The sequence below is a fragment of the Sorex fumeus genome, unplaced genomic scaffold (assembly GCF_029834395.1).
Source record: "Sorex fumeus unplaced genomic scaffold, SorFum_2.1 ptg000064l, whole genome shotgun sequence".
NCBI lineage: Eukaryota > Metazoa > Chordata > Mammalia > Eulipotyphla > Soricidae > Sorex > Sorex fumeus.
The window spans coordinates 339,175-586,241 of NW_026606121.1; the positions used below are offsets into that span (position 1 = coordinate 339,175).

Here is a 247,067-nt window from a genome sequence, read left to right on the forward strand (position 1 = left end):
TTCTCCCAACTTCCCGACCTGCTCCGCTCGGCGCCCCGCTCGCTCCCCTCATGAATTATTCAGCAGCGCGCGCTCCAATCAGCGCGGCCGGGCCCCTCGGCGAGCCCGGAGCTGCCCGCGCCCCTCCCGGCCCGCCGCGGCGCCGCCCGGCCCAGACCCGGCCCAGACCCGGCCCAGACCCGGCCCCGCGCCCGGCCCCGCTTGCCTCCCCGCGGGCTCGCACGGTCCCCGGCGGCGCGGAGCGCAATCGGCCCGGGCGGCACGGGCGGCGCGGGTGCGGGGAGCCCGGGGCGAGCAGGGCAGCCCGGCGGGGCGGGACCCCGAGCTCGGCCACGTCTCCCCCCTGCGCCGCGGCTGCCCGGACGCCCCCCGCCCGCGCGCGCGCCGGGGACGCGGGGCCACACCTGGGCGCCACCGCCCGGTGCCCCGCGCGCCCGCATGGGCCGGCGCTGAGGGCTCGGGCCGAGCGTCCCGCGCGCGGAGTCGGCGCCCACCCGCCCGGGCGGGGGGCGGGGGGCTCAGACCTGGGGGGGCTGGCGCCCCCCAAACTCGGATCGGATCCAAGCGGAGCGAGAAGGCGCCATGGAGCTCCGAGCCCTGCTCTGCTGGGCTTCGCTCGCGACCGCTTTGGAAGGTGAGTTTTCCCGGGGGAGGAAGGGGTTGTCCCGCCCCTCCAGAGCCCCCCCAGAGCGGAGCCTCGGAGCGGAGAGCCCGGTCGCAGCCTCCCCTTCCCGGCACCCCGGCCTCAAACTCTCCCGACCCGCAGAGCTGGGGCGGGAGGGGGCGGGGAGGAGGCGGCCCAGCGGGGTGTGGAGTTTTCTTTTGTTTGGGAAAAAGAGCAGGATCGGACTCGGATCCGGGACCTTCCCCTCCCGGGCTCCCCGAACCGTCCCTCCCGACTCCGAGGCCTCGGCCGCCTTTCCGTGGCCCCCTCCTTCCCCCCTGCTCCAGCCTCCCAAAGTCTCGGAAAGTTTCTCGCCAAGCACGAGGAGAGTTTCTGGGGCGCCCGGCAGAACTTTGTGCTAGGCCATAAATCTCCGCGACCCCCACAGCCCTGCACGTTCGCACCTGGAGCCTGGACCCTTGAAGCCAGCCAGATTCAGATTAGCCACCTTCTGCACCCCGCCCCCCCACCCAACCCCAGCCGCTCCCTAAGCCAGTGGCCCTGGTGGAGGGCCCCCCACCTCCCTCTTCCCCAGCTGCCATCGACCCTCCCACCTGAAGTCAGCCTAAATCCCTCCTTCTCTGATTCTCTCTGAATTCCTGGTGTCTTCCCCCCACCCCACCCCCCAGTTCCTAAAACTGGGGGCCCAAAGCCCAGGGATGCTCCTTCCCGACCCTAATCTCCTTTCAATGAGCTGCCTCCTCCCCTCCTCCATTGCCTGGCATCAAAGGGGTCTCTAGGGGAGCGGGCAGGGGGGCGGTTGCTGGGGGGGGGGGGTTGTGAAAAGGAAGAATCAAAAGCAGCCAAAACCTCCTGTTTCAAGGACTGGGTGTGCAGAGAGACTTGCCCACAGGCTGCGGGGAAAGAGAGTGAGTGTCCAGCATGGGCTGGGGCCCCTGTGGAGGGGAGTGTGGAGCAGAGGTCATGCCTGTCACCTGGCCCTCGCCCCATGCTTGGTGCTTTCCTCTGGTCTGATACCCCAGTGGGAGCAGGAGGGGCTGCAGCCCCATTTCACAGATGAGGACATTGAGGCTGAGAACTAAGAGCTCATGCTCTGGGCTGGGGAGGGACAGCCGGAGACGGAAGGCGGAAGGGCAAAGGCGGCCAGTGAGGGTCAGCGGTGGCCACAGGACAGATCCCCGAGGAGAGAGATGTCCAGGCCAGGTCCTCACCTCCCAGGAGCTGGACTGCAGGGGAGAAAGTGAGGCTGCCCTAGGACCGCTGGAGCAGACAGTGTAAATGAGAGACAGGAAAACGCTCTCCAGGCTGGAACAATGGAGGGTGGGGACGGCCAGCCACCCCTTCCCAGAACCCCGGCATCCTGTCCCCAGCCTGAGGGCTGTCTCCTGCCACCCATGGGGGTCCCCGGGGCTCACCTCCGAGTCCCACCTGGTCCCGGGTCCTGCGTGGTCCCGGAGGAGACGGCCCCACCCACCTGCCTTCTCTTCCTCCTGGTACTGGAGGCCCAGAGAGGATCCTGGCCTCAGGAGTCGCTTCTGTTCCTAGGGGCCTCATCTCTACCCTGAGTCCTGCCTCCCCAGGGAATCCCCTCCCTGCCCCCTCCATTGCCAGGGGCTATGTCCTCTCTCCTAATTCCTCCCCTCCTGGAGGCCAGGCCCAGGTGTGTTCATTCCCCCCCTGCACCCCCAGATAGACACGCCTAAAATCTCCTCCCCTTTCCCTTCCCGTAACCAAGTCCAGATGTGAGGCCTCTGCAGGCTGGCGGGGCAGAGGGGGGGGGAGCCCAGCACCCCACAGTGCCCTGGCCCCCAGCACCACTTCCTCCCCTGGAAATGCCAAGGAACGGGTCAGGGTCTGGGCTAGCCCTCAACGACTAGAGGGTTTGGCCCCCAAAAGAGGTGGGGACCGAGGAGAGTGGTTTGGGGAGGCAGCAGTATTGGGTTCGGGGGCTTAAGGTCTATAAGATTCTGTAAGAAGGGGGTTCCTGGCCAGCAGCCCCTGGCCCCCCTCACGGCAGACTCAGGCCCTCCAGGTCCACCTCAGAGCTGCGAGTCCTCCACTCCTCCCACTTCTGCCTCCCTGGCTCCCGGGAGGTGGAGGCCCAGATCTGGAGGGACTGGGGGCAGGGTGCGCTCCCCTCCTTCCCACCTGCTGCAGCTCTCTGGCCGCGCACCTGGCGTAGTTCCCACAAACCTCATCATCTGTCTGTCTCTCCGTCTGTCTGTCTGTCTTAGAGACCCTGCTAAACACAAAGCTGGAAACGGCCGACCTGAAGTGGGTGACGTTCCCCCAGGTAGAGGGGCAGGTAAGTCCCCCTGAAGCTGGGACTCAGGGCTGCGGAAAGTGCAGTGAGGAAGGCACTTCTTTTGCACATGGTGACCTGGATTTGATCCCTGGTGTCCCAAGAGTGTCCTGGTCTCCTCAGCCCAATAGTAGTGATCCCTGAGCACAGTTAGGGGCACTGCTAGCTGTGGCCCCCAAGCCAAAATAAATAAGTAAATAAAAAAGACTTTTAAGGGGGCCGGAACAATAGTACAGCGGGAAGGGCACTTGCCTTGCATAGGGCTGACCTGGGTTCAATCCCCGGCATCCCATAGGGTCCTCTGAGCACTGCTAGGAGTGATTCCTGAGTGCAGGGACAGGAGTAACCCCTGAGCATCCCTACGTGTGACCCCAAATAGCCAAAAAAAAGACTTTGAACGAAGCTGGGGTTCAGGAGAGAAACTAAAGGGAAGGTGTCCCCGCAGCTGACTTGAATCCCGCAGTTGCAGAGAACATGTCCCTTTCCCTGGTCCCCGGCACTTTGTTTTCCTTTGGGGGGGCTTGGGGATCACACCCAGTGGTGCTGGGCACTGTTCCCAGCTCTATCCGGGGTGCCCAGGAGGGAGCCATCCCAGCCCCCCCTGCGGGCTCTCACAACACCTTCCCTGGGCACTGCCCCGGTCCCTGCAGTGGGAGGAGCTGAGCGGCCTGGACGAGGAGCAGCACAGCGTGCGGACCTACGAGGTGTGTGATGTGGCGCGGCCACCGGGCGTGCCGCACTGGCTGCGCACCAGCTGGGTCCCCCGGCGCGGCGCCGTGCACGTGTACGCCACCCTGCGCTTCACCATGCTCGAGTGTCTGTCCCTGCCCCGCGCCAGCCGCTCCTGCAAGGAGACCTTCACCGTCTTCTACTTCGAGAGCGATGCCGACACGGCCACGGCCCTCACGCCCGCCTGGATGGAAAACCCCTACATCAAGGTGCTTCTGGGACCCCCCCGCGCCCCTCCAGCCCCTCCCTCTGGGCCCCCGCAGTGTTCAGCTACAACGTGTCCTCCAAGACCCAGCTCGGAGGGCTTCTTAGGACAGTTTGGCTGATATGGGTGGCCCCGGGGACCCCCAGCCCGCCCCACCCCCCACATTAATACCCATTCTTCCCTTGGGCCCTGAGTCCAGAGCCTGGTGATGGCGTTTCTTTGTAGCGAGCAGAGGGTTAGAAGGGGCTTCAGGGAAGCGCATGGGAGATGAGAGCAAGGAACTGAGGAGGTCGGGGCGTGGGAAGAAGCAGGGGGTCCTGAGGACGATGTGGAGGGCGGGCAGTGAGTGTCCTCCTGGCCCTGCAGGTGGACACAGTGGCAGCCGAGCACCTGACGCGGAAGCGGCCCGGGGCTGAGGCCACGGGGAAGGTGAACATCAAGACCCTGCGGCTGGGCCCCCTCACCAAGGCTGGCTTCTACCTGGCCTTCCAGGACCAGGGCGCTTGCATGGCCCTGCTCTCCCTGCACCTCTTCTACAAGAAGTGCGCCCAGCGGACCATGAATCTAACCCACTTCCCGGAGACCGTGCCCCGGGAGCTGGTGGTGCCCGTGGCCGGCCGCTGTGTGGCCGATGCTGTCCCAGCGCCCGGGCCCAGTCCCAGCCTATACTGTCGGGAGGACGGCCAGTGGGCTGGACAGCCGGTCACAGGCTGCAGCTGTGCTCCAGGATTCGAGGCCGCTGACGGGAACGCCAAGTGTCGAGGTGAGGGTCCCCATGGAGCCGGTCTTTTTGTGGGGTGAAGGTTCCTTGTAAATATTGTTTCTTGGTTGTGGGGGGCGGGCTCATACCCAGCAATGTTCAGGGGTTATTCCTTACTCCTGGCTCTGCTCGGGAATCACTTCTGGTGGGGCTCAGGGGGCCTTATGAGGTGCTGGGACTTGAACCTGGGTCGGCTCTGTGCAAGGCAGGTGCCCTCCCCGCTGTACTATTGCTCCAGCCTCACTGCTGGGAATATTCTTTACATTTTTTTCTCTCCTGGGCACTCAGGGGAGGGCGGACCAGGCTGAGTCTCCAACAGCTCTCTCCCGCCCACTGTCCTCCTTCCTGAGACTTGTCCGGGCTCTGTCTGGGCTTAGACGCTGCACTGGGATGCAGGAACTCTCCAGTATCGAGGACCCTGTTGGGCTCAGAGTGCAATGCACCCTGGGGTTTGCTCTGATTCACGGACCTCACTCAGTGCTTTGTGATTTGGGGTTTGTCCAGCTTGGGGGTGGGGGTCGGAGGGGGGGAACAGGATGAAATCATTTTTCTTTCCTTGTGAGGGCCGGGAGGCAGCTCAGCTCGAAGACCGACTTGACCACATACACTATATTTCTATCCCTCAGGTTCCCAAGCTCCATTCCCGTCACTGGCACTTTTGATATTCAGTGACTGGAGAAGGTCAAAATGCTAGTTTCGGGGCTGGAGTGATAGCACAGCAAGTAGGGCATTTGCCTTGCACGTGGCTGACCCGGGTTCAATTCCCAGCATCCCATATGGTCCCCTGAGCACCGCCAGGAGTAATTCCTGAGTGCAGAGCCAGGAGTAACCCCTGTGCATCTCCGGGTGTGACCCAAAAAGCAAAACAGACAAACAAAAATGCTAGTTTTGCTTTTGTTTGAACAGCCAGCGGTCTTCTGAGCTAGCTCTGCACTCAGAGGTCACCCTTGGTGGGACTCAGGGGACCCTGTGGGATACCTGGGATCGAGCGTGGATGAGTCCTGTGCAAGGCAGGAGCTGTCTGGCCCCACTTTTTTCTTTTAGCAAGGGGTTGCTCCCAGGCTACACTGAATGGTGCTCAGGAATCCTGAAGTACGAGGGGTCAAATCTGGGCCCTCTCCAGGCTAAGCTTGTGTTACATCCCTTATAAGTCCCTGGATCTCGCTTTGCTTATTTGGACCCTGATGTTCAGGGGCTGACTGGCATTATATCTTGTTGCTCAGCAATCCCAAGCATGCTATACCCCAAATTTACTTTTTTTTATTTTGTTTTGAGTCCACCTGGCAATGCTCAGGGTTTACTCCTGACTCTATGCTCAGGGATCACTCCTGGTGGACTCAGGGGACCAAATGGGGTGCTGGGGTCGCTGCTATACTATCCCTCCTTGCCCTTATGGGGGTCAGTGCATTTCTCCAGACCATCCTGTGTGTGTGTGTTGGGGGGGGGGGGGGGAGTCGGCTGTTGATGGCCAGTTTCTCTCTCAGCCTGTGCCCAGGGCACCTTCAAGCCCCTGCCAGGGGAGGGACCCTGCCAGCCATGCCCAGCCAACAGCCACTCCAACGCCATTGGCTCCTCCCTCTGCCAGTGTCGCATCGGGTACTTCCGGGCTCGCACAGACCCCCCGAGTGCACCTTGTACCAGTAAGTGACCCTTGGGGAGGACCCCCCAGCCTCCACCCCACCCCCTCGCTGCTGTGGGGCAGATCAGGAAGCCCCTCCCTGACGCCCGTCTTCTCCGCAGCACCCCCCTCCGCCCCCAGAAGCGTGGTGTCCCGCCTCAACGGCTCGGCGCTGCGGCTAGAATGGAGTGCGCCCCTGGAGTCGGGCGGCCGCGGGGACCTCACCTACGCCCTGCGCTGCCGGGAGTGCCGGCCCGGGGGCTCCTGCGCGCCCTGTGGGGGCGACCTGACCTTCGACCCTGGACCCCGGGACCTGGTGGAGCCCTGGGTGACCGTTCGGGGGCTGCGTCCTGACTTCACCTATACCTTCGAGGTCACCGCCTTGAACGGGGTGTCTGCCTTAGCCCACGGACCCGGGCCGTTTGAGGTGGTGAACGTCACCACTGACCGTGAGGGTAAGCATGGGAGTTGGGTGGGGACCTCACGAGGGTCCCGAAGGAAGAAAGGCAGGGACGAGGAGGGCTGACCACAGGCTTTGCATGCACTGGGACCCCCAGCACTGCCAGGAGTGACCCTGAGCACTGAGCTGGGAGTAGCTTGTGGGTGACTTCTGAAAAACAAAGAAATGCAGGGCCTGGGGAGCAGATCCTCAGGAATGCGAGGGGTCAAGTTGCAGAAGCAGGAAAGACATGGGAGGCTGAGGGTGGGGTGGACAGAGAGGACTTGGGTCGGACAGCTGGTGGAGCAAGAGAACTGGGGGCCCAGGGACAGCCCCGCGACCAGAAGGGCTCCAGCGCATTCTCTGCCTGTCACAGTGCCACCCCCGGTGTCCGACATCCGGGTGACGCGGTCATCACCCAGCAGCTTGAGCCTGGCGTGGGCTGTGCCCCGGGCCCCCAGTGGTGCGGTGCTGGACTACGAAGTCAAGTACCATGAGAAGGTGAGCCCGCCCCCGCCCCCGCCCCCGCCCCCGGTGGGTGTGGCTAAGGGCGGGAATTGTAGGTTTCAGGCTCTGCTGTAGCCAATAAGACTGTGAGCTTCGACAGTCCCTTGGACCCTCTTGTTCCGGATCCATTGGTCATCACCCCTTGGTGCTGGAAACAGTAACTGTCCAGCAGACTTTTGTTTTAGGGGGCAGGCAGTTTTGGGGGCACACCTGGCGGATTCTGGGGAACCTATGAGGTGTCGGGGATCTGAGCCGGGTAGGGTGTGTGTGAGACAAGCGCCCTGCCCACTGGGCTATCACTCTGACCCTATCCCGCAGAATTGCAACAGTGCTGAGAAGCACTCGGCACGGTGCACTTAGGGACCAGGAAGTCCCACTTACTGCGTCGTCAGATCGAAAGGCTTGTGATGATGGCGTAGTGCAGAATTGTGGCAGCAGCAAGGAATTTGGAGTTCCTCTTACAGTCAGCCCCTTCTTCCCCCCTGGACAGGGCACAGAGGGCCCCAGCAGCGTGCGGTTTCTGAAGACTTCGGAAAACCGGGCCGAGCTGCGGGGGCTGAAGCGGGGGGCCAGCTACCTGGTGCAGGTGCGGGCACGCTCGGAGGCTGGGTACGGACCCTTCGGCCAGGAGCATCACAGCCAGACGCAGCTGGACGGTGAGCCTGGGTGGAGCAGGGCTGCCCCCCCCCTCCCCCGGAGTTTCTCTCTCTTTCTCTGTCTGTCAAGAACGCTTGGGCTCTCAGATAAGTGGCTGGAGGGTCCCAGCCCAGCAGCTGGTATGCGGCCGGCTGGGCGCTGTGTGTCCTCTAGCAAAGCTTGATCCCGGTGCCCATCTCTCAACAAGAGAATGGAAACAGCAAGAGGCCTCTCTAGGGCTCCAAGAATTAAATGAAGGAGCTCTATGCATTCTTTTTGTTTTTGTTTTTTTGGGCCACACCTAGTGATGCTCAGGACTGATTCCTGTCTCTGTGCTCAGAAATCACTCCCAGTGGTACTGGGGGGACCATTTGGGATTCTGGGGATAAAGAACCTGGTTGACTGCGTGCAAGGCAGGGGCCTCCCTGCTGTACTGCTGCTCCAGCTCTGCTCTATGCATTGTTTTGTTTTTTGTTTGTTTGACTTTATGGGTCATACCCAGCAAATGCTCAGGGCTTACTCCCAGCTCTTCACTCAGGAATTACTCCTGGCAGTGCTCTGGGGACCACAGGGGATGCTGGAGATTGAACTTGGGTCAGCCAAGTGCAAAGCAAATGCCCTCTCCACTATACTATCGCTCCATCCCCTGCTTTGTGCATTCTGATGGGCTGACTGGGAGACTTTCTAAACCTAATTTTTTTTTTGGGGGGGGAGGCGGTTGGAACATATGGGATGTTGGGGATTGAACCCAGGTCAGCCACTTGCAAGGCAAGTGCTCTTCACTGTACTGTCACTCCAGCTCCAACTTTCTGTGTTTTAAAGTGATTTCACCTATTTTTTATAACAAAGTGTATGAGTCAGGGACCTTTTAGTCTTCCCAGACTTCAGGGGTCAGCAAACATGAATCTGCTTTTTCCGTTCACTTTTGGGCCACGTCCAACTGTGTCCAACATTTACTCCTGTGCTCGGGGATCACTCCGGGGGGTATCGGGTCCAGAGGATATGGTGGGGGTCGAGCCTATGTCGACTGAGTACAAGACAAATGCCTTATTCCCTGACTGTTCTCCAACCCCGGTTTTTCTTGGTTTTTATTGAGGGAGAAGTGGCATTGACCATCTGTTGGTGTCAGGCGTAGAACAAAATAATCAGATATTTGTAGACTCTGAAGTGCTCAAAGGTTAGTGACCCTGTCAGCACACTCAGTTGACTCTTAGGAACTTGGCAACTGACCAGCCACTCTACAAAATTACCGATCCAGTTGTCAGCTGGAGACACCCATCCCCCACCCCCACGACTTCTTTCTCGTTTGTTTTGGGGCCACTGCTTGTGGTACACAGGGCTTGTTCCTGGCTCTGTGCTGAGGGATCAGTCATGGAAGGGCTCAAGTGACCCTAGATGGTGCCAGGGAACAAACCTGGCAGGTGCCCTACACACTGTTCTGTTTTTATGAACCTGCCCAGGGACTTTCATGGTGGGTCACATCTAGCACTCCTGGATCAGTGCTCAGGGGGCATGAGATGCCGAGGATGAAAGCCCTTTCTGCCACATGCAGACCAGCACTCCAGCCTTTGACTCTTAATCCCCTGCCCCAGAATAGTGTATTTGCTAACATGAAGCTGGTACTTCTTGGTCCCTCATCTTGGTCTCTTCCAATACCCCTTTCCTCTGGCAGCAATGGCTTCCAGATTTGCCTGTTCTGGACTTTTTATTTATTTATTTATTCTTTTTGTGTCAAACCTAACGATGCACAGGGGTTACTCCTGGCTCTGCACTCAGGAATTACTCCTGGCAGTGCTCAGAGGACCATATGGGATGCTGGGAATCGAACCCCGGGTCGGCCGCGTGCAAGGCAAATGCCCTACCCGCTATCACTCCATCCCCTGGGCTTTTTTTTTAAAGTTTTGTTTTTGTTTTGGGGCCACACCCGGTGTTCTCAGGACTTACTGCTGGCTCTGCACTCACCCTCTACTCCTGGCAGGCTTGGGGGAACTTTATGAGTTGCCAGGGATCGAACCCGGATCAGCTGCTGCAAGGAAAGTGCCTGCCCTGCTGTACTGTCGCCCTGGCCCCCATGCTCTGGGCATTTCATGCAGACAGAATTGCAGTGTGGGGCTGCTGGTGGCTGGCGGCTGCGTCATTCTTTGCCATCCGGTTTCCAAGGCTCGCTCCTCCGTGCTGGGGCATGTACCCAGACATCATTCCTCCCTGTGGCTGGAAACTATTCCATCGCTTGGCTCTGGCATGCTCGTGATCCATCCGTTGATGGACATTTGAGTAGCTGCCCTCCTTTGGGGCTGGAAACCTCCACATTTGCCCTGGGAAAGCTTGATTCAGAAGAGCCCAGTGGTCCCCAGTGTTCAGAGCACCACAGGATGAGCCCTGCCCTGGATAACAAATCAGGGCCCAGAGGCCCTTGGGGAGCAGTTGGGAAACCATCTTCCTGGCCTGGCCTGCTATGTCCCCACCTCCACCTCAGGACTGGGCCCAGTTCCTCCAGGAGGTTTCGTCTTGGGCGGGTCTAAGCACCTTCCTTCTTTTCCCCCAGAGAATGACGGCTGGCGGGAACAGCTGGCCCTGGTGGCAGGCACAGCGGTGGTCGGGATTGTGCTGGTGCTGGTGGTCATTGTCATTGCAGTTCTCTGCCTCAGGTGAGGGTCCTGAAGGAGCCAGGACATCCCTGTCGTCCCCCCCCACTCCCACCCCACTCCCAACTTCCCCAGGAGTTTCTTTCTTTTTTGTTTGGGGCCACACACACCTCTGTGTTTAGGATTTCTTATTCCTGGCTCTGCTCCGAGGAATCACTCTTGACAGTGCTCAGGGCACCCCATGCGGTGCTGGGCGTTGAACCCGGATCACTGCATGCAAAACAAGCGCCTTCTCTGCTGTCCTGTCTCTTGGTCCCATCTCTGCTCCCTGCACTTACCTTCCCTCGACGGACAGCCATGGGCACGAAGATGCAGGACTGGGATTACCTTTTGTTTCCTCCCCTCCCAGGAAGCAAAGCAACGGGAGAGAAGCTGAGTACTCCGACAAACATGGCCAGTACCTCATCGGGCACGGTGGGTCTGCCTGGCCTGTGGCAGGAGGTGAGGGTGGGAAGCGGAAGTGGGGTTGGAGACCCGGGGGAGTCACTTCTTTGCTCGCTAACGGGGGTGCTGGGCGTCTGACTCCACAGGTACTAAGGTCTACATTGACCCCTTCACGTACGAAGATCCCAATGAGGCAGTGAGGGAATTTGCCAAAGAGATAGATGTGTCCTATGTCAAGATCGAGGAGGTGATTGGTGCAGGTGAGCCGGGGCGGTGATTGGCGCAGGTGGGCGGGGCTGGCGGGCGGGCGGGTTAGTGATTGGTGCAAATGAGCGTGCGGCCAGGGTGATGATTGGTGGAGACGGTTGAAAGGGCGGGTGCGGCGGTGTCTGAGGGGTTGACAAGCGTCCCTCGGCAGGTGAGTTTGGCGAGGTGTGCCGGGGGCGCCTCAAGGCCCCGGGGAAGAAGGAGAGCTGCGTGGCCATCAAGACGCTCAAGGGAGGCTACACGGAGCGGCAGCGGCGCGAGTTTCTTAGTGAGGCATCAATCATGGGCCAGTTTGAGCACCCCAACATCATCCGCCTGGAGGGTGTGGTCACTAACAGCGTGCCGGTCATGATCCTCACGGAATTCATGGAGAACGGAGCCCTGGACTCCTTCCTGCGGGTGAGCTCCCCTCACCCCCTGAAAGAAAAGCCAAGGAAGCGAGGACCAGATAAATGGGAGCATCTCTCTTTCTCCAGGGAAGGGCTGGGCTCCAGAAATGTGGATTGAGTTCAGATATAAATGAGCCTTTTTTACTTTTATTTATTTCTTTATTTTTTGGATTGTTGGGTCACACTGGCGATGCCCAGGGGTTACTCCTAGCTCTGCAATCAGGAATCACTCCTGGCGGTGTTCAGGGGACCCTATCGGATGCCGGGGCCCGAATCCTGGTCAGCCGCGTACAAGGCAAGCGCTCTATCTGCTGTGCTATCACTCTGGCCTCGAGCCCTTTTTATTTAAAAAAAAATTTTTTTTTAATTGAGAGGGTACATCTGGCTGTGATCAGGGCTTCAGAGCTGACTCCTGCCTCTGTGCTCAGGGTTCGCTCCTGGTGGGATTCGGGGAACCGTAAGGGGTGCAGGGGACCACTCCTGGGTCAGTGCCATGCAGGGCAAACTCTTTCCCTAGTGTACTATCTTTCCTGCTTTTTGGCGGGAGGGCCGCGTGTGCTCCTTCTCGGTGCTGCTCGTGGTGTGCCCCAGCAATAGAGTGAGTGAGACCAAACCTGGGCTTCCACGACACACAAAGTCCCGCTCTGGGAGCCTCCTTCCAGCCCAGAATTTTCTTTTTTTCTTTTTTTCTTTGCTTTTTGGGTCACACCCGGCTATGCTCAGGGGTTACTCCTGACTCATGCACTCAGGAATTACTCCTGGCTGTGCTTGGGGGACCATATGGGATGCTGGGAATCGAACCCGGGTCGGACCGCGTGCAAGGCAAAACACCCTACCCGCTGTGCTATCACTCTAGCCCAGAATTTTCATTTTGTTACTTTAACAAGTTTGGCTGAATTTCATTTATTTTTGTAGCATTGGCGGGAGGGCGGGGGTGTGTCGCTGTACTTGGCCGTGCTCCGGGCTTATTCCTAGCTCTGTATTCAGGGTTCACTCCTAGCAGTGCTTAAGGGACCATATGAGTGCCAGGGATTGAACATGGGGTCTGCCCTGTGCACGGCAAGTGCCCTCTCTGCTGTATTCATCTTGGCTCTATTTTGTAGCTTTTTGCTTTTTGGTTTTGGGGTCCACATCAGGGGCTGTCCTTGCTCTGTACTCAGCAGTCATTCCTTCGGTACTTGGGGCTCTGTGTGGTATCAGGGATGTTTGCATGGGGCTGGCAGGATGCTAGACACCCAGCACACCCAGGTCTCTGCTGACTCTGCTTTAGGGAGACCATGGGGTACTAGGGACCAAACCAGGGTCATCCCTGCGCAAGGCCAGCCTTGAAAAGCATCAAAATATTTTCCTTGTAGACAAAGCAGCCTTGCCTCGAGCTCTGTCCTGGTTCCTCAGGCGCACCTGTCCATAGACATGGTTTGTTTTCTCCAAGTTGTCTGTAAAGCGTCCTGGTCTTTCCCTTTCTTCCAGACCGGGTCAAGCATTGCACCTGGCACATGCATAGCTGCTGGAACCTCTTCTGGCTCTATAGACAGGACAGTCCCTTGTCACAATACTCTCACCTTATTCCCCTAAAATATCTGGCCCACAGCCCGGATGGGGCAATTTGGCAGTAACTGTATTTCCTTGTAAGGCCAATGGTTTGGTAAAGCCCCAAAGTAAATGTCTGCGGCCTGTCTCCACTGGGGTGTTGCTTCTTTTGTTTGTTTGGTTGGTTTAGGTGTTTGGGCCACACCCAACAGTGCTCAGGGCTGATTCCTGACTCTTGCATTCAGGGATCACTCCTGCGGCTTTAGGGGACCATGTGTGGTACCAGGGATGGAATATGGAAGGCAAGCGCCCTCCCTGCTGTACTGTTGCCTGGGACAAGGGGTGCTGCATCCTTGACAGGGCATTGGAGACTCCAGGCTCCCTGTTGAGTGACAGTGTGGTCACTCCTTAAGTGTCACAATGGCCTCAGTACTCCCGCGGACACGAGTCTGACCCACTTTTACTAGCAGAGGTCCACTGCAGGGAAGGGAAGGGGGCCTGTTTTATTTGGGGGGTGGGGCAGAGACATCACTCCTGAAATAATGTAGTAGTCCTCAGAGGCCATTCCCTGTGTGGGCCTGGGGAGCCACTCCCCGGGATGCTCAGGAGACCGGGCAGTGCTGGGGATGGAACCCAGGACTGACACACCCCACCCCTTTGAGTCACCGTCCCAGCCCAGTGGGTGTGAGTAGATCACACTGGTGGATAGGAAAGAGCCAGCTCTGAGCAGGGAGAAGTGTGGCTGGGTGGGTGGAGTGGAAAGACCCAGAGTGGGCAGGAGACCAGCAGATTTAAGAAACAGAAATCAGGGGCTGGAATGATTTAGTACAGTGGGGAGGGCACTCGCCTTGCACCGATCCAACCTGGGTTCCATCCCTGGAGTCCCAGATGTCCCCTGAGCAATACCAGGAGCATCGCCAGGTATGGTCCAATCCTTCCCCCCACCCCACACACACGCACCAAAAAAAAGGAAGGAAAGAAGGAAGGAAGGGAGTGGGGGAGGGAGAAACCAGGGGTCGGAGAGCTAGTACAGCGGGTAAGGCATTTAACGTGCACGTGATTGACTCGGGTTTGATCCCTGGCACCACATACAGTCCCTGAGCCCTGCCAGGAGTAATCCCTGAGCACCACCGGGTGTGGCTGAAAAACCAAGAAAAGAAACCGAAGCCAGGGCCAGAGAGAGAGCACTGGGGGCTGAGAACATGCTCTGCGTGCAGGAGCTCTGGGTCCAGTCCCCAGCCCCACATAAGGCTGCCTGAGCACTGCGCTGAGGGAGCCCTGAAATACTGCCAGGTGCGGTCTCCAAAACAACTCAGAAGGGAGCAGGGCAGGAGAGAGAGCACTGTGGGCGGGGCGTTTGTTTTTCTTTTGTTTGTTTTGGGGCCACACCTGGTGGTGTTCATGGCTTACTCCCAGCTCTTTGCTCTGGGATCGCTCGTGGCAGGGTTCAGGGGACCATCTGTGGTGCTGGGGATCAAACCCAGGTCAATCGCTGTCCTATCGCTCTGGCCCCTGAGCACCTGCCTCGTTTGCTGCTGAGCTCGGTCAGTTGGATCCCTACATTAAATATGCCCCCCCCCCACCCCCAGCACCAACAGGAGTGATTTCTGAGTCAGAGCCCTGAACACCAAGGAGTGTGTCAAAAAGAAAAGGAAAAGAAAAAGAAAGGGGTGGGGGGGGGCGGAGCGATAGTACAACGGGTAGGGTGTTTGCCTTGCACATGATGACCCGGATTCGATCCCCAGCATCTCATATGGTCCCCAGCACTGCCAGGAGTAATTTCTGAGTGCAGAGCTAGGAGTAATACCTGAACATCACTGGCTGTGACCCAAAAAGCAAAAAAAAAAAAAAAAAAAAAAAAGGAAACTAGAAACTAAATACAAGGCGAAGGGATAGCACTCAGCTTCAGGACTGCTGGTGTCCTGCTGAACCGGGCTCAAATCTTCGGTACCACACGTGCTCAACTCCCTGAGTACTGCTGAGGGTGACTGCCGAGCACAGAACCAGGAATAGCCCTTGAGCATTCCCACTGTGTCCCCAACTTCTCCTCAAAGAAGAACATAGCCAGTGGGTATAAGCAAGTCAGCGTGTGATGGTGGATGGGATCACACCAGTGGCACAGGGCACCAGGGTTGGGGGGACCCATGGCCAGAGCAGCTGCAGTCTGAGGGACCTTTAACGAGGGACCTTTGAACGAGTGATCTGAGGTCCTGGAGCAGGGGCTGGATTTTGGAAGGTCTGGGATGCTGCTGGCGGATGCTGAGTGGAAACCATCCACTGGGCATGTCAAGGGATGTGGGCCCCCGAGGCCTGGATGATGGGCTTTGGATTGTGTCCAGCTGAACCCAGCAGAGGGGCCGCGTTTGCTTCCCTGGTGAGGGCAGACACTGCACTGCAGAAGTCGGTTCTGGTGCATGGCCCTAGCCCCGCCCCTCCCTGGGTTCCGGCACTCAACTGGCTCAAGGGCCAGTCAATCGGTCTGGGTCGCCTGCGTGCAGTCCCATCCCGTAAATAGCACGATCGTGTGCTGCTCTCTGATAAAAGAGCATCTTTGATCGGAAGCCCAGGCGGAGTGTGTACTTGAGTGGGAAGCACCCGCTATGCTAAGGCACCAGGTTCAACAGGAGCAGAGGAGCCAGAGCATAGACCAGCGGGGAGGGCGCTTGTGGTGTGCACGGCCAACCCAGGATCGATCCTCGGCATCTCATAGGGTCCTCCGAGCACTGCTAGGAGTGATTCCTGAGTGCAGAGAAAGGAGTAACCCCTGAGAATCACCAGTTGTGGCCACAAACAAAAAAGAGAGGGGCAGGATAGATAGAGTGGGCAGGCACATGGCTAGCAAGTGGCTGGCCTAAGTTCGATTCCCCGGACCCAGATGGTCCCATGAGCCTTTTAGGAGTAAGCCCTGAGCACCTCTGAGTGTGTCCCCTCCCAGTCTAGGGAGGAAGGCCACGTGTACACGTATGAGTTGAGTAAGGGTCCGGGTCCAAGCATTCTCTGGGGTCGGGGAGCAGCCGGGCCTCAGGGAACTGGGCGTGGCCAGCGGATGGGTGGTCAGGCAGGGGAGCCGCTGTGCGCACGCTCTGCCCTCACGCGCCCTGCCCCCTCGTCTTCCCCTCCCCACCCCCGTTCCAGCTGAATGATGGACAGTTCACAGTCATCCAGCTGGTGGGCATGTTGCGCGGCATCGCTTCGGGCATGCGGTACCTGGCCGAGATGAGCTACGTGCACCGAGACCTGGCGGCCCGCAACATACTGGTCAACAGCAACCTGGTGTGCAAGGTCTCGGACTTCGGCCTCTCGCGCTTCCTGGAGGAGAATTCCTCCGATCCCACCTACACCAGTTCCCTGGTGAGTCATGGGGCCCCCCAAGTAGGATCTGGGGCTCCCGGGCCCGGGTGGGGAGAGAGAGTCGGCAGGCGGGAGTCGGGGAGGGGGCTTGGAGGAGGGAGACCCCACAGAGGAGCCCGTCAGTTTGGGGGAACCCTACTTCTAGGGGCCTTGGGAAGCAGCGTCCTTGGATGCTGGGAGGTGCGTGTAGGCCAGGCCCGTGGGACCTGGGCCAGCTCGCTCACCTCTCTGGCCCCTGTCCCTAGGGAGGGAAAATCCCTATCCGGTGGACAGCCCCCGAGGCTATCGCCTTCCGCAAGTTCACCTCAGCCAGCGATGCTTGGAGCTACGGGATCGTGATGTGGGAGGTGATGTCCTTCGGGGAGCGGCCGTACTGGGACATGAGCAACCAGGACGTAAGTGTCTTGCGGGCCAAGCCCGCTTGGGATACTCAAAAAACTCAGGGCTAGAGGTTGGAGCGATAACACAGTGGGCAGGGCTTTTGCCTTGCATGCGGCCGACCTGGGTTCGATCTCCAGCATCCCATATGGTCCCCTGAGCACCGCCAGGAGTAATTCCTGAGTGCAGAGCCAGAAGTAACCCCTGTGCATCACCAGGTGTAACCCTCCCCCCAAAAATAAAGAACTCGGGGCTAGATCCTCAAGCTGTGGGGGGCACCGGGGAGAGTTGATCCCCTCAGGTGAGCACTGGAGATGGAGCTGGGGGCCAGTTGGGAAGGGACACGTGTAGATCAGAGTTCAAGTGCCGTGGGAGAGCGGTGAAGGGACAAGGCACTCGCAGCCTTGGCCCCGCCCCGGCCAGGACCATCCCCAGATCTGCCATTGGAGCTTGAGGTGGAAACGGGGCTGTGGCACCATTTGAGCGTTGGTTTCTTTGTTTTGGTTTCTTTGGGGGCCACATCTGGTAGTACTCACAGATCTCTGCCTCTGCACTCAGAAATCACTCCTGGCAGAGCTTCAGGGACCTTCTGGGATGTTGGGGCTCGAACCCGGCTGGGCCGCGTGCAAGGCAAACTCCGCCGGAACATTAGTTTCTTTACGGGGGCGGTCCTTCATCTTAGTTGTCTTCCCTGGACCCCTCACCAGTGCTTGCTCCATCCTCACAGGTCATCAATGCCATCGAGCAGGACTACCGCCTGCCGCCGCCCCCAGACTGCCCCACCTCCCTGCACCAGCTCATGCTGGACTGCTGGCAGAAGGACCGCAACGCGCGGCCCCGCTTCCCCCAGGTGGTCAGCGCCCTGGACAAGATGATCCGGAACCCGGCCAGCCTCAAAATCGTGGCCCGGGAGAATGGCGGGTAAGGCCCCCGGAGATGCCCTCTGCCCCTGCCCCGTCCCGGGGGGTGACATGAGGGGATGTCGCAGGACTCAGCGCCTCCCGCCTTGTCCCTGCCCTGCATCCAGGGCCTCACACCCGCTCCTGGACCAGCGGCAGCCGCACTACTCTGCCTTTGGCTCGGTGGGCGAGTGGCTGCGCGCCATCAAGATGGGAAGATACGAAGAGAGCTTTGCCGCCGCCGGGTTTGGATCCTTCGAGCTCGTCAGCCAGATCTCTGCAGAGTAAGTGGCTGGAGCGAGAAGAGGGTTAGGCTTTCTCACCCTCATGGGTCCAAGCATCAGGGCTGCAGGGGTTGAGAGACTGGGCACTGTCTCGAGCTGCCTGTATCCCACCCCACCCCTACACACACACACACACACACACACACACACACACACCACCCCATCCACATCTCCCTCTGGGTGTCTCAGCGTTCCAGCCCTGTGTTTGCAGCAGTCCGGCCACTCCAGACATTTCCCTCCCATAAAAGGCCATGTCTGGACAAAGTTTGGGAATGTCTCTCCAGCGTCAGTGCTAAATGATTTTCTGATTCCAGCACCTCCCGAATTCTCACTTTCCCTAGTTGGCCTCGCTTTGGTGTCCTCCCGCTGGCCTGCCCGTTGCTTGTCAAAGGTCTCTGCCTGGTCCCAGGTCTCTACTTCACACCACAGCCATAGAAGGGAAATCCAGGCCCAGGGTGTACTGGACCACAGGCCAGGGCAGGTCAGCTCCCAAGTGGACCTGCCCCAGGGGGTCAGGCACGCGCCTCTTGACTCAGCCATGCCCTGACACAGGGCTGAACCTGCTGGGGTTTCTTTTAGTGCCCGACCACCAGGTGGTCCTGCATGCTGGAACCCTAAGGTTCTGGGAGGCCATGATATGCCAGGGATGGATCATAGTGGTCCCACGTACAGTCCTTTGCACCATCACTCTGCCCTGTTTTCCCTTTTTTGTGGAGAGGCACACCAGTAGTGCTCAGGGGCTACTCCTGAGTGTTCAGGAATTACTCTAGGCAGTGCTCAGGGGACCCTATGAGATACCAGCAATCCAACCCAGGTCAGCTGAGTGCAAGGCAAATGCCCAACCCACTGTCCTATCACTCCGGCCCTATTTTGGTTTTTGATGGATCCATCCCAGAGACTCAGCCGTGCGAGGCTCTGCTGGTGGACCATCTTCCTAGCCTAGTTCTTTTTGTTTTGGGGCTGCACCTGACGATGCTCAGGGGTTCCTCCTGGCTCTGCACTCAGGAATTACTCCTGGCGGTGCCCCGGGGACCATACAGGATGCTGGGGATCGAACCCAGGTTGGCCGTGTGTAAGGCAAACACCTTCCCCGCTGCACTATCGCTCTGGCCGCTCCTGGGCCAGCTCTTGCTCCCCATTTCCCACCTCTCCTCAGTCTCTGGCTCTGGGATGGGCCGGGATGGGGCGGGGGTGGCCTTCTTGCCGTCTAGCCTCACCCGTCTTCCCTTCCTCAGCCCTTTTCCTCCTTGCTGCTGCTTTCTTCTCCATCACAATCCTTCCCCAATCTCATTTTGGTTTTTATGGGTTTTGTTGGTTTTGTTTTGTTTTTTTTTGCTTTTTGGGTCACACCTGGTGATGCTCAGGGGTTACTCCTGGCTCACGCACTCAGGGATTACTCCTGGCAGTGCTCCTCAGGAGACCATATGGGATGCTGGGGATTGAACCCGAGTTGACTGTGTGCAAGTCAAATGCCCTACCCGCGGTGCTATCGCTCCAGCCACCCCCCCCAACCTCATTTTGGAGTCTCCTCTCTAGTGTGGTATTTTGTCCACCTCTTCTCAACTCTGGCAGCTTGCTGACCCCTGGTAAGGGCTGGTCCCCTGTGCATCCCTACTCGCTCTGCCTCCCCAGCTCCTCTAGAATTTGTGTGGCAACTGCTGACGCCACGTTCCTCTCCAGCTTCCCGATTGGCTGGGGGCCCCGAGGCCCCTGGCACTGAGTTCAGGAGCCCCCAAACTTCACCTTGCTCTCTTATTCTTCCCCCCAGGGACTTGCTCCGGATCGGAGTCACGCTGGCGGGACACCAGAAGAAAATCCTGGCCAGTGTCCAGCACATGAAGTCCCAAGCCAAGCCTGGAGCGCCAGGCGGGTCAAGCGGACCAGCCCCCCAGTATTGACCTGGCCACCCCCAGCTCTGCACGGCGGGAAATCCCCCGCCGGAGCCGGAGTTCCCCGTCTTCTGGGACAGAGTCGGATGATGGGGACCCCAGAGGCCCCCGTCCCCATCCCTGCACCCCCACTGGATTGCACTTTGAATGTGGGGATGGCAGTTCGGAGACACAGGGCCTGGGGATGGGACCCCGGGGAGTTGCGTGTGCCCCCCGCAGGGAACCCCCACCCCACCGCACAGGGGAAGGAAGCGCCATAACCTGCCCGCTCCCCATCACCTCTGCCCGGGCCCCTCACCCCGAAGGGCCCGGCCCGAAGACTCTCGAGACCAAAGACAGAAGCGGGGCCGCTGGAAACCCCAAGTGGACCGCGGCCTGGAGGCAGGAAGGGGCGCCCCGCCCGGCGACCAGGTCACCAGGTTGGGGGTCCCCCACCTGCTGCCGCCCCTACCCCACTCGCGTCCTTGTAAATGCCCCCGCCCCTCTGCCGTCTTCATATTGAAGGCTTTTGAGTTTTATTTTTCGTTTCGGTCTGACTTTGCCTTTCTTCCCTGACCCCTTTCTTCTCTCCCATTGCCCCCCGTCAGAACGTTGGTGTTTTGGGGGGCCCCGTTTCACCATCACCGCCTCTGCCCAGGCTGAAACAGGGACCCATCCTTGTCCATGCCCCCCAACAGTGCCTTGGTCACCCCCAGCCCCGTGTCCCTGTGCCCCGAGTCCCCCCAAGCTGTGTCCATGAGGGGGGTGAGGGGTGAATTGCTGGTGGGAGGAGCCTGAGACAGACGCTGGTGCTTGGAGGGGCCCTTAAATTATATTTAAAAGTCTTTTTTTGTATAAATAAAGGAAAATGGGAAGTGTCCTGGCTCTGGGTTGACTGGGAACTGGGAGGGGTGGAATGTGTTTGTGGAGCAGCGGAGGGTCTGGGGGTGGGAGCCCTGACAGCTGTGAAGGGCTGGGTGCTTGGTTCCCAGCCCCTGGGTGCAGTGGGGTGCGGTGGGTGGGGGCAGGGGGATGAGTCATGGGCTCTAACGGCTCCAGATGGTTCTGCCAAGAGCCTGGGGCACCTCCGGGGAGGGGCTGGTGCCCAGCCCTGGCGAGGGGCTGTGGGAATGGGGGGCCCTGGGATCACACCCTGCCCTCTGGGCCCAGAGCGGGTGCCAGGGGGCCACCCGGTCAGCAAGGAGACAGATGTGGGCCAGATGTTGTGACTGGAGCTGGTTCAGTGGGGGGTGGGCAGGGCCAGCGGGCGGACAATTCCCCTTTCAGGGTGCTGCTCCGGCAGGTTCTTCGAGCAGCTGGGTGTTCGCCAGGGCTGCTCCTCCCAGACAGGAAGCCAGGCCGGGGTCCCTCTTGCGATTTTCTGATCTTTCGCCCCACACTTCTCACCCATGGTCTCTCCCTCATTTCTGCATCTCACTTGCCCCTCCCTGGGGGAATTCCAGGTCCCCTATCATGCATGGTTCCTACCTCTTTCCTGGGAGTAGTGACTGTCCCCGACTTCAGGCCTTTCCTGCCCTCCTGGGCCCCTAGTGATTCCTACCCCCTTCCCCCCGCCAGGGCTTTGTACCCCAAGGAGGGCTGGTAGGGATTCGGTCCTGTTGGGAGGATGTGGGGGGGGGTCTCTAGACTTGATGCCACCGCCCTTGCCCTGATCAGTCTGTATTGAGGCCGGATAAGGTGACCTTGGGTGCCGGGAAACGACAGGTGGAGAGCGTGTGAAGGGTCCATGTGTGGGGGACGCTGGCCCCCAGGTTATACCAGGGCCTGCCCCGTTCCACACCCCCCGACAACTTCCCCCACACCCAGCTGCCCCCAGCTAAGGAAGAGAAAGCTACGCCAGGCCGGGCCGGGGAGCCTGCCAGGGGCACCCCTCCCTTCCTGGGGCCCTTCCCACCCAAGCCGGGTCACGTTTAAGGAAGCTGAGCTGGAGGAGCAGCAGCTCCGGAGGCCTTTCTGGAATCCACTGTCTCCTGTCCTGGCTCTCCCAGCTGGCCACTCTCCTTTCCTTAGAAACCCAGCAAGAGGGCGAAGCCAGCACAGAGCAATGAGGGGCCCCCAGTTTCATTCCCGGAACCCCCTAGGCTTCCCCGAGCCCTGCTGGGACCCTCGGAGGTGGCCTGGGCTCCATCCCTCAGTTCCGCAGGCTTCGGCAACACATCTTCGGGTTCTCGCATTGAGACACCAGCCTGGTGGGTTAAGAATCACCAGAAGGGGCCTGGGGACCCTTGAGCCATGAGTCACATCCCTGCCACCCCCACACCCCACCCCGTAGAACACAGAAACCACAGGAAGCCCCCGCCCCCGGGCTCCTGAGGACTGTCCAGCCTGAGCTGCAGATGAGCTGTACCCCCCGTTGGCTTCCAGGTGAGGTGTGGGTGTCCCTGTCGGCACGGGTCAGCACAGGAGACAAGTGTTCCCCACAGGGGCCGGGCCCACTCACCTCTGCAGAGGTCACCTCGCCCTCCTCAGCCACTGCCCAGAGCTAGTGTCTGGGGAGACCCCGGATTCCCCTCACCTTTCCCTGGCTGCCTGGAGGGTCACTCAGAGTCTCCGAGGCTTCCTCAAGGACCTGCCCCAGGTCCTGTTCGCCGTCCGCGACCATCTCCCTCTCGGGCTATTCCACCACCCTCACACATCTCAAAAATAACTTTTATTTTCTCGATGCCTTTTTGGAGACCCGTTGAGAACTGCGCGAGGGCTCACCCGGAACCAATACCTGGGGACAAAGCAGGGAACTTGAGTCAGCACGCGCAGCCCCGGCCTGGAGGTATGGCAATAGCCCCGCCAGGGCAGACTGGGGAGCTGGTCCCAGGGTCCCCCCACCCCCTTCCTGCAAGGCTCACTGCATCCTCTTCCTCCTCATGCTGGAGATACACAGCTGGGCCAGCACCAACGCAGTCATCAGCACCAGCGTTCCCAGCCCCATGGGCACGAAGTTAGACATGTCTGGGGTGCAGCCGTGGTATAGGAAGCGGTGAGAGCAGACACACCACACCCTCAGTTGCCACCCAAGGGTCTGTGTGCCCCGAAATGCCAGGCTCTGTGCTCAGGGCTCACCCCTTGTGATGCTCAGGGGACCATATGTGGTGTCAGGAATCCAACCTGGGTCACCTCTGCAAGGCGAGAGCCTGACCTCGGGCCTAGCTCTCCAGCCGGTCCAGGGCTTCTCCCAGGAACCGTGAAACTCCTCTCTGCATTTTAACCAACTGGGGAGCTGGCTCAGATGCAGTTCTTGAGCTGGAGATAGTACCTTGGCTTTTCGTCCGCGTACAGCAGACCCCGGTCTGCTCCTGGTGATGCCTATAGCCTCCCTTACCAGGTTCAAATCTAAGTAGAGCCAGGAGTAAGCCCTGAGCACCACCGGTGTGGTATGGCCCACCCCCCCCCACCCCATAATAAAACACTAATAAAAATGCGTATCTCAGGGTTGGAACAATAGTACAACAGGGAGGGCGCTTTCCTTGCACGTGGCCGACCTAAGTTTGATCCCAGAACCACATATGACCCCCTGAGCCCCACCAGGAGAGATCCCTGAGCAGAGAGCCAGGAATACGCCCTAAGCACTGCTGGGTGTGACCCCCAAACAAACGGAACAATAAATACAGGTTTGGGGCTCCCTCTGGCCTTGGGAAGTGCAACTCGACTCGGGTGCCAGAACACGCCCACCCCAATCCAAAGAAAAAGATAAAAGGTGGAGAGGGAGCCCCTGGCCCAGAGCAGGGAGTTGGGGACTGGGAGCAGCAGGAACGGGGGCCCCACGAGACTGGGGTGCTGAGGGTGGGGCAGGGGCGGTTTAAGACAAGGTTCCAGATCCCACCTCCACCTCACTCCTGTTATGAGCGACAGGTGTGGGAAGGTGATAAGGGGACCAGGTGTGTCCTCACCTGGCTCTGGGGGGTGTGGCCTGTCCCCAGGCTCCGAGCAGAGGTCTCCCCCATAGCCCGGTTCACACTCGCAGACAAAGCGGTTTCCCCGCTCCAGACACCGCCCATCGTTCTGACAGGGGTTCTGCAGACACGGGCTCTCTGGAAGAATGGAAGGGGGTTGGGTGGGGCGCACAGACCCTGGGGAAGAGCAGGTCGGGGGACTGCAACTGGCCAGGGACCCCTGTCTGCCTTTCTCCCTGGTGCTGGGAAAGTCGCTTGCATCTCCCAGCTGAGTGTGGGTTTGGGGGGCAGAGAGGATTCTGGAAACTGGGCTCAGGGCCCCCTCTCCCCCGGACCCTGGGGCCGACCCAGTCTGAACCATCCACAGCAGGGAGAGGAGTGGGCTCAGCGAGTGTTCTGGGCCAGGGGAGGAGGGGGCGGGCTCCGGGGTGCTCTCCCTGCAGTGGGGGGGGCTCACCCCGGAAGCAGCCCCGGGTGAGGTTGCCCAGTGTGCAGGTCTCGCCCGGGCCGCAGCGCAGGGGCCGGCAGAGCAGGAGCCCCGGGCGGGCGCAGGTGCAGCGCTGGGAGCAGTCCTCGCTCACGACACTCTCACCCTGCTAGAGAGGGCGACGGACCAGGAGGAGGGTGCTCCCTGGGACTGCCCTGCCGCCCCCCGCCCCCGCCCGGGGGCTTCTCAGTCCGGACCTGGAAGTAGCGGCCGTCCCTGGTGCAGCCGCAGCGGCTTCGAGGCAGGCTCTGGGCCCCACTGTATGCGTAGCCGGGCAGGCTGGCGCAGCCCTCCACACACGGGCCCGTGCACGTCCTGGGGGCCGTCAGGCTGGCACAGGAAGCCGGGCAGGGGCTCATGCAGCTCCGGTAGACAGTGTTGGCTGGACAGGCCAGAGCTGTGGGGGGAGCCTGGGTGAGTGGGGCGGGTGGACCAAGTAGGTCACCCCAACCCAGGGCAGGAGGCAGCCAGGAGACCTTCTTTATTGGGGGGGCACACATGGCAGTGCTCAGGGAACACTCCTGGCTCTGTGCTCAGGTGGGCTCGGGGGACCCTATGGGGTGCCAGGGATCGTGCCTGGGTGGGTCGCATGCCAGCAAACACCCTCCCCACTGCGATATCACTCTGGCCACACCCGGTTCCTTGGGCTTGGGGTGTGGATGGGGGGCCAGGAAGAGCCCAAGGGGCACAGGGTGGTGGGGGCGGGGCTGGAGCCTCACCGCAGCGTGTGTGCTCCCGCCAGCCGCCCAGGGTGCTGCCTGCCTCCTGGCAGGTGCTGGCGTAGCCGCCCAGGAGCCGGCAGCGGAGCTCCTCACGCAGCCCCGGGTCTCGGCGGGCACACAGGGCCAGCGCGCAGTGCCTAAGGGGCACAGGGCTGTCAGGGGGTATCTACAGGTGAGGGCTGTGATTTTGGGGACGGGAGCGGGTGTTTGCGGGGTTTAGGGGATGTCTGTGGACATGTGAATATAGGGGTGCGAGGAGTGTGGGACATGGAGCATGTGGGGTGAATGCGGGGTGTGGGTGACTGTGGGAGATGTCTTTGGAGTCTAGGGTTCTGTGGGGTTCTGGAGTGTGGCGGTATCCATGGTAAAGGGGTGTTTGGGTGTTCAGGGTGTCTGCAGGAGTGTCTGTGGGGTCTCTGTGGGGGTCTGGAGTTTAGCGGTGTCTGATATAGGGGTGTTTGGGTGCTTGGGTGTGTGGGGTGTCTGTGGGGCTGTCTGTGGGGACCTGGAGTGTGGCAGTGTACGCGGTATAGGGGTGTTCAGGGTGTCTGTGGGGGGGCCTGTGGCAGGTCTGGAGTGTGGCGGTGTCCATGGTATAGGGGTGTTTCGGATGTCTGTGGGGGTCTGGGGTGTGGTGGTGTCCATGGTATATAGGGGTGTTCGAGGTGTCTGTGGGGGTATCTGTGGGGGCCTGTGGGGGGTCTGGAGTGTGGCGGTGCCTGCAGTATAGGGGTGTTTGGGGTGTCTGTGGGGGTGTGTGTGGGTATCTGGTGAGGAGGTAACTGGGGCCGTGAGTTCTGTGGGTGTCTGGGTGCAGGCATGTACAGGTGTGTGGCGTGTCTGGTTGGGGTGTGGTTGCCTGTGCGGGCATGGGGGTGTCGGAGAGATATATGGTTGTGTGGGGGAGGTATGCGGGTGTGCTTGGGAATACATATGAAAAGTAGGGTGTCATGGGATGCAGGGATTGGGGGGGGTGGGGGCACCACAGGCGGAGAGCAGCGGCCTGACCCCAGTGGCAGGGGCTAGAGAAAGGCCTCCCTGGGGTGGCCCAGACTCACTCCTGGAAGGGCTCTGGGGCCACGACACGGTGACAGGCGGCAAATGGCCCCTGGGGGTCGAGCAGCACACCGCAGGCGTGGGAGCCGTTGGTGAGCGCCCCCTGGTCCCCGTGGCACAGAGCCGGGCCCTCCTCCTCCTCCTTCCTGATGGCCCTGCAGAGACAGGCCAGGGCTGAGGACCAGGGCCAGCGGAAAGAGGGGTACAGGGGGCTCACTGAGAGGCGAGGGGGCGATGGAGGGGCTGCTTGGAGTGCGGGGGGCACACCTGGGCAGGCGACGCAGCCCTCCGGGGCTCATCTTCACCTCCCAACTGCTGCCGAAGACATTGGCGTCCTGCACCTGGGTGCCGTTGGGGGTGGTGAAGTCGTTCCACTTGTCCTTGTCGAAGTTGCCGCACAGACCCTGCACCAGGTCCTGGTACGTGGTGGGCAGGGAGATGACTGCGGGAGGGGGTGGCCCCGTGAGCGTCGCCTCCAGGAGCCCGGGGCTGCGGGGCTCTCCCAGCATCGCCGCTCCGCCCACCTGCGTTGTCTTTCCCGTCGAAGCTGACCATCAGCTCAAAGCTGGTGACCAGGTACATGCGGTGGCCCCGCATGCTGACCTGCAGGTACTTGCTGGGCTTGAAGGGGACGGTCATCCTTTGATTGTTCACCTAGAGGGAGATGTGGGAGCTGCCAGGAGGCGGCCAGTGGCCGGCGGGGCCCCCACCCGCCTGGGTCTTGGGATGAGACGTCCAGCACTTTCCCCACGCTGCCCTGCAGAAGCCCCCCAGTGCCCGGCCCGTGTCCCCCTACACCCACATGTCACAGGCGCTACTCCTGCCCACCCCCTGCACCCCCTTCAGCGCCTGAATGACCCCCACCCACCGGTCCCTGGGGTGCAGGGTGCCTGGACCTGACTCCTGCAGTGGCATTCCCGGGACCCCCGAGTGTGCGGCCTGTGCATACCACCAGCTGCAGGTTGCTCTGCATCTGGATGACGTAGTCGTGGATGCGAACGGTCACTTCCTGCAGGGTGTGCACGTTCCTCGGTTCTGCATGGTTCCGCCCCTCCACCACTAGGGGTTCCAGGCCGCGGGGCAGATTGCTGACCGTCCTGAGGAGGGTGTAGGTCATGCGGCCAGGGAAGGTGTAGAGGAGACCATCGAATGTCAGGTAATGGGAGTCCCCGAACACCGAGCACTGCTGCAACTCTGCAGGGAGGGGGGGGGCACTGAGATGAGGGGCCTGGTGCTCCCCAGTCCCCTTACACTCTCCTGCTAGCCCTGGGTGAGCTCGGCCGCTTCCTCGCCCCAAGTGAAAAGTGTAGGGGTGCTCCTCTGATCCCCCAGCTCTGGCCCTTGAGGGGGCGGCCGAGACTGGCTCAGAGAGCGAGAGCGGGCACAGGCCTTGGGGCGTGGCGTATCCCTTACGGTCCGGCTTGCAGCTGCCTCCTTCCTGGGGGACGGCCTGGCAGTGGGAGCCAAACGGGCACGAGAAGGGCTCGCAGTGGAGGGTCCCCGCGGTGCACATGCAGCTTTGGGCACAGTCCTTGGACACCCACATCTGCCCACCCTGCAGGAAAGGGACACAGCTGAGGCGGCACGAGGGGCGACTCTCCCCGGCATCCGGCACCCGCAGCCTCGCCTGGACCGTCCCACTGGCTTCAAGGTTCGGCTTAGGGGCAGTGATGGGACACCTGTGCTCGTCCACCTGGGGCAGCCCCTCGGGCCCATGGGGTTCCGGTCTGGATTGGGGGCCACACACGGTGGTGCTGAGGGTTTACTCCTGGCTCTGTACTCTGGTCATTCCTGGGGTGCTGGGGGAAGGAACCCTGTGAGGAATGGGGCTTGGGTCCACTGCGTGCCAGACTGGCACCCTGCCTGCTGTCCTCTCTCTCCACCCCTCCCCCATTTTATTTTGTTTAGGTGCCTGGAGGTCACTCCCTGTGGTGCCGGGGGACCCAACCAGGGCGGGCCACAAGTGAGACAAACACCTTCATCCCTTCCACTGACCGAGGCCGTCCTGGGAGAAAGGGGACTCAGCCTCCAGAGGAAGAAACAGGGGTGACAGAGGCCCCTGGGGCCTTGAGGGCTCCACTCAGGTCAAACCAGGGCTCAGCTCCTGCTGCCAAACCCTGCCGTGCCCCTGGGCTATTAGGGACTCAGGATCTGAAATCAACCACTCACCCCCAATTCAGGGAGACTACCCAGCCTACACTACACCTCAGGGTGGGCTGGAGGACCCCTCATCCTCACATGTGGGCTCCACTCACTGGTAGATGCCTGCCCTCTGGGTTCGTGCAGCTACAGTGACTCTCAGGAACACACAGTTTCTTGCTGAGCAGGAAACCGGGTTGGCACATGCAGCCCTCCCGGCAGCTGGCCCCGGGCTGAGGCTGTGTTGTACACTTGGACTTCCCACATGCCGGCACGCAGGGCTCCATGCACGTGGTGTAGGAGCTGTGGGCGGGACACTCCAGAGCTGGGGGGACGAGGGGAGAGGGAGTAAGGAGACAGCAGCAGACGGGCTATTTCCTTTTTGTGTTTATTGGGGGAGGGGGCACCACACCTGGCGATGCTCAGGGGTTACTCCTGGCTCTGCACTCAGGAATCGCTCCTGGAGATGCTCAGGAGACCATTTGGGATGCCGGGGACTAAACCCGGCTCGGGTCGCATGCAAGGCAAACGCTCTACCCACTGTGCTGTCTTTCCGGCCCCAGGAGGACTTTCTTTCTAAAGTGGGGCAGGGACTGGAGAATCCAGACTAGGGATGGATGTGGCCAACAGGACCCTCCCGCCTGCTCCTTTGGCCAAACGTTTACTGAGTCGAAGCTATGGGCCAGGTTTCTGGGCCCAGAAAGGGGGAAGAAACTCTCCACCCACCCAGGCCCTGGCTCAGTGCAGGACACAGAGGTGGGGGCAGCGAGAAAACAGGAGGGCTCAGAAGAGCCGCAGAGGTTGCGAACAACCAGAAAATGCTTCCAGGTAGGAAGACAAAGAGAACAGGCCAGAGAGAGAGGACAGCCGAAAGGGCACTTGTCTTGCCCATGGCCAACCCAGGTTCGATCCCCAGCACTGCACAGGGTCCCCCCGAGTCCTTTCAAAAGCGATCCCTGAGTGCAGCACCAGGAGCCAGCCCCCAGCATCACTGGGCATGGTTCCCAAACAAACAACACATCAGACAACCAAAAACAAGAGGTTCTGAGAAAGACCCCCCATGGTGAGCCCTAGATCACACAATGGGCCGTGCATGTGGGAGGCCTGGGTTGGGTCCCTGGCACCACATGGTCCCCTGAGCACCACAGGAACCACCCCTAGGCACAGAGCCCGAGGACAGGCCAGAACCCAGAACTCTGCTGGGCGTGGCCCTGACACGGTTGGACACAGGCCCAGAGGCCCCAGTGAGCTTCCCAGACTGCCCCAGAGGGACAGCGGGCAAGCGGGACACTCACGGCAGAAGCTGCTGTTCCTCCAGGTGTGGGGCTTGAGCCCCTGTGCCTGGCAGGCGGCCTCAAAGGCCTGCAGAGACTCACAGAGGGCCTGATTCAGGCCTCCGAACCGGCAGAGGCTGTGGACGCAGTGCAGCAGGTAAGGCTCGAGACTCATGTGGATGGAGCAGTTGACCCAGGCCGGAGTCTGGAAGGCCGCCTGGCACTGCTCCTGGGCCCTGGACAGGTCAGCCTGCCAGCAGCTGGTCTCGGGCTGCAGCGTCGTTTCCTCCTGCGCCTTCTGGGCATTTGATGGGCAACTGGAAGGAGAAAGGGGTCCTCACCTGGACAGCCGCAGCCCCGCTGGGCTGTCCCATGATGGGGGGGCCCTCTAGATGACTCCGAACACCCCATTCTTGGCTTCAGCTAGAACCTGCCTGAGCCCCAGCCAACCTGCGGCAACTTCTGTAGAAACTTCCTTTCCTTCTTATGTTTTTTTAACCATGTTCAGTGGTACTCAGGGGCTACTCCTAGCAGTGCTCAAGGGACCCTATGTGGTGTTGGGGGTCGACTGTGAGCCCCCTGTTCACGACACTTCCACCCAAGCCAGAGGAGGTCTGTGTCTCTCCAGCCCTGGACAGGAAGTCCTTTCTCAAGCTCAGTCTAGAACCCAAAGCACCCCCACCCCCAAACTGTCCCCCGAAAAGCATAGTAGAGAATCTAGCCATAGTAGAAAATCCCCACTCAGGATCAAAAGTGGCGACTTGGGGACCATTACTTCAGGCTGAACTCCTTATCTTGCCAACTGGTGACAAATTCCGCATCGTTCTGAGCGAGCTCATCACTGGGCATCAGCAGTTCATCCTCCTGCTCCCCGTTATAATTCCCGCAGATGCCGCAGACCTGGGGGCAGGGGGCACTGTGACGTGCAGAGAGGTGGGTCCCCCACCCCCTGCAATGAGGAGGAAGATAAGTTCTGTCGCCACCTGCCCCTAGGTGGGGGACCCCTGGGGGTGGATTCCCTGAGGGCTTACTTTCTTGTAATAGGCTCCAGGTACTTGGATCTGCAAGTAGCTGCCGTCGGACTTGAAGTTCACGATCAGTCCGATGGGGAGCGTCAGCTGGGTGCTGTCGTTAGTGGCTATGACGCTGAATCTTTGCTTGGGGAACTCGCCTTCCAATCGGACGCCTTGGTCTTTGTAGGGGAGCTGCACCTGCGTGTCGTTGATCTGGGGGGAGGTGGGCGGTCTGTGATGGGCGGTGGCCCCGCTTCCGCCCCACCCCTCCGGGCGCGGTGCCCAACACACCAGCACCCGGTGGTTCTTCTGCATCGTGATCTGGAGGTCAAAGGCCTGCACCATGATTTGCTGGATGAAGGCGCAGGCGGCGCCCTCCAGTGGCCCGTTCTGGCTCGTAATCTTGAAGAAAGGCATGTTGGCCGTGTAGTGGCAGCTCATGGCCAGGATATAGGAGCAGTTGCCGCCCAGTGCGTGTCGGGTGCCGTCAAAACTCACGTAGTAGTAGTGCTCTTCCAGGACGCTGCTACATACGCCCACGTCTGGAAGGAAAGCAGGGTGGGGGGAGGCACTGGGGAGCCGTCCCACCTGCCGCACCCAGCCGCTCTCTACCTACCCACTTCCAGGGAAGATGCGGCGAAAGCAGGGCAGGCTCGGGGGAGGAATGGGGACGCTTCAGCCAGGGAAGCAAAGTCCCCCTCTAAGTTCTAGGTTGCTACAGGAGAGATAAATACATCCCAAGAAGAAGCCCCCCGGGACCGAAGCGATAGTCCAGCAGGTAGGGCGCTTGCCTTGCAAGAGGCCGACTTGGGTTCGATCCCATATGGTCCCCCAAGTACCATTGGGGGTGAACGCAGAGCCTGCAGTAACCCCTGAGCATTGCCAGGTGTGGCCCAAAAACAAAAAAAAGCAGTAGCCCTTCCCCACAGCTGTGACAACTGCCCCTGGTCTGGAAGCATCTCGCGGGGGGGGGGGCACTAATGATGGGGGGGGGGGGCGGAGAGGGAGACTGGGGGGATGACTGTAGCCCCGAGCCTCCTACATGAGTTCCGGCAGCGAGTGAGCCCGTCCAGGGCCCAGCACTGCTGGTTCCGGCCGCAGGAGGCCTGGTGGCAAGATGCATTGTTGGATGCGGAACAGGAACAGAACTTGGAGCATGTCTCATCCGAGTACCAGCTTTCCCCGACCTGCGGAGCGCAGGCATCAGTGGGGCAGCTCCGAGTCCCGCCCCCACTCCCCCGCCTCCTCCCAAGGCTGCTTCCCTCTCTCCAGCTGCCTGCCCCCCGCCAGACCCCCCCCCCCCCCGCCACCCCTCTCACCGCATGGTAGGAGTCTGGCCCCTGGGCGCAGCCGCACTGGCTGAGGGGCACACAGGAGGTGCCGCTCAGGATGTAGCCTTTCTGGCACTCACAGCCCTCGGTACAGGGCAGTGCGGGGTTGCAGTCCGTCGGGGAGAACATGTCGAGGCAGGTGGCCGGGCAGGGGTTGGCGCAGGGGGTGTATCTGCTGCCCGACGGGCACCGCAGGGCTAAGAAGAAACTAGCATTTGGAAGGTCCAGGGCCGGTCAAGGTCGCCTGTGGGGTCCACCCAAGCCCCTGGGCAGCAAAGGATGTGGGCATCTAAGCCATTGGACCAGGACTCTAACTGGGTGCACAGGGGATGCTCAGAGGACCCTCGTGAGGGACCGTCACGGAGCAGTGAAGGTGGGTCCGATGCAAACTGAGACCCAGGACAGGGGACGGGAAGGCTCAGGGACACTACCTGGCGTGTGTGAAGGAAAAAAGAAAAGAAAGAAAAAAAAACAGAAGGAGGGGCTGGAGCAATAGCACAGCGGGTAGGGCATTTGCCTTGCACGCGGCTGACCTGGGTTTGATTCCCAGCATCCCATATGGTCCCCCGAGCACCGCCAGGAGTAATTCCCGAGTGCAGAGCCAGGAGTAACCCCTGAGCATCGCCAGGTGTGACCCAAAAAGCAGAAAAAAAGAAAGAAAGAAAAAGGAAGGAAAGAAGGAAGAGAAAAAGAAAGAAAGGAAGAAAGAAAGGAAGGAAGGAAGAAAAGAGAGTGAAAGAGAGAGGGAGGAAGGGAGGGAGAAGATGGGGCTGGAGAGACAGAAGAGCAGGTAAGGTGCTACCCTTGAATGCAGCTGACCCAGGTTTGATCCCTGACACCATATAGGGTCCCCTGAGCACCGCCAGGAGTAACCCCTGAGCAGTGCCCAGTGTAGCCCAGAAACCAAAGGAAAAAAGAAAAGCAGAAAAATAGGGACAGCCTGGGCCCAGAAAGAGGAGAAATGGGGGCAATCAGCACACGGGGTGAAGCTCTGGGGTGGGGGGTGAGGGAAGAATCTGATGGAGGCTCCCAGGCCGGGAGGCAAGCTGAGGTTGGGGGCTGAGAGACGGGAGCACAGAGAGGGGCAGAGGGTTCTGGGGGACGCAGGGGCCACTCACGGCAGGCCGAGCTATTCCTCCAGGTCAGGACCTGGCCAGCCGAAGCACAAAGAGTGGCATAGGCCTGCAGGGAGCGGCACAATGCCAGGGGGCTGCCTTTGCTTCCACACTGGCTTGTCGCACAGTTGAAGAAGCTGGCCTTCGGGGACACCACCTGGTGGCACGGTGAGAAGGGTCCTGGAGGAGGAAACGGAAGAGGAAAGTTTGAGAAGGGGGCAGAACCTCCTGGGAAAGTGGGGCAAGAAACTCGAGAGCAAAACCTCTATTTAAAAAAAGGGAGGTGCTCCTCAATAGTGCTCAGGAGGCCCAGGGCTGCCCCTCCCCCCCCCCCCCCCCCCGCAATTCCTGGTCAACCAGGTTGCAATGCAATGCTAGGGCCCAACCCACAAACATGCACCCCAAATGCTGCCTATCTCTCGGTCCCAAAACCAGGTATTTTTTATTTCTTCCTTAAAATTTATTTCTTCGGGGGCTGGAGTGATAGCACAGTGGGTAGGGCGTTTGCCTTGCACGCAGCCAACATGGCTGACACGTGTTCAATTTCCAGCATCCCATATGGTCCCCCCGAGCACCGCCAGGAGTAATTCCTGAGTGCATGAGCCAGGAGTAACCCCTAAGCATTGCCGGGTGTGACCCAAAAAGCAAAAAAAAAAATTATTTCTTTGTTTATTTATTTTGCTTTTGGGGTCACATCCGGCGATGCTCAGGGGTTCCTCCTGGTTCTATACTCATGAATCACTCCCGGCAGTGCTTGGGGGACCATATGGGATGCCGGGGATCGAACCCGTGTCAACAGTATGTGCAAGGCATACGCCTTACCCCCTGTACTATCACTCCGGCCCCTCTTTATTTTTATTTATTTATTGGGCTGGAGCAATAGCACAGCGGGCAGGGTATTTGCCTTGCACGCGGTCAACCCGGGTTCGATTCCTTTGTCCCTCTCAGAGAGCCCGGCAAGCTACCAAGAGTATCCTGCCTTCACGGCAGAGCCTGGCAAGCTCCCCATGGCGTATTCGATATGCCAAAAACTATAACAAGAAATTTCACAATTGGAGACGTTACTGGTGCCAGCTCGAGCAAATTGATGAACAACAGGAGGACAGTACTACAGTGCTTTTTAGGTCACACCCTATGATGCACGGGGTTTACTCCTGGCTCTGCACTCAGAAATTACTCCTGGCAGTGCTCAGGGGACCATATGGGATTGAACCCGGGTCGGCCGCGTGAAAGGCAAACGCCCTACCTGCTGTGCTATGGCTCCAGTCCCTTCATTTATTTAATTTTTTTTTGCTTTTTTTGGGTCACACCCAGCGATGCATAGGGGTTACTCCTGGCTCTGTACTCAGGAATTACTCCTGGCAGTGCAGGGGACCATATGGGACGCTGGGAATCGAACCCGGGTTGGCTGCATGCAAGGAAAACACCCTACCCGCTGTGCTATTGCTCCAGCCCCCCCCCCCCCCTTCATTTATTTTTAAAGCTGTAGTTCTTTAGCACTGACTGCTGGAGACACTCTGGTACATCAGTGCTCCCCTGAGGCCTGGCGCTGCTTCTCCCACAGCCGACCCCCCTCCTGCTGTTCTGCCTCCTTCCTCTGGCCAGGAGAGGCCCCCAGGGGCACAGAGCATGCACCTTGGGGGTTCAGTAGGATGGCACAGTTCTTTTCCCAGGGTTCTAAATTCTCTTTCTCCATGCAACTCTGCGACTTGATGGTGGTGTAGCAGCTGGAGGGAGAGAAGGGAAATCCCGAGCTTGGTCAGGAGGAAACTAACGTCTCGGAGTGGGGTCCAGAGTGCAGAGAAATGGGGGGTCCCGAGGACAGCAGCAGACACAACCGGAGCTGCAGGGCAGGAAGGGGGGGTCCCTCTAAAAGGACGATCACCCAGCTGATCACACCGCAGTGTGGACACCAGGCCCAGCGCCTTCTCTGGTTTTCCTTTTCCTGCATTTGCGGCGGCAGGAGGCGCTGCTCTGTGCCGGGTGCTGAGGGAGACCATTGTGGGCGGGGCCAGGGATGGAACCCAGACCTCCAGCATGCTCCGGCCTCTGATGTCACATTCCATCCACTCCGGATGCCGTTTGTCCGCCATCGCTCAGGACCCACTCCCCCGGCCTCCCCCTCGGCTCACCCAGCTTCAGAGGCCTCCTGGATCTTCCAGGGGTGGTCCCAGTCAGCGAGCTCGTTGTCATCCAGAACCTCGTTGTTATAGTTCCCTGCGGGGGCGGAGAGGCTCAAGGGAGGCCCCAGCAGCTGCACCCCTACCCACCCCCACCCTCCACTCTGCCCCTAGCCCCCCCCCCCAGCAGGATGCCCGCCAGCCCTGGGATCCCCACAGTCGGCAGGGGGACAGGGCTCTTACCGCACAGCCCGCAGAGACGGTGCGCGTAGGTCGAGGGCACCTTCACCTCCACCAGGTGGTTCCCGTCGTAGCGCACCTGGAGCCCAAAGTCGGTGGACAGGCGCAGGAAGACGCCGCTGAGTCGCACGAGCAGGCGACCCTGGAGCAGCCCGAGGGGCGGCAGCACCCGGTGGCCGTCCAGCTGGAGGCGGAGGACGCCGCTGAGGGCCAGCCTGGGCACCGCGCAAACCCAGGGGCCCGGAGCGGGTGGGGGGAGCTTTAGGAATCTGGGGGACTGGATCTGCCTGGAAGCCGGATAGGGTGGCACGCGCACGCAGTGCAGCGAGCACACGCAGAGGAGTGCGCGCAGGGAGCCAGCACGTGCAGGGGGAGGGAGCACGTGTGCAGGGCAGGGAGCACGTGCTCAGGGGAAGGGAGCATGTGCACAGGGGAAGGGAGCACGCGCACAAGGCAGCGAGCGCGTGAGCAGGGACAGGGAGCAAGTGCCGGGGAAGGGCTCATATGCACAGGAGAACGAGCACACGCACAGAGGAGTTCGTGAGTAGGGGAGCACAGACAGAGAAAGTGCGCGCGCAGGGGAGCGCGCGCGCACACGCACCATGAGCCTGGAGCCTTTGAGCATCGAGATCTTGACCTTGTAGACTTCCACGTGCACGGCGCTGACGAACGTGGTGTCCTGGTTCCCCAAGCGGAACTCGCTGGAGGCGCTCACGACAAAGTGGCTCTCGAAGACCCTGGCACTGCAAGGCTTGGTGAGCACGTAGGTGCAGGTGCCCAAGAAGTGGCTCAGGGCCCCATCAAACGTCTGGATATGGGAGTCTCCAGAGATGGTGCAGACGCCATACCCTGCGGGAGGAGGCGAGACCCACTCATGCTGAGCACCGAGGCCACACCCAGGCCCGACAACCCCCTCCCGGGGGTCCTGGACAGGCCACGCCCAGCCTGCTCACCTTGGGGGTGGCAGCCGTACTCGCCCTGCTGCAGGTTGCAGACTTCGTGCTCCGAGCACTGCGCTGGGAAGCAGCGGATGTCTTCCTTGGCCTCGCACACACACAACTGTCTGCAGCCGGGCTTGTACCACTGCTCCCCTACCTGTAGGTCGGAGAAAGGGGAGAGGGCGACTCCCAGCTCGGACCCCCGGAGACCTCCAAGACCCCAGGTGGAGCAGCAGACTCTGGATCGACTGGCTTTCCCACCCTGGTATCCCCAGGAACCCCTGGGATCTGGGTGCCCGCTTTACACGCCGCTAGCCCAGGTTCCAGCCCCCGCACCCCACAGTCCCCTGAACCCCATCCCCAAGCACAAAGCCAGGAATAAGTTTTGAGCACCGCCAGAAGTGACTCCCAAACTAAAACCAAAAAAAAAAATGTTTAGGGACCAGAGTGATAGAATGTGATCCCTGCAGGCAAAGCCAGGAGGAAGCCCTGAGCACCGCCAGGTGTGGCCCCCCCACACCCCAATAAAGGAGACAAGGAAATGATCACTCGAACCTCAGTCCGGTATCACCCCCACCTCCCCACCCCCACCCCCTGCTCTGTCTCGCTCCACGGCGCTCCCTGCAGGCAGGAACATGCAAGGGGGCTTGGCTGCCACTCACCCTGAAGTAGCCCCGGGTGGGGTCCATACACCCGCACTGGCCGGAGTGCACGCACTGGAGGCCGCTGAGCTCATAGCCCGGCTCACACTGGCAGCCCTCGGTGCAGCGGTCCCGGCAGTTTACACCCGAGAGGTTGGAGTGGCAGAAGCTGGGGCATGACTTGCCGCACAGGGTGTACTTGCTGAACTCGGGGCAGCCCAGAGCTGGAAGAAGGGGGTGATGGAGGAAGTGGGGGGCGGGGAGAAGGCCATAGCCGCCCACCCCTTCACACGGTGGCGGAGAGAAGAAAGAGGCTGGGGGCTTGGAAACCAAGATTCCCAGGGGAATGCTGCAGGCCCCAGGGGAGTCAGGCCCACGTGACCTTATCCTGGGGGAGCCCTAGAGCCTGGATGGAAAGCAGGGCAGGGCACACTCACGGCAGAACTCGGGCCCCCTCCAAGGCTTCACGGCGAGGCCGGCCTCCTGGCAGGTCTCCGTCAGGGCCGCCAGGTGTGTACACAGCATCTGCTGCATGCCTTGGAAGTTGCACAGGTCGAATAGGCAATTCTTGAAGAATGTGGTGACTGGCACGTGTGGCAGGCAGGCCCTGGGGACCAGGCAGAGGCGGTCAGAGGGCGGGACCCCAGGGTTCCCCTCCAGCCCGGCTCAACCTGGCCTGGCCCTGGGGGGCCTCCTCCGTACGAAAAGGGGCCTTGTTCCTCCACCAACCGGCCGCACATCTTGGGCCCCGACAGGCGACTCAGCAAGGCCAAGCTGCAGGACGGAGGAGACACGTGACCCTTTTGACACCTAGAAGAGAAGGGCCACAGTGACCACACAGCGGGGAGGACGCTTGCCTTGCACTCGGCTGACCCAAGGTTCTAGTCTCAGCATCCCATAGTGTCCCCTGAGGCCCACCAGGAGTGACTCTGAGCACAGAGACAGGAGTTAGCTCTGAGCACTGCCGGGTGTGGCCCAAAAAGCAAAAGGAGAGCTAGAGACCCCCTTGGACCCCCCAATAAAACCTCAGAGCCAAGACTAGCTGGTACTTGACCCCTCTCTGCCCCTCCATTTTAAGGAGCGATGAGAAGCCAGGGTTGGGGGTGTGGGGGATGGGAGAAGGCAGGGTGCAGGGGCGTGGGAGGAGACAAGAAGGAGGGGACATGCTCCCCGGGGCCTCACTCCTTGTCCTCATCTTCCACTGTCTGCCAGCTCTTCCCCAGCTCCTCCTCATCCGCCGCTATTTTGCCATCTGGCTTCTGGCGGTCGTTGCTGTTGTCTCCATCATAGTTTCCGCAGAAGCCACAGAGTTTGCCAGCGTAGGTGCTACAGGGCCAGGGTTGGGGGCCGGGCAGGTGAGGAGGGGTGTCAGCAAGCTCGGGGCTGTGGGGGAGTTGGGGTGTGGGCAGGAGGCGGGCGGGGGGCAGGGAAAAAGCTCAGTGGCTACTGTGCGTGCCGGAGGCCTGACTCACAGTGGCCAGCACTGGACATCATGTGAGCACCATCAAGAGTGACCCCCAGGCACTGCCAGGCGTGGTTACACACAGGCAAGGACAAGTAACCAAGATGCCAGGTTAGGGGCCCAGGACCTCACAGCACCCCCTCCCTCCTGCTCAGAATCCAGCCTCAGCAAACCTCCTGGGACCCCTAAAACTACCCAGTTATCCCCCACTGCCCGCATCTGCTAGTCCCACTTTCTGTTTTCCTTTGGGCCACATCCCCGGTGGTGCTCCAGAGTTACTCCAGCTCTACACTCAGGAATCACTCCTGGTAAGTACTCAGGAGACCCAGGGGAATGCTGGGGATCGAACCCGGGTGGACCGTGTGCAAGGCAATCACCCTCCCCTCTGTGCTATATCGCTCCTGCCCCTGCGCTTCACTCTTTCTATCCCTGTCTTGTCTGTCCAGAAAGCCACATCTTGAAAATGGGGGTGAAGAGGCCCCCTCTGCTGGGGCCAGAAAGCAGGCAGGGTGCATGCAGTCGACCCAAGTTCTATCCCAGCATCCCATATGGTCCCCTAAGTCCTCCAGGCAGAGCACAAAATCAAAAGCAAGCCCTGAGCACCTGAGCACTGCTGGGTGTGACACAAAAACAGAGAGAGAGAGAGAGAGAGAGAGAGAGAGAGAGAGAGAGAGAGAGATTTCCTCTGACTTTTTTTGTGCTAGAAGAAAAAGCTAGAGCAATTCCTTCTAGCACACTCCCAAAGCACTGGGTGCACATCCTGCAGTTCTGATTGCCCTGACATGGCGGCGCCTCATCTGAAGGGGGTCGCGTGGAACCTGGGCACACAGGGGCCGGTGGGCTTCACCTGGGCACATTCAAATACAGTTGCTGGTCGCCGTCCCATCTGAGCCGCACCCCAAACGATGTCTGCAGCTCCACGAAGCGCCCGCTTGGGAACAGGAAGACGCCGCTGGAAGGATTGGCTGGCAGTGTGACCAGCTGACCCCCGACCTGGAAGGCACCAGAGGGGAAGGCAGAGAAAGATCTGGGGGTGAAGGCGGAGCCCTCGTGTGTGTCATCCTCACCAGAAGGGCCCGCCGGCATTCCTAGCTCCCCGCCCTCCTTCCTTTCTGCTATCCCGAAACTGACCCAGGGCTCTGCCAAGGGCATTGGCCATAAGTGACCCCTGAGAACATGCAGAAATCGAAATGGCCACGGCTGAGACCCATGCCCCCGCACACCACCTGGGGCCTCACCAGCACCCGCCGGTCCTTGAGCAGGGTGACAGCTGTCTCATGCAGGGTCACGTAGACTTTGCTGACACAGGACATGCCTTCTTGCCCTCGCCCCTCATTCTTCGCCGTCACCCTGAAGAACGGCTCTGGGTGGAGAGACAGGGTGGAGAGTACCCAACCAACATTTGTGGGTGCCCCTCGAGGGGACACCTACCCACTGGGTAGGGAAGGGTCCCAGAGACAGTTGAGGGGGGACAGAGTGCAGAGCCAGGATGGAATTGGATTCTTTCTCCTGGAACCAGCATTGCCAGTCTGGGACCCCCCAACCCTCCCCACCCTGCGGATCGGGACTCCCTTATGTATAACAGCCTCTCTCTCTCTCTCTCTCTCTCTTCCCCTCCCTCTCCCTCTCTCTCCCTCCCCTGTCTCTCTCCCTCCCTTTCCCTCTCTTTCCCTCCCTCTCTCTCCCCCCTTCTCTCTCCCCTCTCCTTTATTGGGTACCCCTGTCTCATTTACTCCTGGCTCTGTGCTTAGGGATCACTCCTGGGAGTGCTTGGGGAACTGAACGTGGTGTCAGAGATTGAACCAGGGTCTGCCACATTCACGGACCAAAACTTCCCTGTCTTACTGTCTCTAGCTCGTGGACTACCTTTTTTGTTTTGCTTTGTTTTGTTTTGGGTCACGCGTTGTTCAGGAGTTCCTCCCAGCTCTGCCCTCAGGAATCACTCCTGATGGTGCTGCTCAGGGTCATATGGGGTGCTGGGGATCAAATCCAGGTCAGCTACGAGCAAGCCAGGAGCCCTCCCTGTTGTACTATCGCTCTGGCCCTTGTATTACTTTTCTAGCCCCGTTAATTCCCCGGGGTCAGAGGCTGGCCCGGGAGCAACTGAGAGAGGCATCAAAAGCATGGCCCCAGGAGTGAGCTTGAGAAAGTCCCAGCTGGGCTGCAGCCTCCCAGCCCTGACTTTCCCAGTGCCCATCCCTCCCGCACCCCTGTTCTGCCCCCCAGTGATGCCCCAAACCCCAGCCCAGGCCCTACCTGTCAAGTTGCCACAGGACTGGGCCAAGACATAGGTACATTTGCCCATGAAGCGGAAGTGCCTCCCGTCAAAGGTGAGATAGTTAGTGTCCCCGTAAACTGAGCAGATGGCAGAGCCTGCGATGGAGAGGTGGTGATGGTGGTAGGGGGGTGGTGGTGGTTTGTCTGGGGCACACCTGGTGGAACTCAGGGCTTACTCCCGCACTCCTGGCTCTGCACTCAGGAATCACTCCTGGAGGTGCTCAGGGGGACCATGTGGGATGCTGGGGATCAACCAGATCAGCTGCATGCACGGCCAGCACCCTCTCTGCGGTGCTCTCTCTCAGGCCCTGGGTGGGAGGGGGGCTGGGGGAGGGGAAGCTAAAGCAACCCGTTGCGAGGCCCCCTCCCCACTCCTGCTTGAGAGAGGAATAGGGTCTCCGGTGCTCACCATAGGGGTGGCAGCCATACTGGCCATTCTTCAGCTGGCACACCGAGTTTGTCCCGCAGCGAGCCAAATGACACCTCATGTTACTGCCAGGCAAGCAGTGGCAGCGCTCCGAGCAGTTGGAACTGAACCACGAGTCGCCGATCTAGGAGCAGGGAACCCTATCACCAGGTGGGAGCACCGGGGGGGGGGCCCTCCTGCCTTTTCCTCCACCACAACCACAGACCCGACTGCAGTCTGATTCTACTAGGCGCCGGCATTCAGTGGACACTTATACACCCCAGGACATTGGCACAGGCTGGCCTCCTCCCAGAGGGCACCAGTCTCTCTCTCTTTCTACATCTGGCCTCTAAGCCAACGAAACTCCGCTGAAGGGTTCCCAACCTCGAGAGCTAGTCCCACCCTCCCTGATCATGTCCTCCTCACAGCTTGGGGTGCCGTTCCTTCATGGGACTGATCAGGACAACCCTTTTCTATTGATTTGTGGGGAGGTCCCAAGGAGGCACTTCCGTATCCTCATTCAGTCTCAGAGCAGAACGCATAGCAGAGAGGTTTCCATAGATATTTGCAAGGGCCCGAGAGAGAGTGCAGCGGGGAGGGCAATTGCCTTGCACATGGCGGCCGATGCAGGTTCAATCCCCGGCATCCCATAGGGTCCCCCAGGCACCACCAGGACTAATCCCTGATTGCAGAGCCAGGAGTAACCCCTGAGCATCACCAGGTGTGGCTTCAAAAAGCGAAACCAAAAAGATCACAGATATAACCAGGGGGCTGCTGGGGGGTGGAAGGAGGGAGGAAATGGCCCTGAAGGGGCCGGCTCAAACTCCAATGAGAAAAAGAGAAGAATCGGGATTCGAGAAGAGACTGGGTTCTGACAAACGTGTCCGACACCCCTTTAATGAATAGGGCGCCTGAGATGCCCTGCTAACAGTCACAGCAATTAACACCCAGAAACTAATTGCCTATATTAGAGCCTAATTTTACCAGGTAGAAAATCTCACTGTGCACGTTTTATAAATGTGGACACAGAATTAAAGCGCTCAAGAGCCTCAGCCCCAGACCGCCCTGAGACATGAGGGATAAGCCTGTCTCTCGGTCCCACAAGGGCCAGCAGCCACATGGAACCGCGTGCTCAGAGGCCACTCTGTGGCCCACGCTGGGTGCACGAGCCAAACCGGGTTTTGAAGACAGTATGAGCGACCACAACACAGAGATGCAAACGACTCCTTCCTGTTTAGTAATTAGTAGTAATCACCCATAATTATTCATTATACTGAAACATGACTGGAGCTGGAGTGATAGCTAGGGTGTTTGCTTCGTGCACAGCCAGCCCGGCCAAGCCGGGTTCGATTCCTCCGCCTCTCTTGGAGAGCCCGGCAAGCTACCGAGAGTATCTCACCCGAACGGCAAAGCCTAGCAAGCAACCCGTGACGTATTCGATATGCCAAACACAGTAACAAGTCTCACAATGTTACTGGGCCTGCTCGAGCAAATTGATGAACAACGGGAGGACAGTGTTTGTTTGACTGAAACATGTCTATTCGGGAGAGTGGGTTACCAGAATGAATCCGGCCTATTCCACTTTTTAAAATGTATTTAACTCGATTTTTAGGAAGCATAAACACAGCGGGTGTGGCTGGCATGCCATCCCTTGGGGACAGCGTTGGCCTTCATCCTGGGCCCTTCCTGAGCTCCGGCTCTTGCCAAATCTCCCCAGGGAGAAGAGAATGAAGCAATGCTTCTCTTTTGACCTAGCTTATCAGTATTTACAAGTTCCTGTGGCAGGTTCTGGAATGTTGGGTTCTGTCCTGAAGCTCCCCCTTGAAGCTCAGTGTCCAGGACTCTCTCTACAACCCCCCTCCCTGACCACTCCCCCAAGGAGAGACTACCCCAGAGGGCTGGGGTGTAATACATCAAGGCTGCCAGGAGGCGGCAGAGGAGGACAGAGATAGCAAGCCTGTTCGGCACATTCAGGACCCGCCCACAGGGCAGAGGCGGGTAGGGCACAAGCATTATGGCAAGCAGCTAACTCAGGTTCGATTCCCGGCATCCCATAGGGTTCCCTGAGCACTGTCAGAAGTGATTCCTGAGCGCAGAGCCAGGAGTAAACTGAGTATTGCCAGTTGTGGCCCTCCTTCCTGTACCTCCCCGCAAAGAATCAAAGTACAAGGCCTCAGGGGCTGGAGCAATACTACAGCGGGTGAGCATTTGCCTTGCACGTGGCCGACCCGGGTTCGATTCCCAGCATCCCATATGGTCCCCCAAGCACCGTCAGGAGTAATTCTTGAGTGCATGAGCCAGGAGTAACCCCTGACCATCGCAGCGTGTTACCCTTCTCCCCCCCCCAAAAAAAAGTACAAGGCCTCAGATGACAAACCTTCCACATATTGTAGCATCTTGTGGGGCCAAGTGTTCATCTTGTGAGGCCAATTGTATGAGCAGAGAAGACAATCAAACACCAAATGCTGAATGAATGACCCCATTGCTTGGGCATGTGCCATGGATCCCAATTCCTGTCAGCTGAGGAGCAGATGGAGCTGGAAGCCCAGTGTGCCGCTGGCCCCTCTCCTTGGGGGATCTGGACGCCAGGGTGGTCTTACCTTATAGTAATTGTTATTGTAGAAGCAGCTGCAGGAAGAGGCCGCGGTACAGCTGTTGTTACTGAACAAATAGCCAGAATTGCAGACGCAGCCGCTCACACAGTGGCTGCCGCAGCTGGGCCTGGGGTTGTTACAGGATGCCAGGCAGCCGCACCTCTCGAAGTGGGCATTTGGGGGACACAGCTCTGAGGGGGAAATACAGCCTTGGTCAAGCCACAGAAATGCCGCTGTCCCCAAGGGTGACTTCACGCATCTCTTCCACCCCCACACGCCAGCTCTCCTCCAAGAAGTCGGCCTGTGTTATCCTGACCTCAAGAGGAGTGAGGTCCTGTGCCAACATGGCTGAGTCTGGGGAACCTGCTCGGGGAAGAGACCGGGACACCAAAGGCCACATGGCATTCGGTTCCTTTAGCAGGAAATGTCCAGAACAGACAAATGCATAGAAAAAGCAAATATGTTGCTGCCAGGGATGAGGAAAATCTCAATTTTTTCTTTTCTTTTTTTTTTTCTTTTTGGGTCAAACCCGGCCATTCAAAGGGATTATTCCTGGCTCATGCACTCAGGAATTACTCCTGGCGGTGCTCAGGGGACCATATGGGATGCTGGGAATTGAACCCAGGTCAACCGCGTGCAAGGCAAACACCCTCCCCTCTGTGCTATTGCTCCAGCCCCCAGGGAAATCTCAATTTAAAGATAATTGGGAGCTGGGGTGACAATACAGAAGGGAAGGTGCTTGCCTTGCACATAACCCACTCATCTCCGGCCACCCATAAGGTCCCCCAAGCATTGCCAGGTGTGACCCAAACCCTAAAAGAGAAGTCCTAGGTCCTTTAGGCCCCACAGGCTTCACCCAGTAAGCTCTGGTGTCCCCGTGCTCATGGACAGGCCTCATTTCTCTAGGGTCACCATGTCTGATGTATTCTCATGCCTCCCTCTGGAATTCTCTCTCCAAGTCACAGTCTCCTACTTCTCGTTCTTCATCCCATGCTTCGTTTCGTACCTCGATGCTGTGCACTGGTTGTTGTGGTGGCCGGGGAAGTGCTCAGAGCTTTAAGAGGCGTCATCGAGATTGTTGGTTTTGTGGAACTTTGAAAGGAAAGCATGAATTTCTGCGTGGGAACTGTGGGTTTTTCTGTGGGGACAGTGAGATTCTCAGTGTGGACAGTGGATGCTTCAGTGTGGACAATGGGTGTTTCAGTGTGGACAGTAGGTGTTTCAGTGTGGACAGTGGATGCTTCAGTGTGAACAGTGGATGTGCTAGTGGGATCAGTGGGTTTTTCAGTGGGGACAATGGGTTTTTCAGTAAGATCAGTGGGTTTTTCGGTGGGGACAGTGGTTTTATTGGTGGGAACAGTGCATTTTTCGGCAGGAACCGGGGGTTTTTCTGTGGGTTTTTCAGTGGGGACAGTGAGCTTTTCGCTGGAGATAGTGGGTTTTTCAGTGGGGACAGTGGGTTTTTCAATGGGGACAGTGGGTTTTTCTGTGGGTTTTTCAGTGGGGACAATGGATTTTTCTGTGGGATTTTCAATGGGGACAGTGGTTTTATTGGTGGGAACAGTGCATTTTTCGGCAGGGACCGGGGGTTTTTCTGTGGGTTTTTCAGTGGGGACAGTGAGCTTTTCGCTGGAGATAGTGGGTTTTTCGGTGGGGACAGTGGGTTTTTCAATGGGGACAGTGAGTTTTTCTGTGGGTTTTTCAGTGGGGACAGTGGATTTTTCTGTGGGATTTTCAATGGGGACAGTGGTTTTATTGGTGGGGACAGTGCATTTTTCGGTGGGGACAGTGGGTTTTTCTGTGGGTTTTTCAATGGGGACAGTGGTTTTATTGGTGGGGACAGTGCATTTTTCGGCAGGGACCGGGGTTTTTTCTGTGGGTTTTTCAGTGGGGACAGTGGGCTTTTCGCTGGAGACAGTGGGTTTTTCGGTGGAGACAGTGGGTTTTTCAATGGGGACAGTGGGTTTTTCTGTGGGTTTTTCAATGGGGACAGTGGATTTTTCTGTGGGATTTTCAATGGGGACAGTGGTTTTATTGGTGGAGACAGTGGGTTTTTCAGTGGGGACAGTGAGTTTTTCTGTGGGTCTTTTAGTGAGGACAGTGGGTTTTTCTGTGGATTTTTCAGTGGGGACAGTGGGTTCTTCTGTGGGTTTTTCAGTGGGGACAGTGGGTTTTTCTGTAGGTTTTTCAGTGGGGACAGTGGATTCTTCTGTGGATTTTTCAGTGGGGACAGTGGGTTTTTCGCTGAAGACAATGGGTTTTTCAGTGGGTTTTTTGGTGGGGACAGTGGGTTCTTCTGTGGGTTTTTCAGTGGGGACAGTGGGTTTTTCGCTGGAGACAGTGGTTTTTTCAGTGGGTTTTTTGGTAGGGACAGTGGGTTCTTCTGTAGGTTTTTCAGTGGGGACAGTGGGTTTTTCGCTGGAGACAGTGGGTTTTTCAGTGGGTTTTTTGGTGGGGACAGTGGGTTCTTCTGTGGGTTTTTCAGTGGGGACAGTGAGTTTTTCGCTGGAGACAGTGGGTTTTTCAGTGGGTTTTTTGGTGGGGACAGTGGGTTCTTCTGTGGGTTTTTCAGTGGGGACAGTGGGTTTTTCGCTGGAGACAGTGGGTTTTTCAGTGGGTTTTTTGGTGGGGACAGTGGGTTCTTCTGTGGGTTTTTCAGTGGGGACAGTGGGTTTTTCGCTGGAGACAGTGGGTTTTTCAGTGGGTTTTTTGGTGGGGACAGTGGGTTCTTCTGTGGGTTTTTCAGTGGGTTTTTCAGTGGGTTTTTCAGTGGGGACAGTGCTTTTTTCTGTGAGGACAGCTGTTTTTTCTGTGGAGATGGTGGGATTTTCTGTGGGGATGATGGTGAGCCTTTCTGTGGGAATGGTAGGCTTTTCGGTGGCAATGGTGAGGTTTTCTGTGGCAAGAATTGTATTTTCTGTGATTTCTTTAGTGGTGACAGTGGATGTTTCAGTAGGGACAGTGGGTTTTTCTGTGGGGATGGTTTCTTCTGTGAGCACGGTGGGTTCTTCTGTAGGCATAATTGGCTTTTCTGTGGGTTCAGCAGCGGTAGTTTGCTTTTCAGGAGGGACACTGAACTCTTCAGAAAGAGCAGTTGGTTGCTCTTTAAGGAGGGTAGTTTGCCTTTGCCCCACAGAGACACTTATCTCTACAGAAAGGCCGGTTTCCTCTTCAGGGGGAGAAATAAATTCTTCAGGGGGTACAGTGAATTCTTTGGGAGGGGAAATGATTTCTTGAGATTCAATGTTCTTCTCCCCAGAGGAGACAGTAGGTTTTCCTGTGGGCCCTACAGTTATCTCTGTGAGGTCTATAATCTGTTCTGTGGGCAAGGTAGCTGTGTAGCTCACAGTGGATGTTTTTAGGGGGTCAATGAATGATTCTGTAGGGTAAGGGGGTTCACATGTGTCAGGAGGCTGGGAAGGATGCACTGTTGCTGCAGGTTCTGTAGAGAAAATAAAAACCTTGGAGATTATTCAAATCACTGCCTTCAATCACACCTCACCCGAGAAAGTGGGCTCAAAGAGATAGTTTGGGGCCAGGGTGAGGCTTAGCAGTTGAGCAACTGCTTCCATGTGAGTGAGCCCTGGATTCGATCTTCAGCACCACAAATAAAAACACACCCACAAAGAGCTTACTGACACCTACCCTACCTCCAGCCCCGCCTTCACTCACTGCACTCAGCAAATCCTTTCTCTACTCAGTGACCTCATGTGCAGTTCCCATTCCTCCTCATGGAGGTCAGGATTAGGCCTTCTGGCTCCCCCCATGGGAATTCTTGTCCTCAAAGTCCCATTCACTCAAACAGGCACTTCAAAGGGAACGTGAAGGAAGAGATGGGCAAAATAAATAAAACTAAACTTCCCCCCCCTCCCCTGGCATGAGAGAACCCATATAGGAAGCAGGGCAGTAGCTTGAGGCTTGTCTTCCCAGAGCTCTATCCCTGGGGTCTGGCTCACCTTGACAGGTCCCTTGATTGATCCCAATGAAGCCCACAGCCACAATAAAGGCCTTGTTGGAGCCCCTGATGGCACTCAGGATCAGCTGAAGATACCAGGGAGAGAAGGAAGTGAGGAGGAAGGCAAGTGGATCCGAGCGGTCTGTCCTCCTCGGCCCATGTCCTGGCATGGCCCTGGTTCCAGCCTCCACCCCCTTGTCTCTGTCAGGAGTTGGATGCTCTCGAACCCCCAGGGACCACCTCTGTCCTGCTCGCACCCCTGCTTCTCAGGCCTGCTGGGCACTGTCCCTCACCTGTATGGGTTGCGGAAGTCCCGAAGGGATGGTGATTGAAATTTTCATCCAGTCAGGTTTCTGGGACCCCTGCTGGCACCAGAGAGATTTTGGAGGGGAGCCCGTGGGACTGCTGAGCAGTAGCTTGAGGGTCGTGCCGTTTCCGAGGCCAAGCATGTGGTAGGAAAACTCCACGCAGATGGCATCAGGGGCACAGAAGGGGCGACTTTGCAGCCGGAAGTTCTGGCCCTCCTGGGAGAACTTATTATTTGCCAGGTAGATGAAGTGAACCCCTGGGGGGGATAGGGGAGAGGCCAGTGAGTGACCACCACTGGGCAAGCCGGAGAGGCTTTGTGGAGGCAAACAGTCAACTTGGATGGGGTGTTGGTGTTCTTGGGTGTTTCTCCGTGTGGGACTGCAGATCAAACCCAGGCCTACTGCATGCAAGGCGCAAACACCAGCCACTGAGTGCTCTCTTCCCGACCCTGGCCTCCAGACAACACAGAGCTGGGTGCCTCCCGCAAGTAGGACCTAAGTCCCATCTCTCTGAGTCATCTGCCTCACACTTCTGTTTGTTTGTTTGTTTGTCTGGGGGTGACACCTGGTGGTGCTCAGACCTTGTTCCTGGCTCCGTGTTCAGGGATCACTCCTGTCAGGGCTTGAGGGGATTATACAGGAATCGATGAATCCTACCTGCTGGACTGTCCCTTCAGTTCCCTACCTAACAGCACTTCTAACTAAAGGGAATGGAATGGGAAAGAAAGTCATAGCCAAGGACAAGATTCAGTGCACGACTTGCATGTATGTGGCCCTGGGTTTGATCCCCAGCACCACCCCAAACAAAAAGAAACAAGAAAAGCCACCAGTCCCACAATCCAGATTCCTCTGCTGGCTTCATTAGTAAATGTCACTGAAAAGGAGGAACATGGCCTTTGAAGCCCAGACTGTGTCTGAAGTAAGACGGCTGTGTCTCCAATGGAATACTACGCAGATGTTAGGGAAAATGAAGTCATGAAATTTTCCTATAAATGGATGAGTATGGATAGTATCATGCCGAGTGAAACGAGTCAGGAGGAGAGAGATAGATATAGAATGACTGCATTCATTTTATTAGAAGATTAATATCCATGGCCAGGGAAAACAGGTTAGGAGGACTGGTCAGTGGTTGGAACTAACCACAAGTGTGTGTGGGGCTGAGGGTAGATAAGATAGAGAAGAGACCAATATGACAATAATAGCTGGGAATGATCACGCTGGACAAGATCTAAGTGTTAAAGTCGGTAAAAGGATATTCTTGATAACCTTTCAATGCCACAATGCCCAAAAGAGGAGAGAGAGAGAGAGAGAGAGAGAGAGAGAGAGAGAGAGAGAGAGAGAGAAGAAAAGCACCTGCTATAGAGGCAGGAGAAGGGGTGAAGGGTGGGGGGTGATGGGTGGGAACCCGGGGACACTGGTGCTGGCAAATGTACACTGGTGGAGGGATGGGTGTTGGAATACTGATGACTGAAATCCAATCATGAGCAGCTTTGTAAGCATCTATCTCACAGTGATTCAATAAAAAAGTTAATAAAAAGAAGAAGAAGGCTGTGTTTCTGGGTGATCCTGGAGTCTACCTCTGTCCCACCACAATTCTATGCCACAGCCCTTCCCCAGACATCCCCAAGGCCCTGCCTCTGCGCTCATGCCAGATTATTCCAGAATACAGGGTCCTCAGGCCTCCTGCAGCTCCCCACTGCTGGTGTTCGGTTTTGGAGCCAATCAGGTGGGCTCAGGACTTCCTCCTGGCTCAGTCAGTACCCAGGCAGGGACCCTCCTGGCAATGTTCTGCGGACCAGAGGTGGTGCTGGGCATTGAATCTGAATGGGTCAGGTGCAAGGCAGCACCTTGGTCGCTGTCCTAACTCTCCAAACCCTCCTCACCGTTTTGGTTTTGTTCTTCTTTTCTTTTTGGGTCACACCCAGCAATGCACAGGGGTTACTCCTGGCTTTGCACTCAGGAATTACTCCTGGCGGTGTTCGGGGGATCATATGAGATGCTGGGAATCAAAGCCGGGTCAGTGGCGTGCAAGGCAACCACTCTGTAGTTTCGCTCTAGCCCCTCCTCACCGTTTTTTAAAGAATTTCCGATGGAGGCTGTGTCGGGGCTGGTTTTATTTCCCCGGGTCCACTCTCCGCCTCTCTCTGCCACCTGGGACCAGTCGCAGAAGGGATGGACGTCATCTTCAAAATCGCACTGGGGGAAAGTCTCTGGGAGATTCAAAGGTGACACCTGAGCATTTCCAGTCGCGCTGTCTACTCCTCCCCGCCTCGCACCCTTATTGCCGTTCCAAGAGATCGGGGTCTCCCGGCACCCGCCTCTCACCCCCACAGGGAGCGATGCGGATCTCGTCCACAGCAACAGCGGGCTCCGGTTCCTTTCCGAACACGCCGACAATGATGAACTGGAGGGGATGGGGAGAGCAGGTGTTGGGAGCCCGTCCCGCCCGGTGCCTGGGACCTCGTCGGGAAGCCCCTCCCGGTACCTGAAGGGCGCCCTGGCCCGTGTAATTGACCGAGACCGGCTGCCAGCCTGCGGCGGGCTGGCCCGAGAAGAGCCTGTGTTTCCGGATGCTGCCTGCGGTGGGGGTCCGAGAGAGAAGGGGGTGAGGGGCGGCGGCAGGCGACAATCCCACGACTGCAGACCCCCTGCTCTCATCCCCCCACCCGCCCCCGGCTCCTGGAGCTGCTTTCCCGCGCTCCCCCGGCGTGATCGCGTTGTGATCGCGTTGTGATCGCGACGTGATCGCGGCCCGGGGCTGGGCTCCCCGGGAGCCGGGCGGAGCTGTCCCCCCACTCACCCACCACCTGCGCGTAGACGCTCAGGGCGGCGCTGGGCGAGTAGCCGCGGAGCGTGTAGTGGAAGGACAGGCTCAGGCACCCCGACGACAGAGTCTCGGGGCTCACGAGCGCGGATTTCTGCCCTTCCTTCGCGTTTGCGGGGTCCAGAAGCATGTAGAAGCCACCTGTGAGGGGTCAGTAAGGAGGGGGTGGCTGGAATGGGGGGGGGGGGGGCGGATAGACTCAGGGAACCCGAACAGCCCGCCTACGACTGAAGCCCTCCATCCTTCTAGAAGAGCGAAAGCAGCTACGAAACGCGGCAACCCACACACCCAGAGCCTTTTCCTTGAGTTCTGACTTCGAGGTGTCCCCCTGAAAGCCACATCGCCTTTCCCATCTGTCCCCCTGGACGTGGCTGATTGCCCCACGAAATGAGAGAGAGAACTGAGAGCGCTGGACCCGCCCCTATCCCCGCCCCCCAGCACGCGCAGCCAATCACTCAGGACTTTGCTCAGTGACGCAACCGGTCGCCGGGGGAATTCGGCGGCCGCCGGGTTTACGCATGCGTAGGAGCGTGCCGTTGCCAGCGCCGGGTACCGCAGGCGACAGGCGGCCCTCGCCGCTTGGCTGGGCAGCCGTGCAGCGGACACGGGAGGGGAGGGTGGGCGGCAGAGGCAAAGAAGAGAGGAAGAACCGTCGCGGAAAGAGGAAGGAGGCCGGAAAGGAAACGGTATCGTGGTGAAGGAGCGGCGATGCGCGGTCATTTGAACAATGAGACAAGGGAGACAGGGAGACAGCACCGCGTATGGTTCCCCGAAGTAATTCCTGAGCAGCGCCAGGTGTGGCCCCGAAAGGAAACGAAACAAAGCAAAAGAATTTAAAACTACTACCAGTATGGCCAGAGAGCACAGCAGGTAGAGTGTTTGCCGTGCACGTGGCCGACCTAGGTTCCAACCCTGACATCCCATATGGTCCCCTGAGCAGTGCCAGGACTAATTCCTGAGTGCAGAGCCAGGAGTAACCCCTGAGCATCGCCAAGTGTGACCCCAAAAGCAAAATAATAAATAAATAAAATCTTTTTAAACAAACCCAACTATTACCAGCACCCTTTGCTGATGCAGCTGGCATGCTGTCATTTGCTAAATACTGTGAGGACTGTGAGGGGGGCGACCGTGCTGGGCTGGCTGCAGTGGGTCAGTTTTCAGGATCCTTCCAGAACCTCAGGCTGCAGAAAAGGTCAGAGGCTCGGCTTCTGGGGTACCAGAAGGGCTTAAGCAAGGAAGAGGAGGGAGGGTGGGGACATAGATGGAAAAAGAAAAACCACGAACTTGAGAAGATGGAAGGAAAGAAAAGAAGGAGAACACACAAGGGAAGAAAATTAGGGAATGTGACCTGCAAATCCTCATCTCCCCCTGCTCAGTGGAGCCTGGAAATTCATGTAGTTTGGAGACAGAGGGGAAATGCGGCAGGGGTGAGGAAAGAAGGCAGGTGAGGGAAAGGAAGGAGACAAAGCTAGGCACCAGAAACCTAAGTGTCTTATCCACCGTCTGTACAGAAGCCTCGGAGAGGGGTATGTGCATTTGGCCATGCACATTCTGATGCTCCACATAAAGAAAATGCTGGTGGGGCTGGAGCCTGGAGCAATAGCACAGTGGGTAGAGCGTTGCTTTGCACATGGCCGACCTGGGTTCGATTCCCATTGCCGGGTGTGACCCCCCCAAATAAAACAGCTGGCCTTTCAAACAGGACAGATCAAGGGGGTCCTCTTGCATGGGCTGTCCATTCAATCCAATCCTGAGTAGCCACCTGTCCTCCTAGGACCAGCCTCAGCCCTTCATCCCAGCCACATCCACCCACCCCGGAGCCTTTGAGTTGATCTCTGCTCTTCCCTCTGCTCTCCTGCCTGCTTCCCACATCACCCCAATTGGGCCAGAGCAATAGTACAGCAGGGAGGGCTTGCATGCGTCCAACAGGGATTTGATCCCTAGTACCCCAATATGGTCCCCCTGAGCACCACCAGGAGTTATCCCTGAGTGCAGAGCCAGGAGTCAGCCCTGAGCACCACCACAGGGCGTGGCCAAAATACAGAGCAAAGTGCTGCTCAAATGTAACCTGCTTGGCAGTTCCTCTCAGTGCTCAGAGGGTGCTACTGTGTTTGTCAGGGATATGCCAGGGATTAAACTTGGGCTTCTTGCATGCAAAGCCTGCACTCTGCCCGTTGAGCTATCTCTGCCTGACTTCCCTGTTTAAAGCTGAGCATCCCTCTGATCTGGAGCGAGAGGACAGCGGGGAGGGCACTGGCCTTGCACGAGGCCGATCCGGGTTTGTTTCCCGGCATCCTTATGATTCCCCAAGCACCACCAGGAGTAATTCCTGAGTGTGGAGCCAGGAGTAAACCCTGAGCATCATCAGGTGTGGCTCAAAAACCAGGAAGAACAAAACCAAAAAACTGAGCACCACTCATCTCAGCACATCAAAACCCTCACTTGGCAAGTTTTGGTTCCCTTTTGGTTTGGGGGCCACACCCAGTGGAGCTCAAATCGTGCTTCTGGCTCTGCACTTATAGATCGGTACTGGTTGCCCAACCTGGTTTGGATGAAAGTGTAAAGCCAATGCCCTATACGCGTTATGGCTCCAGCCCCCCTTGGTTAGTGTTTTTTTTTTCCTTTTTGGGCCACACCCAGCGATGCACAGGCGTTACTGCTGGCTCTGCACTCAGGAATTACTCCTGGTGGTGCTCAGGAGACCATATGGGATGCTGGGAATTGAACCTGGGTTGGCCGCGTGCAAGGCAAATGCCCTACTCGCTGTGCTATCACTCCAGCCCCCTTGATTAGTTTTTATGTCTCCTTTAGAGCAAGACTCAGTGGTGACACTAGGACCTACTTCATTACTGTCTCAGGCACCACCTCCTCCCCTCTAACCCTCCTGGAGTCAGGGAGACCCCTTAGAAGTATGTGGGATGGTCACAGGGATTGCTGTGGGTGCTCAGTATTAATTGATGAATGCCAGAAGGGGTGAAGGCCAGTTGGCAGGGGCCGGCTGCAGGGCGGGGTTTGTGGGGGATGGAGGGGAGTCTACTTTCTACCTTAGGACTGGGGCATATGGACATTTAAGGTCGCTGGGGTTCAGACTGTCACGAGGCACAGCCAGCCAACATCTGTTAGCCCTGGCAAGGTCACTAGAGAAACCCAGAAAGGGTACCAACGGGAAAATAACCTCCCAAGAAGATCCGGTTTCCTTACCGCCGGGTTTGGAAAAGTCATCCTCAGGCCCCACATTCGGCATCCCCGACGACCCATTCTTCTGGACCCACTTGGCCCCCGAGACTGTGGGGATCCAGCTCCAGCCGCAGAGGTCATTCAGCGTGTCGAAGCTGCACACCTGTGACACGCAGACTGGGAGCGGGCGGGGATGTGGGTGGGATTCGCCCGATTTGGAAGGTTGGGCTTGAGCCCAGCTGAGTTCTGCCCCCTAGTGGCTGTGCATGATAACACGCGTCATGAACGGACCCAAACCTTTCGGCCTGGGAAGTGCGGCAGAGACGCGGGGGAGGGCGGACACCTCGGAGTTGGGGTGCCAAGCTCACGGAGTGTAAGTTCCTTTCACCCTCCAGTTTCTGGAATACTCTCCCTTTAGTTTGCTTCACCCCCCCCCCGGAATCTCTAGTGTCAGTTGGGCAGATGAGGGTGCAGCCGGGCATGCCCAGAATTGAGGGTTCCCCCCCAATTCTGAGCCCCAATTCTGAGCCCCGAGGGAACACGAAAGAGGATGGGGTTGTTGATGGGGTGCAGAGGTGAGGGGAGCCAGTAGCTCCTACTCTGGGAGGCTTCAGGTTAGGCCTGTGGGTGTCTGAGCTGCCAACCAGCACAGATGATCAGGGGTACGGGGTGGAGGGGCTCACCCTGATTGCAGGAGCCCCGATGGAGAGCGATGGAGTCCAGCGCGATGTCCAGGTAAGTCGTGCTGCCGCGCATCCCTTCAAACACCAGCTGTGGAGGAGGCAGTGGCCACCCCATGCACCCTGAGCACCTCCACCCGCGGCTCGCCGTTTCCTGACTCCAGACAGACAGCCCTGGCCTGCTGTCCACCGCAGCCCCCCCCTTTGCCCACAGCCGACCCCGCACCCCACGGCCCCCATCACGGCCTCACCCTCCGGGGCAGGCTGAGCTCAGCAGCGGGCACCGTGATGGTGATGGGGGTCCAGGAGGGGCTTTGCGAGTTGAAGTGCTTCCAGAGGGTGTTGGGGTGCTGATTCTGGTCCTGCTCTCCGACCTGCAGCAGCAGCCTCAGCTGGGCGCCCCAGGACAGCCCGAACAGGCGGTAGACGAAGTGCAGGCACAGGGGCCCTTGTTCCCAGATTGGGGGGCTGCGCAAGCGGGCGACCCCTCGCCGAGGGAAGGTGCTGGAGAGCATGTGCAAGTAGTAGCCATCTGAGGGGGCAGGAGGCTCGTTGATGGGGCCGGGCCCACCTGCCCCCTCCCAGCTGCCCCCACGCCCCCCTGCCCTCCCTGCCCCCCCACGTCTGCAAGCCCTCCACCATCAGCCCTTTCCAACTGCCCCTATGCCCACAGGCCCCCCTCGGCTCTCCCCCCATGCAGCCTGCCCCCTCCCAGCTGCCTCCACACCCACTGCCTCGCCCAGCTGGCCCTGGCTACAGTGCTCTCTAAGCCCTCTCTCACCTCCTCTTGGGTACCCCCCGGGGGGCCCCATGACACTCTTGGGGAATGACACTTTGTCTCGGGTCCAGTCCCCGTCATCCATGGACCCCTGGGACCAGCCACACAGGGGTTTGTTGTCATCCTCAAAGTCACACTGGGTGATGATGCCTGCAGGGAAGGTGGGGGGGGGGTGAGGCCAGATGGGGAGCCCCACGAAACCCTGCGCGTGGTCCCCGGGAGGGGCGGGAAGCTGGGACTTGGAGGGAGCATTGGAGAGAAGAGTCATCTCTGGGGAGGAATTGGGGGGCCTTGGACAGGGCTTGCAGGCGGAAGTGGGGGTGTGTGCCGGGGTGTGTTATGCATTTGAAGGGGGCTCCTCCAGCAGGCCCAGGACGGCCCTTCACACCCTTTTGGGACTTCAGAGGTGGCAAGAAGGGTTGCAGTGCCCCAGGTTTGTCCCAAGCACTGCAGGGTACCCCAGCACCCTGTAGGGAGCTCTGGGGGCCCCCAGTGTGGTTGGGAGGCCCTGGAAACCAGAAATAAAACACCCACAGGATATCCTAGGAATAGAGAAGATCTGAGGGACACTAATAGGAGAAAGGCCTGGGGGTCCCAGGGGGAGAGAGGGCCTGAGGGGTCCCGGGGGGAGAGAGAGTCTGAGGGGACACGGGAGGAGAGGGGACCCGAGGGGTCCTGGGAGAGGAGAGCCCTAAGGGTCCCAGGGGGGGAGAGAGTCCGAGGGGTCCCCGGGGAGGAGGGCCGAGGTCTTGGGACCTCCCACTCACTGCTGCCATTGGAGATCAGACCCTCCAGCTTCTGGTCCAGAGGTTTCTCCTGCCTGGTGGTTGAGCCCCAGAAAAAAAACGAGATACTTGCCCCTTGGTTCCTGTCATGGAGATCCATGGCCACTCTAGCCCTCATACAAACATGGGGTCCCCCTCCCAGCATCCCAGGGCCCATGTCTTCTCGGTCTCAGCTGCTGCCCCCTAGGAGGAGGTGCAGGAAAAGTACAAGGAGCAAGTCCAGGCCAGCCCCCACCACAGGCCTCCGGACCCCAAACTTTCCATTCCTGGCCGCCTCCCCTCTGTGTCCCTTCTGTGCCTTGTATTCTATTGTTTTTGTGTTTTGGGTCACACCTGGAGATGCTCAGGGGTTACTCCTGGCTCTGGGCTCAGGTGCGCTGGGGGACCCAGGGGGAAGCCGGGGATTGAACCTGGGTCAGCTACATGCAAGGCAAGTGCTCTTAATGCTGGACTATCGGCCCCTGAGTTTGTCCTTTGCTTGAGGGTTTGCTTCCCCTTCACCTGTCAGCCCCGTCTCCCCAACGCTGCGCCCCTGTCCTGCCTGCCTCTGCCCCCAGTCTGCTCCCCGGGGCTCCCCTTGCTCTCCCTCCTCCTTCTCCTGTCCTGTCCCTCACCCCTGACCTGGCCTCCCCCTCTCTGCCCCAGTGCCCGGCTTACAGGATGGAGGCAGACATGTGGCTATGGGCCCAGGCGGCCCCCACCAGCAGTGCCAGTGTCCAGATTGGGGGGGCCATGTGGGAGCTCACAGGCAGCTGGCGGGGGAGGCAGCGTGAGGAACACCGGCCTCTTTAGACACACCCTTCCCAGGAGGCCATGAAAGAGGCACAGTCGGAGGGCAGGAGTCACTCTGCGACACAGCACTGGGAGGCCTGAAGGTCAGAACCGGGGGGAGGAGCGTTAGCAGGAGGAACCAGGAGAATGCCAGGGAGAAGGTGCGAGAGGCAGACAGGAGAGAGGCGGCAAGGAGGTCGAGAGAGAAGGTCCTCCCAAAGCTCCCTCCCACCCCACAGAAGCGGAAAGCACTTCAGGGACCCGGACCCCACAGCTCCGTCCCCCCCTGCCCAGCAGGGGCTGCCGGGAGCCCCAGGAGGCGTGCCTGGGAATCTCAGAGAACCCGAGGCTGAGAGCAGGACCCCAAGTGCTCCAACGCAGGAACGCAGGGCCGCATCCTGAGAATCAGGCAGCCGCGTCGTCACGGCCTTCCTGATAGCAACCTGCATTCTAACGGCAGCAGAGATTCCAACGGAACCCGCGGGATTCCAGCGGAAAACCCGTTTCAGACCTAAGATTCTGTCGTTGGCAACAGTGGCGGAGGTGGCCAACGGGCAGCCTAGGAGCTGCAGGACTAGAAAAGTGGACGGGTCAGGCCTGGAAGGAACGAAGCAGGAGTCTCCTTATCTCCAGCAGAGGTTGGGCCAGAGAGCACCTCGCGAGAAAGGAAACACTCACCAAGATGCCAACTGTGGCAGGGGCCGGGGGAACAGGACAGTGGGGAGGCCGCTTGCCTTTTACATGGCAGACCCTGGCTCGATCCCGGCATCCCATTGGTCCCCTGAGCCTGCCAGGAGTGATCCCTGAGCACAGAAGCAGGAGGAAGCCCTCAGCACTGTGGGTTGTGTTCCTGCCCAAAAAAGAATCACGGGGATCGGGAGGACCTGGGCGTCCTGCTTGGAAGCGACACCCCCTTCCCCTCATAGGAATGGCAGGGTTGTTTCCAATAGGGAAAGAAGAGACCAACTTCATGTTCGCCTGTAAGACTGGATTATAGTCTAGAAAGAGAGTTCATGTGAAAAAATATGCGAATATTCAAAAAGGAGCCAGGGACTGGAGCAATAGCACAGAGGGTAGGGCATTTACTTTGCATGCGGCCGACCCGGGTTTGATTCCCAGCATCCCATATGGTCCCCCAAGCACCGCTAGGAGTAATTCCTGATTGCATGAGCCAGGAGTAACCCCTGTGCATTGTCATGTGTGACCCCTCCCCCCCAAAAAAGGAGGCAGAGCGATTACACCAGGCAGGGCGTTGGCCTTGCATGCAGCAGACCTGGGTTCGATCCCCAGCATCCCGTATGGTCCCCAGAGCACTGGCAGCAGGAGTTAATAATTTCTGAGAGCAGAGTCAGGATTGAGCATTGCTGGGTGTGGCCCCCAAACAAACAGACAACCCCAAGGCCCTGTCAACCTTCCGGCGTCCTCACCCTCACCCCTCACGGCTGCGCTATGAGTGGCGGTGCTGATGGGAACCCTACATCTTGCCAGGATTTGAACCAGTGTCCCCTGGACAGCCAGCCTCTTAACCTTTGCACCCTCTCTCTGCCCTGCCACCTTGACTACAGCCCTCCCCACCCATGAGCTTCTCTCTCCCCTCTCTCGCCGCTGCAGGCGGGCAAAGAAGGGGCACCCTGGACAGTGGCGGACACGTCGAAGGCAGGACTGTCCAACAATTATGTAACTGCTGCCTCAGAACTTGGCTCAGCTGGCTCTGGGCCCAGTGGGAAATCAGAAATACTGGCATCGCCATTCACCTGGCCCAGCTTCAGGGCCATTTTCTGGCCATGGGGACAGGACATGGTACCTTCCCTCCCTGTGGGCTGGGGTGGAGAGGCAAGCCTGGCAGGGATGCTGAGAGGCCAAGTGCAGGGGCGTCAGCTCAGAAGAGAGTTCCCATGACAGAGGCTAGGGATGCAGTCCAGAGGGGAGGCGCTGGCCTTGCAGGGTTAAACTCCAGTTCGATCCCCAAAACCTGCCTGTGCTCCCCTGAGCACCACCAGAAGTGATTCCCTGAGCACAGAGTCGAGAGTACCCTCCCCTCATCCACCAAAATAAGAAAGAAAAAGGAAAAAAGAGGGACGGGAGCAATAGGCAAGGTGTTTTTCTTACAAGTGGCTGACCTGGGTTCCAATCCCACCGGCACACTCAGGATTTGAACCCTGGGCACCACCAGGTGTTGCTCCTGAGCACAGAGCCAGAATTAGTGCCGGAGCACTGCCAGATGGAGTCTCAAACTTTGCCCTCCTCTCTTAAAAAAAGAAGAAAAAGGGCCAGAGTGATAGTACAGTGCAGAGGGCGTTTGCTTTGCATGTGGCTGACCTAGATTCAATTCCTGGCACCCTATATTGTCCCCAGAGCACACCAGGAGTGATCCCTGAGTGCAAAGCCAGGAAAAGCCCTGAACACAGCAGGGTGGGGCCCAAAAACCAGAAAGGAAAAAGAAAATCACTGAGGGGCTAGAGTGACAGTACAGTTGGGAGGACACTTGCCTTGGACACAACTAACCCAGGTTCAATTCTCAGCATCCCAAATGGATCCCCAAGTACCACCAGGAGTAACTCCTGAGTGCAGAGCCAGGAGTAGCTGACTGGCTGGGTGTGCCCTCCCCACAAGACAAAAAAAGAGAAGGGAAGAGAAAAATTCACTGAAGCTATTGGTCCCTTGGGGGATCCTGTGCAGTCCGCATCTCATCACAGGCCTCTGGTCCTCACCAGCTCCTTCCCGCCCTCCTGTGGATCAGCCACAGATGGGGCGCCCCTGAGCCCCCTTGGACTGCCCTCTCAGGGTCCCACACCATCATTCAAATTTCCCAGTGTTAGTCCCAGAACAGCACCATCATGTCTCACTAAACGTGGAATCAATAAACTGTTTCCTTTCTTGGGGCTGGATTGATAGCACAGCGGGTAGGGCGTTTGCCTTGCACACGGCTGACCCGGGTTTGATTCCCAGCATCCCATTATGGTCCCCTGAGCACCGCCAGGAGTAATTTCTGAGTGCAGAGCCAGGAGTAACCCCTGTGCATCACTGGGTGTGACCCAAAAGCAAAACAAACAAACAAACAAAAAACAAAAATAAAAACGCAACTGTTTTCTTTCTTGTGGAGGTGGGGATGCCACACCCAGTGGTACTCAGGGCTGACTCCTGGCTCGATGTTCAGGAATCCCTCCTGGTGGGATTCAGAGGACCACATGGGGTGTCAGGGATCAAACTCAGGTCAACTGTTTGCAAGGCAAGCACCTCATCAGCTGTGTTGTCTCTCCAGCCTCCTAAACTATGTTTTTCATCTTCCTAATATACCAGCTACCACGCCTGGCACAAGTGCCAGGGTCCAGCATCCATTGCTTTGTTTCTTCCTTCCCTGGAGCTCCCACTGGGGTCTGCGCCGTATTCCTGGCACAGGCTCGGATTCAGCACAGGACGCTCTGCATTCCCTCAGCTACCTTCAGACCCTTCACCACAGGGATCTGGAACTGCAGGAGCCTGAGTGAGATTTGAACCCTGTTGTTGCCAGGGTAGCACCTGACGGCTAGGTTCTTCCAGGTCCCATAACTGTGTGTGTGGGGGAAGGCGAAGGATGCTTGGGAATGGGGGGGGGGTTGTTTGGTGCTGGGAATAGACCCCAGACATCACTAATTCACTAATGCAAGGCAATACTCTTCTGCCAAGCTACTGCTCCAGCCTAGGGGCTGGGGCGATAGCACAGAGGGTAGGGCATTTGCCATGCACGCAGCCGACCCAGGTTCGATCCCCAGCATCCCATATGGTCCCCTGAGCACCGTCAGGAGTAATTTCTGAGTGCAGAGCCAGGACTAACCCCTGTGCATCTCTGGGTGTGACCCAAAAAGAAAAAAAATCTGCTCCAGCCTAATTTGGGGTGGGGGGGGGTGGCAGTGCCTGGGGAAGGTGCTCTGTGCTCAGAGTCCCCTGTTGGTAATGCTCAGGTGTTGGTAATGCTCAGGTAATACGAGGTGCCAGGATCTGAACTAGAGTCACAACCACATTCTAGGGAAAACATGTTCTAGGGGCTGGAGCAATAGCACAGTGGGTAGGGCATTTGCCTTGCACGTGGCCGACCTGGGTTTGATTCCCAGCATCCCATATGGTCCCCCGAGCACTGCCAGGAGTGATTCCTGAGTGCAGAGCCAGGAGTGACCTTTGCGCATCTCTGGGTGTGACCCAAAAAGAAAAAAAAAAGATTAAAAAAAACAAACAAACATGTTCTACACTCGAATCTCTGTGCTCTCTAGCAAGGTGTGTGGGAAGAAGCTGGGGAGTAATAATGCTGAATCCTGGTGTGTGGGGGTGGAGAAGCCAGGTACGGGGCCAGCAAATCAGATTAAGTAAAGGGGATTGGGGTTACAACGCCTAGATCAGATCCTCCATCACTTAGTACAGGGATCCCTCGGGCTTCAGGACATGCGTTTCCACCCGTTTAACTCCACCTGAGAGGAAGTTTTTTCTTTACTGAGTCACAGCGGCGCATCTCCATGGAAACGGGAGGGCACCTGCCCCAGCCTCTGTCCCAGCGCGCACCTGAGCCAGGCAGGTCAGTCCAGGGCTCTGGCTGTTGGTCTGACACTTCCCTGGAAAACCTGCAGGGGGCACTGTCTCCCCGGAGCCCCACCGCCCTCGTGTGGATTTCGCCCGCTGGACCAGCTCCGCCCACCGCGGCTTCACCCCTACCCCCATCCCACACAGAAGTCCTCCAGCCTGTCCCTAAATCTGCCTCGGGTTACAAACTCCCCTCTCTCGTTTGGAGGTGGAGGCCGGCTTCTCCGGCTACAAGCGTAAGGGCTGACCGTAAGGGAAGCCAGGGAAGCCTGGGGGTCTGTCCCCAGAAAGTGCTCAGAAGCTGGGTCCTAGAGGAGGCTGGCTTCTCCTAGCAGGGGCCCCACCATCCCACCAGCTGCAGGAGCAGACTCTAAAGAAGAGCTCAGCTGAAGAGAGGCAAAGTGAGGGTGCAGGGAGCTGGGGGACAGTGTTGCCTTCATCTCAGGCATAGCCTTGCCTTCATCCATTCCACAGGAAAACAATGTGGGTGGGCCGGAGAGATAGTACAGCGGGGAAGGTGCTGGCGTTGCACACGGCCAGGGTTCCATACCAGCAACATCTGTTGCCCAAGCACCGAGCCAGTAATAGCCCCTGAGCACTGCCAGTTACGGGTCAACCTCCCCATTCCCGGCCCAATCAAGAAACACAGTAAGGCCAGAGCGATAGTCCAGCGGGAAGGGCGTCTGCCTTGCACTCTGTCGACCTGGGTTGGTTTGATCCCTGGCATCCCATATGGGCCTCCAATCACACCAGGAGTAATTCCTGAATGTACAGCCAGGAGTCAGCCCTGAGCATTGCCGGGTATGTCTCCCAAACCAAAATAAATAAATGAATAAATAATGAAGTAGGAACAATGACAGCCTCCATACTGCACTGGATCCAGGTCATGTAAATGACACTGGGATCCGAAGGCTGCTGGCCACATGTCCCTCCCCCGCCTCAACCCCCCTCGCGTACACACACACACACACACACACACACACTGCTTTCTGCCTTTTCTGTGACTTTCTGGCTGAGATGCCCAATTGGGAAGGAAGTCAGCTGCACGGCTGCCCTGGGTGACAGAGGGGGCCTCCAGGAATGTGGCATTTTGGGAAGGGCCTGGGAGAAGAGGGGGAAATCAGAGACACCCCATGGTCATGACTTGGTCACGACCTCTTCCCCACCCCCCACTCCCGCCCCCAGCCCTTGTCTTAGGCTTCTGCTTCCTGGGTTCCCGCGAGGTTGGTCTGAATGGGTTGGCAGCTGCCTCCCAAAGGACAGCCTTGAATGGAGCCTGGGATCGACCAGCGTGGGCAGAGCCTGTGGCCTCAGGCCCAGCGGGGTCAGGAGGTCAGCCAGGCCCTGCAAGGCGGCACGTAGGGCCCAGCCCCCGCCACCTCTGGCTTCCCAGACCTGCAGTGGCCTTCCTGGACAGGGCAGAGCCCGGAAAGCAGGGGGCTTCGGGACAACAGAAGAACCGGGAGGCGTGGTATGGATTTCAGTTCTTGCCGGTGAGATTGGAAAAATACATAAACCTTGGACCCCACGGCAGCCAGGCGCCAGCCCCGTGCTTCTTCGTGCCTCCCACCACCCTCATGGTCCAGGGGGCGGGGAGGGGGGGCTCTTGCCGGCCTGCGAGCAGGTCCCCACAAGCGCAGGAGAGGTCATGGCTTGCCACCCAAGTTTTCCAGCGCACCCGGTCGCTCTCTGCTTGGTCAGTCCACGGAAGCCCGGCCCGTCCAAGGTGACGGCCCTCGGGGTGCCAGAGCAGCAACCAGGCCTTGGCCCCGTCCCAGCACGGCGGCCTGGATCTCTGAATGAATCCGGTGGCATCCTGAGGTCGGACTGGAGCTCTGGACTGTTCCTCTGGCCCCTGAGAATGTCCCCACTGGCCCCTGGAGTGTCCGTAGGACAGGCTGGTGCTGAGCTGAAGCCCCCCGGCGGGGGTCGGGAGTGGTGAGGCGGGAGGCGTGGGCACAGGCAGGGGTGATGCGCGAGGTGGTGGACATGCCCGGGACAGGAACGCAGGTCACCTGTCCACCCTCCTGCAGGCCTCCCCGACGTACAGTTTCAGCTTGCCCCGGAGGAAGTTGGAGTAGACGCGGAAGAGCTTGCACAGGGAATCCACCGTGAAGGTCCGGAGTGGCGCGGGGGAGGCCATGGGAGGGGGCCTGGCTTCCTTCTGCCAGAGAGAGTCGGTTGGGAGAAGCGTCCCAGGGCAGAACAGAGGAGGGGCCGGGGACCAGCAGGAAGGACACGGCATCACTCACCTCCACGCCCAGCAGCCGCAGCAGGGAGGTGAGGCTGCGAAGGCCGCTGATGGCTTTGTCCAGGTGCAGCTGGAGGGCGCCCGGCGCCTCTGTGGAGTTGGCCAGCAGGGTCTGGCCCCGGAGGATGGCATCTGAGAGCAGGGCCAGGCCTTGCCACACCTCCATGGCCTGGTGTTCCACCTGAGAGGACAGAGACTTGGAGTGAGCCCGAGGGGTGCAGTGGACCCTCTCTCCTCTGTGGAATGAATGAAGGAGGCAGCAAATGCGGTCCAAGGAAGCGTCTCCCTCGCCAGCCCTCCCCCGCCCTCCCTCTCCCTCTCTCTCTTCTCTCTCTCCCCATCTCTCTTCTCTCTCTCTCTCCCCTCCATTTCTCTCTTTCTCCCCGTCTCCCTCCCTGCCCCCATCAGTTTCCCCAAAGGGAAGAAGGAAAGGAACCCACCTCCATCTTTTTCCAGGCGTGGAAGTTAACCTTGGTATCCGGGACGGTGAAATTCTCGCTGAGGCCGCAGCTTTCGCCAAAGCTCATCTGCAAAGCACAAGGGGGTTGTGGGTGGTCCCGCCGGCGGCCGGCCCGGCCCACGGACCGCAGGACCCTCCCCCCTGCCCTGTCCAGGGGGGCTGCGATTCCAAAAGCGAGCATCGCCGACCCCTAGGGGGCGCCACCACAGCCCGGCGGGGCCGGCGCAGCGGGCCGGGGGGCGCCTTCTGTCTCCTTAAAGCGGTAGATGGTGGGGGGCTGCTGCGTGACGTCGGGAATGAGGGTGCTGGGCCAACCCAGTCTGGGGTCTCCCTTGGCTTTCGGGGCTACCGGTTCTATTAGGTTACTTCTTAGGGAGGTTGTGTTTTTCGGGGGGGGGGGTCACACTCAGCGGCACGGGCGGTTACTCCCGACTCTGTGCTCGGGGGTCCCCCGCGTGGTGGCTGGGCTCCACCGGCCCGCCACGTGCGGGGCAACCTCCCCGCTGCCTCCCCCCTCCGGGGGTCTGGTCGGACTTGATTGCAGAGGGTGCTCTGGCCTCCCACCTCCAGCCCTGCACCAAGAGGCAGGCGCGGGGCAGGTCCCCGCGAGCGCGCGGCGGAGCGGCCTGGGGAGGGGGGCTCACCGTGCCGTTCTCGGCCTCCTTGGCGTCCAGGATGTACCTCTCCAGCACGCGGTTGTCACAGACGAGCCGCGGGACGGCGCCCAGGACGGCGAGGGCCCCCGGCAGCAGCAGCAGCAGGACGGGGCATGCCCGCGAGCGGCGCGACCCTGAGCCTGGGCGGCAGCGAGAGGCCCCGGGGGGTGGGCTCGAGGGGGCGTGCCGGCGCCTCCCCCTCCCCTGCCCCCGGAGTCGCCACTGACCCCGAGCTCCCCGACGGCCGGCGCCGGCCCGCGCGCGCTTCATGCACCCCGGCGGCGGCGCGCACCCCACCCCCCGCAGGCGGCCGCCGGGCCGGGGCCAAACTTCACTCGGGGCCACACGCGTCCCGCCGGCCCGACCCGGCTCTGCGCCTGCTCTGCGCCCCCCGGCCCGGCCGGCACGTGGCGGCGGCCCCACCCCCCGGCCCTTCCCGGGTCCGCGGCGGCTCGCGGGTCCTTGAACCCCCGGCGGCCAAACAGCGCCCCCCGCCGCGAGCACTCACCGTGCGCCCCCATCTCCGCGCCGCGCCGGCCGCTCAGTGTCGGGGGGCTCGGCGGGCCGCGCTGCGGGCCCGCATGCCGGGGAGCTCGGGGGGCGGCGGGGGCTCGGCAACACCCGGCGCGGGCGTTCAACAGGCGAGCGGCGGGGGTGCGGCCCCGGGACTGCGGCTCGGGCGGGGGGTCGGGGCTGTTATCAGGCTGTGTGCGTGCGTGGGGGTGGGGGGCGGCGGGGGAGGCTGTGTGCGTGAGGGGTCGCCCGAGGTGCGGGGCCAGAGGGGTCAGCGCCGGGGGCAGGACGCCTGGGTCTGCGCTGGCGGCGGGGCGGGAGCGGACGCGGCTCGGTGACCCCGGAGTTCAGGGAGGTGCCGCGGGAACGGCTGGGGCTGGGGCAGGCTGGGGAACCCCCGACCTCCCTTCTCCTGGGCACCGCAGCGGAGCGGCCGGGGCTGGCCCGAGAGGGGGCTGAGTGGGGGTGCGGGGTGGGGGCTGCCTTGGCCCCGGTGCCGAGTCTAAGGGGAAACTGATGGGAGCGCGCGCGGAGTTAGGGTCCCCCCCTCCTGTGCGGGACCCTGACAGCCGCGCACGGACCTCGGTGTGGGAGGGCGGGTGCGCCGCGGCGTTGGGGCTTTTGTTTGCTGTTGGCTTCTTTTGACCTGTGAGATTTGCGCGCACTTCTTAGGAACTCCGGAGCTGGAGCCGGGGCTAGCGCCCAGGGCTTAAGGCTTTTGCTTTGCCTGCAGCCAGAATTGGTTCGAATCCCGGTTGGGCTGCTGGGCCCCCAGTTCTGCCAAGGGGTCACTTGGAATAGCCTTTGAGCACCCCGGAGTGTGGCCCCGACACTCCCGCCTCCCCCAACCCACCAAGAACTCTGAAATAGACTGACCTCCCCCTCCCCCTCACACACACACAGCAAGGGGGCTAGCCCCGCAGGGTAGGGTTGCAGCGGTAGCTGGACTCTCCAGTCCTGGGGTGACCACACCTCTGCGCCCTCACTGCTCACACTCTTCATGCTCTCCTGTCGCAGGTCTCCAAATAGCCCCAGACGTGGTACAAAGGGCTGAAGCACATGTTTTGCATACGGGAGCCCATTGCTTGGTTCCCTGAGCATTGCTGGGAGCCAACCCTGACCACTGAGTCAGGAGTATACCACTAAATCCCAGAGCACCAGCAGGTATGGTCCCCCAAACCAAGCCATGAAAAAAAAAAACAGGACAGCCCTCCCCATCAGAAGGCTTCCATCTTCCTTCCCACCTTGCTCCCCTGATAGCAGATACTTCCTGCCTACAGAGCCTTGGAGCAAGACCCTACACCACACACCCGCACAGCGCACGAGATCTCACCCCCTCCAGTCTGCAGCTTATAAATTACACAGGGCAGTCTGGACTGGGAGAGTTTGGGAGACGGAAAGGTCACTCCTCACCGGGAGAATCCAGGAGGGCTCAAGAGAGGAGGGGACACAGGTCACTGGGCTTTGGAGACAATTTGAGCGGGGCAAGGTAGATGCAACACTGCAGATGGAGGTGGAGGTTGGGAGCGTGGTCTGTGCACTGAACGGAGGTGGAGGTTGGGAGCAGGGTCCGAGAGCTGGTGAAGGAGCTGCCAGGCTGTGAAGGGGTTCTTTTTTTTCCTTTTTTTTGGGGGGGTCACACCCGGTGACGCACAGGGGTTACCCCTGGCTCATGCACTCAGGAATTACTCCTGGTGGTGCTCGGGGGACCATACGGGATACTCGAAATCGAACTCGGGTCGGCCGCATGCAAGGCAAGCGCCCTACCCGCTGTGCTATCGCCTTGTAAAGGGGTTCTTGAAGCCATCTGCAGATTTTGTTTCTTGGGTCCAAACCCGGCAGTGCTCAGGGCTTCCTCTTGGTTCTGTGCTCAGAGGGTCACTCCTGGCAGTGCTCAGGGGACCCTGTGTGGTGCGTGGAATAGAACTGGGATTGCAGCTGAACAGCTGCATACAAGGTATAACCTTATGTCCTGCACTAGCTTCCTGATTTTCTGCGGATTTTGTGGGGGTTTGGGGGTTTGTTTTGGGGGGAGCAATACTCAGCAGTGCTCAGGGCTTAATCCTGGCTTTGCACTCAGGGATCACTCCTGGCAGGCTTGGTGTCAGGGATGGAACCCAGATCAGCCGCGTGCGAGGTAAACGCCCTCCCCACGGTCCTATCTCTGCGGCCCCTGTCATTTGAAGATTTTGAACTGGCTTGGAGGGAGCAGCATTAGCTCATTTACTCCTTGGTCCATTCATTCAAGAAACAGCCCCAGGACTGGAGCGATAGCACAGCGGGTTTGCCTTGCACGAAGCCGACCCGGGTTTGATTCCCAGCATCCCATATGGTCCCCTGAGCACCGCCAGGAGTAATTCCTGAGTGCATGAGCCAGGAGTAATCCCTGTGCAACGCCGGGTGTGATCCAAAAAGAAAAAAAAAAAGAAAGAAAACCAGCCCCAGAGACTCAGCCAGGCCCTGGGAAGAGGGTGAAGGAGACACGCCAAGGCGCACCTTGGAGAGCCTACTGCGAGGCTGGAGAGAGGAGAGAGCTTCTCCCAGGGCCGACCCGGGAATAGAGCGAAGACTGCGGGGGTCTGGAGCGCGGGGCAGCCTTGTTCAATCCAGACCTGACGGAGACTCAGAAGGCGCCGTGATCATCTGAGTGGACGTGCTGGGAGTCTGGTGGACATCGGGGTGGAAGCAGCGGGGGTCTGAGTCCTCTGAACCTGGTGTCCCGCTGCTCGTCCACGCCTCTCCTCGTCCCCCATGACCTCAGGCCCCACGTCTGCCGGAGCGGCAGCCTCCCAGCCTGCACGGCCCTCGGAACCCGCTTCTCCTCCCTTCCAGATCCCAGCTGTGGGACAGGCTCACGCACACACACGTCCACACACGTCCTGTGCCGGCCCCCCCAGACTCCTGCGTCACTGCCCTGACCTGGCCATGGAGGGGGGCAGGCCCAGGGCCAGCTGGGGGGTGCAGATAGCTCCTCCTCTCCCGGCTGTGAGTCCAGGCCCCAGGAAGGGAGGGAGGGAGGGGGCCCCTGGACCAGACCCTGGGTGCTAAGGACCACGGAGAGAGTGACCAGGGCAGCAGAGCAGGCAGAGGAGTGGGGAGACGGATGCTTGCCCCATCCAAACTTCCAGCCTGAGCTGCAGTCCAGGGGCCCTGGGGTACTTCCCAGCTCTGACCCTCCACAGTTTGGAGTGTTGGTTTTGTTGTTGTTGTTGTTTTTGTTTTGCTTTTTGGGTCATACCCGGTGCTGCACAGGGGTTACTCCTGGCTCTGCACTCAGGAATTACCCCTGGCGGTGCTCAGGGGACTATATGGGATGCGGGGAATTGAACCCGGGTCAGCCGCATGCAAGGCAAATGCCCTGCCCACTGTGCTATCGCTCCAGCCCCTGTTTTTTTTTTTTCTTTTAGGGCTACATTGGGTGGTGCTTAGGGCTCTGCACTCAGGAATCACGGCTGACAGTGCTCAAGGGACCATATGGGATGCCAGGGATCAAGCCCCGGTGAGCAGCATGTCAGGCAAACACCTCCCTTGGTGTCCTATGGTTCCGGCCCTTCCCTCAATGGTTCTGGAACCCTGTGCCACAGGGAGCGAAGGGGGAAAGGACCCCTCTGGCAGCCTCCATGACCCCTCCCTGCTGTACCCCCTCTGGAATGTGGGCCCAAAGCTGGCCGGTCCTGAGACCACACCCACTCCCTGCCCATCGGCCCCGAGTCATTTCCCAGGGAAACCATGTCCCTCTGGCTTCATTCCCATGAGCCGGGGCCTCTCCAGGCTCCCTGTGGCCGGGACACATTCCCAGATGTTCTCCCACTCTGCTCTCCCCCACCCTCCAGGCGTGCGTAAGCTCAGTGACGTTTTCGGCTTCCTGCCCTTTGACCTCATTGTGCCTTTTACCTGGTTTGCTCTCTCACTCCAGCCCCCGCTTCCAGGAAGCCCTCCCTGACGTCTTCCCTGATGTAGAACTTTTCCTTCCTAGACACCGCCAGGGAGCGCACCTGAGAACCCCTGCCTGGCCCCCCCCACTACACTCACCCCCCCTCTGGACAGCTGTGGAGCTTGAGCACCTCACAACCCTAGGAGGCGCCAGATCTGAACAGCTCCTGAAAGACCGGTGCATGAGAAGCGAGCCAAAGAGAGTACAAGGCAGGACCCCTTCACCTGGGGACCCCTGGGCACCCTGGTTTATGGTTATCACTCCCATGTGGTTTGCATTTCGTGGTTCTCTGCTCCAGATCCCTCAGCCAATGAACAGGAGGACGTAGGGAGAAGGAGAGGACTGGCTGTGGGCCATTCGTGCCTGTTTGTTGGGGGCCTGCCTGAGCGCCCCAATTCTGGGATCTCGGGGGGCCTGAAGAAGCTTCCAACCTCTTCTGAGCAGGCGGCCACCAAGGCTGGGACTATTGCGACAGGCAGACAGTGGGGGTGGAGACGGGCCGTGTCCTACTGCATCCTCCTGGCAGCCAGTTCCCACGGAACATCCAAGGGGAAGCAAATTTACAGCCCCCCTGAGCAGCCCCCGACCCCAGACGGCACGAAGCCCCAGCTGTGGAAGCACGGGCCTTGGGCCTCCCCCTCTGCCCTCCCGGAAGCCTCCCGGAAGACCTTCTGTGCTGGGATGGAGGACATGGCGGGTGTGGCGGTGGGGGCTTCCTGGCCCATGGGGAGCTGGGCGGGGAGTGGGAAGCAGGAGACAGAACTGGGGAGAAGGGCCAGAGTGATGGGGCAACGGGGAGGGCGTTTGCCTTGCACACAGCCGACCTGGGTTTGATCCCTGGCATCCCATAGGGTCCCCTGAGCACCACCAGAGGTGATCCCTGATTGCAGTGCTACGGGTAGCACCCCTGGGTATAGCCTTAGGGAAAAAAAAAAAGGACTCGGGAAACCCAGAAGGCCAGTGGTCAGAACCAAAGGAGATGGAGGCGGAGGTGAGAGCCGCTTTGCGGGGTGGAGAAACTCACGTCCAGGTTCCCACACCTGGGCAGACGCGGGCCGGTGCTGTGAGGGGTGCTGGTATGAGGGAGCCCACGTTAAAGGCCGGTGCAGCAGCCCACTGGGTAATGTGCTGGCCTTGCATGTGGCCCACCTGTTTTGGTCCCGACATCCTGTATGGCCCCCTGAGTCCCATCAGGAATAATACAGAGTCAGGAGTAATCCCTGAGCCTCGCTGGGTGTAGCCCCCAAACCAAAGAAACAACATAAAAAGAGCCCAGGTTAAGGGCCAGAGGAGAGAGGATGGCAGGGTGGGCACTTGCCTTGCACCCACCAACCTGGGTTCGAGTCCCCCTCCTGCAACTGGGTGTCCAGGAGTGAGCCCTGAGCACACCCCAAGGTGGGGGGGTTGGAGAGAGAGAGGGGGGAAGAGAGAGGGAGGGAGAGAGAGCGCGTGCTCAGTCAGCAGCCTGAGCCCTCTTCACAGATACCCACTTGGCTCATCCCTGGACCCTGCGCCAGGGCAGCTCTCCAGGGTCATTGTGGTCGCGGGGCCAGGGAGGCCAGGCCGAGGGCTCCATGAAGGAGCTTGTTGCTGTCCACACCTGGGCCTTCACCCAGGCTGAAGGCCCTTGGGCATCTCCTACATCTGCCCCCGTACCCCACGGGACTTGAGAGAGGACCAGAGTGATGGAGCAGCTCAGTGGAGGGGCACATGACCTGCCCACAAGGATCGCTGGGTTTGAATCCAGGCACCTGAAAACAAAGGGGAAGAAAAAAAAGAGGTGCCCTTCCCAGAGCTTTCCAGCACCTGGTCACGCTGTCCTGCCCTGGGAAATGTTGTGAGAATTGTGGGGTGCGGCCAGAGGGGGCTCAGAAAATCACTGGCTCTCGACCCAACTAAGTGTCTGTGTGTGCCTGTAGGAGGTAGGGGTAAAGCCTCAGATACCAGGGGCCAGAGCGATAGTCCAGCGGGGAGGGCATTTGCCTTGCATGCATCCGACCTAGGTTCGATTCCCAACATCCCTTATGGTCCGTCATCCGAGTACCTCCAGAGTAATTCCTGAGTGCAGAGCCAGGAGTAACCCCTCAGCATCTCTGGGTTTGATCCAAAAGAAAGAAAAAAGACTCAGATACCGGAGGGCCAGAAGGATAGCACAATAGATAGGGCGCTTGCTTTGTGCGTGGCCCTCCTGGGTTCCACCCTCAGCCCCCCTATGGCCCCCGAAGCCCACCCAGGAATGATCCCCGAGTGCAGAGCCAGGAGTCAGCCCTCAGCACTACGGGTGTGCTCCCTGCACGTGCAAAACAAAACACGTTTCAGTTTATTTAAAACTTTGGAGTTCAGGGGCTGGAGCAATAGCACGCGGGTAGGGCATTTGCCTTGCATGCGGCTGACCTGGGTTCGATTCCCAGCATCTCATATGGTCTCCTGAGCACCGCCAGGAGTAATTCCTGAGTGCATGAGCCAGGAGTAACCCCTGTGCATCACTGGGTGTGACCCAAAAAGCAAAAAAATAAAAATAAAATAAATAAAACTTTGGGATTCAGGGCTGGAGCAATAGCATGCGGGTAGGGCATTTGCCTTGCATGCGGCTGACCTGGGTTTGATTCCCAGCATCCCATATGGTCCCCTGAGCACTGCCAGAAGTAATTCCTGAGTGCAAAGCCAGGAGTAACCCCTGTGCATCTCCGGGTGTGACCCAAAAAGCAAAATAAATAAACAAAACTTTGGGGTTCACACTATAAACTCACTCGGGTGCTTCTCTTGAATCCCCACAAGTCTGATCCCTCCAAAGAAGCCTCCCTGGGCCGCAGTGATTCTGCCGGGCCCCAGCGTCTCTCACATGGGTAAGGTGGGAGTAGGGGGTGCCTTCTTGCATCTGGGAACATGCCGCCAAACAGTCTGTGCCACTTCCCACCACACAGCCTAGGAGAGAAGCTGCTCCATAGGGCTGGTTCAGCAAAGATCCCAGCATGGGACTCGCCAGCATGTCATGGGCACCAGGGTCCAGCCGCTTGTCTTGTTCGCACCAAACCCAAGTTTGATCCTTGGCACCTCACATGGTCTCCAAACCCCACCAGGAATGATCACAACACAGAGCCAGGAGTCAGACTTGAGCACTGTCAGGCGAGGCCCCAACAAACAGAAGACCTTATTGTTGACCCCAGGAGGAGCCAGTACAGAAGGGAGTTTTCGGCCTCTTCTTATTTCACGAACCAGGAACCGTCCACCTCTGAAGAAGATGTTATTCTCCCAGCCTACATGATTCCTGTGCCCTGCGCCGGAAGAAACTGAGGTGGTCCCAGGAAGGTGAAGCCCAACCTCTGCTCATTCACTCACCTCCAACCATGATCTAGGGTCTGTCAAGACTTCACAGAGATGGAGACGTGGTATTGGGGGAAGATGCTTGCCTTGCCTGTGGCTGTAGTGGCTGTAATGGCTTTGACTTGAGTTCAGATTCTCATAGGGTTCCTGACAATTGTCAGGCGTCACTCCGGGCCGGGGTCAGGAAAAGTCACAAGGCACCACTGTGTTAGACCAGCCCCTCCCCCCAATAAATACAAGAAAAATGATGATGAATAGAAGTGAGGCTTGTTGTAGGAGTGATAACTCGATGTATGCTCTGCTCTGGGGAGCCGGGTTGGAGCCCCAGCGGCAGCCCTAGAGCTCTGTCAGGAATCCTGCCAGATGTGCCCCCCCCCAATAAAAAACCCTCCTTCTTGGGGTTGGAGAGGGAAGACGTGGTAGGGTGCCTGTCTCACATGTAGCCGACCTAGGTTCCTTCCCTGGCATCCTATGTAGTCCCCCAAGCCAGTAAGGAGTGATCCCTGAGTTCAGAGTCAGGAGTAACCCCTGGGCATCTCTGGGTGTGACCCCAAAACAAAAACAAAGAAATACAGGGGGGAAAAACAAAGTAATATACCTCAGATAAAATTTAACTATTTTTTTTTTCCTTTTTGGGTCACACCTGACGATGCACAGGGGTTGTTACTTCTGGCTCTGCACTCAGGAGTTACTCCTGGCGGTGCTCAGGGGACCATATGGGATGCTGGGAATCGAACCCGGGTCGGCTGCATGCAAGGCAAATGCCCCACCCGCTGTGCTATCACTCTAGCCCCTAATTTTCTTTTTTTAAAAAAGAAAACAGTTTTATTTAGAAACACATAAGGAGAGGAGGCCAGAACGAAAGTACAGCATTTGCCTTGCATGTGGCCAGCCCAGGTTTGATCCCTGGCACCCATAGAGTGCCCAAGCCCTACCAGGAGTGATCCCTGAAAACCAGGAGCAGTGCCAGTTGTGGCCCCAAAAAATAACCCGTCCCGCCCACCCCCCTCAAAAAAACGTAGGGAGAGATGCATACACTTGACAGACTGTAACGCTGTCCGCAGGGATGCAGCTGCTCCAACTGCTTGCCTTAACTTTTTCTTCTTTAAAAAGCAGTAGAGGGGACCGGAGAGATATGACAGCGGGTAAGGTGCTTGCCTCATACAACACCGACCCAAAGTGCCATCTCTGGGCCCAAACAAAGGTCCTCCAAGTCCCTCCAAGAGTGATTCCTGGGCTCAGAGCCAGGAGTCAGCACTGCCAGGTGTGGTCCCCAAGACAAAAACAAACAAGCAATAGATGATCATAAAAAACCAGGGCTGGGAGGTGGCTCAGCGCAGAGGTGGGCCTGGAGCGCTCTCACTTCCAGGTGGAAGACCCGTGTTCTATTTCTGGCGCAGGCAATGAAAGGGGGGAAGGGAGCAAGAGCTGTCAGTAAGCAGAAACACATGATTCCAGAAGCATCCCGAGGGCTGTGAGAAAGGGGGAATCTCACAGATTGCTTGCCTTACCACTGCTTTAACACAGATGATTTGCTCCCCAAGGAACTGCATTTCACTGTGTCATCAAAGATTTCATGACAAATAATTTTGAAAAAGAGAAAAGTGGGGTGCCACCACGTATGGAACCATTTTTTTTTTTAAATGTGCCAGTGTTCTCATCTGTGGAATATAAAGTAACAGAATGGGAGACTAACACCCAAGAATAGTAGAGACAAGTACCAGAAGTATTGCTCCACGTCTTGGAAGCTGGCCTCACAGGCTGCGGGAAAAAGCAGCTCAGATAGAGAAGGGACCACCAAGTAAAGGGTGTTTGGAGGGCCCACTCAGGATGGGAGATGCGAGCCGAAAATAGACTACAGACCAAACATAAAGGCCATTCAATATTTGCATTGCAGACCACAATACCCTAAAGGAGAGAGAGAGAGTAAAAGGGAATGCATCTGCCACAGAGGCAAGGGGGTGGGAGGAATAGGGAGGTGATGGGAGGGATACTGGGAACATTGGTGGTGGAGAGAGCAGGCACTGGTGGAGGAATGGGTACTCAATCATTGAATGACTGAAACTTGAGTGGGCTCGAGCGGGCCCAGTAATGTCTCCATTGGAGACTTTGTTGTTACTGTGTCTGGCATATCGAATACATCACGGGGAGCTTGCCAGGCTCTGCCGTGCGGGCGAGATACTCGCGGTAGCTTGCCGGGCTCTCCGAGAGGGGCGGAGGAATCGAACTCAGGTCGGCCATGTTGGCTGCGTGCAAGGCAAACGCCCTACCGCTGTGCTATCGCTCAGCACAAAAGTTTGTAAGTCTGTAACTGCACCTTATGGTGATTCATTTAAAAATAAAAAATTAAAAAATTAAATAAAATAAAATGTGCCAGTGTTGGAGGGATGGGTGTTGGCATACTGTATGACTGAAATCCAATCATGAACTATCTTAGTGTTTTTTTTTTCTTTTTGCGTCACACCCAGCAATGCTCAGGGGTTATTCCCGGCTCTGCACTCAGGAATTACTCCTGGAGGTGCTTGGGGGACCATATGGGATGCCGGGGATCGAACCCAGCAAACACTCTACCCACTGTGCTATCGCTCCGGCCCCCATGGGTCTATCTTATGGTGATACAATAAAAAAGTTAAAAAAAAATGCACCAGTGTTTCTTACAAACAGGGTGGCCTGGGGCCTGGAGAGAGAGTATAGCAGGTTGGGTGCTTGCCTTGCATGTGACCGACAAGAGTTTGATCCCTGGCATCACCTGGGGTCCCCTAATCACTATCAGGAGTGACCCCCTGAGCACAGCCAGGTGTGATCCGCACACCTAACTCCCCGCAAACAAAAAAACAAACAAAAATCAGGCTGATGGTGCGTGTGTAGCAATGACTAGGTGAAATACGGTACTCCAAGGCCAGCTTCTGTGGAGGTGAACGCATGTTCTTCTGGATACCAGGAACTCATCTGGGTCAGTACAGGGGCAGAAGGTCACATCCCTAGGCATGTCCTCCCCCGCCAGGTGAGCCTAGTGAGAACTGGCCTCCGTAACTGTTTATTGAACCTTCCCAAGCTCACTCCTGTGATGGTTTGGCTTTGCCACATGGAGCTGTCCGGCTTCCTGTTTGATCGTCAGGAGCAGGCGGGCGGTGGCCTCTACTTGCACCCCCCAGTCTTGGCCTTTTGAGGGATGCTGGAAGCAGGGGGTCATTTCCTGCTGTGCGCTCTGCAGTGGAGAGAGGAAGGGGATCTGTGTTGAACCCCAACTTCTGCCCCCAGCCCATCCCCTGCTCCCCAGTCCTAAAACACAGCTGAGAAAGTGAGAAGGGGAATGAGGCCGGTGGGCCTTCCTCCAGATGGGAGGGAGTGGGATATGCCCTGGCCTGCCGGACCCCCGGGCTCAATGCAGGGCCACCCCCAAAGGCCTGCTGCCTCCCGTCATGTCCCCGGCTCTCTGCAGAGCTGGGAGCTGCTTCTACAGACCTGGCCAGAGGGAAGGCAAAGGCAAGCAACCAGAGAACTAGAGGGAGAGACAATAGGCTGGACCCATGTAAGCTCATCTATCTTGTCCCAGAGACTCACAAATAAATCTCAGAAGAGATCAACTAGCTGCTCAAATTTCCCCCATTCCCAGCTGAGACCTCCAGGGCAATCTCAGGATGGGGTGGGCCAGTTTCCACCCTACCAAAGCCTCAGCAGCTGTTCCCACACCCCAAAGCTGCCTTCTACCACTTCGGGACAGCCTCACAGGCTGCCCAGTGAAATATTCTGAATTTTCTGAAGCATGCAGCCGCATTTGTGACCATATGACATCTCAAAACTCTACAGCACTGCCCTATCAGTAGTTGTACACCAGACCGGATGAGATAACATGGCAGCCGACCTATCTAACAAAACAACACAGAAGGCTTAACTTGCAACAACAGCTTAGTGAACCCTCAGACAGGGATTGAATGTCCCCATAGTGAGATATAACAACGTTTACAAATTTTCTTCTATATAAATGTTTTTAAATGATTCTGTTAAGCTGTTAGTGGTAACAGGCAATATAAAAATTATTGTGGGAGGGGCTGGAGCAATAGCACAGCGGGAAGGGCATTTGCTTTACATGTGGCTGACCCAGGTTCAATTCCCAGCATCCCATATGGTCCCCTGAGCACCACCAGGCATAATTCCTGAGTACATGAGCCAGGAGTAACCCCTGTGCATCACCAGGTGTGATCCAAAAAGAAAAAAAAATTATGGGCCTGCTATAGAGGCAGACTTGAGGGGTGGTTGGGAAAACGGAAACAATGGTGGAGGGAAGGGGAACTGGGGGTGGGATTGATGCTACTGGAACAGGAATGCCTGGAATGAACCATCGTGGACAACTTTGTAAGCTACCATGTATAAAGTAGGGGCAAACTTCTTTAAAGTGACGTACACACACAAAATAATCAGTAAGCTGGGACAGAAGCAGCCCAGATGCAGGTTGGTCTGGTCTGCCCCACCCGAAAGAGGCAGACCACAGGTGCAGGGAGACCGGTGTTCCATCCAGCACCCTGCTCCATCCTAGGGGGTCTTGCAGTTACCCATGACAGGAGATCAGGGCCCGGGGGTATAAGAGATGTCTCCAGCCCTTCATCCTCCATGCCAGAAACACCCAGCCTGCACCCGAGTTCCCTGTGTTCCCTGGTCAGATAGATCCTCTAAGTCCCCATTCTTTTTTTCTGCCTAACAAACTCCTATTTATCCTTCAACATCCATGTCCCAGTGAAACCTTCTGCTTCCCAGCAGGAAGGTAGTTGCTTCCTAATTCTCATGTCCGTTCCTTGCTTTCTGAGCCTACCTTAATCATTCACAAACCCATCTGTATCCCTGTTCCTCGTTAAATGGTGAGTTCCTGACATTGGGGTCATTTCATTTGGATCCTTGGAGTCCCAAGGCAACACCCAGACCATAATCAACAGGTAGTTGCCAGGCCTAGAAGGAGCCCCAATGACTTGCTGGCAGTTATCTCCTGGCTCCCCTCAGAGTGAACAAGATTACTCAACCCAGGGTCGGGACATAGTACAGCAGTTAAGGCATTTGCTTTACATGTGGCCGACCCAGATTCGATCCCGGACACCAACTACATCCCCAGGAATGCCAAGAATGACCCCTGAGCATAGAGCAATGAATAAACTCTAAGCCTCCAGATGGTTCCCAGCCCATCCCCCACAAAAAAAAAAAAAACACCTCAAACTAGAGGAATTTCAACAAAGCACCAGTTTCAGAACCATAGCCCAATTGCCTTCCAGTGAATTACGGAGCAAAATGCTGTTACCTTTCAACCAGAGGCTTTCAAATGCCTTTGACCACAGCATAAAAGCACCACTCCAGCACAAATCTAGTGAACATGTAGACATTGATTCACCTCTATAACTCAGAGGTCAACAACTGCAAGGTCACATTGAGGTTGTGCTTTTTTTTAAAAAAAAAGCTGATTTTTTTTTTTTAAAGGCTGTGACCCTCTGAATTGATTTTAGGATCCACAATTGGGTCACCACCCACTTTGATAAACATTGCCTTAGGTGACTCCTTTGATAAACAAGAGAAGACAGACGATCAAGTCACAAATAGCCAAACAAGACTGTAGGTATTACCTACTTGGGGGTGGCTGTGGTCTTTGTACCAACAGTTAGGAAAAATGGGGGGACGGGGAGCCCTTGATGCCCGAGTCCGTCAAGACAGGAAGAGAAGCCTATAGCTTCTCCCACAGGCTCTTCACTTCCTCCATTCCTATATCCCTTTCGGGGTCTGGGAAGGGTCACAACTCTGGGCTCCTTAGGGTCCTGGGGTCTTAGTGCCCTGCCCCCTACTGTCCAGACGACTCTGCTCTCTGTGAAGGTGGACACCGCCACGGCTCCCCTACTATAACTTTGCTCCCCTCTTCCACCGGACACAGACTTGGCAAGGGAGGAAGGAGTTTGGTGGACACTTAACTGATACTTTTTATTGTCTAAGACAACAGTAACTGAACACAGATTCACAAAGACCGGACCACTAGGGTCCAATAAACAACATCCTTCCCCAACCCCCCAATTCAGTCCTCGGGGCCAGAGATCTAATACAGCAGGTATGGCGCTTGCCTTGTTCAGGCAGATCCAGGCTCGAGACCCGTCATCCCACACGGTCCGCCGAGGATGCCAGCAGTAAGCTCTGAGCGCCGCTGGGCGTGTCCCAAACCAAACAAACTCAGCATCCTCGGCACAAAAGGGTGGGCTGGGGTCCAGGCCCCCCGTGGTGGCGGGGCTGGCCAGGCGCCGCTTGCTTTCTGTTACTTGGGGGTGACCCTGAAGACTCGGATGTGGATGGCCGAGTTATTGCGGTTGCGCGTGAGCGGCTCTCTCGCGTCGCTCTCCGTTTCCAGCTCGTCCACGAGCTCCACGGTGGACGTGTTGGCGGCCACCTGCAGGGAGCCGAAGCTGCCCGCTTGCAGCTGGAGGGCAATGTTGATGGCTCGGTTGATGGCCAGGCCCAAGCCGTGGATGTAGATCTCGGCGCAAGCGTTCTGACCCCGCGCACCTCCGTCCAGCAGCTTCTGGCAGCGGGCCAGCTGGGCCTTGAAGTCCGTCTTCATGTTGACGTAGATGTCATTGGGCCTCCGGGGCAGGCGGTGCGGCAGCCGCTTCCGCAGCGTGTACTCCACCGGGTCCAGCTCGGCCTCCACGGCCCGGCGGGGCTCTCGGTTTTCGGCCATGGCGTGGGCCCTGGCACGGGAAAGGGAGCGGATTAGGGAAAGGGCTGGGGGGGGTGGACAAGCCGATACTCTGCTTTCCGGTCCGGGGTCCCTCCCCGCGGGAGCGGCCGGGAGGGGGCGCGCTCACGCCCCGCGGACCCCAGTTCTTAGCCCCGTTCATTCATCCCAGCACCCCCTCCTCGTCCCGCGCCTACTCGCTCTCCACAGCGCAGGGCCCCTCCACGCGCACGCGGCCGCTCCCCTCCGGGGGCCCGTCAAGCGTCGCGGCGACCCGAGCGAAGGGAGCTGCCCGCGCCCCGCGAACCCCAGGAAGGGAAGAGCGGCACGAAGAGCGCCGCGATGCCCGGAGCGCGGACGCCCGAGTAGCGCGGGGAGACCTGCCTCGGGTCGCGGATTGCGCACGCGCGCGCCCGCCGCGCGCTCCGCCAATCGCCTTCTAGCTTTCCGTTTTCTCCCCGCCCCTTTCTGAGGGCTCGCGCCACCTCGCTAGTCACGCGAGGCTTCCGGAGGAGTGGTGACGCGTCGACCACGTGTACGCTCCGGGTCCGGGGCGGGAGGCAGTGGGCGTGGTCTGAGGGGGCGGGGCCCGAAACTGGAGCCAATCGGGGCTCCCCGCCCTGCAGCTGGAGAAGAGTAAAGGGGGCTGGGCCGGGGGCGCACGGGGTGGGGGTGGGGGGCTGGCGAGGAGAGCGGGGAGGGGGCAGGGCCGGGCCCTGCGACCCGTGGAGGAGGCGTGAGCAGAATGGACCGAGCTGAGAGTGCCGGCGGGGTGTGGGGCGAATGACAGCACCCCAGGACTGCTCTGCAGTTCACGGGGACAGTTTCCTGTCGCGTTTCTCTGGCCGTGTTGAGCCCGGGGGACCCAGGTTAGGGCCAGGACTTTTGGCGCCCTCGGGCTCACTCACACCCCCTCCACCCACCATCCAGTATCGGGGCCGTGCGCCCCCTGCCGGGCAGGGCAGGAGGCACCTGAGTGCCTGGCTCCCAGAGGCCAGTGGACACTTTCCTTGGCCTGGGGAGGGGCTTCTCGGTGCAGGTTGCGGGAGCTTCTGCAGTGTTCCTCCGAGGAGGTGCCTGAAATATTCCTTGGCAAAGTCGAGCTACTCTCCGCTTGTGTTTCCCAGCCACTATCATGAGAATCATAACTGATAATTCCTGCCTTGCCACCTCATAAGCCTAGTAACGTGAACAAGCATCGCTGTGTGCAGACCCGCCCCCCCACCCAGCCTAGCGGCGTCGCGGGGTGCAGTCCAACCTCATCTGACTCACGACTGCGGAGAGGTCACGTTCCAGAGAACCTGCAGTGCTGGCGATCCCTCCACACAGCCACATTCAAGGCAAGTGACATGCCTTTATAGTACCTCTCTTTGCTTCTTCTATTAACCACAAGATTGGGGGTGGGGGGCAGGGCCCAGAGTTAGCCAATAGGTAAGGATGAAGGACCGGCTACAACCCTAATCCACCTCAGGAGTTATATCTGAACTGAGTTTTTTTTTTTTTTTGGGTCACACCCAGCGATGCTCAGGAGCTACTCCTGGCTCTGCACTCAGGAATTACTCCTGGCGATGCTCTGGGGACCATATAAGAGGCTGGGAATCGAACCCGGGTCAGCCGCGTGCAAGGCAAAAGCCCTACCCGCTGTGGTATCACTCCAGCCCCCTGAACTGAGGTTTTTGAGAGGCACCACACCTAGTGATGGTCAGAGGTTACTCCCAACTCTGCTCTCAGAGATCACTCCTGGTGGTGCTCCGGGGATCATATGGAGTATCTAGGATCAAAACTGGGGAGGCAGTGTACAAGATAAAGACCCTTCCTGTTGGACTGTTGCTCCTCCCCCGTTCGCCCTGAACGGAATTTTATTTTATTTTATTTTGCTTTTTGGGTCACACCCGGCGATGCACAGGGGTTACTCCTTGTTCTGCACTCAGGAATCACCCCTGGCGTGCTCAGGGGACCATATGGGATGCTGGGAATCGAACCCGGGTCGGCTGCATGCAAGGCAAACACCCTACCCGCTGTGCTATTGCTCGAGCCCCCTGAACAGAATTTTTTTTTTTTTGCTTTTTGGGTCACACCCGGCAATGCACGCACAGGGGTTATTCCTGGCTCATGCACTCAGGAATTACTCCTGGCAGTGCTCAGGGGACCATATGGGATGCTGGGAATCGAACCCGGGTTGGCTGCGTGCAAGGCAAACGCTCTACCTGCTGTGCTATCACTCCAGCCCCACCCTGAACAGAATTTTAATGGATAAGCAGGAGTTCAGGGAAGTGAGGAATATTCTAGAAATATTCAATAGTATTTCTGAAAGCAGGCCAGCATGGGTCCGGCGTGGGTGCTATGGGGCTCATGCCATGTGGATGCCTGGGCATGAGTTCCAAGCCCACGTGTCCTACCTGCTCGGATCAGCGCCTGGCAGCCCTGCTGTCAGCTGCCCCTGTCAGAACTGGGACGATATGTGCACTACAGCCGTAACTTCTACGATGCCATGAGAGTATGAGCCCTGTGAGCAGCTCTGCAGATGCTGCAACTGATGGACTCGAGGTGGGCCTGTAACTGGTGAGACATGTGAGCAGGTGCGCACCTCTGGGCTCCCCACCAGAAGCCACAGCAACAACAAAGAAAAGGGAAGGGGAAGAGGGGAGTGAAATAAAAGAATAGAAGGAAGCATAGGACCTAATAAGTGTCTACACCCCGGAACTAGAAGAGTCAAATAAAGACAAAGAATATGGGAGGAAGAAACTGGAGCAATAGTACAGGGGGGAGGGTGTCTGCTTTACATGTGGCTGACCCAAGTTCAATCCCCAGCAACCCATAAGGTCCCCCTGAGCACCACCAGGAGTAATCCTTGAGTGCTGAACCAGCAGTCAACCCTGAGCACAGTCCGTGGCTCCTCAAAAAAAAAAAACCCAAAAAGAATTATTATATAAATACAGTAATTAAACTGTGGTACCTGCCAAGAGATACAACCCCCAAATCAGTAAGGCTGGGGGAGAGAATCCAGACTAGGGCCAGATGGAACTCAGCAAAGAGCATTTACTTTGCAGGTGTGAGGCTCTGGGTTCGATCCCCGTACTGCAGAAAAAAACAACAGAGATAAAGAGAGAGGGAGGCGGGGAGAAAGAGAAAGACAGAGACAGAGACAGAGACAGAGAGAGATCCCGGAAATAGACACACACGCCCAGCTGACTTTGACACAGGTACAAAGGCAGTTCATGGGAAAGGGAAACAAAAACCTTTTCATAGCGGCCCTAAAATGATTGGCTAACTAGGCCATGAACTGAATGTTGGCCCATGTGGAAAATGAATACCTAGGGATGGGAGGTCTAAATATAAAATTTTAAATGAGGGAAATTTTGGGAGAATGTATAGGGGGTATCTTCAGGACTTAAGGTCAGGCAAAGAGGGGGCTGGAGTGATAGTGTAGCAGGTAGGGCATTTGTCTTGCTTGTGGTCATCCTGGGTTCGATCCCTGGCATCCCATTTGGTCACCTGAGCACCGCCAAGAGTAATTCCTGAGTGCAGAGCCAGGAGTAACCTCCTGGCGGTGCTCAGGGGACCATATGGGATGCCAGGGATTGAACCCGGGTCAGCCGCGTGCAAGGCAAACGCCCTACCCGCTGTGTTATCGCTCTGGTTCCATGAACAATTTTTTTTTTCTTTTTGGGTCACACCCGGAGATGCACAGGGGTTACTCCTGGCTCTGCACTCAGGAATCACTCCTGGTGGTGCTCAGGGGACCATATGGTATGCTGGGAATTAAATCCGGGTCGGCTGTATGCAGGGCAGACACCCTACCTGCTGTGCTATTGCTCCAGCCCCCATGAACAACTTTTTAAACCACAGTGTTTATATAAAGTATAAGGGGAATATAAAATTTAAAAAAAAATGGGGCTGGAGCGATAGCACAGCGGGTAGGGCATTTGCCTTGCATGTGGCCGATCCGGGTTTTATCCCCAACATCCCATATAGTCCCCCCAGTACTGCCAGGAGTAATTCCTGAGTGCAAAGCCAGGAGTAACTCCTGAGTACAGCAGGGTGTGACCCAAAATGCAGAAATAAATAGCACTGTAGCACTGTCCTCCCATTGCTCATCGATTTGCTCGAGCGGGCACCAGTAACGTCTCCATTGTGAGACTTGTTGTTACTGTTTTTGGCATATCAAATACGCCATGGGTAGCTTGCCAGGCTCTGCCGTGTGGGCGGGATACTCTCGGTAGCTTGCTGGACTCTCCAAGAGAGACAAGGAATTAAACCCGGGTCGGCCATGTGCAAGGCAAATGCCCTACCCACTGTGCTATTGCTCCAACACATAAATAAATAAATAAATAAATAAATAAATAAATAAAATTGACGGAATGGGGTTGGAGCAATAGTTAAGCAGGTAAGATGCTTGCCTTACGTGTGCCCAACCAGGGTTCAATCCCTGGCACCCCATCCGGGCCCGCAAGCCCAACAAGGGTGATCCTTGAATGCAGAGCCAGGAGGAAGCCCTGAGCACCACCAGGTGTGGCCCAAAGGAGAGGCTTTGGCCCACCACCTGCATTGGCCTACCACCAAGAGGGATTCCTGAGTGCAGAGCCAGGAGGAAGCCATGAGCAATACCTGGTGTGGCCCCAAAACAAAACAAAACAGAGAGTAAATGCACCCATTAAGATGTTGAACTGCAAAAGTCCCCACCAGGGGCCAGAGCGTTAGTACAGCAGGAAGGGTGTTTGCCTTGCACATGGCCAACATGGGTTCGATTCCTTGCACCACATACGGTCCCCTGAGCACTGCCAGGAATGATCCTGGGAGCACAGGGCTAGGAGTTGGCCCTGAGTACCACCAGGTGTGACCCCCCCCAACAAAAAAACCCCAAACACGGCCTCCCACACACACACAAAAGGAGGGGCTAGAAAGATAGTTAGAAGGATAGGGCACTTGCTATGCATCTGACTGAGCAGGGTGTGATCTGTAGGACCCATGGTACCCCAAGCCCTGCCAGGAGTAAGTCCTGGGTACTGCTCACAACCCCTACTAATGCCCCATCCCCGCAAAATGAAAGAAATATGTTCTAGTTTTTTTAAAGGTGGTTTTGTGTGTGTGCGTGTGTTTGTGTGTGTGTGCGGGCACTACACCCAGCAGTGCTCTGAGCTCAGGAACTACTCCAGAAGGGCTCAGGGGACTGTATATGGTGTGGGGAATTGAACCTGGGTCAGCTGCATGCAAGACAAACACCCTCCCCGCTGTATTCTGCTCCGGCCCTGGAGCTTAATTCTTTAAGATTAATTTGCCTAAAATTTCATTTAAGTAGGGGGTTCACGATCTGCCATTCACTAAATGTAAGGTAAAAAGGTAAAGGCCCTCCCGTTGTTCGTCGATTTGCTCGAGCGGGCCCAGTAACGTCTCCATTGGAGACTTTGTTACTGTGTTTGGCATATCGAATACTTCACGGGGAGCTTGCCAGGCTCTGCCGTGCGGGCGATATACTCTCGGTAGCTTGCCAGGCTCTCCGAGAGGGGCGGAGGAATCGAACTCGGGTCGGCCATGTTGGCTGCATGCAAGGCAAACGCCCTACCGCTGTGCTATCACTCCAGCCTCACTAAATGTAGTTTCCAAAAATCAAATGAGTTGAGAAATCAACAAATCTGTGGACAGGATTCAGGGTTTCCCTTCCCAAGGAGAACCTGTCTTGGAACCTCATGGACCCCAGGTTCGAGAGGAATGTCTCAAATGGAAATGCAGGGGCTAGACAGTACAGCAGGGCTTCCTGTGCACGTGGCCAATCTGGGTTCAATCCCTGGTTCCCCATCTGGCCCCCTGAGCCCCACAGGAAGGGAAAGCAAGCCTCGAACACTTCTAGGAATGGACACCCCCCAAAATGAATCAAGTGGAGACTCAGGCTTTCGGAGCAAGCCCCTCCTGCTGTTCGTAGGAAGGGGAAGCTGAAGGCCTGAGCATTAGGAAGCACTGACTGCAGCACTGTCCTCCCGTTTGTTCATCGATTTGCTCGAGTGGGCACCAGTCACTCTCACAACAAATTTTGAGAACTTGTTACTGTTTTTGGCATATCGAATAAAATTTTGAGAACTTGTTACTGTTTTTGGCATATCGAATACGTCAGGAGTAGCCTGCCAGGCTTTGCCATGCAGGCGAGATACTCTCAATAGCTTGGAGCATTAGGAAACGGGAGAGGCAATCCAGAAACAGCTGAGAAGGAGCGGGAGCAAGGGCGGTGGAAGGCAAAGCAAGGTCATCTGGCGACCTCAAGGCCAAGAGAGGCCATTCCCAGGAGGAAGAAGTGTCGTATGCGGCTGGCAGGTCATACGAGATAACACCATCACAAGATGTTGCAAGGCACAGGTCACTGGTGACTGGACTAGAGAAGTAATTCTGCAGGCAATAAATTGATTTAAAGTTCCATTTGGCCTGACCGTGAACAATAAACACTGCAGGACCGACCCCTGTGAGGAATTGACCGTGTATAGGGTTCGTGTCTTTTCTGAATTTTTAAAACGTCTTCCCCACCTCCACATCAGGGTACCTAGGAACAAAGGCCCACAGTTTTATTTATTTATTTTTTCTTTTTGGGTCACACCTGGCGATGTACAGGGGTTCCTCCTGGCTCTGCACTCAGGACTCACTCCTGGCGGTGCTCAGAGGACCATATGGGATGCTGGGAATCGAACCCTGGTCGGCCGCGTGCAAGGCAAATGCCCTACCAGCTGTGCTATATCTCCAGCCCAGGCCCACACTTTTAAATTTTTGTTTGCTTGGGGACCACACCCAGTGATGCTCAGGGATTACTCCTAGCTCTGCACTCAGGGATCACTCCTGGCAGGGCTCCAGAGACCCTATGGGGTGCCAGGGATCGAACCCAGGTCGGCTGCATGCAAGACCAGCCCTCCTCGCCGTCCTGTGGCTGCAGCCCATGGCTACTTCTTCTTTTCCTCTACTCTCCTTTTCATCTTACTGCATCCTTGAACCCAGTCTCTGTTTAGTATTCCAAAGCTGGCACACTGAAAACATCAGGGACCATACGGTTTACAGCCCAGCACCTGAATAAACAAAGAGTTTGACATTGAGTGATTTCTCCATTATGTATTTAGCTTTAAGTGGGGGAATCCAGCTCTGGGTTCCAGAGTTCCTTTCCATAAAGGGGGCACATAAACAGGGGATGTGACTTCACGGCAGAGTACTTTGCAAATAGGTTCCCTGATTTCCATCCTCACCACCGTAGGTATGCACACCTGTTTACATGAACACACACACGCATGTGCACACCGGAACACATACATAGGAATGCACACATGCATGCACAGAAGAGCAAACCAAAGGGGCCAAGGAGGTAACGATTCCTAGGGAGCAGCAACATTGCACTCGGGAGATGACAGAAGGGGTAGCATAGCAGCAACAACATTTAGGGTCACAGGCTGATGCTGCGAAGTTACTGTATCCTGCCTGGATTCCTGCCTGATTTGCCCCACATGCTGCATCTAGGAGGTGGTACTCCTCACCTATGCTTTCCAGCTGGCAAGTTCGAAAGAAGCATCACTTGATTTTTTTTGTTTGCGGGCCACACCTGGTGGTACTCAGGGATCACTTCTGCCTGGATGCTTCCTTCCAGCTTGAACAACTGCCAGGTGGCCCCGGGTCCCCATGCCCCTATCTCCACTGGGACTCAATGTTCTCAGGTTTGCTAAAACATGCAATCATTAAAGCAGGCTGAGATCTTGCTCACTTGAGGCAAGGCTGCAGGTGACTGACTTCAACCACTTGTGTTTGGCTGGACTGCAGACGCAACATAAAGAAGTTAGCAAGGAGCCGGGGAGTATAGTGGGGAGGGTGCTTGCAGGGCTCAAGGCTGACCCGGCATCCCATTTGGTCCCCTGAGCACTGGTAGGGCCAGGAGTGATTCCTGAGTGCAGAGTCAGGAGTAACCCATGAGCATCACCAGGTGTGACTCCAAAACAGAAAAAGCCCAACAAAACAAGAAGTTATATATATATATATATATATATATATATATATATATAAAAAGATGCATTCTCATGGGTAAGAAACAAAGAGGGATGGTTAGTTTATGAACTTCAGTGAAGAATCCCGACCCAGACTGACATGGGTGGGGACGGTCAGACAATGATCCTGGTGGGAATTCTGGCCAGCCAGGGGACAGGAAGACCCAGTGTTGGTGGTGTCGCTGCCCCGTGCCAAGCTCCGTGTTAAAGGCTTCCGGACTGCGACGCAGACGAGAGATGAAGATCAAAATCCTGCCGGGGCACAATAAATACTGCATCTCCCGGTCTGGGCGAGCAGCCTGCCTGCCAACCGAGCCCAGGGCTCCCGAAAGGAGGAGAATCGAGGGACGTGGAGACCAGGCGGCCAATGTCCAAGTGCGCGGAAGCCCAGGGACGGGGGCGTCGAGCCGGGGGTCCGCGGCGTGGGGGCGGGGGGGCTGGCGTGGGGGCGCTCCACCGGGAACAAAGGGTCTCCGCTGGGGCTCAGCGAGCGGGTCAAGTTCCAAGCCGCGCCGCCTTCGAGGGGGCCGTGACACCGTGTTTGTTCGTCAAGAGCCCCTCGGGGAACGGGGTGGGGGGAGGGGGCTGCACGCGCGTCGGGGAGACTCCCCGAGAAGGCGGTGGGTGAAAACACCCCCACGTTGGCAGCCCGGGAGACGTCGCCCCGGGAAAGGCCCCGAGGAGGAGAAGCAGAAACAAAGGAGGGGTGTGCGCGCACACGCCGCCGCCGCCGCCGCCTCTCCAACGGCGTTTCCCACTCCCGACTTCCCTTCCTGGGGCGCCGCGCGGGGCGGGGGGCGGCGGAGACGCGCCCCTCGGACCCTGCCGCCGACGCTCCGGGAGGCGCCGCCCCGCGGCGGCCCGGGGCTGGGGCCCGCGGGAAACGGCGGCTCCCCCCCGGGGGGCGTGTGCCGGGGGCGGGGGGCGCGCTGAGGGGGGCGCCCCGCGAGGGCCGCCGGGCTTTCCCCGGCCCCGCGCGTCCCGGCCCCCGCGCGCGATCAGCGCCCGGGCCCGGTCCGCGGCCTCGTCCGCCCGAGGTGGGCTGCCCGGAGGCGGCGGCGGCGGCGGCGGCGGCGGGGCGCGCGGCGCGGGGACCCCGGCGGCCGGGCGCGGCGCGGGAGGGGGCGGCCGGGCGCGTCACGTGGTGCGAGGCGGGCAGCCATCTTGGTACAAACACAAACAGAGGCAGCGGCCGCCGCGGGAGCTGCCCCCGGCCCGCGCCCCGCGCCCGGACCCGCGCCCGGCCCGCGCCCCGCGGTAAGCGCCCCGCGCCCGCCCCGCGCCCGCCGCGCGCCCGCCCCGCCGCGCCGCCCGCGCCCCGCCGCGTCGCCGCCGCCGCCGCCGCCGCCGCGCCGCGCCGCGCCGCCCGCGCCCCCCGGCCCGCGCCCCCCTGAAGGGCACGACGTCCTCGAGGCCCGGCCGGCCGGCCCCGCGTCCACGCAACGGCCGCCGCCCCCGCCGGTTCCCCCGCCCGCGGCCCCCCGCCCGCCGATCCCCGCCGGCCGCGGCCCCGCCGAGGGCGCCGGGCGGGCAGCCGCCCCGCGAGCCGCCCCCGGCGCCGGCCGAGTCCCGGGGGCCCCCGCGCCCGCCCCGCCGCCCCGAGCGAGCATCCCGGCCGCCCGGCCCTGCCTGCAGACGTCGGCCGCGCTGGGGCCAAGTTCAAACTTGGCCGAGCCCCGGAGTCGGCCCCGCCGGCCGGCCACCGGCCTGTCGTCCACCCCCGTCCCTCCCGCCCCGGTACTGGCCGCGCAGCTCGGGGAGGGGCTCCCTGGGGGTCGCGCCTTGACCGCCGCCGCCCCGCCGTGTCAGTCAGGCTCTCTCGAAGCCCCCTCCCCCCATACCGAGCGCGGCCACGGCCTGCAGGAGGCTGCCCAGGCGCGTGGCTTTGGCTTCTGCCCCCCCCACACCCCCCCGCGACCCCCGGCCCGGGCCCCTGCCTGTCCCCCTCCCCCTTTTTGCAGCTGGTCTGGGAAAGTTGCTCCCTTGAGCCCTCGCCCCCCACCCCCAGCTCGGGGCCCCACTTTTCTTTCTTATCGAACCCCATCCTGGAGGGACCTGGGGAAGTCGTGTGCCCCCCCCTCCCCCGGTGACCCAGGGAGGACCGTGTTCTTAGCCCTCCGTGACCCCCCACGCCCCCCTCCCGGGTTTTCCGCCGTGTTTCTGAATCGTGCTGCAGGGCAAAGGGGCCTCGGACTTACCCTCTTGTGCGTGTGTCTGCAGGAGGAGTTTGGTGGGTAGGAGTAGCCCCCATTTGAGAGCACAGGGAGTGAGGGGTTGAAACCTTTTTTTTTTTTTGGAGGAGAAATCTCCAAGTCTGCTTGTCCTGCACGGGGAGGGCGGCGGTCTTCCTGCTTATGCGCCCCTGTCTAGGCTTCTGGCAGCGTTTGGGGGTCTCCGAGACCAGTCCCAACAGCTGCAGCCACCTTGTTGTAGCTCCCGCCCAGGACTGGGCCAGAGGGTGAGGACAAGTGTACCAGTGCTTTGCAAAAGCATCATCTGTCCTGGCCAGCGGGCCAGCGGGTCTACTTGGTAGCTGACCAGCTCAGAGGATGGGCAGCTTTGCACCCTGTTTAAAGCCTTTGCATGCTCATGGGGCTAGAGAGGGAGGGGGGAGCATTTTGTCTTGCACACGGCCAACCAGGGTTCGATCCCTGGCAACCCATATGGGCCATGAGCACCACCAGGACTGATTCCTGAGTGCAGAGCCAGGAGTAACCCCTGAGCACCGTTGGGTGCGGCCATAAAGCAAAAACAAATCAAGCCACCCTGGAGGAGGGGGTGTGGGCTGGGGGCTGGCCACTTGCTCAGATGTTGGGGAGTCCGGGACTGGGCCCCTGTTCCTGGGAGCCTTTTCGTCAGAAGGCAGGTTGCTCCGGATTGGGCCTCGTTTCAGTGGTGACAGAAGAAAACGTTTCCTGTGTGTGTCTTGGGCCTGCTGCTTCCCACCTGAGAGGCCTCTCCAGCCGGAGGGACACCTGGGAGTGGGTGGGCGGGAGCCCCCAGAGTTGTGGCCTGTCCTGGCCCCACTTGGTGCTCAGCCCGTCTCAGGAAGGGGGCCCAGAGTGGGCATGGAGGCTGGAGGCCTGGATGGGCAGGTCAGAGTGGCTGTCTTATGGCTCATGTGTTGGGGGGGCCCTCCAGCCCCGAGTTGGGGTTTTTGTGGGTTCTGAAAGGGTTCCCTCCAGCCGGGGTCTCTGTTTCTCTCCTGTGCTCTGGGCAAACATCCCCAGTGTGGCACAGTCCAGCCCCAGCCCCTGCGATGCCCCACACTGGTGGCCGTCCCTGTCAGCAGCTGCCCAGCACGGCCATGGGCTTGGAGGGGGCCTGTGGACCTGTCTCAGTGCTGGTGGGACCTGGTGGGGTGCGGGGACCCGGCATGGCCTCCACGGCTCCAGCCCTTTGGCACGCTTTGGTGCTTGGAGGTTTGCCTGTCTCCAGCTGCCCTGCAAGCTGGGGTGTCCCCCAGGAGGACCACGCCCTGACTGCCTGGCCTTTGGTTGTGCAGTGGCTCTGCTGCCCCGAGGATCGGTCACAGCCCGCCCAGGAGGTACTGGCCACAGCGCACAGCTCCAAGGACAGTGGCCTCGGCCCCCTGGGAGGGTGAGTCTCCACGGCGGCCTCTGGGGGCCTGCAAGAAGGGGACCCTCAAGTAGTGGATGGGAGGGTCAGCGCAGTTGCTCTGGAGGGGGGACAGAAGTTGAGAGAGCTCTTCCCAAATGTCTCTTGGGGGGGCGTTGGGCCACACCCGGCTCAGGGGCTGTTTGTTCCTAGCTCTGCTCAGGAGTGACCACTGGCAGTGACACCATGCAGGGTGCCGAGGTTCGAACTGGGGTTGTTGGCACAGCGCACAGCGGGCACCCCAATGTTGTCCTGCCTCTCAGCCCCCAGCAATGGGTTTTCAGGAGATAATTTACTGGTGGTGGAACGTGATCCTGAGCCACTTGGCGATTTTTGTTAAAGCCAAAGGTTCTATGGCACGAGGCTCGTGCCCCAGGTGGGCCCAGTAAAGCCCTGCCTCCCGGGGCACCCCCGTGCCCCCGTTTGAATCTGGATCACTCCAAGTAGAGGAATCAGCATGGGTCAGGGGGGTGGTGAAGGCCCTTTTCACTTGGCATAGGTACCCAGGGCTCCCTTGACGGGGGCTGGGGGGCAGTGATACACCCCACTGCTGGCCCCAAAGAGCCTCAGTGGACCCGTGTGTGGCAGGTCGTGTGGGGGTTGCTGGCCTCTGTGCTGTGGGCCCACGCCCCTTGCCGGTTCGCTGGACCTGCATCTCTGTCCGTCCGTCCTTCCAGAGCTGTGGAGTCCCGGTGCGCACGGGCATGTAGAAGGCTCCGGCCCGGCCTCCCCCAGCCTGCGGGAAGCCTCAAGCCCCCCACCAGCCCGCCCTCTGCTCGCAGCCGCCAGGGATGAGCCGCCCCCTGCGAGCCCCGTCCAGTGCTCCATAGGGGACAGACCGCGTCGTCCTCTGGTTCATGGTGAGCGCCCTCCCTATCCGGCCTCACTTGCTCCTGTCCTGTGCTTCCTGCTGCCAGACACGGTGTCGGGGTGGGCTGACTCTCACTGACTCAGGTCGGTGTTCCACCCTGTACCCTGTCCCCAAGCTCTGTGCAGCCCAGAGCTGCAGGGACTGTGCGGGGTGCCCATGGGGGGACCCGCCGACCCCCCACTGTTCTTTCTGCCGGTGAAGGATCGTCCCCAGATGTGAAGGTCCCTGCCAGGCTCTGCAGTTGGTCAGACCGACACCCGGGCGCTTGGAGACCGTGGTTCCGTGGACATCGGCCTCCTGCCTGTGACCCAGGCTGCGAGTGAGTCTGGGGGCGGGAGTGGGGGCCCCTTGCAGTCTGGGGGCCGCTCAGAGTGCGGCTCTCTCCCGCAGGTGGCGTCCGGTGCTGTGCTCTCGCCTCTGGGCAGCTTATGGTGGGCGTGGCCAGTTGGCTGGCATAGGTGAGTCCTGCATGGGCTGCAGGTACCTCCCCTCCCCCCAGCCTCCTGCCCGGTGCAGGCCCTGGTGGCAGTTCTCCGGGTGCCCCGTCTCCCTGGCCCAGTGTCCCGTTGTCTGCACAGGTGTTTGCTGCGTGGACGCCAGGCCCCCTCCCTCCTCTGCTCAGCCCCGACGGTCCCCAGGACGCACCCAGTTCCACGATGGCAGCCGAGACCCTCAACTTTGGGCCTGAGTGGTGAGTCTAGTGGGTCTTGGCACAGGAAGGCCGGGGACCCGGGGGGCCCCAGCAGAGTCTTAGCGACCCCCCTTCCCCTGTGCCTCTCCTGCAGGCTGCGGGTCCTCTCCAGTGGAAGCGTGGCCTCACCGCCACCGTCCCCCGCCATGCCCAAGTACAAGCTGGCCGACTACCGCTACGGCCGGGAGGAGATGCTCGCCCTCTATGTCAAGGAGAACAAGGTGGGCGAGGGCCGGCGGGGGGCCAGGCGGGTGGCGGGGGGAGGGGGGGAGACTTTGTGCTAACTCCCGCCGCAGGTCCCCGAGGAGCTGCAGGACAAGGAGTTCTCTGCGGTGCTGCAGGAGGAGCCGCTGCGGCCTCTGGCGCTTGAGCCCCTGACGGAGGAGGAGCAGGTGGGGCGTCTTCCAAGGGGCTGGGGCTGAGGGTGCCGTTGGGCGCTTGCTCACGTCCCCTCCCTCCTCAGAGGAACTTCTCCCTGTCGGTGAACAGCGTGGCCGTGCTGAGGCTGATGGGCAAGGGGGCCGGGCCCCCGCTGGGCAGCACCCCCCGGGGCAGGGCCAGCACCCGGAGCAGAGGTAGGCAGGGATGGGGGGGTGAGGGCTCGGTGGCGGCTGGGTGGGGTCCTGGCCCGGCTGGACTCCTAGGGCATCTCTTGTTTCCCAGGCCGTGGCCGCGGGGACAGCTGCTTCCTGCAGAGGAGCATCGAGGAAGGCGAGGGGGCCTTCGGCAGGAACCCCCGGGAGATCCAGCGCAGCCAGAGCTGGGATGACAGGTGCGGGCTAGGGGTGGGGAGGCATGGGCCGAGCGGAGCCGGTGGCCATGGAGCTGACCTCTGACCCACCGCTTTCTTCCTGCAGAGGCGAGAGAAGGTTCGAGAAGTCGACGCGGAGGGAAGGAGGTAGGACCTGGGAAGGGCCCTCAAGGGGCATAGGTCAGTGGGGCTGGGGTGCGTGGGATGGGCCCCTGCTGTCCCTGCTTGCTGACGGTACCCCCTTCCCCCCAGCTCGGTCGGGCTTTGAGGAGAGCGGGGCGGGCCCGCGGAAGGAGCACGCACGCTCCGACAGTGAGAACTGGCGCTCCCTCCGCGAGGAGCAGGATGCTGACGATGAGGGCCGCTGGCGGCTGGGGGCCACGCCCCGGCGCGATGCTGACCGCTGGCGTTCAGCCAGTCCTGGTGAGCAGGGGAGGGTCCCGCGTGGGGGGGGCGGGGGTTGGTTGGCGGCCGATCTCGGGTCCATTCTCCTTCCCCCTTTTCCCACCCAGAGGGTGGTCCGCGCTCTGCTGGCTGGCGGGAACACGGGGACCGGCGTCGCAAGTTCGACTTCGACCTTCGAGGGGACCGAGGGGGCTGCGGCGACGAGGAGGGGCGGGGCGGTGGGGGCGCTCACCCGCGGAGGTGCCGGGGGGCCGACGGCTTCGAGGATGAGAAGGACGGGCTCCCTGAGTGGTGTCTGGACGACGGGGACGAGGAGATGGGCACCTTTGACGCCTCCGGGGCCTTCCTGCCTCTCAAGGTGCCGGGGGCGGGGTGGGCGGTGACCACCCCGCCAGGTGCTGTCCTCCTGCCCGATGCTCTCTTGACCTCTCGGCCTGCCTGTCCCCCTGCAGAAGGGCCCCAAAGAGCCCATTCCCGAGGAGCAGGAGCTGGACTTCCAGGGGCTAGAGGAGGAGGAGGAGGAGCCCTCGGAAGGGCTGGAGGACGAGGGGACTGAGGCAGGTGAGCTGTGGGGGTGGGGGGCTGGGGGTGTCCTTCCCCGCGTTCTGACACAGAGGAGCTGGTGGGAAGTGCCATAATGAGCCAACCTTAGAACGTACTAGAACACAGGCTGGGGCCTCGGGCAGAAGGGCAGAGGACGTGGATGCAGAGCAACCGAGTGTAGTGGCCAGAGAGAGGGTGTGCCGGGCAGGGGCAGAGAGAGGGTGTGCAGGGCCCAGAGAGGGTGTGCGGGGGGGCCCCAGAGAGGATGTGCGGGACCCAGATAGGGTGTGTGCAGGGGAGCTCCAGGGGGGCCCGGGGGCGAACCCACTCCAGAGAGGGATTATAGGGGGGCCCAGACAGGGTGTGTGCGGGGCCCAGACGAGGGTGTGCACTGAGGGTGTCCCCACTCTGCAGGGCTGGAACCCGCTCTGGACTCCTCTCCCGCAGGGGGAAAGGCACTGAGCCCGCTGCCGTCGCAGGAGGAGCAGCCCCGCTCACCATCCCCACTGCCTGCCTTAGGCCCGCTCTGGGGGGCCCCTGGGGAAGGTGATGACGCTGTGGAGAAGGACGTGCCAGCGGCCGAAGGTGGGACCCGTTTCCCTGGCTTGGCGGGAAGGTGGCTTTCTCCGGGTGCTGGGGTTCGAGTCCGCAGTGAGGGTTCCCCGTCTCTGCACCCGGGCCCACCTTCCTCCCATTGCTGTAGGAGATGATTCAAGGCGAGTGCAGCTGAGCCCTGGAGTGGGTTCGCCCCCAGGTCCCCCTGGAGATCTGGAGGATGACGAAGGCTTGAAGCATCTGCAGCAGGTAGGGGTCCGGGGGGATCCCAGACCAGATCCCGGGCTGCGTGGGGGTGGGGTACACAGCTCTCCCTCCATCCCATGCCCCTGACCCGCGCTGTCCGCAGGAGGCGGAGAAGCTGGTGGCCTCTCTTCAGGACAGCTCCCTGGAGGAGGAGCAGTTCACGGCCGCCATGCAGGCCCAGGGCCTGCGCCACTCAGCGGCCGCCACTGCCCTGCCCCTCAGCCACGGCGCGGCCCGAAAGTGGTTCTACAAGGACCCGCAGGGGGAGATCCAAGGTACCTGAGGTGAGGGGGTGCTCTCGGCGCCAGCTCCTTACTGGGGGCGGAGCGTCTCTGACTGCAGCCTCCGTCCCCACCGGCGCAGGCCCCTTCACCACCCAGGAGATGGCCGAGTGGTTCCAGGCCGGCTACTTCTCCATGGCCCTGCTGGTGAAGCGTGGCTGTGACGAGGGGTTCCAGCCCCTGGGCGAGGTGATCAAGATGTGGGGCCGTGTGCCCTTTGCCCCAGGACCTTCGCCGCCCCCCCTGCTGGTGAGCAGCCCGCCCTGGGCGTGGAGGGGCGGGTAGGGGGGTGCAGGGTGGACTGGGAAGAAACCCTGGGGTATGCCGGACCCTCCCCAGGGCAACCTGGACCAAGAGCGGCTGAAGAAGCAGCAGGAGCTGGCCACAGCCGCCTTGTACCAGCAGCTGCAGCACCAGCAGTTCCTGCAGCTGGTCAGCAGGTAGGAACCCTGAGGCCGGTGTGTGTGTGTGGGGGGGGAACACTGGCTCTGTGGCTGGCTCCCCAACACCGGTCTCTGCAGCCGCCAGCTCCCGCAGTGTGGGCTCCGGGAGAAGACACCTCTGGGGGACCTGACGCCTCCCCCACAGCTGGCCGCCTTTCTGCAGCAGCTCCAGGCGCTCAAACCCCCCAGGTGGGCCCACGGGATGGGCCAGGGCGGGGCAGGGAGACACCCCCACCCCAGGTCCGAAACAATGGGTACTAAGCTTCAGGGCACCTCCTCAGAGCCGGGGACCAGAACCTGCTCCCGAGCATCAACCGCTCCCTGTCGGTGCCGGATTCCAGCCCCCTCTGGGATTTACATACCTCAGCCTCGCCGCAGTCAGGTGGGTGCCACCCTGCCAGGCCGCGGAGGGTGTGGGAGGATTCCCCCCGGAAGCCCCTCCTGCAGCTGCCTCTGCTCCCACAGGCGGCGAGGCCAGTCTTTGGGACATACCAGTTAACTCTTCGACTCAGGGTCCAATTCTGGAGCAGCTCCAGCTGCAGCTCAAAGTCAGTACCTTGCAGGGGGCTGGGGTAGGGGGTGTGCTGGGCCGGGCCTGTGCTGGGGCCCCTGAGTTCAGCCTGTGGCCCTGGCAGTTCCAGGAGCGCCGGGAGGTGGAGCTCAGGGCCAAGCGGGAGGAGGAGGAGCGGAAGCGGCGTGAGGAGAAGCGGCGACAGCAGCAGGAGGAGGATCTGCTTCGGCGCAAGCAGGTGGGTGTGGTGGGCCTGGGGGTGTCGCGACCCCGGGGGCCTGGGGGTGCAGCCCACCTCACTGCCTCCGTCTTGGGGTGCAGGTGCGGCAGCAGGAGCTCCTGCTGAAGCTGCTGCAGCAGCAGCAGGCGGCCCCCGTGCCCCCCGCGCCCAGCTCGCCGCCCCCGCTCTGGGCTGGCCTCACCAAGCAGGGCCTGTCTATGAAGACGCTGCTGGAACACAAGCAGCCCCCAGCCCGAGAGCCCGCGCGGGCCCCGGCCCCCAACCACCGCGCGGTGAGCGGGCAGGACCCTTAGGGCGGGGGGTGCGGGGGTGGGGGGAGGGGTCTCAGCTGGGCCCCAGGCTGCTGCCCCTTCGACACGCCTCTTCCACCCAGCGGCCTTAGGTTTGGGGGTGTCCCTGTGGGAGCCAGCCTGACCCCCTGTCGTTTGTAGCAGCTCGGGGGCCTGGGCAGCACCCCCCTGAACCAGTGGGTGTCGGAGACCGGGCCGCTGTGGGGCGGGCCTGACAAGAGTGGGGGCGGCGGTGGCGGCAGCCTGGGGCTCTGGGAGGACACGGTCAAGAGCAGCAGCGGGGGCCTGACGCGCGGCCTGGGCCTGAAGAACAGCTGGAGCAGCCCCTCCCTCAGGTGGGTGTGCCGGGGGCTTCGGGTAGAGTCAGGCCCGAGCTGGGGTGGGGGTGGGGGGGCGTGGACGCCCACACCCACTGTCCCTGCAGCGACTCCTACAGCCACCTCTCGGGCCGGCCCGTGCGCAAGAAGACGGAGGAGGAGGAGAAGCTGCTGAAGCTGCTGCAAGGCATCCCCCGGCCGCAGGACGGCTTCACGCAGTGGTGCGAGCAGATGCTGCACACGCTGAGTGCCACGGGCAGCCTGGACGGTATGGCGGGGACGGGGCGGGCGGCCTGGATGGCACGGCGGGTGCGGGGGCGGGGTAGGTGGCCGGTGGCTGGGTCCCCGTGGACCCTGACCGCGCCTGCATGCCCGCAGTGCCCATGGCTGTGGCGATCCTCAAAGAGGTGGAGTCCCCCTATGACGTCCATGACTACATCCGTTCCTGCCTGGGGGACACGCTGGAAGCCAAAGAATTTGCCAAACAGTTCCTGGAGCGGAGGGCCAAGCAGAAAGCCAGCCAGCAGCGGCAGCAGCAGCAGGTAGGCCTCCCCCATCCCCCCGCCCTCCCAGGGCCCCCCTTTCCCCTGCCCTCCTGAGTGTCTGTGCTCCAGCAGGAAGCCTGGCTGAGCAGTGGTCCCCTGCAGACGGCCTTTCCAACCAACCACAGCACCAAACTCGGCCCGGGCCCCGGTGAGGGCAGCAAGGCTAAGCGGCGGGCGCTCATGCTGCACTCGGATCCCAGCATCCTGGGTGAGTGTGGGCAGGGGGTCCGGGGTTGCCTGGCCCGGTGGGGGCAACGCTGCAACCGCCCTCCCATTCCCAGGGTACTCCCTGCACGGACCTTCGGGTGAGATCGAGAGCGTGGATGACTACTGAGCGGCCCGACCCACCAGCTGGGCTATGCGGGGGAGGGGCCCCGTGCAAGGACTCGGCCAGCCCCGCGGGCGCCCTCGGAGTGCCGGGGGACGCGGGGCCGGTCCCCAGCACTTGTTACAAACCACAGACGCACCTTAACTCACCCACCACGAGGCACTTTACAGATGGGGGGAGGGGTTTTCCTTTTTTTTAAAATTTTTGTGTTAAACATCGAAGAAACGTTAGGAGAAACCTTTACAGCTCTATTCCGAGCGCCTGCCCCCTCTGGGGATAGTGGGGTGACCATGCAAGGCCCACAGAGGGATTTTTCTTTTTGGGTTTTTTTTTTTTGTTTTTTGTTTTTTAAGAAAAAAAAAAGAAAAACAATGAAAAAAAATAAAGGTGAGGAGAGAGAGCAGGACACTGTGGAGGGCAGTGGGCACACCACCCTCCCGCCCCCACAGGTGCGCAGGTGGGCCGTGGGGGTAACTGGAAGCTGGGGTGCCAGCAGTTTGCACAGCAAGGCCCCCTGCCCACTGGCCGGACCCGCTGTGAATGGCCCCGTCTTGCTGTGACTGGCAGGTGTCGAGGTGGGGGCTACAGGAGACCCCAGGCTCTGCTGCTTTGGGGAGGGGGGAAGTTGCACGAGCAGCTCTCCCAGTGGGGCAGGTGGGGCTGGCCTCCCCTACTGTGGCCCCAGAAGGCCTCCTCACGCTGCCACGGGGGTCGGCCTGGGTGGAAGCTGGATGGCGCAGACCCCTGCCTTGCCACATGAATGTATTCTTCGGGCTCCGCGCCCCCCGCGGCGCTCAGGCAACTGAGTGGGGGTCGTGGCGGCTCCTGGGGTGGGGGCGCCCACACTGCACCCTTCCCGACTGGATCTCCCGTGCAGGGGCGGGAAGGGGCCATCAGAACAGGAACCCCCACCTGCAGCTGCGGGGGGTGCAGGCCACATGACTCCAGACTCCTCCACTGACCAAATGGGTGCCCGGCCCCGCCGCCTGCTCGCTCGCTGAGGGGCTGCAGCAGTGCTGGGCCGGGCGGTGGCGGGCGGCCTGGGTCCGTCCTCACGCCGCCCCTGACCTCCGCCCAGCCCATCCCCTTGCATTTCTGCCGGTTCCCTGCCTGGGCCCTCCCAACTCTCCTTCCACCTCATCTGAGCGCAGCCCTGGGCGGGCCCCTGGCCTCTGCTGCTGCGCCCCTCCGTGAATGTACCCTCCTCCTTGCCCTGGGAAGCGGGGAGCGGCCCCCATTCCTTCCCCTTCATCCCCAGAGAGATTTTTTTTCTTTTTTAATTTTTGCACCAAAGTGGCAACTGGGTCAGTATTTGGGGGATCAAGCTGGCCTCGGGGTGGAGGGGGCCCTCCACCTGCCTCTCCTGGTCTCAACAGTGTTAGTGTCCGTGAAAAGACAATTTTCTCTCTAAAGCAATAAGGGGGTGATGGGCCAGGGGGGGAATGTCTTGCTGCTGCTGGCCCCCAGCCCCCCCTTCCTCGCACCAGTGTTCGGTGGCATTAGAGGTGTGGGGGGGCTCTTGTGACTGAATGTAACCGCCCCCGCCCCTGCCGCAGCCAATGCAGGGGAGGGGGGGACCCTGCCCCGGCTCACCCTTCCCCTCCCCCAGTCAGAGACTTTGAACTTCGCCTGGAGAGGCCTTAACCCTGTGAGGAGTGTAGGGGAACCCTCTCCCACCCATCCCCTTCTGAGAGTGCTCAATGTTTACAAGTCCCTGAGCGCCCCCAGCCCAGGGACTCAGACCCCCTTCGCTGTCCTTTCCCATCCTGTCCCCCACCGCCCCCACACACACCTCATGTGACTCCCCTCCACCCTGCCCTGTAAATACTGCCCCCAATAAAACTTGGTGTGTGTTCTCCCCTACTGCCTTCAAGCCTCTTTCTTTAGGGAGGGCGCTCAGCCCAGGGCCAGGGGTGGCGTGTGTGGGGGAATAAAGCAGAAACCAGGTACAGAGTTTGAATTGGTTCCTTTATGGAAAACTGAAAATATAATAAAAATGAAAATAAAACCAGTTTTTAAAAAAGCCAGCCCCTGGAGTTTCTCCCTCGCGTTTCTGGCCCTCCAGAGGGTGAGGCCCCGACCCAGGGATGCCAGGGACCGGCTTCCGCCCGCCTCCCTGTCGACCCCCCTACATCTCCACGGTGGGGGCTTCGGGAGGAACCAAACCTGGGTAGGGGAGCGGGCTGGGTGCTCCCGCCCCAAGCTCCCGGCCTGTAGTGTGGGCGTGGGCGGGGCCCCTCGTGGTCTGGGCCCTGGGCCCTGTCGTGGGTGGGGTAGGGGGGGTGGGGCTGTTAGTTCCAGATCTTGAGGAAGGAGTCCCAGGACCCTGTGGCCACGGCCATGCCGTCGTCGGTGACCCCGAGGCAGCTCACGCGGTTGTCGTGGCCGGCGAGGACACCTGTGGGGAGGGAGAGGGGCCTCAGCACCTGGCAAAGAGGGGGGTCCGGCGGGGGGGGGGGGGGCGGCAGCAGGGCGGGCCTTCACCTGCACGGTCGCCCTTCATGGCATCCCAGATGTTGCAGTTGAAGTCGTCGTAGCCGGCCAGCAGGAGCCTGCCACTGCGCGAGAAGGCGACGGAGGTGATGCCGCAGATGATGTTGTCATGCGAGTACATGAGAAGCTCCTGGTCCGCCCGCAGATCGAAGAGGCGGCACGTGGCGTCGTCGGAGCCCGTGGTGAAGGCGTAGCCGTTGGGGAAGAACTGGGGGACAAGCAGGGGGCTCAGGGGTGTGGCATGTTGAGGCGCGGCCAGCCCGCCTGCCCCACCAGCCCAGCACTTACGGCCACCGCGTTGATGTCAGACTCGTGGCCGATGAAGGTCTGTCGGCACATGGAGTCCCGCACGTCCCACAGTTTGATGGAGGCGTCACAGGCCCCCGACACGAACGTGCGGCCATCAGGGGCCAGGGAAAGAGACATCACATCCCCGCTGTGTCCGGCAAAACCCACGGTCTGCTGGCCCGTCTCGATGTCCCACAGGGCACTGGGGTGGAACAGGAGGGGTCAGAGATGGCTGCCGCCCCAAGGGCCTCCCACAGCCCTGCCAGGGGGCAGGGTGGGCTACACACGAGACTTTTTTTTTTTTTGCTTTTTAGGTCACACCTGGCGATGCACAGGGGTTCCTCCTGGCTCTGCACTCAGAAATTACCCCTGGCGGTGCTCAGGGGACCATATGGGATGCTGGGACTCGAACCTGGGTCAGCCACGTGTAAGGCAAATGCCCTACCCACTGTGCTATCGCTCCAGCCCCGGGACATTTTATTTTGGATTGGGGGGGCACACCTGACAGTGATCAGGGCTCACACCTGGCAGGGCTTGGAGGCACATAAGAGAATGCTGGGCACGAAACCCTAGTGAGCCACTTGTGAGAGAAGCACCCTGCCCTTGACTGTCTCAACCGCCCCCACGCTGACCACTGAGGTGCCCTCCCTCAAGAAGCCGAGACCTGGCAGGGCCTCACCAGGTGGTGTCCCCAGAGCTGGTGATGATCTGGTTGTCGTCCAAGAACCGGCAGCAGGACAGATAGCCTGGAGGCAGAGACTGGTTAGCTGGACCCGGCTGCAGACCCGCAGCGCCCCCTCCCAACCCCCCCTCCCTCCCCCCGCCCGCTGGGCCCTTACCAGTGTGGCCGGGCAGCTCCCGGCTGACCCTGACATTGCCCTCGCGGGTCTTGAGGCTGTAGATGGAGCAGATGTTGTCCAGCCCCCCACAGGCCACGAAGTTCCCTGAGGGCGCGTAGGCACAGGTCATGACCCAGGAGGACCGCAGCGGGATGGCGTGGACCTGGGAGGAGAGTGGCCCCTGGGTAAGCCTGTGCCGGCTTCCCTGCCCCCTGCTCACCCGCCCTGCACCAGGAGCTCCCTACCTTGTTGGTGGTGTAGCTGTCCCAGATGATGAGCTTCCCGTCCTGCGAGGCGCTGACCAGCAGCCTGCGGAGAGGCCAGGACCGAGTGAGGCTCAGAAGGCCCCTCTCCTGCCCCATTGAGCAGCTCCGGGCAGTTCCCTGGCACAGTCCTGCCACACCCCCACCTTGAGTCTGTGCCCCAGTGCATGGCATAAATTTTTGCCAGGTGCCCTCGGAGGGTTCGGCGTGTCCTCATCTGGATTCTTCCCACTGGGTCCAGCCCAGCTGTGATCTGCAGAGGGAGGCACACCGGGCTGAGGGCAGCTGAGGGGGCAGGGCAGAGGGCCCCAACCGGCGCTGCTCCCCAACACTGCAACCCAGCCCGGGGTTAGCCCTCACCTGGGTGAGTGTAGAATCGCCGCATGCTTTTCGGGCATCCTGGAAGAGAAGCCGAGTCAGATGGGGGAGGTGATTCCAGGGGCCAGGGGGTACCCAGGAGACGTGAGGGTGCCATCCAGAGCTCCCGGCCCAGCCGCTGGTCCTGCCCCCGCGCCTCCCTGTCCACCCGCCACCAGACCTCACCCGGATCTGGTTCCGGAGCTGCTCGGCCTCCTGTCTCAGCTGCTCCAGCTCACTCATGGCGCCGGGCCCGGGGGGCGGGCTTGGGGGCGGCTAAGGGCCGCGGGACAGGGGCTGGGGGAGGCAGCTCCTCGCCTCTGGCCCGAGGCCTGGGGGATGCAGGGCTGACGTCAGGCCCAAGGCCACGGGGGAAGGGGGAAGGCGGGCTGGAGGCGCAGCCCGGAAGGGGTGAGCTCTGGGGGGAGGGGGCGGCCGCGGGCTCCCCGGCTCCCCCAGAGGTGCCCAGGGCTGCCCGGGGCGCGCTGACTTCCCCAATCTCACTCCGGGCCCCCCCGGAAACGGTGCGGGAAGTGCAAGAGGAAGCGCGGGGAAACCCTCCCGCGGACAGCCAGCGCCCGGCGGGGCGGGTCACCGCGGCAGGAACTGGGGGGTGGGGTGCTGAGGGCGGGGACAGTCCCTCCGAAAACAGCCCGGGGTCGGCCCGGCCCGGCATGCACTGACGCCGCCCAGCCAGCACCTCGCTGTAAACGGGGCGGCGCCTCTTTAAATTTCCCCCACCCCCACGCCGCACACCCCCCACACCCACACCCCCAGCTTCCACGGGGCGGGGGACCTGAGGGGGAGGCTGGGCTGCTCGTGGGGTTGCCTAGGCAACCGTCACCCCGACTGAGAGCACCTCATTGGTGAAGGGCCCCCACCCTAGCCCCGTTGCCACGGCAACTGCATCCCGACAGAGACCTGTAGGGTGGGTGACCCCACCCCCGACCCCCTCGCCCCCGCCCTTTCCTCCCCCAAAACCGGCCGGGGGAGGCGGGGGTGGGGGAGACCGTTGACAGGATTGGGGCAAAGCCGATTTAGCGCTAATCGGCTCGGGCCGGCTCACCCCGGATCATCCCCGCGGCCGGCTGCGCCCCATTAGCCGCCCGCGGCGGGCGGCGGCGAGGCGGCCCTCGCGGTCATCGGGGCTCGGCAAGTCCCGCGCGGACACCTGTGCGCTCCGCCGCGCGCCTCGCCCGAGCCCGGCTCCCCGGCCGCCCCCCGCGACCACCCCTGGCCCTGCACAGAACGGGGGTGGGGGTGGGCAGAGACCCCGCGCCCCCGCCCCGGGCACGGTCCCGCCTTCCCAGCTGCCGGGGGCGACGCTCCCCCCCTCGCCCCCATCACCTGGCGGGGCCCCGGCGGCAGCCCCTGGTCTGCGGGCGGCCAGCGGGGTCGCGGGCCCCGAGCGGCCGGGGGCGCCACCGCCTCCGCAGGTCCGGCGGGGGCCCAGGGGAAGGGCCGCGGCGGGGCCCGGATCTGGCGGCTGGACGGCGCGGCCCGGCCCGGCCCTCCGGCCCCCGCGACCTCCATTTTGCCCCGAAGCGAGCGGGGCTGGGGGTGGAGACGGCACCGAGCCGGGGGCGCCCACGGGGGACCGGGGGCGCGTGCCCCCAGCTGGCTTCTCGAAGAAGGGGGACTCGACAGCACGGGCCGGACCCCCGTCGGGAGCCGGGGGACGCCGGGGGGGGGGGGGGCGTCGCGGCCCGGCCCGCGGGAGGCCCGAGACACGGCGGGGCGAAGGGCCGCGCGCGGGGGGCGCCTCCGGGGCCGGCGGGAGGGCGGCGGCGAGAAAGGGGGCGGGACAGGCCTCGGGGAAGCCCCGCTCTGAGCCCCCCGCCCAACTTCTCGGTCCCCGCGAGGCACTGGGTGCTGGACAGGGGCTGGGGGTCGCGGCCCACGACCCCCGGGGCTGCAAGTTGCGCGTGCACTACGGGGGCCTGAGGCCCCCAGTTCCCCTTCCGGGTTTGGGAGCTACGGGGCCGAAGGCAGGGAGGGGAGGTCCGAGGAGTTCCGTCGGCTCCCGCGAGGCCAGAGCCGACAGCCCGGAGGGAAGCGCGGTTCCCTCGGGGGCCGCGGGGGCAGGAGGACTCCTTTCGCCAGCGGAGGTACCTGTGGCGGCGAGACTCTGCGAGGGTCGCCCAGGCGGCGGCCGGTCCTGTCTTCCTCCGCGGCGGAGGCGGCGGCGGCGGCGGCGGCGGCGGCAGCGCGGATGGATTTCCTCACTCGCCCCAACGCCGCCGGCCAGCGCTGCTCCCCTGGGCGGAGGGATCCCGCCCGCCAGTGACGCGGCACCGCCGTCGCCGCCGCCGCTGCCGCCGCCGCCGCCGCCGCCGCCGCGCCCAGGCCCGGCGGGGCGAGACCAAGGGCGCGGCGGGGGAGGCACGTGGCCAGAGCCCGGCTAAGGCGCCCAGCCCGCCCCGTCCCCACAAGGACGGCACTCCACGCTCTCTCGATGCCCACTGGGCCCATATCTCTGTTTTGGCGTCCGAGAAAAAAAAAACATAACCAGGCGCCCCCCAGGGTTGTCTGAGGTGGTACAGGCCGGGGGGGGAGGGAACCCGCACGGGTCACGTGATCGTCCCTCCCGGATTGGGCGGCTCCAGACGGGGCCGGAAAGCCCGACGGCCGGTCCGGGCCTGGCCACGCCCCCGCGGGACCTTGCTGCGCTCGGGCAGCCCCGGCGGCTGGCGGAAAGAGCAGCTTTTCCGAAAAGTCCCCGAGCGCCGGAGCGGGGCAGTGAGGGCCTCGGGGGGGCCTTAATTAGGGACCTCAGCAGCTCCCTGCGTCGCCCTCTGGGCTTTTGTAGAATTCCCTGCAGGACCGCCGAACGCTGTTTACAAGTCTTACTCGGTTGAGTTCCATATTCTCTAATCCTCTGGACGGAACGGTGCAATTTAGTGTGGTTACCCCCCGCCCTTTTATTTATTTATTTATTTTGTATTTTGGGCTACACCGGCTGTGCTCAGGAATCCCGCCTACCGATGCTTGGGGGACCTTATGAGGAGCCCGGGATTGAACCAGCGTGGGCAAGCCCTGTCCAGCCCTAGCGTGGCCCCCATTTATAGCAGTGGAAACAGATCCCTAGGGCTGCAGAGTTTGAGGTAAGAAGTGTGGCCTGTCCAACTAGAGGCTCTGTCAAAAGGGAGTTGACAGACGCCCTCAAATCGCCTTGATTCTAATGGCGCCCTCTCCCAAACTGTTTGGGAAAGTTGTAGTGCACGATTACTAGCCTTGAGAACTTGAGTCCTCAAACAGGTGTGTGGGTTTTTTTAAAAAATTTTTTATGCAACTTCTGAAAGTTTAATAAGTCAGGCAGCATGAAGAGCTGACACGCATTTTTTCCATCTACCATATTTAGCAAGCAGCTGGGAAGAGTGCGTCCAGTGTGTATCGGGTGATGTCTGTTGATTAGCCACTAATGTCTGAGGAAGGAGTTTGTAGGGTCGTCTGGCCTCTGACATTTTCGTTCTGTAGGCTGTATTTTTCCTCTATGGGTTCCCGGGTTTCATAGGTATTATTGTACATGTGCTTCCTCGTATCAATCTGCGTGATCTCCTTGACATGAAAGTGGGCCTCCTTCACCCTCAGTGCCTTCAGTTTTTCACATTTCTTCATCATCATATAAAAACTGCTCTTTCGATGCTGCTGCTGCTGCTGCTGCTTCTTTTTCTCTCCTTTTAGTATTTTTTCTGATGTACCTCCATAAGGATTTGAGATCTTTTTTACTGATTCTTCTCCAGTTGCGTCATTTAGGATACATTCCTCTGAATAGACCACCTACTTCCCAGCCTCTCCAGTACAATAAGAATACTTGAAAAAGGAGTGACAGGGGCTGGAGAGATAATACACAGGGGAAGGCATTTGCCTTGTACATGGCTGACCTGGGTTTGAGCTCTAGCATCCCATATGGTTCCCCCACCCAGCCCCAGCACCGCCAGGAATAATTCCTGAGTGCAGAGCCAGGAGTAAACCCTGAGCATCGCCGGATATGAACCAAAAAGCCAAAAAAAGAAAAAAAAAACAAACCTCAAAGGAGTGACAACACTTGTATCCCATCAGCCATTTTTTCCAGCAAGATCCCCAAATCTGAGTGTGATTGTGGATCTTCACACTCTCCTCACATCTGGAGCAGCCAACAGCCTGCGCCTACCCTATGATGATTGTTGCATATCTTGAGTATTCTGCATAGTCCTACCTAAGAGCAGTTCGGCCATCCAGATGTTCTTGACCACTGTACTTTTCTAAGATGCTTTCTGCTATTCCTCAAAGTCTTCTGTTTTGACTCTGGAGGACTTACACAATAGTTCTATTTCCCCAGGATCAGCTTGTCTATGCACTTATAGGCTTCCCAAGTGAACAACTGTCTGAGCCATTGAAATGCCATCACTCTTGTATCTCACGAAGCAATCGTCTGCAGAGATCACTTTATCAGGAGTCTCCTATGTTGGCATAGGGATTCTCTCTCATTGTTCTGCTTTTGGGATCATAGTAGGCAGAATCGATCTAAATTCTGCAATATCTTCTCAAATCCTAAGATTCCAGACAGTGATCCATCTTGGAATCAAAGTTCTGTCCAGGCATGTCAGTGTCATCTGCATATTTCTCTTCATCCTCACCTTCACCGTTAGGGTCCTCTTCTGCCTGAGAATGGTTCCTTTTTTCCCCACTGGTGTTTTGGAGAATTAGCCTATTCCACTAACTTTCCCAAGGTTAATTCTTCTTGGAGTTTCTAGGATTTCAGTGTTCACTTCACCAGATCCACCCACTTTGGCATATTCTTCCACAGTATTCATGTGTTCCTCCAGATTGTAACCATCCTACCGAACCCACTTTCCATCATCATCAAACATCAGCTGAGGCTAAACATGTTCATCTGGAGCTGTATTAGTCCCTGTAAATTTTGCTCCAACTCACCTAAGTCTCTCAGAACAGTTTGTGTGTGTGTTTGTGTGTGTGTGTGTGTATGATAGCCCCACAATTTTCGTATTCTCCATTGCGGTATTTGGTAGTTATGGAATTCCTTTTTACACCCCTCTTATATCATTCTCCAGATGACTATGCTGCTTCTGTTTTTTCTTTTTTTCTTTTTTGGTTAGGGTCTCTAGTGCTTTAAAGTGGGTCTTTTTTTTTTAATTTTTATAATGAAACACCATGAGATACAGTTGTAGACTTACAAATTTTTGTGCTTGGGTTTCAATTATACAATGATCAAATACCCATCCCTCCACCAGTGCCCATTTTCCACCATCATGGATCCCAGTATCCCTCTCACCCCCCGTCCCCTCCATCCCACCCTGCCTCTGTGGCAGGGCATTCCCTTTTGTTCTCTCTCTCCTTTTGGGTGTGTGGTTTGCAAAAGAGTCATTGAGTAGCAATCATGTTTGGTCTATAGTCTACTTTCCGCATGCTTCTCCCATCCTGGGAGGATCCTCCCAACACCCTTTATTTGGTGCTCTCTTCTCTCTCTGAGCTGCCTTTCCCCCTAGCATGTGTGGCTGGCCTCCAATCCATGGAGTAAACCTCCTATTGTTAATCTCGTCTATTCTTGGGTGTTAGTCTCCTATTTTGTTACTTTATGTTCCCCAGTGGCTGGAGCGATAGCACAGCGGGTAGGGCATTTGCCTTGCACGCAGCCAACATGGTCGACCTGAATTTGATTCCTCCGCCCCTCTTAGCCTGGCAAGCTACCGAGAGTATCTCGCCTGCATGGCAAAGCCTGGCAAGCTACCCGTGGCATATCCGATATGCCAAATACAGTAACAAGTCTCACGATGGAGATGTTACTGGACCCGCTCGAGCAAATCGATGAATAACGGGAGGTCTGTGACCGTGATGTTCCCCAGATGAACGCAATCTTTCTATGTCTATCCCTCTCCTTCTGACTCATTCCACTCTTGCATCATACTTTCCATGTAGTACCATAAAGTGGGGTTTTTTTGATGGATCAGTGTACCATGGCACCGAAGATACAGACTGAGGAATATGAGGGTTGATGTCTTTTCTTTCTTCATCAACTTCTGCAGGAGCATTGCCCAGCTTTTCTTGTTCTTCCAGCTCTTTCTTTCTCCAGTTCTCTCTGGTCATTTTCTTTGGTTCCTCCAAAATCACTACTTTGAATCCTGACAGCAGAGCAGCCACAGCTGCCATGGTAACCTGACCTCCTAGTCTTGCTGCAGGTGACTGTGTTTTCCAGCAGCAGAGAGAAACAAATACAATTCGCATATTTACTTCCGGGTTCCACCCTCCACCAAAAAAAAAAATATCAAAAACAGGGTGGGAATAGAGAGATCTGCATGCCAGCACATGCCTTGAAGTCCGTAAGTTTGATCCTTGGCAAAGCAAAATAGTAGCAACACAGGTCTCTATTTAGCCTCAGTGAAAGGCATCACAGAAGATTTCAGCACAATTTTTTTGATGGGGGAAGGGTGGGTTTCTTTTTAGTTATGCACAGCCTGTTTAACTGGACTTAGCAATTTAATAATATATCAGCAAAGATAATTTAATAATATATCAGCAGATATAAATTGGATGTTATAGTTTAGCAGGGAACTTATCATTTTCTCTTTTTTTCCTTGTTTTTTTTTAAATTTTTTTTCTTTTTGGGTCATACCTGGCAATGCTCAGGGGTTAAGTCCTGGCTCTGCACTGAGGAATTACTCCTGGCAGTACTCGGGGGACCATATGGGATGGTGGGGATTGAACTTGGGTCGGCCGCGTGAAAGCAAACGTCCTATCCACTGTACTATCATTCCAGCCCCACTTATCATTTTCTTTGATTTCCTCAGTAGAGGCTTAGTGACTTCCCTGTAGGAACTTTAAATTAACAATCTTGTACTAGAACCCAGTTTTGTAATCTCTCTAGGGTATCTGATGTTGGGTCCTCTCCTGTTGGATTCTGTGCTAGATTGTTCCCTGTTTCAACATTCAACATTCCCCAAATAGTTACCACTTTGTATCAGGCACTGTGGAAGCACTTGAGTCTGCAGCCTTGCACCCCTGAAGGGAGCTTCCCCTCTACAGTGCAGAGTCAGAAGACGATGATTAGAAGAGTGATTACAGTGGTAGCCAGAGGTGCCGTCTAGGGACACGCCACAGTTGGGAGGTGAGACACTGGAGTGGGGAGGAAGCTTAAGGGTTTTAAGCCAGATGTCTCCATGGGCGGTGCCGGGAAGAAGGTAGCAGCAGCAGATCTGGGTTCGAGCAGAAAAACCTGGTTTGGGAATGGAGACTTGAGAATCAGAGACATTTGGAGCAGATGAAGCAGAACAAGGTGCAGGCCAGAGACAAGATGGCCCAAGACCAAGCCTTGAGGAGGTGACTCCAATCTCAGAGGTCAGGGAATAAATAACTGCCAGAGGGGAGTCCAGAGAACTAAGGAGGAAATCAGGAGTAGGGGGGAAGGAAGCCGTGTTCTAAACAAGGAATGCACGGCTGGAGTGATAGTACAGCGGGGAGGGAGTTTGCCTTGTACATGGCCAACCAAGGGTCCATCCCCGGCATCCCATGGGATCCCCCAAGCATTGCCAGGAGTAAGCCCTTAGCATTGCTGGGTATGACACAGAACAAGAAAAAATGTTAAAATGTGGTGTGGCTAGATGAAGCAAGATATAGGGCCAGAGTGATAATGCAGAGTGGGTAAGGCACTGCCCACGGCTGGCTCAGGTTCAGCCCCATACAGTCCCCCACCAGGAGTGATCCCTGAGCGCAGAGGCAGGACCAGGAGTGACCCCTGAGCGCAGAGGCAGGAGTAAGCCCTGCACACCACCAGGTGTGGCTCCTAAGAAACAAGGAACGGGGGTATGATGCCGCCAGCAGGTCAATGTGTACCTGTGAGGCCAGTGCATCAGCAACCTCATGGCGCCTTCAGACTTCCAGATACCCCAAAATTGCTGCTGTGCCTTTGGCCAGACCCAAAAAACTTGGGGCAAAGTTTACCAAGAAAGTAAATGGCCAAAAATTAGGTATGTGGGAAACACACCCACAAACCACCTCCGGCTCAGCTATATAATTGGAGGCAAGGCCTCTTTGGTTCCTGATTGAACTGCTTAATGGACATGATCCCAGAGACTCAGAAACGAATCTCAGAACCCAGTGGCTTTAGGTAGAAATGCGTCTGGTCTCTGTAGTAGGCTACCGGTGCTGGGCCAACCCAGGTGGGAATAGGTTTCGTGCCTTGGCCTGTTCCCCCTGACGGCCCAGTGGTCGCCATCCGTCTGAGGCCACTGGATAGTCACATTTGGGCCCCCAGTGATGAGACACACAGGGCCTCACGGGAGGGGGGTGGAGCCGGGCTTGTCCTCCCCACCCCAACAAGACCCCAAGTCATCGCCCACGAATGGCCTCTCTGGCTCCTGATCAAGCTGCTTAAGGGCCACGATCCCAGAGACTCAGAAACAAATCTCAAAACCCAGTGGCTTTTGGCAGAAATGCATCCGGACTCTACGTTACTGTCGCCGGGCCACCCCAGGGAGGAAAGGGTGTTGTCCCTCCGCCTGTTCCCTCTTGGCGACTTGGTGGCTGTCATCCTCCAGAGGCCATTGGACAGTCAGGCTTGGGCCCGCAGTGATGAAACTTGTTGGGCCTCACGGGATGGGGGGCGGGTGGAGCCGGGCCTGTCCTCCCCACCCCAATGAGACCCCAAGTCATCGCCCACAAATGGCCTTTCTGGCTCCTCATCAAGCTGCTCAACGGCCTTGATCCCAGAGACTCAGAAACAAATCTCGAAACCCAGCGGCTTTTGTCAGAAATGTGTCTGGACCCCGCAGTAGGTTACTGTCACCAGGCCACCCCAGGGGGGAATGGGTGCTGTCTCTCCGCCTGCTCCGTCTTGGCGACTTGGTGGCTGTCATCCTCCAGAGGCCATTGGACAGTCAGGCTTGGGCCCGCAGTGACGAAACTTGTTGGGCCTCACGGGATTGGGGGGGGTGGTTGGAGCCGGGCCTGTCCTCCCCACCGCAACGAGATCCTAAGTCATCGCCCACGAACGACCTCTCTGGCTCCTCATCAAGCTGCTCAATGGCCATGATCCCAGAGACTCAGGAGCAGATCTCGAAACCCAGTGGCTTTTGGCAGAAATCCCTCCAGATTTAAGTGTTAAAATTTCGGAATTTCAAAACCACATGGCCCCACTGCAGCCACATGACATCATATGTTATTCATAACCAGCAATAGAATACAAATTGTCTATTGTTGCCTTTTCAGCAGATCTGAGTGTTGGGGTAAAATCTCAAATAATGGTAGGTCTGATGTCGAAATAATGAATGCGATCAAAGTAGAGAGAGAGTAATGTAGAAATCATCTGCCCCACAGGCAGGGGGAGGGTGTGGGATGGGGGTATACTGGGATTTTTGGTGGTGGAGAATGGGCACTGGTGAAGGTACGGGTGTTTCATTGTATGACTGAGACTTAGAACCAAAAGCTTTGTAACTGCTCTCACGGTGATTCAATAAATAAAATTATAAAAAAATGGAAAAAAAAAGTAAGGTGGAGTTCATGCACAATTCAATCAGCTAATCAGTGGCTGAATAAATAGCAGTACTCCTACAAAGAAAAAAAAAAAGAAACAAGAAACAAGACCCAGCTGGGAAGAGCATGTCTGGCCAAGTGACATGGAGGCCTCAGTGCATTTGCAATGGTTGAAATTCTGCTTACGGTGGGCCAAGGGTGAGTGAGAGATGAGAAAGTGGAATGACCAAAGTGGCTAAGAGACACTTGGCTCGGGGGAGGTGCAGGACAGTGACCGTCAGGGACTGGAGCAATAGAACAGGGGGAAGGACATTTGCCTTCCACGCAGCCAATCCGGCCTACCCAGGTTCGATTCCTCTGCCCCTCTCGGAGAGCCCGGCAAAGCCTGGCAAGCTACCTGTGACGTATTCAATATGCCAAACACAGTAACAAGGCTCATAATGGAGATGTTACTGGGCCCCCTCGAGCAAATCAATGAACAAAAAACAACAGACAGTGCTACAGCTGATCTGAGTTTGATTCCCAGCATCCCGTATGGTCCCCTGAGCACCACCAGAAGTAATTCCTGAGTGCGTGAGCCAGGAGTAACCCCTGTGCAATGCCGGGTGTGACCCAAAAAGCAAATAAATAAATAAATAAATAAATAGAAAAGCGACCATCAGCCACCAGCCAATAACCACTAGTCAACCAATGGCTTCTCACTCCCTCATTCTCCAAAAATCCAAGGCTGTCCATCCTCTCAGGGTCTCACCCAGGGACTCACAGATGATGATGGGAGGAGAATATAGAATTGAGATCTTTTTTTTTCTTTTTGGGTTGCACCTGGCGATGCACAGGGGTTACTCCTGGCTTATGCACTCAGGAATTACTCCTGGCGGTGCTCAGGGGACCATATGGGATGCTGGGAATCAAACCCGGGTCGGCCTCGTGCAAGGCAAATGCCCTACCCACTGTGATATCTCTCCAGCCCTGATCTTTGGGTTTTGATTGGAACTACTGGAGTTTATTTAGAAGATAGTGGCATCGTGGTCAAGGGGAGGGGAGGGAAGCAGGAAAAAGTGGGTGAAAGCAAAGTCGCTATGGCCAGTGTCTTGAGATAGGCAGACAGCCTAGACAACCAGATGTGTTCTCCAGAGCACATCTGGAGAAGCTGACACTTCTTTTTTCCCCTGCTCTTTCTCCGTCTTCTTCATCTCCTCCTTGGGATCCTGCTTTAGCCTCCTCTTCTGCCTTGCTGCCTTCTTTATTGGTGACTTCATCCACAGCTGTGACTCAACCTCACTGTTGCCCCTGACTCTCCAATCTCTACCCCAGTGTGCCTCTTCCCACATACAGGCCTAGCGCCTGTTGATGCAACAGCTGGAAATCTCCATCAGGCTGCCTATGGTGGAATGCCGGATTCAGCAGACCTGCTCAGAACAGAACACAAGGTCCCAAGCCGTTTCCAGGTACATCATGTTGAGATCAGTACCAGGAGTGGCAGGGTGGGAGTATTGGCACCTTGGCAGTTGGCAGACACATCAGGCCAGTGCTGCCCTCCACAGAGAATTGCTGTTAAAACATTTACTGTTGGGGCTGGAGCAATAGCACAGCGGGTAAGGCATTTGCCTTGCACACGGCCGATCTGGGTTCAATTCCCAGCATCTCATATGGTCCCCTGAGCACCGCCAGGGTAACTCCTGAATGCAGAGCTGAGGGTAACCCCTGTGCATCACTGGGTGTGACCCAAAAAGAAAAAAAAACATATACTGTTAATGAGGCTGGAGAGATAATACCACAGGAAGGGCACTTGCCTTGCCTTGCATGCAGCCGACCTAGATTTGATCCCTGGCATCATATATGGTCTTTTTTTCTTCTTTTTGGGTCACACCGGCGATGCACAGGGGTTACTCCTGGCTCATGCACTCAGGAATTACTCCCGGCGATGCTGGTGGACCATATGGGATGCTGGGAATCAAACCAAACCCAGGTTGGCCACATGCAAGACAAATGCCCTACCAGCTGTGCTATCGCTGCGGCCTCATCATATGTGGTCTTGCAAGCCCCATGAGGCATGAGCCCTGAGCTCAGAGCCAGGAGTAAGCCCTGAACATCACTGGTGTGGTCCTCAAACCAAAAACAAGAATGATACTGTTAAACCAGTGCTCACAGATGTCTCACACTCAACGTACACAATTAAACATCCTCTCCTGCTCCCCTCTACCTCTCTTTGAACCCTCTTGGCCCAGCTAATAGCTACCAGCTACCCACTGACTTCTCACTCCCTTATTCCCCACAATCCAAGGGTAACCAGCCAGGCAAGGTATCACCCAAGCTGCTAGATACAGTCTCCCAAAATGCAGTGGTGTGAATGATAACCCCCCCAGTAAATCCAGGTCTGTGGAAGCATCTCTAACTTCCTCAGCATGTGCCTCCCGTCTTAATACTTTCCCAGTATTGCATCAACACATCTGAATCTCATCCAGAGAGAAAGAGAGGAGAGGGGTGAGATGCACCAGTTCCCTCCTGTTTATGAACATCACTAACATCTGTTTAAAAGCAGGTCAAGGAAGGCTGGGAGATACCGTCTGTAGCCATGTGCCCAGGTGAAACATTAGGAAGGAGGTGGTGGTCAGGGGTGCCAGGCAGTCTCAATCACTGATGAGTACTCCTTAGGGGTGGCTGCCTTTATTTATTTATTTATTTTTGCTTTTTGGGGGGTCACCCAGCGACACACAGGGGTCACTCCTGGCTCATGCACTCAGGAATTACTCCTGGCCGTGCTCGGGGGACTATACGGGATGCTGGGAATCAAACCCAGGTCGGCCGCGTGCAAGGCAAACACCCTATACACTGTGCTATCACTCCAGCCCCGGGTGGCTGCCTTTAAATCTGGCTCACACCCATCCTTTCTACTGTATGCCCCCTGCTGTACCCTAGTTTCTCTTTCCTGGCTTGAAGATAATCAACCTCCCAAACAGCTGGCTGGAGGTATCTTTTCACAATGCAAATTGGATCATAAAACTTTGCTCCTGGAAACCAGGCAGTTCCCCACTGATTCCACGGGAAGAGTCCAGTTTTTTGCATGACAAAGTCTTGTCCTCTTTCACCCTTAACTCGAGCTAGAACTCAGTCTTTTTCTCAGGCTCAACTAGCGCCTGGCTGACGCCTGTGTTGCCGGCTCCATTGCTAAAGCTGCCGTCAGTGCTCAGGTTTGGCTAAATGGAATGTGGGTCTAGAAAGTGAGAACATCCTGATAACTTTATTGAATTGATTCAATTCATTGATTAACTGTCAGTCTTTCTGAACAGACTCTCTAATCTCCAGATTAAGCTTTTGTTTATTTTTTTTTGTGGGGGCAGCAGGAATCTGTTGTAGCCACCCCTTGAGGGACCCAGGGGCTCCTCCAGTTCAGTGATCATCCCCAGCAGTGCTTAAGGGACTGTGGTAGCAAGGGTGAAATGCACACTTCCCTCAAGAAGGAGTTCAAAGGTGTTCAACCCTCTGAACCCTACAGAGTGAACTTCTGTTGTTGTTTTGGGGTCACACACCCGTGCTAAGGACTTAACTCCTGGCTCTGGATACAGAGGTAATTGTGGGGGTCATATGTAGCATCTTACCCACTACTCTCCCTCCAGTCTCCCCAACTTGGAATTTCTTAAGTGATAAAATACTGTCTTTTTTGGGGGGGGATTGCTATACCCAGCATCTCAAGAGTTACTCCCGGCTCTGCACTCAGGAATTATTCATGGTAAGGCTCAGGGGACCATATGGGGTGCCAGAGGTCAAATCCGGTCAGCTGTGTGCAAAGCAATCCACTGTACTATTGCTTCGGTCTTTACTATTCTTAAGATGTCCTGTGGTGTGTATGTATGGTGTGGGGGGAGTTTGGGAGGGGCGGGGAGGGGAACGGAGAGACAGCAGATGGCTTAAGGTGCTTATTTGTCAGGCAGCAGACCCGGATTTGGTCCCCAGCATCCCATATGGTCCCCTGAGCATCCTCAGGAGTGATTCCTAAATGCAGAGCCAGGAGGAACCCCTGAGCATTGCCAGGTGTGGACTCAAAACAAAAACGATGTCCCTTGGGGGTTGGAGAGCCAGCACAGGGGAAGGTGCTTCCCTGCATATGGTTAATCCTGGTTCAATCCTATCCTTTAGTACCTTTGAATAAATCAGGGACCCAAATTCTCCAGATAATTAACTGAACCTGAGGAGGGGATCATGGGAACATCTCGTGCATAGCCAGTTAGCAATCCAGGGCTGGTTGATGTCTGAGGAACAGGTCACAGGAACGCCCCTTGACAGTTGGTTGGGCCAGGGCCAGCCTGGACTAGGAACTGGGGTCTGAAGTGGACGGCAGGTTCGGGCCAGTGTCCTTTCTCATAGAACCTGATGGTCAGTCCCGGAGGAGGGTGGCTGAGTTGAGCTGAATTCTCAACACTTGCTGTTGTCTTGGAATCACTTGTCGGGGTGTCTCTCTCTCTCCCTCCCTCTCTCTCTCTCTCTCTCTCTCTCTCTCTCTCTCTCTCACACACACACACACACACACACACACACACACAGGAACTAGGGCTCAGCCAAATTTACCCACTGGTTCACCAGCCAGTCCCCGTCTGAACTCACAGTTCATGGACTGGAGCCATAGGACAGCGGAGAGGGCACCTGCCCTCCAGGCGGCTGATCTAGGCTCCATCCCTAGCAACCCATATGGTCCCCAGCTCCACCAGGAGGGATCTCTGACTCAGAGCCAGGACTAACCCCTGAGCACTGCCAGGTGTGCCCCCCATAACCAACCAAGCAACAAATCCAGCATACTCTCACCTTTTACTGGCTATTTTTTTGGGGGGGTGACTACACCTGCTGTTCTGCAGATTGGGACAGTCAAGCCTAGAGAGTGACAGCCTGTCACCAGGTTGACAAGAGCTGTGAATTCTAGTCCATCTCTGCCCTGGTTGGGCATGTCCCTGGATGCAGCACCGCCTCCATGGGGGCACCTTGACCCAATGTGACGCCTGCAGTCCAGAGGTGTGTGGGTTCTCCTGGCCCAGGCTGTTTCCAAATCTGAAACCCACTGGGTGGAGGGAGGTGGGAGGAGCGGGCAAGGGAAACTTAGAGTGGAAGTGAAATGACATCACAAAATGTCAAAAGGGAGAAAGGAGTGGAGACAGTATGGGGGGAAGGCAACTGCCTTATACACTGAGGACCATGAGTCACCACATATGGCCCCTACCACCCAGATGGACAGAGCAAAAAATAGCCCCTGAGCATATCTGGATGTGGCCTCAGTCTCCCTTCTCTCCAGGAAGAGGAGAGAGGTAAAGCCAGGGACAGATTCAACTCACCCTTCAGTATTTCCATCCAACCCAGTTTCACAGGCATCCAGCACCTATGAGCTCCTTCAGTCCAGCGGACCAATGCCTGACCCCAGGCCTCTGAAGAATATCTCAGTGTCCCAGTGCTAAGTCAGCGCTCTCTGCTACAGCCCACACCTCCCACTGGGGCTGGACCCCACCAGCCAGGCCTGGACTTAGAGTCAGCCCTGGGCATGTGACATGGCATGGCTGCCCTGCAGAAGGGGTGAGCTGGGGCTGGAGTGATAGCACAGAGGATAGGGCATTTGTCTTGCACATGGCCGACCCGGGTTCGAATCCCAGCATCCCATATGGTCCCCTGAGCACCACCAGGAGTGACTCCTGAGTGCAGAACCAGGAGTTAACCCCTGTGCATCGCTGGGTGTGATCCAAAAAAAAGGGGGGTGAGCCAGCCCAGCCCCTCTCTCTTATGGCCTGGGCTGGATGGAGACTCCTCCTGAGCGGGCATCTGGGGATCAGAGGGCCTTCAGGGCGTGTGACCATCACACAGCAGCCTCTGGCTCTGCCATCCTGCTTGGAGAAACCCATCCAAGTATTGGCATGCACAGGTGCCCACACGTGTGTGCACACGCCTGTGTCAGACTGAGAGACTCAGGCGCAGAGGCACGCGCCTACACACACACGGGAGTCTCAGCTGAGTGGGCGACCAGGAGCTGTTCCTTTAGTTCGGCTTTCAGAATTGCTGTGGAGGGGGCGGCATGTCAGCGACCCTGAAGAACCCAAGAGGCTTTTAATAGAAACCCCACTTGCTTGATAACTGCTTCCCTGAAAGAGAAGAAAAGCGTGAACGCTGATGGAGCCTAAAGCTCAAGCACCTGGGCCCCAAAGGAAGGGCCCCCCAGGGAAGAGGCGGACTGGAAGGGGAGAAGATGAAGACACTCTTTTCGCCCACCTCCTTCCTTCTTCCCTTCCCTTCCTCTCCCGCTTTTCCTCTGCCCCGGATAGGGCGGACCCTTACTCGGGAGCCTGAGAATGATGCTTCCCTGACTTGGGTGCCCTTCACCTAGATCCCCATCACTTGGCAGGTCCCCAGTCTATCCCTAGAGGACGCTCTCCTCATCCTCACAGTCCACCGGTGAGCTGCCTGGCCCTTTAAAGCAGCGGACCCCGGCCGGGTTATTGTCTCTCCTCGCAGCCAATCGGCGGCGCCGTTGGGGGCGGGGGATCCGGCCTCCCGATTGGCCGCCGTGCGCCCCGCCCCGCCCCGCCCGGGATCCCGGGAGCTGTCCGGCCGCCTCGGTGCTGATCCCGCCGCCGCCCAGGGGCCGCGAGCCGCGCAGCGAGGCCACTATGAGCGGGGGCGTCTACGGCGGAGGTGAGAGAGCCTCGGGCTTCAGGCTGCGCGGCCCGGCGCGGTCTCGAACCCGCGTGACGCAGAGCTTCGGGCACCCCCGGGCTCGGCATCTCGGCGCCCAAGCGGGTGCAGCCCGGGCTAGGGTCTGGCACCGCCGTCCCGCGCAAGCCGAGCCCCGCGCCCTGCAGCCCAGCCCACCTCTGCTCGGCCCCGGCTGGCCTGGCCGGCAGAGAACGGTGGCCCCATTCAGGCCGCGGGCTCTAAAGGCTCAGGACCCGCCTGCCGCCACTGAGGCCAGACTGGGGGGCTCTGACCCTTCCTCGGGGCTGGGGGAGACCCCTCACACTCCTGTCTCCCCGCACAGATGAGGTGGGGGCGCTGGTCTTTGACATCGGCTCCTTCTCGGTCCGTGCTGGCTACGCCGGGGAGGACTGTCCCAAGGTGAGCTAGCCAGCACCGTTCCCGGTTCCTCGGGGTTCTGGACTGTCTCCCACTCAACCCCCGTCCCACCTGGAGTGCGCTCAGCCCAGAGAGAAGAGTCTCGGGATTTGGAACTAACCCAGGGCCAGGCTGAGGGCCCTGCCAGGGGCCCTGCTGGGCTGGAAACTGATCTCTGTCCCTGTTCCCGCCCCTTCCAGGCTGACTTCCCCACCACCGTGGGCTTGCTGGCAGCCGAGGAGGGGGGCGGGCTGGAGTTGGAGGGGGAAAAAGAGAAGAAAGGGAAGATCTTCCATATCGACACCAACGCCTTGCACGTGCCCCGGGATGGGGCAGAGGTCATGTCGCCCCTCAAGAATGGCATGAGTAAGGGACCCCCCATCACCTCCTGACATACACTCCACTGCTAGGCACAAGGCATCACACACCCAGGGGCCGCCTCTTGGCTTCCAGCAGCCGCCTGGCTCCCAGCCCAGGGCCTGCCAGATTCCCGGGAATGGGGTGGGGCTGACTCCTGAAGGTGGTCTTACTCCTGGTTCCTTGCACTTGGCCTCCCTCCTTGCTCTCCTTCTGTCTCCACCCTGCCTGCCTGCCCTCATCTCTCCACACTGCTCTCCTGGCCTTAGTCGAGGACTGGGAGTGCTTCCGCGCCATCCTGGACCACACATACAGCAAACACGTCAAGTCTGAGCCAAACCTGCACCCAGTGCTCATGTCTGAGGCCCCGGTAAGTGCCTCACCCAGCCCCGGGTCAGCTCTGGGCTTGGGTTCATCTTTTCCCGCACCACCCCCCCCTCAAACTGCTGCCATCCACCAATCAACCACACCCCTGGCTTTTCACGCATCTCTGTGATCTGCATCCACCCTGTCTCCTAGACTTCATCTCATCCCTCCAGCTCAATCATCCTTTTTTTGTTTTTTGGGTCACATACGGCAATGCTCAGGGGTTACTCCTGGCTCTGCACTCAGGAATTCCTCCTAGCAGTGCTCAGAGGAGCATACAGGATACTGGGGAATGAACCCTGGTTGGCCACGTGCAAGGCACACACCCTCCCCGCTGTGCTATCACTCTGGCCCCAGCACAACCATCCTTGATAAGCCATTTCCCCCTATTTTTTAAATATTATTATTATTTGGTTTGGAGGCTACGTCCAGCGATGCTCAGGGGTTACTCTTGCTCTGTGCTCAGGAATGACTCCTGGCAAGCTCAGGGGACCATATGAGGTGCCAGGTATTGAACCCAGATCGGCCACATGCAGGGCAAGAGCCCCAACTGCTGTACTTTCACTCTTCCCTCAAGTCCTTTCTAAACTGTTATTAATGTATTTGTTTATTGGTGCTGGGAATCTAACTCAGAACTTCATGCATGGAAAACTATGTCCTCAGCTCTTGACTTTTTCAGTTAATATTTTAGTTATTATATATACTTGATCTTTCTTTTTTTAAGTACATAAAGAAAAAATCTCATCATACCCCCCTCCTTCCATTTATATGCCTTTCTCTCTCTCTCTCTCTCTCTCTCTCTCTCTCTCTCTCTCTCTCCTTCCCTCCCTCCTTTCCTTCCTACTGCTTTCTCTTGAAGTACTGAGGGTTCAATTTTAGGTCTCATGCTTACAAGGCAAAGATTCTACCACTAAGCCACATCTCTTTTAGATTTTCTTTTTTGTCCTTTCTTTCCCTACATCTAAATATCACACTTAACTTGCTCTTTGTGGAAATTTTAAAAATTTTAGGTATGATCGTATAGATTTTCCAACAAAAATGTAAAATGAGAAGTTAATAATAGAAAAAATATAAGAAACTATGGCAAATGAGCATGTATTTTATTTTTCTATTGAAAATAAATTAGCACCTGTATTTTATTTTTATTTTAAATTTTTGGTTTTTGTGTTTGGGACACACCCGGCAATGCTCAGAAGTTACTCTTGGCTCTGCACTCAGGAATTACTCCTGGCAGTGCTTGGCAAACCATATAGGATATTGGGGATCGAACCTACGTCAGCTGCATGTAAGACAAGCAACCTACCCTCTGTACTATATCTCTGGCCTGTTCCTGCATTTTCAATCCTAGGGGTTCCTTTTTTTGCATGAATTTTCTTCTTTTATGTTTTCTTTAGTTGCCAGGACCACCCCCAGTGGTGTTGGGAGCTGGGGGTTGGCAGTGCAGTATTGTGTATCATATGTGAACCTCGCACATAGAGACATGTGCTAGCCGTCCTCTTGAGTCACACAACCCCAGCCCAGATTTTCCTTTTTCTTTTTTTAAGCACATCCTATTCTATTAACTCACAAAAGATATCATTGACTTTGATTTTGTCTTTGAAAGTTTCCATATCTCTGAAAAGCAGTGTCATTTCTGTTCTGACAAGTTGCTTTTATTCTGCCCCGTCAGGGGTCTCTCTGTCTCTGTCTTTGTAGGCTGCTTTTGTGTATGTGTGGGGACCCGATGGGTCCATTGGAAGCTGTGTGGTGTGGCAGTTTGTGGCCCATCTTTGTTCTGGGCTGATGTCCTGGGATGTTTTTCTGGCATCATCTGAGAATGGAAACTTCTGGTCTTATGTGTAATCTACAGGGAGACTTCTGCCTGGAGACAGGACTAGTTTCTGGACACAAGCAAGGGAACAGGGCTGGTGTCTCCACCTTTCCTGTCATAGAGTCACCCAACTCCCCTGTGTCAGCAGCTGTCCTGCCCACGCAGAGACCCTCAACCCCCTCTCTCAGGGAAACAAACTTCTTTTCTTCTGTGGGGGGTCATGGAAATGGGGAATGTGGTGCGTGTCTTGAATAATTGATTGGAACAGCTTGAAATCCTCTTATTTTAGTTTTCCCTTCACCTCAACCTCCAGGAAGACCTGAAACGGCCTCACCCCTCTGCGGAGCCTCCACCCCAGCTCAGGAGGCAGTGCTCTTGCATGCGCTCATTCTCATGGCATCCACTTCTCTGGTTTCCTGCCTCCAAAGTGCCTTGCTGTCTTCTCCTTTCTTATTCTTCCCAGTCCTGGAGGATATATTCCTCTCCTCTTCGCCTCTTGCAGTCCCATAGCATGCAGTGGACCCTTTTAATGTGAACAATCCAGGGACATTTGGTATATTCTTTGCTGCACTACAATCCCTGCTCTACTTCCCAAACATGTGCATCACCCCAGAGGCAACTGCATTTTCTTTCAGCTGCTTCTCTCCCTCTCCCCTGCCTCCAGCCTGGGAGGTCGCTAAACTGTGTTCTAGCCTTGTGGATGTACCTGTCTGGATCTTTTCTCTAAGTTCAATCATGCATCATGGGACTTTCATTTAATAAACTTCTTTTTTTCTTTTTGGGTCACACCCAGCAGGACTCAGAGGTTACCCCTGGCTCTGTACTCAGGAATTATTCCCAGCAGAGCTCAGGGGACCATGTGGGATGCTGGAGATCATACCCCGGATGACTGTGTGCCAGGCGAATGCCCTACCCCTAGTAAATATTACTCTGGCCCCCAGCAAACTGTTTCTAAGAGCCATTCATTTCGTGTCATGATTTGTACTCAGTGACTATGTCAGCATAACTGTCCATTGAATGGGTGTACCACAATCAGATTTTCTTCGTTTATCCACTGATGGTGCTTTGTTTTGTTCTCAGTTTTGGCAGTTGTGTCTAATACTGATATCAGTCATACAGGGAATTTTTTCTTTTCTTGATGTCATATTGGTTTATAAGTTTTATATGTCTTTGGTTTGGGTTTTGGAGTTATTCCCAGCAGCACTCAGAAGCTCTACCAGCTCTGTGCTCAGGGATTTCTCCTCGAGGTGCTCAGGGGACCATACTGTGCCAAGGAATTAACTCAGTATTCCCATGTGCAAAGCACACCTCGATCTATCAGGCTGTCTCTTTGGCCCCATGACTATATATGTTTGTTGTTGTTTGATTAGGAACCACATCAGTGGTGCTCAGGGCTTACTTCTGGCTCTGTGCTCAGGAACCACTCCTGGCAGGCTTGGGGGATCAGATGAGGTACCAGAGATTGAATCTGGGTCAGCCACATGCAAGGCAAGAGCTCTTCCTGCTATATTATTATTCCCGCCTCAAGACTATTTATGTTTTAGGGGTACAGTTTCCACATCTCATAGTACCTCTCACCTACTACCCATCCACCAAAATTTCTTGGACTCCATCCTGAGTTCTTTCAAGAGTATAACTGGGTGTGCAATAATGGAGTATTAAAAATGCAATAAAAGAGTATAACTGAGCCATGTTAATTCTATGCAAAACTTTTCTGTTTGTTTATTTTTTTGGATCACACCCAGCAATACTCAGGGGATACTACTGGGTCTGCACTCAGGAATCACCCCTGGAGAGCTTGGGGGTTCATATAGGGTGCCAGGATTTGAACCTGAGTTGACTGCATGCAAGGCAGGTGCCCTCCATGCTGTTCTATCGCTCCGGCCCCATTATTGCTGCACTTTCTAAGGAACCGTGCCCTGTTTCTCTCGACAGCCAAGAACTATTTATTTTCCCAACATTTTAATTCTACACATTCTAACACTTGTTATCTTGTTGTGTGTGTGTGTGTGTGTGTGTGTGTGTGTGTGTGTGTTGGGCAGGGAGGGCTCTGATTCTCAACAGTATTCAGCCAATCGCCGAGGATTCAGTGATCAGGCCTGACACTACTAGGGTCCAGGAGGGCAACTATGGTGGTGCTCAGGAGACCGCATGATGATGGGTTTGAGCTTGGGTCCCTGCCAGGCGCAATCCCCTGGCCATTGGCTTATCTCCACAGTCCCTCTGTTTTGTTTTTTAATCATCATCATTTCCCTAGTGGGTCTGAAGAAGTATCTCATTTGAGCTTTTGATTTGCATCTCCCTGATGGCTAATGATTTTTTCCCCTTTGTTTTGGTGACCATACCCAGAGATGCTCAGGGTATATTCCTAGTTCTGCATTCAGGAATTACACCTAGCACTGCTGGGGTCAAACCCAGGTTGACTATATGTAAGGCCAGTGCCTTACCCGCTGTACTATCACTTCAACCCCTTATAGCTAATGATTTTTTGACATTTAAAAAAATGTATAAAGTAGTTCACAATATTTGATTACATTTAATATTCGAACACCAATCCCACCATCATTACACCTTCCCACTACCATGTTTCGGATGTTTCCATCCTGAACCCCAGCCCCTACCCCAAAGCGGAACTGAAATAATTTATTTTGTATTGTTTATTATGAAAAACCATTGAAAATGCTCCAAAAGATTCCTTAGAAGAAAGAGTGTGAAGATTGTTGTTCTATAAGAAATCACTAACATATTGTTAAAGGTTGAGACTTGTGTAGTTTTATATATATATATATATACACACACACATATATATGTGTATATATATAAATATTTCCCTCTAGGATTGGTTGCCTCCTACTTTAAGCCTCATCAAATATGGAACAGTACTCTTGGAGTATGGGTGGTGTGAGATTATGAATTGTCACGCAGCCACATTTGCCGCCACGCGGTTCAGAAATACATTCACTTCTGGGTCAGACTCTACTGGAGCATGTGGAGAGCGACCATAAGCATGATGGCGGTTGAGTTCTGGAGGCTTTGGGCTGCTGGGGCTGGGTCCCTTGGGGCTGGAGGAGTCTCACCCACCCCCGCTCTGGGGTGCCCCAAATGAAACACCCTGGTGTGGGGTCTGCGGCATGTTTATGGCATGTGTCGTGTTATGTTCTCTTCCGGGAGAGAAGCACATGTGACTCTGGATCATGGCCAATGACAAAATTATCTGGTGCCATCCAGAGGTGGCTTATGGGCATGACTGCTGAGTTGCCAGAAACAGGGAGAGACGGGCGTGTTGGTGTGTTGACTTTCATGGGTATCTGTCTTTTTGGGAACAGGGATTGAACCCAGAACCTCATTCCTGCAAAAGCATGGGTTCTACCACTGCTCTGCTGTCCTGATCCCCAGGTTTATTTATCTCTGGTGTGTGTGTGTGTGTGTGTGTGTGCGCGCGCGCGCGCGCGCGCGCGCGCGCATGTGTGCACCATATCCAGCAGTGCTTAGGGGATGCTTCAGGAATGAAGCTCAGGGGTTGCTTCCTAAAGTGCTTGGGGGTGGGCCCGACTGATGGTCCAGCAGAGAGGGCATTTGCCTTGCACACGGCTGACCAGGGTCCAATTCCTGGCATCCCACTGGGTCCCCCTAGCAAGGCCAGTAGTAGTAATTTCTGAGTGCAGAACCAGGATTAACCTCTGAGCATCACTGGGGTGTGACCCAAAACCAAAATAAATAAATAAATAAATAAATAAATAAATAAATAAAGTGTGTGGGGACCCACATGGTGTTAGGAATCAGCCCAGGCCTCCTGCATAGCCCTTGAGCTTTCTCCCCACCCCCACAGTCCTTGGCCCCCAGGCTGATGTTTTGTTAAGTTGCCCAGTAATTTTGCTGAAATCTTGAAAGGAATAAAACTTGCTGTTGTGGGCTGGAGCATTAGTACAGCGGGTAGGTCCTTGCATGCTTTCCACCTAGGTTTGATCCCTGGCACCCCATATGATCCCCCAGGGGTGATTCCTGAGCACAGAGCCAGGAGTAAACCCTAAGCACTGTTGGGCGTGGCCCCCAACCAAACCCTCGATACTGTGTTCAGTTTTCCATTTTACCCAGAAACGCTTTTCCTTGGTTTGCTTAATTCTGGGATGATCAGAAAAGGGAAGAAAGATGGGAGGAGCCTGGAATTTGTCTGTATTATCTAATAAAGAACACTGGGCCAGGAGTCACAGACTTGGCCACCTGAGGCAACCCACTCTCCCATGGAGTTTGTTTCTGCAGCTGCATCTTAATGGGGACCTTTCACATCCCACATGGGTACTGCAAGCAGGGGCCTATCCTCCATGAGTGGGACTTGGAGGTTATAGATCTGGGATGTGGGTGAGTGTCGCTGGGGCTCATCTTCCTGAATGCTGTCCTCTCACACTTTCTCCTCAGTGGAACACCCGGGCCAAGAGGGAGAAGCTGACAGAGCTGATGTTCGAGCAGTACAACATTCCTGCCTTCTTCCTGTGCAAGACAGCGGTGCTCACCGCGTATCCTCTGGGGCCAGACATGCTGCCTGGGTGGAGCCAGGGTGGAGGGCCTGGTGTCCTAACCAGGGCTGGGCCTGATTCTAGGGAAATAAAGACACTGGGGGCTGGGGCTGGAGTGATAGGACAACAAGTAGGGCACTTGCCTTACATGCAGCTGATCCGGGTTCAATCCCTGGCATCCCATGTTGTCTCTGCAGCCCTCCAGGAGTGATCCCTGAGTGCAGAGCCAGGAGAAAGTCCTGAGCACTGCTGAGTATGGCCAAAAAAAGCAAAAAGAAAAAAGAGCATTGGGGCCAGAGTGATAGTACAGTGGAGCTTGCCTTGTACGTGGCAGACCTGGGTTCAATCCTTGGCATCCCATATGGTCCTCTGAGCACTGCCAGGAGTGATTCCTGAATGCAGAACTGGGAGTAACCCTTGAGCACCATCAGGTGTGACCCCCAAACAAAACAAAAGTGTTCTGGGGATATATACTTCCCTGATCCAGAAGGTCTCTGGGACAGGGGCTGGAGTGATAGCACAGCGGGTAGGGCATTTGCCTTGCATGCAGCCAACCCAGGTTCGATTCCCAGCATCCCATATGGTCCCCCTGAGCACCGCCAGGAGTAATTCCAGAGTGTAGAGCCAGGAGTAGTAACCCCTGTGCATTGCCGAGTGTGACCCAAAATGCAAAAAAAAAAAAAAGAGAGAAGGTCTCTGGGATGGCGAGGATGGAGGGGTGGGCGGGGGGGAGGGCGGTCACCAGTAGCCTTTTCTCATCCCGTGAATTAGGCAGAGTTGACAGGATGGGACAGGCAGAGAGCAGAGCTGGGGCTGGGGAAAAGAGGGAGAGGTGTCCAGTTCCGAGGCCTCCTGTCCCCATCTGCATGGGTACAGAAGTCAGGTGGCCCATGGGACTGAGAACGAGAGGAAAGAGAAGGGTGGAGTTCGAGTCCCCCCAGCCCCCGCCCCTCCCGTGCCTCTGTGCTATACCCCCTGGCTCTTTGACCTTCAACCCTCATGTCAGCTTTGCAAACGGCCGCTCCACTGGCCTGGTGCTGGACAGCGGTGCCACACACACCACGGCCATCCCCGTGCACGATGGCTACGTCCTGCAGCAAGGTGGGGGTCTCCGTGAGGGCTGCGGGGGGCCCGTGCAGACCAGGTCCCGACCTGCCCCCTCCTTCCAGGCATTGTCAAGTCGCCCCTGGCTGGGGATTTCATCTCTATGCAGTGCCGGGAGCTCTTTCAGGAGATGGCCATTGAGATCATCCCGCCCTACATGATCGCAGCCAAGGTGGGGCCTCATCACACAGACCCCGGTGGGGAGGGAAGCCAGGCCCCCAGAGAATGCTGGGGCTCATGTCACCCTCTCAGCATCCGGGCCGGACAGATGGACGGCGGCCAGGGCACTTAGCCAGCTGCTAGCGACATGTGATGCCACAGGTGGGCTCGGGCGCCCGGCTGGAGGCTGCCTTGCCCATAGGGTCTGTGCCACCTCGAGCTGGGTTCGGGGCAGAAGTGGCTCAGATGATAGAATGCTTGTATATGCTGGCACCCTGTCACCTGGGCCCCGTTGGGCATGGGCTTGGGAGGGGTCTGTCTCCCAGGAGTTCTGTCCCCCTTCTATCCCCCCCCAGACCCTCACCTGAGCTTCTTGGATCAGCAGTGTCAACTGCTGTCGGACCCCATGGACATGCCCGTCCACATTTGGGGGGCAGGCCCAGTCCCCCTATCTCTCTCCCATCTTGTGGAAGGGCCCCAGTGCCGGCAAGTGCTGGAAGTCCTGAGATGGTGCTCAAAGGCCGTGTCCCCACAGGAGCCTGTACGGGAAGGTGCCCCCCCAAACTGGAAGAAGAAGGAGAAGCTCCCCCAGGTCTCCAAGTCCTGGCATAACTACATGTGCAACGTGAGTCCTGGAGTGGTCTCCCCTGGCCCTGCCCTCCCCGCTCCTCCCCAAGGGCCTTGAGCAGGGGTGGGTTGGGGTGCTGAGCTCAGCCCCCCCACCCGTCTGGTTCTCAGGAGGTGATCCAGGACTTCCAGGCCTCTGTGTTGCAGGTGTCTGACTCCCCCTACGACGAGCAGTGAGTGGGGCCCGTGGGGGGGGGGGGCGCTCCGGGGGTGTCTGCTCCTCTGGGAGCACTGGGGGCAGAGTCTCTCCTCCCCACACAGGGTCGCGGCTCAGATGCCCACGGTGCACTATGAGATGCCCAATGGGTACAACACAGACTACGGTGCCGAGCGACTGCGCATCCCTGAGGGCCTGTTCGACCCCTCCAATGTCAAGGTCAGGTGCCAGAAGGGCTGAGGCGGGACCCCAGGAGTGTGGGAGGAGGGTCCCCGAGCAGGGCACAGAATGTCCAGGCCTGACTTCTGTCTCCGCAGGGGCTGTCCGGGAACACCATGCTCGGTGTGGGCCACGTGGTGACCACCAGCATTGGCATGTGTGACATCGACATCCGCCCGGTGAGAGGCTCCCACGCCCTCCCCCCGTCTGGGGGCGGCTCTCCCCTCCCTGCCTTGGGGGGCAGCTCCCACAGCTCCCTCCACCCCGAACGGTTCCCTTAGCCCCCCTCCCCGGCTCACCCCCTCCCTGCCCCAGGGCCTGTATGGCAGCGTCATCGTCACGGGTGGGAACACGCTGCTTCAGGGTTTCACCGACAGACTCAACCGGGAGCTTTCACAGAAGACCCCACCGGTAGGAGCCCCGCGGGGCCCAGGGCCACCCTCCTCCCAGTGTCCAGCTGCCTGGCGAGTCCTGAGGACCCCGTGTGCACCCACCCCTCTCCCCAGAGCATGCGGCTGAAGCTCATCGCCAGCAACAGCACCATGGAGCGCAAATTCAGCCCCTGGATCGGGGGCTCCATCCTGGCCTCGCTGGTGAGTGACAGGGTCACCCCCAGGCCTTCCTCTGCTGCTGGAGATGGGATGGGGAGTGAGCCAGGTTGGCCTGGGATGAGGTGGGACCCCACTCTCCCCAGCAGAGGGCAACCCTGAGGTGTGAGCTGACATGGTTCAGGTATGTTTGGGCACAATTGCAGGTGGAACTATGGGCACCAGGAGGCACCCAGACCCAGAGAGAGCAGAACAGGGGGGATGGAAGCGAGAAGAAGGGCAGGTTGGCTCCACGCTGGCATCTGGAAGGGGACAGATGGCTGACACAGTCCATCCTCCATGAACAAGGGACAGGCCAGAGCCAATTCATCACCAAGTTCCATGATCGCATGCCTTGGGGTTCCTTCAAAAGAGTCCACTCTAAGGGAGGGACCCGACAGGCAGAGATTGGGAGGACAGCTCTGGGGTACAGCAAAGGAGGTGCTGGGACAGTGGGGTGTGCCCAGCCAGGCCACAGGCAGCGAGCAGGCCGAACATGTGAGTCTAGGACAGACATAGGACATTCCTGGGCTGCAGAGGAGACACTTGTTGGGAAGGATGCAGCCCAGTTTGCAGAATCTGGTCACAGCTCAACCAGCTGAGTCCAACACGGGCTGGAGTGATAGGACACTGTGCAGGGTCATTGCCTTGCGTGCTCCTGATCCAAGTTTGATCCCCACCGTTCCATACCGTCCTGAGCACCTCCAGGAGTGATGCCTGAGAGCAGAGCCATAACTAAGCCCTGAACATTGCCAGGTGTGGCCCTCCCAAAATAAAACAGAAAAAAAATACCCACAAATGCTCCAGTAACTTAAAGAATGTCTAAACAGGGGCAGGGGAGATAGTGCAGTGGGAGGGCACTTGCCATGCACCTGGATTTGCTTCTGGCATCTCATATGGTCCCCCGAGAACTGCCAGAAGCAATTCCTGAGTGCAGAGCCCAGAGTAACCCATGAACATCACTGGGTGTGACCCCCCCCCCAAATAAAAGTCCAATGAAACAAGGGAATGAAGTTTGAGGACTACATATTTGGGAATACACGGTGCTCGGGACACCCAGAGGCCCTTCCCGGTGACTCTTGGCCCAGTGAGCCAGTAGTTCAGTGCAAGGGCCTGAGGATGCGAAGCCGATTGGACCCTGCAGAGCCTGGGGTTATACAACTAACTTTTGTGGTGCTAGGGATTGAACTGGAATCAGCCACATGCAAGGTGAGAGCCTTAAAACACGTTATTTCTCTGCCCCATCCCAAGACTTATTACTTACTCCAGTATAGTCACAATATTAACCTTCCATATGATCCGTATAAAAATTGACTTTTTTGGCAGGGAGCACACCCAGCAATGCTCAGGGGTTACTCCTTGCTCTGAACTCAGGGATCACTCCTGGTGGTACTTCTGGGGCCATATGCAGTGCCAGGATATCACCTGGTCACCTGGGTCAGCCTTTGCAAGGCAAGCACCTAACCCGTTGGTTTATCACTTGGGCCCCAAATTGACAAGCTGACACTCTTTTGACTGACCTCAGTCTTTTTATTTGTTTATTTTTTGGCTTTTTGGGTCACACCTGGCAATACTCAAGGTTACTCCTGGCTCTGCACTCAGGAATTACTCCTGGCAGTGCTTGGGGACCATATGGGATGCCGGGGATTGAACCTGGGTCGACCGCATGCAAGGCAAACTTCCTACCCACTGTACGATCGCTCTGGCCCTGACCTCAGTCTTAGTCTTGAGGGTACGGCACACCCAAGGCGTGTCTCATTCTGTACTGGGCAATTAACTACATGTCACAAGTGGTCACTGGTGGGCCACCAGAAATGAGGACAGTGACCGAGGCCCAGCAGAGCCGGTCTGGGGCAGGTTTTCTCGGGGGTGGGGGGACATGGTGGTAAATACTCTCAATTGTGGGCAAGCTGAGTGGGAGGTCCCAAGGACCCCTGAAAGAGGTGTCAGGATCTGGAACCCTCCCCTGCGGGACTGGGGAAGAAAGAGAACTGGGGAGAGGCTGGCGGAGCAGAAATTACTGAGAGGACGTGGGCTCCACAGTCTGGAAAGGTGAGTGCTGAGCCAGGGGCCCCAACAAGTCTCAGGCTGAGAACAGAAAGCATGAGTGTCTGCAGGGTGTGAAGTTACTGTGACCAAAGGGTGAGGGTGAGGCTATGAGAGACACAAGGTGAGAGAGGCCAGTGCAGTGACAGGGCACCATGAGGAGCACTGTGTGTGAACGGGTCAGGGGACCCGTGGGTGGTGGTCTGGAACTCGGAGCTCCACGCCAGCCTCTGGGGTGGGACACAAATTCCATCCCCACTGCATGGCCCCTGAGCAGGGTTAGCCCTGTGACCTCAAAGTCCCACCAGGATGGTGGGGGTGCGGGTGTGCATCTTATAACTGGGGTCAAAACCAAGAAAAAAGCTTGTTCCAGGGCAGACTACACACCGGCACCCGGATTAGCCTCTTAATATAGAGCAGGGGTGTGCCTGCAAGGGAGAGGGGCCAGGAGGGACCTTGGGGGTCGAGTCTGCAGGGGTGCATGCGGGGAGGCCCCACAATGACGTTTCCACCAACAGGGCACTTTTCAGCAAATGTGGATCTCGAAGCAGGAGTACGAGGAGGGCGGGAAGCAGTGCGTGGAGCGGAAGTGCCCCTGAGGGCAGCCCCTTCCCACCGGCCCGCCCCCAGCGACAGGGAGGGGACAGGAAAGGGGGTGCCGGCTTCCCCCCAAAACTCAGCTCCAGATCCCGCCCCTCTCCCACCTCTCCCCTACACCGCGCGTCCCCGTATTTATTTTTCAAGCCCCATCCGCTCGTCTTCTTAGATTGTGACGTTTCTGGGTTGAAAGAGTAAAAATGTTTTGAGAAAATGTCAGTTTGGCCTCTTTGAAAGCGGGGAGTGGGGGGGCAGGGGTCTGGAGGGAGATGAGGGGGGCTCAGGCCGATGTGGTGCTGAATCCGGGAGGAGGCCCCGCGCGGCCCCGGGCAAGAGCCTCGTAAAGCAGCTCAGAGAACGGAGACCGGAAGCGGGTGCGCCAGTGCGGCCAAGTCCGGACTCGGCCGGGGGCGTGGCTCCCTGGCAGGGGCGTGGCTACCGCCCGGGGCGTGGCTCCACGGAGAGCGTGGCTTTCGGGATGGGGCGTGCTTCCCGAAGTGGGGCGTGGTTTCTGGGAGGGGCGTGGCTTCTCCCACGGGGCGGAGCTCCGGCCACGGGGCGGGGCTTCTGGGGCTATGGTCCTGCCGAGGCCGAGGTTAGGCACCTCCAGACCTGCCATTCAGGTGAGCCAGGGCTGGGGCTCTTGGCGGAGACAGAAATGGGGCGGGGACTGGGGTACCCCAGTCTCAGCGACTCATAACGTTTTGCTGATTGGGTCGCAGCTGAGCTTTCCCAGGGGAGGCACCTGGTTGGGGCTTGGGAGGCGGGCTGAGCCCCTCTATCGCAAAGCTACTCGTGCCCCTGCCTGAAATCATGTGGGGAAAACGTAGCAGTTTGTGCCCCGATGTGCGCTTGGGATCTCAGGCCCAAGAAGTGGAATCTGGTGTAAGTTTCAACCCCCAAGGTTCTGGCCACCAGAAAGAGGTGGGTGCCCCGGGAGAACCCTGGCGTCCAAGGTCACCCCATTCTGCTCTCACCTTACACAGAGCTTTAGAGCAATGCCTCCTGTATCCAGGCCCAATGGTCTTCGCCTGCCCCACGTGGCCTCCTGTCAGACACTGGTCCCCCAAACAGGCACAGCCCCGTGCCTCTTCCTCCTGGGTGGCCACCCCAAGCCTGAGACCCACTTTTCAGCTTGAGTCCCATCAGATGGACTCTGCCCAGCCAGAGTCACACCATGGTGGCCATTCTACTAAGGTGGCCTGGGACACGTGTCCGGTGCAGGGACCGTTACAGGGGCCGTGAATTCAGAGGAGAGGGGCTTCTTGGTGAGGAGTTTAGGGAGGGTCCCCTAGGCCACTGGGAGAGATGGAAGCAGGATAAAAGGGGGATAAAGAGCCCCACCTGCCCACCCCCACTCTCTGGTCACTAGGTCAAAGTCTGCCCAAAGTCAAAAAAATTGATTGTTTTGCAGGAAGTGGGCAGGGGTGGCCTGAGAGGGCTGGCGGGGAAGGCTGCGCCCCTCACCCTCTTGCTGGGGCTGGGGGGGTCACATCAGGGAGACCAGCCATGGCCAGGGCTGTGCCCCCGCCCTGAAAGAGGAGGACGGGGCCTGGCCTGGGTCCAAGCTGTCTGCAGCAGCTGATAAGGGGCCTCGGGGGCTCCCACAAACGGTTTTATCACGACAGGAGGGGGCAGCCTGGGGGCTTAGGAGGGGACCTGGCCATGGAGCGGCTTTGGGGTCTACACCAGAGAGCGGTAAGACCTCATGGGGCTTCCCCGTCCCCAGCCCTTTCCAGCTCTCCCCTCCAGCTGGCTTCTCCCCTGCCGAGTGACTTGCCTCTCTGCCTGCTCCTGCCTTTCCCCGTCTTTGGGCCAGTGTGGCCCCCAGCGAAGGTTGCCCCCCACCCCAGTCCATTTACAGGCCTGTAAGGGACCCACCGCAGGGCCGCCTAGAGGAAGAAGAGGAAGACGGGGCGGAGGGGGGACCCGGGCCACAGAACCACTTCTGTCCCATGGAACTGCGGAGCCCCGAGGCTGGGCGGCGTCAGGGGGTTGTCTGGGCGGCCCTGGGCCACAGGGCCACCCCCTACCTAGTCCTGACTGCCCTGCTCATCTTCACTGGTGGTGAGTGACCCCCCCCTCACCCCGGGACGAGTCTGGACTCAGGAGTTTTAGGGTGCCCGGGTGGGGGGGGGGCACAAGGACAAGCTGTATCTTGCCCCCCCGCCCCGCCAGCCTTTCTTCTGGGCTATGTGGCCTTCCGAGGGTCCTGCCAGGCCTGTGGAGACGACGTGTTGGTGGTCAGCGAGGATGTCAGCTATGAGCCAGATTCAGGACAGGGCCCGCTGTACCGGAGTGACCTGCAGGCCATGTTCCTGCGCCTGCTGGGGGAGGGCTACCTGGAGGAGGCGATCAGGTAAGGGGCCAGCCCCGCCTTCCCCGCCAGGTCACTGGTCCTTCCAGCCGCTGTCCTGCAGCGCATAGGGAGTGGGGGACACTTGGAGGCGAGAGAAGGTGGCTGTGGGGGAGACCCCAGAAATTCTGGGATCTGGGGTGATGCATTTGGCACTGGCAAGAGCAGAAAGTCCCTGTATCCCATGACAGGTAGGACAGACCCACCCAGACTCCAATGTCACCTCTAGGGGCCCGGGTTATGAACTGTGGCAGTGGGTGTTTTAGGGACCTCAAGAACAGGCACTTTAAAGAATCAGAAAAGCCACAACCACGCAAAGGTTCCAGTGGCCAATCCTGGTTTTCTTTCTTTTAGGGGAGTGGGGTACACCTGGTGCTCTCTCTGCGCTCAGGGATCACTCCGGTGGGGCTGGGGCACCATTTAGGATGCTGGGGATGAAACCCGGGTCAGCTGTGGGCAAGGCAGGTGCCCTCCCCGCTGCACTATGGTGCACCCTCCCTCCTGGTTTCTAAGGCAACGATCAATGATCTATAGGTCGATGTGTGTGTGTGTGTTTGGGGGGGAGGGAGGGTAGCTGCAGTTCACTCTTCTGGGACTCCTGCCTTTCCTGAGGGTGGGAGGGGACCCAGACCGAAGCAGGAGGACAGTAGCTATCTTTTTTTTTCTTTCTTCTCTGCTCTCTTTTCTTTATTTGGGGGGAGCAGGGGTGGGGCACAGCCAACAATGCTCAGGGTTTACTCCTCGCTCTGCATTTAAAAATCACTCCCGGGGGCTGGAGAGATAGCACAGAGGGTAGGGCGTTTGCCTTGCACGAGGCTGACCCGGGTTCGATTCCCAGCATCCCATATGGTCCCCTGAGCACCGCCAGGAGTAACTCCTGAGTGCAGAGCTAGGAGCAACCCCTGTACATCGCCAGGTGTGACCCAAAAAGCAAAAAAAAAAAAAAAATTCACCCCTGGAAGGCTGAGGACCAACCATACAGATCATACCCCGGGTCAGCTGTGTGCAAGGAGAGTGCCCTTCTGCTGTGCTATCTTTCCAGACCCTTGCTGCTCTTTTGTGTGTATGTGTGTGTGTGGGGGGGGGGGGAGCATTGAACCACACCTGGTGATGCTCTGGGCTTACTCCCAGATCTGTTCTCGGAGGTCACTCCTGGTGGTGCTCAGGGATTGTCTAGGGTGTTGGGGATTAGACTGGGGTCAACTGCGTACAAGACAAGAGCCTTACCTTCTGTCCTTTATCTTTGACTTTAATCGATGAATTTGATGCCACTTTGTCATTGAGATCCAACCTTACTGCTGATTCTGAACAGATTTTTATTTGGCTTTGAGCTTTTTGTTCGTTTTGTTTGGGGGCTACACCAAGTAGTGCTCAGGCTTACTCTTGGCCCTGTGTGCAGGGATCGCTTCTGGTGGGCTCAGGGCACCATATGGGATGCTAGGAATTGAACCTGGGTTGGCCATATGCCGGGGCTCGGGGGACCAGATGCAGTAGAAGGGGACTGAACCCAGTTTGGCTGTGTGTGAGGCAAGTAATTTACCTGCTGTGTTATTTTCTCCAGCCCCCTGATTTGATTTTTTTGAAATTAATTAAAAAATATATCCTTTTTAGTTTATGGCCCACACGTGATGCTTAGCAGCTCTGCCCAGATCTCCAGGGTCACTCCTGGAAATGCTCAGGGGACCAAGAGTGTCAGGGACCCACCCGAGGCCTCGGAAGCAAAGCTGCATACAAATCTGTTGAGCTGCCGCTTCTGCCCTTTGATTTTTGTTTTTGTTTTGGGGCCACACCCAATGATACTCAGGGGTTACTTCTGGCTCTGCAATTTAGGAATCACTCCTGGTGGGCTTGGGGGACCATATGGGATGTCAGGGATTAAAGCTGGGTGGGCTGCGTGCAAGACAAGTGTCCTCCCTACTGCCCTATCACTCCCGTCCCCTAACCCTTTGCTTTTTTGAGTCATCAGGAAAGGAAGGTCAGGTACAGAGAAGTTATTTCTTCCAAGTAGTTTCCGAGACTGTACAGATGGGGCCCTAACTTTTCTTGTGAAGTTGATGTCGTAATTTGTGTCTGCCATCAGTATCCTTGATTGACAACCCAATTCAAGATTCCTTACTGTTACAGCTCGATGTTGCAATTGTTCTTGTTTGGTTGGTTTTTGGGTCACACCCAGCAGTGCTCAGGGCTTACTTCTGGCTTGGCCTCAGAGATCACTCCTAGTGGAGCTCAGGGGACCATGTGAGGTGTCGGAGATCGAACCCAAGGCAACACAGACGTCCTCCCTGCTGTATTGTTGCTCCAGCCCTTGATGGCACAACTGACCAGGGCATAGTTCTCTCCTTGTCCACACCTGGACAGGCTTGGCCCAAAGACCCCAAATCTCATCTCCAACAGCTGTCAGGTCTTGCTGTATTCTAGAGTAGAACTGACCGGGTGGGGGCAGGGTTTGAGCAGTTCTGCAGTTTGACAAGTCAAGGGATGGGGTGGAAGCCGGGGGTGGTTGTCGTCCAAGGGCATAGAGGCAGGAGGAAGCAGCGAGCAGGAAGGGGTGACTTCAGTTTGCCTTGGAGGAGTCTGTAGGCCTGGAAAAACCATAGGTGTTGCAGGAGGTGGAGGAGCAGGGAGCGAGGGAGCCTGCTGGCCCCCAAAAAGCGCCCAGCCGACAGTGGGCTTCTCGGTGCAGAGTCGGCTCATAAACTGTGACTGGTTTGTCTTGTGTGTCCAACACCTACCACAGCACCATCCACACACAAAACCTTCCCCAGCCTGCATTCGGGGTGGGGGATGGGGTGGGCAGGCTCCAATGTACCAGAGCCACGCAGCTCTTCGTTAACTTGTCTCACCAGGGGCCGGGGTGATAGTCCAGCGGGGAGGGCGTTTGCTTTGCATGTGACTGACCTGGATTCGATCCCCGGCATCCCATAGGGTCCCCCAGCACTGCCGGGAGTAATTCCTGAGAGTGCAGAGTCAGGAGTAACCTCTGAGCATTGCCACATTCTGTAGGACATCATTTAAGAGATGAAAAGGAAGACAAGCAAAGGGTGTGGGGCCAGAGAAATAAGACAAGGGTGAGAACACTTCCTTGAATGTAGCTGACCCTGGTTTGATCCCCAACATCCCATAGGATCCTCTGAGCCCCACCAGGAGTGATCCCTGCCCTGAGCAGAGCCGGGAGTAAGCAATAAAAAAAGCCAGCAGCGACCCCAAAACTATAATTAAATAACTAAATAAATACACATGCACGCTGGAGAGATGCTCAGAGAACTGAAGTATGTGCCGGTTTGATGCCCCCCGACACTACATGGTCTGCTTGGCATTGAGCCTGTGAGCACTGAGTGGCCCCTGTGCACTTCTGGGTGTGGTCCCCAAACAATCACTAAATAGAACTGTCTAGGGTCCGGGGAAGTAGTGCTTTGGGTAGGGCGCTTGCCTTGCATGCAACCAAAGTAGGCCCAGAAGCAGACCCTGAACATAGTCGGGCGTCGCCCCCAAACAAAACAACAACAAAAACAAATAAAATAAATAGAGGTCTATTTGGGGGAGAAAGGGGGTCACAACTGGCAATGCTCAAAGGTTACTCCTGACTCTGTGCTCAGGAATCACTCCTGGCAGGCTCGGGGGACTCAATGGGATGCCAGGGATCGAACCTGGGTCAGCTGCGTGCGTGCAAAACAAGCGCCTTACCCAGTATACTATTTCTTCGGCCCCTACATAGAGGTCTTACTAAAATAAAGAACTGCACATGTGGCTTTGCCACTTTACGTGTATACGCAGATTTCCCCCAATATTTGTGTCAGGGGCTCTGTTTCTCTCTGTGCTTCCTCCGTCGGCGCTGCTGCTGTCCTGAAGATTCGCTGTCACACTCCGTTGCGGTGCTCGCCAGGTGCGGCTCCTCGGCTCACGGTGCTCCTGTGCCGGACCGTGAGCGCCAGGGCGGACACTAGGGGTCGCTGTGGTGCTCCCACACACCCAGCATTTTTCCTGGCCCAGGGCTCGCCCGTACTTCAGGGAGTTCGCCGGTACTTTAGGGAGTTCCCAGTCAGCGGGGCTGCTGGGACCTCACCGGGGCATGTAGACGATATTGCGGATTGAACTCGCGACCTCACCAGGTGCTTTTTGCACTGAGTTCCCCCCGCCTTGTCCCCAGTCCTCCCCGCAACTTTGCAGTTTTTGTTTTTAGATCCAGTTTGTCCAGTTTGGACAAACTGGCAGGCTACCGAATGTAACCTGCCCACACGGCAGAGTCTGGCAAACTCCCCGTGGCATACCCAATATGCCAAATACCAGTAACAATGATGGGACTCATTCTCCTAAAGAGCCTTGAATATAGCACTTTCTTAAAAATCTCAGGGCTAGGATGAAGGAGATGTTACTGGGGCCTGCTCGAGGCAATCGACGAATAACAGGATGATCATGATCGTCGTGATCGTGATCGTTTTTAGATCACACCAAAGCGATGCTCAGGGGTCACTCCTGGTGTCGCTCAGGGGACCATATGGGGTACCAGAGATTGAACTCACTTCCCTGCATGCAAGGCAAATTGTCTTCCCTGCTGGGATGCTCCTTTTGAAACATTTAAAGCATCAGGGATCAGGGAGGTGGTATAGAGGTCCAAGCGCATGCTCCAGTACCACGTGACGTCCCAGAATCTGGCTGGAAGAAACCCGAGTTTTGTGGGGTGTGACCTCCCGAACGAAAACCAAAAAATTAAAGCCACATGAAAAAATATGAAAAGAGTAAAAGAAAAATCACCCCCAGGACTCTGTCTTCACTTCTGCCTGAAGTGTGTGTGGGGTTTTATCTATTTTTTTTCTTTTTGGGTCACACCAGGGGTTACTCAGGAATTACTCCTGGTGGTGCTTGGGGAACCATATGGGATGCTAGGAATCAAACCCAGGTTGGCCACGTGCAAGGCAAATGCCCTACCCGCTGTGCTATGGTTCCGGCCCCTGGAGTGTGTGTTTTTAATTTAGAGAAACTTTTCCCGCCACCCCCCCCACCAAAGCAAGAGTGCAGCAGGTGGGGTGCTTGCTTTCATGCAGTCGACCTGGGTTCAATCCCCTGGCACCCCATTTGGTCCCCCAAGCTCTGCCTGAGCTCAGAGCAGGAGTAAGTGTAGTAAAAAAAAAAAAACCTCCAAACCTATCAACATTTTTCCCTTTTTGGGGGGGGCCTCAGTAGTGCTTGGGGGTGAGAGGGCAGCAATGGGGGTGTTGGGGGGCATGCAATACAGGGGACCAAACTGGACGTCACACATGCGAGGCGTGCATGCTGGCCCTGCGCTCTCTCTACAGTCTTGCTCTGTGTGTGTGCTGGGGACATTGATCAGCTGTGGGGTCCAGGGCCACTGCAGCAGATACGCATCCCTGCAGCGAGGGTGTGATGGTTCTGCCGTTGGACCCTGGTGATGCCGGAGGCCACCAGGGCCTCAGGAGTGAGGACCACAGCCAGTGGTGCCGAGGATCCAACTCGGGGACTTACTTGCGTTTGCAGCCATGTGCTCCAGCCTCTGGAACTGTCTCCCCGGCCTGCACAGCAGAAACGCTTTTTCCCCATTTAACACTGTGGCCAGGCCTATCTCCTGGCCTGTGCTCTGCCCCCAGGGGGTCCCCAATGCTGCCCAGATTCCAGGAGGTCCTCCTTGCTGAGATGTCACCTGTGCGGGGTTCCCCACACCTGTTCTGGTGTGGGTGACTCAGCAAGGGGACCAAGACCACTGTCACCATAGACTGTGGTTGCAGAGAGGCGCATTCGTCATTTGTGAGAACTTGAAGTCACTCTCACTTAGTGGCTTCAGTGCAGCGTGTGGAGCCCTACAGGGGACCTGAGCTCACCAGTGTCTGGATCTGAGCCCCCAACCAGGCAGGCTCCACTTCAAGCCGGGGGGGGCGGGGGCTGCAGGTCCCAGGGAGTGCCCCCATCTGCACAGGGAAAATGTGGGCCCAGGGGTGCTGAGCAGGTGGGGGGAGCCAACCCGGGTGGGGTGAGGGAGAGGCAGGGGAAGTATGGCAGGAAGAGACCCACTGGCCACAGCCTCCCACTGGGGAGAGGGGGGTGGGCCAGGAGGACAGGGAAGGATGGTGGTGGCCCTCAGGTGAGGGAAGAGCAGAGGAGCAGATGAGGACCCCCCAGCCGGCAGTGGACGGGGCAGGCTTGAGGAGACAACTGAGAGCATTGGGGACTCTGGGTGGAAGGTGGGGACTGGGGGAGAGTGAGGGTGGGCTGCGGCCGGGCGTGTGGGCCTGGGGCCAGCACAGGCAGAAAGGGAAGGGGGGATTTGGGCACCCCAACGCCTCTGTCCCCCAGGCAGAACAGCCGCCGGGCCCGGGTGGCAGGCTCTGCAGGGATGGCCACCCTGGCCCAGGACATCCGTGAGGCACTGTCACGCCACAAGCTGGACCACGTGTGGACAGACACGCATTATGTGGGGCTCCAGTTCCCAGACCCGTGAGTACGGGGGGCGGGGGTGGCGGGGGGCCAGGAGCCGGCGCGGGAGGGCACTCACCACCCACATTCTGCAGGGCTCACCCCAACACCCTGCACTGGCTGGACTCCAAAGGGGAGCCCGGCCAGCAGCTGCCGCTCGAGGACCCCGATGTATACTGTCCCTACAGCGCCACGGGCAATGCCACGGTGAGCGGCTGGCGGGGGGGTCGGTGAGAGAGGGGTGGGTGGCCGGGAGGGGATGGGACAAAGCCCAGTCATGGCCCCCCACAGGGAGAGTTGGTGTTCGCGAACTTTGGACGGCTGGAGGACCTGCAGCGGCTTCGGGCAAGCAGCGTGGAGCCGGCGGGGCGCATCCTGCTGGTGCGCCTTGGGGCCATCAGCTTCGCCCAAAAGGTGAGGGGCCCGCGGAGCACCGGGCACCAATGGGTCAGGTGGGCCGAGCAGGGCTTCTGTCCTCAGGGGGGACAAAGAACAGCTGGGGTGGAAGAGGTGGGCTCTGCAGTTGGAAGGCAGGACTGCCAGATGTCCCGTGCAAGTCACAGGAGTGTGTGCCTCTATGTATGCGTGTGTGAGCACCTGTGCACCTGTGCGCATGTGTGAGCGCGTGTGTGCCTGTGTGTATGCATGTGTGAGCACCTGTGTGGGAGCGCATGTGTGTACATGAGTGCGTGCCTGTATGCATGTGAGCGTGTACACCTGTGTGCATGTGAGCACGTGTGCGCCTGTGTGCGTGAATGCATACGTGAGTGCGTATGTGCCTGTATGCGTGTGTGAGTATGTGCACCTGTGTGCATGTGTGAGTGCATGTGCGCCTGTGTGCGTGTGAGTGCATGTGCCAGTGTGTATGTGTGTGTGAGCACATGTGCCTGTGCGTTTGCACTGGTGTGCATGTTTGTGTGTCCTTGTGTGTGTATGCATGTGTGCTTGTGTATACGCGTGAATGTGTTTCTGTCTGTGGTGTCCACCTGTGTGTATGTATGTTGAGTGTGTGTGTGCTTGTGTCTTTGCACCTGTGTGTTTATGTGCGCACATGTACATGTGTTTGGGGGCCACACCCAGCAAGCGAGGTGTTCAGCTAAGGGCTGCTTCCCCACCTGCCGAGGCCCTGCATGGGGGGATGGAACCCAGCTGCACACAGAGAACTCGCTCCAGCCTGTGAGCGTCTCCCGTACTGCGAGTCACTTTGGTCTGGAACAAGGGCTCCCGGCCACCTGCTTTCCCCAGGTGGCCAACGCGCAGGCCTCTGGGGCCCGAGGCGTGCTCCTCTACCCAGACCCAGCCGACTTCTCCCCGGATTCCCCCAAGCTCGGCCTGTCCAGCCACCGGGCTGTGTATGGACACGTGAGTTGGGCGGTGGGGGGGGACTGGGTCTGCCCAGGGTACTGGCACACTTTCCCCAGGAGCCCAGCTCCATTCCAGTGGGGGTCCCCTGTCTCCACAGGTGCACCTGGGAACTGGGGACCCCTACACGCCCGGGTTTCCTTCCTTCAACCAAACACAGTTCCCACCCGTGCGCTCATCCGGCCTCCCCCATATCCCCGCGCAACCCGTCAGCGCCCACGTGGCCTCCCTGCTGCTTCGGTGAGACTCGGGGCGACGGGAAATGTGGCTTCTTCCGGGAGAGAGCCCTCGGGGGCTCTGGCGGCATTTCACGCCCACCTCCCTGACCCCTTGGGAAGGACACAACAACCATCCAGGATGGACAGACCCCCAGAGGGTGCAGAGGCGAGGGGCAGGGGGCAACGGGGGTGGGGGTCGTGGCTCTTCTCCCACTGGGCCTCTGCCTCCCTTTTTTCCACCCTTCCAGGAAACTCAAAGGCCCGGTGGCCCCCCAGGACTGGCAGGGCCAGCTCCCCAGCTCCCCGTATCGCTTGGGCCCTGGCCCGGGCCTGCACCTCCGGGTAAACAACCAGCGCATCTCCACCCCCATCAGCAACATCTTCGGCTGCATCGAGGGCCGCTCCGAGCCAGGTGGGCTCCCCGCAGCACCCACCCTCTGTGCTGGCAGAGGGGGTGCCGCTCCGGGTGCTGGAGAGAGATGGGGCTGGAGCAGGAGGCCCGAGGGTGGGGCCCTAGGGAGGCGGCTCTGAACTGCAGGATGCAGCAGAGGGAGATCAGTGACTAGTGGCTAATTTAGGGGGGTGCAGAGCGATAATACAGCTGGGAGGGCTCTGGCCTTGCAAGCAGCCGACCTGGATTCAATCCCTGGCATCCTACAGGGTCCCCTGAGCTCAGAGCCAGGTGTAAGCCCTGGTCCTGTCCTCCCCGTGTTCATCGATTTGCTTGAGCAGGCCCAGTAATGTCTCCATTGTGAGACTTGTTACTGTGTTTGGCATATCGAATACCTCACAGGGAGCTTGCCAGGCTTTGCCGTGCGGGCAAGATACTCTTGGTAGCTTGCCGGGCTCTCTGAGAGGGGCAGAGGAATCGAACCCGGCTCAGCTGGGCTGGCTGCACACAAGACAAACGCCCTACCACTGTGGTATCACTCCAGCCCCAGATGTGACCCAAAATAGAAAATAAAATAAAAGAGGAAGGCATCCAGTTTTGTTGTCACTTGCCTTGCATGGGTGAGGCCTTGGGTTTGATCCCCAGCACCACAAAGCAAATATAAGAGAGGAAGCCTGTCAGGACAGCTGACCAAGGAGGTCCTGGGGTTTAGCATGGCCCTGGGCTTCCCAGGGTTGAAGGGAGGGCCCTCCCCTTAAGTGTCCTTAGAAATGGAGGGGCTGGGAGAGCAGAGCTGAGGAGCGGGGGTGGGCACGGATTAGGGGTCTGGGAGAAATGCTGGCCCAGCCTGGGAGGCCTCTGCTGCCTGTGGAAGAGGTGGACCCTGACATCTTGTCCCCAGACCACTATGTTGTCATTGGGGCCCAGAGGGACGCATGGGGCCCAGGCGCGGCTCAGTCTGCGGTGGGGACAGCCATCCTGCTGGAGCTGGTGCGGACCTTCTCGTCCATGGTGAGCCATGGTAAGGCCGGGTGCAGGCAGTGAGGATGGGGACCCCCGGCTAGTCCATCCAGGGGCGGCAACAAGTGCTAGAGCAGCAGGCAGGACACCCAGGTTCCATCCTGGCTCCCCACAGGGCCCCCCAAGCTCTGCCAGGAGTGACCCCTGAACAGAACCAAGAATAAGCCCTGAGCACCACCAGGTGCAGCCCTAAGACAAGGAGCAAAAGAATCAAGATAAAAATGGATGAAAGGGGGCTGGAGCGATGGCACAGCGGGTAGGGCCTTTGACTTGCACGTGTCTGACCTGGGTTCGATTCCCAGCATCCCATATGGTCCCCTGAGCACCGCCAGGAGTAACTCCTGAGTGCAGAGCCAGGAGTAACCCCTGTGTATCACCGGGTGTGACCCAAAAAGAAAAAACAATGGATGAGAAGGGGCTGGAGCGATAGCACAGCGGTAGGGTGTTTGCTGTGCACGCAGCCGACCTGAGTTCGATCCCTGCCATCTGATATGGTCCCCCAAGCACCGCCAGGAGTAATTCCTGAGTGCAGAGCTAGGAGGACCCCCTGAGCATCATCGAGTGTGACCCAAAAAGAAAAAATAAATTAAAAAAAATGGGGGGCTGGAGCAATAGCACAGCGGGTAGGGCGTTTGCCTTACACGTGGCTGACCCAGGTTCGATTCCCAGCATCCCACATGGTCCCCCAAGCACCGCCAGGAGTGATTCCTGAATGTATGAACCAGGAGTAACTCCTGTGCATTGTTGGGTGTGACCCCCCCAAAAAATTAAAAAATAGATGAGAGGGAGAGGGCTCCTCTGGGTGGGCCGGGGAGAAGGGTTGGGGCAGGGATATTGAGAGGAAGGAGTGGGGGGGGGGCAGGGGAAGACAGAGAATGGGGTCTCTGCTCAGCCCCCTGCCCAGCCCAGCTGCTCTTCCCAGGCTTCCGGCCCCGCAGGAGTCTCCTCTTCATCAGCTGGGACGGAGGCGAGTTCGGGAGTGTGGGCTCCACCGAGTGGTTAGAGGTAATGAGCTCCCAAGTGCTCCGGCAGTGGGGGGGCAGGGGAGAGTGGGTTTCAGAGCACACACACCCCCCCCCCCCCCCCCGCAGGGCTATCTCAGCGTGCTGCATCTGCGAGCTGTGGTCTATGTGAGCCTGGACAACGCAGTGCTGGGTGAGCCAGGCAGTGCCGCCACTGGGGTCCCCGAGGGTCCCCCTGTTGTCCAGCAAGCCTGGAGCCTGGCTTCTTCCTGCAGGGGATGACAAGTTCCATGCAAAGACCAGCCCTCTTCTGATCAGCCTCATCGAGGACATTCTGAAGCAGGCAAGTGGGGACAATTACGGGGAGTGGGAGGGGGGGAAGTATGCCACCTGACTGTCCCCACTCTGGCCCTAGGTGGACTCCCCCAACCGTAGTGGGCAGACCCTGTATGATCAGGTGGCCGTCAGCAATCAGAGCTGGGAAGCAGAGGTGTAAGTGGGGGCGGGAGAGAAGCTGGGAGCTGGTGGGGGGCAAGGGACCCCCATGCTGACCTTCCTGTCCCCCAGGGTCCGCCCACTGCCTATGGACAGCAGTGCCTATTCCTTCACGGCGTTTGCGGGGGTCCCCGCGGTGGAGTTTTCCTTCGTGGAGGTGAGGCCCCACCCCCCCGCCCCGCCCCACGCAGCGGACCCCCACACCCCTGCCAGCGCCTGCCAGACCATCCGGATCCCCACAGGACGGCCCGGCCTACCCGTTCCTACACACCAAGGATGACACCTTCGAGAACCTGCACCAGCAGCTGCGGGGCCGGCTGCCCGCCGTGGCCCAGGCCGTGGCCCAGCTGGCCGGGCAGCTGCTCATCCGACTCAGCCACGATCACCTGCTGCAGCTGGACTTCGGCCGCTACGGTGACGTGGTCCTCAGACACATCGGCAGCCTCAACGAGTTCTCGGGGGACCTCAAGGTCCAGCTTCTGGGGGCGGGGGGCGCACTAGGCCCTTAACGCGCTGCTGGCGCCGTCTGGGTCCTCTCCGGGCTTCCCCTGCCCCTAAGGCGCTAGGGTCCCCCAGGGATGCACCAGATCTGCCTCTCCCAGCCCCCTGCACCCCATCCCCCTTTGCAAGGCCCACCCAGCCAGGCCCAGGAGCCGGCCCTATGGGGGGTGGGGGGCTGGCCCCTGCCGCCTGCCCCAGCCCGCTCTCCGCCCGCAGGCCCGCGGCCTGACCCTGCAGTGGGTGTTCTCGGCGCGGGGGGACTACATCCGTGCGGCCGAGAAGCTGCGGAAGGAGATCTACAGCTCGGAGGAGAGTGACGAGCGCCTCATGCGCATGTACAACGTGCGGATCATGCGGGTGAGGCCCCGCCCCGGCGCGCCCCCTGCCGGCAGCGCCCCGCGCAGCACCCACGCGCAGCTTCCCCGGGCCCTGCCGTCGGGGCTGCACGTGTGTGTTCGCGCTCACGGGCCGGACCTGCGGGAGTGAGCGGCGCTCCTGCAGCCTCGCAGCGAGGGAACCGATAATGAGGGCCACGGCCTTTGGCCATGCGTGCTTCCAGGCCAACGCGTCTCAGGACAGTGTGTGAGCCCCTCCCTCAGTGGCCCCCTTAGGAAAAATAACGTTCAGGATGTTCTGTATGCAGTCCAAGAGGCAGAGGTTATTTTGGCCCTGGAGCTGCCGAAGGTTTATTACATTCAGAATGAGGAGTGCTCCCCTCTGAGATGCACGATAATTCAGAAGGAGGTGTCAGATGAAAGTTAATAGGAGGTGTTTTTTTTGGGGGGTGGGGCTATACCCGGCTGTGTTTAGGGCCTACTCCTGGCTCTGTGCTCAGGGATCACTCCCGGTGGGCTTGGGGGATCATATGGGGTGCTGGGGATTGAACCCTGTTGGATTGCGCGCAAGGCAAGCAAGTGCCCCACTCTATACTATTGCTCTGGCACCAACTCAAGGTTTTATTCCCTCATTTCCTCCTTCTTAGCTTTGAGTGCTTTACTTCCTGCACAAGTCCCACCCCTCCTCTTCTTTCCCTTCTTCACCCAAGAATGAAACCCTGCAGCTGTTTGATCTCAGGAAGACGCTGGGTTAGGATTGTGGTGTGGGCAAAGGGCAAAGTTAGGAGCTGGCTGGCGTGTGGGAGGCTGGGCCGTGACTGCAGAGTGTGCTGGCATGGTTTGGAGTGAACAGACCTTCCCCATACAATTTCTCTTATCTTTGTCTCATGCACCAAGTTTACCTTTAGATCCTTATTTACCCCTGTCTGGGGGACTCCATTAATCCCCACAGCACCCTACTGTCACCTCCCTCAGAGGGAGCCATCCTAAGGGGTACGATTCAAACTCAGAGCAGGAGAGTCAGGCACAGGGCCAGGCCGAGGGAATGTCGTGGCTCTACACCAGTGGTTGGTAAACTGGCTAACTGACCACGTTTGTCATGAAGCCTGGTTTATGAATAAAGTTTTATTGCAACACAGCCATGCTCATTGGTTGCCTTTGGTTTCTGGCAGCTTTTATCGAAGCAATGCTGGGGACATGCAACAGGATGACTTGCAAATCCTGAAATGTTGACTCTCGGCCTTTTTTTTTTTTTTTTTTTTTTTGCAGAAAATGTTTGCCAATCCCTGCTTTAGACTCTGACATGGGCCTGAAAGAATGGACAGGGTTGGGCGGGTGCAGAGAAAGGTTTCAGTGCAGAGACGAATTTCAGACAGGGGACGAAGCATGGCTTTTGTGAAGGTTGCCCGGCGCTCCCTGTGGTCAGGAGGTGGATGTGTAGAGCCCAACTAGGTCCCCACGGAGAAGTGGAGGGGAGGGGATGAAGTGTGGGGTTAGGGATCCCTCCGGAGGAGCCGCTGGTGCTAGGAGCGTTTGGGAGGGGCGTCGAGGGTGAGTGAGCGGAGCCGAGGCAGACTGGGCAGCTGCCCGCTGACCTTGGCTGGACTGGGTGGGGTGGTGGAGGCGGGGAGATACAGCTGGGTGTGGGGAGAGGTGTCTGTCGTGCTTAACAGCCGCGCAGCAGACTGTTCCTCGAGGAACTGCGGGAAGCAAACCGACTTGCGGCTGCAGGCAGCTGGGATGTGGAGGCTTGAAGCCCAGGCCGGCGGCCGCGCCCGTCCCACCGGTTTTGGTGACGTCACCAGGCACCCGCCCCTGATTGGCTGGATTGGAGGCGGGCCGCCCCGCCCCACCTATAAAAACGGTCACGCCCCTTCCCCGCCCATCCGCGCCCAACCTGAGCCCTTTCTCCGCACAGGTGGAGTTCTACTTCCTGTCCCAGTACGTGTCGCCAGCTGACTCCCCGTTCCGCCACATCTTCCTGGGCCACGGGGACCACACACTGGGCGCCCTGCTGGACCACGTGCGGCTGCTGCGGGGGCAGGGCTCCAGTCCCGAGGCTGCCTCCTCCTCGCTGGCCCCGGGCCTGGGCTTCCAGGAGAGCCGCTTCCGGCGCCAGCTGGCCCTGCTCACCTGGACGCTGCAGGGGGCAGCCAACGCACTTAGCGGGGACGTCTGGAACATCGACAACAACTTCTGAGGCCTCCACGCAGGGCCAATTTCTGGGTGAGGGGGTCGCCCCGCAGCACTGGCATCGCTGGTGGATTTCTCATTGGGTCTTTGCTGGCCTCTAGGGCTCCCTGCACCCCAAGACACCAGCAATCACCCCTACACCCCTAGCCCTGCAAGGTAGGTGGTGCGGAGCCTTCCTATGGAGGGTTCTTTTTCGGCCAATGAGAGCAGCCCCTTTCCCTGGAGGAACCACAGAGTATTCTGGAAGCTTTCTGGGCCCCGGGCCCTGGGAAGGATGGCAGGGTACCAAGGTCTGTTCATAAAACCTGGCAGCATCGGTGATTCATAAGCACCCATCAAATGCTTCCTTCTTCCTTCCCCACACCCCAACCTTGTCCCTGAGAAAGTTCCAGAAGGCATGGGCAGAGGGGCCAGAGGGCAAGAGTTCAGAGGGCAAACTGAGAGGTATTAGTTACCTAAGGAAGGGAACTAACTGCCCAGTGGGCTGGGCGAAGCGCGGCACCCCCCTACCTCCCAACCCCCCAGATGTGGTCCCAGAAGCAGAGGAAGAAGCGAAAAACACAAACTCCTTTCTTCAAAGACCACGGTGGGGTCAGGATTGTCCAGTCATTTGTTCAAGACCAAGGAAGCCTCAATAAACTGCACATCCTAGTGGAAAAGGAAAATGCAATAAAGTCCCGCTCTCAATCTGACTTAGGGGTTTTTATTTGCTATCTGATGTCAGCGTTCCTGAGACAGGGGAGCAAGGTGAGACAGTCACAGGCTGAGTGTGTGCTTCGGGTGGGAGGCTCCACTCCCAGCATCGCATCTTCCGCATCACAGGAAATGGCCCCCATCGCTACTGGGTGCAGTTTCCCCACTGCCCCCCAAAGAAAATGAAACTAAATATTGGCTCCCTGATGCCCAAGTCTGTCTGCTCCTTGGTGAGGATCACAAATATGCAGAGCTTTGTCTCTCCCCAACATTCGGGTGCTCCTGGGACGGGGTTGGGGGGCACAGCACTCCAAGGCCATCACTGTGCTTCCAAACTCTCAATGCCCAGGCAAAAGCATTCCGAATAGGGTCCCGAGACTGTCTCCACACCTGTTTGCTCTGGCACCACAAAACAATGGTCTGGACATCCGCGCGGGTGCTCTCCCTGGGGCTTGTTGAAGGCTTTGCAGAAGGAGGCAGGTGAAAGCTTGGGAGGAAGCTTGGGAGGGGCGGCAGTTCTGGGCTAAACCAGGGCCCCTTCCCCAACACGAATGTTCAAGCACTGAGCATGGATGTTTTTGTCCCTGGTGAGGGAGTTTCTATGAGGTGACTGAATACTGTGGGAAGGGCGCTTGCTTTGCAAGTGGATGACCTGGGAATTGATCCTCAGCACCCCATAAGGTTCCCTGAACCCCACCAGGAGTGATCCCTGAGCACCACTGGGTGTGCCCCCCCCCCAAAAAAAACAGGTGATTGAATTAAAATGAGGTGTTAGGTTTGGGTCTCCTCCCAGCTGACTGTAGGGGCCATGGGTGAGCCCAGGAGGCCTCAGGACAAACCCACAGTACAGGGCCACAGTGATAGTACAGCAGGTAGGGCATTTGCCTAGCACACAGTCGAGTTCAATCCCCAGTGTCCCATATGGTCCTCCAACCACTGCCAGGAGTAATTCCTGAGTAAATCCCAGGAGGAACCCCTGAGCATCTTGGGTGTGACCTCCCCAAAACAAACAAACAAACAAACAAAAACCACAGTACAGGCCCCTTCAGTTGCTCTTTCAGACCTGAGAAAAAAATCCACTGCTAAACTTTAAGCCCCTCTGAGTCCTGATATTCCCCCAGGGGTGGTGGTGGTGTTCTCTAGATTATCCTAGATTTGGGGTGGTGCAGGCACAGAAAAAAAGGAACAGAAATATCAGAAGCTGCTATACTCTTGTTTCTGTTTTGTTTTTTTTTTGGGGGGGGGAGAGAAATGGGATGTCCAAGCAGTACTCAAGGCAATGCACAGTTGGGTCAGGCAGGAGAGATGAAGGCACAGGCCGGTGGCATCACGCAGTGCTGGGCACTAACTCGGCTGGACCCCGAGCCACCTCGGCTGTCCCCTACCTCTTGTTTTTCAGTGAAGATGAGGGGGGAGCTCCGGAAGCCGACAACGGCCCCTCCTCCCACCTTGACCTTCCCAGAAGCACCTTCGGTTTCCAGGCACCGTCTGTGTTGTTTTAACACAGGCTTCTGACGGTTATCCACTTCCGCAGCTCCGCCCCAGGAGATGAGTACATACGCAGCCCCTCGAGGGACTGCAGACTGTTATTTTCTCAGACACTGGCTTCAACTTTTCTTTTTTTTTTTTCCTTTTGGGTTACACCCAGCTGTGCTCAGGGCTGACTCTTGGGTCTGCACTTAGGGATCACTCCTGGTGGGGCTCGGGAGACCCTATGGGGTGTCAGGGATTGAACTGCTGCATGCAAGGCAAGCGCCCTCCCCACGGTCTGTCACTCTGGCCTGTGACTGCGGGTTTTGTTCCCCATCAGCCATCTTCCAGCACCCTTCTGTCCCCTCTCCCCTGCCAGGTGGGCTGGAAGCCTGCACTTCTAGGCTGATTCTTCTCCCGGGCTCGACTTTCCCCAGCCAGGCCCCTTCCCCCATCTTGGCATACTCGTCCCTGTTTCTGATCCATGGGAGTTGAAGCCTTTTATGAAGAAACAAAATGAAAGGATAAAGGGTGAAAAGGTCGGGGGGGGGGGTTCTGGGGCATGTAACCATCTAGGCCACCTGACAAGGAGTCGAGATAGCGCAGACTGGATTCAACAGTGTGTGTGCGTGGGCAGCTTCACTGCACAACTCAGACTTTACTTTTCTTTTCTTTTTTTTTTGGGGGGGCACACCTTTCAGTGCTTTAGGCTGACACCTGGTACTGCACTCAGCGATCTTTCCTGAGGGGACTCGGGGACTCTCTGGGATACCGGGGAACAAATGCAGCTTGGCCATGTTCAAGGCAGGCGCCGTCCCTGCTGTATTATCACTCCTGTCCCATATTCTTTTTCTTTCCTTTCGCCCACTTTGCTCTAGGGAACCACGCCATCTGCAAAATACCCCAACCCTGTGCTATCTCTCCAGCTTCTTTTATTTTTAGAACTTAGGAACATTGGCGTAGGGACAAGATGCTGCTTAAGAATTAACCTGGGGTCCAGAGAGATAGTACAGGGGTCAGGCATTTGCCTCATTGCGGACTCTGCCCTGGATCCCGCTTCGGGTTCTGAGACCGTCAGGGTCCTCCTGGGCAGTCAGGAGTAGGTCCTGAGCATGGGGTGTGACCCCCCAAGTTTTAAAAAATAAACTAGGGACTTAGGAGAGCGCAAACTGGGCATCTGGCAAGCAGGAGGCCTGGACTCTGATCCCTGGAGCCACATGACCTCTGGAGTGTCTCGGTGGTCCCCAACACCAGCAGGAGTGGCCCAGGAGACGAGGCACTCCCAGCCGAGCCGTGAACTGACTTGGTGGGAGCAGCTGGGGCCCCCAGAGCACTAAAAGAAAATAACAAGAATCAACTCGCATGATTCGCTCATTTTCTAACTCGAAAAACGAAAAGTCCAGAGAAATGACAAGGCCTTGCCCAAGACCCCAAGTTTTCTGGGCAGCCTCGGGAAGTCGAACCCCAAATGCTTGCTGTGCTGTGACACCCCCCGGGGTTCCCCAGGAGCGGAAAGAGGAATTGGAGAAAAGGAAGTGGGAAGAAGCGGGGTATCCCCTTACGGATCTCAGGTTCATTAAAAAAATTTGGAGTTTATTCAACTTGGAAAATAAATACAAATCCCTGGGTGTGTGGGGGGGAAGGGCAGGAAGGGGAAGGAGTTTGTAGCCAAGGGGTGGGGGCGGACATCACAGTGCTCCCTCCACCCACAGTACCCTCGCAATCCCGGCGGCTGTGGGAAGGGGCCGAGGCGAGGGGACACTCAGCTGCGCAGGAACACCATGGTCAGAAGACCTGCGGAGAAGGGAAGGCGTCACGAGGGGCAGGGTGGTAAGGGCGGCCCTCCCCCGGTCCCCCTCCCCTTACCCAAGACGTAGGCGGCCGCCAGCTTCTGCCCCAGTGTGACGTGCAGGAGGCGGGGTAGCGGGCTCCCCACTTCGTCCTGGAGCGGCAGCAGCAGGAAGGTCACGGAGATGGTGCCGGTCAGCAGCAGGAGGAGGAAAGAGCTGGTGGCCAGTTGCGGAGGGGGACGCTGGGGAGCTGGGAAATAAGGCTCGTCAGGAAGGCCCCCTCTCCCCCCAGGGGACACGCACATGGCCCCTCCCTGTAGCCTCTGCTCCCACTCCCACAAACCCTTCTCTCCTCTGCCCCCTCAGCATCTTTCTCTGAGGTCTTGTCTGCTGAGTGCCTCTGTGCCTCTCTCCCACAGGCGGGGACTGCTGCCCCTCCCCCATTCCCAGGGAATACCTGGGCCGGCTGATTCCCCCCAGTTCCAAGTTTCTTTTTTTTTTTTCCTTTTTGGGTTACACCGGCGACGCTCAAGGGTTACTCCTGGCGGTGTTCGGGGGACCATATGGGATGCTGGGAATCGAACCCAGGTCAGCCACGAGCAAGGCAAACGCCCTACTCGTTGTACTATTGCTCCAGCCCATTTGGTTTGGTTTTAGGGGTCATATACAGTGGTGCTAAGGGCTTCCTCCTGGCTCTGCACAGAGACAGATAACTCCTGGCAGGTCTTGGGGAACCATACGAGGGGCTGGGGATCATCAAACCTGGGTGAGCTGTGGGCAAGGCAAATGCCCTGCCCTCAATCCAGGCTTCTGATGGAACACAACGGAGCGGGCTCAGGACCACATGCTCTGATTTTAGCACCACAGAAAAGCTTCTCCCTTTCCACAGAAGCCAGAAACACCCAGGGAATGGGCTGGTCTCCTCTAACCTGAGAGAATATCGCAACTCCTAGGAGAGCGCTCACTGGAAAGCACACTGTTTTAACCTCCATAGGAGTTAATGGCCCTCCCGTTGATCATCGATTTGCTCGAGCGGGCCCAGTAACGTCTCCATTGGAGACTTTGTTGTTACTGTGTCTGGCATATCGAATACTCTCGGTAGCTTGCCGGGCTCTCCGAGAGGGGCAGAGGAATCGAACTCGGGTCGGCCAGGTTGGCCGCTTGTAAGGCGAACGCCCTACCCGCTGTGAGAAATCTGCCTCCACCTCCCTGCAAGAATGCCCCCATGGAGGGAGAGAGGCTTCTGGGAGGGAGAGCAGACTTCCCATGCGGAACGCCCAGGCTCCATCCCATGGACCCCTGAGCATGGAGTCAGAGTAGCTCCTAAGTAGTACTGGGTGTGACCCCCAAAAACAAAAAACCTAGTTAGAATAAAAGAAGAATCACCCTCTCCCCACTCACTCTCCGGGAGGCGCCTGGCCGTGCTGGCGGGGGACGGTGTCCAGGAAGAAGGTCCTGGCTGGGGTGCTGGGCCAGCCTGTCCCTGAAGCTCAAGGGGGTGGGCGGGGCCGCGCAGGACCGAGGTGATGATCTTGCGCCCCACCAGGCGGCCCTCAGCGCCCTCCTCTGACAGTTCAATTCGGAAGCGGTCCTGGACATCATAGTGGCTGGGGATGGGGGCCACGTGACGGATGACGCTGGGCCCAAGACAGAAGGGCTGTGAGGCCCGGGGGTGCAGGACCTGCCCTCCCCAGAACCTCTCCCTTAGGGAAGCGGCCGGGCACGCAAAACGTGCGGCCTCTCCGCGAAAGCTGGGGCGCAAACCAGAGAAAGGGGACGACCACCCTGGCTCCTGCCTCCCACCTTCCAACTCACATGTCGATGCAGGACTGCGCCTTCACGTAGCCCTCGGCATCAAACACGGTGTACTTAGCCGGTGCCGTGCACAGGACTGAGGGGCAGAGAGAGGCAGGGGCTGAGACCTCCACAAGCACGTGTCCCCACCCCGACCCCCACCTCGCCAGGATCTCTGGGCTCCCTGCCGCCTGCGACTCCGGAGGCTGGGGACCCGGGCCGCCCCCATCTGACTACTGAATCCCCCCCACCCCGCAGCCCCAGCCACCAGCCCTCAGGTGCCCCGCACCCGTCCGGCCCTTCACCTCGGAAGCGAAGCGCAGCTCCCGTGGGGTTATAGAGGGTGAGCAGCTGCCGGTGTCCGCTTCGCTGGTCCGCCCAGAACACTAGATCCGGGGGAAAGACGAGCACCGGGACAACAGGTGCCGAGGGAGCAGGGGGGCCCCGGGACCCCCGCCCAGGAGCCGCTGGACCCTCGAGTTCCTGGTCCTGGAGCGCCCTACGGCGCATGCAGGCTCTGGGCGGTGGGACATCCGAGGGCAGAGCGCAGGGAACGGGGCCGGAGTTTCGCGCTGGGGGGGCGAAAGCACGAAAGGGAACGGGATGCAATCCTGGGCCAGGGCCAGGTGTGCCGGGCGCCGTCTACCGCCCACCAGCCCGGTCCAGGGCGCCGGGAATCCCTTAGGCCCCGCCCCCAGGACTTTTCCTTCCCACCTCAGAGGTCACGCCCACCCCCTAAACCCTGCCCCTCCCGGTTCCCACCCGGGCCGGGTCTCCGGGCGCGACTTCGGATCTCCCCCGAAGCTCCCGCCCCGCCTCTCGGGAGCCACGCCCCTTCCTGCCCGGGACTTCCGGGATCTCCCCCAGGCCCCTCTCACGGCCGCCGGCCTCCGCCCGAACAGCCCGCAGAGCCTGACCCCGACGTCGGCGCCTCCGATCCGCCTCTGAGCCCAGGCCCGTTCTCCTTCGCGCTTCCGCCTGGAGCAGGCCCATCTGCTGCGAGGCTCACCTTCTAGGCGAAGCGCCTAGCCGTCTACTTGGGGCGCCACTAGAGCTGCCATCTTCCCGGGAGGCCGCGTCTCTACTTCCGCCGTACGGCCGCTGCTATTGGCCAGGGCGCTGGGCTTCCGCCCCGGCTTTACTCCTAAGGACCTGATTGGCTCCCGCAGTGGAACCTGATTGGCGTCTTTGACTGTCACTCTAACTGGGACTAGCTCGGCGGGACTCGGGGCTGAGCTTTGTGCCTTCTTCCCCGCGCGTAGACCGTTTACTTTAAACAAATGCCCGGGGAAGCTCGCTCTCTTCCTCCCTTTCGCTCTCGCTCTCGCTTTCCTCCCTCGCTCTCCTCTCCTCTCCCTCCTCTCTCCTCTTTATCTCCTCCCTCCTCTCTCCCTCCCTCCCCGCGCTCCTCTTCCCCCCTCCCTTTCTCTCTCTGGTTTCTTGCACAACCAAGAGCCTTTTTTTTCCTCCTTTTTTTTTCTGTGCTACTTGGAAGTTGCTCACAGCTGGACTGAAATCTCAAGTCTCAGCCAGAGCTTCTTCCCGAGCCTCTCCTTCCTCCCTGGGACTCGGAATGTTTATTTGCACAAGGAACTAAGACTTAGCCAACCCTGTCATTTTAATTCCTGAAGACATGAGGAAAAACCTCCCTCTGGGTCACTCAGCTGGATAGCAGACGGGAAAAAAACTAAGTTGATGGGGCCCGGATTGATAGGAGCTAGGGCTAGGGGTGCTGACCCTGCATACAGTCAACCTGGGTTGAAACTCCTGCATCCCCTATGCTCTCCCGAGCCTTCAGGAGTGATCCCTGGCCCCCGAGCCAGGAGTATGCCCTTAGTGCCTCCAGGTGTGGTCCAAAAACAAAGCAAAAACATTGATCTTATCCCAAATTCCTCCTTGCTATCAATGTAGGCGCCCACCACCTGCCCCCTGCCTGCCCGCCTCTCTCTTACCCCACTTGTCTTGTTCATAGCAATTGGAATAAACAAATGAGTGACTAGGGTGAACTTTGAGCTGCTGGGATGGAAGGTTAGGCAAGCTGCCACTGGGAGGAAGTGGACTTTTCCTTGACCACAAACCATCTAGAGACAGGGCCCCAAGAGACAGCTCAAAAGGGCGGGAGCACATGCAAAGCAAGAGGGCTCAAATTGGATCCCAGCACTACATGGTCCAGAGAGACCCTTAGTGCCAAGCCAGTAGCCCCTGGTACATGGGCTGTGCCGCCAGCCTCACCCCCCAACACACACACACACACACACACACACACACACACGCAGCAAGGGAGACAGTGAATTGAGGTAAGGGGGAAGGCTTCAAGTCTGCTGATTGGTCTGGATCTCTGAGAAACTTGGGAGAGTTAACATTTTGGAAAACAGCTTTTATTGCGATACCTTTGACATACAAAAATACATCTAAGGTACACAACTTGATGTTCTGACAGATGTACTCATTGTGAACAGATCGCCACAATCAAGGGAATGAATAGATCCATCTGCATAGTCAGCAGGCCCGAGTGGGGTAGAATATGGTGAATACGGGAGTTTTGAGCACATGGGCTGGTGAGTTCCTAGTTACATTCTGAAAAGACTATTCCGTATGGGAAAAACCTGCATGACTAGAAATCCCTACGCTGGGGTCCCCCTCCAAACCCTAGACATGGAGATGTGACCCCTTTCTCGTTTAGTGGAATAAGAAAAGCGTCCCAGATACTGGCGGCTGGACTTGGGTCTCAGCCCTGGGACCGCGTGACCCTAAGAGATTGCGGGGGGCACTTTCTCTTGCTGAGGTTGGTGAGGATGGTGTCCTGGTTGTTCCGGTAGAGAACCACAAAGCTCTGGGGAGGAAGCACGGGCCGGTTCCCCTCCACCTGGCCCATGATCAGGTAACTGGCTCCTGGGGACGGGAGGGAGGAAGACTTGTTAGTGATCTATCATAATTAACACCTGATCCCTCCGTTTGACCATTTCCAACATTTTCAAGAGGCTGAGGGACCCCTTTTTATTTTCTTTTGTGGTTTTCGGGCCAGACCTAGCAGTGCTCAGGGATCACTCCTGGCAGGAATGAGGGGAGCAGAAAATGATGCATAGGGCAAGGCAAACACCCGAGCCCCTGATCTCTCCAGCCCATGCTCCCCCCCCCCCATCTTTCTTACCTTTCTTCATGGGGGGGCACTGCCTGCAGGGCACATGAAACTTCAGGGGAGCGTCAGTGGGGGGAGAGGGCAGGTCGAGGCCTCCATTTTTGTATACGTTCATGAGACTGACAGTGACAGTCAGACCGTCCCCTGGGCCCCGGACCACGGACTTCACGGTGGCCGTCACCACTGTGGGAGGGGGGACAGCGAAGGCGTCAGGAGGCCAGCACAGGGCTGGAGGCTGGAGGGGACATTGTGGGAGGGCGGGAGGCGCTGCTTACCCAGGCTGCTGCTACAGAGGTTGCTCTGCAGGGTGCCGCTCCGCCGGCACTGTTTGGGGCAGGGAACACTGGGTGTACCTAGGGTGGTGGGGAGGCTGTTCGTGGAGGAGACCCCCAGAGATCAGGACAGTTCCCAGGACAGCACGGAGGCTTGGGCTAGGCCTGGGCTGGCTCACAGTCTCTGTGCTGGGCCCTCACTTATGAAGTGATGTGCCTAGGTGGGTTCTGGGTAACCGCCCACCTCACCCCATTTCTCCCCTTTCCCACACTCACTGGGACCTTCAGGATTGGCCGCAGCCTCAGGTGTGGCCTTGGGTTTGGGTTTGGGTTTGGGGCCCGGTCCAGGCTTGGAGCCAGGGCGAGGGGCTGGAGGCCGGGGCAGGGCATCAGCTCCGGGGTTCAGGGCTGGGCCTTCCGCGGCACCTCGAGGCACCGTCCGGTAAGAGGCGGAGAAACCGTCAGCTGTGACACTGAGGTCAGAGACGAACTGGACCAGGAGTTCATTCCCATCGGAGGAAATGGGCCTGTGGGCACCAGACGGACATCAATGCTGGCCTCCAGGCGTGCCAGCGCCACCTGACCCCCCCCCCCCCAGCATTTGCATCCTCACTCTGGAGCCCCTCTGGGCTGCCTGAGCCCTCACCCTGGTGCAGTGTCCCCGCAGAACTTCCCCAGTCGCTTGGCGTCGTCGGTCACTGCCCCATTAAACACACTGACCGAGTCATAACGGCAGTAGGTGTCAGGCTCCAGATCGAACTTCCCGAAGGTCAGCGTGATGACCTGCCGGCGGGGGTACGGGGAGGCTGCGCGGGGGGGCCCCCAGCACCTCCCGCGCCTTCCCTGGCACGCACCCTGGCCCGCACCCCGTCTCCCTTGGGATTTCACTTTTGCTTGCTTGTGTGGGGCCCACACCCGCCAATGCCCAGAGCTGACTCCTGGCTCAGTGCTCAGGGAAGCACTGCTGGCGGGGCGGGGGGGACCCTGCGCAGGGTCGGTACCTGGTCTTGGGGCGCTATGATGTGCCAGGAACAGCTGATACCCGCGGGGTAATCGGACTCGGGCCAGTTGGGCGTGGTCAGGGTTCCTTGGGCCTTCTCCAGGCGCCCCCCGCAAAACTGGTGCTCTGGGGGAGGGGAGAGCGGCGTGGGGGGCGGTGGAAAGCCTCCAGCACCCCTCGCCTTTGGGGGGGCGCGCGCAGGAAGCGGGGCAGCCTGGGTCTCCGGGGGAGGAGACGCAAGGGCGGGCTGGGCAGCAGAGTCGGGATGAGGTTAGCGGACCGGCCAGCCGGGCCGGGAGAAGCGGGGCTCGCACAGCCCGAGCGCGGGGGCGGGGGGCGGGGAGCAGGCACAGGCGGGAGTCCCCCGCGCCCTTCCTGCCCGCCCTGGGCCGCGGCCACTCCGCCCCTTTCCCCTGCGGATCCCATCTCCCCGGCCCGGCACAGAGCCCCGGCGAGCCCGCGGGGGTGCCCTGGCTCCGGGGCGCCGCCTCCCTCCGAGGCTCCGCGCGGGGAGGTCCCCGACGTAACACACTTGAGGGGAGACGTCTGCCGCCGGGAGCGGGTGATGGGACCGCAATCGGGAGTCCAGGGACGGGTGTCGGGGGGCTCGGGCCGGAGGGGGGGGCGCCGAGTCCGCCCCCCCAGCCCGGGTGCCCCCCGGACGCCCGTCGGAGGAAGCCCGATTGCGGACGGGGCGGGCACTTACTCACCGTCCCAGTAACCCCAGGCCGCCCATTCCACCCGCGGGTCGCTGACCCATTTCCGCCTCGCGCCTGGGGGGGGCCCTGGAAGACGGGGTGGGTGGGGGCGGGAGGAGGGGAGAGAAGACGGGGAGGAGGGACTGGAGGGGCAGTTAGTGCAGGAAACGGGGTACAGGGGTTACTCCTGGCTCTGCACTCAGAAATCACCCCTGGCGGTGCTTGGGGGGGACCATAGAGGATGCTGGGAATCGAACCCGGGTCGGCCTCATGCAAGGCGGGCGGGCGACGGGCCCCCGGCTCCGCGCGGGGCGGGACGGGGCGGGGCGGGGCGGGGCGGGGCGGGACGGGGCGGCGGCCAGGCGAGCTCACCAGTGCCCGCGGTGGCCCGCCCGCTGTACCAGAGCAGGAAGCCTCGTCCTCCCGTGCCCTCGTCTGTCGTCATCCTCAGGGTCACCTGGTGGCCGGGGGCGACGACGGGCGCCGGCCGGAAGGTGCCGCAGAAGCGGCCGAGTCGTTGGCCGGTGGTGTCCGCCCCGGCGAAGACCTCCAGGGCGTCATAACGGCACGCGGGGTGCTGCTCTAGGTCGAAGACGCGGAAGGACAGGGACACCTTCTGGCCCTCGGGGACCTGGGCGGGTGGGGAGGTGGGGGACAGGGGCCCGCCCGCAAAGTCAGGCCGAGTCCCTGTCCCCGGGGCACCTACAGAATCAGCTCATGAGGGAGGAAGGTCTGGGTGGGTGTGCAGAGTTCCCCCGTGGGCAGGGCAGCAAGGGTCCAGGTGGACATTGTATGTGGTGTGGAGGTGGGAATGGAGAGTTTTGGGGTTTGGGTTTTTTTTTCTTTTTTCTTTTTGGGTCACACCCAGAGATCCTCAGGGGTTACTCCGGGCTCTGCAATTCAGGAATAACTCGTGGCGGTGCTCTGGGGACCAGAGGCTTGCCAGGGTGTGAACCCTGTGGACTGCGTGCAAGGCAGATGCCTGACCCCGTACTGTTGCTCTGGCCCTGAAGGGGAGTTTTTTTTCTTTTCTTTTTTTTTTTTTTTTTGCTTTTTGGGTCACATCCAGCGATATACAGGGGTTACTCCTGGCTCTGCACTCAGAAATCACCCCTGGCGGTGCTTGGGGGGACCATATAGGATGCTGGGAATCGAACCCAGGTCGGCCGCAGGCAAGGCAAACGCCCACCCTACCCGCTGTGCTATCTCTCCAGCCCCTGAAGGGGAGTTTTGATGGTATGAGTTAAGCTGTGTGGACATGTGCTATGGGTTATGTTGGTCACTGAGTCCATCAGTGACCAGCCAGGAGGGGGCTGGATAGTCCCAGATTGAAGATGGGGGGTGCTCAGGGGTTGGAGGGGCCCCTTAGCAAGGCCTCTGGCTGCCATGGAGGAGTGAGTAGTGACTGGGGGAGGAGGTGGCTTCTCACCGTAACTGTCCAGACGCATTCCTTATTGGGGGGGTAGAGGTTGGGGAAGCCCTCGCTTGCCACGTACCCTGATTCCCCAGACAACTCTCCTCCACACAGGAACACGGGTCTGCAGGACACAAAAGGGTGGGGATGCTGGAGTGACGCCCTGAGTACCAGAGGCCTAGGGGAGTCGGGGGCTGGCACCCTCTGACAACAGTCACCAGGATCGGGATGGGGAAGACTCCAGGAAAACTTGGGGCCAGGAAAAAAAAAAGTTCAGGGAAGATCCGGAAGGAAGAAAGTGGGGCCAGCTGTCTCCTCACCACCTCCCCCCAACAGGAATTCCCGGAATCCTCCTCAGGGGGCCCCCCTTCCTCTCTCCCTTCCTCCCGCCTGGCTGGCGGTGGGGACAGGAGCCGCCTAACTACTTCCAGATGCAGACACAGCCACGAGGCGGGCGGGGGAGGGGAGCGCCCGCCGAGGGCCCTCCAGCTGAACCTGGACCCGGGCCTCTGCCCGCTCCTGTTCCACATCCCTCAGGCAGCCGCCTCCCCCTTGCTGCCCGCCGCTTCCCCTCGCAGCCTCGCTCCCTCCTGGAATCCAGATGTCCAATTCCCAGGCAAGTTCAAGGTCGGGTGTGCTCAAGCTCCACGGGGGGCCCCTGAGGGTCTGAGTAGCTGGGGCACTTGGGGGTCGGGGGTGGGGGCACAGTGAACATGTGGGGGGGACTCAGGGGCCAAGGAAAGGGCGTGGGCTGGGGGAGACCTAGGTGGGGGGCACGTGAGCCAAAAAAATCCGCAAACCCCACGGCTCTGACCTCCCTGGACTTTTGAAGCTCATCAGGTTCCGAAGGTGCTGAGGGACCTACCTGGTGTAGTTGGGGTTCTGGCCCTGGGCGAAAGGCAGCAGGGCACAGGCGGCAAGGAGGCGCCCCAGGAGGGAGGCTGTGGCCGGAGGCAGCATGGTGGGGGGAGAGGTGCCGGGTCCGGTGGCCGCAGCAGCTCAGCCTGCAGCCTCGGCAGCAGCAGCTCGGAGATAATCCGTGCCAGACGGGTGTGGGCGTGGGGATGGCCGGAGGGGCGGGCAGCAGGGAAGGCGGGCGGGAGGAGCGAGAGGGACAGTGTGGCAAGTCCATCCCAGGCCCTCTCTGGGTCCCACACAAATAATGACCAAAGTCCAGGGTGGAGCCATGAGGGGCCCCGGAAGTACCAGCCATCACCTGGGTACCAAGTCGTGTCGTCTGAAGCGCCGCCCAGCAGCCTGCCAATACAGCCTCGTTCTTCCCAAAGATTCTCTTGCATATCCCCCCAATCCCACCCTCCCACCTCCACCCCCAATCTCTGCTCACCACCCCAGGTCCTCACCACCCCATTTTTCTGCTTACGTTCCATTTTCGTCTACCCCGGCTGGCAGGACTAGGTGCAGGAGTGGGGTACCAGGAGGGAGGGAAGCTGAAAGGGAGAGTCTCCCCCTACTGAGGCAAGAAGAAAGCTGGGGTGGGGGAAAGGACATGCGATAAGGGTGGGGATGATGCTCTAGGAGGGACAGGAAGGAGCCGGAAGCCTCTTCTTTAGGCTGGAGGAAGGCTGGAGGAAGCGGGTTTTGGAGGGGGGAAGGGGTTATACCTGGGAGACGGAGGCTCCAAGGAGATCACGAGCCTCCTGGTCCAGGTGAGGCTCCCCATCAAGATTTGGGGAGGCCACACCTCTGCGGCCACTCAAGGCTACAGCACGGCCCAGTCCAGGCCTGTTTTCCTCTAGCCCAGGCAGGGGACCCCCAGCTCTGTCCTGGGCTCCTCACAGACCCAGGGTTCCAAAGAGCCTCATTTCAGCCTTTTATTCTATTTGTCCATCAAATCTCTTTGTCCATGATAGTCAGGTTGGGGTCCCCTCCTGGGCAGCCCCCTGAATATTTTACAAAATGGTTCCCTGCCCAACCCTGGTATGTCTAGCAGCCCTCACCCACCCCCCCCACACTGGAACCCTCCCCCATGCACAGTGCTCCTCGTTACTCTTCCAGCTCTCCTTGCCCCTGGCTTGTGGGTGAGGTGGAAGAGGGGGCGTCAGCTCTCGGGGGTGGAGGACTCTGGGCCACCCCCGCTGGCCGCCCTCTGCAGCATGTCCAGGGCCTCCCAGAAGAAATCCTTCTGGGCCGCCAGCAGCGGCATCCAGCCCACAATCTCCTTCATCTTCTCCATGCGGTCTTGCAGCGTTGGACAGCTGTGGATCTGGTTGAGGTACTCCTCGCAGGCCCGGGCAGTGCCCCCGGGGTCCTGGGGTACTCCAGTGCCAAGGCTGTGCTCGGGGGTCGCCACCACCCTGCTGGCTGGCAGGTCCCGATAGGTGAGATGGTGCTCGATGTCATGGCTGGACAGCAAGTAGAGACAGTCACGGCTGGAGCAGAGGGCGCAGGCGCAGAAGGGGACCTTGGGGAACAGAAGGGGCTGTCTGAGGCAGGGGGAGGGTGTCCCAGGAAGCCCCACTGTGTTAGCCTGGAGCCAGCAGGTCAGGCGGGGCCACTGGGTTGGCTCCAGGAAGGGGTGGAGAAGCGGGGCCCGAGGGCCTGTTGCAGTCCTGTGGGCTGCCTGGCCCCATGGCACCTCCTGCCCACTCGCCTGGCCCTGCGCTGACCTTCACTTGGAGCTTGACGAACGATGCGCTGCCCTTGGGCCAGCCCGGCAGGCGGCCGCCAGCCCCGCAGCCACAGCCCAGCAGCTCCTTGCTGAAGTCTGAGCCATGGCTCAGCACCAGCGAGTTGTTGAGGCCACACCACAGGGCGATGGGGCGCTGCAGATAATGCACCTGGGGACACAGGGCCAGGTCCCTCAGCGGGGGACGCCAAGGGACGGAGACCCAGCTCACGAAAGAATCTAGGGGAGACCTGGGGCCCATCCTAACCCCGCCCCTCCTCCCCTTCTCCTCCAGGAAGGCTGCCCTGATTGCTGAGTGCCGCTCAGACTCCCCGTGTTAGCTGAGCACCTGTGGCATTCTCTTCTTTGCAGCCATCCTGCTACTTGCTGACCTTGCTGTCCAGGCCCAGCCCTCCCTCTTCCCAAAGCTTCTGGCCTTCCTTGTCCCTGTGCAATCTGAGGTGAGTCCCAGGAATGACTTCTTGCCTTTCCTCTCAGTGGTTTTCAACATTTCTATACCTGCAGACTGCCCGGCCCATCGCTAAGAGCCTCTGCTCTATCCTCTGTTATCTTATAAGACACCCGACCCTGGGGCTGGAGAGATGGTACAGGGCGGAAGGCACCTGAGGCCGTGCCCTGTGGCCAGCCTGGGTTTGATCTGCCAAATCCCAGAGGATCCTCCAGGCCCCTCCAGGGGTGATCCGTGAGGAGAGTCAAGAGTAAGCCCTGAATACACCAGGTATGTCCCCCAAAATGGTGAGCCTCAAGAGATGTACAGTGGGCAGGATACTTGCTTTGCATGAGGCCCACCTGGGGTTTGATCTCTGGCACCCCATACAGTCTCGGAGACCTGCCATGAGTGATCTTTGACCGCAGAACCCTGAACATCACCAGTTGTGGCACAAGACAAAAATGGCAACCCTATTCTGAAAATACATGTCCACGAGGTCCCTGCCCTGAGCAGTGTGAGGGAGGAAACGTCCCTTTCCCGCCGTCACCAATGCCCGTCTCTCCTGAACTTTCTTTTGATCTGGTTCCTCTCCCTGCTATGCTGACGTATCTTATCCAAAGAACACCTGATGCTCTGGCGCCGAGTCCTCCTCAGCCCCCTCCTGGCGCTCAATCTGCTTTCCTTTTGCAGACAAAGCTAAGGAGAAACATCATCATGACACAGGAAAGCAGAAATGAACTTAGAAGTGACTGAGTGGCCCATCTGTTTTGCTGGATATTCTTTTTTTGTGTGTGGGGAGTACCCTGCCCTGCAATGCCTAGGCTCTGCACTCGGAAATTACTCGTGCTGGGGGGTGGGGGGAAACCATGAGATGCCAGAAATGGAACTCAACAATTGGCCGTGTGCAAAGACAAGCACCCTACCCAACTATACTATCCATCCCCCTTGTTGGATATTTTTATATCCACAGGTATATATTTTTCAACAAAAAAAGTCATGGGGCTGAAGTGATAAAATAGTGGGGAGGTGTCTGCCTTGTATGCAGCCAACCGGGGTCCAATCCCCTACATCCCGTATGGTCCCTTGAGACTGCCAGAGTGACTCCTGAGTACAAAGCCAGAAGTAACACTGAAGCATCTCTAGGTATGGCCCGCCAAGTAAACAGAGACCTGAGCACAGATGGATGTGCCCTCCCCAACACACACACAACCCAAAACCACAAAAAAAACAGGTATTTCCAGGAAGGAACCTCGAACAGAATCACTGTATATGACCCCAAACTGGGTGTAATACTAAAACTGGGTGTGGCACATTGTGACACTGGGTGTGACACACATAAAAAAAAAAAACTAAAAAACGTGGAAGCATACTGTGTAACCAAATGTTTATTTTCTCTTGATGGGGCTGGCAAGACAGTACAGAGGGTATGGTGCTGGCCTTGCCATCCCTGAAAACCCGGGTTCAATCCCGGCGTCCCATATAGTCCCCCGGGCAGCATCAGGATTTCTGAGTGCAGAGCCAGGAGTCACCCCTGAGCATCGCAGGGTGTGATCCCAAAAGTACTGTACTGTACAGTCCTCCCAGTGTTCATCGATTTGCTCGAGCGGGCCCAGTAAGTCTCCATCGTGAGACTTGTTGTTACTGTGTTTGGCATATTGAATACATCACGGGTAGCTTGCCAGGCTTTGCCGCGCGGGCGAGATACTCTCAGTAGCTTGCCAGACTCTCTGAGAGGAGCGGAGGAATCGAACCCGGCTTGGCTGGGGCCGGCTGCACACAAGGCAAACGCCCTACCGCTACCCTATGCCCTACTCCGGCCTGACCCCAAAAGTAAAAAACAAAAACAAACAAACACCAGATCTTTATTTTCTCTTGCAAATGTCTCCTGAGGCTTTGGGTGACAGCTCAGGGACCTCTGTGAAAAACCCGTGGCTTTTGCCTTTAGCTTCTGGAGGGTGTCTGCCTCGGGGTGGGGGGGGGGGGGTGGCTGCCTCGTTTTCCAACTTGCCTTCATGCCCCTGCCCACAGTGGGGTCACTGTCCAGGGTGGCTCCATGACTTTCCCATCTAGGTCTACCCTGGCACTGTACTGACGTCTAGAGTTCCGTTTTAGTGGCCCAGTCTCACGCTAAGAGCCCAAAGTCAAGCTCCTGAGCCTGTGGCACTCACAGGTGATGGTGGCTGCTGTCCCTGCTGTCCACAGGATTCCTGGCCAGCATCATCACCATCCTACCTGCTACGCTCACCTCCAATCCATTTCCAGAGCCTATTCGTTTTCTCAGCAAACCTCTTACGTGTCCTTTCCTTCCTGGCAGCCACAACGACAGCCCCTGGCCTGGTCTTAAGTGACACCATTACTGACCAGTGTCCTGGGGCTCTTAGTGTGGCTTCCTGGGTGCTGCTGAGGGGCCAGAGTCATTCACCCGAGGGGACCGCCCATCCTGCTCCGGGAGCTGGGAGCATTCACTCCCACATGCTGTTCCCTCCTGGGGCTGGTCTCTGACTGTCCCCAGCTCAGAATGGGGCACACTGAGTCACTGTCCACATTACCCAGCAGGCCTCTCTCTCTCTCTCTCTCTCTCTCTCTCTCTCTCTCTCTCTCTCAGCTCACATCCGTCCCTTTCCCACTTCTGCCCCGTCCCCGCCTCCCACCCACTGCATTCCTATAGTGAGACACCAGGTCTACACACAAGGGACTTACTAATCTAATGCCACCTCTGGGAAAGACACAGGCGTTACCCAGGGCTCAGCTCTGGAGGGAGAGAGAGAGAAGAGGGGGGGAGGGAGAGAGAGAGAGGAGACAGGGAGAGAGGGAGAGAGAGGGGGAGAGAGGGAGGGAGGTAAGGGAGGGAGGGAGGGAGAAAGGGAGATAGAGAGGGAGAGAGAGAGAGAGAGAGAGAGAGAGAGAGAGAGAGAGAGAGAGCACGCACTTGAGAGAGTGCCATAGCACTGGACTCTGAGCCGGGCCGAGCAGGAAGGGAATGAATGGCTGGGCAGTATTCAAACCTGCGTGGGCTCTCCTCGGTCCATTTTGTCGCCTGTCCCCAGCTGTCCATATCTATTATTTCCCTGCATAAAGATTCGGCCAAATTCATCCACCAGGCCCAGGTGATTGTAGCCAAGTGAGCAGAATAGAACCTAGGTGAGACAGAGAGCGGGTGTGGACACGCAGCAGTCCCCCCCCCGCCCCAAGGAGTTCGGAGCTCCCAAGTCTTCCAGCTGCTCCTCAGCCCCCTCCCCGACTAAGCCCTCCCGGAGCCCCTTCCCCCTGAGAGCCTGTCCCTCCCCCCTCTCGCCCATCTTTCCATCCCGACAACTGCTGCCCTCTCTGGCCTGTCCACGTCCCCCAACCTACCTTGGCGGGCAGTGAGAGGGCAAGAGGCATCTGTTGGTCCAGGGGATCAAAGGCTTGAAGGGTCCCAAAGAGATCACGATACACCCCTGGGGTATGCACCTCAAAATACACTCCCCCCTGGTCTGGGGGGTCGGGAGCCCTCAGTTCAGCAGCCTTGGGCACCCATTTCCTAGGGAGCAGGCCCTACCCAGGAGCCAAGCAGCAGGATGGGGGGGGGCGCGGGGGTGTCTCCCACCCACACGAGGCGAAGCACCGGCTCCACTGTGCAGGACACTCGGATGCCCTATGGGGTGTGCGGGAACGGTGCGGGGGCCGCTCTCTTACCCGTGATGTACAGGGTGCTGCTCTGGTTGGAGGCCATGCGGGCCACGCGGAGGTGTGGGAGGCAGCGTGACACCTTCCTCAGTGCCAGTTGCACCGTGTAGGAGCGAGGCTGGTCCAGCTGCGTCTCATTCACCACCAAAGAGTAGATCTTCCCTTCCTCTGGGGGGTGGGGGGTGCGGGCAGACAGTGATGGGGCTGCCAGGGACTCCAACTGAGACTTCTACTGGCCTAGAAAATCTCTAAGCTCGGGGGCCAGAGAAACAGTACCGTGGGGGAGGGCGCTGGCTAAGTTGTAGGTGGCCGACACAGGTTCGATCCCCGCCACCACATGCAGTTCCCCCTGCCCCCCAACCCCGAAATGATCCCTGTCAGAAATGATCCCTGAGTGCTGAGCTAGAAGTCAGCCCCGAGCACAGCCAGGTATGCTCCCAAAACAAGCACGGTAGCACTGTCCTCCCATTGTTCAGCGATTTGCTCAAGCGGGCCCAGTAATGTCTCCATTGTGAGACTTGCTGTCGCTGTGTTTGGCATAACGAATACGTCACGGATAGCTTGCCAGGCTTTGCCATGTGGGTGAGATACTCTCGGTAGCTTGCTGGGCTCTCTGAGAGGGGCGGAGGAATCGAACCCGGCTCTGCCAGGCTGGCTGCCTGTAAGGCAAATGCCCTACTGCTGTGCTATTGCTCCAGCTCAAAACAAGAAAAGAGAAAAAAAAAAATCCCCCAAGCCATATGAGATGAAATTATTGCCCTGGAGTGGGGTGCAAGAAGCAGAAGCCAAGGTCACCCGACTCTAGCCCCTTACTTCTGAGAATAAATCTGGGCCACCCTCCTGCCAGAGGAAAGCTAGCAGTGCAGACTCGGCGGAATCAAATGGATCTGCTGGGAATGGCGGTGTCTGGGGAGTCAGGTCCTCCACCTGGCATTAAGAAGTCCAGAAGGTGGGCTGGGGAGGTAGTCCAGTGGGTAGAGCGCTTGCCTTGCATGTGGCCAACCTGGGTTGCACCCCTTATGGTCCTGAGCCCCGCCAAGTGTGACCCCTGAGTGCAGAGCCAGGGGTAAGCATCACCAGGTGTGTGCCCCCCCCAACAAAAAGGTCTCAGACGGGCGCATGTGGTAAAAAAATCAAGGAGGTCCCCGAGAAAGCGGAGGGGCAGATTGGGGTACAACTGATGTGAAAGGCTGGGGAGACTTGAACTTGAAAAAGCAGGCACAGTCTGGGTTGACAGTACAGCTGCTGACCCTGATTCAATCCCTGGCACCCCATATGGTTCCCCAAGCATTGCCAGGAGTGATCCTTGAGCGGAATCAAGCAGAAGCCTTGAGCACAGCTGGGTGTGGCCCAGAAACAAAAACAAACAAAAGATCAGCTCAGTGGCTTTCAGATCATCTTTCACCCTTTTAACTTGGGGGGAGGGAGGTGGACAGATGGTGGTGCTCAGGGGACCCTTCCTGTGGTGGAGGGCTTGAAGCCAAGGCCCCTTGCAAGCAAAGCACCTGCTTGGCCTTTTAAGCCTCCTTCCCAGTGAGGCCCTTTATTAACTGAAATATGCAGAGCCCCGGGCTAGTTACTGGTTTGAGAAAGTGATGAGGTGGCCCTGGGCCCCTTTCCTCCTCCCCCGCCCCTGCCCTGCCTGGCAGGTACCAGGCAGCAATTTGCAAACCACAGTCGGGGCCCACCTGTGAGGAGCAGCAGCGCCCGCTGTGCCTCCTGGCCCACCAGCACAATCTGTTTAAAGCTCATAGAATGGTGGAAGGTCATCTTGAAGACCCGCTGGCCACTGGACTGCAGATAGACCTCCACGCAGTCACACGCTCGGCTGCCAGTCGTGCCCACCACTCCTGGCTGCTCCCGAGTGGCCAAGACATAGAGGTATTTCCGGTAAACGGTGTCACATCTCGGGTCCGAGGCAAACTGGGAAGAGACGAAGAGGGCAGGGTTGCTGGAGTGGGATGGGGTTTTGGGGACACCAGAGCAGGGGAAGTTGAGAGTCTTGGGCCTGGGGCTGAGAAATGACATGTCTCCTGGGCCACAGATTACAGGGGGCGAAGTCCTTGCTTGCACATGGCTCACCCTGGTTTGATGCCTGGCACCATATATGGCCCCCTGAGCACTGCTAAGGGTCGCTCCTGAGCACAGAGCCAGGAATCGCCTTGGAGCACTGCTGGGTGAGGCCCATCAACCAACACTCCCCCCTCCCTACCCCACCCCCAGAAAACAGCATTGTTTGATGAGGGCTGGAGAGATAGCACAGAGGTGAAGACACTTGTCTTTCTATGTATATAGTGGCTGACCCGGGTCCAATCCTCAGCCCTGTGTCGGGTTCTCTGAGCCCTACTAGGAGTAAGCCCAAGCACTGAGCCAGGAGTAGCCCAGAAGCACCACTGGGTAGGATCCTGAGACAAACTAACATCTGGCCTCTGGTGTGGGAGGGCAGGACTTATAAAGGTCTGGGTCCCGGGGCTGGAGCAATAGCACAACGGGGAGGGCATTTGCCTTGCAAGTGGCCGACCCGGGTTCGATTCCCAGCATTCCATATAGTCCCCTGAGCACCGCCAGGAGTAATTCCTGAGTGTATGAGCCAGGAGTAGCCCCTGTGTATCGCCGGGTCTGACCCCAAAACAAAACAACAACAAAAAATAAAGGTCTGGGTCCCCAGGGGAGGGGCAGATTTGCAGCGGGCGAGGGCACTGCCACTCACATCTTTGGCGCCACGACACAGCACAACGTAGCGGCAGGCTCGTTTCCACTGGATCTGGCCAAGGGTGGAGGAGACCAGGGCATTCTTGAGGAAGAAGAGGGTGCCGGCATAATCGAGAATGAAGACGTGGTCCTTGGTGGGTAAGAAGCGGCGGTAGCCATGGGCTAGCAGGGGGGCTACGCTCTTGTTCAGACAGCGCCGGCGGCCCCCAAACGCCTGGAAGTACAGGCCCTTTGTGTCTGGAGAACGGAAGGAGGTGGAGATTGCAGGGTCCAGTGACACCACAAGGAAATCCATTTGTACAAACTAGGTTCCACGCCATCTGGTAATGGGGGTGGGGGTCACCCACTGGTACTCGGGAGTCAGTCTCGTGGTGCTCAGGGAACCATGTGGCACCAGGGATCAAACCTGGGGCTCCCGCATGTAAAGCGAGTACTCCAGCCCTTTGAATCACCTCTCCGGCCTGGAACTTCACCCTTCCCCGGCCCAGGACCCGCGAGCAAGCCCCTTCCAAAGGACCTACGGGAAGCTTGGAAGGCACCCCTAATTCTGCCTGAACTCTCTGGTATCAACATAGGAAAGAGCAGAGGGGTGTTCCGGGAAGGACCTCACCCCCCACTCTGGAGCTCTTCTCTGGACCCCTCCCCCAGGCTGGTGGTTAGACAGGGATGGAGTTTAGAGGATATTTTCCAACTGGGATGAGAGATTGTTCCCCAGAGAATATTGGTTGTCCTGGTTGGAGGACATGCTATTGGCATTAAGTGGGTAGAGGCCAGGATGCTTCCCAATATCCTCCATCAGCCCGATAACCCCCCACGGTAAGGAAACATTTGGTCCTAGATGTCACTGGTGCAAATGTCAATGCAGTAGTGGGGCACCAGCTGGAAGAGACTGGGGGAGACTTAGAGAACTCCTAGGTGTGGGGCCTGGGGGGTACGTGTTTAGCAGGGGGGGTGGTTGTCTGATTCCAGTTTCTTCCCGGGATGAGGGCGGGGGGGGGGGGGGTCAGGGCCGGCCGGCTGGGAGGTGTACAGTTTAGGATGGCGGCTCTCTTCCAGGGCCGGAGCCCGGGAGCCTGTTCTCGGAGCCGGGGGCTGAGCCTCTGGCAGATCCTCCTCCACACGCCCTCTGTGTCGCACACTTCGTGGAAATAGTGGCACGTCTCGCCGAGTGCGACCACGTCTCTGACCGGCAGGAAGGAGATGATGTGCTCCACCTGGGGGGCAGGAGGGAGGACCTGGGGATCACAGAGGGTCCCCAATCCTTTCCTTGATATTTCTATTCCCCCCTTTTGGGAGGGAGCCACACCCGGTGGTGCTCAGGGCTGGCTCCTGGCTCGGTACTCGGGTCACACTTCAGGCAGGCTCAGGGACCATCTGGGGTGCTGAGGGGGTCCTACCTGGGTGAACTGCGTGCAAGGCGAGCACCTCCCCGCCGTAGCGGGACGATCACTCCCGCCCCTCACTCCTCCCTATGACCAGGACTCACCAGCTCAGGGGGGAACAACTGAACCGAAATAGGGTTCCCTCTGCCCCTCTTCTCTTCATTCCCGGGTTCTGGGCCGCAAGAAGGGCAGCTCCGCTTGACCTGCCCAAGGAGAAGGGGTGCACAGGGGTTCTGTGAGGGCGTCTCAAGCTTTGCTCTCTCCTTTCCCTTGACTGTCTTGCTCCCACTACGATCTGGGGGTGGGGTGGGGAGCTCAGAATTCTGAACCCCCCCCTCACCCTGAGCCCCTCTTCTCGTCTGCACAGCGCGGTGCATCTGGGCAGCTTCCGTCTCCGGCTTCTCCTCACCATCCCGCCTGCTCCCGTCCTGCCCCCCTCATCTCTCTGGGCCCCTTGGCCCCTGCACTCAGCTCCCCAGCTCCTGCAGCGTTTCCCACACCATGATCCCAGCTTGGACTTAGGGCACCTCATGGGCCCCTCCCTCATGGAGTCTGGGGCTGACAAGTCTCTCTGTGACCTCACTGTCCGGCCACTGTGACCTATTTTCCCCCATGCAATTGACCGAAGAAATGAAGGGCTACCTGCAGGGCCCTAGGGGGGTATTCCCACTGACAGGGCCTGGTGGCACTAAGCCTGCTGGGTAATAGGGGTAAATTCTTGACATTTGGTAGGCCAGGGCCTGGGGGTGGGTGTAGGGGGCCTAGCTAAATGACCACTGGGCACCAGTGCTTGCACCCCAATGAGAGGGAAACAATTCAGTGCAAACTCCTTGAAAAACTCATATTTGCAGGCCTGCTGCCTTCCAGGACAGGAGAAAGCTGTTGCTTAGGTCAAGGGGCAACACAGGCCAGGAAGGAGGGTGGGGGGCAAGTGTACCCGGGCAATCTTCCAGCCTAAGACACTGACCATGCTTGTGGGGGAAAGGGGTGACATTTAGGACCAGGAGGTGGTGTTGATTCCACACCCCAAAAGACACCAGGTGGCTCAGTGAGGGGCTCCCTGGTGCAAGCCCCTGGACTCCCAGGCACTGGAAATCAGCTAGCTGGGGGAAACCCCAGCCGCAGTTTTAGTAGTTCAAGGCAGGTTTCGGGAAATCAACATCTATCTGGGCGAGGACTTAGGAGGAAGAAAGTCTGATGACCGCCAGGGGCCTCTGACCTCCGCAGTACAGAGCGAAGGCTCAGGCCTCCTCTAGTTTCCGGGTCCCCAGTGTCCTGCGTAGAGGCCAGGGGTGCTGCGTGGGGGGAAAGTCCCCCTTGACGGAGCAGGGGAGGAGGGGGTCCTCCCTGGACCCCGGCCCTGTCCGCCTCGCCAGGCGCGTCCCGGGACTCGGGGAAGCCGCCGTGTGCGACCGGAGCACGATCCTGGAAGTCGCTGCTTAGGCGTGTCCTGGCTCCGCCGACTCTCTCACGCCCTCCGAGCCGCAGGCGCCCCAGGCTCCAGATCGCGCCCAGTCCAGCCTCTGCTCTGCTCCCGGGCGGCCAGCAGCGCCGCGCTCTCACTTTGTTACTCTGTCTCAAAGTTCTAGCTCACCCGCCTCCTCCTTAGCGAAGGGACCGCCTTCTCGCCCATGCTATTGGTAGGTGGCGCCGTCCCTCAAGAGAAGAGGCCGAGCCAGCTTCCCGCTGGAGGCTCTAAGAGGCCGTCTGAACAGTCACTCGTCCACATCTGGCTCACGATTGGTCCTCGCTGGAAAAGGCCTCGCGAGCGTCTAGTTGGGGCCCCGGCGTCCCCGCCTCCCGCTTGGATGTGATTGGCTTCATCTCCAGCCGCGAGCATTGTGATTGGGCGCAGCTGCGAGGGGCGGGTCGGCCTGCCGCGCCGGCCGTTGGCGAACGCTCTGTTCTGGCGCCCCGCCCTTCGCGCGACTCTCGCCGGGCGGCGGAGTCTCAGCCTCTGATTTGCCACTTGCGCCGCGTCTCGGGACCGCGATTGGTCGGCCGCGTCCCTCGGCCCGATTCCGTCCCCTCGGAGCGACTACGGCGGCCCCGAGGAGGGGGAGGGGGCGGGAGGGACGGCCGGTGCCCGTCAGTCAGGCAACGGGAGCCGCCGGGAGCGGATGGCGGCGGTGGTAGCGGCCCCACTCGCCGCCGGGAGTGAGGAGGCGGCGCCCGCAGCTTCCGTTCCCGGAACTCTGGGGCTGCCGGGGAGCCGCAGTGCAGAGCGGGCCCTAGAGGAGGCCGTGGCCACCGGGACCCTGAACCTGTCCAACCGGCGCCTGAAGCACTTCCCCCGGGGCGCCGCCCGCAGCTACGACCTGTCAGACATCACCCAGGCCGGTGAGTGCGCCCGGCCCCCGCGCCGACCCGGGCCCTCATTTGCATAGCCCCGCCCCGCGCCGGTCTCTCCCGCGGCGGGGGCTCGGCCCGCCCCTTCACCTGGCTGTCGGGGTTCTGGACCCCTCCGATCGACGTCAGCCGCCGCCCCCCCCGGCCCCCTCTGTTTTGGAACTTCTGGACAATGAACGCGCTGCTCGTTGGCACCGAACGCTCAGCTCCTACAGGCCGGGCTTGGCGCCTCGCCCCCCGTCCCAGCCCCGCGCCCCGCGTCTCCTTCTTGGCGTCTCCGCGCACCTGTAGCGCGGCCCGCCTCTCACCTGGGCGGCTCTTTGGCATCAGCTTTCCCACCCTGGGTTCGGATCGTTCCCCCTCCTCTAGTGAGGCCTGGCTCTGTCTCCGCTTGGTCTCTGCCTCCAGCCGCCCGAGCGGTGGTCCCCGCCCGAGCTTGCCCCCGACAGCCTGATGTGTGTGCTCACTTGGCCCCGTCCCCCGTCCCCGGGCACAGGCCAGCGCCTCCATTTACTCTGCCAAACCTTCCAGCCCTCGCTCCAACGCCCCCACCATGATCTCTGCACCCCTTCTCCCAGGCCGCCTCCTCCTTCCTGCGCGTGTGAGGTCACTGTGGACCTGTGACCTCATAGGGACCCCCGAGAATTCCCATTTCGGGGTGTGCTCGCCCCGGGAGGGTGGGGACCGGGCGGGAAGGCAGGAAATTTCCGCTCGTAGGTCCCCGGGGCAGGTCACCTGGCCAGGCTGGGTGTGTGATGACGTGGGGCGGGGGCGCTGCCGCCGCCGCCGTGACAGGTGAGTCGGACCCCGCCAGGGCCGGCCGGTGCGAGGAGGGTTGCGTTCCCCGGAGCCGCGTCCCGGCCGGCCCCTGGGCACCGCGGGGGGCGTGTGACCCCCCCCCACAGGTGCGCGCTCCCCTCCGGGCGCCGAGTGGGCACAGGGCACAGGGCACGGGGGTGGGGGGCGAGCAGGCCGGACCCCTCCGCTCTCCTCGCACCGCTGGGAGCCCCGGGAGCCGGCCCCGTCTCCCGCAAGCTCGGGATTGACCTCGGCAGCTGCGGAACACTTGCCTTCTGTTCCTTTCCCCTCCCCCCCGGCTTGTTTTCTGACAAAGACCAAATGTTATTCTTGACTTCCGTAGGGCTCCGCGTTCCCGACTCCTGGGGAAATCTCCCGATCGGCCGCTCCCAGGCCTCCCCTCCCCCGCCGCATTCCGGCGCGCCCCGGGGTGCAGCCGCTTTCCCGGGGCCGGGCCCTTCACCCTTTCAGAACCCAGGGTCTAGGCTAGGTGGGGTCGATCTTGGCCTGAACCCCGCGCCCCAGTGTCCTCTCTCCCCCAGAAGAGCAGAAAGGGGAAGTGGCCCAAGACGGCTGGTGTTGCCTGCACCCACCCTTCCGCACCCCCCCTGCCCACACTGCAGTGCCCCCCACGACTGAGGACCCTGAAGCCGCCAGCGCAGCGGACCCTACTCGCCCTTCCCAGGGCTTCTTGGGGGACCCAGTCAGGACTGCAGTTGTCTGCACCCTGATCCAGACCCCTGCACTAGTCCTGGGGGTGGGAGGGACTGCCCCACAAAGGAGAAGTTCTCTCACATCCTGTCCCTCCTGGGTGCCTCTGACCCGCACTCCCTGGTCCCCCCCCTTCCAAGGACTCTCCCACCTCCAGGTCTGCTCTGATTGGGGGTACAGAGATCAGGGATGAAGGGGCTCGGTCAGCACGCCCCAACCCCCCCCAGGACCCCTATCCAGGAGAGCAGGGTGGGAGGGGGAGAGGAGGGTCCACTCGCTTTCTGCTGCATTTCCTGTCACAAGACTCATTTCCTTGGGGGACAGACCCCAGCTTCCTGCCCGCCCTGTGTTGCGCACCTCCCTGGGGAGGGCCTTTGAAGAAACTCACCCGAGTTTGGGTGCCGGGGCTGCCTCGCGCACACGCTGGGTCCTTCTTGCAGGTTGAGCAGCACAGCAGAGCCCGGAAGTTTAATTGGCTGGTGCTTTGGTCTGGCAGGAGTACCCCTCCCTACACCCCCTGACCCCCAGTTTCAGGTTCCTGGGCCAAGGGGTGCTCACAGACCAGACCCCACTCCACTCCCAGCCCTCCCGGTGCCTGTGGCTGGCGAGCCACTGCCTTGGGTTCACCCAGAGGGAGGCCAGGGGCCTGGAAAACAGGACGCAGCCTGGTGACCTGTATCTACAATGCCCCGCTGAGCCCCCGACAACATGGTTTCTGGGCCCTGGCTGGCTGAGCATGGGGCATTGAGTATCTGTGTCTCCTGGGCCAGGCTGTCGGTGCCCTTGGTGGCTCCTCTGTTAAAAACAGGGTGAGGGTCAGAGAGATGGTTCAGTGGGCATCAGGAGTGGCCCAGTGGACATCAGAGGTGCCCACTGGACATCAGAGGTGGCCCAGTGCATATCAGTGTGGCTCAGTGGACATCATTTGGTGCCCAGTGGGTATCAGAGGTGGCCCAGGGGACATCAGTGGTGTCCACTGGATATCCGGTGGCGCAGTGCGTATCAGAGGTGGCCCAGTGCGTATCAGAGATGGCAGAGTGGACATCATTGTTGCCCAGTGGGTATCAGAGGTGGCCCATTGCATATCAGAGATGGCCCAGTGGGCATCAGTGGTGCCCAGTGGGTAATCAGAAGTGGCCCAGTGGATGTCAGGGGTGACCCAATGGACATTAGGGGTTCTCAGTGGGCCTCAGAGGTGACCCAGTGGGTATCAGGTGGCCCACTGGATATCAGAGGTACCCATTGGATGTTACAGATGGCCCAGTGGGCAACACAGGTGGTACACTGAGTAACAGGTGACCTGGTGGGCATCAGTGGTGGCCCAGTGGACATCAGGGATGGCCCAGTGGGCATTGGATGTGGCTCAGTGGCCATCAGAGGGCCAAGTGTCTAAGCACAGACTGCGTGCAGGGCCTGGGCTCCGTCCTTAGCACGGCATGGTCTGATGAGCTCACCATGATTGACTCCGGAGCACCGATCTGAGAGGAGACCCTCAGCACCATCGGGTGTTATCCCCAAGCCCAGATGAGACCAAACAAAAAGAGACTCGTGTTCCCTCAGTCCAGTGCCCGCACCCCCACCCTGCCTGTGCCCGGCCTCCTAGTGAGAGTCACTGGGACCCTTCCTCTTCACTCCCAGGATTCCCCTTTATTTGTGGATTTGAAGATATATTCAAGGCTTCCCCCTCCCCTGGAATGTACTGGATTGCAGCTCACTTGGGGAGCTCAGGTTTAATGGACCCATTTTTGTTTGGGGGCCACACCCAGCCGAGTCCCAGGCTTCTGGCTCTGTCCTCAGAGATCACTATTGGCGGTGCTTAGGGAACCATATGGGGTGGCAGGAATCGAACCCGGGTCAGCCTCATGCAAGGCAAGGACCCTCCCCGCTGTCTATCACTCCAGGCCCCTGAATTAGGGGAGAGGCGAGGCAGCGGCTCTGCCCTCCTGTCTGACTCCCCAACTCCACGACTGACTCTCTCTCTCTAGACCTGTCCCGGAACCGGTTCCCCGAGGTGCCCGAGGCAGCGTGCCAGCTGGTGTCCCTGGAGGGCCTGAGTCTGTACCACAATTGTCTGCGATGCCTGAACCCAGCCCTGGGGAACCTCACAGCCCTCACCTACCTCAACCTCAGGTAAGGTGGTCAGGAGGGGCGCGACCCATGGCCCTGGGTGCCCGGCCTGTGAGCGAGCCCAACCCGCTCCCTTTCTCCCTCCCCAGCCGAAACCAGCTCTCCTCGTTGCCCCCCTACATCTGCCAGCTGCCCCTGCGGGTGCTCATCATTAGCAACAACAAGCTGGCCCTCCTGCCCCCCGACATCAGTGCCTTAGGGAGTCTGCGGCAGCTCGTAAGGAGGGTGGCGGGCAGGCGGAGGAAACTGGGGGGCGGGGCAGGGGCCGGGGGGGCCAGCTCTGAGCTGAGGATCCCCCCTTCTGCTCCGGGTCAGGACGTGAGCAGTAATGAGCTGCAGGCGCTCCCGGCTGAGCTCTGCAGCCTCCCGGTCCTGCGGGATCTCAACGTGCGCCGGAACCAGCTGGGAGCCCTGCCGGACGGTGAGGGCCGCGGGCGCCGGGGTGGGGGTGTGTGTGTGTGTGCAGGGGTGTGGGGTCCTTCTGGCAAAGACGGTTACTGTCCCTGAGTCTCAGCCCATGGCATAAAAGGGGGCTGGCAGGTGCTGATCGCCAAGGAGAGAGGGGAGCATGGCCCAGGCAGAGGCGGTGCTCCTGGCCCCTTTGATGGGCTACGAGGCACCCCGAAATCTGGGTGCCTGCTGGGCCCTGGCTGTGCTGGGTGGTGGCTGGCTGGGTGGACCAGGTGATGTCACTCAGCTTGATTGGCTTCATGGGGTGGGTTGCTCTGTCTGGGCACCCTATCAGCAGCACTGGAGGAGGGTCTGCCCTCCCTGCCCAGATGGAGCTTGGCCCGAAGTGGGCAGGGGTGTGGGAGACAGAAGTGCTCAACCATGAGTGGCTGGGTCAGCGTTGGTCTGGAAGATGTGAGGTGACAGTTCTCTGTTATCTTGGGGCTCCTGCTCTTTTTCCCCTCTGTTGGAATTGGGGTCCACACTCACGGTTGCCTCTGGCTTAGCAAAGAGCCTGCAGAGTGCCCTGGGGTTGCAGAAAGGCAGAGGGATTGTAGTCCCCAGAGACTTCCTGGAGGAAGCCATACTAGAGCTGAGCCACTTGAAGGGGGTGTGGACAAAAAAAAGGGGACTCTCCCAGCTGGGCAGGCAATGCAGCCCAGTGGGACTTGTGGGTGCTGGGGTGAGAGGGAGGGCAGTGGGTGGGCTGGTGGGCCCAGAGCCCCGCACTCACACCCACCCCACTGTGCCCGGGAGACTGCAGCAGAGCCCCTGTTTCCTGTGGGGGTGGGGTGCAGCTGGTGCCAGCCGGGTGGCAGCCCAGCCTCACGCCCAGAGCCTGGTTTCCGGTGGGGCACTGTGTGGCAGGGACGGGGGTCATTGCGGAGGGGAGGGGAGGCAGGAGCGGGGTGCCCCGCCAGCCTGGGCCGGGTGTGCGTGTGGGGGGGCACCCCTGACTTTGTGTCCCCCGCAGAGCTTGGGGACCTCCCTCTGGTCCGCCTGGACTTCTCCTGTAACCGTGTCTCCCGTCTGCCTGTGTCCTTCTGCCGCCTGCGCCACCTGCAGGTCCTTCTGCTGGACAGTAACCCCCTGCAGAGCCCCCCTGCGCAGGTGAGGGGCCGGGCCAGGCTGGGTGGGCAGGGTGTGGGCGCCCCCCCTCCCCTGACTCCCACCCACACCTCCTCACCCTAGGTCTGCCTGAAGGGGAAGCTTCACATCTTTAAGTACTTGTCCACGGAGGCGGGGCGGCGTGGGGGGGCAGCACTGGGGGACCTGGCCCCTTCCCGACCCCCGAGTTTTAGCCCATGGTAAGTGGGGAGGAAGGTGCCTCCTGGCTGGGTTTGGGCCTGTTGGAGGGGGTGTGGTGCTGACTGTCCCGGCCATCTGCCGCAGCCCTGCCGAGGAGCTGTTCCCGGGCCGGCGGTACGACTCTGGTGGGTTGGACTCTGGCTTCCACAGCGTGGACAGTGGCAGCAAGAGGTGGTCCGGGAATGAGGTAAAGAGAAGTTTGGGGAATCTCTGAGGAGGCCCCCTGGAGCCCTCAGGGACAGGCCGGGCTGAGGAGGGGCTGGCGCTTTAAACAACCCTCAGATCCTGCCCCCCCTGGCCCAGAGAGATGCTCGCTCTCCTTCTTTGCCCCTACAGTCCGCTGATGACTTTTCGGAGCTGTCCTTCCGGATCTCGGAGCTGGCCCGGGAGCCCCGGGGGCCCAGGGGGCGGAGGGAGGACAGTGCTGGTGAGTAGGGGGCTCGGGGCTGGGACCCGAGGGGCGCCCCCCAACTGCTGGCTAAGCGGCCCTGCTGCCTGCAGCTGACGGTGACCCTGAGCAGACGGACTTCATCGACAGCCGCAGCCCTGGGGAGGATGAGGAGGCAGAGGCGGGCACTGCAGAGGTGAGGCCTGGGGGAGGGCTGGGGAGCCCCTGCCTGGGGGGCCAGGGGTGTGGGACAGGCACTGCTCAGCCCCCGCCCCCCCCCGCCTCGCTGTCTTTTAACTGCAGGAGCAAAGACCTCCCGACTCCAAGTCTGTGGCAGAGGACGGGGAGAGGATGCCAGGCAGCAGGTAACCCCGACCCCCTGCGCCTGACCCTGCCTGTCCCTGTGCCCTCTCGGCTGAGCCGCTCCCACCCCTGCCTGTAGGAGGGAGGAGCCGGCTGGGGAGGAGCGGCGGCGCCCTGACACCCTGCAGCTGTGGCAGGAGCGGGAGCGGCGGCAGCAGCAGAGCGGAGTGTGGGGGGCCCCCAAGAAGGACAGGTGCGTGGGGTGCCCTGGGCACCGGGCCCCCCTCTGAACTGCTCTGCCCCTGGTGTGACCCCCCTCATCTCCTTCACTTTTTAGTTTTCTGAAGCCCGGGACCAGACCTGTCGGCGGGGGAGCACCGGCACCCCCCACCCAGGCCATGTCCAAGTACGCGTCCCTCACACTCATCTGAGCGCCCCGCCCGGCCAGCCCCTGACTGGTCCCCGGCTTCCCCTTCTGTCTCGTTGCAGTGGCACCACCAAGTCCAATGCCACCCAACTGGGAGCATCTGGGGCACAAGGAAACCCCATGCCCGCCCCTGCCCCCCAGGAACCCTCTCCTCCAGCCGCATCAGGTAAGAGGGTCTCTGAGTAGGCGGGGCTGTGTGTGTGTGGGGGGGGAGGTCCTAGGCCCTGGGAAGGTGGATCCCTAAGGGGCTGCCTCTCTCGGCCCCGCAGCGCCAGCGCCTGCGCCCCGGCCACTCGGCTCCATTCAGAGACCAAACAGCTTCCTCTTCGGCTCCAGCTCCCAGTGCTCAGGTGCGTCCCCTCCCGCCGGCCTGCCCCTCCCAGCCGGGGAGTTGTTGGGTGTCTGTTGTTCCGTCGTGCCGAGAAGCCCGCCGTGCGGAACTCGGTGTGGGTGGTCAGACACATACGGTGCCCCCCCCCCTCCAGGCCCTTCCTCCCCAGACTCAGCCCTGAGGGCTCGGCAGGCCCCCCAGCCCGCAGGCGACAGAGGGGAGCTCATGGCTCAGCTGCGTCAGGTGAGCAGCACAGAGCGGTGGGGGGTGGGGGGGTAGGGGGGCCTCCATAGGATGCCCCCTCAGCCCCTGCTCACCCCCACCTCTCCCCACGGCCCTCCAGGTCCTCGAGTCGAGGCTGCAGCGACCCCTGCCTGAGGACATGGCCGAGGCCCTGGCCAGCGGGGTGGTCCTGTGTCAGCTAGCTAACCAGCTGCGGCCACGCTCTGTCCCCTTCATCCATGTGCCCTCGCCGGCTGTGGTCAGTGGGGGCCTGGGCGGGGGGGGGGGGTCCAGGTGCCCCTGAGGGCAGTTTCCACCTCTCAGTCTTGTCTCCTTCTCCCCCACCCCAGCCCAAACTCAGCGCCCTGAAGTCACGGAAAAACGTGGAGAGTTTCTTAGAAGCCTGTCGAAAAATGGGGGTGCCCGAGGTACGAAGGGGGGGTGCTTCCTCTGGAGCTGGCCTCCGGAGGGGCACCGCACGGGGGGCTCGGCGGGCATGCTGCATGACAGAGGCGTCCCTGGGTCCCTGCCCCCTCCCGCATGCTGCCCCCCTTCCTGCCCTCGCATGCCGGCTTGGTGTGGTGGCAGCGCGGGGGTCGTGTCGCTGCTGCTGCTGACGTTTGTCTTTGTCCCTGTCCACCTGCCCCGCTCTCCCTCCCCAGGCGGACCTGTGCTCGCCCTTGGATCTCCTCCAGGGCACCGCCCTGGGGCTGTGGACCACCCTGGAGGCCGTGAGGCGGGCGGGGGGCAGGGTGCCCCCACCCCTGCAGGCCCCTTCTGGTCTGGGTGGCTTCGTCGTCTTCTACATGGCCCTCATGCTGCTGTTCTATGTCGTCTACACTCGGCTCCTGGCTTCCTAGGACCTGAAGTCACCCCCTCCCCGGCCTCTCCCGGTCTCTTATTTATAAGACTCCAGCACCCGCCCGTGCCCCACCCGCACCCGCGGGGCCTTCACCCCGACCAAAGACACTAGTGAGCCCCTCACACACACACGCACACACACACACACACACACACACTGACCTCAGAGGCCCCCCCCATGGTGCCCCCAGCCTCTGGCCCCTTCCTGTAACCCCACACGCCTGCCCCTCAGTGCTGAGGTGCCTTCACGCCCCGCCCCTCCCCCTGCTGCTCGGGGGGCTAAATTATCTATATTTTGTAGAGAGAACTCTATATTTGTAGGGCTCCGCCGGGGCCCGCCCGCCGCTCTCTTGTATAAATTGTACAGACGCCTCAACCTCGCCTGTGCCCGTCTGTGTCTGTGTGTGGGTCTGTGTGCGCGTGCGCTCCGTGCATGTGTCTGCGTGTCTGCGTCTGAGTGTCTGTGTGCGTGTGTCTGCCCGTCTGTGTCCCGCCTGCCCGCCCCTCCCGCGGGCTGGACCCCCAGCCTGCCCGCCCTGCCGCCGCCGCCCCCCCGGGAAATGACAGGTCTGTGCCGCACCGGCATCCCGTTATCTGCCCACAGCTCCTCGCAGCTGCGCCACCGCGCTGAGCAGCCCCGACCCCCTTTATCCAGGCTCCTTTAGGGACACGGTGCGGGGGGGGGGGGGCTGGGGACCCTAACCCGGCGCCTCCCCCCAGGAGTCCCTCTGCCAGCCCCACCACATCCTGGAAGAGGAGGGGGCCCCGGGAAGGGGTCTCCCCCACATCGCTGCTGTCGTCCGGGCGCTGCTGGAACGGCCCTAAGGGGCTGAGGCTGGGCCACGGGCTCCCCCGGCACGGCCCCAGGGGCGGAGAAGAAACGCGGCTTCCGCTCGGCAAGGGCTGGGGAGGGCGGCCTTGGCCAGGCCCTGCACGGGCGCCCGGGCCAGGCGTTGTGTCACGTGCAATAAAGAGAAGGCCGGACCCCCAGGTTGCCCCGACGTGTGTCTGTGCGTGTGCGTGCGCGGCTGGGGGTGGTCTCGGCGGGTGTTGCCCCGCGCCCGCGCCCCGTCGGCAGGGGGCGCCCGCGGGAACGCGCGCCACGTGGACCGGAAACGCGCCCGGGGCGTCGCGGCGAGGCCTGCGAGCCGGGTGGGCGCGCGTTGCGGGCGTCCCCCGACCCCCGCAGCATGCAGCCTTGGCCCCCGCGGTCGCGAAGCCCCAGGGACCCGCCAGCGCTCGAGGAAGCGGCCCCGTTGGCCGGCGCCGGAGTGCATGAAGCCTGGAGTGCTGGAGAGGCGGCCGGGGAGGAGCCAGCGGGAGCCCCGCGGGCCAGGTGACCCGCTGGGCCCGGCCTGGGGGGGCGGGGCCGGGCACCCAGCAGGCACCCCTGGGGTGAGCGGCATGGGTATGAGGTGCCACGGCCCCTCCCCCGGGCTTCCTACTTGGAAATACCCCATGGGCGGCCAGCAGGATACCAAGGGTCCCGGCTGGAGCATTTCAGCGGCCCCCTCCCCGCTGCAGCCCACAGACCCGGGCCCGAATCCCTTGGTGGACTCCGAGAGAGCTGCGGCCCCCAGACCCGGCCGCTGAACTGACTTGGGGAACCCCGGAAGCCCCAGGTAGGTGCCGGGCCTCACTGCTCAGGGTGCCCACAGCTCGTGAACTGCTTTCATGGAAGTATCTACCACCCCCTTTCGTCCCCGCAGTTCCCGTTGCCCCGCAGAGGGCCTGGGAGGTCAGGCCGGCCAGGATGACGCTGCTCGCTCCCTGGGACCCCAACTACGAGGTGATGTGGGTGAGTTGGGGGTGCCCTGCGGGATGGGGGCGGGGACCCTGGGCGGGACCGCGGGCCGACCGCTTCTGCTGCCCCCGTAGGGCCCTGGATGCTCGTCTGGCGCCTCCTTCTCCAGCCGCACCCTGTACCACCCCTCCTTCTGGCCCCTGTACCAGGCTGCGGCCAGCCGGGCCCAGCAGGAGCCCCTGAGTGAGGCCAGCGCCCCCGGGGGCGTCCCGGTGCTCTGCTGCGAAGATGTCTTCCTGTCGGATCCGCTGCTGCCCCGGGGGCAGCGCGTTCCCCTGTACCTGTCGGAGCCCCCCGGGCAGGTGAGTGAGCGCCCCCCCCCTTCCTGCGTGCCGCTGCGGGACGGGGAGACAGCACGGCCGTCTCTCGGCAGGTCAAGGGCTCCCTGAAGCTGCTGCTGCCGCCCCCCATCATGGCCCCCTGGGTCCTGCCCAGCCGCCCGCGGGGCTGCCCGGGGGCCTGGCTCAGCGGGGCTGAGCTCATTGCCCTCACCGGCCTCCTGCAGATGAGCCAGGGGCCGCCCAGACCCGGCCCGTCAGGGGCCACAGAGGACGCCCCAGACCCCGCAGAGGACACCTCCAGGCCCAATGGCGGCCAGAGCTGCGCTCGGGGCGCTGCCCCCTCCCTGCCCCCTGATCCCTAGCCCCTGCCCTTGGCAAATTTGGTTTCTGTGGACAATAAAACTTAGTGTTGGTTTGCAAACTGGCGCCTGCTGTGGGCATGGGAGGGGCCGGTGGTACCTACAAGCAGGGCCCGCAGGTTCCCTCAGTCGCGCACACAGGCATGGGACACGGGCAGGCTGGTCAGCAGAGCACCTTTAATGGGGGTCTTCGGTACCGGTCCCCAGCTGTGTCCGGGGAGCCGGGAGCCATCAGCTGGGTTGGCAGGGACGTCACCGGGACCGCAGGGACGCTCATCCCAGTGCAGCCCTGGGAGGATGGAGGCTCGGGCTGCTCTTTGGATCCTGGCGCTGCGGAGACAGGGCGTGGGGGAGGGGGCTCAGTCCGCCTGGGTTTTGACTGGCGTTCGGGGAGTGTTCTAGAACTTTCAAAGAATCTAACCTCCTCGGGCCAAGCCATAGTACAGAGGGGAGGGAGAGCACTTCCTTGGCACGAGGCCCACCCAGGTTCCACCCCGGGCACCCTGCAAGGCCCCCTGAGCCCGCCAGGAGTGATCCCTGAGCGCAGGGTCAGGAGACAGGTCGCTGCGGCACTAAGGGGTATGGCCACCGCCCCCCCCCCCAATTTTAACCTCCAACCGCCGCTCCACCCCGGGGGGCGGGGAGGAGCGGGGAGGGGCTGGAAGAGGGTCACGTGACCAGGAGGCCCGCCGGCAAAGGGCTTCCCGGGAACAGATGCGGAGGTGACTGGAAGGGGAGGCTTCCACGCGGACGTCCACCCCTCGGGGGGCCAGCCAGGCCCGGGGCGCCTCACCTCCGCTTCAGCCGCGAGGGCGCGCAGGTTCTGGAACTCGATGCGCGCGTAGCTGTGGGGGCTGGGCGAGCCTCCGGGGCCGCCCGCCCGCACCGCGTCCAGCGGCGGGATCAGCTCCAGGTCGATGTAGTTGAGGCGGCCGTCGGGGGCGCCTCCCCGGGTGCCGGCGGCCGCGTACTCGATGCACACGTACTCGCCGGCCAGCTCCCCCGAAGCCCCGCAGCTGGCGGGGCGGGACGGGGAGGCGGCCGGGGGGGACAGCGGGCCGCGGCACATGGACACGTACTCGGTGCCCGCACACTCCTGCCCGGGGCGCGCCATCACCATGTAGCCGCCTGCCTCGCCGCCCCCCATGAGCTCGTAGTCCCGCCCGGCCTCCATACGGATGTAGCCCCCTGCCCGCTTCAGCCCGTCGGGGTCCGAGGCCGCCGTCCCGGGCCCCGCCAGCGTCGCGAGGGCCGCGGGCTCGCCCCACTCACCCGGGTGCGCCCGGCGGCTCAGGCCGCTGGACGGGGCGGACGCCAGCGACTCATACGCGGGGGGCGCGGAGGGTCTGGAGGCGCTCGCCGGGGGGTCGGACCGGCCACAGGCGCCCCCGTCCCCCAGACGCTTCATGGCGGCCAGGACGGTCTCGTGGATGCTCTGGGCCACCGCGGCGTCCGGCGCCTGCAGCCACAGCTCCCCGGGGCCCGTGGGCGCCGAGCGGCCGAGCTCCAGGAAGAAGAACGAGTCGGCGTGGCCGCAGCGGCGCACGCTGAGCAGAGACAGGCGCAGGGCGGGCTGCGGCGAGGCCTGGGCATCCTGGGAGCCCCTTCTCCGGGGCTTCCGCTGCAGGCTCAGGACCCCTGAGCCCAGGCACAGCCGGTAGCCGCCGCTGCCCAGCCCTCGGGCCCGCCCCAGCCCCTTGGGCCGCAGCGTCACGGGCCAGACGTCCTGAAACGGAGCGAGGAGCCAGGTCTCGGGGTCCTCGTGGGAACTGGGACCTGTAGAGACAACGGGCGGGGTCACGGGGGCCCGGAGCGCTGGGGACTCCAGGTCGGAGTCCCCGTGTCCCCCGACCTGAAGCGGTTCGGAAACGCTTCAAGGCGCCACTTGGTTGCGTGGACGGATGAGCCCAAGGTCACCCTGCCCCGCGTCCCGGGCCCCGCGCGGGTCTCACCGGCGGCGGCGCGCACCTCGAGCAGGGCGCTGTACCACGCCAGCTGCTCCGCCTCGCTGGCCGCCGCCACGCCCAGGCTGCGGTCGCGCGTGTACAGGACGATCAGGTGGCGCTGGCGCTCGTCTACGCGCTTGCTGATGGTGCACGCGCCCGCCAGGCTCACGCTGAGCTTGGGCGGCGCGCGCCCGCCGCGGAACTTCTTCTCGCTCTCGAAACAGTCCAGGCGCGGCGGGTCCGCCCGCAGCACGAAGAAGCGGCGGCGCTGGGACTTCTGCTTGCGCAGGTGGCCGCACAGACGCACGGCCGCGGCGACCGGCCCGGGTGGCGGCGGGCCCGGGGGCACCTGGCCCCACTCGGGGCCGTAGTCTCCGGGCTTCATCTCCGGACCCCGAGAGTCCAGGGGCCGAGGGAGGGGCGGGGACGGCCGGGGGCCGGGGCGGCGGAGGTCGCGGGGGACGTGGTGTTCCCCGGGAAGAGAAAGCACCACCTGGTCAGCCGCGCTCATTCTTGATGCCCCCCCGGAGTGTCTCCCCCTGCTCCCCAGTGAAAGCTGACTCCAGGGCTCCGCAATGGCCCCGGGCCTCACCCTGAGGGTGGCCCTGGTGGCGGCCCGGAGGCTCGCTGGGCCAGAGCTGGACCCGGCGGGTCCCCTGGCCTTCTCTGCCGGCCGTTCCGCAGTCCCCACCCCCGCGAAGTTAACCCTCGCGCGCCCCGGGCGGCCGCAGGACCGTGGGAGCCCAGTGGAGCTGGCAGCCCGCGGGCGGCTCCTCCCCACCCCCTGGGACAGTCCGGCAGGAGGGTGCGGGGAGGGAGGCCGTCTCTAGGGCGACTGCAGAGAAAGGGACCAGGAGATGAATGCCGCTTCCCCAACTGCCTGCTGGGACCCTGGGTGCCCCTTCCCAGCCAGAAGGGACCCTCTGAGCCCAGGGAGGTCCAGGAGCCGCAGCCCCGGCCAGCACTGATTTAGGAACTGGAGCTAAGCAGTGGGTACCTGGGGAGAAGCAAACTTCCCGTTGGTCCCGGGACCCTAGTCAAGTGACCCCTGAAGAAACCATCTCCAGGGTACTGCCCTTCACGCCCCCTGAACCTCCCCCTCCCCTCCCCAAAGCTACTACCAGGACTAGTGGTGCTGATCAGGGCTGGGGGGGGGGCATGGCCTGACCCTGTACCCTGAGATGGGACCGGGCATCAGTGCAGTGGTTTGGCACCCTATTTTTCTTGTTCTGGGGGCCACACCCAGCGGTGCTTAGGGCTGACTCCTGGCTCTGCACTCACAGATCACTCCTGATGGGCTCAGGGGACTATATGGGATGGGGGGGGGGGGGTCGAGCTCTGTGCAAGGCAAGCATTCTATCCATTGGACCATCACTCTAGCTCCAAGGACACCCCATTTCTGATCTCTGCAGGAACCGATACTGGGTGTGTGTGTGTGTGTGTGGTAATGCCACCAGCACTTGGCAAGACAGAGCCACTGACACTTGGATAGGTCCTTGGGGGACAGGCCACAACTGGCTGCAAGAAGTGCTGGAGGGGGGGTGGGGGCGCTGCGGAGGGATTTTTGGAGAGAAACGGGCCAGGAGAGGAATGAGTCAGGCTGACGCCAGGGCAGCCGCTGGACAGCGGGGTGCGCTCTTAGGCTTCTCTGGATGGGAGTGGCTCAGTGTGCCCCTGGACCCAGAGATGCTGCAGGGTGTGGGGGGGGGGTGCCTGCAAATGCCCGTGGAGGTGGGAGGGAGGGGCTGGCAGCTCAGGTGCTGCTCTTAAGCTAGCGCCAGCCACTGTCACTGGTGCGAGCAGGAGGCAGCCCCTGCCCCACTGGTACCAGCCACAGCCCCCAGGGTGGCCTTGATAATCCAGTTTGCTAAGTGGCAAGCAGCAAAGATGCCTGCGGGCCCCTTCCCTTCAGAGATGGAGGAGGCAGCGAGAACCCAGGGCCTGGCGGGCCGGTAATCGATGCCAGGTGATTTAGCCCATTGGATACTGGGGAAAGCCTGGAGCCAAGCATGGGCAATCAGTTGTCCTAGCAACGACACTGCTCTTGACCTTACCCAGGCAAGATCTAGTTGGGTCTGTTGCCCTGGTAACTCGGTTCCCCTTCAGAAACAGGAAGTGGCAGAACCTCAACTCTGCTGGGTTCTCACCTTCCCCAGCCTGGGGGCCCCACGCGGGCTCTCTGCACCCTAAGTCCCTGGGGTTACCTATTACCCCGAATAGCCCACAGGGGACGGCTGGGGCCAGGTGGTTCCTGGGTGCCCCACTTCCCAGTGTGCATGTTCACGCATGTGTGGGACAGGGTGCAGCGGGAGTGTGTGTGTATGTGTGTGGGGGAGGTGCAATGGGAGTGTGTGGGGGAAGGGGTGCAGTTGTAAGGGGTGCATTGGAGTGTGAGGGAGTCAGTACAGCCGGTGTAGTTGTGTGTGAGGGGTGCAGTGGAGTGAGGGGGTATAGTGTGAGGGGTACAGTGGAGTGTGTGAGAGTGTGTAGTTGTGTGTGAGGGGTGCAATGGAGTGTGAGTGGGAGCAGGGGAGTGTGCAAGCCTGGGAGAGGTGCAGTGAGTACAGATGCATGAAGGGGTGTGTGACGGGGTGCAGCTGCCGTGTTGTACATTTTCACTCCCATCTCTACCTTCTCATGGGGGCAGCTGTCTGCACCCACCCTTTCCTCTCTGGGTGCCGCTGGCTCAGGCACAGAGCGCAGGGAGGCGGAGCTGTTCCCTGCCGAGGGACACACAGTAGCGCTGGGAACTCATGATTTTTCTGCCCGGGGATCTGAGTTGACCCAGCGTGACTTCAGACTGGCCTCCGGGCCCGGCCAGTGAGCTGGCCGGACGCCATGTCGGCCAGAGAGACCGAGGCTGGGCGCTGCGGGAGGCTCTGGCGCAGTGGCCACAGCTCGCTGGGAAACGGCGGGCAGCCAGCAGCGCTCAGCTCTGCTGCCTCCCTCACCATTGGCTTCCACCTCACCTGGGGGGTCTTTCAGAGATGGGGAGGGATGGAATGCAGGGGAAAGATGAGGACCCTCCTTCACCAGATTTCAGAGCCCGTTCTCTGGGCTGCAAAGCAGAAGCCAGGAGGGAGGACAGAGGTCACCAGAGAAATACACTGGGAGAAGGCAGAAGTCACAGCCAAGCCCTTGCCTTCCCGGCAGGAGACGGAGGGCAGACGCTGGACGGACAAGCTGGGAACCAAGCCTCAGGAAAGGTGGAGGGCACCCGGGGCTGGGCAGAAACCGCAGCTGGAGGTATTTCCAGAAAAATCCAGTGAGAGCCGAGTGCCCAGCTGTCCTCCTGGGGGGCTGTTAAAGGACCCCGTGGAAGCCCATGACTAAGCAGCTAAGGGACTGGGGATTTCTGGGCCTGAGTGGAATTGGCGGGGGGGGGGGGGTCCCCTCCCACAGCCAGCTGAGCATGGCCTCTACCCAGCCACGTGAGGTGTTTAACCCAAGCCACGGTCTTGTCACCACACAAACAGCCCAGACACCGGGGCTGTTGGCAAAACACCCTGAGGCGGCGTCTGTGCCACTCTCTTGCCACTTCCTGCCACACTGGGTGCGGCTGACACTGAGCAGGGGGGCTGGAGGGGCGGGGCTCGTGCTCAGGGGACCCAAGAGAAAAAAACACAGGAGTCAACGTCTCTCAGTGCATTTCTTCCGACACTGCAGCCGCAGCTTTGGTGCGAGATGAGGATGGGGGAGTTTGTGGGAGGGACACAGCAGCCAATCACACAAAGCCTTTCCCCGGGCGGGGTCTGGGGACCACCCTCAGCCCAACCCCGGAGCTCTGGGCTTTGTGGGGTTGAGGCACAGAGAGGGAGTCATTTGGGTCCATGGGAAAGCGGTGTGTGCATAGATTTCTCTGTGAGTGTGTGTGTGTGTGTGTATATGTGTGTGTGTATATATATATATATATATATATATATAATAGGCTATATTAGAAAACTCTCGAGTATAAATATAAAACACTGGTACCCAAAGGCTACCGTGCTAACTAAAGTGCTGGACCGGGAGGTGGGCGAGTCTACGCAAGAGGGTCCAGGAGGGGTCCTGAGGGGAGCAATCACAGGGGCCTCCGTGCCTGGGGGCGGGGAGCAGAAGGTGAGCTGGCGGGGCTGGGGTGGCGGGTGCGAGGGCACAGTGTGGCCAGTGCTCCTCAGGCCACGGCAACGCCCGCTTCTGTCCACCTCTCCCCTATTTTCCCCCGCAGGGCTCATGAGGAGAGAGGACGCAGGGAGGCCAGGCGGGGCACGAGTGATTCCTCTGGGGAGCACAGTTAGCTGGGCGCTGAGGCTCCTCCACACACAGGGCTGGGGGGTGGGGAAGGGGGCCCGATACCCTAAGGACTGAGAAATAAGACAGTAGCAGGAGGTCTGGCCCTGCCCCCTGTGGCGCCCTAGCCTGGCTGGTGTGGGGGGAGGAGGCACCCCACTGCCAGGAGTTCAAGCAAAGCATTAGCACCTCCACCATCCCCAAGCCCCCTCCCTGCAAAACGAGGCCCGTTCTGGTCTCCGAGCCACAGCAATGCCACAAGCAAGTGGTGACCAGAGCTTGAGGGGGCTGAGGGGGCCCAGAGGGCAGGACGAGACCCCCCAGGACACAGTGCTACAAGAAGGGGTTGGTGGTGGAAGGTTTGGAGGCAAACGGGCTTGAGGAGGATCCAGTCTGAAAAGAAATAACGACCAGCTGTTAGACGAGTCAGGGGCTGAGGCCAGAGGTGGATGGAGGGGAGCAGATGACAATGCAGGGAAGGGTAAGGTGAGGAAGGGGCGTGGGCCCCACCCACAAGGTCTTTTCTTTTTTGCTTTTTGGGTCACACCCAGGGATGCACAGGGGTTACTCCTGGCTCTGCACTCAGGAGTTACTCCTGGTGGTGCTCAAGGGGACCATATGGGATGTTGGGAATTGAACCCGCATCGGCCTTGAGCAAGGCAAACGCCCTTCCCGCTGTGCCATCGCTCCAGCCCCCACCACCCACAGGGTGTTCTCCAGGGCCAGGACCCCCCTTCCAAGGCCACGCCCACACCCCCGGGGCTCACCATGAAGGGGTTGGTGGAGACACCAGCCGGCTGGCTCAGCGGCCTCTGGCCCAGCTTGGCTGAGCCTAAGTCTCCGAAGGCCGCGCCTGGGAAGCGAGAGGAACCTCAGCCAGGCGGCACCGAGTCCCAGCACCCGCAGGCCGCGCGCTCCCGGGCTCCCCCTACTGGCAGGGAATGGGGCCGGAGCGGGAAAGGCGCTTACCATTCTGCTGCGGGGCAAACAGCGGCGCGGGGCAGGTGCCGGCAAAGACCCCCGTGGGTGGCGCCGCCTGGGGGAAGCCGGGACCGGCGCTGCTCACCCCAAAGCCAGGCCCTGTGGAGGGACATGGGGCTCAGGGAAAGGTCCAGAAGCGCAGGGGACCGGGATTTCCGGAGACCCCGGCTCTGGCCGCCCCCCCCCCCCCCCCCCCCACCTGTGCAGAGCTGGCTTGGGACAGGGGTCTGCGTCTGGAAAGTAGGTGCCAGCCCCTGGGTCAGCTCCTGGGTCCTAGCGCTGTTGAGGGCAGCTGTACCACGTGGACAGGGCCCAGCTCTGGTGGCTAATCTCTGTTCTGGAATCAGGGTGGGTTTCTTTTGGGGGGTATTTTTGGGTGGGGGGGACCTTGGGTTACAACCGGCGGCGCTCAAGGCTGACTCCTGGCTCTGCACTCAGGGATCACTCCTAGCAGTGCTCATATGGGATGCCGGGGATCGAACCTGCGTCAGCCCTATGCAAGTCAAGTGCCCTCCCCGCTGTATTACTGCTCTGGCCCCACTGGGCTCCAGGTCTGAGAGAGGAAATGAGAGGGATGGGGGCCTAGGGGGTAGGTTACAGGGACTTGGCTGGGGGCACTGCCTGGCAAGTGGGCTCCAGGGGTCTGCGGCAAGTGCGGGGAGAGGCAGCACCTTTAGGAGGGGTGAGGCCGGCCTAGGCTGTTTCTAAGGGTCGGGGTCTGGGATCTGGGCGCCCCTCTTCCTGGGAGAAGGGAATCTGGTGATACCGGAGGGCTCGTCTTACCGGGCAAGACCCCCACAGGCCAGTCTAAGGGTCTCCCGAGACCATGAGGCAGGGGCAGGGTGTCAGGGCTGGGGACCGTCCGGGGGGCTTACCTGGGGCCAGGCCATTGGGCTGGAAGGGGTTGGTGGATGGCAGCACGGTGTGCGCGGGGGGTGTCGTGAAGGGGTTGGTGAAGGCTGCGGGGAGAGAAAAATCTGTCTCCCCCCAGCCTCGCCCCTCGGGTCCCCTCCGAGACACCCTGGGCCCTCTCAGCGGCGAGGCTCACCTCCAAAGGCCAGGCTGGTGCTGCTGCCTCCCCCGGAAGGGGCTGCCGGGAGCGCGGGCACCGGGGCGCCCATCCCGAAGACACTGTGGGTGGGAGGGAGGTGAGCACATACCAGGGCTGCGGGCCAGTTGGGGGCAGCGGCATTTCGAGGCTGACCCCACCGCACCTACCTGCTGGGCATCCCTCCAGCAGCCACCCCGGGACCCAGGAAGCTGCCCATTTCCATGAGGCTGTGAGGCTGGCTGACAGGTGCAAATGGTGTCACCTGGCTGCTCCCTGGGAATCACAGAGAAGGTGGTGAGGAGAGGGGGAGGTGGCAGCAGCGAGGAAGATGGAGTTGGGGTGCAGTGGAAACGGAGTGAGTGATGGCATGAGTCTCCCAGGGTTTTGAGGTCAGCCTGCCCACTGTGGGTCATTAGCTCAGAACATCTTGTCTCCCACTGAGAAATCGGGGCATCCACTGCCCTTCCCTCCCCCCCACCAACCCGCTGTTGTCTTCTGTGTACCATTTCTTCCTCAGGGAAGGAAAAGCCTGAACCCTCCTCAAACCAGCAAGTCTCCATCAATCCTGAGGACAAGGGGGGAGGGACTGTGAAGGGCAGACTCTCTTGGAACCTGGAGTTGAGAAGCATGACTACTCCCACAGAGCACTGTTCTCATCCTCAGGGGGCCACCTCCTCCAAGGAGGCCTTCAGGACTCTATGAGTTTAGATTAGGGCACACTGCCCCCTGGCAACTTTGACTGTCAGGTTTCCTGCCCTCTCTTCCCACCAGAGCATCCTGCAGGCAAATATCCTGGGAAGCCCAGCCACTCCCTGGGAGAAGGCCTGGTCCCGGGTACTTAGGTGTTTATCTTTAGGGACTGGAGAGGGCAGAGGGAAAGGCATTTGCCATGCACATGGCTGGTTTGAGTTCAATCCCTGGCACCCTATCGGGTTCCCCCAGCCCCATCAGAAGTGATCCCTGAGCAGAGCCAGAAACCAGGTGCCAGGCGTGGCCCAAAAATCACGCATTGGGGTGGACATGACAGTACCAGTGTTAGGGCATTTGCCTTGCACGTGGCTGATGGGGTTCAATCCCCAGCATCCCCTACGGTCCCCTGAACACTGCCATGAGCACTGCAGGATGTGACCCAAAATGCCAAAAAAAACCCCTCCCAAAACCCCAATCCCCCCCCCCCCCAAAACAAGCACTGCCAGGTGTGAGCACTGCCTGGTATGGCCCCCAAACTGAAACCAAACCAACAATAACTGCCTTTAGGGATTAGGGAGAAAAATCAAAGGGCTGGAGCACCTGCCCTGCATGTGAAAACCCTGGGTTGGATTTCCAGCACCACACCACCCCCCAAGCACCGCCCCCCCGAAAGAAAATATATCGTTTTAAAATATGTATTGGGGGGCAATACTGTGAGGAAGGCACTGGCCTTGCATCCTACCAATTGGTTCAAATCCTTGGCAGATGTGGACCCTCAAGCACATAACCAGGAATAGCTCGTCAGCACCGCCAGATATGTTTGCCTTTTTTTTTTTTTAATTATTAAGCTGGAAAGCTCAGTGAGATGAGGACTCATGTGGGGAGCTTGGGTTCAGTCCAAGCACCTCAGGAAGTGACCCCTGACACAAAGCAAAAGCCCAGTGCACACCACGAGCACTGCAGGGTGACCCCCCCCCAAATGCCCAAACCACATTATCATCAGTTCTCCTTTTCCTTTATCGTGCTGCCAAGCTGTTGGGGGTTACATATGAGGCTGTGATGTGTGGTGGTGCCAGGATCCCAGGGTCCTGGGGCTGCACTTGGGCATGTAGAGCAGCACAGGGGTCAGGCTTGAACCTTCGGTCTCAATTTTGCAAGGCAGGAACAGTACCACTGAGCTAGGTCCAGGCCCAAGTGAGTATCTTTACCTGGAGGCCTGAGTGTCACCTGTGGGTGGGACCCTGCAAACTACGCAGGGCTGCTGTGAGGGTAATGTGAGGCCACTCTGTGTGTGTGTGTGTGTGGTGGGGGGGAGGCTTTACTTTGGTGAAGGCTGAGTGGGACGCCACCATGGCAGCTCCTGGCGGTGCTGAATGAACATCTGCAAGAACTGGACACAGGGGATGGGGTGGGGAACCGTCACTTGCTCCCACTGGGACTTTAGCAAGTGAATCACTTCCTGAGTGTACTCTCCCAGACCCTCTGGCAGGGGGCTGTAGTCAGTCTGAGAGACACACTGAGGGATTCATTCCACTCAGAACTTTCTCCGGGGTCAGAAATGCAGAGTCAAAGCTTCCTGGGCAGCACGGGCTGGTGGGCTCGATCTGTAAACAGGTCCCGCTTCGGTCCCCTCTCTGCCCTTTCCACGAGCTCTCCCTGTGGCTTGGCGTGAGGCCCAGCCAACTCTGGAAGGGTCACCCATACCTCCTGGTAGTGTGGGAACCATAAGGCTGCATGTGAGGCAGGCGCCTTAGCTGCTGTACTATCTATCTCTCCAGGCCTAATTCTTCTTCTAGGGTCATACCCAGGGGTGCAGAAGTTTGTGTGGGCTAAAACTTGGGTCTCATACATGCTGTGCATGGGTCTTACCACTTAGGCAAGGCCCATAAACTGTAGCAGTTTTACAGGGATCGGAGTATGCTACACGTTCATCAATTGGGGATGACTTTAAATAAATGAGGCAAACACAGACTGGGCTCTGCAGCTCTACAGAGAACGAGGTATGGGGCTGGAGTGATAGCACAGTAGGTAGGGCATTTGCCCTGCATGTGGCCAACCTGGCTTCGATTCCCAGCATCCCATATGATCCCCCGAGCACCACCAGGAGTAATTTCTGAGTGCAGAGCCAGGAGTAACCCCTGTGCATCGCCGAGTGTGACCCAAAAAAACATAAATAAAAAATAGAGGATGAGGCAGCTCCCAAGGTGCTGATAAATTAGAGACCTGACAGTATGTCTGAGCTATGGAATATCCAAAGTATAGAGCAGAATCCATGTTTTGCCATAGATGTGTGGAGAAGGACCAAAGAGGAAAATGAAAACGGAGTCCTCGAAGCCACAGGCCGTTCCAGGGCCTGGGGGAGTGCAACCAGAGAGACAGGCAGGACTGGAGCTGTGGAGACAGTATCTGGGGGAACAAATCTTTTATCATTATGCTTGTGGTGCTGAGGACTCCGCCCAAGGCTTCATGTGCTCCACCACCGAGAAACATCCCTGCCTTGAGTCTGAGCAACTTCCATGCATTGGTGGGAAAAGGGAATCTGGAACTGAAGTGGAGAGAGAAGAGCGGAAAGCCAGGAAGAAACTGATGGCCCAAAGGAAGGGGGAAGGATGAATGGGAACCCTCACAGCAGAAGCTGCTTTCCTTCCAGAGACTGCAGGGAAGGAGAAAGATTCAAGGCAAGGAAAGAACACAAAGCCAGGCTGCTTTGCTGATCCGCTTTGCTTCCTGACACTAGATAACCGAGGCCTGGCTGCCTGTTGGTACCTGCTGGTAAGGTTGGGCTTTTACCTGAATGCCCCTGAATCTCTACGCTCTAAATCACTGTAAAATGGTCTTTGCAGAAGCTGGGAGACGACTCAGTGGCCAAAGTGCTTGAGCTGTAGGCCGGAGAGAGGCCACAAGTTCGATCCCTCAAGCTGCCTGCCTGTGTCGTGAGTGATCCTGGCAGCTTTGTGGTCTGTGACCCCTGGCACTGCAGCAACTTCCTGCTGCACAGCAGTCAGGTATGTGGGAAGACCACAATTAGGAGGTGCAACCTCTAGCCAGCACAACTAAAAAGAGATGGGTGGGGGACAGTGGAGCAGGAAGGGTGTTTTGCCTTGCATGCAGCCAACGCGGCTTCGATCCCTGGCCTCCCATATGGTCATCAGAGTCCACCAGGAATGATCTCTGAGCACAGCAAGGAGTAAACCCTGACTACTTCCAGGTGTGGCCCCAAATCCAAAAAACTAAAATAGACAAATAAATAAATGAAAGAGAGGTCTGGGAGCTGGAGAGATAGTACAGTGGGTAGGACGCTTGCCTTGCATATTGTTGATAGGTTCAATCCCCGGCACCCCAAATGGTTCCCCAAGCACTGCCAGGAGTGATCCCCGAGTCCAGAGCCAGGAGTAAGCCCACACAACTGGGTGTGGTCCAAAATCCAAAATATGATTTTTTTTTTAAAGCAAAGACATTTGCAGGTATTCTGAACGAGAGTGAGACCCTGGTGGGCAGAGCAGCTGAGTGTAGCAATACCACACCAGGAAAGCACCACACTCCAGCTTTCCAGATGAACTAGTGACAGGCTCTAATGCCACTGCACACACATACTCGGGAGTTAAATCCTCTCCAGGCCCAGAGAGACTTGGGGCACATGCCACTTCCAGGCTAGTTGGAAGCTTCATCCTCACTGGTCTTGCCTTTCCTCACTCTGCTGGGATGCAGACGAGGCCCAGGTGTTCAGCTCTGCCAGGCTCTGTGTGTGTGTGTGTGGGGGGGGGGGGGGGGGGGGGGGGGCGGGGGTGCTGTGTCTGCCTTGGACACCAGAGGGCACTGGCACACCCTAACAGGAGCAGGCGATAGCAATACTTGAGTTGTGCTCCTCTCAGAACCTGGCCCCTGGCAGCTGGTTCAATACCAGGTTTGTGTGTGTGTGTGTGTGTGTGTGTGGGGGGGGGACGGACGGGGGGGAGGGGTGCAGTTTGAGAAGCCGCTTCTCTCCACAGCGCCTCAGAAATACCAGGATTGCCACAGTAGACACATACCTCCCAACACCTCCAGACATTCTACTTAATAGTTCTCCCTGTTCACACCCATGGAAACATCCCGTGATCACGGGGACACCAAAAGTGAATGAAAGCTGGCACATACCAGCCAGTAGATTTTCGCTGACCCTAGGCAAGCTGAGCCACCTTCTTCTACCACCGAGTGGAGCTTTGGCTCCTCACAGAGGCAGGAGCCCGGTGGAGCCACTCTAGCTGCAGACTGTCTCCTTTATGAGACAACGAGGCCCTGGGTAAAAGGTTTTGTCCCAAGGTTGGCCTGGGATGGCCCGGCTGACGCCATCCTCTCCTTTTTAAGGGCTGGCACTATAAGTTCTCCCTTTAAAGCCATCAATTGTGCAGGGATGCATTTCCCAAGGGGCCAGTTCTGACAACCTTGTATGGGCACACTGTTCCCCGGAACCCTTTCTGCTGGCTACACTGAATATTCCCGTACCAATCCACATTCTTCCAACAGTGCTAAGAAATCCACCACCCCACACAATAATGGCTATTTCCAATTTGTGGGTAGTGCATAAAATGATCTTATCCTAAATTACACACACACACACACACACACACACACACACACACGGGGCTACACCTTGTAATGCTCAGGGTTTATTCCTGGCTCTGAACTCAGGAAACACTCCTGGCAGTGCTCAGGGGACCACATGGAATGCTGGGGATCAAATTCTGGTGGGCTGAATGCAAGGTAAACACACTCCTACCCACTCACTGTTTTATCTCTCTATTCTCTAAATTACATTTTCTCTAGTTGGAGACACTGTCATATTTTTGCTGCTTCTGGCTGGTTTGTATCCACTGCCCAGGATTGTAATCTAGTCTTTTTTGGGTTGTTTTTGGGCCATACCCAGGGGACCACGTAGTACCAGGAATTGAACCCAGTGCTCCCACATGCAAAGCCCTGTAAGTTATCCTACCAGACGCCCTCATCTACTCTTTATAACAGGAATTTATTTATTTTGGGGTTGGAGTCACATTTGGCTATACTCAGGGGTTATTTATTCCTGATGGTACTTGGGGGACCATATGGGATGCTGGTGATCAAGACCGGCCTTACCTGCAGCAGGAGTTTAAAATCACACACTATGGCTATTAGCTTTCCATGTCTCATGATTAAGTTGTGTTCAGGGAACTTTTGACAAAATGAGGCCTGTGACAATTTCATTGGTTAGATTTTGTTTCCTAGTTACCATCAAATTATACCGTTGTTAATCTGGTTTTTGGTGGAGACGAAAGTTAAACCCAGGGCCTCATACATACAAGGCAAAGACTCAACTGCTAAGCCCCATTCCTAGCCCTTAGGGTCAAATAATGAAATAATACGCATTCTTTCGGTTAAAGTTCTACTCATATTAGGTCAGACTCACTCAAGGGTTCCCTCAATGGCCTACTTTCCTCCTTTGCCTCTGGACCTCGGGCGGTCCAGTGAATTCTCTCATTCTGTCGGTTTATTAGCTTTTCATTGTGTCCACTAGATTTAACTTTATAAATTTCAGGGCTATCCTGTTACTTCAAGTTCATGATGTGAGAATTTCTTTGTCTACTTTTTGAAGATAAAATGTCACTCTGTGTCCCTTTCAAATGAAATAAAGACAAAAGCCACCACCCATGGCAGTGGGGGAGGACTGTGGGCAGAGCTCCAGCCAAGCAGTCTGGGCCGCACCGCTCCATGGGCTGTGCCACAGGGACAGTTTGGCTGTCCTGTTCCTCAAGCGGCTTAATTTGCAGGGCTCCTTCCGCACTGCAAAAAGGGAGGCCTGGAGCTAGGCTGCAGCCTCAGGCAGGCGGAGGGGCAAGAAGCACTTACCAAAGCTGTAACTTCCAGTTAGCATCCGACTGGCTGGCAGTGACAGAGGTGTGGGGAGGGACAAGGTGGGTAGGTCGGGAGGGAGAAAGAGAAAGCGTCAGTCAAGTGGGCATCCCAGCTGCAATCCCCACAGCCAGGATGCCCCGAGGCTGGGAGCTCAGGGAGGAGCCCAGCGGCCTTTCATCTCTGCTGATGAACCGTGCACTGAGTTGATAAGCCTTGCTCAGAGGGATTGGTGAGGACCTCTGGGTTAAGCCATGGGGGTAAGCCACCATACATTCAGGCCCCCAGGAAAGGTGGTTCTGGTTGGGTTTTCTGACACAGGAGATCTCCCCTAGGTCCCTGACGTGAGCCCACAGCCTGCATAGGTCCTGCTGTGAAAAGAGCCTAGAGTCTCGCTCCACGGGACACTTTCTCCTGGTCCTTGGTCTCCGGTATGACAGTTCCTTAGGTCGGTGAAGATGGGAATGTAGGGCAATGTGGATGGATGTGGACAGCTGGACACGGAAGAGAGAGGAGAGGAGAGTGGGCCAGAGTTTACCTGGCAGTGTGGGCTGGGCCTGGAACAGGCCCGGGCCAGCTGGAGGAATACTTCCAAATGCAGAAGCGCTGGGGCTGCTGCCAAAGGCGTCGAAGCTGGCAAAGGCCCCGTGGGAAGGAGTCTGGCCTATATGTGGGGGGAATAGAAAGGTGCCACGTGTGAATGTATGTGTGATTGACTCCAGCTACCCCAATTCCAAAGGCCAAAAATACTCAATCCTCTGTGGATTTATGCAGATTTTTGGGAAGGGGGCAAGGGAAATAATCAGCCCCGTATCCACAGACTGCACTTCCCAGCATTTTAATAGGGAGATAGAATATGAAGGTTAGCCCCGATATTCTAAAAGGAAGTTCTAGCAAGCTTCCTTAGCTGTAACGCATTCTGACCAAACTCCAAACATAATAGGTCTTACCCTTCTGTCCCTTCCTCCCAGCCTTAATATGTCCCCAAACCTCTGCTTAGCTACAGTCAAGTGAGTGCACGCCTTGGGGTAGGAGTGCCCCTGCTGTAGAAACATCTGCATCCCAGATCCCACTTACCCCCATAGGCCGGGAATGCAGCAAAAGTTGGTGCCACCTGTGGAGCAGCAAAGGGGTCGCCACCAATGTCCGCCAGCAGGTCAGTGCTGGCTTTCTTGCCTGAGGAGTGTGGCGGGGGCTGAGTGCTCCGGGCCTGGGACGTCCGCGTCTGACTGACACACTTGGAGAAGGAATCACAAATAGCACCTGGAATCCCAGACATGAGCTGGGCCCTGGCAAAGGCTCTCCCAGGTGCCCCTAGCCAGGGTGAGAAACGGCCCCCAGCAGAGTTTCCTAGGCAGCTGACTTTAAGCCCTTTCGGGAAACCAGACCACATTCTAGAGTCTCATGCTCAGAGGGCCCTGAGGCCCACACGAATGCTGCCCAACGGCCCCCCTGGAGCGCTGCCCTCATCTTTCCTAGCGGCTTCAGGCAGTATCCAGGTTCCCATATGTGTTCTTGTCGGTAAAGGGCAAGTTTGGAGCTCATACTCTTTTCTTTAAATACTACTTCCTGTTGGGGTCTTTCTTCCGAAAGATAAAAGTCCAAGGTAACAGATGCAAGAGAAAGGAGTCAGCCGGGCTGAGTCAGCTCAGCCTGTGAAGTGCAGAGGCTGTGCGGGAGGAAACTGCTCACCCTGTTGCCCAGACCCCAGAACAATCCTGAGGGGGTGGTCTGGGAATTACCTGGCTAGAGGTGGAGGTGGCAGCCGAGACAGATGGCACAGGGTCACCCAGAAGTGTCCGCAGGGGCTTCCCGTCTGCGATGGAGCCCTGGACAGGGGTGGAGGCACGGCCTTTGGTATACGTGGACCCCTTGACTTGGTCTGGGGGGACATACCTTTGAGAAAGAAGAGCTGGGCTGAAAGAAGTAGGGTGAAACGTGGGCCATGCCCAGCGGGCTGCTTGAGGGAAAACAGGTGAGAGCAGCTCAAGTCCTTGTTCGTTGTTCTCCATCCATTTTCTAAAATCCATTTCTCCATCCATTTGCTAAGGGGATTGCAGCAACTGAGTGAAGCGCTGGCCACCCAGAATGTCCCCCTTACTCTCAGCTGTTCTCTCTCTCCACCTGCTAGAATATTTGGTTTTCTCTAGCTTGGGCCGATAATTCCCTCCTCTGACAGCTCAAACCAGCTGAATTTCGAGTCCTAACCCTGTAATGATACTCTCAGGGGATCCTTTGGTCCAGCTTGTATTCAAGGTTCCCCCTTTTCCTTCCTGACTTCCCCTTCTTGGGTCCAGGGGAAACATTTCTGCCATCTCATTAACAAGGTGCTCACCCTCTCTGTCTCCCCACTCCTGCTCCTCCCGAGAGAACCCCCTTTCATTGCAGGGGTGATCTCGCCTCTGGAAACAGCTTCTTCACACTGAGGATCCCCCGACAAGGGTGTCCTGTTTGAGGTCTCTGCTCTCTGCATTCTCTTCTCCACTGTGGAGTCACCCCTGAGCATGCATATACCCCAGAGATCAGGGGCTGGAAAATGATACCCGGACAGAGAAAGGGCAAGGGAGAACACGAACACCGTTCTCCTCAGGGAAACAGAATGCATCAAAGTCAAAAGCAGAGTCGGGCACGTGCGTCCAGCCAGTCAGTCGCCCCCCTATGCAACATCAGTCGGGCTGTGAAAATGAACCTCCATTCCCACAGTCCTTCATCCCCTCTCCATCCTCCCAAGATTGGGGAGGTAAGATCTGCAAGCTTGGTAACTGAGAGCAAGTTATCTTATCTTGCAGCTTTATTATTTGAAGTCTGGGTTAAATTCGAATGGACTGGAGTGGGACAGACTCAAGTTAGCGTTTGAGGGAAGCCCAAATGCAGCGCGAGAGATGAACTGTGAGACGGAGCATGTGGTGGACACCTGTCTCCGCAGAAATCTTGGCCCTCCTCCTTACCATCTCTTCTTCTCATATTTCTCCTGGAGAAACTCCTTCACTTTCTGAGGATCTCTGGAATCTGGTATTAAAGATGTCCGAGCATCAAAAAGACCCAACCAGATCTTCCTGCAGACCTAAGGCAGAGTTGAGGTAGACATGATGAACTGGAAACTGCAGTGTTTCCAATTTACTCATTAAAGAGTTTTTTTTGACTTTTGTTTGGGACCACACCCAATCAGGGCTTTATGGTTTACTCCTGACTTTGTGCTCAGGGAGTATTCCTGGAAGGCTTGGGAGACCACATGGGGTACCAGAGACAGAACCTAGGTGTGCCACATGCAGGGTAAGTGCCTCATCCGCTGTCCTGTCACTCCAGCCCTCATTATAGATTTTTACTGGACATTTGGGGATCTGGCTATTCCTTCAACACAGACATGATCCAGGTCTGCGAGATGTAAATCATAGAATGGGAATTTTTTCTTCTGTAAATAAAAGTCATGCCTTAGGTACATAAAAGTGAAATTATAATGTATATTGAGATAAGTCTTTTGAAGGAAAATAGGGCTCTGGGAGAATTATGGAGAATGATATTTGGATGGAACAAGTGGTGTCAAGAACAGTGTTCAGGGCTATAACTTCCAAGGCACCCTAGAGGCCTTTGCTAGGGCCTCAGGAAGCACTGCTAATCAGAGCCTGTGGTGCAGGAAACACTGGGGGCACCCCAACAGTGCTCGGCAGCCTGCAGGGCTACACCATGGGAGGTCATGTAGTGCCAGGGATACAGCCCGGGTAGGAACCATGTCTTGCTGTACTATCTCCTGGTCCCTGGTCACTTTCAAGTAAATGACAGGGACGGAAATGTGAGTAGCAGAGTGGTCTATTGAGACTGAATGCTCATCCGGGTAGTGCTCCCAACATTCTCCCTGCAAGCCCAGGCCCACCCTCTACAGATGTTGCTCCTTCTCTAGCTTCGTCTGATTCCTTGGCCACACACGATCTGGAGGGACATCCCTTGGCCTATGCTTCACTCACCTGCCCTTTGCAGATAGCGCCTGTAAAAAAAGCAAACTGAAGGTCTGTGGCCACATCAGAGAGCTCAAGGCCATTCCCAGTAAGTCCCCTGCCCCTTTTTTTGCTACACCTGGTAGTGCTCAGGGTACTCCTGCCTCTTTGCATAGAGATCACTTTGAGCCGGGCTCGGATGACAATATGTAGTACGAGGGATGGAATTGGGTCAGTCATGTGCAAGGCAAATAAACTGCTATACTATAGGAGTGATGCTCGGTCGGCGGTGGAACTACTCAGGTCCTGCATAGCAGGGATCACTAGGGCCATCTGACGGTACTTGGAGACCTCCGCCATGTTGTGTGGGGGAGTAAACTGGGGTCAGGTGCGCTAACCCCTATACTTTCTCCCTGTCCTACACCGTGTTTTTGTTTTAGGGCCACACCTGGCAGTGCTGAAGACTTACCCCTGGCTCCATGCTTGGGATCACTCCTGGCAATGCTCAGGGGATCATTTGAGGTTCAGGGGATCAAACCCGGGTCAGCCATGTGCAAGGCAAATGCTCTACCCACGGTCCTATTGCTAGGCCCCTGCACCACATTTTTTAAACAAAATGGCACTGCACACTTAAGAGATTAAAGTACAATAGAAAGATAACTTTCCCATGCATGCTGGAGCCAAAAAAGCTCAAGTGACTGCTTTATTATGGTTTTCTGGAGCTGAATCTGCAGAATCTCTCCATGGTGTGCCTGGTCTAACAGGCTATAAATATACAACTACACAGAAGACAAAAAAAACCTCATGAACTAAAAAATAAGAGAAATTTAAGCCAATGAAGCTGTAGAGTTTTTCTTTTTCCTTCCATTCTCCCCTTCCTTCCTTCCTTCCTTCCTTCCTTCCTTCCTTCCTTCCTTCCTTCCTTCCTTCTTTCCTTCCTTCCCCCCTCCCTCTTTCTTTGGCTTTTCAGGCTATAACCAGCAACACTCAGGGGTTATTCCTGGTGGGCTTCAGCGCCCATATGGGGTACAGGGGATCAAACTCAGGTTGTCTGCGTGCAAGGCAACCACCTAACTTATTTATTGTACTATTGCTCCTGCCTCACTCTCGGGTTTTTCTCTCATCCTGAGGTAGAAAGGTCAGCAGACAGGGCAGCTAAGACCAGCTCTGAAAGCAGACAGGGCAGCTAAGACCCAGACCTGCTCTGGGGAACTCACCTCATTTCCCCGAGATTGTAGGAACACTACTTCAGGCTCTGTGAAAGTTGTCATGGAGATAGACTTGACCCGGTGAGGGGGGTTCAGGCCTCTCCTGGGGGAGAGAAACGGAAAATAAGCAAAGTAACAATGTGGTCAACACTGCAGGTCTCTTTCTGGGAGGAGAGAAGATTAATATAACGACATATAAAATTCCAAGAGCAGCCCGCGCCCGCAGCTGCCTGCTAATTCAGTAGTAGAAAAGACACAAGAATGTTTGGAAGCTTCTACTGAGCAGGAACACTCAGGGAAAGCGGTTGTCCTGGAGAGGAAGGCCAAGTCAGAGTACCTAAAAGCTTCCTCTACCTTGCCCCAGATCCCCAGTTTCAGCCTGCAGCTTGCAGGGTGCGGGGGTGCTCTCAGAAACACAGACTTGTGCTCACTTCCCGCATCTTGTCTGATCATTGCTTTAGACCTGCAATATGTTTTCAAAGCTCCAGGGCCCATGATGACACGAATCCCTGAAGCCTGGATCAGAGAGAGTATCCAGGAGGTAAGGTTCTTGCTTTGTGTGCAGCTGCAGAGGCCCCACAAATGGCACACTAAGCACTGCCAGGAGGCAGTCCTGAGCACAGAGCCAGGAATAGTCCCTGACCTCTGCTGGGTGAGGCCCCCAACTTCCCCAGTCACCCCCCTCAAATTCTCCAAGCTGGGAGAGGGCCAAAACGGGGTCCACGTCTAGCCAAGATAAGGTCTGGAGACAATAGTAGCACCATCAACAGTGGCTGCCCTCCTGTCTCCAGGGAAGCCAGGGTGGAGTATGGAGTCAGGGAGCCCTCTCTTTCAGGAGGTCTCTGAGAAAAGACACACACCTGACTTTTTATTCTTATTTGTTTTGGGGCCTCACCGATAATGCTCAGGAGTTAACTCCTGGCTCCGCACTCTTGGTGCTGCTCAGAGGACCATATGGGATAGCGGGGATCAAACACGGCTCAGCTGCAGGCAGGAAAAGCACGCACCCTACCAGCTTTACTACTGCTCCGGCCCTATACCTGGTTTTTTCACTTCTAGAAATTTCCACAAAGCAGGAAGGAGATACAAGACTGGCAGACGCCTGAAACCTCCTCTGTTTGAGCCTGAAACACTCCTCTGTGGAGTGGCTTTTGTGTCCTGTCCACTCCCTGGGAGGCCTGTTCTGCCCGCAGCAGCCCTGAGGGCACAGCAGAGCTGAAAGCTTTCCTGCCTCCACCCAATCACCCTATAAAGCGTTTGTTTATTTTGGGGTCACACCCAGGGTGTGTGTTTAGAGGGGGGCGTCGGGGACTGTGTGGCTTCACGGATAGAACGTGGGGCCCTTGCGAGCAAAGCCTGTGCCCCAGTGCTCTGAGCCTCTTCTCCGCCTCCTGATTGGGAAGCAAGGGCCGAAGGGATGCAGGATCTCAGAGATTCTTCTTCTCCACTTGTAGGGCCACTCCTGGCCATGCTCCAGGCTTATTCCTGGCTCTATACTCAGGGATCAAGTCCAGGTCAGCTGTGTACAAAGCAGGCTCCCTCCCCTCTGTACTACACTTCTGACCCCAGATTCTTCTTTCTTTAGACCTTTGGTTTGATTCTGTTCTAGACCTACTGCCCTCAGTGGATGAAACCAAGGCTGGCTGATACGAGTTAAATAAACCAGACTCAGGATCAGTAGTAAGAGACCACAGGCATACGCAAGAAAGACAGTCTCAACTGCGGAGGCCTCTTTGGATTATGGCCCTGGAAAGCAGGCAAACCAGGGTATGAAAACAGAAGTAACCTCGGCTGGAGCGGTAACACAGCAGCGAGGGCACTGGCCTTGCATGCAGCCAACTGGTTTGATCCTCGGCATACCATATGGTTCCCCAGCACGGCCAGGGGTAATTCCTGAGTGCAAAGCCAGGAGTAACTCCTGAACACTGTTGGTGTGGCACAAAAACAAAAACAAAACAAAATCAGAATTAACTGTAGAATAGGGTCTATAGTAAACTGTAAACAAGGGAGAAGAAAGAGATGGAGACAATGAATGGAGAGCCTAGAGCAGTTTCCCGAACTTAACTGGTCAATCCCCTTCTGCTAAAAAAACAAATAACTCGGCAGTCCCCTAGGAACCTATCTTCTTCTATTTTTTTTTTGGGGGGGGCCGGATCTGGTGGTGCTCAGGAGTCACTTTTGGCTCTGTACTTGGGGATCACTCCTGGTAATGCTCGGGGGACCATATGGGATGCCAGAGATTGAAACTGGGTCAGCTGCATGTACGGTAAACGCCTTCCCCACTGTACTATCATTCCGGCCCCAGAAATCTACCATCTTTAAGTGAAAGGACCCCCAATCATACCTGAGGATACCTTACTACCGGGGTTGTTCCCATGTTGTGGGGAGAGGCATGGTATCTCCCACTTTGGGAACCATCAACCTAAAGAAAGGTAAAGGTAAAGGCCCTCCCATTGATCGTCGATTTGCTCGAGCGGGCCCAGTAACGTCTCCATTGGAGACTTTGTTGTTACTGTGTCTGGCATACCGAATACTCTCGGTAGCTTGCCGGGCTCTCCGAGAGGGGCTGAGGAATCGAACTCGGGTCGGCCATATTGGCCGCTTGTAAGGCAAATGCCCTACCCGCTGTGCTATCACTCCAGCCCTAAAGAAAGATGGAGAACATTTACATCTACATTGAGAGGTACACACACACAGAATAAAGGGCAGCTGCCAAGTCTGGGACTCGGGATGGGGGACAGATAACAGTAAAGAATGAGCAGAGAAGAATGGGTGCCCTTGGAAGGATAATTTACTAATGATGAGATTCTAACAAAGGACAGGATGCTGGAGGTTACAATTGTGGGTGTTTTCAGCAATTCTACTGCTAACTTTGAAAAAAGGGGTCTCAAACGATCCTTTTACTTAATTTTTTTGGGTGACACCTAGCAATGCTCGGGGTTAGCTCTGCATTTAGGCATTACTCCTGGCAGTCTTGGGGGACTATAGGGGATGCTGGGCATTGAACACGGGTCAGCTGCATGCAAGGCAAGTTCCCTACCTGCAGTAATATTGCTCCTGCCCCTCAAAAGATCCTATCAATAGGCAAGAAATATGGGCTGGGGCTGGGGCACAAATGGTAGGGTACATGCCCTGCATGTGTAAGGCCCTAGGTTTAGGCCCTGTAGCTCATGGCCCACAGGAACCACTGGATGTGGGGGGGGGGGGGAGAGAGAGAGAGAGAGAGAGAGAGAGAGAGAGAGAAAAGTGGGGCTTGAAAGACAGCTCAAAGGGCTGAGCACATGCTTTGCCTGAAGAAGCCAGATTTGAACCCCCAGCACTGCATGCTCCCTGAAGCAGCACCAGGAGTGACCCTCCCCAAGCACCGTGGGGTGTGTACCCCCAGATAAAAAGTATTATCAAAGGAGACCGATGCCTCTGATAGCCCAAGGAAAGATGAGGATGGAGGGAAAGCCAAAAGTGAGGGTTTGGGGGCTGGAGAGATAGCACAGCGGGTAGGGCGTTTGCCTTGCACGCAGTTGACCCGGGTTCGATTCCCAGCATCCCATATGGTCCCCTGAACACCGACAGGAGTAACTCCTGAGTGCAGAGCCAGGAGTAACCCCTGTGCATCGCCAGGTGTGAACCAAAAAGCCCCCCCAAAAAAAGTGAGGGTTTGTTCCTACCAAACAGTAGCTCTTAAACTTGCTCTGCATGGAAGACCCTCTTCTGCTCCTATTTCCTGGATGTTCCGGTTTTCTCTCTTCATACCCCTCAAATGAATGGCTGCAATTTGTTTGCTGTCACCACTGGACCCCCGGACTCAGAATGCCAGGTCTTCCTGAGCGCCAGTCTTAGCACATCTCTCTGTTCTTATGTCTGTGCTTTTCTCTATCTCCCACCAATCAAAACAACAATGGGTACCACAAGAAGGACCCAGGGACCCTGGGCAAGAGAGTGGTACAGTTGGGTACCACTTGGGCACATACAAAGGGAGCAGGGAGAATTGGCACCTGGACACTGTGGTGAGGGAAGGAAGAGAAATGGTCATGGGAAAGGTAAGAGGTATTCTATTTACACTAGAATAACAGATTCTAAGCCAATCACAAAAAGGTCATTGACATTTCCTGAAAGGACAACTAGGAACTGCTAGCAAAGCGTAAACAGGGAGCTGTTTCCTGAAGGGGAGGGCCCAGCTCACACCAGTAGAGGGGATGATCGCAACAACAGAACTTCCTATGTGGGGAGCTTGGACAGGAATTTTTTAAATTTGGGGGGTGGGGTGCTGGAGTGGGGCCAAGGGCGGGAGGGAGACGATGAAGGAAAGACAGAAAATAAGAAGTGATTTCAGGGCCTGGGGCCAAATAAGCCTGATGGAACAGGATGTTTCTATTGTACAGTACAAAAAGCACAGCTCTGACCTTGATGTCCGCAGACTGGATTATGTATAACCAGAGCCACAGTTTGGGGGCAGGGAGATTTCTCCACAAGACAACACTGCAGCCCAGGAAGAAGAGCCTAGTTACAGGGTCTATGAGTCAGACCATTTGTTTCTGAATCACAGACAGGCCATCACAGGCTGAGAAAGCACATTGGAAACAAGAGCCCCCTCTCCTAGCAGACAAAATCAAAGTGGTGCCCTTCACTGGGTGCTTCAGAGGGTCATGCAATGGGCCAGACGGGTCACTGGCTGAGAATGAAACAGGCCCAGCCCTCCAACTCGTTCCCAGGACCCCTGACCTTGGAGCTTCTCCCCCAAACCAGCGAGAGTGAGAGGGAGGCACTACCCTCCAGCTAACACAAGAGATCCACCCTGATATTCTGAACCAGGAGGCGCTGGGGAAGTAGAGATACACTGACTTGTCCTGAACAGGGTAACTTTTACCAGTTGAAAGCAAATACATCACCAGGACTCAAACCTTTAGCCCAGCAATAACGTGTTTTTTTGACTTCAGTTTCTTTTTCATAAGCATCAAAAGGGCATTTGAAGTCCACTGAGTCACTCTTTGAAGTGTGCTGAGTTACACGGCAAGGGAAGTAACCTGCAGATCCTCAGGCATGCCCAACTCTCTTGCTTTGCCCCTCTCTTCCTCTCTCTTTCTCAGTTCCCTTGATTCTATTAAGCAAACCATTATTTCTGCAAATACCACACCTTTTGTTTTTCTTAGCTTATTGCTTCAAAGTGGCCCATATTTGGCATGTCTTTTTCCCTGAAAGCCTCCAGCCCACTCTGCCACTCTGCTGCTCAGAGAAGATGGTTTTGTCAGGATGACAATGGAAAAAAAAAAGGGGGGGGGAACAGCCCCACCCAAAACTCCCAAATGTTTTGTAGGCAAAATCTGGACCTGAGAGTTCCTTATCTCTGAATATCTGTGTTCCAATGGTCTAGTGCATCACCCCAGGTTGCACATGAATTGTATGTATGGTTACCTCAACTCCGAGCAGAATCTATTAGACCCACAGGAAGGCTCCCCGTTCTACTGCTCCAGGGCGGTATCGCTAACATCAGGAAGCCTTGTCCTAATCTAAACGCCCCTGCTTCAACCCATTTCCTGTCCTTCTCCCCAAGGGAGCCAACAAACAACTGTCCTCTCAGGCACTCACAGAGAGGACTGATGTTAGCAGCTGCCTGTATTGCAGCTTGATCTCAATCTTTCCCACCCCTGTCATCCTTTCCAAAATGTATGATTTCCTTCAAGACTTATCAAGTTGGTCCATGGGGCTCTGTATGACAAAATGCCAACATCAGTAACTTGATGAACCTGCAAGGTGGGCAGGGATGAGAGATGGGATGAAAACAGCAGCAAGGTTTAGTTCTCTCGCTCCTGAAAGCTGGAAAAGTACTCTGGGTTACTGACCAACACGCTACATCTTTCCACTGGGTGGAGAAAAGTACTCCCAGTACAAATGCCCACCAGTAAGCTAGACAGGGTCACTAAGGCCCCAGATGGGGAGAAATAAAGAATACATCTTAGAGCTATGCCACCCTAATCCTGACTGGATTCCATCACCAGAATAAAGTAGGTAAAAAGTAGCAGCGAGAAGTCCCCATTCTTAAGGTCTGCCTATAAGAGAACGCATTAAAGATCCCACATAGCCAGGCCAGGGAAGCAGGTCACAGACTTTTTTGTTTTTTGGACCACACCCAGCAGTGCTAAGGGCTTACCCCTGGCTCTGTGCTCAGGAACCACTCCTGGCAGGGTTTAGGGACTATACAGGGTGCTAAGGATTGAATTTGGGCCAGCCATGATAATACAGCAGGGTCAGCCCTACCTGCTGTATTACTGCTCCAGCCTCTACAGGTCACATTCTTTGCTGAAACAAAACAGTATCAAAAGTACTAATGTCAGTGAGACCACAGGCCCTGACAGCTTTCTGAAGAAAGTGATTTTATCCACTGCAGCACCCAGGCAAAATAAAAAGAACATTTTAGGCTCAACTTTGGAAATAAATCCTTTTCAGTGGCCTTTTCCCCGCCCCCCCCCCCCCCCAAATCGGGGCTCCAAATGCTAGAATCATCCCTTAGCAGAAGCAGAAATAATCTTAAACAAATATATGGACACATTTGGAAAATTTAAAAGGACCTATAACCAGGGGCAAGAAAGATAGCACAGTGGCTATAGCGCCTGCCTTGCATGTGGCCAACCTGGGTTTAAACCCCAACACCCCATATAATTCCTCAAGCCCAACCTGAAATGCTCCCTGAGTGGAAAGCCAGGCGTAAGCCCCGAGTACCACCAGGTATGACTCCAAAACAAAAACAAACAAACAAATGACCTATATCCAGGTTAAGGAAAGTAGGCACTGAAAGAAAACCAAATGAAACTGGGTCAAACTGGGGACCCACAATTGTGGCAGCCTGTGTGTAAATTTAGAAATGGTAGAAACTAGCAGCCTCTCTCCTGGGCCCTCATACCAACACTGTAGGGTTTTGCTACAGTTGAGAAAATATTTCTCATAAAAAAAAGGAGAGTGTGAGAATGAGCTCACATGAGCAGAGCTGAAAGCATAGTCATATCCACCCACCGATATTAAAACTGGAATTTTTCCTGAGGTCTTGGAAAATTCAGCTTTAGCTGAAATAGTCAAGTTGGCTACCTCAGCCAATCAAACCAGATGGGAACTCTGGTAATTGTGTACACTGGCCCCCAAACACTCCATCCCCCAACGAGGTCGACAGATTTATTATATACACCAGAAAACTGATTTTTAAAATATAGCCCGTCCTGCTATTTTTTTTTTCTTTTAGCTACGGCACTAAGAATGGGATTTAAATCCTCTTCATTTTAACAATATTTCTACTTATCACCCCCACCCCCCCAGTCTGAGCTCCCAACATTCTCTGTCTGTTTTGGATTTCTTCATAGTAGTGATCACGACTTGAAGTATATCATGCTTTCTCAGAGTCCAAGGTCCCCGTTAGGATGTAATCTATGGGAAGATGGGTTCTGGTTAACCTTGTTCACTAGCATATCTCCAATTCCTGAAAGAGTCTGGGGCTTGACAGCACTCAATAAATATCTGAGTAACTGAAAAATTGATAGACTGAGTGAATGCAGAGTTTTAGCCTACACATTCTTCAGAATCTTAAGATCCTACTTCCTGGGTAATCAACCACATGGATTTAAGATGATAACGGATGCGGTGTAGCCCAATGGATCATACATGCTCCCTCCTCTCTCCAGACCAATCTATCTCCCACAAAGCCCTTCCACAGAAAGCCAATGTCCCAACAAAGACGGATTAGAATTTGATGAAAGAAAGAGCCCCAGAACCCAGGCACACACCCATATGGAAACTCTGACTCTCACGGGAGTTATTCCTCCTATCTCTCTCCTTAGAATCTCATGCCCTCTTTTCAGCTTCATTTATTGGGCCAGCCTCGTAACCCTTCACTCTACTCTCACTTGCTGTACATTAAGGGTTAGCCCACCATCTTATTTCCTACCTAGCAACTGTTGTTTCCTAATGTCCACCACCCCAAGAATCGGTCCTGAAATGAATCTCATAATGCTCTATCAAACACGTTTCCTGTGGCCAGAGAAACAGTACAGCAGGGAGGGTATTTGTCTTACATGCGGCCGACCCGGGTTTGATCCCTGGCATCCCATATGATCCCCCAAGCACTTGCCAAGAGTAATTACTGAGTACAGAGCCAGGAGTAGCCCCTGAGCATTGCTGGGTGTGACCCAAAAAGACAAAAACAAAACAAAACAAAACATGTTTCCTCTAGAATCTCTGAAACTAAGATAGGCTGATAAATTCTTCCTAGGCGGTCTCATGGGGACTAAACTTCCTATGGGACTAAAACCCTAGAGTTGAGGTACATACAGTGCCAGTACTCTTGAGGTACTTTATAAAATGAACTGATCCTTATGCCACAGTCACTTCTCCCCAGTGTCTGCCCAGGTCACAGGAATTTGATTTTTCACTAATAAGATCAACAGTTGGGGCCAAAGCAATAGTACAGTAGGTAGGGTGCTTGCCTTGCATGAGGCTGACCAGGGTTTGCTCTCTGGCATCCCCTCTGGTCCCCTGAACACCATCAGGAGTGATGTCTAAGTGTAGAGCCAGGAGCAAGCAATAAGCACAGTAGGTGTGGCCCAAAATAAAACTTAAAAAAAGAATGTCAGATCAACAACGACTAGAGGGGTTAAAGTGGAATCTGCAAATTTATGCCCTTATGTTTAAGATGTTAGATTTTCTTGCCAAAGAAACCAGGTTTTTAATGTGGCCTTCCTTTTGTCCCGAGGGATATTCATTATAGATGGGACACTGTAACCAAGAGCTATAAAATAATGATAATGTTGGGACTTCTCACTTAGAGTTTCATCTTTCAATCCATTTCACATAACCGAGGGGTAGTTCATTACTAATTGTTAGGTCACTGTTTTCTTTTTCTTTTTATATTTTATCCCCATGATTTGCACTCATCAATTTTATTTTATTTATTCTGGTTTTGGGGCTGGAGCGATAGCACAGCAGTAGGGCGTTTGCCTTGTGCACAACCGGCCTGGTGGACCCGAGTTCGGTTCCTCCGCCCCTCTCGGAGAGCCCGGCAAGCTACCGAGAGTATCTCGCCCGCACGGTAGAGCCTGGCAAGCTCTCCGTGACGTATTCGATATTCAATATGCCAAACACAGTAACAAGTCTCGTGATGGAGATGTTACTGGGCCCGCTCGAGCAAATTGATGAACGGGAGGACAGTGATTCTGGTTTCGAGGCCACAGACCATGGTGCTCAGGGATCAATCCAGAGAGAGCTCAGGGGATCCTGTGGGGTCTCAGGGACAGAACTCAGGTCAGATGCATACAAGGCAAACACTGCTCTCAGTACTCTCTCTGGCTCCATGATCACATCAATTTTATTCCCCTGCCTCCATGTACTTCTCTGCAGATTCTATCACTTTCTTTTTCTTTTTATAATAGGATCTTCAGAAATCTGCTCCTACTATTTTACCCTATTCCTAAACCTGGCACTTCTTGGTTTTGTTTTGGGGCTACACCTGGCAATACTCAGGGGTTACTCCTGGCTTTGCATTCAGGAATCACTCCTGGTGGTGCCTGGGGGAACCATATGAGATGCCAGGGATGGAACTCGAGTAGGCTGCGTGCAAGATAAGCACCCTCTGCACTATACTATTGCTCTAGATGGGAAATATTGCACTTGCACTTTTGACAGATGCCTGTTTGACTCCAGAATGCCAAGAGTAGGAGTGGCTTTCATTGCGAACCCAGCTGAGTCTATCCTCACAACACAGTGAGGCTGAGGAGCACACAGAAGCTTGGCACAGGAGATGAAACCCACAGAGAGATGATCCCCCTGTGCGATCTCTCCAGTCCCTGGATCCACATTTTTGATGTGCCATGATCATAACTAATATCAAGCAACAAATGCTGAAAACAGCAACCCCCAGATGGCACTGGGTAAGTCACTGAACCTCTCTGCTTCTGTTCTCCCATCTGTCACGTAAGAACAATCCTGCATCCTTCTCAGCTCTTGAAGGTTTAAAACAAAAACCAAAAAAGGGACGAGTGAGACGGTACAGCAGGTAGGGTGCTTGCCTTGCACCTGGCGGACTTCGGGAATTCCATCCTTAGCAGGCTATATGCGACCCCTGACAACCTGGGGCCATGCCAGAATAGTGCTCCTTGTTAAAACCAAAACGCGAAAGTAGGGATTAAAGCGATACTTTAACTGCAAACAAAATCCTCTGATAAACAAGTACAAAATTGAAACAGAGAGAACTGGTATAAATATTAACCAGACAAATCACCCCCTAAAGGCATGTGCCCCTGGGGGTTTGAAGAACCTTCCTGAACCAGCAGAAATCTGGGCCAGCCCTGAGGCTCTCTGTCAGTTCAGGTGTGACCAAGTACCCGGCCAGGGCCACAAATCAGGATCCAGCCCTGGCAACGGGAAAAGAGGTGGGGGTGCAGGAGGTGTAAATGGTGCAGGTGCTGCAGACATCGACCTAACGTGGGCTCCTCGGCTCCTGGATCCGGATCCGTGGGGGAAAGTTGAGTTCTCTAAAAGGACATTCCCTCTCTTGAGGAACGGCAGCGCGACATCCCGAACCCTTGCAACAACCGCAGCTCTCGTGGCTTGCCCGCCTCTGCCCTGTCGATCTGGGGTGCTTTCCTGCCCCCCTCCCTGTCTCCCACCCCCAGTTCCAGGTGGGCACCGACCAGCGGGCAGAGCCCGGCGGGCAGAGTCCGTGCCCTCCCAACTTTGCTTTCCGCCCTCCCCGTCCGCCGCAGTTCCCCGTGAAGGTGCAGGTTCTCCGCGTGGCCCCTTCCCCGGCGCTCAGCTCCAGCGCCCCAACGCCCCGCGATCCCCCCACCCCGGCCCCCACTCCTCGGGTCCGAGTCGCCTCGCCTTCCCCCGGGGGCGGGATCGAGCCTCTGCCAAGGTGTCCTTCCCTCCCGCCGGCCCCGTCCCCCCAGCAGCTCTGCAGTCCGCGGCGCCCCCGACCCGGGGGCCCCTCAGCCCACGCCGCTCCGCGGGCCACTTACAGGAGGCCCGAGCAGGACGTGCAGACGAAGCTGCCCACGGTGATGTCCACGTAGGTGACCCCACGCTGGGCGCACTCGAAACAGTGGCGGTTCCCGGCTTGGCTGCAGCCGCCCAGCTCCCGGACCCGGCGACACCACACCTCCGAGGCCGCCTCGGCCTCCGCCTTGCCCGCGCCGACCCCGCCGCCCGGCCCCGGGCCCTTCTTCGCCGCCATCACCATGCCGCACACTCCCCCCTCGGACCGCTCTCCGCAGCCCGCTGCCGCCCCTTCAACCCGCCGCCGCCTTCCCGCCTCCTCAGGCGCCTCCGCACTCGCAGCGTCTCCTGACAGAAGCCCGGGGAGCTGCGCCGACCGCGCGAGACGTCTCCGCCCACGGCCTCGCCTTTCCTGGACGCTGATTGGCCAGGCTCGTCCCACCCCCTCGCTCTGATTAGCGCGTAGCGGACGGCCTCGGGCTGCGGCGCCGCAGACGCCCCGCCTCGCCGCCTTCAGGCCTCGGGCCGCTGCTATTGGTCCGCTGAGATCCGGAGCGAGCGGTTCTGTGCGTGCCCTCTCCTTATCCCCGCCCCCTCTCGCCACTGCTTCTCGGGCGGCCCGCCCCCCAGAGGCGATTGGTGAGTCCCCGAAACTCGGGCTCCGACGCTAATTCTGATCGGCTGTCTGAGCTGCAAGGTGAGCGCGCTAGAGTCTGTTTCTCGCGCCTGCGCGATTCTGAGGCTCCGTATGGATGCTATTAATTCCCGCCAAATTTTAAAGCCTTACTCTTGGCTCGACTGTGCAGAGAAGCACGAAAGCAGACGGAAAGTGACTGTAGGAAGGGATGAAGGAAGGTGGGAAAGAAGGCAGTTTTCAGAGAAGGGGAAGGAGAGCGAGAGGGAGTGCTTTATAAATGCTAGAGAGTCTGATTATGCCAGTCGCACAATTAGTATGTGGACCAGCCAGGATTCTGATGGGTCGTCGGCTATTAGAAATCCACTTTTTCTTTATTCCCCACTGTCATGGAAAATGAACCATACCCTGCTCCTTAGAAGCCTTGCTTTTAACTATCACACTATTGATGCAGCAGTAGATCTTGACAAACTTGTGGAATGTGTACTAGATTTCAAACACTGTTCTAGATACTAGGAGTAGAGTACATCTGTTAACTAGCACTGTAGCTCTGTCCTCCTGTTGTTCATCGATTTGCTCAAGCGGGCACACAGTAATATTTCCATTGTGAGACTTGTTACTGTTTCTGGCATATCAAATATGTCACGGATAGCTTGCCAGGCTTTGCCTTGCGGGTGAGATACTCTCTGTAGCTTGCCAGGCTCTCTGAGAGGGCTGGAAGAATTGAACCTGCGTCGGCCAGGTCAGCTGTGTGCAAGGCAAACGCCCTACCTGCTGTGCTGTAGCTCCAGCCCTGTTGCCTGGGCTACAAACCGAGGACTCAGTTCCTACTCCTTTCGCCCAGGGGAAAGTCCCCGGACCTCCAGCCCAACTAAGCAAGTAAAATTCCTCTCCGCTCTAGGATCTGGATTTATGCTTTGCATTCAGGAGTCTCAGTTTTAAGCCTGAGCACTGCACCAAATTCAGAGCTAGAAGTAGTCCCCAGTGCTGTGGGGGAGAGCTACAAATAAATTCATTAAAAAATACAATTCCTGTCCTCATGGAGTTTACCTCTGGCAGGAGATGGAAGACAATAACGCATTAAAAATGAGAAATGTTATGTGAGAATGAAGCTACTATGCAAGAGAGTTGCTTATTGGGCATTTTCTATTGATCAAGGAATTGGTCTCTAAAACAATTATATGTAAGCAGAAACCTGTAACAAAAAGGAGAAGCAACACAGGTGGAGAGAAAAACACATGCAAGGGTCCTAAAGCATGAAGAAGCATGTTGTGCCATGTGGGGGAGCAGCAAAGAAAGCAAGCCTGAAGGCTGGAAGAGGTAGGACAGCAGGTAAACTGGCCTTGCATGAGCTGACTCTGATTTGATCCCTGGCATCATATGTGGTCCCCTGATCACTGCCAGGAGTAGCTCCTGAGCACTTCTGGGTGTGGCCTCAAAACAAAGAGAGAGAAGAAAGAAAGAAAGAAAGAAAGAAAGAAAGAAAGAAAGAAAGAAAGGAAGGAAGGAAGGAAGAAAGGAAGAAAGAAAGGAAGAAAGAAAGAGAAAGAAAGAAAGGGTGAGGTTGGAGTGTTGGAGTGATAGCACAACAGGTAGCATATTTGCCCTGCACCTAACTAACCTGGGTTTGATCACTGACTTCCTATATGGTACCCTGAGCACTGCTAGGAGTAATTCCTGAGTGCAGAGCCAGGATAACCCCTGAGCATTGCTGGGTGTGCTTCCCTGCCCCCCCAAAGAAAAAAAGAGAAAGTAATAAAGACTGGGCATGGTGAGTGATCCCATCTGGAATGGAATCAGATAGTGTGAAACTTTGCAGGGCTTGCTAAGGAATTTGTGTTTTTTAAGCACGACGGGAAACTGTATTAGAATTAGGTGCCACTGTGACAGAAAGCCCCCCCCCCCCAAACAATTGAGGCATTATTTGAAGAGGAAGTTCTCCTCTCTCAAGTAGAAGCCTTAGAAGGACTTCAGAGCTGCTGGCTTGCTACTGGCAGTCAGGAGCCAGGCTTCTTCTGTCTTATTGGTCCACAGTCCATTCCTTTCACTCCAGGCTTGCTCGTGATCTGTTCTGGCTTCAGTCACATGCCTGTCACAGCAACAGAACATGCCAGAGGATGGAACATTCTCCCTGAGTCACAGGGCCACGTCATGCAAGGAGAGACACTGGACAATGTTATCTTCATATGGCCATCCCTATTTTCACCTGAACTTCAGATGTTATCTTGTCGAGGTAGAAGGAGGGGAAGGATATCTGGATAAAACCACACTTTGCCTCACAGGTCATTGGCAGGGCTGTGGCAGGGCCAAGCTGGGATCTGATTTTTCACTTTTCTAAGCCATCATTCCATCTACCTGAGGGAAAACGGTTATAGGTGAAGACCTCTGGAAGCAGAGTGATGAAGAAGGGCACTTAGCAGAGCAGGTGAGGATAATGTTGACATAGACAAGCTGGCTGCAGTGAGCTGGAAAGAAATGGAGTGAGTCAAGGAATGTTTGGAAAGGAAGAACCCCCAACTTTCATCTGGAGAGACAGTACGGGGGTGAAGATGCTTGTCTTGCCTATAGCTGACTCTGGCTTAATTCCTGTCATCACTTGGTCTCCCCGAACACTGCAAGAGTGGTCCTTGAGTTCAGAGCCAGGACTAGCCCCTGAGCACTGCCAAATCCATAGAATTTGTTCATGGATCATACATGGGCGGTGAGAGAATGTGGCTTGGATCTCTCCAGGGTGTGGTCCTGAATATGCTAATGGGTGAAATGGTCTGAGTGGTCCTGAGCATTTGAAATGCAACCAGTAAAATGGAGAGTATGATAGCTTCCTTTCCTTTTATCTTTTTTTATTTTCTTTTTGAGTCACACCCAGCAATTCACAGGGGTACCTCCTGGCTCTGCACTCAGGAATTACTCCTGGTAGTGCTTGGGGAACCATACGGGATGCCGGGGATTGAACCTGGGTCAGCCGTATGCAAGGCAAATACTGCTGTACTGTCGCTCTGGCCTGATAGCTTCCTTTTGTAATAATTTTCTTTTTTTTTTTGTCCAGCAACAAATGGGCACTTTTTTTTGCTTGTTTGTTTGTTTGTTTGTTTGTTTAGACTTACAAACTTTCATGCTTGGGTTTCAGTTGTACAATGATCAAGTACCCATCCCTCCACCAGTATCCATTCTCCACCACCAAAGAACCCAGTAGCCCTCCCATCCCCCCATCCCCCCCACTTCTGTGGCAGGGCATTCTCTTTTGCTCTCTCTTTCCTTTAGGGTGTTGTGGTTTGCAATAGAGGTATTGAGTGGCCATCGTGTTCGGTCTATATAGTCTACTTTCAGCACGCATCTCGCATCCCGAGCGAGTCCTCTAAACATCCTTTACTTGGTGTTCCCTTCTCTATCTGAGCTGCTTTTTTCATTGTTTCATTTTTTAATTTTGACTTGCTTTTTTTTTTTTTTGAATAATGGGGTGACATAATGGCAGCGTTGATTTTCTTTTCTCTTTTTGCTTTTTTGGGTCTCACCCTGCAATGCTCAGGGTTTTCTCCTGTCTCTGCACAGGAATTATCCCTGGCGGGGCTTGGAGGACCATATGGGATGCCAGGGATCAAACCCACATGGGCAGTGTGCCAGATAACTGCCCTCTCTACTATACTATCACTCCGGCCCCAACAGCATTGATTTTGGGGCGGCGGCTTCTAGGCAGAAATCAGTAGGTTTTGCTTTAAGTTTGAGTACCTTGCGAGGCCTCCGAGCCTGGTGGATATATATAGTTTGGATCTGCGGGGGAGGTCGGGGCTGGGAATGTAGGTTAGGGATTCATCAGGACATAGGAGTCGCTTCCAGTCACGAGACTGGGTGAGGTTACTGAGGGGCACTGCAGACAGTGACAAGAGCCCCAGGCTAGTCCCAGGCGATCTCCAGGTGCGCTGGGTGTTCCTGCAAGAAAGCAGTGCCAGGCTACACCCAGAAACGCAGCTGTGGTAACCCCGCCCGCTTGATTTATTGATCATGGGTGGGAGGCAGGGGCCATCTCTGGAGAGTCTCAGGCCACCCTGAGTTGAGTGCTCCAGCCTGAGGATAGGGTGCTTCTTAGGTGCTCCTGTGCTCAGGAATCATTTTTATCAGTGCTCAGGGGGACCATATGGAATGCTGGGGACCAAATCCAGGTCAGCTATATGCAAGGCAAGCACCTTACCCACTCTTCTATTGTTCCAGCCCTCCTCCTCCTTCTCCTCCTCCTCCTCTCCCTCCTCCTCCTCCTCCTCCTCCTCTCCCTCCTCCTCCTCCTCCTCCTTCTCCTCCTCCTACTCTTCCTCCTCTTCTACCTCCTCCTCTCCCTCTTCTCCTTCTCCTTCTCCCAATTAGCATTTGGTTTTGGGCCCTACTCAGCAGTATTCAAGACTTACATCTGGCTCTGCACTCAGGGATCACTCCTGGCAGGTTCTGGGCACCATATGGGATGCCAGGGATCAACTAGGATCACCCACACACAAGACCAGTGCCCTCCCCACTGTGCTATGGCTCTAGCCCTTACTATTATTCTCATGATGTTCGGACCACACCCCACTCTGTCCTGGGGAGTTGCTCCAGGGAAGGCCTGTAGCGCTGGGGACCAATGCCTGCCCTCAGCCCAGCCAGCCAGCTCTGCACCCGCCTCCTGGAGTTTCTTGTTCGCCAAAGGTTACTCTTATGCCCCCAGAAAGCCCCGTGAGTTCAGCTGTCATGAAACCTTGCTGCAGATCGTGGTGGGGGAGGAAACGAGAATGCTTTTGCTTGTTTGTGGGTACGCTGGTGGCAGGAAGCAACCATGAGCTCCCCCACTCCCTCCTCCAGCCCTCCCCGCCTATGGGCAATTACAAGCTTATGCTTATGCCCCTCTCATAATCATAACAGCCAGCCTGGAGACACAGGTTTCTGTCCTTGCCCTCAGCCAGGCATCCTTGCAAATGCCAGTTGGTGGGAACTCCCCCTCCCCAGGGAGAACATGATGGCCTTGCACAATTAAGGTTGGAAAGTCTGGATTTTTAGTGAGCAAGATAGCTGTGAGGACTGCCGTCCCCGCCAGCCTGCCTGCCCGGCATCTGAGCCCCTCTGTTGGCAGGGAGAGAATTGATACCACATTGCCACCCCCTATGCCCCCCCTTGTAGAAGCACAGGTCAGTGTTTGCAGGAGCTAGTGGGCGCCAGCCTGGCAGGTGTGGACTCCCTACTGCTGCTGGATCAAGTTTCAGGACCCAGTTCAGGTGGGAAAAGGCCAGCTGCTTTGACGCATGAGAAGCAATGGGGCTTGCCAACCCTGTTATTTCCTTCATGGGCAGAAGTGTTTCTTGGTTCGAAATGGTGGTGGTGGTGGTGGTTACAGGGGTGGAGGGGTGGGGGTCACGCCCAGTGGGGCATAGGGGCTTTTTCTGGCTTCCTGCTCAGGAGCGACCCCTGGTGGTTCAGGAGGACTGTAGGTGGTGCCAGGGTTTGAACTGAGGGCAGCTGCTTGAGGCCAGTGCCTTATTTCTTGAATTATCTCTCTGGTCCCAGAGTTGTGACTGAAAGTGTTTTCGGCAAGGTCATTCCCCAGAGATGGCTAAATAGTTAGAGGCATTATGCACAGGGAAAGAAAACCAAATTTTTAATTTTTTAAACATTTCTGGTTTTGGGGGTCACATCTTGCAATGCTTAAGGCTGACTCCTGGGTCTGGACTCAGGAATTACTCCTGGTGGTGCTTGGGGGACCCTATAGGATGTCGAGGATCGAACCTGGGTTGGCTGTGTGCAAGGCAAATAAATACCCTCCCCGCTGTTCTGTCGCTCTGGCCCCCAAAACCCAAATTTTATTTATTATTGTTTTTTAACGGGCTGGAGCGATAGCACAGCGGTAGGGCGTTTGCCTTGCATGCAGCCAACATGGCTGACCCGAGTTCGATTCCTCCGCCCCTCTCGGAGAGCTTGGCAAGCTACCAAGAGTATCTCGCCCGTACGGCAGAGCCTGGCAAGCTCCCCGTGACGTATTCGATATGCCAAAAACAGTAACAACAAAAGTCTCCAATGGAGACGTTACTGGGCCCGCTCGAGCAAATCGATGATCAACGGGAGGGCCATTACTTTACTTTTTACTTTATTGTTTTTTAACAATAATAAATGGAGCCAGCCCAGGCCAGAGCAGTCCAGAAGTAAGTGTCTCACCTTCTGTAGCATCTCTCTGGCCTGTAGTATTGATGTGTAAAGTTACTGCACACTCCAAGATGCTCCACTGCTGTCCTGATGTCACTTCTGGTTCCATCTTCGTTTCCTCCTCCTGTCATTTGTTGACTGACAGCTACCTCCTACAAGGCCACCGACATACCCCAGACCGTCCACCAAAGCTTGGTGTCTGCCACATCACCCCCCCACCCCATACCTGACCTTGGGATTCTCGAATCTACAACCCAGGGTCCAGGGTTGATTGTCACTGCAGTGTCTATGACTTGGACTTCTTTCTCTCCAGACCACAGATGAGTGAGATCATCTGGTACTTGTCCCTCCTGCTCTGGCTTATTTTGAGAATGCTGAACATTTTAACGTGGGGTGCCAGGGTTGAAACTCAGTGGTAGAGCACTTGCCTTGAGTGTGTGAGGCCCTGGGTTTGATCCCCAGCTCTGCCTGGGAAAAAAAAAAAGCTTTACTTTATTGGAATGTATTTTTATTTCTTTATAAAACTTGATGTGGGCGTAGGGTTGCCATACATATGTATGTATGTACATATATATATATTTTATTAAAGAAGTATCCATTAAGATTCCATTTTTTGAAGTTATCCTTTATTTATTTTGTTTTCTGAGCCACACCCAGAGGTGCTCATGGGGGCTGGAGCAATAGCACAGTGGGTAGGGCATTTGCCTTGCACGCGGCCAACCTGGGTTCGATTCCCAGCATCCCATATGGTTCCCTGAGCACGCCAGGGGTAATTCCTGAGTACAGAGCCGGGAGTAACTCCTGTGCATAGCTGGATGTGACCCAAAAAGCAAAAAAAATAAACAAACAAACAAGTGCTCATGACTTCCTCCTGACTCTGCCCTCAGGGAATCACTTCTGGCAGGCTCAGTGAATCAAACCTGGCTTGGCCACTTGCAAGGCAAGTGCCCTCGCTGCTGGACTATCACTCCATCCCTGTGTAAACTCAAAAAAGACAGCAGCGGCTCTATGTCTCCTGCGGCCCACGTTCGGTAGTCTCAGGCCGTTTCCCCACCCCGGGGAGGTCGATGGCGAACGAGGGCCAGGCTGATTGGTCTTAGTTGCAGTTTATTCCAATCCTCTCTCCATTCACTCCTGTCTCACTCCTCGGCCAGAGTTCTTTCCTTTCTAGGACAGATTCTCATTATCAGGTCGACCCACCCAAGAGCAGTATCCCCTGGGTGTGTTTCTCCTCTCCTTGATCAACAAACATATAAGCATACATAATATAAGTCATTTTGTATGGATACAGTAAGAAATGCCTTAAACTTATAGGGGGCTGGAGCGATAGCACAGCGGGTAGGGCGTTTGCCTTGCACGCGGCCAACCTGGGTTCGATTCCCAGCATCTCATATGGTCCCCCAAGCACCGCCAGGAGCAATTCCTGAGTGCATGAGCCAGGAGTAACCCCTGTGCATCGCTGGGTGTGACCAAAGAAGCAAATAAATAAATAAATAAAAATAACAAGAAATACCTTAAACTTATAGAATTGCTCTCCTAGGGCCATCTTGATCTCAGACTACAGTGCTCAGGCCAGATAGTCTTTCCTATCCCTAGCAGGGTCCTAGTCTCGTCGTTACTTTTGGATCATGAAAGCATTTGTCTATGATCCAGTTCTTAACTTCTAGTTAAGAATCGTGGCACTTTGGCCTGGCCCATTTCAATGCCAGGGTAGCTCACAGCTTGCCCTGGGTTCATTCAGTCCCTCGTCAGGGACCCTGCTTTTGGGGTGCTAGGAACTAAGAGCAACTGAGGCTTAAGTCGAGAAAGCAAATGCCCGGGAGTGAATAATATTCAAAGCCAATTAAATTCTAAGTTACAAAGCATAATATTAACTGCCTTCCTGTATCTATACAAAAAGGGCATTGCTTTTTTTTTTTTTTTTTTTGCTTTTTTGGGGGAGGGTCACACCCGGCGATGCACAGGGGTTACTCCTGGCTCTGCACTCAGGAATTACTCCTGCTGGTGCTTGGGGGACCATATGGGATGCTAGGAATCAAACCCGGGTCGGCCGCGTGCAAGGCAAACGTCCTACCCGCTGTGCCATCGCTCCAGCCCCCCAAAAAAGGACATTGCTTTAAAGTAAACTATTCATAAGACATAAGGAGAGGAGAAAGACAGTATTAACTTACAATACAAGTTCAGTGCCCTAGAAGGATCTGACTTTACAAATTAACAGAGTCTGATTGGGGGAAAAGCTCATTAACTGGTTGGAGAAGAGAGCATCGAGAAGTGGTTACAGATAAACAAAGGAATAGGAGTGACTCGGGAGCACTGTGATGGGTGTAACCTGATAAACCTAAGCTCCTTGTGGCAAGGGAGAAAGGACAAATCAATTGTTACCCTACACATCCCCACTTCTACTTAGTTTTGAGATGGGGTTACACCTGATGGAGCTCAGGGCCACTTCTGGAGCTGTGCTTGGGGAACCATGAGGTCCCTGGATCAAACCCAGGTTCTCATAGGCAGAGAATGTTCTCCAGCCCCTGAGTCATCTCCCCTGCCCCAGAGCTATTTTAGTTAATTAATTAGTTACATTTTATTTTGGACCCCAGCCAGCTGTGCTCAGGGTTTACTCCTGGCTCTGCACTAAAGGATCATTTCTAGCAAGGCTTGGGGATCATCGGGGGATGTCAGGGATTAGGAAACCAAGTTGGCCATGTGCAAGGCTAGCTACCCACTGTCCGTCGCTCTGGCCCGTAACTAAGTTTTGATTAAATTAATTGAGATTGCTTAGGGGCGTTCGCAGTCATATGTGGTCTACCGGGCTGGACTGTGACTTTTTTTCCCAACTGGTCTCTATTAATTTATTTCTCCATTCTCTCAAGTTTATTTCATTATTTTCTATCTCATTTCTTGAATTGGATGCTTGCTTACTTACTCTAATTTTTACTCATCAAAGACCCAAATGGTTCTGGTGTATTTTTTAGATTCTGTTATGTGATGGGCTTTATGATTCTCTTTTCTTTCTTCTTCTTCTTCTTCTTCTTCTTCTTCTTCTTCTTCTTCTTCTTCTTCTTCTTCTTCTTCTTCTTCTTCTTCTTCTTCTTCCTCTCCCTCTCTCACTCCCTCTCTCTCACCCCCTCCTCCTCCTCCCTCACCTCCTCCTCCTCCTCCTCCCTCACCTCCTCCTCCTCCTCCTCCTCCTCCTCCCTCACCTCCTCCTCCTCCTCCTCCTCCTCTTCCTCCTTTTGTTTTTGAGCCATATCTGGCAGTGTTCAGGACTTAATCCTGGTTCTGCTCACAAGGATCACTCTTGGTGGTGCTCAAGGGACCATATGAGATGTTGGGGATTGAACCTGGGTTAGCCACATGCAAGGTAAATAGATACCCTCCCCTCTAGTCCCTGCACTTCCTTCTGGACTCAAAGGTTCTAGAAATCAAGATGCTACATGAGAGGATGCGACATGGGCTAAGGCACTTGTTTTACGTGCAGTTGACCCCAGTTCGGTCCCTGGCATCACATCTGGTCCCCCAAATTCCCTCAGGAGTGACTCCTGAGCACAGAATCAGGAATAGCCACTGTGCATAGCCAGTTGTGCCCCAACCCACCCTCCCAAAAGAAAACAAAAAAAAAGAAAGGAAACTGTGATATATATGTGTGTGTGTATGTGTATCACACATATATATTCAATTATTCAATGGAATGTTACTCTGCATTTTAAAATGCATTTGGGCTGGAGCGATAGCACAGCGGTAGGGCGTTTGCCTTGCACGCAGCCAACATGGCCAACCCGAGTTCGATTCCTTCGCCCCTCTCGGAGAGCCCGGCAAGCTACCGAGAGTATTTCGCCCACACGGCAGAGCCTGGCAAGCTCCCCGTGATGTATTCAATATGCCAAACACAGTAACAACAAAATCTCCAATGGAGACGTTACTGGGCCCGCTCGAGCAAATTGATGAACAATGGGAGGGCCTTTACCTTTACCTTTTTTGGGATAAAATGGATGGAACTTACAGAGAGTACACTAAGTGAAATTAGTCAGGAAGTGAAAAAAAGTGACTGTATGGCTTCACTCAGGTCAAATATAACTAATTAAAGAAAATGAACTGGCAGGGCCACAGAGTACAGTGGGTAGGGCAGTTGCCTTGTATGCAGCTGACCTGAGTTCGATCCCCATATAGTTCCCTGAACTCTGCCAAGTGTGACCTTCAACCCCTCCCCCCCAAAAAAAAAGAACCACCTAACAATCAAAGAAAGAACGAAACATCTGGGGCTGGAGCGATAGTACCAGGTAGGGCAATTGCCTTGCACGTGGCTGATCCAGGTTTAATCCCCGGCATCCCATATGGTCCCCCAAGCACTGCCAAGAGTAATTCCTGAGTGCAAAGCAAGGAGTAATCCCTATGCTTCGCCAAGCGTGACCCAAAAAGAAACAACTAAAAGTGAACTTCAAAAAATCTGTTTTAGGGGCTGGAGCAATAGCACAGCAGGTAGGGCATTTGCCTTGCATGCGGCAGACCCGGGTTCAATTCCCAGCATCCCATATGGTCCCCTGAGCACCGCCAGGGGTAATTCCTGAGCACAGAGCCAGGAGTAACCCCTGTGCATCGCTGGGTGTGACCCAAAAAGCAAAAAAAACAAAAACAAAAACAAAAAAATCTGTTTTAGTTGTAGGGCCCTTTGCCCTTCCCCGTTGATATTACATAATCATCAGAGAATGGCGGATCTATCAGATCTATTTTTTTGAAACTCAATGAGGCTTCACCTGCAGACTAATCTATAACTAACATGGGTGAGTTTCTCCTGCTCCCTGATACTCCGGCATGTGAGATAGCATCTCATCTCTCTTATTAACTATGCTACTGAGGTCACTCGCTCCTTCCTGGCTTGCAGAGTTTTTTCTAATATCAGGTTTCCTCTTTCAACTGGATACCCCTAAATTAGACCTTCCCAGATGAGAGCTCATCCAGGTTACCATCCCTCCCCCACCTTCCACCTTGCAGAGCTGAGTGCAGCCCAGGAAGCTCTTCTGTGACTCTACCCATCCAGTTTTCCCACTTGACCCTGAGGACATCTACCTTTCTTCCCTCACCCAGGAGAAATGGATTCTGGCTCTGTTGGAGGTCGGCAGGGTGCATTGGACCACTGCCAGTGGTGCTCAGGGCTCACTCCTGTCTTTGTGCTCAGGAGTCACCCCTGGTGGGGTTTGGGACCAGAGGTGGTGCTGGGGATCAAACGGGGGATGGCTAAATGCAAGACAAGTACCTTCATCTCTGTACTATCTCTCTGCCCCATGCAGCCCTTTTTGAGATCCATAGCAACTCACTTCCCTTCCACATGCAGTTCAGCCCTCCCCTGAATGATGGTGGGACGTTTCCTAGCCTATGGCCTTAGCGGAATTGGTATCGTGTTATTGTTTTGTCTTGGTTCCTTGGCTTTAGGATGCAAAAAATAAAAGGGAAAAGCGTGCCTTTATGCATCTGCAAAATAGAACTTTCCATGGACCTTTAAGATAATAACCTGGCTCAGTCTATTGTGGGGCTCCCCATGGAGCCAGCTGTAAGTCTCCTTAGAACTGACCTCCTCCTGAGAATGAGGAGTAAAGGAGTTGCTATAAGGAGCTGGAGAGGGGGCTGGAGCAATAGCACTGTGGGTAGGGCATTTGCCTTACACACGGCCGACCTGGGTTCGATTCCCAGCATCCTACATGGTCCCCCGAGCACTGCCAGGAGTGATTCCTGAATGCAAAGCCAGGAGTAACCCTTGAACATCGCCGGGTGTGACTAAAAAGCAAAAAAAAAAAAAAAAGAAAAAGGAAGCTGGAGAGACCGGACAGGGCTGGAGGCCACTTGCCTGACTTACAGGTGACCCTAGTCTGATTCCCAGCACCACACAGGATTCCCTGAGCACTATCAGGAGTAACCACTGAGCACAGAGCCAGGAGTACCCCCTAAGTGTGAACCAAAACAGGAAAAGAGAGAGAGAAAGAAAAAAGAAAGAAAGAAAGAAAGAAAGAAGAAAGAGAGAGAGGGAGGAAGAGAAGGAGGGAGGGAAAAGAAAGGAGAAAAAAAGGAGAAAAGGAGGATAGAAGGGAGGGGAGAAGGAGAGAGGTGAAGGAAGGAAAAACAGAAAAAAGAAAGAAAGAGGAATGAGGGAGGGAGAGTGGGAGAGAAGGAGGGAGGGAGGAAGAGAGGAAGGGAGGAAGGAAGGAAGGAGGAAGGAAGGAAGGAAAGAAGGAAGAGAGGGAGGAAGGAAGGGAGGGAGGAAGGAAAGAGAGAAGGAAGAAAGAGGGAAGGAAGAAGGGAAGGAAGGAAGGAGGGAGGAAGGACGGAGGGAGGGAGGGAAGGCAGGAGGGAGGGAGTGAGGGAGGGAGGAAGGGAAGGAAGAAAGGAAGTAGGAAAGGAAGGAGTGAGGGAGGGAGGAAGGGAAGGAAGAAAGGAAGGAGGAAAGGAAGGAGGGAAGAAAGGGAGGGAGGAAGGAGGGAGGGAAGGCAGGAGGGAGGGAAGAAAGGGAGGGAGGAGGGAGGGAAGGAGGGAAGGCAGGAGGGAGGGAGTGAGGGAGGGAGGAAGGGAAGGAAGAAAGGAAGGAGGAAAGGAAGGAGTGAGGGAGGGAGGAAGGGAAGGAAGAAAGGAAGGAGGAAAGGAAGGAGGGAAGAAAGGGAGGGAGGAAGGAGGGAGGGAAGGCAGGAGGGAGGGAAGAAAGGGAGGGAGGAGGGAGGGAAGGAGGGAAGGCAGGAGGGAGGGAGTGAGGGAGGGAGGAAGGGAGGGAAGAAGAGAGGGAGGAAGGAGGGAAGAAAAGGAGGGAGGGGGAAAAGAAAGCATACAGTGTGGAGGGGAGAAGATAGGGACACTCCCAATAGCCTCAAGTCCTTGCAAAAGCCCCCAGGGTCTGCGGTCTTCTGCACAGAGAACAGCCCCTGACTCTGAGGTCGGATGGATTCAGGTACATGGGTAAGTTTTCATCCCAGACATTGGTACCAGACCCCAGTATCATGCTAAGAGTCGTAGGAAGGAGTTACTGCTGAAATGTGGTCTCTCTTCCAAACCCAGGGGCCCTCTTAGGGCTGACTCTCTTTGGGGTGTGCCAGAGATTCGAGGGCTAGACACCTCCGCCTCTCGGCCAACAAAACCAGAGCCGACCTTGCTCTGCAGGCTTGGCTCGTTTCTAAAGTTCCTTTTTTTTTCTCTCCTCACTCCAATGGACCTATATTCAGAACAGTAAGTAAATGAGTCAGAGAAGTTGGAAAGAAACAAACAAAAAAAAAATCACACACTATTTCCAATGTTTAGTTGTACCCCTACAGGAAGGTCAGATTTAAAGGGGACAAAGTCAAGGGCTGGAGCGATAGTTACAGCAAGGCCTTTGCCTTACACGCAGATTTGAGACCCAGCACCCCATAGGGTCCCCTAAACCCTGCCAGGAGGTAGCCTTGAGTACCACTGGGTGTGGCTCCTCCACCCTCCAAAACTGTCGCACTGTTATCCCGTTGCTCATCAATTTGCTCGAGCAGACCCAGTAACGTCTCCATTGTGAGACTTGTTACTGTGTTTGGCATATCGAACACGTCATGGGTAGTTTGCCAGGCTTTGCCATGCGGGCGAAGTATTCTCAGTAGCTTGCCGGGCTTCTCCGAGAGGGGCGGAGGAGTCGAACCCAGCTCAGCTGGGCCTGGGCTGGAGCGATAGCACAGTGGTAGGGCGTTTGTCCAAAAAAATAAATAAATGTAAATAAAGCAAAACAAAAAAGGAGACAGAAATCCAGCGCTCAAATGCAAAATCCTGAATGCCTGAAGGCACGCAGAAGGAAAGAACTAAATCCCACCTGCAAAGGAGCAAGAAAACATGAACCATGCGAGGCAAGAAAATCAAATGATAGAAATCGGCCCAGAAATGAAACAGATGATGGTGCATTGGCAGACAAGGCATCTAGGCAGCTTGAGGGAAAATGCTTCACAGGTTCAAGGTGGGGAATGCTTGATGGAGGTGAGCGATAAAGATGGGATTGCAGGGGCTGGAGAGATAGCACAGTGGGAAGGGAGTTTGCCTTGCAAGCGTCCGACCCGGCTTCGATTCCCAGCCTCCCATATGGTCCCCTGAGCACTGCCAGGAGTAACTCCTGAGTGCAGAGCCAGGAGTAACCCCTGTGCATCGCCAGGTATGACCCCAAAAAGAAAAAAAAAAGATGGGATTGCAAAACCGGAGGCTGGAGATGGGAGAGTCTGAGATGAAGTTCAGAGGATGATTCTGGCATATCTCTAGGAAAATGGCTCAACTGAATCACCCGACTCCACCAGGCACCCTCACTCCCACGCCCCACTCAGGATCACTAGTCTTTCTGAAGAAAAGCTCTTGTATGAAAAGCATAAATCAGATAAAAAGGGGTCAGGTGTGTGACTCAGTGGTAAAGTATATGCTTTTCTTCTTTGCGACGGGGTTCAGTTCCTGTTGCCGCCACCAAAAATCTCACAGATACACACGTAGGTACCCAAATAGAAGTAAGCAACTTGAAAGAAACAGATGCTCGGTAGCGAGATATGTTATTAAAAATCTCACCACACAGATCACATGTCCTTCTCCCCCGGAAGGGAGCATAACATGATGCTCACCATAACCATGCCGCCAGACCCTGCGCCAGGCTGTTTCACTTGGGGTGCCCCAGAGGGGGGCGAATAAGACCCCTCCCCGCCCCATGGTCCCAGCCCCGGCAGCAGAGAACCTCCAGAACTCAACCGCTGCCACGCTCACAGCCGCTCTCTACGTGCTTGGACCGAGCCTCACTCACGAGTGAACCTATTCCTGTACACTTCATACCACACACCTTACCTGTACTCCAAGAGTACCGCACCACATTTGAAGGGGTTCAAAGTAGGAGGTAACCAATCTTAGAGGGAAATACTTTTTTTTCCACAGATATATATACATATATACATATATATATACACTGTCACTGTCCTCCCATTGTTCATTGATTTGCTCGAGTGGGACCAGTAACGTCTCCATTGTGAGACTTGTTGTTACTGTGTTTGGCATATTGAATACTCTCGGTAGCTTGCCAGGTTCTCCGAGAGAGAGCCTCCGTGGCCGACCCAGGTTCGATTCCCAGCATTCCATATGGTCCCCCGAGCACCGCCAGGGGTAATTCCTGAGTGCAGAGCCAGGAGTAACCCCTGAGCATCGCCGGGTGTGACCCAAAAAAAGCAAAAAAAAAAAAAATCTTACCATCATCAATATCCTTGGAGAGCAGAGAAGATATATCTATGGAATAAGATACTCGTGGGTCCCAAGAGACAGTAGAGTGGGTGAGGCACCTGCCCTGTATGTGGCTGACCCGGGTTCGAATCCAGCATGGTACATGATCTCTGAGCACAACCAGGATTGATTCTGAGCATGGCACAATATGGCCCTCCAAAATAAAAACAACCCCCAGAATGGAAGGGCCTAGAAATTGCAAAATACAGTCAAGAAAACTAAAAACCTCGCCAAAACACCTCCCCATGATATTGAGAATAAAGGAGTGTTGTCGTCATTGTTTCGGGCTTGGGGTCCTTCCCGGATATCCTCAGGGCTTATACCTGGCTCTGGACTCAGGGACCACACCTGGCAGGGTTCAGGGGACTGTCGGTCATGCCAGGGATTGAATGTGGATCAGTCACCACTCTAAGCACTTTACCCACGGTCCTATCTCCCAGGCCTTGAGAATAATGGAGATTTCATAAAACTAAGAACCATCTAGGGGCTGGAGAGATAGCACAGAGGTAGGACGTTTGCTTTGCACGCGGCCAACCCAGGTTCGATTCCCAGCATCCCATATGGTCCCCTGAGCACCGCCAGGAGTAACTCCTGAGTGCAGAGCCAGGAGTAACTCCTGTGCATCACCAAGTGTAACCCAAAAAAAACAAAACAACAACAACAACAACAACAACAACAAAAAACATAAGAACCACTTAAAGGTATAGAGAAATGATTCGAGTTAAACTTTCTAACAGTGGGCTCGAAACGTGATTCAGTGGTAGGGCATGGGCCTATGCAGTGTGAGAGTGTGAGGTCCTGGCTTTGGTCAGGAGCAACTGGGGTCCCCTGAGCATGGCCGGGGTAAACCCCCAACAACTCACTGCAAGTGGGTCCATAACTTAATCCTTCCCTTCAAGATGCTATAGAAAAATAATTTCCAGGGCCAGAGTACAAATACAGCAGGTAGGGTGCTTGCTTGCATGTGTTTGACCTGGGTTTGATCCCTGATACCTCATGTGGTCCCCTGAACCCAGCAGGGGTGACTTCTGAGCGCAGAGCCAGGAAAAAGCCCTGACCACCACCGCCGGGTGTGAACAAGAAAACCTAAGAACACAGACAAACAAACAAACAATAATCATTCCCAGCCTGCAGTTTTACATATAGTCAATCCCTTATATATGTCTTCTCATTATGTTTAAACATACTAGAAATTAGTAATGTACTCATTTATAATTAGTAAATTAATCACTAATCAATTATCCAATTAATGTTAGCTAATGATACTCACTAATTACCTATAAATTGCTGTAAAATAAAGACACTTTCATGAATTCAAGATTCAGACACAAGTGACAGAAAACCTATAACAATCGCTAAAATTTTCTTTTCTCCTTGGCCTAAAATTTCAGATCACTGGTCATGCTGGGCCTCTCTGCCAGGCCCAGGCTGTGGCCTTCGATCAGGCCAGCCCAGAGCATTGAAGCCCCGTCACCATCAGGAGAACAGGGCGATGGAGAAGGGATGGTGCATTTGCCAGAGATGGCTTCAGGAAATTTCTCAAGTGCCTTTAACATTTTTGCTTACATCCCTTTGTGCATTGGTCAGAATTTGTTTGTTTGCTTCTTTTTTTGCCACATCCAGTGGTGCTCAGGACTTCCTCCTGGCTCTGCACGCAGGGATCACTCCTGGCAGGCTCAGGGACCAAATAGGACCATATAGGGTGAACCCCTGAGTGGGCAAACGCCCTCCCCACTGTACTCTGGCTTGTCTCCCCATTGGTCAGAATTTGGTCCTCTGGTCCCACCTACCTACAAGGGGTCACTGTCACTGTCACTGTCCTCCCGTTGTTCATCAATTTGCTGGAGCGGGCCCAGTAACATTGTGAAACTTGTTGTTACTGTGTTTGGCATATCAAATACGTCACGGGGAGCTTGCCAGGCTTTGCCGTGTGGGCGAGATACTCTCGGTAGCTTTCCGGGCGCTCTGAGAAGGGCGGAGGAATCGAACTCGGGGCGGAAGAATCGAACTCGGGTCGACCAGGTCGGCCTCGTGCAAGGCGAATGCCCTACCTGCTGTACTATTGCTCTAGCCCATACAAGGGGTAAAATGTAAAGGCCCTCCCGTTGATCGTCGATTTGCTCGAGCAGGCCTAGTAACGTCTCCATTGGAGACTTTGTTGTTATTGTGTTTGGCATATCGAGTACATCACGGGGAGCTTGCCAGGCTCTGCCGTGTGGGCGAGATACTCTCGGTAGCTTGCCGGGCTCTCCGAGAGGGGCGGAGGAATCGAACTCGGGTCGACCAGGTCGACCTCGTGCAAGGCAAATGCCCTACCTGCTGTACTATTGCTCCAGCCCATACAAGGGGTAAAATGTAGAAATAAAAACTTAGGAGCTGATCTTGTGTTGCCAAGTCTGTTATGAAGGAAAAAGAGATGGCAGAAATGGGGTAGAATAGACAGCCCTAGAGAAACCTGCATGTTTCAGGGGCACTTTTGCTCTGTAAGCTGAGGGTGACATGTTCTCCACTGGAGGAGGAGCCCGAGAAAGGCTTGGGACCCAGGGAGGGGCCACAGCAGAGAGACAAGGGACTCCCGAGAACAGCACGATTCAGGCTGGCCAAGCAGGCACAGGCCAGAGTGCAGGAGGTCACCGGGTTCGACCAGGGCTTGAAGGAGATGAAATTGATAGAAAACTAATAATTTACCTGTGCCTGGCAGGCACAGAAACCTGTCTTTCCTCCTGTGCCAGACAATTACAGAGGTTTGAACCTAATGAGAAGACATTTATACACAAGGGGTTCAATTAGGAATAAAGACCTCGAAAAGTGGGCAAGAATAAAGAGAAGGCAATCATTAACTCCAGGAAAACAAAGGGAAAACTAATGACATTATATCATAGGGCATTTACCTAGTTATCAAGATCTGCCCCTAAATACCCTTCTAACCCAAATGACAACCGCCTTTCAAGGACAGGGACACAGGATGGATACGTGTGACTATGGCGTAACAGAGTCAAGCCTCCTTGCCCACGATGGGATGTCAATAGAAAATGCTGGAACTGACCAGAGCAAGAATTCAAAATCTTATCAAAACAGTAGGAAATATAGTTGAAAACCCCAAAAGGAGAGAGAGAGAGAGAGAGAGAGAGAGAGAGAGAGAGAGAGAGAGAGAGAGAGAGAGAGAGAAGGAAAGTAGGAAAGTGTCTGCTATAGAGACAGACTGGGGTGGGGGGGTGGGAAATTGGGAACATTGGTAGTGGGAAATGTGCACTGGTGGAGGGGTGGGTGTTGGAACATTGTATGACGGAAACCCAACCATGAACACCTTTGTGACTGCGTATCTCATGGTGAGTCAATAAAATATAGATATGTATTCTTTAAAAATTAGGAAATATGGGATAAATACTAAAATAATCAGTTATAAGAACTAAAAGCGTGTTTGCTTCTCACAATCTGGAAATGGGAAAATTGAAAAGATATTTTAGTTTGTTTATTTGGGGGCCACACTTGCCAGTGCTTAGGGCTTATTTCTGGCTCTGTGCTCAGGGGTTACTCCTGGCAAGGCTCGGGGGGGACATGGGGTGCTGGGGATCAAAGCTGGGCAAGCCAATGCAAGGCAAGGGCCTTACCTTCTGTGTCCCTGAGAGGGAGTTTTTCCCTAATGAGGTGGTTTTTTGGGGGGTGGTTTTTTTTTTTTTTGCTTTTTGGGTCACACCTGGCAATGCACAGGGGTTACTCCTGGCTCTGCACTCAGGAATTACTCCTGGCGGTGCTCAGGGGACCATATGGGATGCTGGGAATTGAACCCGGGTTGGCCGCGTGCAAGGCAAACGCCCTACCCACTGTGCTATCGCTCCAGCCCCCCCTAATGAGTTTTTTTTAACTCTTTAAACTACATTCAGGGGGATGGAGAGTTAATTCAATGGGCTGCCTTGCGTGTGGCCGTGACTCCAGTTCAAATCCCTGACACCACACACTGTTCCCAGAGCACCTCTAGGAGCGATCCTGAGCACAGAGCAGGATTAACTCTGAGCAGCATCAGTCGTGGCCCAGAAAGAAAAACAAGGGGCTGGAGCGTTAGTACTGTGGGGAGGACATTTGCCTTGCACGTGGCCAACCCAGGTTTGATTCCTGGCATCCCATGTGGTCCCCTGAGCACTGACAGGAGTGACTTCTGACTGCAGAGCCAGGAATAACCCCTGAGCATCGCAGGTATGGCCCCAGAAAACAATGGGGGCTGGAGCTATCGCACAGCAGGTAAGGCGTTTGCCTTGCACGCGGCCGACCCGGGTTCGATTCCCAGCATCCCATATGGTCCCCCGAGCACCGCCAGGAGTAATTCCTGAGTGCACGAGCCAGAAATAACCCCTGAGCATTGCCGGGTGTGACCCAAAAAGCAAAAAAAACCCAAGAAAACATACAAGTTTCTCTAAGGGCCCTAGGGACAGTGTAGGGGTAAGATGATCGCCTTGCGTGCAGGTGCCCCAATTTGGTCCCCAGAACCACATATGGTCCCCCAAGCACTGCCAGGAGTTACCCCAGGGCACTGATTTAGAAATAAGTTCTTGACATCTTGACATCATGGGGTGTGACCCCCAAACAAAAAGCAAACAAAGCAAAAAAAATGTTTAAAAAATGTTAATATAGTAGATAGTGGTTAAGTCACATGATCCAGGAGAAAAAACTCACCATTTTTTGTTTGTTTGTTTGCTTTGGTGCCACACCAATGATTCTCTGGGTTTACTCCTGGCTCTGTGTTCAGAGATCACTCCTGGCAGGCTCAGGGAACTTATGTGGTGCCGGGGACCAAACCCAGGTTGGTTGTGTGCAAGGTGAGTGCTTGACCCACTATACTATTGCTCTGGCCCTGAACTTAGGTTTCTTTTTTTGGGTCACATCTGGCGATGCTCAGAGATAACTCCTGGCTCTGCACTCAGGGATCACTCCTGGCGGTGCTTGGGGGACCATATGGGATGCCGGGGATCGAGCCGGGGTTGGCCATATGCAAGGCAAATGCCCTCCCTGCTGCACTGTCACTCTGAATTTGGGTTCCTTGCAGTGATCAAAAGTCCTGCTGGGAGGTACACGCACTGCTTGGAACGTCTCTGACTTGTTGAAAGAATGTGCCCCTTGTCCTCCCCTTCCTCCCTGTCGCCTTCCCCCAATAATTGGCTCCACCATCCTTTATGCCGATGACTTCCGAAGACCTACAGGGACATGGAAGGCCCCTGCATTTCTGCCACCCCAGTTGCATTCTTGTCTTAACCACAGAGCCGGTCTCTGTGTCTTAAGGTCCCAGTGAGTCAGCGCAATTTTGTCACGGGGATGGCAGATTAGGGCAATATCTATAGAGGAGACAAGAATCCCTGGGTGTGGGGCGCCCCAGGTTGGGTGTGCAGGCACCTGGCCTTGATGACCGTATCCCGGTGGCTGAGCAAGAGGAACAAGATTCCGGTGAAGAAATGCTGCCCCACAGCCAGTAGGAGAGAAGTGGTCCCTGCCAGCAGGAGGGAAAGAAACAGGCCCTGAGTGGCCTCGCTCATCTGGTGACACAGGGTGGGGGCTGGCCCTGCATTCTCTCCTTTCTCTCCATTCTCTCCATTCTTTGTCAAGCCCCGTCCATCCTTGGTACCAAGCCGGCTGGGGCGCTGATGAGGTCGCGGTCACCTTCCCTGTTGTTTGCATCCTCTCCCAGGAGCTCACAGCTGCCGAAACAGCAACAGTCCGAGGCCCGGGACGCTGTCACGTGTTGGCACGAGTTCCATCTTTGTTCCTTCCATGAAAGAATTCTGTTGCAACTCAATGGAATAGAGCACCGGGTCTGCCCAGCTGTCCTGTCCCCACCAACACTTGGATCAGGAGCCAAAACCTCAGCTCCAGGGGTCAAGCCCCCTCTCAGATGGAAGTGACCACACCTCCTTGGCATTAGCGGTTTCCATGACCACAGTTAGGGGTGATTTTGAAAATATGTAGCAGCTGGTTCTCACCCGGTCAGCAGCACTTGTCCACAGACTGTCCACTTCCAGGAGGCAACAGCTGGGCTGGGTGTTAACCCTTGGGTGGTGGGACGTCTAGGAGGTCTGGGGCTAAGGGGCAGGTTTGCAGAGTTTTGGGGATTCTTTGGAAACTCAGGAACCAGCTAATGTGGCCAGAAGCAGGTCAGCCCGACTACCTCTAAGACTGATCCTGGATCATATCATACACCCATTTGCTTTCAGCACTAGAGTGAAACCCCCAGACCCTTTCCTGAATATGATCAGGTAAGTCATTGGCTCCCCAAGCCCCCTCACCTGCCTCTGAGGAGAAGCTCCTCCCAGTCTTCCCCACAGCGAACATACCCAAGGAGTGGGCCTCAGTGGTGGGGGGCTTGGGGAGACTCTGGCCAGCAGGTTTCAGAAATACACTGTTATTTCTTTCTTTGTTTTGCAGTGGGGGGGCACACCTGGTAATGCTCAGGGGTCACCCCTGACTCTGTGTTCCAGAATCACTTCTGGCGGTGCTCAGGGGACCCTATGAGATGCTGGGGACTGAACCCAGGTCAACCACATGTAAGCCAAATGCCCTGCCTGCTGTGCTATCTCTCGCCCCCCCATCATTCCTTCTCCAATCTTGGTATTGATTCATCTGACTGGTGTACTGATCAGTATTGGCCTGGTGAAGAAGTGGAATCCGCTACGAATGCAGCCCAAGCAAACCAGGAGCTGGGCTAGGAAGGGCCGGAGACAGAGAAGAAGGAGGGGCGCCTCGTCCGCACGCCTAGTTTATTCTGCACGCCTGGTTTATTCTGTCCGCCTTGATCTGAGTCAAGTGTGCGCACAGTCACTCCTGCCTCCAGCCCCAGAAGCTTCCTGCAGATCAGGAGTATGTCATTCCTCTCTCTCTGTTCAGATTTGGCGCTCCCTTCTTCATGGTATTTCCAAATCCCGGTGGCCAGATGTTTCCCATTATAAGGTGACTCATCAGACTCGCCTGGCAGTCATGAAAGCAGTGCGAGTTATTTGGAGGGACCCAGGGAACGAGAGAACTCCATCTCCTCAAGACAGCAGATCTTTGGCTGCCTGGATTTTGGATTTCCATCTTTGATGGCCACAACCTTAATGGGTTTGTTATTATTGTTGTTTTTTCACTTTTTGTCTTTTGGGGGTCACCCCTGGTGATGTACAGGGGTTACTCCTGATTCTGCACTCAGGAATTACTCCTGGCACTACTTGGGGGACCATATGGGATGCTGGGGATCAAACACGGGTCAGTCACATGCAAGGCAAACGCCCTACCCGCTGTACTATTGCTCTTGCCCCACCAAATGTATTTTAAAGCTGGAGTGAGTAAGGTAGTGCTTATCCAGACATGGATCACTGGCATAAGATTGAGAGCTCAGAAATATACCCTTAGGTTTATGGTAAATTCATTTTTGACACGATGTCAAGACAATAAGATGGGTAAAGAATTGTCTTTTGGAAATACAGCTAAAATACAGAAGGGGAGGGCATTTGCCTTACACACAGCCAACCTGGGGTTCGATCCCCGGCATCCCATATGGTTTCCTGAGCAGCACTAGGAGTAATTCCTGAGTGCAGAGCCAGGAGTAACCCCTGGAGAGGAGGGACCCTCGAGCCGTGCCAGGGACTGAATTGACGTTGGTTGCATGCAAGACTCGTGCCTTAACCTCCTACCCTGTGTGATTTCTATGAAAGGTCAGAATCAATAAATCCACAGAAACAGGAAGTAGGTTCTAGGGGCCAAAGAGCAATAGTACAGCAGGGAGGGCATTTGCCTTGTACATGGCCAACCTAGGTTTGATCCCAGCATCCCATATGGTCCCCCGAGCACAGCAAGGAGTAATTCCTGAGTGCAAAGCCAGGCGTAAGCCCTGAGCATCGCTGGGTACAACCCAGAAAGAAAAAAAAAAGTAGGTTCCTGGGGGACATTGATGAATGTTTCCTTGGGGGATGGGGGGTGGGAGGTTATAAAAATATTCCCCATGGGACTGGAGAGATAATTAAGCAGCAGATAGTGTAGACCCAGGCTTGAACTCAGGCACCTCATATAGTCCTTGGAGCCTTGCCAGGAGTAATCATTGGATGTGGCCCCCCAAAAAATTAATATTAAAATTAAAAATTTTCCCCAAACTTGTGGTCATGATGACTGCACAGCACTGACTACACTACAAGCCACAAAACATTTTTTTCTTTTTAATTTTGCAGGGTGATTGGGACTGAGAGCCTAGGTTGGCCATGTACAAGGCAAATGCCCTCCCTGCTGTACTATTGCTCTTTGGCACCCAGATCCCCCATCTTCCAGTAGGTAGGCATTACACTCATCAGCTGCCGCCAGCGCCAGGTTGGTCCCATCAACGGCCAAGACGCAGAGACTATAAAACCCAGCTCCCGAAAGTGACATCTTATTATCTCGTTTTTCCTTGGGAGAACCCAGCAGGCTACCGAAAGTATCCTGCCCGCACGGCAGAGTCTGGCAAACTTCCCATGTCGTACTCAATATACCAAATATCAGTAACAATGATGGATCTCATTCTCCTAACTCTGAAAGAGCATTGAATATGGCTCTTTTAAAATCTCAGGGCTGGGAAGGAGACGTTACTGGTGCCTGCTCGAGGCAATCGACAAACAACAGGATGATCGTGATCGTGAATTTTGCAGGGAGTGGGGGATTAGGCCACACCTGGCTGTGCTCAGGACTTATTCCTGGCTCTGTGCTCAAAGGATAAAATCCATCTCAGCCTTGTGCAAGGCAAGTGCCCTCCCTACTATGTCGTCTCTCCGGCCCCTGCAACATGTTCTCGAAGGGAGTGAGTGGCCCAGGTCAGGAATGTGTCTCACATGCTGGCTGGCCACGGAGAGGAACATTGCACTAGAAAACCCAAAGGAAGTCCCTGCCTGGCCCCGGGGAGGCAGTGCGCAGGTGGAGCAGTGCACAGATGCGCAAGGAGGCTCTGAAATCCCTCACAGATGGAGGTTTGATGCCTGGAGCACTGGGAGAGTGTCGCTCCCGCCAAGTCGCTGACTTGGAACACTTCTCCTTTGCCTGCCTCATGTGCCCCCCTCATCCCGCCCCGTCCTTGCCCCAAGGGATGGTGCTGGGAGAACCCACACATATAAAGGCGTACCCTTACTCAGGAGCCCCCACCCTGAGGGCAGTGTGGAGAGTTGATCTCTGAAGCCAGCCCTCCCTAGACCCCAAACCAATGTCTGTGTAAGCACCCCAATTTCTTTTTTTGTGGGGGGTGGAACTTGGGCAAAGCTCAGGGCTTACTACCAACTCTGCGCTCAAGTATCACTTCTGGCAGGACTCAGGGAACCAGATGAGGTACTGGGGACAGAACCTGGGTCAGCCGAGTGCAAGGCAAGTGTCCCACCTGCTGTACTATCTCTCTGGCCCAGCCCCTAATTTCTTCCTTCCTTCCTTCCTTCCTTCCTTCCTTCCTTCCTTCCTTCCTTCCTTCCTTCCTTTTCTTTCTCTCTCTCTCTCTCAACTTTTTGGGTCACACCCAGTGATGCTCAGGGGTTACTCCTGGCTCTGCACTCAGGAATTACTCCAGGCAGTGCTTGGGGGACCATATGGGGTGCTGGGGATCGAACCCAGGTCAGCCATGTTCTAGGCAAATGCCCTCCCTGCTGTACTATGGCTCCAGCTCCCAGCCTCTGATTTCTGTGTTCAATTCTGGCAATCTGAACAGACTAAGTCTCCCCCACCCCACCCCCACTGCCCATGGTCAATCCTTCTTCCCCAGCACCGTCGCTTCCTTCCTCAGACTCAGCAAATTATGCCACTTGTTTGCTGCCAATCTTTCACACCTGAACCCAGGGGATCTCGCCTCTCCCACCAGCTCTCCCCAGCCAACCCGTCCCCATAACTACCCCAAGGTACTATGCCACACCCTTGTTGGCTCACGCCGTTCCCTCTCCCCAGCCATCCCAGTCTTGCCATTATCTCTCTTCTTCGAGTCCTGATTAGAATCCCACCCCTCCTTGTAACTTTTCTTGGCCGCTCAGTTTTTTCTGCTCCTGGAACACAGCATCTGGCAGCAGCGATACAGGAGACAAAGGCCCCGGCAGCACGACACGTTCCCATGTCCTGGGAGGCCAGGGAGGAAGGCGAAGCCATTCTGTCCCCTGAAAACTTGAGCCTCCCACCCCGGCCAGTATGGGGAGGTGCTGGTATCCCTTTAAAAGGTCCTTTCCTCGGGGCTGGAGAGAAGCACAGCGGGTAGGGCATTTGCCTTGCACCCAGCCGACCTGGGTTCGATTCCCAGCATCCCATATGGTCCCCTGAACTACCGCCAGGAGTAATTCCCGAGTGCAGAGCCTGTGCATTGCCAGGTGTGACCCAAAAAGCAAATAAATAAATAAAAGGTCCCTTCCTCCCACACCTTGAGATTTTTTTTTTTTAAACACTCTGAGATTTTTTTTTTTTTTTTGGTATTACTCAGGGCTTACTCCTGGCTCTGTGCTCAGGGATCACTCCTGGTCGTGCTCAGGGGACCATGAAGGATGCTGAGATTGAACCCTGGTCAGTTATGGGCAAGGCAAACGCCTCCCCACTGTCCTATTGCTCGGGCCATAGTTGTTTTTTTTTTTTTACTTTTTTGGGTCACACCGGCGATGCACAGAGGTTACTCCTGGCTCTGCACTCAGGAATCACTCCTGGCAGTGCTCAGGGAACCATAGAGGATGCTGGGAATCGAACCCAGGTTGGCCACATGCAAGGCAAACACCCTACCCGCTGTGCTCCAGCACACCCCCACCCCGTCTTTTTTTTTTTTTTAGAGCAGAGACACCAAGAGGCCCCAGAGTAGGAGATTTGACCATTCATCTTTCCAGACCTTTCTGAGCACAGGTGAAGGGGCGTCTCTTTGTAGGGTGGGAGGGCAAAAAGTGGACACAGCTGAGTTAACTCCAGAGACACATGGGTGGAGTTGGGCTAGGGAGATTTGGGATGAAGGGGGACTCCAGGTAGAGGCTCTCAAACAAGGGAGTGGAACCTGAGCACCCTGGTTCCCCAGATGGGGGGGGGGTGGAGGGTGGCGGTCCTGAGCCTGACCTCTGGGGAGAGAAGGCTAAGAGTGAGCTGGGAAGGGCTGGAGGGACTGAGCCCTGGGCTCGAACACATGCCTAGCACGCGGCAGGCCGCTGGCTCGATCCCTGGCACTGCAGAGGGTCCCTCAGGCACTGGCAGGACTGACCCCTGATCACCAAGCCGGAAGTCGCTCCTGAGCACTGCTGGGTGTGTCTCCCCAAACCCAACCAAAGCAGAAGGGCACTCTGCAAGTATTTCATAATGAAAGATGGGCTGGATGCGAGTGTTGTTAAGGAGATAGAATTGAAATCCAGACTTTCCAAGGGCGTGGGGACCCATCCTGCCATAACATGTCTATTAATACAAAAATATTATAGAAACAGCGGTGGAGCCGGAGGGGGGGGGGGCACTTGCTTTGCACACAGCCAAGCTGGGTTCGATCCCTAGCACCCCATAGGGTCCTCTAAATACTGCTGGGAGTGATCTCTGAGCACCCCCTGGCCTCTCCACCCCCTATCCCAAATTCCACTTAATTTGGTTTTGAAGAACACAGAAGAATTTTCAATGTCCAAAATCCACAAGAGGCAAAGGGTATTTTGTTCAAACTCTCCATGGCTGAGCAAGGACAGACGGATTGGAGTGTGGGCACCTGTGTTGGAGCCTGATGTTCAGTCCTCATCACGAAGGGAGGGACCCTAAGGCTCCTGCCTCCAGCATGATCTCTGACCTCTGATCGAGAACAAAGAGGAGGGGCTGGAGCGATAGCACAGCAGGTAGGGCGTTTGCTTTGCATGCACCCGACCTGGGTTCGATTCTCAGCATCCCGTATGGTCCCCTGAGCACTGCCAGGAGTAATTCCTGAGTTCAGGGCCAGGAGTAACCCCTGTGCATTGCCGGGTGTGACCCAAAAAGGGGGGGGAAAAAAGAACAAAAAGGAAAGGGTACATCTCACCTGTGCTCAAGGCATCTTTTGCCCTTGCTTTTATCCTTATTCTTTTTAATTTGTTTGTTTGGGGCCACACCCAACGATGACTCCTGAATCTATGCTCAGGGCTTGCTCCTGGTGGTGCTGAGGGGGCCCTATGGGGTTCCTGAGATTGAGCCCTGGTCGATCACATGCAAGGCCAGAAGGCCAGCTGACTACTTTCCAACACTTTACCTTTATTGATGCTTTTTTTTTTCTTCTCTTTTTGGGTCATACCCAGTGATGCTCAGGGGTTATTCAGGAATCACTCCTTGCAGTCTCAGGGGAACCCTATGAGATTCCAGTGATCAAACCCAGGTCAACTGCCTGAAAGGCAAATGCCCTCAGCCCTCCCCACTGTACTATTGCTCCAGCCCCTTTACTTTTACTTATTTTATTTTTTGCTTTTTGGGTCACACCCAGAGATGCTCAGGGATTACTCCTGGCTCTGCACTCAGGGATCGCTACTGGCGGTGCTTGAGGACCCTATGGGATGCCGGGGATCAAACCCAGGTCGGCCATGTGCAAAGCAAACAAACACTCTCCCCACTGTACTAACGCTCCAGCACCCTTATCTTTTTTCTTTTTTTTTTTTTTTTGCTTTTTGGGTCACACCCGGTGATGCACAGGGGTTACTCTTTTACTCCTGGCTCTGCACTCAAGAATTGCTCCTGGCGGTGCTCAGGGGACCATATGGGATGCTGGGAATTGAACCTGGGTCAGCCACGTGCAAGGCAAATGCCCTCCCCATCTGCTATGGCTCCGGCCCCTTTACCTTTATTCTCAATCATGTAGAAACTGTTAACTGATGGGGTTGAGGGTGGGAGAGTGGGGGATAAGGCCCTTTCTTGCACAGAGCCAACCCCGCTACCTCCCCCCCCCCCCCCGATCCCTGGTGTTGTCCAGTGTGATCCCCAAGCACACAGCCAGGTGTAGCCCCTGGGCTGTGCTAGGGGTGGTCCCAAATCTCACCCCCCATTTTATTTTATTTTATTTGCTTTTTGGGTCACACTTGGCGATGCACAGGGGTTCCTCCTGGCTCATGCACTCAGGAATCACTCCTGGAGGTGCTCAGGGGACCATATGGGATGCTGGGAATCGAACCCTGGTCGGCCGCATGCAAGGCAAACGCCCTACCCGCTGTGCTATCGCTCCAGCCCCTCACCCCCCATTTTAGAAAATTGAGACATCATTCTCATGCCACAGAGTTCTTGGCCTCATCTGCAGTGCCGCTGTAGTTTCAAAACGTATCCACAGGGGCTGGAGTGATAATAGCACAGCAGGTAGGGCATTTGCCTTGCATGTGGCCAACCTGGGTTTGTTTCCCAGTATCCCATATGGTCCCCCGAGCACCGCCAGGATTAATTCTTGAGTGCAGAGCCAGGAGTAACCTCTGAGCATTGCCGGGTATGACCCCAAAAAGAAAAAAAAAAGGAAAAAAAATCCACAAGGCTGTACAGTCATCATCACTACCAATTCCAGAACATTCTCATCACCCACACAGAGCTCCATCTGCAGGACAGACCATTCTCCATCCTGTCCCCTAAGTCCCTGTGTTCTAGTGCTGCAGTTGGCCTCGATGGGACGTGCCGTGTGAATAGAACCTGGTGCAAGGGGCTGACCTATTTTTATTTATTTATTAAAGAACTGCCATGCTGGAGTGATAGCACAGCGGGTAGTGCGTCTGCCTTGCACGCAGCCAACATGGCCAACCCGAGTTCGATTCCTCCGCCCCTCTCGGAGAGCCCGGCAAGCTACCGAGAGTATTCTATATGCCAGACACAGTAACAACAAAGTCTCCAATGGAGACGTTACTGGGCCCGCTAGAGCAAATCTACGATCAACAGGAGGGCCTTTACCTTTTATTAAAGAACTGCAACTCATGAAGTTGATAGTTGCACATGGCCAACCTGAGTTCAATCCCCGCATCCCATATGGTCTCCGAAAGACCACCTGGAGTGATTACTGAGTGATTACTGAGTGCAGAGCCAGGAGGAACCCCTGAGAATCTCTCCATGTGTCCCCGAAACGCAACAAAAAATAAGGCAACTTGTTAAAAGGGCATATTTTACCGGATGTGCATTTGACCCTCATTCAAGCAGATGGAAAAAAATGAATTCTCAGCTTCCCTTCCCCCAACTAGGTTGAAGAAGGGGGGCTGGGACCTGAAAGCTAGTCCACAAGGAAAGGCGCTTGTCTTGACTGAGGTTGATTGGGTTGCAACCCTAGCATCGGATATAGTCCCTCCCTGAGCACAGAGCCAGGAATAACCCCTGAGCCACCAGGTCTGGCCCCACCTTCCCCCATTCCCCGAGGAAGTCTGAGAGCCAACTGAGACCACAGCAGCTTTCGTGCAAAAGGAGATTCCACAGCAAAAGACCCGGGAAGGGGTCTGAGCAAAAGCAGAAGAAAACTTTTAGGTTTTGGGAAAATTCATGCTGCTCATTGTTGGAGAGATTAGCTAGTTCATCCTTGAAGCAAGAACGAAAGGGCATGAAAAAGGAACATTCTGAGAACAAAAGAAAAGGTCATGAAGAGGAAAAAATGTGATATTGAAAACCAAAACCTTAGTAGATGGGTGGGAAAATAAAGGTCCAAACCCAACCCAGCCCTCCTGGAGAGTAGAACAAAGGACAAAGATACTAAAAAAGTAAATAAATAAAAATAAGAAAAAAGGAAAAAAAGTGAAAAAATTGAAGGACCAATTCAGCAGTTTCATTCCGAGCCATCAGTTTCTGAAAGCGAAAATAAAAAGCAAAGGGAAGAAATGATCAAAGAAAATGACCAGAACCGAAAATACTAAATGTGTAGGAAGAAAATCCCCATAAGGGTTTGTACAATGAATTAAAATAAACCCATATTCGGACAACTCATCTTGAAATTTCAAACTAGAGAAACCAAAACAAAAATCTTGCAATTTTAGTTATAATGGGGGATTAGAATAACTTCAGACTTCCCTATGGCATGATTCAAAACTAAAAGACAATAAAATTACAAGACGATAAAACAATGTCTTTGAAATTCTCAGGAAATAAATGTATCTTCAATCATTATATTGTGCATTTAAAATGAATACAGGGGCTGGAGCGATAACACAGTGGGTAGGGTGTTCGCTTTGCAACACCGGGTGGCCGACCCGGGTTCAATTCCCAGCATCCCATATGGTCTCCTAGGCACCGCCAGTGGTAATTCCTGAGTGCAGAGCCAAGAGTAACCCCTGTGCATGTCGGGGTGTGACCCCCCCAAAAAGCAAAAATAAATAAATAAAATAAAATAAAATGAATACAGGGGCTGGAGCAATAGCACAGCACGTAGGGCATTTGCCTTGCACACGGCCGACCCAGGTTCAATTACCCAGCATCCCATATGGTCCCCCAAGCACCACCAGGAGTGATTCCTGAGTGCATGAACCAGGAGTAACTCCTGTGCATCGCCGGGTGTGACCCAAAAAAGCAAAATAATAATAATAATAATAATAAAATGAATACAATTATTGCTCCATTTTGGGGGACTCCCAAACATTGGGACCCTGAGGTTCACTCCCAGAGATTCTTAATCAACGTAGCTTGGAGATTCAACACAAGGGCCTGAGGATGTGGTGCTGCTCAAGCCTTGTGAGCCAAAAAGTATCAAGAATCCAGCTGAGGCTCAGGGGCCAGAAAGATAGTGCAGTGGGTAGGGCACTCGCCTTGCATGGGACTGACATGAGTAGGATCCCTGAGACCCAATATGGTCCCCTGAGCCATACCAGAAGTGACCTTTGAGCTCAGAGCCAAGAGTAAGCCCTAAGCACCAGGAAGCGCGGCCCCAAATCCCACCTCTGTGCCCCAAAACCTAGTTCCTTTGGGCTGGAGAGATAATGAAGGGGTTAAGCCACTTGCTTTGTGTGCAGCTGTCACTAATTTAGTCCTTAGCAACGTATAGAGTCCCCTGAGCACAGAGCCAGGAGTGACCTCTGAGCACTGCCAGGTCACCCAAAACAAATTTTAAAAAATAGCTGGTTCCCTTCTGTCTCATAGATACCCATTATTGATTATTTATCAGTTTCAGGACAGACACAAACCATAAAGCTTTCCCCTAACGGGAATATGCTGGCTGGCTTTCTTGCTCTTTTTTTTTTTTCTTGCTCTCTCTCACTTTCTTTCTTTCTCTCTTTCTCTCTTTCTTTCCTTCTGGTGTGGGGGATGCAGAAGGCCAAGAGGCCCTTCCACCAGCTAACAGCCCAATGCAAAATGATAGACTGTGGTTTGCTTGGATCCGGGCACTGGGGTCACCTGTGCCACCTTGGAGGTCCTCTGGGGCCTTCCAGGGCCACACCTGGTGGTGCTTAGGGGACTGTGTGGTTCCAGGAATTAAACAGGGGTTGGCCACATGCAAGATACGTGCCTCAACACCTATGCTATGTCCTGGTTTCCTCTCTTTTTCTCTTTCTTTCTTTCTTTCTTTCCTTCCTTCCTTCCTTCCTTCCTTCCTTCCTTCCTTCCTTCCTTCCTTCCTTCCTTCCTTCCTTCCTTCCTTCCTTTCCTTCTTTCCTTTCTTTGTTTTGCTTTTGTTTTGTGGCCACACCTGGTAGTGCTCACAGGTTACTCCCATTCTGCACTCAGGGATCACTCTGGCAGCGCATGGGGGACCATATGGGGTGGCAGGGGTCAGTTCATGTACCAGGCCAACACCTTACCTGCTGTATTATAGCTCTCACTTACTTGCCTTCTTTTCCTCCCTCCTTCCTTCCTTCCTTCCTTCCTTCCTTCCTTCCTTCCTTCTTTTTTTTTCTTTTTGGGTCACACCTAGTGATGCACAGGGTTTACTCCTGTTACTCCTGGCTCTGCACTCAGGAATTACTCCTAGCGGTGCTCAGGGGACCATATGGGACGCTGGGACTCGAACCC

General features: G+C 57.3%; 15 protein-coding genes and 1 pseudogene across 22 annotated transcripts; 6 read left to right on the forward strand and 10 right to left on the reverse strand.

The window, feature by feature from the left end:
* The first annotated feature begins 337 nt into the window (after nt 1-337).
* On the forward strand, nt 338-20,694 carry EPHB4 (EPH receptor B4). Of its 2 annotated transcripts, none has more exons than XM_056128420.1 (17): nt 338-634; nt 2,860-2,930; nt 3,578-3,865; nt 4,228-4,624; nt 6,106-6,261; nt 6,362-6,694; nt 7,055-7,179; nt 7,676-7,841; nt 10,367-10,469; nt 10,816-10,907; nt 10,997-11,110; nt 11,269-11,516; nt 16,172-16,387; nt 16,633-16,782; nt 17,493-17,686; nt 17,793-17,948; nt 19,717-20,694. In XM_056128420.1, exons 1-17 carry the CDS (start codon nt 583-585, stop codon nt 19,844-19,846), a joined length of 2,991 nt encoding a protein of 996 aa, XP_055984395.1. In that variant the 5' UTR covers nt 338-582; the 3' UTR covers nt 19,847-20,694. The 2 variants fall into 2 exon arrangements, with proteins under 2 accessions (XP_055984395.1, XP_055984396.1); XM_056128421.1 differs by having other exon boundaries at nt 339-634; nt 10,816-10,880.
* Nucleotides 20,695-22,474: 1,780 nt separating this feature from the next.
* Nucleotides 22,475-58,616, reverse strand: ZAN (zonadhesin). The gene is made up of 46 exons (XM_056128305.1): nt 58,572-58,616; nt 56,704-56,798; nt 56,029-56,081; nt 55,265-55,411; nt 54,735-55,015; nt 54,487-54,574; nt 53,828-53,980; nt 50,603-50,767; nt 50,288-50,379; nt 50,128-50,206; nt 49,872-50,012; nt 47,788-48,059; nt 47,496-47,580; nt 43,546-43,748; nt 40,949-41,090; nt 40,519-40,635; nt 39,501-39,625; nt 39,110-39,255; nt 37,983-38,126; nt 37,503-37,652; nt 37,238-37,407; nt 36,822-37,024; nt 36,175-36,316; nt 35,823-36,070; nt 35,225-35,405; nt 34,994-35,078; nt 34,497-34,588; nt 32,865-33,041; nt 31,735-31,943; nt 31,458-31,602; nt 30,707-30,957; nt 30,434-30,628; nt 30,178-30,302; nt 29,424-29,719; nt 28,245-28,453; nt 27,403-27,544; nt 26,939-27,183; nt 26,514-26,643; nt 26,257-26,431; nt 25,992-26,144; nt 24,931-25,070; nt 24,409-24,608; nt 24,182-24,320; nt 23,722-23,862; nt 22,681-22,783; nt 22,475-22,553 (listed from the first exon to the last, which is right to left on the reverse strand). The coding sequence occupies exons 1-46, from the start codon at nt 58,614-58,616 to the stop codon at nt 22,475-22,477; spliced, it is 7,098 nt and encodes a 2,365-aa protein (XP_055984280.1).
* A 4,763-nt stretch (nt 58,617-63,379) lies between these two features.
* On the reverse strand, nt 63,380-65,256 carry EPO (erythropoietin). Its single transcript, XM_056128306.1, has 5 exons — nt 65,244-65,256; nt 64,724-64,875; nt 64,060-64,146; nt 63,621-63,800; nt 63,380-63,532 (listed from the first exon to the last, which is right to left on the reverse strand). Exons 1-5 carry the CDS (start codon nt 65,254-65,256, stop codon nt 63,380-63,382), a joined length of 585 nt encoding a protein of 194 aa, XP_055984281.1.
* Nucleotides 65,257-78,435: 13,179 nt separating this feature from the next.
* On the reverse strand, nt 78,436-79,552 carry POP7 (POP7 homolog, ribonuclease P/MRP subunit). The gene is made up of 2 exons (XM_056128419.1): nt 79,404-79,552; nt 78,436-79,219 (listed from the first exon to the last, which is right to left on the reverse strand). The coding sequence occupies exon 2, from the start codon at nt 79,207-79,209 to the stop codon at nt 78,787-78,789; it is 423 nt and encodes a 140-aa protein (XP_055984394.1). The 5' UTR covers nt 79,210-79,219; nt 79,404-79,552; the 3' UTR covers nt 78,436-78,786.
* An 8,768-nt stretch (nt 79,553-88,320) lies between these two features.
* On the forward strand, nt 88,321-97,994 carry GIGYF1 (GRB10 interacting GYF protein 1). 4 transcript variants are annotated; one of them, XM_056128376.1, is made up of 29 exons: nt 88,321-88,466; nt 90,715-90,809; nt 91,505-91,687; nt 91,900-92,017; nt 92,089-92,156; nt 92,277-92,389; nt 92,484-92,610; nt 92,686-92,781; nt 92,853-92,964; nt 93,053-93,161; nt 93,247-93,287; nt 93,393-93,563; nt 93,653-93,903; nt 93,998-94,106; nt 94,536-94,673; nt 94,792-94,892; nt 94,993-95,164; nt 95,253-95,419; nt 95,510-95,610; nt 95,692-95,802; nt 95,895-95,995; nt 96,079-96,161; nt 96,249-96,362; nt 96,446-96,637; nt 96,797-96,990; nt 97,080-97,240; nt 97,351-97,514; nt 97,590-97,725; nt 97,799-97,994. In XM_056128376.1, exons 6-29 carry the CDS (start codon nt 92,355-92,357, stop codon nt 97,849-97,851), a joined length of 3,039 nt encoding a protein of 1,012 aa, XP_055984351.1. In that variant the 5' UTR covers nt 88,321-88,466; nt 90,715-90,809; nt 91,505-91,687; nt 91,900-92,017; nt 92,089-92,156; nt 92,277-92,354; the 3' UTR covers nt 97,852-97,994. The 4 variants fall into 4 exon arrangements, with proteins under 4 accessions (XP_055984351.1, XP_055984348.1, XP_055984349.1 ...); XM_056128373.1 differs by having other exon boundaries at nt 93,247-93,563; nt 94,503-94,673; XM_056128374.1 differs by having other exon boundaries at nt 93,247-93,563; nt 94,503-94,673; nt 96,800-96,990.
* A 1,798-nt stretch (nt 97,995-99,792) lies between these two features.
* On the reverse strand, nt 99,793-104,317 carry GNB2 (G protein subunit beta 2). The gene is made up of 10 exons (XM_056128356.1): nt 104,198-104,317; nt 102,272-102,417; nt 102,089-102,127; nt 101,875-101,981; nt 101,711-101,774; nt 101,466-101,628; nt 101,306-101,372; nt 100,627-100,828; nt 100,330-100,546; nt 99,793-100,243 (listed from the first exon to the last, which is right to left on the reverse strand). Exons 2-10 carry the CDS (start codon nt 102,326-102,328, stop codon nt 100,137-100,139), a joined length of 1,023 nt encoding a protein of 340 aa, XP_055984331.1. The 5' UTR covers nt 102,329-102,417; nt 104,198-104,317; the 3' UTR covers nt 99,793-100,136.
* Nucleotides 103,184-108,310, reverse strand: LOC130036464 (pre-mRNA-splicing factor SLU7-like; annotated as a pseudogene).
* A 9,758-nt stretch (nt 108,311-118,068) lies between these two features.
* ACTL6B (actin like 6B) lies at nt 118,069-131,383 on the forward strand. Its single transcript, XM_056128371.1, has 14 exons — nt 118,069-118,219; nt 118,563-118,639; nt 118,837-119,002; nt 119,263-119,363; nt 125,586-125,683; nt 126,690-126,784; nt 126,853-126,959; nt 127,482-127,571; nt 127,685-127,746; nt 127,835-127,949; nt 128,048-128,128; nt 128,265-128,360; nt 128,456-128,542; nt 131,101-131,383. Exons 1-14 carry the CDS (start codon nt 118,195-118,197, stop codon nt 131,179-131,181), a joined length of 1,281 nt encoding a protein of 426 aa, XP_055984346.1. The 5' UTR covers nt 118,069-118,194; the 3' UTR covers nt 131,182-131,383.
* A 379-nt stretch (nt 131,384-131,762) lies between these two features.
* Nucleotides 131,763-148,124, forward strand: TFR2 (transferrin receptor 2). The gene is made up of 19 exons (XM_056128416.1): nt 131,763-131,802; nt 132,808-132,877; nt 133,033-133,246; nt 133,358-133,538; nt 139,842-139,982; nt 140,057-140,168; nt 140,253-140,375; nt 141,207-141,323; nt 141,424-141,563; nt 141,790-141,953; nt 142,834-142,953; nt 143,875-143,957; nt 144,044-144,107; nt 144,190-144,257; nt 144,330-144,406; nt 144,482-144,566; nt 144,652-144,879; nt 145,127-145,267; nt 147,164-148,124. The coding sequence occupies exons 2-19, from the start codon at nt 132,845-132,847 to the stop codon at nt 147,443-147,445; spliced, it is 2,373 nt and encodes a 790-aa protein (XP_055984391.1). The 5' UTR covers nt 131,763-131,802; nt 132,808-132,844; the 3' UTR covers nt 147,446-148,124.
* Nucleotides 148,125-151,255: 3,131 nt separating this feature from the next.
* Nucleotides 151,256-154,273, reverse strand: MOSPD3 (motile sperm domain containing 3). 2 transcript variants are annotated; one of them, XM_056128369.1, is made up of 6 exons: nt 154,179-154,273; nt 153,491-153,757; nt 153,207-153,282; nt 152,793-153,028; nt 151,468-151,641; nt 151,256-151,395 (listed from the first exon to the last, which is right to left on the reverse strand). In XM_056128369.1, the coding sequence occupies exons 2-6, from the start codon at nt 153,693-153,695 to the stop codon at nt 151,364-151,366; spliced, it is 723 nt and encodes a 240-aa protein (XP_055984344.1). In that variant the 5' UTR covers nt 153,696-153,757; nt 154,179-154,273; the 3' UTR covers nt 151,256-151,363. The 2 variants fall into 2 exon arrangements, with proteins under 2 accessions (XP_055984344.1, XP_055984343.1); XM_056128368.1 differs by lacking the exon at nt 154,179-154,273 and having other exon boundaries at nt 153,491-153,854.
* A 1,282-nt stretch (nt 154,274-155,555) lies between these two features.
* PCOLCE (procollagen C-endopeptidase enhancer) lies at nt 155,556-160,724 on the reverse strand. Its single transcript, XM_056128366.1, has 9 exons — nt 160,574-160,724; nt 159,724-159,832; nt 158,667-158,925; nt 157,598-157,722; nt 157,243-157,379; nt 156,873-157,123; nt 156,600-156,677; nt 156,337-156,507; nt 155,556-156,077 (listed from the first exon to the last, which is right to left on the reverse strand). Exons 1-9 carry the CDS (start codon nt 160,666-160,668, stop codon nt 155,914-155,916), a joined length of 1,389 nt encoding a protein of 462 aa, XP_055984341.1. The 5' UTR covers nt 160,669-160,724; the 3' UTR covers nt 155,556-155,913.
* A 1,034-nt stretch (nt 160,725-161,758) lies between these two features.
* Nucleotides 161,759-171,015, reverse strand: FBXO24 (F-box protein 24). Its single transcript, XM_056128365.1, has 9 exons — nt 170,889-171,015; nt 170,653-170,751; nt 170,197-170,380; nt 169,165-169,403; nt 168,143-168,377; nt 166,464-166,622; nt 166,140-166,261; nt 165,791-165,922; nt 161,759-162,130 (listed from the first exon to the last, which is right to left on the reverse strand). The coding sequence occupies exons 1-9, from the start codon at nt 170,958-170,960 to the stop codon at nt 161,768-161,770; spliced, it is 1,605 nt and encodes a 534-aa protein (XP_055984340.1). The 5' UTR covers nt 170,961-171,015; the 3' UTR covers nt 161,759-161,767.
* A 1,589-nt stretch (nt 171,016-172,604) lies between these two features.
* On the forward strand, nt 172,605-181,672 carry LRCH4 (leucine rich repeats and calponin homology domain containing 4). Of its 2 annotated transcripts, none has more exons than XM_056128364.1 (18): nt 172,605-172,888; nt 176,392-176,536; nt 176,623-176,749; nt 176,849-176,954; nt 177,957-178,093; nt 178,175-178,290; nt 178,376-178,478; nt 178,628-178,718; nt 178,793-178,875; nt 178,983-179,044; nt 179,122-179,235; nt 179,320-179,388; nt 179,472-179,575; nt 179,679-179,759; nt 179,895-179,983; nt 180,084-180,221; nt 180,313-180,390; nt 181,544-181,672. In XM_056128364.1, exons 1-18 carry the CDS (start codon nt 172,669-172,671, stop codon nt 181,646-181,648), a joined length of 1,968 nt encoding a protein of 655 aa, XP_055984339.1. In that variant the 5' UTR covers nt 172,605-172,668; the 3' UTR covers nt 181,649-181,672. The 2 variants fall into 2 exon arrangements, with proteins under 2 accessions (XP_055984339.1, XP_055984338.1); XM_056128363.1 differs by having other exon boundaries at nt 172,606-172,888; nt 180,625-181,657.
* Nucleotides 181,673-181,832: 160 nt separating this feature from the next.
* Nucleotides 181,833-183,334, forward strand: SAP25 (Sin3A associated protein 25). Its single transcript, XM_056128367.1, has 5 exons — nt 181,833-182,159; nt 182,348-182,445; nt 182,533-182,621; nt 182,702-182,929; nt 183,001-183,334. The coding sequence occupies exons 1-5, from the start codon at nt 182,014-182,016 to the stop codon at nt 183,268-183,270; spliced, it is 831 nt and encodes a 276-aa protein (XP_055984342.1). The 5' UTR covers nt 181,833-182,013; the 3' UTR covers nt 183,271-183,334.
* A 122-nt stretch (nt 183,335-183,456) lies between these two features.
* LOC130036538 (insulin receptor substrate 1-like) lies at nt 183,457-185,644 on the reverse strand. Its single transcript, XM_056128397.1, has 3 exons — nt 185,220-185,644; nt 184,061-185,043; nt 183,457-183,597 (listed from the first exon to the last, which is right to left on the reverse strand). Exons 1-3 carry the CDS (start codon nt 185,596-185,598, stop codon nt 183,541-183,543), a joined length of 1,419 nt encoding a protein of 472 aa, XP_055984372.1. The 5' UTR covers nt 185,599-185,644; the 3' UTR covers nt 183,457-183,540.
* Nucleotides 185,645-188,843: 3,199 nt separating this feature from the next.
* On the reverse strand, nt 188,844-214,568 carry AGFG2 (ArfGAP with FG repeats 2). Of its 2 annotated transcripts, XM_056128472.1 has the most exons (13): nt 214,201-214,568; nt 203,216-203,309; nt 201,015-201,130; nt 199,809-199,962; nt 199,144-199,303; nt 198,605-198,730; nt 198,064-198,096; nt 191,682-191,787; nt 191,512-191,594; nt 191,339-191,422; nt 190,452-190,562; nt 190,250-190,335; nt 188,844-189,875 (listed from the first exon to the last, which is right to left on the reverse strand). In XM_056128472.1, exons 1-13 carry the CDS (start codon nt 214,419-214,421, stop codon nt 189,816-189,818), a joined length of 1,434 nt encoding a protein of 477 aa, XP_055984447.1. In that variant the 5' UTR covers nt 214,422-214,568; the 3' UTR covers nt 188,844-189,815. The 2 variants fall into 2 exon arrangements, with proteins under 2 accessions (XP_055984447.1, XP_055984448.1); XM_056128473.1 differs by lacking the exon at nt 198,064-198,096.
* Nucleotides 214,569-247,067: the final 32,499 nt, after the last annotated feature.

Bases quoted from the DNA above. Each gene is read 5' to 3' on its own strand.
- EPHB4 (XM_056128420.1), top strand. From the start codon at position 583: ATGGAGCTCCGAGCCCTGCTCTGCTGGGCTTCGCTCGCGACCGCTTTG. The intron at 7,842-10,366 runs GTGAGCCTGGGT...CTTTTCCCCCAG, and splicing joins CAGCCAGACGCAGCTGGACG to AGAATGACGGCTGGCGGGAA. The intron at 17,687-17,792 runs GTAAGGCCCCCG...CCCTGCATCCAG, and splicing joins GTGGCCCGGGAGAATGGCGG to GGCCTCACACCCGCTCCTGG.
- ZAN (XM_056128305.1), bottom strand. From the start codon at position 58,616: ATGTCCTGTCCCCATGGCCAGAAAATGGCCCTGAAGCTGGGCCAG. The intron at 50,768-53,827 runs GTAAGGAAACCG...GACCCCTCACAG, and splicing joins TGACTTTTCCAAACCCGGCG to GTGGCTTCTACATGCTTCTG. The intron at 28,454-29,423 runs GTGAGTGTCCCG...TCGTCCCCCCAG, and splicing joins GAGGAACAGCAGCTTCTGCC to CTCTGGAGTGTCCCGCCCAC.
- EPO (XM_056128306.1), bottom strand. The intron at 64,147-64,723 runs GTGAGCCCCCCT...TGTGCTTTGCAG, and splicing joins AGGAGGCCGAGAACGGCACG to ATGAGCTTTGGCGAAAGCTG. The intron at 63,533-63,620 runs GTGAGTGATGCC...TCTCTCTGGCAG, and splicing joins TGCGGCTGCTGGGCGTGGAG to AAGGAAGCCAGGCCCCCTCC.
- POP7 (XM_056128419.1), bottom strand. From the start codon at position 79,209: ATGGCCGAAAACCGAGAGCCCCGCCGGGCCGTGGAGGCCGAGCTGGAC.
- GIGYF1 (XM_056128373.1), top strand. From the start codon at position 92,355: ATGGCAGCCGAGACCCTCAACTTTGGGCCTGAGTG. The intron at 93,904-93,997 runs GTGCCGGGGGCG...GTCCCCCTGCAG, and splicing joins GGGCCTTCCTGCCTCTCAAG to AAGGGCCCCAAAGAGCCCAT. The intron at 95,165-95,252 runs GTACCTGAGGTG...CCACCGGCGCAG, and splicing joins CCCGCAGGGGGAGATCCAAG to GCCCCTTCACCACCCAGGAG.
- GNB2 (XM_056128356.1), bottom strand. From the start codon at position 102,328: ATGAGTGAGCTGGAGCAGCTGAGACAGGAGGCCGAGCAGCTCCGGAAC. The intron at 101,629-101,710 runs GTAGGGAGCTCC...CTCTCCTCCCAG, and splicing joins ACAGCTACACCACCAACAAG to GTCCACGCCATCCCGCTGCG. The intron at 100,829-101,305 runs GTGAGGCCCTGC...GTTCCACCCCAG, and splicing joins AGCTCTGGGGACACCACCTG to TGCCCTGTGGGACATCGAGA.
- ACTL6B (XM_056128371.1), top strand. From the start codon at position 118,195: ATGAGCGGGGGCGTCTACGGCGGAG. The intron at 125,684-126,689 runs GTATCCTCTGGG...CCCTCATGTCAG, and splicing joins AAGACAGCGGTGCTCACCGC to CTTTGCAAACGGCCGCTCCA. The intron at 126,785-126,852 runs GTGGGGGTCTCC...CCCTCCTTCCAG, and splicing joins TGGCTACGTCCTGCAGCAAG to GCATTGTCAAGTCGCCCCTG.
- TFR2 (XM_056128416.1), top strand. From the start codon at position 132,845: ATGGAGCGGCTTTGGGGTCTACACCAGAGAGCG. The intron at 140,169-140,252 runs GTGAGCGGCTGG...GGCCCCCCACAG, and splicing joins GCGCCACGGGCAATGCCACG to GGAGAGTTGGTGTTCGCGAA. The intron at 142,954-143,874 runs GTAAGGCCGGGT...TGCTCTTCCCAG, and splicing joins CTCGTCCATGGTGAGCCATG to GCTTCCGGCCCCGCAGGAGT.
- MOSPD3 (XM_056128369.1), bottom strand. From the start codon at position 153,695: ATGCGCCGTAGGGCGCTCCAGGACCAGGAACTCGAGGGTCCAGCGGCT. The intron at 153,029-153,206 runs GTGAGTTGGAAG...TCTTGGGCCCAG, and splicing joins GCGCAGTCCTGCATCGACAT to CGTCATCCGTCACGTGGCCC. The intron at 151,396-151,467 runs GTAAGGGGAGGG...CCTTCTCCGCAG, and splicing joins GGCGGCCGCCTACGTCTTGG to GTCTTCTGACCATGGTGTTC.
- PCOLCE (XM_056128366.1), bottom strand. From the start codon at position 160,668: ATGCTGCCTCCGGCCACAGCCTCCCTCCTGGGGCGCCTCCTTGCCGCC. The intron at 159,833-160,573 runs GTAGGTCCCTCA...TGTGTCCTGCAG, and splicing joins CAGAACCCCAACTACACCAG to ACCCGTGTTCCTGTGTGGAG. The intron at 156,508-156,599 runs GTAAGCAGCGCC...CCCCTCCCACAG, and splicing joins CCTCTGTAGCAGCAGCCTGG to TGGTGACGGCCACCGTGAAG.
- FBXO24 (XM_056128365.1), bottom strand. From the start codon at position 170,960: ATGGTGAGGAGAAGCCGGAGACGGAAGCTGCCCAGATGCACCGCGCTG. The intron at 170,752-170,888 runs GTGAGGGGGGGG...CTCCTTGGGCAG, and splicing joins GACGAGAAGAGGGGCTCAGG to GTCAAGCGGAGCTGCCCTTC. The intron at 168,378-169,164 runs GTGAGTGGCAGT...GTCTCTTCCCAG, and splicing joins TGTGTCGTGGCGCCAAAGAT to TTTGCCTCGGACCCGAGATG.
- LRCH4 (XM_056128363.1), top strand. From the start codon at position 172,669: ATGGCGGCGGTGGTAGCGGCCCCACTCGCCGCCGGGAGTGAGGAGGCG. The intron at 176,537-176,622 runs GTAAGGTGGTCA...CTCCCTCCCCAG, and splicing joins CTCACCTACCTCAACCTCAG to CCGAAACCAGCTCTCCTCGT. The intron at 180,222-180,312 runs GTCAGTGGGGGC...CCCCCACCCCAG, and splicing joins ATGTGCCCTCGCCGGCTGTG to CCCAAACTCAGCGCCCTGAA.
- SAP25 (XM_056128367.1), top strand. From the start codon at position 182,014: ATGCAGCCTTGGCCCCCGCGGTCGCGAAGCCCCAGGGACCCGCCAGCG. The intron at 182,446-182,532 runs GTAGGTGCCGGG...TCGTCCCCGCAG, and splicing joins GGGAACCCCGGAAGCCCCAG to TTCCCGTTGCCCCGCAGAGG. The intron at 182,930-183,000 runs GTGAGTGAGCGC...GTCTCTCGGCAG, and splicing joins TGTCGGAGCCCCCCGGGCAG to GTCAAGGGCTCCCTGAAGCT.
- LOC130036538 (XM_056128397.1), bottom strand. From the start codon at position 185,598: ATGAAGCCCGGAGACTACGGCCCCGAGTGGGGCCAGGTGCCCCCGGGC. The intron at 185,044-185,219 runs GTGAGACCCGCG...TTGTCTCTACAG, and splicing joins CGAGGTGCGCGCCGCCGCCG to GTCCCAGTTCCCACGAGGAC. The intron at 183,598-184,060 runs GTGAGGCGCCCC...CTGTCTCCGCAG, and splicing joins CCCTCGCGGCTGAAGCGGAG to CGCCAGGATCCAAAGAGCAG.
- AGFG2 (XM_056128472.1), bottom strand. From the start codon at position 214,421: ATGGTGATGGCGGCGAAGAAGGGCCCGGGGCCGGGCGGCGGGGTCGGC. The intron at 199,963-201,014 runs GTAAGGAGGAGG...TCTTTCTCAAAG, and splicing joins AAATATGAGAAGAAGAGATG to GTATGTCCCCCCAGACCAAG. The intron at 191,595-191,681 runs GTAGGTGCGGTG...TCCCACCCACAG, and splicing joins GCTGGAGGGATGCCCAGCAG to TGTCTTCGGGATGGGCGCCC.